Source organism: Petromyzon marinus, chromosome 37 (assembly GCF_048934315.1).
Source record: "Petromyzon marinus isolate PM22_M1 ecotype Great Lakes invasive population chromosome 37, UKy_Petmar_22M1.pri1.0, whole genome shotgun sequence".
NCBI classification, from domain to species: domain Eukaryota; kingdom Metazoa; phylum Chordata; class Hyperoartia; order Petromyzontiformes; family Petromyzontidae; genus Petromyzon; species Petromyzon marinus.
Window position 1 is genome coordinate 19,258,821 of NC_133703.1, and position 244,719 is coordinate 19,503,539.

Consider the following 244,719-nt stretch of genomic DNA (forward strand, 5'->3'; position numbering starts at 1 on the left):
CGGCTACAACGACGACAAGAACCAATTGTCAATGACACACGGGACGGCCATCTCACACTACCCGTCCATTCACGCACTCAACCCACCACGGGAGGACACGGAAGAGGCGATTGGCCTTCACCATCCCGAGCGGTGCCGTTCCATCGCCCACCGCCCCACATCGTTGCACAACCACTCGCTCAGGGTGTGGACAAAGCAGTTGCTGCGGTTGAGGCGGCTACGATGGCGATCGCTGGCCGCTCGGCTGTCGTCCCGCCCCCCCACCTCCTCTCCCGGGGTGAATTGTCAATCTTCTCCGGATTATAAGGGGCAGGAAGGAGCCGTTGCCGGAGCTTGCCGTGCGGCGGTCGTTAATTGGGTCGCGCTGGGGAAATTGTCTCACCCTTCACAACGCCGATTTCGAAGAATTAAGCGCCGAAGTGCAATAACGGTGAGGGTACATAGAGGGGAAGGGGGGGGGGAGGAAGTGCGTTTTATTTCTATAAACTTAACGCTAAAAAAACCCTCCCATTATTCATATTAATATATTTTAAAAAATCAACAAAAAAAACTGAAACAAAACGTAACCATAAAATAAAATAAAAATCGCAAAAAAGAACTTTTGAACAAAAAAATATTATAGGTGAAGCAAAGGTTGGCTAGTTTATACGTTTATATTCGGTGTAGTGATTGTGCTTCCGTGAGCATGCCTGAAGCATGACGCATGGCTAATCGTTACCTGAGCCACTACCTCAATCACTCCCTGACTCGCCTGGCCGCCCGTGGGGTGAACCGCTCACTCACCAACTCATTCACCAACTCACTTAGCAACACTCGCCGCCACCACCACCACTCATCTCCGCTCCGCTCCACTCTCCTCCTCGACTCTCCGTCCCCTACTGCTCTCACTATCACTCGTGCGCGTACAGCACTCGTACAAGGAACACACCTGTCCGTGGACGAGTGTGTGGCCAGGGTTATAGGTGGGGTTAGGGTTAGGGTCTGGTTGGCTAAAGTGGTTATGTGGCTAGGGTTAGTGTAAGTAGGGATGTCATTAGTGCTAACATGGGTAGGGTTAGGGTCTGGTTGGCTGGTGTGGTTATCAGTTTCATTTATTTGGAATAACCCTGTGAGCCATTCGGCTCTTGATTCGGGTGCAACCGCAAGAAACAATAAAATTACGAGATACATTTAAAATTTACTGTACACAAATTGAGACATCCCCTACAAGAGCAATAAAATCTTCCAGAAAAAGCAGCATGTGTTTATGCTGCGTACTAAACTGTGCAAAAAAAATCCCATTTTGATGTTAGATCATAATAACAATCAATACAATTTAGATACAAAATTTAAGTCTAACTCTATACTACATAAAAAAAATCGGGCTAAACTAAACCTTTCTAGAAATTACTAAAATAATGCCATAAAAACAATGTAACAGTGATCATAAGAAATGTGATTGAAAGTTAACAATAGCGACATACATAACATATATTACTAAACCTAGCATCCTGGTTAGTTCTGGCGTGAGCAACATCAGCTGTATGGTTTGGGGCTTGTTGCGATTCGGGTTATGAGTAGAGTTTGGCTCACTATTGTGCTCTGGGCTACGGTCACGGGCTCTATGCTCGTCTCGCGTTGGGTTAGGGCTAGGGGTATGACGAGAGTCTGTCTCTGATTGGCTGTTCCCCCCCAACCCAAAAAAATCCCAGTTCGCTGTTCTCGAAGCACCAAAGGCACATTCTTATTTTCTCTCTCCCACTTTCGTGATTTATTTCAGGTTTTCCCATCCCTCGCTCTAATCTACGTAAATGAAACAGTATATTGTTTAAAATGTTATTTTAATGTATTATCATCATTATATATTATCATTATCATAATATCATGATTATCATTATATACTTACTATCATATCATAATGTTAATTATATATTTATTATCATTAAATATTATCATTAGCATTATATCATTATATGATTACCCAAGGAGCCGTGAATCTCACGGGCGGCCAGGCACCACCTACTCCACCGCTGCTCTTGTTCTCAAATGCCAGTGGGTTTTTTGTGTCCCTTTAAAAACAACAATAACAACCCAATAACCACGATGACGATTTCGTTTGTTGTTGTTGTTTACGTTGCTACCTTCCCGGCAGTCGAATCCACACGCAGATCGCCACGTTTTAAGCCGAGGCCGTTAGCCGCGATTCGCTGTAACAATAATTATCATAATGAATATTCATAATTCATCTTTATTATTAAAACTCTTGATAGTTTGCTCGTTTTGTGTGCGAGTGTGCACGTGTGTGTGTTTGTGTGACCCGGGTTCGATTCCCGCTCACGGCCAACACCAGTGACGATTTTCCGAACCGGTCCTGGGCCTCCCCTAGGTCGACTCAGCCTCAAATGAGTACCTTGTGCGGTGTGTAAACATCGCCACTGGGGAGACAAAGGCGGTCGGACGTGGTGTTGGCCACCCACCCGCTCGTGTGCCGTTCCGACCTTCGTAGGCGCTCGCGAACAGCACTTGCTCCAACAGTCTGTTAAGGCTACACGGGGGGATCTTTGTCTTTGTGCGCGTGTGCATCTGTCTCGTTATCTCTTTTCAAGGAGATTCGGCGTAAAAAAAACACACAAACTATATAGCTGGATAGCACACACTTTGTAGGCGACTCATCTTGTCTAACGTAGCAGTGCCCTAAACACAAATGCACTAACGGGCCAGGAATACGACGGCAAGGAAAATAAACCGCGCGAGCTGGGGGCTTGAACTTGCCCGCCAGTTCCTGCCGTGAACTTTCCACGCTCGCCTGTTCACCCGGTAGCACGTCGATCGAGAGCCGGGATTTCATCGGTACCACTCGGGGGTGTGGGGTGGGTGGGGTCGGGGCAATTTGCGAGTCGAGATCATCATCAATGTCACCGCCATCGATTCACGCAGAGAGCCAAAGACTCACACGGCGACCCACAGATTCACACGGAGACCCATATACTCACAGGGCGACACATAGATTCACACAGAGAGCCATCGACTCGCACAGAGACACAGATTCACGCAGAGAGCCAAAGGCTCGCACAGAGACCCATCGATTCATACAGAGCCATAGACTCACATAGACCAAGTTGTGGCCAAACCGAGTTCTCAAGTGTTGTGGCTTTATGGTCTCAGCCCGGTCACCAATGACTTACATAGAGAAATAGAGGCTTGTATAGAGACCCATAGACTTCCACAGAGACCCATAGATCTGCCCTAACAGTACCCATCACCATCTGTCTTCTCTTCCCATTGGTTGCCAGACTAATGGGGGTCACTGAAATAGCAGTGTCGGTAATGCCCTCGCCCGCATCTCTCTCCTGCACACACACACACACGTGCCCCAGCCAGCGCAGACGTTATGCTATCAGTAAAAACCTTTGGCAGATGGCTGAGGGCGGCATATACCCTCTGCGCTACTGACACCAAACATCCTGGTTTCAAATCTGTACATAAACGAGAACATTCCCCCATCGTAACAGAATAATCACAGCACAGGACAGAGGATCGTAGTTTCCCCACGACACGCAAGATGTACGGAAACAAAAAAAAGCAACACAGACGTTTGGTGCATTATCGCAGCAGCAGCACCATGAACAACAACAAAAAACATGAGCAGCATTTCCGGAAGAAGTGCATTGTGGTCCTCCTAGAACTTCTCTCCCCAAGGGGAAGATATTTGATTACATACAATAGAAGCCACTACAGAGGACCACAATGCTTTCGTCTGTTGTTTTTTACGCATTTTCGCGTAACGTTTAAAAACCGAACATCCTGCGATAACCTTATTAAACGAGATTTCATCGCAGACTGCCACCCCGGTGACCTTGCTATCATGTGGATTTGTATCCGGAGATGAACCGCTCCGAGAAAATCAACGTTAGCTTCTGCCACCCAGGGTGGTACCGATGGGAAACGTTTGGGCCTGCGGGCTGAGGGATTCTTGGCCTCGTCATAAAGGGTTCAGCGGCCGCACCACGCATCTGTCTACCAGGCGCGTGGATACCGCCGGGTCCACGCCGGAGCGACCAGTTGACCGCAACTTGGTGGCATGCAACGGAATCCCTCGTATGTATGTGGACATTCCGGAGGCGTTTCAAACTAAAACAACCCATCAGGTTTCGGATGTTTTTTTTGGGGGGAAATATCGGATCGCTCGCGCCATTTTGAAATGTCTTCGTGGTACCCATAGTGACGTCACCCGATGCCACGCGGCGATCCCGTGGTGGGGACAGCAGACAAGTGACGTCGAATGTTTTGTTAATCAGAGTTGGTTTTAATTCTCTCGGATCGTCCGAAATTCGCATCTCCGCTCGCTATTCGTATTGTCCCCAAATAGTCCAAGAATCGGGACCACGTCCCTAAGCGGACGTCTCTGCAACCGACTGCAAGCAGTTGCGCAACCAGTTGCTGCTCAAGTGCGGCAATCCGCTTGGCAAACCATTGCAATCACATGCACAACGTTGGCCCAACTTTGGCGCAACGTCACCAATCGCATGCCGACGTTAACCCAACGTTGGCGCAACGTTGGCCCAACGGTTCCAGCCACACGCCGACGTCGGCCCGGGCACTGGCATGTTCACCGGGGCAGAAACGCGCTGTTCTGTTCTCTCGTCGATTAACTGCTCGCTGGGAAGTGTGAACAAAGCCAGTGTGCAAGTTCGATGGTGAACATTTCGCGGTTTCGACGCTCGCCAATAATGTCGGAGCAACTGGGGCCCAAATCAGCGCACCGGGGGGGGGGGGGGCGGGGGTCGGTGGCGGAGGGGTCTAATCGGACGGCTTCCCGTTGACGCGGCGGTGTCGCGTTTCTCTCTGCGAATCGGGGAACTTTGGCTTTGTTGCGGAGGAGGCAAGCAGAAGAGGGGTTGGCGGATTCCACGGGGGATTCTGTGCTGCGACAGTGGTGGTGTTTGGTGGTGGTGCTCAGCGTCAGAAAAAAACACACGAGCTGAAGGTTAGAGCCACAAGAAGCTCAGGGCCCACCCCCAGATTCGTGACAAAATAGGGGTGCATCAAATATCAGATCGAATTTAAATCCTAACACCCACAACAACAACACCACCACCACCACCACGATAATGACAATTATAAAGCCAATTAATCTTACTCTGGTCTGGTGGTCTCACATCTCACTACGTCTCTATTTGTCGTCGACATCTCTTCGCTTATATCACTTGGATTCAATAAATTGAAAGGAGGGGGACCCCGCCCCCCCCCCGCCTCCCCCCCCCCCCCCCCAAAATATATATTCTGCTTAGGGCTCCCCAAGAGGCCAGCACCACCACTGGTAGCCCACTCGCCTCCCCCTTTCAATCCCAAGCCAGGTTCTCAATCTCTCACTCGGCATTTTCCGGAACGCTGCCAGGCCGGCACGGTGAAAGGGGCTTTTCGGCGTAAGGCACTACCACCAGAGTGAATAAAGGATACGCCATAATTCTAACAACAATAATACTAAATGCTCCCATGATACCGCGCCGTGCGTCGCCGTAATCATGGGGGACGAATCGTGACGTTCAAAATAAGGCTTCGAGATCGGACGAGGGTAAGCGCTAATGACGATAATCCTTGGGGCGGCGTTCCGGACTGTTTCCGGCTGAATTCAGGACCTGCCCTGCAGCTCTGCCCCTCGCCCGTGAATCCCACGGGCGGACACAATGTTTGTAAAACCTCGTCCCCCTCACCTCGTCAGTCTTGCGGAAACTTGGTGTTCGGTTATGCCCGTTGTGTTTGCGTTATATCTGTAATGTACGTTGATGATGAAGCTGATTTTCTTATATTTTTTTGGGTGGGGGGGGGGTTACTATTTTTGTCGTTATAATTATGAATGTTATTGTTGTTGTTTTGATGATGATACCTGTCACCTAATTCTATCTCTCGGAGTCTTTATATCTATTTGTGGGCCTGTTCATGTGCGTGTGTCATTATGTGGGGAGCGGTGGTGCAGCGGTTAGCGCACTGCATTATAAACTCGGCGAACCTGGGTTCGATTCCTGCTCACGGCCAGCACCAGTGGCGATTATCTGAACCGGTCCTGGGCCTCCCCTGGGTCAACTCAGCCTCAAATGAGTACCTTGTGCGATGTGTAAACATCGCCACTGGGGGAGACAAAGGCGGCCGGGCGTGGTGCTGGCCACCCACCCCCTCGTGTGCCGTTGCCGGGCTTTATAGGTGCTCGCTAACAGCACTTGCCCCAACAGTCTGTTAAGGCTTTACGGGGGGTCTTTGTCTGACATTTTACACACGGTTACACTTATATGAGTGTCCTTTTTGCATGGGAATGAAAGCGTTCTGTTGATGTTGTGTTTTGTATGACACAAGCGTACACGTAGAGACACGCGTACTCACGCTCGCAAGCAAAAACATTAACGTATTCACAAGCTCGTATACATTCACAATCATAAGCAGACACACACACACATGCATACACACGTACACGCATGTGTGCACATAAGCACGCTTAAGCACACACATACACACGGATGTATGCACACACACACACGTGCACACACACGCGGACTTACACACACACGCATGCATATAAACACACGCGCACATAGACTTCACCTCTAGACACATACACGCCGGTGATTTATGTAAAAATATCTTCAAGGGCGCATGATTATAAAGGCACTAGCTCTTTGACGCAAAAAAAATACGCGCCTCGTTACTCACAAATCACGCTCCAGTCTGGGGGTGAGGGTTCGGGTTCGGGCTATACGAAGCAAGACACTTCTATTGGCTCCTGATAAATGCCCCCCCCCCCCCCCCCCACTGGTACGGGAGGGTAAAACCCACAACACAGGCAAGCTGGACCCCGAGTGGTGCAGGAGCACAAGGAACACCTACGGCCCGTAACTTCATTTCACACGGCCCGCAAATGTATTTTTCCTTATAGGGGAAACACATGCTAATTGACTGATTTCTAACGTAGTATAACCGCCCACCCCCCTCCGCCACCTCTGATTTCTGCACCTGATTGTGTATAGTGATGTGGTTCAGTTATTAAATAATACACATTGCAACTAATTACTAATCTACAACTGATTACTAATCATAACATTTTACTGAGTGCTAATCTATTATATAATTACAATACCCCCCCCCCTCTCCGCCTCTGATCTCTGCACCTGATTGAGTTAAATTGTGACGTCACCCTGCTGCTCTATTTAAGACCGGGAGCAGGTGGAGGGCTTCACGATTCTGGTAAATTGCCCGATTATGCTTGATGTAATTATTAGTGAAACGTCGTACTCAAAAAATGTAATGTTGTGGATTCACTCTTCAACACACCGGTGGGCTAAAATAGTGAACTATTTGTCTTTTGTCAACGTGACACATTTTTTACTGATTGGCCGTGTTGGGTGGTGGAGGGTTGCGACACATTTATAAATAATGTGATCTAACCCAAAAACCTTCATTATGAATATTGGTCGCGAAAGCCTACGTGTTGAATTTATTTCACACGGCCCACGACTTCATTTCACACGGCCCACGACTTCTTCACACGGCCTGTAACGTGATTTCACGTGCCCCGTGACTTCATTTCGCACAGCCTGTGACTTCACAAAGCCCATACCATTTCGTAAAGCCCACTACAACCTGAGTTTTTTTCAAATCGAAAAGGTTCGCAAACGATATTTATCCATCCTTGTAACGCATCTTCGCCGCACTAATCTGGTACTAGAGTTGGGGTGGGGGGGAGATATATTTCCCGAGTATCACATTGTGGTTCTAATTGCATAAGCACGCTCAGTCACGTATGTCACTTCAAGTAGTCTCTTGTAGTGATTGACGTGACTTGGGTGTGTATGTGTATGTGTGTTAATGTGCGGTTGCTCGATAGGTGCCCACTCACAGCACTTGCCCCTACAGTCTCTATAGGCTAAAGGATGGATCTTTGTCTTTGATCTCCTGACAAAGGTATCTGAAGAGACGATTCGGACCTCGGTAAAGGAAAGGTTCCCCGACCCTTGCTGCACGTAGCGGCTACACCCCGGGTATAAGTCATTGGGGGTGGCCTTCGTCTAGCAGTGGATTTACCATGGCTGATAGTGATCATGATGATGATGATGAGAAGTCATTGCGCCATGATGACCTCTACGAGGCGACTTATGTCATCACAGTGACGTCCCCAGTCACGCCTGTCCAAAGATAAGTTTTAAGCTTGGTTAATAATAATACTAATACCATGACTTTCAAACGATTTTTAGCTTCTGTGTTTCTGTGGGTTTCATTTTCCCGTAAGGCCATACATTGGTTATCAACTCACAATGCCTATGTATTTACAACTGCAGTAGCCAGAGCATGGCTGACGATTTGCCTGCTTATGAAGGTTGAGTTTCGAATAAATTAATAAATAACGAACTAAAACTCACGACAAATGATCTGTATTTGTATTTTATATATACTGTCGCATATTCAATTCTCGGAATCATTTGCAGAATTCACTAAACATTAAAAAAAAGTGTTTTGTGACGATAGAGAGTGACGTCATCTGATGTCGCGTGGCACCACCCCTATGAGAAACAATCCGTGGAAGTGGCGTCACTTCACGTGTCACTTCCGGTGACGTCACGGGTTTGTGCGGATCAATCCGAAAGCACGTGGGGAGTATTTTTTTCTCCCTTCGGAATGTCCAAAAGTCGACTCGATTTCTTATTTGATTTGACAAATTACTGCCTCTATCATATTACATATTTAGGACGAGATGCATGGGTTTCAGGTAGCAGTATGTAGAGAATGGGACGATTCAAAATATAAAATGCTTTAGCAAGCCCTTTTGGGCCACGTTTCCCGCGTAAATACTGATGTAGATTAAAATCTTGGTGTTGGAAAAATGAAACTTTGATATTCGATCATTTGTACATAAGAACGTTTTGATTACTGAAAGGGACATGCAGGAATGTTTAACACAAAAATAAGTACAAGGCTACACCGACACATGCGGTCTTGTCTCAGTTGCCTGAAGAATGACTCTAAAACTCCGAACAGATACAATTTAAACAGTCACACACACACTTTCTCTTAGACGCAGATAAGTAATTTATTTGCTGTACATTTGCAATATCTCATTAAAATGCTTATTTTTACAAACATCGTTTCACTCTCCCGCGCGTCTTTATTGTAACTGTGTGGTGAAAAGAAAAATGACCGTTCACTTATTCGCGTTTGGGTTAACTAAGAGAAAATTAATCTCTTCTGCTCAGTCACCCGATAGACAAAGACATACGGTATACACTCGCACCGTCCTTAATGCACTTGCCCCACAGTCGATACGGCTATACGGAGAGATTCTTTATCTTTGTACACTGATCGTATCATTCTCATTCAGATGGACGGTTTGTATGTTGTATGTACGTTGAACTTCTTTCGCACCGCACGTCGCCAACCATGCTAATTGGAGGTGCGGGGGAAAGAACAACAAACTGACCACGCAAAAAGCTATCCTCTAAAGAAACGAGTTTTCAATTGACATTTAAAAGTGATCGACAGCGCGTGAGCATTGTAGTCTAAATCAGACGGATTATTTTGGCGATGCTGCTGTATCGGCGGTGGTGCAGAAGCACAGCCAACAACAAACTGAGCACCGTTCATCAACACCAATCGCGTAGACTTAAACATTCATACTATCAGTTTAACACGTAGGCTGTCGCGACAGATATTATCCATAATAGAGGTTTTTGGGTTAGATCGTGTAAATATTAATTGTGTCATTAAACCCGCCACCAACCGACACAGCCGATTAGTAAGGTTTGTCTGTTTACGTGATACACCCTTTGTTTACGTGACAAACCTTATGAATCGGCTGTGTCGGGTGGTGACGGGTTTAACGACACATTTGTATTTACGCGATCTAACCCACAAACCGCTTGTGGACATTCATACTATTGTAATGACGACGTGACACACTTCTCCTGAGATGGCACTTTATTGAAGGCACGTTCACTTGACATCAAGCAGAGATCCCCACTGCAACAGCCCCGAGTCTCCCGCGCATCTCCCCCTTTTATACCGACACGAGGCCACGCCCCCCTTCTCGAACCTTCTCGCTGACTCTGGACGCTCGCTTCACCGGAAGACTCCACCGTCCTCTTCCATCACCTGACCACGCTCCCTTCTCGATCATTCCCGTAGCCACCGGTCCCTTCGCACCCACAACTCATACCCCTGTCATTACCTCCCATGGCTACTAGTGCATTCGCACTGCAGGCTGACTCCCCTGTCATTACCTCCAGTGGTCACTAGTCCACTCACACATTCAGGCTCTATTGTCATTACACTATAATTGGCAATGCTTCAGGCAATGGCCCATTTTTGCATAGCAAGACTCTCCTCCCATGGACTAAGTTTGCGAGGGGCCAAACTGGACCGCTTTATTAATATATTTTCACTAGTTCACAAATATTAACATTACAAATTAATTAATGATATGCACCCGCGGTTCCTAATGTGAGGGACAAAGCGAATCGCCTGCCCATCCCGCTCCCCCCCAAATATAGCAGTCAAACCTCGCCTTTGCCTCCTCCTCCTCCTCCTGAAAATAATCTTGAGACTCTGCAACGTGGCTAGCCTGCAGTCTCGCCCCACACACGCACAGGGGGGCAACCCGGGCCCGGGTTCCTCGTCGTCGAGGAGTAATCCAGAGCTCACCCTCCCGCGCGGAGCTGCCGAGGAGGAGGCAAGCGTCTCGCCGGCGTCTCTGTCGATAATCGTCGGCGTTGGGGCTCGCGGAGAGACCCCGGCTTGCTCGGTAGCCGCCTCTACGCGGGGTCCCTCGCGATGTCGCCACTGCTACCATCACCATCACTACCATCATCACCACTATTATCACTACCATCATCACTACCATCACCACACCACCATCAGTACCACCACCACCACCACAACCCACCATTGCTATCATCATCGTCACTACCATCACCACACCACCATCACCACACCACCATCACTACCATCATCACCGCCACAATCCACCATCACCACCATCATCACCACCATCACCACTATCATCATCACCACCACAATCCACCATCACCACCATCATCACCACCATCATCACTACCATCACCACACCACCATCAGTACCACCACCACAACCCACCATTACTATCATCATCATCATCACCACTACCATCATCACCGCCACAATCCACCATCACCACCATCAGCACCACCATCATCACTACCATCACCACACCACCATCAGTACCACCACCATTACTTTCATCATCATCACTACCATCACCACACCACCATCAACTACACCACCTTCACCACCACCGTCATCATCACTACCATCACCACACCACCACCATCACCATACCATGTGCCTCCGATTAGCACGGTTGGCTACGTACGGTGCGAAAGAAGTTCAACGTGCATGCACGTACGCACATGCTCTCGAGGGTCATTTCTACCGACACTTCCAACGCTGGCCCTATGCAGCGCGCCTCGGAAGAATTTTCCGCGACTCACACTTGATCCCCGCCACGCCCGCGACCAGCCCACCAAACTCAGCGTAGTTTTGAACCCATTGGTACCGATGAGTGATGATGAACAGATGCGTTAGACGCGCGGAGGGAGGGAAGGATTTCAAGAGAACTCGCTCCATTATGTGGGTTTAACTTGCCGCGCCAGGAAATCGATCAAATCGAACCGGCGACCTTTTGGCTTCCAAGTTCAGCGAGTGTGCTTTAATTTTGATTTAAAGCTTTCGTGACTGCAGGGATTCTTATTCTTGGTTCTGTCGGTAAAGTCACCACGTAGAAGGGAAACAATACAATGACAAAAATATAAAACAATAAAATTCTCACGACGTTTCGACTGCAACACAAGCAATCATCATCAGGTGTGAAAACCACTAAAAATTTTCTTGTGAGTGTGCTTTACTTCACAATTGCACCACGGCGTAAGCCAAGCTCGTGTGTGTGTAGTATTTCCCCTGTATGTCTGTGTGTGTGTGGTGTCGCGGTTAGCGCGCTGCGCTATGAACCCGGCGACCCGGGTTTGATTCCCGCTCACGGCCAACATCAGTGACGATTATCTAGACCGGTCCTGGGCCTTCCCTAGGTCGACTCAGCCTCAAATGAGTACCTGGCCCGGTGTGTAAACATCGCCACTCGGGAGGCAAAGGCGGTCGCGCGTGGTGCTGGCCACCTACTCCCGTCTTGCGCCGTTGCCAGCCTTAATAGGTGCTCGCTAACAATACTTGCCCCAACAGTCTTTTAAGGCTATACGGGGGATCTTTAGTGGTATCAACTTAATTATTTATTTACACGGAGAGGCCGCCGCGGGGGAGAGGGGGGGGGTTAAGGGATTTTATTTATTTCTTTAGGAAGCTCGCCTGCTGATTGAGCCGCGTGTGATGGCCTCACGCACCCCCTCCCCACTTCCGTCTCGCTAAAGTCGTTCTCCAAAATAAGACGCACACTCACTCACCCCCTGCCTAACGGGGTGGTCGATGGCAGTCGGTGTTTAATCCGCCGTGTCGCCGCTTAAATAACCCGTTCGCAGGGGGCTGGGGGGGCGGGCAATGCCGTAGCGTCTCCGCCTCGCTCACCGGCAAATTGTTGAGTCCCGTCGACTTGCAAAGAGAGAGAGAGAGACAGACAGAGAGAGATTCGATCGCTAATATCTAGCACACAGACAGCCACGCGCTGGCACCGGAAAGCCACAGGTTCACACGGAGAGCCCTGGACGTGCACGGATATTCACAGTCTAGCACTGAGGCCAGGAATGATCGCATAGTAACCCACAATTCTCGCATAGCCATCGACTCGCACAGAGAGCCGAAGATTTCGCACGCAGATCCACGCTCTCGTTTTTTTAAGAGTCGCATGCTCGCAAAGTGCGTAAACATTGTCGCTAGGGAGACAAAGGTGACCGGCCGTGATAATAATTACCCACCCCCTCCCATCCCCCGATATATATTTTTTTCCATGGAAAAAAAATACTCAACACGTTCAGGAATTAACGCTGCGTCTTTAAAAAAGGAAAAGTATATGGTAGTCGACGTTTCGGCGCAATGGACCTTCTGCACAGCGCATTGTGCTTGCTGAGTGCATTCATGCGCCTGCACCACCACCACCACTGCCAATGCAGCGTCAGTCAAACACGTGGCTTTGTATCCGCCATGCGCAACGGTTTGGAGCGGTGGCACAGTGGTGAGCGCGCTGCGCATCGATTCACCGGTCACGACCGCTGACATTGGAACCGGGTAGTGCCCCCGTCTCCCCTCCTCCTCCTCCCCACAACCCCCAACCGGACCACACTGACCAGGGTGAAGTATGATCATGCGTAAATCACCGCTCACCACGACCGACCCCAGGCGGGGGGGTGGAAGGCATTCATCCAGCGGTGGATGGAGAGTGATGATGTATTCTGTACACGCCTCGCCGCTAGTTGCTCGGCGGATTATTAATGACATCGCAGGATCGTCAGGAAACTGCGATGGCTTGGGGAAGAAGCATTCATCCAGCAGTGGATTGATCATGGCTGATGATGATAATGATGAAGCCTCATAGACGTCTCACCACATCTCCCCTCGCCGCGTCTCTCCCACCCCGACATCTCTCATCTCATCACTCACTCACGCTCGCTCGCTCTCCCATAATCTCCCGCCCCCTCCCCCATCTCACGCCGCGCGTTCTGCGTGAGCGGATCTTTGCTGGAGGTCGCTACGTGACGCAGGCTGGGGACCCGGGGAACGGAGGTTCGCTCGGACGAGGGAGTGAGTGACGCGGTGGAAGCCTCCGTCCGCAGGGGTCATCACATCATTGCATCGCGTTGGGTTCGGGGTTTATGAAATATGAACGCGTGTGCGTGTGCGGGAGCGATAGTGTAGCGGTTAGCGCTACGCTGCGCTATGAACCTGGCGACCCGGGTTCGATTCCCGCTCACGGCCAACACCAGTGACGATTATTTGAACCGGTCCCGGGCCTCCCCTAGGTCGACTCAGCCTCAAATGATTACCTGGTGACGATGTGTAAACATCGTCACTAGGGAGACAAAGGCGGCCGGTCGTGCTGTTGGCCACCCACCCCCTCGTGTGCCGTGCCGGCCTTCATAGGTGCTCGCTAACAGCACTTGCCCCAACAGTCTGTTAAGGTTAAATGGGGGATATTTGTCTTTGCGTGTGGGGGAGCGGTAGTGTAGCGGTTAGCGCGCTGCGGCCAACACCTACCGCCTTGTGTACCGTGGGTGGCCAGAACCACGTGGTTCGGGCCGCCTTTGTCTCCCCAGTGGCGATGTTTATAGGGGAGATCCAAGACCGGTTCGATTAATCATCAGAAGACACAGACACACTCATACAACAACTGCCATTCGCCACTAAGTGGCGGTGACGTCACCACGACGCTTGTGCCAGGCCATGTGCACCTTGAGGCTCCTCCGCTGCTGCGTGCTCACTCCTGGACCGGTTCAGATAATCGACCGGGAATCGAACGCAGCGTCGTCAGATTCGCAACGCTAACCGTGACAAAACAAAGTAGCTACGCTTCATCCTGAACCGAGCAATTATTGCATACACTGCAATATACACTATGCACACAACTTAATGAAAATACTGCATGTGTATATACACCGCCCCGTGATGCGGAGTCTTCGAGATTGGAGTGGTAAGTACGGTACAGTGACTTTTTAGGATATTTGTTGTTGTATATTTGCATGTGTATGCCGATTTCATATAGTAAACATAAAAAAAAACATCACAACACCTCCAAACATAATGATGACGATTTAAAGCTTTCGTGACTGCAATGATTCATCTTCTTTGGTTCTTTCGGTAAAGTCACGTAGAATGAGAATAAAATAATAAATTGATAAAATAAAATAACACAATAATATTCTCACGACGTTTCGGCCACAACACAAGCGGCCTTCATCAGGTGAAGGGGGCGAGACTGTCTGGTAGGACACTCCAGCGCTGTCCTACCAGACAGTCTCGCCCCCTTCACCTGATGAAGGCCGCTTGTGTTGTGGCCGAAACGTCGTGAGAATATTATTGTGTTATTTTATTTTATCAATTTATTATTTTATTCTCATTCTACGTGACTTTACCGAAAGAACCAAAGAAGATAATGATGACGTTGAAAATGCGGCACCCCTCCCCCCGAATCGATGATATCCTGTTTTGTTTATTCTCATTATTATTATTCCGCTTGTCTGCCCCAGGAACATCCCTCGTGCGAGTCTCGTGACTATTTCAGGGAGGGTCCTGCCAAGTTTTCGCAGCAGCAGGAGGAGGTGGTGGGTAGTGGTGGTGGATGGTGGTGGTGGGTGGGTGGGGGGTGGGTGGGTAGTGGTGGTGGGTGGTGGGTGGTGGTGGTGGGCCGGTAGTTTGGGTTTTATTTAAATCCTGAACCGAGCAAGAATTGAGGTTCTCTATTCCGGTTATGAATTCGTTATCAGCACAGAACACTGCGATGGCATACATTGCATGTTATTGGTGGCGTGAGTGATCCCGCCGTAATGTACAATCGATAGAAAGCATTTTACGTCCGGCGCCAGACATTAATATTGGAGGACTTTGTGTAGTGGAACACGTGGACACTAACACACACACACACACCCTTACACAAAGACCCCCCGTGTAGCCTGTAACAGACTGTAGGGGCAAGTGCTGTTAGCGAGCACCTATAAAGGCCGGCACGGCACACGAGGGGGTGGGTGGCCAACACCGCGCCCGACCGCCTTTGTCTCCCCAGTGGCGATGTGAGGCTGAGTCGATCTAGGGGAGGCCCCATAACCGGTTCAGATAGTCGTCACCGGTGTTGGCCGTGAGCGTGATTCGAACTTGGGTTCGTAGCTCAGCGTGCTAACACTACCGCTCCCCGCGTACTTACATAAAGCAAAGGTCCCCCGTTTAGCCTTGGCAGGCTATTGGAGCAAGTGCTGTTGGCGAGCACCTATGAAGGACGGTGCGGGCGTATAAGTATATATTTACATGTCTATGAGTATCGCCCGATGCACATTGAGCAGCAACGCGATGTCTATGTTCGTGTTGTTAAGGCGAATAGTTAAGTGTGTTTTATTTATTAATTTACTTTGAAATTTCACATTTCCTTTGGTGTTTTGCCCTGCTTTGAAAAGTGCCAATTAGAGGCAGCCCTCCTATTGCTTGGCATTATTTATGAATGAGGGGGGGGGGGGGGGCGGAAATCCTGTGGCCTCTGTACCTCCTACACCTCCTCTTTCTCCCATCTGAGGATTTTTTCCCCATTGCTTTCAGTAAACAGCCCCTCCCCTCCCATCCCCCGCTTCTCCTAAAAAAACGAATAACTCCAGCAACAACAACTAATGTAGTACTCATAAATAATCTTATCTTATTTATTGTATCTCGTCGCAGTTTCTTCTCATACTACTAAACTAAAACGTGTTTATTTTTTTTTATTTTTACATACACAGTAAGAGCCGATGAGCTGCCATTGCTCACAAGCGACCAGGCTATCACAAATGATAGGTCAACGAAGTGGCTTGTCACGTGGACATTTATAGCAGCTGCCAAAGGCTCGCAAAGCATTCTAAAGTTGGAGGGTAAAAACTGGAGGACCCGGCGAAAAATCCACGCTACCACAGGGAGAGCATGCATACTCCATATATACAGGCGTCAGGGTCGGGGTCAAACCCACGACATCCTGTGTACCAGGCGAGGTAGTTAACTTCAGGAAAGTCCTGCTACATTGGCACGTTTGACCAATCACCAGTTACATTTGTCTATGGCAGCGGTCCCCAACCTTTTTTGCACCAGGGACTGGTTTCGCGGAAGACAATTTTTTTTCACGGACCGGGGTGGGGTTCCATCATTGGGTCTTTCCCCCTTTTCAAAGACGCTCTTCGGCGACGTTTATTTTTTTTACTCATTGTGGCTACTAGGGGGTTAGAGCTTGTGGGCTTTATACCAACACCACGTGACTGAGACAAGCGCGCAGTGCGGGAAAGAGGCGCGGACGGAAGTCTAAAATAATAAAATCATGGGGGCGGGCCACGCGCGGACTCACCGCTCTCACCTCCTCCTGCTGCTGTGCGGCCCGGTTCTTAACAGGCCACGGACCAGTAGCGGTCCGCGGCCCGGGGGTTGGGGACCCCTGATCTCTGGGTCCATTACAACATCTTAACACCTGTATTATTTTATTGTTTCCCTTCTACGTGACCTGTATTATTGCCAGAAAGAGGCAAACGCCTATTCATACTCTTTGGTTCTATTCGGTAAAGTCACGTAGGTAAAAAATAAAACAACAAAAATCACGACGTTTCGGCCACAACACAAGCGGCCTTTATCAGGTGAAGGGACCAGGCTGTCTCGAGGACTTTACCGAATAGAACCAAAGAGTATGGATCCTTGCAGTCACGACAGCTTTAAATCTAGAATTAAACGCCTATTCTTGTTTCGGCATTTTGATACCGGCAAAAAATTTGGTCCCGTAGATATAACTGCTATAACTGCTCAACCCGAGCTATTGATGCTTTGATATTTGCATTCTCTTTGTGCTGTTCGCCTTTTGGTCTTCTCTGGTCTAATACTGGCGAGACAAGGCCATGAAGGAGGCTGTCTCTGGTGTAGGCCAATCAGTTTTGAAGACAATGCATACATTTTCAAAGCATGCTTGTTTGCATGTTTTTTTACACAAGCACGTGTGGTTAATGCTGAATTGATGCCATGCAGTGGGTGCCTGGTGTATTATTGCCTGAAAGGGTGAAGCACATTGCTTTGCTTTCACCATTACCAGCGACATTGTAGATCGTAGTTCTGGGAGGAAACCGGAGGATCCCCATGCAGAACAAGGGCAGAGAAAAATTCAAAAAGAACTCCACTCACAAAGGCGCCCGAGTCGAGACTCGAACCCAGTTAATTTTTTTTGCCATGCGGCACAGGTGTTTAACCACTGCATTGTCACCCAATGTGTTTTTTTTTACATGATCCACCTTGCCACCAGCTTGCCACGTGGAACCTTCATGCCAATAAACAATTCCGGTGACGGGACTTGTAAATGTGTTTTTTGTTCATGATCCACCTTCAATACCGGTTTAAGCAAGTACGGGGCCTGTATCATATGTTATAAAGGGGCCCTAAATAAAAAAAACACTCAAATATTAAAATACAATTTTTGTTACTTGCATAGTACATTTATTGTATTTTTTCATTTGCTATACAGCCAGATAATGCGACAAATCGCTAACCTTAAACACCACGTTGTTCATAAAAGTTGAAGGCGGTATATTACTATAGTAATAGAGCAAATGCAGAATTACTGAGCCGGAATTGATAGCTTGAAAGCATTGAGCGCAGGGCCCTTGAAAGTGCAGGGCCCGTAGCTACTACTACATGTGTAGCTACTACATATGTAGTATGTAGTAGCAGCATATGTAGCAGCTACCTGTGCTACTTGGATCATCCGGCACCGTTCACCTTGCCACCAGCTTGCCACGTGGAACCTCAATGCCAATAATCAATTCCGGTGACGGGGTTTGTAAATGTGTTCACGGCACAGATCCGCACATTTTAGACCGGCGGTTCTCATGTCGTGGGGCGCAGGCCGCGGCATGGATACCGCGCAGGAACAATTGCTAATACAGGGCTCAGCAGCCTCCTGTAAGGCTAATGGTGCGCGACTACATCCCACAGAGACGCGTAGACTCACACAGCCACACGCAGACTCGCATCGAGGCCCGCAGATTCACAGGGACCCACGATAGCACCGGGAGCGCAGTTTTTTTTCCGCATGGATACCTTACTGGAGAAGAATCCACGGTTTGGCCACGTACGGTGCGAAAGAAGTTCAACATACGCAATGGTGTCACTCCATCCTGCACTCAGCCAAGATTATTACAGTTAAGGGTGAGCTAGTGTTAGTGCTCGGGTTAGCGTTATAGTCAGGGTGAGCTTAATTGAGAGCTAGAGCGAGCTGAGAGTAACCTTCGGAGTTGAACGTTATCTGAACCCGCGCCCCTACTGGACATCTGTGAGAAAGAAAAAAAAAGAGCTTTATAGCTCATCGGATTCCACCTGCAGTATGAATACATATTGTCATTCCGATGTTCTCGTTCTGAGTCTAGGTGAGCCGTAGGGCTGAGGGTGAGCAACGCGTGGGCGATTGGCTCGGAATCCTGCCAGAGGTTTTGGTTCCATCCCTGGGACATCGGATCTCATTCGGCTTCCAGCGCACGTGGGGAGGCTCGGAGGAATATAATCTGCGGCAGAAAAGGACACAAATCCCTTCCCATTTACCAACACACGATGTCGAATACATATATAAAGACAAAGGACCCCCCCCCCCGTATAGCCGTAACAGACTTTTGGGGCAAGTGCTGTTTGCGAGGGGCACCTACGAAGGAGGGGGGTGGGTGGCCAGCACCACGCCCGGCCGCCTTTGCCTCCCCAGTGACGATGTTTACACACCGCACCAGGTACTCATTTGAGGCTAGGTCGACCTCGGGGAGGTCGACTCAGCCTCCAATGAGTACCTGGTGCGGTGTGTGAGCCACTCGGGAGACAAAAGCGGCCGGACGTGGTTCCTGGCCACCCACCCCCCTCGTGTGCCGTTCCGGCCTTCGTAGGTGCCCCTCGCAAACAGCACTTGCTCACACATCGCACCAGGTACTCATTTGAGGCCGAGTCGACCTAAGGGAAGCTCCTGGACCAGTTCAGATGATCGTCGCTGACATTGTGCGCCCCTTCTCCGAAGCAAAATCTGCGCCTTTGTCGCCCTTCTCACTTTGAGCAGCCCCGGGTTCAAGCGGATCGCGCTATCGGCGTCGCTTGACCACCTCTCCTGTGGGGTCTCTCGCAGAGCAGGGAAACGGGTTACCCCCGTTACGGAAGCGGGTATCACAGAACTATCTCTGAGCTGTCGCGGAACTAGCTCCTCTGAGATCTCGATACTCTCCAAGGGGAGAAATGTGGCAGGCGAAATTTTTAAAGATGAAAAACAAAAAAATAGGGCCATAAATTCATAGAATACATTAATGAAAATACATGACATATTTAATCTGATGAATATCAACAAAACATCATTATCGATTAACAGCCAGCCGTTTCGCCTATCGAGAGAGAAATACAAATGAGTTGGCACACTCCACTGCAAAATCCAGGACCCCTAAATTCGATTCCTGACCACGGCTAACACTTCGGTGGCAGATGATGTCTGTGCCAGCCTGCAGGCAACACCCACCCCCCCCACCACCCAGAGTCCGGACAATGCATTAAAATGCTCTTTGGTTCTTTCGGTAAAGTCACGTGGATTCCTGCAGTCACGAAAGCTTCAAATCAAGAATGCATTAAGATGTGAAGCGTCGTGGTTCTTAACCTGGGGTACACGCTGCACCCCTTGGGGGGTGCGAGACATGGCCAGATTTTTGTCAGAAGCTAAATAATCGAAAAAAAACTAAGCACGGCCACGTACGTTTATTTGTTTCTTCAAACCCCTATGTATTTATTAACATTGTACTTTTTTGACGATTGAGAACCAAAGGGGTGCAAGGCTGCAGTAAATGTTAGAACCACGGCTGTAGAGTAACGGGGGGCTCATGGTTAATCGGTTCATCTTCGTGCTCAGTGGGGAACATCGTCACATCGCAATCAACGTCCCTTCTTACCGGGGGGGCGGGGGGGGGGGCGGAGGGGGTGGGGGGGCTGAGAGTGGTCGGTCCACTCGGCTAAAACAAAACAACAACAACAAAACCTCCGGCTAGAACGATTCCGCTAATGTTTTTTGTTGTTGTTATTATATATATTTTTTTTCCACTGGAAACATTCTATCGATCTTGGGTGCCGCGTATCAATTACAGAGGCGCGTGCGGAACATTTTCCCGGCCCCCCCCCCCCTTTCCCTCCTGCTATTTACCAGGGCCTCTCAACCCTGGTGCCACGTGGATGGTTGGGGTACCCACGGTGGCTGGACGATATTATTCTACCTCGCCCGGTATGCAGGAGGCTCGTGGGTTCGATCCCGACCCTGGCGCCTGCTGTATATTTGGGGTTTGTGTGCGTGTCTCTCTCACTCTCTCGCCGTGGTCGTGTGGATTTTTTTTTTCTCCGGGGCCTCCGGGATTTCCCTCCACATTTCGAATCGACATCACCGGTTTTGAGTATTTCGCTACTGCTACAAATGGCCACGAGATAATATATTCCGTTGAGCTATCATTTTTGTTTTTGGCGCGGTAACTTCTAAAAAAAGAGCTATATAGCTCAGTGGGCCTTACCTGGTTTTATATATGTAGATATATGTTTTAAATAGTTTAATCGCACACTGGAGACTTGCAATCCAGCAATCTCGATCTCTCACGGCGCTGGAGGTTTCTTAGTAAGCCCAACCCAGCCGCCTCTGTCCACCCAGCGGCACATTTTTAATGCGCAACCCCGCAGCTGTGTCAATAGGCAGTGCGCGTGAGGTGTGGGAAAGTGTGGGCACCTCCGAGCTTTCCAAGGCTTCTTTGTCGGTGTGGAACAGGAGACCAGAATGCCATCGGGAGGAGCGCAAGGGCCCAATGATGATGATGACGGAAAGACGACGATGATCACAATGGCCTGTATCCACCCGCAGAAGGGCAATTGCCTGGAACGTCAGCCTATTAGTATTCGTGGAATCTCCTTTGCTCCCCAACACATCTCTCCTTCTCTCTCCCACTCCCCTTAACAAAAAACATCTCTAGACCCCCCCACCCAACCAACATCCCCATCCCCATCTCCCAAACTCAGCCCCAGGCTGCAGCGAATAACACACTCGATGTGTTATTACATTTTGCCGGAACGTATTGCCGCGTGAGGCACTGGGGCACACAATTCGACTCGGCGATCGGTGAGCGATGCTCAAATCCTGCCATGGTGTGGGAGTGTGGGGTGGGAGGGGCAGGGGTGGGCAGCGTCGGGTGGATCCCGCACACGAAAGACAAAGATCCCCCGTGTAGCCTTTAACAGACTGTAGGGGCAAGTGCTGTTTGCGAGCACCTACGAAGGCCGGCAAGGCACACGAGGGCGTGGGTGCCCAGCACCACGCTCAGGTCGCCTTTGTCTCCACAGTGGCGATGTTCACGCACGGCACCAGGCACTCATTTGAGGCTGAATCGACCTAGAGGAGGCCCAGGACTGGTTCAGATAATCGTCACTGATATTGGTGGCCATGAGTGGGAATTGAATTCGGGTCGCCGGGTTGTGTAGCGCAGCGCGCTAACCGCTACACCACTGCTCCACTGCTCCCCCCAAACTTTTTTTAAGACAAAGATCCCCCGTATACCCTAAACAGACTGTTGGGGATAGTGTTGTTAGCGAGCACCTATGAAGGCCGGCATGGCACACGAGGGGGTGGCTGGCCAACACCACGCCCCACCACCTTTGTCTCCCCAGTAGCGATATTTACACACCGTTTCAGGTACTCATTCAGACTGAGTCGACCTAGGGGAGGCCCAGGACCGGTTCAGATTTGTGTCAATTGTGTTGGCCGTGAGCGGGAATTGAACTCGGGTGGCCGGATTCGTAGTGCCGAGCGCTAACCGTTACACCACCGCTCCCCACACCACCAAATGTATACACACACACGACAAACATTTTCCCTATTGCCTTGAACAGACTGTTGGGGTGGGTGCTGTTAGCGGGCACTTTTGAAGGCCGGAACAGTCACTCGAGGAGGTGGTGTGGCCAGCCCCAGGGCCGGCCGATTACCCACCAACAACCACCGCCATTCGCCACTAAGTGTCGGTGATGTCACCACGGCGATTGTGCTAGGCCAGACATGGGCAAAGTACGCCCCCGGGCCGTATACGGCCCGTTGGGCTTTTTAATCCGCCTGCCGAACTTGTCCAAATATTATTATTATTATTAAATTAAATTTCACCTTTCTCCTGTAATGCCCCCATTTCCCCATTAGATGGCGCACTTTGACCGGGAGTGTGGTAATTGGTTTGGGCGCAGGCCTCAGATGTTTTTATGATGTTTGATCAGTCACGTTACGACGTGTTTTTGTATTGTTCATGTTCGTGCAGTTTGTTAAATTGCCTTGCAAATAAATGCTTTGCTACCTGTTAAAGGCCAAATTCTTTCATATAATGATTTTTACATGTCATTTATATTAGTTCACACAAACACTCAATCCATCTGTTCCTGGCCCGGCCCCTCTGTCAAATTTTAGAACGCAATGTGGCCCGCGAGTCACAAAATTTGCCCACCTCTGTGCTCGGCTGTGTGCACGTTAAGGCCATGTGAAGTGCTGAACGCCCGCTGGCAGGAGATCATGGGGCAGACCCAGGTGCCATGGGTCGACTGACTGAGATGAGTGGCCGATGCACCACCTGTGCACCCAACTGTGCCAACTTGATGTGTTTTAGCCACCCAGTGCTCCGCTCATTGTTGTGAACGTCGCTCTTCTGCCCTCCGTTGTTGCTGGAAGATGACTGCCTCCAACTGCCCAGTAGCGTCCTTCACGAGCCTCCTCCTCCACACACACACGTGCAAACATTGACAAAAAATCCCCCGTATAGCCTTAACAGACTGTAGGGGCAAGTGCTGTTAGCGAGCACCTATGAAGGCCGGCACGGCACACGAGGGGGTGGGTGGCCAGCACCACGCCCATCCGCCTTTGTCTCCCTAGTGGCAATGTTTACACACCGCACCAGGTATACATTTGAGGCTGAGCCGACCTAGGGGAGGCCCAGGACCGGTTCAGATAATCGTCACTGGGTGTTGGCCTTGAGCGGGAATCAATCCCGGGTCGCCAGGTTCGTAGCGCAGCGCGCTAACCGCTACATTACCGCTCCCCACACGTACACACAAGTACACACGTACACATACACATGAACACACACACGTACACAGACACACACACAAGTACACACGTACACACATGTACACACACACTTACACAGACACACAACAACCGCCATTCGCCACTAAGTGGCGGTGACGTCACCACGACGCTTGTGCCAGGCTATATGCACCTTGAGGCCACGTGAAGTGTCGAACGCCCGCTGGCAGGAGGTCACGGGGCAGACCCAGGTGCCACGGGTCGACTGACTGAGATGACTGAGATGACTGGCTGATGCACCACCTGTGCCCTCTACTGTGCCAACCTGCTGTGCTTTAGCCACCCGGCGCTTCGCTCGTTGTTGTGAGCGTCACTCCTCCGCCCTCCGTTGTTGTTGGAGGGCGACTACCTCCAACTGCCCAGTAGCGTCCTTCACGAGCCTCGTCCACAGAGGCCGATCTTGACACCGCTGGAACCAGTCATCGGCAAGTCCACTCAGCTCCACGTCCTCCTATACCACATCACTCCATCTCTTCTCTAGCCCATGCCGCGCCCGTTTAGCCCCCTCGATCCGGCCGAACAAAAGCTGTTTCGGCATGCGGTGGCTGGGCATGCGGGCTACATGACCCAGCCATCGCAGCCTTGCCCGCCGGAGGAGCTCACCGATGGGACCTTGCCCAGATATTTCAAGGATTTGTGAGCTCCTCACACAATCCAGTCTGGTTAAACCCAGGATGGATCGTAGGCAGGCCAGCCTAAATGTTTCTAACCGGCGAAGATGTTCCATTAGGGGGTTCCATGTTTCGCAAGCTTAGAGAAGTAGGGGAATGACCGTGGCCGAGAAGACCTGAAGCTTAGTGCGGAGCGACAGACCAAGTAGCTTCCATACAGCGTTACGCAACCGATGAAAAGATATTGCCGCTCGACTGATTCGGAGTGAGACCTCTGCTGTTAAACTGGAGCCGGTCATAAGCACACTGCCCAGGTATGGGAAACTCTCCACTCTCTCCACAACTGTCCCATCACCGATTGGGAGTTGTGGGGGTGGAGTGTCCGATGGTACAAAATACCCAGGCAGGTGCTTAGTTTTGGTGGGGCTGATGGTAAGGCCCCATCTCTTAGTGGCACGCTCCAGTCTCAGCAGCAGCGTCTCCAACTCTGCCTCTGAATGAGCAGCTATTACCAAATCATCGGCATACATAACGTAGTTGCAATAGGGAGCCATCCCTTGACCGCACCCGGGCATCCATCAGCCTCCCATTATATCTGTACCAAATGGAGATTCCCCCGGTACAGCTATTGAATGTTTCACGAACTACGTGGTCAAAATAGATGTTAAATCATGTGGGAGCCAGAGGACATCCCTGTCGCACCCCAAGGTGTACAGGGAATGGCTCCGACTCCCGGCCACGTAGTTTTCCCCGGGCCCGCTCACCGTCATGAAGTTCCTTAATGATCGTGAGCAGAGGGTCAGGTACTCCAAAAGCACGAAGAACAACCCAGAAGCCCAGACCTACTTATTGTATCATAGGCCTTGACACACACACACGTCCACACACACGCACCAGCAAACGTCACGCGGGATTGGGCTACGGGACAGATAACATCTCGGGCACCGGGCAGCCTCCTCGCGTTACGCGACAGCCGTCGTGACCTCGGTTCGATGTTGCATCTCGCTTCGTAATGGCCCCACCGCCCGCCCGCCCGCCTGCCACCGCCTTCTAAAAAAAGACGAATCGAGAGGCCGGCGAGCTCAGTCAGAGGTCACCCGCCATGCACTGGCGTCAGCGGCTGGCTAGCAAAGTGACGCGCGCGCGGGTTGCCACCCGTCTGGGTTTCATCCGGGACATCTGCGTGGCGGGTGGCAGGGGCATTGGCGGGGAGTTGTTGTTGCTGCTGCTGTTGCTGCAGGAGACTGCTGGCACAGTTTTTGTTTGTTTGTTTTGATAATAGACCCAGAGCCGACTGAGAGATGATTGTTTGGGGTTTGGTCTCGAGTGGGGAAAAATGTGGGTGTCAATTTAGTCCGCTCGCTCACTTAATCACTCACTCGAGCATCCACTTGCCAGGTAGCTGCGTTGTGTGGTCGTGATGAATGATGGTGAGCGGTGTGTGTCGTGTGGTCGTGATGAGGCTTTCATCCAGCAGTGTATTTACGAAGTGCTGTACGTTTACCCTTGCATCACACAGGAAGCTAAGGAAGGGAGGGGGACGCAAAGTGTGGTGAGGGTTTGTTTTATTATTATTCTCAAAAGGTGGGAGGAGGAGGAGGAGGGGCAGCATTTGTTGGAAACATTCAGAGGGAGATGATGTGTGGAGAGAGAGACGGGGGGGGGGGCATGGAAGCGGCGATGAGTGTGGAAATCGAAGAACAGAGGTTGTTCCATTAGGGAACACTTCCGGCCATCAGCAGGCGATGCCGCTAACGCGTTTAACCCCTCGCGCGCTCCGTGCTCCTGGATCTCAGTCGCGTCCCCTCCACCGCCCTCGTCGCAGCCACGCGCTCAACCGCCAATAATGCAACTTCATCGAGCCTGACGATGGTGGTGATGACTATGGTGGTGATGATGACGATGATGGTGATGATGATGGTGGTGATGACGATGATTGTAATGATGACGATGTTTGTAATGATGATGATGGTGATGACGATGATGGTGATCAGAATCAGAATATTTATACTGTAGGAGATCAGATGAGCTATGAATTCTTTTTTCACAGATGTCCAGTAGGGGTACGGTGTAAGAACGTTACAAAAACAAACAATACAAACACATAATAGTGCAAAGCTCAAGAAAGTTAAACAAATAACCCAAACACGTAAAAAATAAAATGAAACCATCTCTTTCCTACCAGGCAAAGCCTCATCCAGGTATGAACCTGTTTTTCAGAAGCAACCTGGCGACAAATGAAAGCTCAACAGAGTGGCCCATCATTTGCACATTTATAGCACCAAAATCATCTAAATAATCTCAGTGCAAGTTTGTAAATGTGGAGAGAAAAACCGGAGGACCCGGAGAAAAAAGTCCACGCGACCACGGGGAGAACATGCAAACTCCTTGTTGAGCTTTCGCGACTGCAGAAATTCATATTCTTTGGGTCTTTCTGTAAAGTCACGTAGATACGTTCAAAGAAACTAACACATTTTGTTCAAAGAACATCACATTTTTTGTTATTTTCTTTGAACATATCTACGTGACTTTACCGAAAGACCCAAAGAATATGAATCCTTGCTGATGATGCTGAAGCTTGGGAAAGCCGAATTGAGTTCACAAGAAGTCACAAACGGGCAGCTCCTCCTTCGCCTCGCGAGAGACCCAACCACGCAGAACTTCCCATGGCTTCGATCTCCACCTACGCTGAGGCTTCTGTGTCACAGCCCCTGAACCGCATCAACTACAGATAAGCCATGGCAGCAGCAGCAGCTGATGCGGATACCCGATGATGACGATGATGCACAGATGGGAAATTGACATCTCTCTATCTCTCTGGTCAGTGTGTAAAGACTTGTGGTCACAACCTAGAACAGAACGACGGGGACCGGATAACGACGACTCGATGCCCGTTTCACAAACGCGGAGGAGGAGACATCATCACGGCAGCGATGATTCACCACTCCGCTACTGCGCAATCATCCGGGCTCATCATCTACGTCAATAACGTCCACGGGGGTAGGCGGGCAGCCCGAGTTGGATGTCACGTGCGTTACGATCCAAGATGCATGCTGTGGCGGGGGGAAATGTAAAAAAGATCTACAGTCCGCTATACGGATTCTAAGACGCTCTCTGGAAAAAGTAAGACGCACCTCCCACACCTTCCCGCGGGGGTGGGGGGGGGGGGTGTGGCGAGATGTTAACGACCTCGCCTGGTATACAGGAGGTCGTAGGTTCGATCCCGACCCTGACACCTGCTGCTGTATATTTGGAGTTTGCGTGTCTCTCTCTCTCATCATCATCATCATCACGGTGGCTAGGAGATGTTAACTCCCTCGCCTGGTATACAGGAGGTTGTAGGTTCGATCCCGACCCTGACGCCTGCTGCTGCTGTATATTTGGAGTTTGCGTGTCTCTCTCATCATCATCACGGTGGCTCGGAGATGTTAACTCCCTCGCCTGGTATACAGGAGGTTGTAGGTTCGATCCCGACCCTGACGCCTGCTGCTGTATATTTGGAGTTTGCGCGTCTCTCTCATCATCATCACGGTGGCAAGGAGATGTTAACTCCCTCGCCTGGTATACAGGAGGTTGTAGGTTCGATCCCGACCCTGACGCCTGCTGCTGTATATTTGGAGCTTGCGTCTCTTTCCCCGTGGCGGCGTGGATTTTACATTTGCACGTGATGACAAGCAACTTCGTTGAGCTATCATTTGTGGCCCAGGTCACTTTTGAAAACAGATCTGCATAGCTCAGTGGGCCTTACCTGGTAAAATAAACACATTTTTTTAAATTTTAGTTTAAAAGGAAGAGTGGGCGGCTTGGGGGTGGTGGAGTGGTGCGTTGTATTTCGAGGAGTCGGGTCACGTGGCTGCGTGTTGGCAATACCGTGGTCGACTTTGCACGGTGCCCAAACAAAAGTTATTAAAATGTGGTCCACAAATACTGCAAGCGGCGGTCAAGGTCGTCGACTGCAAGACGATTCATCCAAATCGTGCTTTAAAACAAGGAATACGTTAATACGCGATGTATTTAGTAAATTATATTAAAAATGTATTTCTATTATTTGGATGTTGAGTGTCTGCTGTTGCTGCTGTGTCCTGTACAGCGCTTTGAGATCATTGATGAAAAGCGATAGATACACGTGCAGTGACTAACTCGGAGACGATAAGACTTGGAGGCACTTCTTTATTAACGAGCACCATCGGGGGCTTAACACGTCACAATCAGTCCGTCTATCATCGGTGACGTCACTCAGTCAGGGCAGTTGGTAGGCTCCCTGACTGGTGGCGCCCGAGATGGTGAAGACGACGAGAAGGACGGTGAAGACGACGACAAGGACGGTGACGAAGACCTTCAGCACCACGACGGGGATCCCACTCCATTACAACAGCCGCGAGGTCCCCTACAGGGGCCCCTCTTCTGTCAGCGCGGCCTCGCTCCCTCTCTGGAACCTACCAGCGGGTTCTTGGTGTGCCCCTTATGTGACCTTTCTCCCAGAACCCCCTCTGGTGTATCACGTGGCCTGCTGATGTCAGAGCTGCCGAACGCCGCAGATCGCCTTCCCTGCCCGCAGGCAGCGCTGTGTCACTGCTCTGTGTCACTACTCTGTCCCACTGCGCTGTCCCACTGTGCTGTGCCACTGCGCTGTGCGACTGCTCTGTACCACTACTCTGTGTCACTGCTCTGTCCCACTACTCTGTGTCACTGCTCTGTGTCACTGCTCTGTGTCACTGCTCTGTGTCACTGCTCTGTACCACTGCTCTGTGTCACTGCTCTGTGTCACTGCGCTGTGCCACTACTCTGTGTCACTGCTCTGTGTCACTGCTCTGTGTCACTGCTCTGTGCCACTGCTCTGTGCCACTACTCTGTGTCACTGCTCTGTGTCACTGCTCTGTACCACTGCGCTGTGCCACTACTCTGTGTCACTGCTCTGTGCCACTACTCTGTGTCACTGCGCTGTGCCACTGCTCTGTGCCACTGCTCTGTGTCACTGCGCTGTGCCACTGCGCTGTGCCACTACTCTGTGCCACTGCGCTGTGCCACTACTCTGTGCCACTGCTCTGTGCCACTGCTCTGTGTCACTGCGCTGTGCCACTACTCTGTGCCACTGCTCTGTGTCACTGCTCTGTGTCACTGCGCTGTGTCACTGCTCTGTGTCACTGCTCTGTGTCACTACTCTGTGCCACTGCGCTGTGCCACTGCGCTGTGCCACTGCTCTGTGTCACTGCTCTGTGTCACTGCGCTGTGTCACTGCTCTGTGTCACTGCTCTGTGTCACTACTCTGTGCCACTGCTCTGTGTCACTGCTCTGTGTCACTGCGCTGTGCCACTACTCTGTACCACTACTCTGTGCCACTACACTGTCCCACTGCTCTGTGCCACTGCGCTGTGCCACTGCGCTGTGCCACTGCTCTGTGTCACTGCTCTGTGTCACTACTCTGTGTCACTGCGCTGTGCCACTGCGCTGTGTCACTGCTCTGTGTCACTGCTCTGTGTCACTGCTCTGTGCCACTGCGCTGTGCCACTGCTCTGTGCCACTGCGCTGTGCCACTACTCTGTGCCACTGCGCTGTGCCACTGCTCTGTGCCACTACTCTGTGTCACTGCTCTGTGCCACTGCGCTGTGCCACTGCTCTGTGTCACTACTCTGTGTCACTGCTCTGTGCCACTACTCTGTGCCACTACTCTGTGCCACTGCTCTGTGCCACTGCTCTGTGCCACTGCTCTGTGCCACTACTCTGTGTCACTGCTCTGTGCCACTGCTCTGTGCCACTACTCTGTGCCACTGCTCTGTGCCACTACTCTGTGTCACTACTCTGTGTCACTGCGCTGTGCCACTACTCTGTACCACTGCTCTGTGTCACTGCTCTGTGTCACTGCTCTGTGCCACTACTCTGTACCACTGCTCTGTGCCACTGCTCTGTGCCACTACTCTGTGCCACTACTCTGTGTCACTACTCTGTGTCACTACTCTGTCCCACTGCTCTGTGCCACTACTCTGTGCCACTGCGCTGTGCCACTGCTCTGTGCCACTGCTCTGTGTCACTACTCTGTGTCACTACTCTGTGTCACTGCGCTGTGCCACTACACTGTCCCACTGTTCTGTGCCACTGCTCTGTGTCACTACTCTGTGTCACTGCTCTGTGCCACTGCTCTGTGCCACTGCTCTGTGCCACTACTCTGTGCCACTGCTCTGTGCCACTACTCTGTGTCACTACTCTGTGTCACTGCTCTGTGTCACTGCTCTGTGTCACTGCGCTGTGCCACTACTCTGTACCACTACTCTGTGCCACTGCTCTGTGTCACTGCGCTGTGCCACTGCGCTGTGTCACTGCTCTGTGTCACTACTCTGTGTCACTGCTCTGTCCCACTGCTCTGTGCCACTACTCTGTGCCACTACTCTGTGTCACTGCTCTGTGCCACTACTCTGTACCACTACTCTGTGCCACTGCTCTGTGCCACTACTCTGTGCCACTGCTCTGTGCCACTACTCTGTGTCACTACTCTGTGTCACTGCGCTGTGCCACTGCTCTGTGCCACTACTCTGTGTCACTGCTCTGTGCCACTACACTGTCCCACTGCTCTGTGCCACTGCTCTGTGTCACTGCTCTGTACCACTGCGCTGTGCCACTACTCTGTGTCACTGCTCTGTGCCACTACTCTGTCACTGCGCTGTGCCACTGCTCTGTGCCACTACTCTGTGTCACTGCGCTGTGCCACTACACTGTCCCACTGCTCTGTGCCACTGCTCTCTGCCACTGCTCTGTGCCACTGCTCTGTGCCACTGCTCTGTGCCACTACACTGTCCCACTGCTCTGTGTCACTACTCTGTCTCACTACGCTGTGCCACTGCACATGCAATTGTTACTCCTTTTTGTCTGTAAAGCTTCATCACGCGTGAAACGAGAGCGCGCGGCTCAGAGCCGGCGTCGATGTAAAAGCTGTGGGTTCGAATCCAGGTTTCGGCCACTGTCTGCGATTAAAAACCGGGTTCCCAGGTGCAGCGAGATGATGGACTCAGCTCGGTCGCACGTCTACCGGCATGGAGACCCACAAACTCGCGTAGAGAGACCCCCCCACGTACTCATATAGACCAAGTTGCGATTAAACCTCGGCTCTCAAGTGCAGCGAGGTGACGATGGTCTCAGCCCAACATTGACCGTTCTCCGTGTGTGTGTGTGCTCGCTAACAGCACTTGCCCCTATAGTCTGTTAAGGCTATATGGGGGATCTTTATCTTTGTGATGCGGGAATCGAACTCGTACGGAAACAGGTAGGTGGAGACCGTGCCAACACAACAACAACAAAACACCTCCACGGGGGAAAATGCACCCCCCCCCCCAGAATCAGGAGTCGAATCCCGGTCTCCCTGCCGCGAGACTGCGCCCATCACCGAGCCTGCCACACACCCACGTGCCTGCCACCCACCCACGTGCCTGCCACCCACCCACGTGCCTGCCACACACCCACGTGCCTGCCACACACCCACGTGCCTGCCACCCACCCACGTGCCTGCCACCCACCCACGTGCTGCCACACACCCACGTGCCTGCCACCCACCCACGTGCCTGCCACCCACCCACGTGCCTGCCACACACCCACGAGGCTCAAACAATCCGAGCCCAAATCCGCCTCCACCGCCAACCCCTTCAGACGAAGGCTCTGCTCGCATTCTCCTCCGTTGGATTTCCTCGAGCGAGCAAGAGGAGAGAGTGAGAGAGGGAGAGAGGGAGACTGCGTCCCATGCGTGTTAAGGCGGCGATAATGAAGACGGGAGGCAATTAGCGATCAGGTTTCCCCACCACCAGCACTCCCCGCATTTTATTATTTATTTCACATTCGCAGATCCCCCAGGAATACCCATTCACTCCTCCCCCACTCACCCCACTGTGTTGTGTTATCGCGGGAAGTAAAAATAACTCTGGCAGGGGAAGCTGTCCCTGTGTTTTGCTTGGGATTGACACTCAAATTCGTTCAGGTTAATTTTTTTTTCTTCAACGAGCTGCGTTTGATACACAACGCGAGATGTTAACTCCCTCGTCCGGCACGCAATAGGTTCGTGGGTTCGATCCTGACCCTGACGCCTGCTGTACATTTGGAGTTTGCGGTATCTCTCTCTCATCATCACGGTGGCTCGGAGATGTTGACTACCTCGCCTGTTATACAGGAGGTCGTGGCCTCGATCCCGACCCTGACGCCTGCTGTACATTTGGAGTTTGTGTCTCTCTCTCACTCATCATCACGGTGGCTAGGAGATGTTAACTACCTCGCTTGGTATACAGGAGGTCGTGGGTTCGATCCCGACCCTGACGCTTGCTTTACATTTGGAGTTTGCGTTGGACTTTTTTCTCCGGCTCCTCCGGTTTTTTTCCCCCCTCCACATTGAGAATCAACATCACGCGTTCAGAGTATTCGGCTGCTGTTATAAATGTGCACGTGATGAAGCCACTTCGTTGAGCTATCATTTGTAATCGCCATGTCGCTTCTGAATATGGGCCCTATGTACATAGCTCAGTGAGCCTAATCTGGTAAAAAAAATACATCGTGAATAGTAATAGAATTTCGTGGCTGATGATGGAGATGCAGAGGGAACAACTACAATTTCACATTCAGGTGGTCAAGCCAGCAGATAACCGTGTCGGGAGCCAGCGGAGTGTGTCGTCGCTGTGATGTCGCCTTCGTTTTTGTGGGTCGTGCGCATTGCGACGGTATACGGTGTGTACGGTCTGTTCTGGATGACCTACAGTCGCACACGACTGGAGAGGTGTTTTTGTTCATTTTCCATCTGTGCATCAGGTATCCCGCATCTTCTACTGCCATGGTCTGTGCAGTGGATGCGGTTTAGGGTGGTCCATGAGCAGCTTTGTGGGGGATCAAACCTAGGGGATCTTCTGCGTTGGGGTCTTTCAGAAGATTGAGATGGTTGATGGGCCCAGATGATCGTGGAGTCAGCAGTAGCGGATTGGTGAAATCATCGCTGCTGTGATTATGATGCCTCCTCCTTCGTATTTGTGAATTGGGCATTGAGTGTACGTTGTATCTTGATTTGAAGCTTTCGTGACTGCAGGAATCCATACTCTTTGGTTATTTCTCCTTTGCCTGATGACGACCGCTTGTGTTGCGATTGAAACGTCGTGATTTGTTTTATTTTATTGTACGTTGTATTTCCAATGGTTCACTGTCTCATCAGCAGCAGCAATCAGGCTTGCTTGAACCACGACTGGTGAACTGCCCAGATGTCTATAGGCAAGGACCCTTTTCTGTTAGACATTGCACCCTTAGCTAAACGCAAAACCTCTACGATACAAAACAATACTGATATAATCGAATCCCAATGGTCAGCGCAGTGCCCATGGGTGCGGAGTGCACTCTACCTCTTGATGGTGAGCGACGAGCACATGGCTCTGTTGTGCGAACCCCGTGACCGCGAGTAGCCCTTGATCTTCCCACGAACGAGCCGGGGCGTCTGGCGGAACGTTTTGTGCTGAAGGATTTGAAGGATGTCGCTCGTGCCTTAGGTTAACGCGAGGATACGAGTCGCACGGAATGAGCTAATCCCCCACAAGCACACACACAGCGCGACAACAAAGACTAAGATCACCCCCCGTATAGCCGTAACAGACTGTTTTGGACAAGTGCTGTTCGCGAGTAGCACATATGAAGAAGGTACGGCACGGCACACGAGGGGGTCGGTGGCCAGTAGCACGCCCGGCCGCCTTTGTCTCCACAGTGGCGATGTTTACACACCATACCAGGTCATTATTTGAGGCTGAGGCGACCTAAGCGAGCCCCAGGACCGATTCAGATAATCGTCACTGGTGTTGACCGTGAGCGGGACTCGCCCTTGGGTTGACGGGTTAATACGTGTTGATTTAAAGCTTTCGTGACTGCAGGGATTCATATTCTTGGTTCTTTCGGTAAAGTCACGTAGAAGGGAAACAATAAAATAATAAAATAATAAACAAATTTATTGTTTCCCTTCTACGTGACTTTACCGAAAGAACCAAGAATACAGGTGTGAAGATGTTCAAACACCATTAGGCCTTAAATGGGCTGCTCGTATCTAGTGAAGACCAATCAGTTTCAAGGACAATGCATCAAATATTACCAGAGCATGTTTGTTTGCATGTTCACCACAAGTACTTTGTGTGTTTAATGTAGACATGATTCCTTGCAAAAAGGTTTCTATTAGGTGTTTGAACACCTTAACACTAAATTTTGATTTAAAGCTTTCGTGACTGCAGGGATTTATATTCTTGGTTCTTTCAGTAAAGTCACGTAGAAGGGAAACAATAAAATAACAAAAATAAAAACCAATTAAATTATCATAAATCATCATCAGGTGATGATGATTGCTTGTGTTGCAGTCAAATAATTCAGTTTGGTGTTTTAACCTCTTAACACCTGTTTTATTGCCAGAAAGGGGAAAACCCTATTATCATAATTTAATACTGGCAAAGGAGGTATCACAATGAAGCTGCTCACCCCGAACCCTCTCAATGTCCTGATAGTGGCATTGTCTTTGTGCTGTTCACCTTTTGGCGTCCTCTGGTCGAACACTGTTAGTGAGACGAGGCTCTAAAGAAATATGTCTCTGGTGTGGACCAATACGTTTCAAAGACAATGCACATACTGTCAGAGCATGTTTTTGTTTTGCATGTTCACCACAAGTATACGTGGTTAATGCAGACATGATTCCTTGCAAAAGTTTCAGTTTGGTGTTTTCACATCTTAACACCTGTTTTGTTGCCAGAAAGGGGAAAACCCTTATTATCATAATCTATGCCTAGTGTTGAGTCTATGGGTAGTGTTGAGTCTATGGGCAGTGTTGAGTCTATGGACAGTTTAACACGAAGGCTTTCGCGGCCAATGCACAGGATTAACTGCACGTGTAGAAAATATTATGTTGGGCAAACAGGACGAATGATCAGCACGAGACTAAATGAACATCAGATAAATATGAATTACTCACAAATACAACTGTCAGCAGTAGCAGAACACGCGTGCCAACCAGGACACTCAATTGATTTTGATAATGTTGAAGTTCTGTGCAAAACTAGCTACTACTGGCCAAGACGAAGTAGAGAATCTATCGAAATTGAAAGAAATAAAAATAACTTTAACCGTTCGGATAGCTACCGCCTTAGTGCTGCGTGAAAGCGAATCATCAAGTAATACATTGTTTAAATGCATGCCTACAAAGGGCACCATACCTCAATAGAGATTACCGTTGGTACGGCTATTTTAGTACACACAATAGACAGGAAGGACAAGATCAAAGGGCTCGCATAATGCACGTGCATCATAATTAGCGTTGATTCATTAATCCCCCCCCCCCCACTTTGCGCAAGAGTGCAGAAGCGTGGTCACCACATCTACGCCTCTGTACAAGGAACGAAACAGTTACACTTCTCCACAAATCTGGCTGTCGCCTGATGAAGCTAGTTGTAATTAATGGTGAAACGTCGTACTCAGATTGTAAATGTTGTGGCTTGGCTCTCCAACACACAACCGGTGTGCTGTACTAGTACACTACACTATACACTACACTAAACACTACTATACACTACACTATACACTACTATACACCATACACTGGTGCTGTACTAGTGACGAATTAGCCACGTTCTGTTTACGTGACAACCCTTACTAGTTGGCTCTGTCGGGTGGTGGCGGGTTTGAACGACACATTTATATATTTACGCGATCTAACCATAAAAAAATCTCTATTATCTATGGGCAGTGTTGAGTCTATGGGTAGTGTTAGTCTATGTGCAGGGTTGAGTCTATGGGTTGTGTTAGTCTATGTGCAGTGTTGAGTCTATGGGCAGTGTTAGTCTATGTGCAGTGTTGAGTCTATGGGCAGTTTTGAGTCTATGGGCAGTGTTAGTCTATGGGTATTGTTAGTCTATGGGTATTGGTAGACTATGGGCAGTGTTGAGTCTATGGGCAGTGTTAGTCTATGGGTATTGTTAATCTATGGGCAGTGCTGAGTCTATGTGCAGTGTTGAGTCTATGGGCAGTGTTGAGTCTATGGGCAGTGTTAGTCTATGGGTATTGTTAGTCTATGGGTATTGGTAGTCTATGGGCAGTGTTGAGTCTATGGGCAGTGTTAGTCTATGGGTATTGTTAATCTATGGGCAGTGCTGAGTCTATGTGCAGTGTTGAGTCTATGTGCAGTGTTGAGTCTATGTGCAGTGTTGAGTCTATGGGCAGTGTTGAGTCTATGGGTATTGTTAGTCTATGGGCAATGCTGAGTCTATGGGCAGTGTTGAGTCTATGGGCAATGTTGAGTCTATGGGCAGTGTTGAGTCTATGGGCAGTGTTGAGTCTATCGGCAGTGTTGAGTCTATCGGCAGTGTTGAGTCTATGGGCAGTGTTAGTCTATGGGTATTGTTAGTCTATGGGTATTGGTAGTCTATGGGCAGTGTTGAGTCTATGGGCAGTGTTAGTCTATGGGTATTGTTAATCTATGGGCAGTGCTGAGTCTATGTGCAGTGTTGAGTCTATGGGCAGTGTTGAGTCTATGGGCAGTGTTAGTCTATGGGTATTGTTAGTCTATGGGTATTGGTAGTCTATGGGCAGTGTTGAGTCTATGGGCAGTGTTAGTCTATGGGTATTGTTAATCTATGGGCAGTGCTGAGTCTATGTGCAGTGTTGAGTCTATGTGCAGTGTTGAGTCTATGTGCAGTGTTGAGTCTATGGGCAGTGTTGAGTCTATGGGTATTGTTAGTCTATGGGCAGTGCTGAGTCTATGGGCAGTGTTGAGTCTATGGGCAATGTTGAGTCTATGGGCAGTGTTGAGTCTATGGGCAGTGTTGAGTCTATGGGCAGTGTTGAGTCTATCGGCAGTGTTGAGTCTATCGGCAGTGTTGAGTCTATGGGCAGTGTTGAGTCTATGGGCAGTGTTGAGTCTATGGTGCAGTGTTGAGTCTATGGGTAGTGTTGAGTCTATGGTGCAGTGTTGAGTCTATGGGCAGTGTTGAGTCTATGGGCAGTGTTGAGTCTATGGGCAGTGTTGAGTCTATGGTGCAGTGTTGAGTCTATGGGCAGTGTTGAGTCTATGGGCAGTGTTGAGTCTATGTACGTATGTTGAACTTCTTTCGCACCGTACGTAGCCAACCGTGCTAATCGGAGGTGCCGTGTAGCCACTGCCCGGATAGATTCGGGTCGTGTGGACCCTCTGTGCTTTGCAGCCGGTGATGGTGGTGGGGGGCGTCTAACATAAAATGGATCAACTCTGTTTATTTATAGAAATAGAGAAACTTCAGTAATAAATCAATACAACGCGGGGATGAGGAGAGAGAAAAAAAGTCAATTTCGTCCACTCGGAGAACTGGTGTCAGTGACAGTGACGTCAATAGTCGCTCCGCGGGCCGAAGATCTCGTTTGTCATTCCCGGGCCACGCCATCGATTCTCCGCGATTGTCTGAATTCGGCAATAGCTGACGCAGCGACGCTTCTAAACAACTGTGTACACAGCATGCCTTGCGCGCGTGTCGTCTCTGTGTGTGCGTGTGGGTCTGTGCGTTCGTGCGGGGCCGTGTGATTCTGCCTGTGTGTAATTGTGCGAGCACTTGCCCCAACAGTCCCTAAAGGCTATACAGGGGATACCTGTCTGTTGTGTGGGGAGCGGTCGTGTCGTGGTTAGCGAGCTGCGCTACGAACTCGGTAACCAGAGTTCGATTCCCGCTCACGTCCAACAGCAGTGACGAGTACCTGAACCGGTCCTGGGCCTCCCCTAGGTCGACTCAGCCTCAAATGAGTACCTGGCGTGGTGTGTAAACATCGCCACTGGGGAGAGATAAAGGCGGTCGGGCGTGGTGCTGGCCATCCGTCCACCCCCTCGTGTACCATGCCGGCCCTTTATAGGTGCTCTCTAACAGCACTTGCCCCCATCATCATCATCATCAATACATCATCATATCATCAATAGCTGTGCCATCGGCGGCAGCTCTGTCATCATCATCCTCATCATTATTATTATTCACAGCAGTTTAACAGTCATCAACAGCGGCAGCTCTGTCATCATCATCATCCTCATCATTATTATTATTATTATTCACAGCAGTTCTACAGTCATCAACAGCTGTGCCATCGGCGGCAGCTCTGTCATCATCATCATCCTCATCATCATTATTATTCACAGCAGTTCTACAGTCATCAACAGCGGCAGCACTATATCATTATCTTCATCAACAGCGGCAGGAGCAGCAGCTTTTGGATCATTTTTTTTTATTATAGCAGCATCATCAGCACAATTATCAACACGAGCTCTATATCGTCAACTTTCTCAATATCATCATCTTAATTTTGACCATCATCATCATCATCCCCAGCGGCAGCAGCTCCTCTTTCCTACAATTAAATCTTTCGTAACCCCACACCCCCGCTTCCGACGACTGCTGGCATATGCTAATTAGAGATAATTGCATCAAAGGCTCAGGTGCGCAAAGCCTCGATATCGCGAGAGCGTTGCGCCCAGCATGGAGCTAATGCGCCGTAAACCACAGGGACGGGGGGGGGGGCAAGGCAGGTCATCATTGTCAACGCACAGTGAAATCCACTGCTGGATGAGACGTGGTGTCGTATGGGCAAACGACCACCGTGACCAACACACGCAAAAAGAGCCCCCCTCCACCCCGTCCCATGAGTTGTGGAATTAAACTAAACTATTAAACTAAATTAATATAAACTATTTTTTATTTCACCAGGTAAGGTCCACTGAGTCGTGTAGCTCTGTTTCATCACAAATGATTGCTCAACGAAGTTGGCTTATTATCACGCGGAAACGTAGAGCGGCAAAATAATATAAACGCGTGTCTCTCAATGTGGAGGAAAACATCCGGAGGAGCCGGAGAAAATAAGTAATATTTAAAAAAACTTTTTTTTTTAAACACGCTTTTATGAAATGTACTAGTAATGGCAGAACTCCACGACTCCAGGAAGTTGCCCCGAAGCTTGCCACGACGTAAGGGGACCGTGGCCAATTACAGCCAACGTCAGTTGACCGTGGACAATTAAACCCAAGCCGACACATAACGTATAAAAAATAATTTTAAGAAATATAGATTTTGGTTTATGATAGAATATAGTATTGCCATCAGTATGACATAAGTATACCAAGTTTTCAGTCGATACCACATTGGGAAGTGGGTAAAAATTGAGTTACAAGATTTGAGGATACAACGACAACAACAACAGAGTGAGTTAAATGAAAGCGTGTAATAAAAACCACGCGACCACGGGGAGAGAGACACGCAAACTCCAAATATACGGCAAGTGTTAGGGTCGGGATCGAACCCATGACCTCCTGCATACCAGGCGAGGTAGTCAACATCTCGCAGCCGTGGCACTTCAGGGGGGGGGGGGGCACATGGAATTCTGTCCACGTAGCCTCCAGGAATCGCTGGGTGGCCACCCCCCTCTTTGTGCACCGTGCCTTAATAGGTGCTCACTAACGGCGGTGTCATGTACAGTATGGTCCAGATGTTTTGTGACCCCCATTTAATTCTCTAAAACTTTTTATATAAAAAAGGTTTATTTAAAACAGAGACGTTAATGCAAAGGACAAAAATGTTAGGGGTCAATTAATTGGGGGGGGGGGGTCACAAGACATCTGGACCACTCCCTTGAATGTAGCGGTTTTTTGCACAGCACTCCAGCACACGGCCACTTGAGTACAATTCCCGCTCATGGACGGGTCCTGGGCCTCCCTCCTCCCCTTTGGTCGGCTCGACCTTAATTGTATGGTATTTTGGTGTGCTGTGTACCGTATAGATACACTTTAGCACCGGGGAGACAAAGGCGGCTGGGCGTGGTGCTAACGGCGTTTCCCCCCAACAGTTTGCTCAGGCTCTAACGGGGGATCTTTGTCGTGCAGGGCTTAATCCGCCACTGTAGATGTCCCGGGTCGCTGCTCGACTGGAATATGACCGCCAATCGTCGCCGTAGCCATACCCATTGCGAGCGGTACGTACACTGGGTATGATGTGGGGAGCGTGATCACTTTGTTTTCATCATCAGCAGCAGCAGCAGCAACAGCCATGCTCAATCCACTGCTGAATGAGGGTCTTCCCAAGCTGCCTTCGCCACCTCTCGCGTGATTCTGCGATGTGAAAAATAATGTCAGAAAAAATAATTCACCCAGCAACCTGCTCACGAGCTGATGACGATGGTGAATCCTCGGACGCGTTCCATTCCTTGCCTGCCACTCCGCTATTGTTCTTGACCATCGATCATCACAATAGTTATAATTAATATAATTATGACGTCAACGCGTAACGCCACTCCACGGCCGCACAGCGATCGCTCCTCGCTCCGTAGAGAGAGCGAGAGAGCGGACGGACTCAGGAGCCCGAGGGGACCACAAAGCCACACAAATGACCCGGCGCCACCAACAATGTATCCAAGCTCTGTGGTCCTCTCTCTCTCTCTGCGAAGGTGTTATCACTTCTTCTAACCATGACGTGTCCTGTCCAAAACCCCATTTACTTTCTATTAACAATAAAAAAAGAAAAGATATATATACACGTAGACATGTATTTCTAACCCTGCAGCGTATGTTCTCAAATCCACGTGCTCCAACTCTGTCTCCCGTGTTAATTCAAAGCGCGCGCTGATCCATCTTTTCTTTGTGCACTTTCTTTGCACTGGGACGCTTCCGCGAGTGTCGGCTTAGAAGATTAGGGTTATTGTCCCTGGTATCTACAGATTATTATTTTTTCCCCATCAACAATCGTCGTATTAGAATTATTATTGTGATTCTTCTTACAATGGGGTTTATGTGTTCCCCTAAGCCGTACACGGGTAGGGAATTGATGACGATGGTGGCGACGATGATGATAACCTCATGATGATGACGACGACGAAGCTTCTGCTGGAACGTTAAACAAAGGAAAGTATGTTGAGGATGTTACTGCGTTTGTAGTTAGTACACAAATACACTTACCAACAACAAATACATACGTTCGTGCATGGCATTGTCTTCAAATTAGATATACAGTACTGTATATAATAGGCGACGTTTCGAGCAATGTGCATTCTTCATACCACATAGAGAGCCCAGAGAGATGGAGTGAATCATAGTTGGAGATTCCACGCAATTCACCGCGGGGCCCTGCTGATGACGCTTCTGATTCTGATGTTGATAACTTCCGATTCTGCTGATGTTGATGCTGATTCTGCCGATGATGACACTTCTGATTCCGCCGATGTTGATGCTGATTCTGCTGATGTTGATGCTGATTCTGGTGATGTTGATGCTGATTCAGCTGATGTCGATGCAGATTCTGCTGATGTTGATTCTGCTGATGTTGATGCTGATTCAGCTGATGATGACATTTCTGATTATGCTGATGTTGATGCTGATTTTGCTCATATTGATTCTGCTGATGATGACACTTCCGATTCTGCTGCTGATCGCACTTTTGATTATGCTGCTGCTGATAATGATGATGGCACTTCTGATTCTGCTCCTAAAGACGATACTGATGATGATGACGACGAGACTCCTGTCCCATACTCCCTTGAGACCCCCAACGGTCCAGACCCCGTCCACCCCCCCCCCCCCCCGATGAGAGACGCATTTAGAATCTGTAGACGTTGCTCCGTCGCGATGTGAGTGAGCGGACACCGCTGCGACACGCGAACAGAGAAGATTATTCGGCCACGATGACGGGAGCCTCAAAAGACGCACACGCGTACGCGCGCACAACCCGCAGGGCACGGCCCGTCTTACAGGGGAGGCGTTATCCGTGCTGTTGTATCCATACACAAAGAGGCTCTGATATGCAACTACAATGGAGGGGTGGAGGAAGGGCTGTATTCTCTCTCAACAAAATGAGATATCGGAGCAGACGAAGGCTCTTAGCACAAGTGCGGCCGTGGCATTCCAATAAGATGAATAGATTGGATAGACACGGAGAGATGCTTTAGATATGACTGGTCGTCCACTCTGGCCACTCTATGTGCCGCATGCTGAACTTCTTTCGCACCGTACGTCGCCGCGGGTTGTGAAGAAGGGCCGTTGCCCGAAACGTTGCCGAGCATATCTCCCTCTCTCTCCATGTGCAATGTCCTTTCTCAAAGAGGGCGGCGATCGTGAAGCGTTCATCCGCTCCGCTCTCTCCGTTATAATTACTCAATAACCTCGCATTGGACACCCCCTGTCGGTTCCAATTGTTCCCCAATCAGCTGACGGCGCGACTTCCTTCGCTGTCTTCACCGACTTCTTGTTGTCCAAATACTTGTCCCCATCGCTGGATTACGGAGGTCCACGTGCAGCAGAGGCACCGCCGCTAGCCGTTGAGCGCAGTCATGAAAAGCGCCGCGTTAAGCGAGGAATTGCTGCCACCTGCATCACATTTGCACCGTGAGATCAGCCTGCAGTCATCATGCCGTGGCGGGACGAAGAACTGATAATGAGGGTAGGACCGCCCACGTTACTGTATCATTCCGCACACTGGATCACTCCGCTCAGTCGTGCAGCACAAGAAAGTAGCGGGTTGTCGACCGCGCGTGTTCCGTGTTGTGCGACAAGTCCTTACAGATGGAGCAACCGCGTTACGGCCAAAACGCGTTGTGTGACTCAAGGCCGTAGCCATGGAGTCAACATTGGGGGGGGGGGGGGAATCTTCCAGGGGGTCTGGAAGGGTCCCCCCCCCCCCAGAAAAAAATCTAAATTTGAAGACGAATTTCCTGCCATTTCCTGCCTAAAATATTAAAAAAATCACTAACACGTGGGATGGATTTTTTTTACAATAATGTCTAATAGTGTATTGTATTACATTGCTATGTTTTTTTGTTTTTTACCTTTTCTTGTTTCATTGTATGTAATGGCAGAGATTAGGGATTCATAAAGTACAACCATGACCACAATCATATAAACAAATCTATTTTATAGCAATATATTTGGGGGGGGACATTTTGAGCATATTTTAATATTGAGGGGGAATGTGTCCCCCCCAATATATATATTATCATAATTACGGCCTTGGTGTGAATACGCGTTACGCGAGGAGTTACCGTATATATACAGTATAAATACAGTATATATACAGTATAAATACAGTATATATACTGTATGTATACAGTATAAATACAGTATATATACTGTATTTATATAGTATATATACAGTATAAATACAGTATATATACAGTATAAATACAGTATATATACTGTATTTATATAGTATAGCATTTCACACGTTGTTCTATGGTTCCCAAGCAACCCGTTTCCAGTCGCCGCTGGCGATACTATTACGACTGCTATTTTTATTTTACCAGGTAAGGCCCACTGAGCTATATATCTCTTTTTCAGAAGCGATCTGGGCCACAAATTATAGCTGATTAAGTGGAACATTTATTGCAGCAGCCAAACACTCCAAACGCACGTTTCTAAATGTGGAGGAAACCCCCGGAGGACCCGGGGAAAAATCCACGCGACCACGTGGAGAGAGAGAGGCATGCAAACTCGAAATATACAGCAGCAGCAGCAGTACCAGGCGTCGTCAGGGTCTGGAACGATCCCGTGGCCCTGGCGATGTTGCCACTGCTGGTTTCGCGTTGGCATTGGTACACAAGCACAAGTTAACACGGGGTTTTAACCTGTACGGTGCGAAAGAAGTTCAACATACGTACAAAACAGCCTGGTTGGGCACCGGAAGAGTGTCTTAGATAGCGGTGAGGACAATTACTGAGATTCGAAGTCAAAATAAATACACGTTATTTCGATTGCCTCTTTTTAAGAGCGCACATGTTGAGCACGTTTTGTCGGACTAATCGTCGTAAATGTGTTCCCATCTGTGCAGTGGGGATAGAGTGTTACCGCCTAGCGCACAGCGTGAGATTTCTCCACGTGCTCCACTTTCCTCTCCACTTGTATAATAATAATAAACACACATCATCATTAATTGGCTGAAAACATCTTAAACTAAATACAAACGCAGGACCCACCTTAAAACGAGGCCTGCGACTCAGTGCGACTCTCCTGTATGAAGAATGAAATTATTACAAGGCAGTATCAGTCGTTAAAGGAAAACATATCTATAATAGACGACGTTTCAGGCTATGGCCATTATTCATAGCACACATTTTCATAGCTGTCAACCCGTACGGTATAACCCCGTATTCTTGTGCAGGGAAATTGAGTTTTCAGGTCCGTACAGCCGTTTCGATACGGGCACCACTTTTTTGTGTCTATTTCTTTGTGTTTCTTCTCCCTTGTGATGGGACTTTGCAGGATGAACGTTGAGATTTATAAGGGGCACGGGGGTGACCAACAAGGTCTGAATTGGTGTGTAATAAGGTATAGGGCACTGATAAGGGGTTGATAGCTATGCCTTCTTCACGTGCTATGAACAAGGGCCATTGACCTAGGGCATTAAGCTGCCAGTAGAGAGAGGGGGGGCGGGGCGGCGATGATTGCAGCTCCACTAAGAACATAATTTATGTTGGAAGCCGCGTGGTGGACGGAGCGTCCTCCCCTAGGTAGACTCGGTGTTGAGGACGCGCGCCGCTATGAGAGCCAACCACAGATGCAAGCCGGAGCCCCGCTCAGAAGCGCGCAGCAGCAAAAATTGCTCCGGCGACGATGTTGGCAAAACAAAACAAACCCCCCAAAAAAGGCGAATCGGTCATCGTGTTCCGTTAACGCGCGGCCAAAGGCTCACATCGCGCGGAACATTTTAACAAGCTGGGCAAGCCAGGTTGTTAAGGGAGCCTCCGTTCGTTCGGGCCAGGCGCGCGCTAAACACCCGCGCGGACAGGCGTGAACGTCTTGCGTGCTTTCGCTTATTTATGAAGCTGCCGACGACGGCACACGAGGGGGTGGGCGACTAGCACCACGCCCGGGAGCCTTTGTCTGCCGACGTTCACTACGAGCCCCGCACGAGTCGACAACCATGGGTAGCGGCGGCGCAGTGGTTAGCGCGCCCGACGCGATGGACCCGGCCACCCGATGTTCGATTCCCGCTCAGTGACGATTATCTGCACCGGTCCTGGGCCTCCCCTGGGTCGACTCAGGTCGATAAATACACAAAACAAAGGCGCCCCGTATAGCGTTAACAGACTGTTGGGGCAAGCGGTGTTAGCGAGGATCTATTAAGGCCGGCACGGCACACGAGGGGGTGGGTGGCCACCACTACGCCCAGCCACATTTGTCTCCCCAGTGGCGTAATTTACACACCGCACCGGGAACTCATTTGAGGCTGAGTCGACCTAGGTGATGCCCAGGACCGGTTCAGATAATCGTCCGACGGTGAGCGAAAATCGAACTCGGGGGTCGCCGGGTTCGTAGCACGGCGCGCTAACCGCTTACGCCACCGCTCCCCGCCTAATATAAATACACACACACATATGCTCGCGCGGAGCGAGAGGCGGCGTCTTGCGTTGTATGAGCTGGAATAATCTGGGTCGGCGCGCATCACGGCTCAGACTCGCACAGCGCAGCAGTCACAGCGCCCGCGTCATCCCCCCCCGTCCACCCCGCTCCCTCCACCACCACCAACCCAGCAAAGGTGGAATGAGAGTGAGAGGGGAAACGCGGCACGGTGGCTCAGCGCCTTTACAATCTGCCGCTCGCTGGCCCATCTGTGTGCGGTGGTCCAGGCCGTGGTGGCGAGAATATCCCCGGTCGCCGCGTGCGCCTGTTGGTGGTTGGTCTGCGTGGGAAAAATATAAAGCGAATGTGCGTTCGTCGGCACGTTGAACTTCTTTTGCACCGCACGCAGCCAACCGTGCTCGTCGGAGAATGACAGGGAACAAAATTCCCATTGACTATCATGGAGAATACGGAATGCCCATTGACAAAACTATAACAAAGAATATGGGATGCCCATGCACTTGAATGGAGAATACGAAATGCCCATTGACAAAATTATAACGTCGAATATGAGATGCCCACGCACTTTAATGGAGAACACGGAATGCCCATGGACATTAATGGAGAATATGGAATGCCCATGCACTTGAATGGAGAACACGAAATGTCCATTGACAAAATTATAACGTCGAATATGGGATGCCCACGCACTTTAATAGAGAATACGGAATACCCATGGACATAGACATAGCGAATTTACACGGAATGCACGTATACCAAAATGTGCATTCCGTTTTCCATCATAATATGTGGGCATTCCTTTTTCCCCATGATAGTCAATGGTGATTCTATTTACTGCATTGTAGTGTATGAGGCATTCATGTTTCGTTCGTTTCAATATATCTCCGTTCTTGCGGTGTGTATAGCGGCGTTGGTGAAAGTAGGTCAGGCCGCAGGTTACTCATTCAGAGATGACATCATCGGCAATTCCATCAAGCTTCGTTCATTCCCGTTGAGGCATCCTTTGACTCGGCAATACTATAGCTCACTGGGCTGTGTGCAGTGAATGACTCAATGCGTCAGTTTTTGCCTCTGCGCTCATTATTGTCGCAGTCGACGCGACTACCACAGTGCGTGACTCGTTCGCGAGCTGTGGGGAGATGTTAACTACCTCGCCCGGTATGCAGGAGGTCGTGGGTTCGATCGCGACCCTGACGACGTCTGCTGTATATTTGGAGTTTGCGTCTCCTCCTCTCTCTTTCTCTATTCTCCTGTGATCACGTGGATCTGTCTGCAGGTTCTCCGGTCCATTTGCTCCACATTTAGAACAATGCGTTTAGAGCAGTGGTTCTGAACCTTTCCTGCAGCCCTTTGGTTCTCAGAAAGGGCATCTCGCACCCACAAGGGGTGCGTGCACCCCAAGTGAAGAACCACTCGTTTAGAGTGTTTGGCTGCGATATATTTTCACGCGATAAGCCACTCGTTGAGCTATCATTTGTGGCCAGGTCGCTTCTGAAAAAGGAGCTCTATAGCTCCGTGGGCCTTACCTGGTAAAATAACAACAATCCAGAGTTTAGTTTAGGCAAAGTAAGACGCACCCAAAACTAGTGCCCAGTGTCAATAAAGTTACGCGAATCTGGTCACACACACGTCTACCGTATTATAAGACGCACCCACAACTTGGGCTTGTGTTTGCTTCTTATAATACAGAGCGGTGGGGGCGGAGTATGTCTTATAATCGGGAGAATACGGTACCTATGTGTGTGTGGTTAAATGTGGGAAGCGGTGGTGCAGCGGTTAGCGCACCGGGCCGCGAATCAGACGACCTGAGTTCAATTGCTGTCCACGGCTAACATCAGCGGGGAGTGATATCTGAACGTGTTCTGGGCACTGCCTCGGTTCACTCAGCCGTTGCAAACGAAATGCACGGCTCTGCTGATGAGTCAGTAAATGTCGAAACCTGTCCAGAGGTTGCTGATGTTGATTTGATCAGGAGAAAAATACGTTGATATTGTGTTCTTTGTCCTTCAGGCACTTGCCCCAAAGTCGATGAGGCTATACGGGGTTTATTTGTCTTTGTACACCTATCGTAAAATTCTCATTCGGATGGCCGGTTTGCAGTGCGGGATTGTCCGAGTTGCAAATATAAATATAGTTACACATGTAGTAGTAGTAGTAGCTACTACATGTGTAGTAGTAGCTACTACATGTGTTGTAGCTGCTACATGTGTTGTAGCTACTACGTGTGTAGTAGCTACAGGCCCCGAACTTTCAAGGGCCCCGCGCTTAATGCTTTCAAGCTATCAATTCCGGTTCAGTGATTCTGTGTTTGCTCTATTACTATAGTACTATACCGCCTTCAACTTTTATGAACGACTGGGTGTTTAAGGTTAGCGATTTGTCGTATTATCTGGCTGTATAGCAAATGAAAAAAGACAATTACTTTACTGTGCTTTATTACTATGTTTTATTTGTATTATTTTATTATTTCCCTTCTACGTGACTTTACCGAAAGAACCAAGAATATGAATCCCTGCAGTCACGAAAGCTTTAATTCGAAATTTACTATGCAATTAAAAAATTGGTGTTTTAATATTTAAGTGTGTTTTTTTAATTTAGGGCCCCTTCATAATAACATGTGTGCTACAGACCCCGCACTAGCTTCATCCGGCACTGACGGTTTGTATGCTCTATGTATGTACCGTATGTTGAACTTCTTTTGCACCGTACGTAGCCAACCGTGCTAATCGGAGGCGCGGGGAAGCACAACAAACTCCACACGGGTACGGGAACGGGGGGGGGGTGAATTGCCTGCTCGTCGGCATGAGTAGTCCACCATCTGATGGACACAGTGTGGTACTGCGCACGGGAAAAAAATGCGCTGAGATTTAACGACAGTTGCTTGGGGAACTTGCCGTGTCGGTAAGCACGCACCACGGGCACGGGGAATCGAGCCACGGGTGTAACGAATGGGGAAAGGGAAAGGAACGGGAGAGGGATGACACAAGCAAGAAGAGGAAACGAGAGGAAAAGGATTGGAAAAGGAACGGAGAAACGGGAGCAGATGGGGTCAGGAGAGATGAGGAGGAAGGCTGCATGAGCTCCTCGACGCTGCTGCTGCTGCCGCACGGAGGAGTAGCAGCGTCTGTTATCGCAGTGGGCCGGGAGAGGGGAGGGGAGCGGTTCAACGTGGGAAGAGGGGGGCACACAGAAGTCACGTGATTTACGGGAGGCTTGAGTTCATTTAGATATATACATTACGTTTTATCCATAATATATTTTACAGGCGGGTCCAGCCAGGTCTTTGCAGTTGGAGGGGGGTTGGGGTAGTGATGATTGATTCCAATTGAGAATAATTCGCGGTGTATTTTTTTTTTACAAACGTGGCAAAAATTTGCCCCGACGACACGGGCATGCAATGGCCTTCCCCTGCGAAGGACGCCACGGGATTCTTGCAGGCAGTAACGTCCACTGTGAACAAGACGGCGCCTAGAATACAAACCCAATGTGGCAGGACCCTCCTAAAAAATAAAAGAGCGCTGCGATTCAGTGTGACTCTCCTTGATCAATAAGTTAACTTTTATTATATTTCATTTATATATATGTCGTGGATTCAACTGAGTCGCAGACGTACTCTTTGGAGGAAACACATTTATTAAAACCAACACACGGGGTACAACCCCTTAACAAGATAACAACCTATAGTGGTGGACCACCAGGCTAACTACACTGATTGCACTGGGACTAGCTACGACGGACCGGACCACAGCTTGGGTCCAGGTCCACGTGTTGGTGACTCTGTAGGACGTAGAACGTAGATTTCTTCAGGATGAACAACAGCAGCCGGTCCCTTTCGGGGACCCGGCTTATATCCTCCGTGGTCGTGGCTGGCCCCGCCCATAGCTACGACCACCTTCTCGAACCCTCGAGCAGGATCGCGACCCTGACACGTGGCCACTCATAGCCCCCACTTGGGGGCCCTGTGTAGACTTTACCGGTCATGTGTCCTTCGGGGTCAACCAGAGTGCCATGGCCTATAGTAATCCCATTCCCGTGGCCGTCACCCTGACACCCCCTATCCTGTAGGGGTCGGCACTGCACGCAGAGCGTGGTGCCACTCAGCACTCGAAGTCAGCGCTCACCGAGCCCCTCTAGGTCCAGTACTGCACCCACATACACGTGGTGCCCGCGATGTCAATACATCGCACGACGTGCCTCTCTAGAGCCGGCATCACACAGTGACATCCGCGATGTCACTGCGTACACACACAAGTATGTATACCGCATCCCTCGGCGTGTTTGGCCGTGCCGTGCCCCCCGCGTGCGTTGCGTTGTCTCCCCGCAGCACGTGGCGTTCCTCCCGGCCCGGGCAGCTCAGCGTGTTCTGCCGTGGCTTGTGCTGAGTCTGACTAACACAGCACGCCCTGCGGGGGGAGACGGGGGGGGCAGGGGGAGATGGGGGGGGGCGAGGGAGTTGTAGGCAGCGGTGGTAGTGGGGGGATCGCTAAGGCGTGAGAACGGTGAAATCTCATAAAAATCACGCGGGCGTGGAGATCATCTGGCTGTTGTTGTGTGCGCCAAGTTTTTTTTGTTTGTTTGTTATATTCTGCTTGTGCCAAGTGTGTAGCGCATGTGCGCGTGCGTGGAGCGGTTTACTGCGGGCCCTGTTATAGGCCCATGAGCCCAAGGGGGGATCGAACTCGGGTCGAAGGGGTTCGTTTGCGCAGTGCGAGCTACCCACTATACTACTGCTTTCACACCCTAACAGACTGTTGGGGCAAGCGCTGTCAGCGAGCAGCACCTATGAAGGCCGGGACCGACACACGAAGGGGTTGAGTGGCACAGCACCACGCCCGGCCGCCTTTGTCTTCCCAAGCGCTGATGTTTGCACACAGCACCAGCTACTCATTTAAGGCCGAGTCGACCTGTTGGAGGCCCAGGACCGGTTCAGATATTCATCGCCGATGTTGGGCCGTGAGCGGGAATCGAACTTGGGTCGCTGGGTTTGTAGTGCAGCGTGATGCACACCAATGAACGCACGCGCACTGACCATTAAGAATAAGTTTCGGATTTAAAAAATTAAGATTAACTTTTTTTTGCATCGTTGTGAATAATTTCTGGTTGTCGGCGGATATTCGGATAATTTACATTCTTTAATTAAGCTTAACTTGCCCTGGTGATAGCAATTGTGACGTCGCCCAATGCAAAGTGACACCACTTTTTGGGGGTAAAAGAGCGGAATGACATCCAGATCATCCGGAACTTGACATCTAGCCCACATTGTGGGATAAGTCTGGTCGATCAGAACAACCGCACGACGTGACGGCTTAATATGATTATTTCGTAGGCTTTCACGGCCAATGTTAGGATTCGCAGTTCGTTACTTTTGGGTTAAGGAACGCGTAAATAAAAATGCGTGTCGCAAACCCCTCCTCCACCCGACACGACCCATTAATGACCCGGATCGGGAAGCGCTGTCACTCGAGACCCCGATGGACGCTGGGTGCAATCTCCTGCGAAACGTCGAAATGTTCTGAAATTCCACTAAAAGCAACATCGGGAGTGTGATGCCGAAAGGGGCCGTCCATGAATGACGTCACGCGATTTTGGACGATTTTTGACCCCCCTCGTCACACGGCGTCACAAAAAGTCAGACCCCCCCCCCCTCAAATATGACGCCAAAAGCTCTGTCTCCCCCCACCCCCCAAAAAATAAAACATGCTTCAAATCGCTTTAAACTATTGTCATTGTAGTGCTTATTTAATGTGGCACTGCACTCTGATGTTGTAGGAGAAAACATCAAAAAGGCTATTTAATGAAGTAGAACGCATTTTGATGTGACGTCACATTTCTCAAACACCCCCCCCCCTCGTCACACATCGTCACAAATGTCTGACCCCCCCCAAGGTGCGTGACGTCATTTATGGACGGCCCCAAACAGCGATACAAGGTGCGAGTCACGCGACACTCGTATTAACTCGGCTTGTGTCGGGTGGCGGAGGGTTTTTACGGCACACATTTTTTGCGCGACTACCTAACCCCCAAAATACACCAATTATAAAACCAGCGTAACTGGCCATTGGCCAAACACAACATCCCGTTGCTGAAATAAAATTATTCACACTGTCAATTTACTCATAAGGCAACATCGCGCCCACCCCCTAACTGTGAAATAATTTGGCAGGACCCTCCTGAAAAATTAGGCATGGGACTCGGGTGAGGCGCTTTTCTTGCGTTGCAAACACGCCGAATGGAGAAATAAAATACAAAATAAATAAATCGGGTACACATCCCTCATGTGTACGCTGCGGTGGAAAGGGCTGTACATGTTTAATCAATATCGTCGTTACTGTACATTATATTTCTATCTCGCCCATTAAAGCACAATGCCCATGGGTTTACTGGCCGTTAGCAGCAAGCTATGTGTATGCGTACAAACACCAAAGACAAAGATCCCCCGTGTAGCCTTTAACAGGCTGTTGATGGCGAGCGCAGTCAGCGAGAAATTATGATGGATAAGTGGCTTGGCCAAAATCACGTCCGGTCGCCTTTGTCTCCCCAATGCTGATGGTTTACACGTCGCACCAGGTACTCGTTTGAGGCCGAGTCGACCTAGGGGTGGCCCAGGACCAGTTCAGATATTTCGTCACCGATGCATGCTGGCCGTGAGCGTGAATCGAATTCGGTTCACCGTTTTTGTTGTTGTTTGTATTGTTTGCAGCGCACTGCGCTGATCACTGCGCCACCGCTCCTCACACGCACACGCGTGCACTCACACGAACAGACGCACGCACACTCCCAACGCCGCAGCTCGTGATGGGATGTTTGTGTGATCCGCACTGCAGCATCGATGCAGTAACGGCTGCAGGGGATTGTGTGTGTGTGAAGAGGATTGTGTGTGTGTGTGAGATGTGTGTGTGTACGTGTGTGGGATGTGTGTGTACGTGTGTGGGATGTGTGTGTATGTGTGTGGGATGTGTATGTGCGTGAGATGTGTGTGCCTTTGATGTGTGGGATGTATGTATGTGTGTTGGATATGTGTGTGGGATATGTGTGTGTATGTGTGTGTATTGTGTGTGTGTGTGTGGGATATGTGGGATATGTGGGATGTGTGTGTGTGGGATATGTGGGATGTATGTGTGTGGGATGTGTGTGTATGTGTGTGGGATGTGTGTGTATGTGTAGGATATGTGGGATGTGTGTGTGTGGGATATGTGGGATGTGTGTGTGTGTGTGGGATATGTGGGATGTATGTGTGTGGGATGTGTGTGTATGTGTGTGGGATGTGTGTGTATGTTTGTGGGATGTGTGTGTATGTGTGTGGGATGTGTGTGTATGTGCGAGAGATGTGTGTGCCTTTGATGTGTGGGATGTATGTGTGTGTGTGGGATATGTGTGTGGGATATGTGTGTGTATGTGTGGGATATGTGGGATATTTGGGATGTGTGTGTGTGGGATATGTGGGATGTATGTGTGTGGGATGTGTGTGTATGTGTGTGGGATGTGTGTGTATGTGTGTGGGATGTGTGTGTATGTGTGTGGGATGTGTGTGTATCTGTGTGGGATGTGTGTGTATGTGTGTGGGATGTATGTATGTGAGATCTGCGTTCGATTCCCGCTCACGGCCAACACCAGCGACGATTATCTGAACAGGTCGCCTGGCCTCCCCTTAGGTTACCTCAGCGTCAAATAATTACTAGGCGCGGTGTTTAAACATCGTCGTTCTGGAGACGAAGGCGATCGAGCGCGATCGTGGCCACACCACTCCCTCGTGTGCTGTGCCACGCTTCATAGGTGCTCGCTAACAGCACTTGCCCCCAGTAGCCCGTTAAGGCTATACGAGTGATATTTGTCTTTGTTGTGTACACTAGGCAGTGCATGCGCATATATCGAACAAAAATATGAATCTGTTAATGGACGTGGATGCGTACACGTTGGTGCTTTGCCTTTGTATGCATCAGAGATACGTGCGTGTAAATAGATGCCAGCGCGTACGCCCAACATACCGCGTATGCGGTACAGTATACTAACGTCATCGACGTGTCTAATTCCACTGATTTATTTAAACCTTTTCCTGTCCTCCTCTGTGTAGGAAAATGTAGCATGGGATGGCTCAATCCAACATCCTCTATCTAGGTGCTCTTCGTATAAGCGAATGCCATTGATTTCTAATGGAGCTCTACCAGAGGTAGACATGCAATTCAAATAACAAATGGAGACTCGTGTTCTTAATGTTTGGTGGTCAGAGGTCTTCCACCAACCGCCCCGAGCGTAGTCTTCACAAGCTTCCTCCTCCTCTTCCTCCTCCACAGAGGCCTTTACAGCAACTCCGATTATCACGGTTGACTACGTAGAAGTTCAACGCGCATACGGACGTAGGTACATGCTGAGACCGTCACGTGACGTGGCCGAAGGCTTGCTGTTAGCAGGAGGTCACGGGACATATCCAGGTGTTATTGTGGGTCAACTGAGACGCAATATGTACAAAGAGCATGGCACCGCGGTGGCGAGATGTTAACTCCCTCGCCAGGTATGCAGGAGGTTCGTGGGTTCGATCCATACCCTGACACTTGTATATTTACAGTTTGCATGTCTCTCTCTTTCCCCATGGTCGCGTGGATTTTTCTCACGGTCCTCCGGTTTTTCCCTCCACATGAAGAAACATGCTTTTAGAGTGTTTGGCTGCTATACACATTTCCACGTGATAAGCCACTTCGTTGAGCTATCATTTGTGGCCAGGTCGCTTCTGAAAAATATATGTGTAGCTCAGTGTGCCTTACCTCGTAAAATAAAAGTAAACGTTGAAAATGTTTGTATAGTTTCGTGGCGATGTTTACACACTTCACCAGATGCTCATTTGAGGCTGCTGAGGACTGGTTGAAACTATCATCACTGGTGTTGACCGTGAGCTGGAATCGAACTCGGGTCGCCGGGTTCCTGCTCCCGACAAACACACAAACGCATGCTAGCTCTTTCTCTCTCTCTCACACACACCCACACAGATATACAATCACACAACGCACACACACACAACGGACTCAATTCCTACATCAAATAATTACAAAGAAATCGATGTCATCATTGGCGTAGAGCGGGGCCCTGGTGCAAGGAATTACATGGCTCCCCGACCACTCCACTCTTCATAGCCCAGAGCCTGTGCTCCCTCCGGCCCACGGCCTCGGTGGAGCTGCCACATCCTGACCACTCGACAGCTACAACCATGCATCATCATTCATATTTATTCCGAAAAAAAAGTGCGTGTACACGTGCAAATATAGTGTACCACATTTGAGAAGGATTGTTTTTAAAGAGAGGTGTGGGGTATGTATTTTATCTCTCCAATCACTTCCCTTCTTACATCCTTACATCAATAGCGGTTAAAGGGGCAGCCCTGCAAATGCTTGCTCCCGTTACTTATGTACGCTGAACTTCGTTCGCACCGTACGTAACCAATTGGAGGTGCGGGGGAAGGACGAGGGACTCCGCTAAAGGTCATTCAGGTGAACCCCTCCAAAGGCTATTTGGCCTACTCTTCCACGCTGGCTGTACATGTTGGTAGAGGTGGGAGTAGCCACACTTTACCCCACCACATGCAACCTGCCGATCAACTAACTGTGTGTTTACACATTTAACCTGACTGCTGTGTGGACAGACAGGGGAAAAGTGGAGGGCAGTATGATTTAATAAATGATTGTACCATTGTTTCAACTACCTTGCTGATCTCGTCAAGCAGCATAAACCATCACGCAAACTCGGGTCATCGTCGCAGCAGTGGTTCTTCACTTAAACGTCGAACAAAGACGGCCACTGCATCGCGCGCTTTCAGACGCGATGCACTTTTAAATCTAGATTTGAAAGCTAATTTCCGTAGAGCCGCTTTTTGCGTTTAGTTTGGTGTCCTTCCCACGCACCTCCGATGAGCACGGTTGGCTACGCACGGTGCGAAAGAAGTTCAAAATACGTACGCACAACTTCCGCGCCAGGAGATCGAATCGAACCTAGGCACACCGGGGTGCGAGTCTAGCGTGTGTGCTAAACAATGCCCCGCAGTACCAATGAAGAGTACTTATTGACCAAACAAGCAAATTGGAAACTCATTATAATGACGCAGCCCCAAGCAGAGAGAGCAGGAAATCCATTATCACCCCATGTATTGAACCGAAGTATCGCTGGAAGGGTGGAATGACGTGATTATTATATATTGCAAATATATAGTCACAAATTAACACCGTAGTGAAAATACGTGTAAATTGGATTTTTTTAATGCAGGAAAACGACATTTCCTTTAATGGGGCTCGCGGGGCCAGAGGCATAACGTTTGTAAGATACACACACATACACACGACACACACTGTGGGTCTGTTTAAGGCAGTGGTGGCGCTTTGGATTAATAACAAACTCAGCAAAAGCTCAGGGTCCCAAGTGTATGGATCAAAGGGGTGGCCCAGATCCATGAGAAGTTAAAAAAATAATGGGGGTGCAGCCAAATATTCGAATTCAGATCGCTATAATTATCCAAAATGAACGAAAAAAAATTCTCATCATTCTCATAAAAATACTGAGATAATAATTGCTATTAGTCCATGAACTTTTCTTTTTACAAACCTGTGATATAATTCAGATGTTACGTAACTTGTCTGGCACATGTTTGTCGTGAGGCGACTCGCTGAAATACATTTGTTAATTACATCACAACACTTGAAACCGGTCCAGAGTTTGTTTGCTTTAAACAAAAAATGCTGCTTAGAAAATATTGGGTCTGGAAAGCCATGGGCACGATAATGTTTTAAAAATGTACATCTTGAAACAGAATGGAGTTCGACTCATGTGCGTTTTTATTTGTTTCACCCAGCAACTGTAGCTAAGCACTTTTAAATCGAGAGAAAAAAAATCCTCAGAACTGCTTTATGTGTTGATTTGAAGCTTTCGTGGGAAAGCATGGTCTGCTGCTGAGGTCTTTTAAAAACAGTCTGCCACAGCAGCAGACCATGCTTTCCCACCTGATGATGGACGCTTGTGTTGCGCCCGAAACGTTGTGATTTATTTTATTTTATACCTACGTGACTTTGCCGAAAGAACCAAAGAGTATGCTTTACGTGTGTTAGTTTGTTGTCCTCCCCCCGCACCTCCGATGGCTATGTATGGTGCGAAAGAAGTTCAACATTGAGAGATCTAAACCTGACCTTCACCAACTAAAAACCGCCACTGATCCCAGGGTGGTGAAGTATGGCCAATAAAACACACCCCCCCCCAAGACCGACACAGCATGGGGAAGGTGGCCTTCATCCAGTAGTAGATTGACAAAAGCCTTGTACGTTATTGTTTAACGCATTTTTGGAGTTTCAGGGCATTGCTACATGCAGCACAATAGCGCCTCGGTCTGGTTGCAGTTTTGTAAGTATGTTGAACTTCTTTCGCACCGTACGTAGCCAACCGTGCTAATCGGAGGAGCGGCGGCAGAAATATACATGCCAATGTCTAGGTCTGCATGCCACGACGAAAGGCCTTCAGCAGAGAGAGAAATAGAGATAGAGAGAGTTCGTGTAGTGTTGCTCTTCATCTTCCACCTCAGTTGAATGAGTGCAGACAACAGTGGAGTTATTGTGTGGTCCATAGCTTGGGTTGTATGGCCACAATCGCATCACTGTGGCCTATCGTTAATGTATCCCGACGGGTCTCTGTGCATCTCTATGGGTCTCTATATCTCTACGAGTTTCCTATATGGCCCATAGTTTGGGTTGTATGGCGACAATCGCACCACTGTGGCCTGTCTTTAATGTATCCCGACGGGTCTCTGTGCATCTCTATGGGTCTCTATGCGTCTCTGTATCACGACGGGTTTCCTATATGGCCCATAGTTTGGGTTGCATGGCCACAATCACACCCAGAGACTTGCCTTTTAATTTCCCATTCATGAAGGAAATGCGAACATCGGGCCTGTTGTTGACGTTCTTAGCGGTTGATGGTACAGGGAAATTGCATGTTCAGGTCCATACGGCGTACAGTCGTTTCAATCCGGGAAAACAAATGTGTCTATTTGTTATTATTATTACACGCTTTTATTTAACTCACTCTGTTGTTGTTGTCGTATCCCCAAATCTTGTAACTCAATTTGTACCCACTTCCCAATGTGGTATCGACTGCAAACTTGGTATACTTATGTCATACTGATGACAATACTATATTCTATCATTAAAAATACAACAAAATATTTTGAAAACCATCATTTTTATATGTTATGTTTCGGCTTGGGTCTAATTGTCCACGCTCAACTGACGGTGGCTGTAAATCACCACGGTCCCCTTACGTTATGGCAAGCTTCGGGGCCACTTCCTGGAGTTGTGGAGTTCTTCCATTACGGTACATTTCATTAAAGCGTGTTTTTAAAAAAAGTATTTTTTTAAATGTTACTGATTTGTGTTTCTCCCTTGTGATGGGAGTTTGTAGGATGAACGTTGAGATTTATAAGGACACGGTGAGCCAACAAGGTCTGTAATAAGGTAGGGTTGCCAGGTATGATAACGTGGTTGATTGTTGTGCTGTGAAGGTGCCATTGTAGATTTGAAGCTTTCGTGACTGCAAGGATTCATACTCTTTGGTTTTATTCGGTAAAGTCACGTAGATAAAATAAAACAAAATAATAGAAAATAATTAAATCACGACGTTTCGGAGGCAACGCAAGCTTCCGTCTTCAGGTGGAAAAGTCAACGCAGAATATCTGTTAGGAGCACAGTTCAGAGACGACCTTGGATTATATACAGGTTAAGGGAGGGGGGAGGACATGATGTGAGCTCGCACCGGGGGACCCGTTGATGTGAGTCCACATCGGGGGGGGGGGGGGGGGCCTTTTGATGTGAGCTTTGAGAAGTAGGTGTTACCTGCAGCAGCCTATCAAAAGGCTGCTTAGCTCAGCACTCCCACCCACCCACGCCCCCTTACTGACTCCTCCCCCCTGCCTTCACCTGTATATAATCCAAGGTCGTCTTTGAACTGTGCTCCTAACACAGATATTCTGCGTTGACTTTTCCACCTGAAGATGGAAGCTTGTGTTGCCTCCGAAACGTCGTGATTTAATTATTTTGTTTTATTTTATCTACGTGACTTTACCGAATAAAACCAAAGAGTAAGGTGCCATTGCCCGAAACGTCGGCTATTTAACATCGCAAGGCAGGTTGTGTTGCTGTGGTGACTCTACCAGCATTCTCTTTGGTTCTATTGGGTAAAGTCACGTAGGTGAAAATAAAATAACAAAAAATCACGACGTTTCGGCCACAACACAAGCGGCCTTCATCAGGTGAAGGGACGAGACTGTCTGGAGGACAGCGCTGGAGTGAGAAAAGTCACACTTAGATCACGACCTTTAAGCTGTGTGAGAAGAAAACAAAGGGCCTTGACAAAGGAATTAGCATATATTTTAGCATTGAAATGGCTCATTGAAATAGCTAAGTTAAAGTATACACATCCGCAGAGGCAACCCTTGACAAAGGAATTAGCATAAAATTTAGCATTGAAATAGGTACTGATACCATTGAAATAATTGATACCATTGAAATAATTGAAAATTTGGTCCAACATGGACTAGACCCCGACACACCTGCACTGGTTAGGCACTGCCTCAACAATACCTACGTTACTTGGAATGGCTCCTTCTACAAACAAAATTAGGGTACCCCCATGGGATCCCCCTTATCACCAGTGATAGCCAATATTTTCATGGAGAAATTTGAATCAGACGCCATCTAGACTTCCACCCTCAGACCTTCCCTGTGGAAGAGATATGTGGATGACACTTTCGTCATTTGGCCACATGGCCTCTCAGCTCTGAACCTTTTCCTACACCACATCAATTCCAGACATCCCGCCATCAAATTCACCATGGAAGTGGAGAAAGATGGCAAGCTACCATTCTTAGATGTTCTGTTTGAGAGGAGACCTGATGGCTGATTGGGGCATTCTGTCTACAGGAAACCCACCAACACAGATTCCTACTTGAAACCTGATTCCCACCACCACCCAGCCCAAAATAATTATCTCATCAAAACTTTATACCATAGGGCTCATTGCATTTCGGACCAACACCACCTGACCAGTGAATTAAAACATGTACACCTGGCCCTCAAAAGGAATGGTTACTCTGACTGTACCATCCGCCAAGCTGTTTCTCCCTCCATACAGAAACAACCACTTGATACTCCGGTCAAAACCATCACACTACCATATATAGCAGGCGTTACTAAAAAGATTTCCAAAATTCTAAACAAACACAAGATCCAGGTCTGGTTCAATACAGTACACAAAATTCGTGATCTGATCCCATCCGTGAAGGATGTCATTCCTGACTTACAGTACCCCGGGGTTTACAAATTGAGTTGTACCTGCGGTGATTGCTATATCGGGGAGACAAAGCGACATGTCTCTGACCGAATTCGCGAGCACAAATCAGATTTGAAACACGGCAGAACGAATTCTTCTGCCGTGGCTGATCACTGTTACAACGCTGTGGGGGATCACGATATAATTTTCTCCGATACCAAGGTTCTTTGCAAACCCACGGGTTTTTATCAGATATTTGTTCATGAGGCAATTCAGATCTACAAACACAGACACAATTTCAACCGAGATGGTTTCAAATTAAGCAACCATTGGAAAGATGTTCTAAATCGAACTAAACATTAAACTAATTTCAATGGTACAGTATATTTTTCAAGTAGTGGTACCCCAAACTTTCGCAGCTCTTATAAATTCCCTTTTCACACCATCAATAGGTAAACTCTCCCCCTCCCCCCGCGCCAAACGGCAAGTCCACCGGCACGTACACCACCTCTTTTCTAAAATCGGCCCATCAAATGCTAATTTTTATGCTAATTTCTTTGTCAGAACACCTTGTTTGCTCGCACACAGATTAAAGATCCGCGGTCTGAGCGTGGTTGTGTTTCGCTAAATTCTCCTGCTTGATTAGTACTAGGTGCCTCGGTGAATGTATATGCTCTAACTTTAACACAGCTATTTCTGTGACCAGTTACAAACTAATCACTCAGCTATTTCAATGCTAAATTCGATGCTAATTCCTTTGTCAAGGGGTGCCTCTGCGGATGTGTATACTTTAACTTAGCTATTTCAATGAGCCATTTCAATGCTAAATTCTATGCTAATTCCTTTGTCAAGGAGCTTTGTTTTCTTCTCACACAGCTTAAAGGTCGTGATCTAAGCGTGGCTTTCTAACTCCAGCGCTGTCCTCCAGACAGTCTCGTCCCTTCACCTGATGAAGGCCGCTTGTGTTGTGGCCGAAACGTCGTGATTTTTTGTTATTTTATTTTCACCTACGTGACTTTACCCAATAGAACCAAAGAGTATGGATCCTAGCAGTCACGAAAGCTTTAAATCTAGAATCTACCAGCATTACCACGGGACGCCAATTTACATAGATCACAGTAGCGTACATAGGAATCGAACATATCGATTCGCAACCTCGATTCCACACGCCTCGTTATTCTCTCACTAACACGTAAGAATCGAACATATTACGATACACTGGAGCATCGATTCCACTCGTGTGCTTACTACGGGAATCGATTGCGTTAAATTTAAATCAGATTCGTATCGCATGGGTTTTTGTTCTTGTATTTATCCTTAACGATGCTTGCGCCACGAAGAATGCGGCCATTGCCCGAAACGTCGCCTAACATTCATTTACAAATTTAACGCATCGAGTTTTTATTTATTTTTCGCAAACGCCACGCCCCCCCTCCCTCCATCGCCGCGAGGTGAGCCGACCGGAAGTCGAGGCGCGCGACTTCCGGCGAGGCATCGCCTGGGCCGCGAGTCCTCAACTCGCCCGCAACGCCGCCTCGGCGAGTCGCCGTTCTCGCTGGGCGATAAACTCTTTCTTTTCCCCCCACCCCATTTCCTCCCACGACTCGCAACGTCAACAAAATAAACGTGCGCACGATGTATTCATTGGTGTGCTGAAGTTGTGGGGTGGGTGGGGAAGGAGAGCCTGGAATAGCTGCTCTCCTTTGAGGTAAGCCTTGGTGTGGTGATGGTTTACGGTAGAGAGAGAGATTGGGGGGGGGGGGGGGGGGCCTTCGTGCTGGTCTAGTCAATGGGACTGCGTTTAAAATCATTAGATTTACGACGGACGTTGTACTGCGTTCAGAAATGTACTAATAATAATCACCCCTAACCTTATTGCAGTGTTTATGTAGGCATGTGCGTGTGTGTGTGTATTGGACAATCGGTTGAACTTTGTGTCCGGACCCACCTGATGACGATTACTTGTGTTGCGATCGAAACGTCGCGATCTATTAATTTTTCTACCTACGTGACTTTACCGAAAGAACCAAAGAGTATGGATTCCTGCAGTCACGACAGCTTCAAATCAAGATTGAGTACGGACCCGCTTACTGTAATGCGGAATTTCCACGGCCGGACATTGTTATCAAATGCCGTAGTTATTATTAGAACTGTGCATTGTACATGTGTATACAACCCTTTCTGTCAATCCACTGCTGGATAAAGGCCTGCCCACGCCGTGTGGTTATTTGACCATACTGCACCACGCTGGTCAGTGTGTGAAGGTGTGGGGAGCATAGACGTGGGAGAATAGTACACTCCAACGCTATTTTTCTGCACTACCTTCTGCTGACAACGTAGCCCCGCAGCATCCTATAACACTGGACATCTGTGTACAGTAACACTGGACATCTGTCAAATACTGGACATCTGTGCAAAAGAGCTTCATAACTCATCGGAGTTCTCCAGTCTAAAGATTTCTGATTCTGACACGTGTTTTGTGTATGTTGGTCGCCCATCCGTGCACTCTTCAGATTAAATCTAGCTTTGCTTCTGAGATCTGACAAGTTTGGGCTTACCCCGAGTGATTTGGTAGTAGACTTTATTTTAGTCGTCATCATCATCCTCCACGATCTATCCACTGCTAGATGATGGCCTCACCCTCATCCACAACCTCATGATCTTGCATTGCAATAATCTATACAGGACCTGCAACATTTGAAATAATATTTTGTTATTATATTAAAAGTCCAATTTGCGCACTTGATATCTTCCACAAGTTGGGAAGTCATCATCTAGGCAATTATCGTATTCTTCCGAAAGCAAGTGGTGCTCTTTAGATCTTTCGGTAAAGTCACGTAGATAGAAAAGTAATAAATCACGACGTTTTGATCGCAACACAAGCAATCGTCTTCAGGTGAGAGAGAACGCTACTGAAACAAGGTCTTATATTGGCCTGAGATGGGTGCAGCCTCAGGGTAAGAGGGCAGGGCTAGAGATGGTATCCCTGAGGCTCTGGAAGTGGCCATTGTATTGAGAGATTAGCATGTCAATGTACGAGCTTAGTATGTCGATGCATCGGTGACTTGCCTTGTATGTCCTTGCATCGGTGACTGAGTAGGACATCCAGCCTGTCAATACAAAGACATCCAACCTAGTAATGCAACTCAGAGAGTTGGCTAACATCGGCAGGAAGGATGGAAACATCACAGCAGGTTAAGACTTTACCTGGTTATGATAATAGTTTTTCCCATCTTGTTTGGCAACAAAACAGGTGTTGAGATGTTAAAACACCAAACTGAAACCTTTTACAAGGAATCGTGTCTGCATTAATCACAATACTTGCGGTCAGAATGCAAACAAAAAAAACATACTCTGATAATATATGCATTGTCTTTGAAACTGATTGGTCCACACCAGAAACAGCTTTCTTTTGAGCCTAGTCTCAAAACGGTGTTAGGCCAGAGGACGCCAAAAGGGGAAAACCTATTCTCATATTTTGGTACTGGCAAAGGAGGTCCCATGATTTACCTGGTTAATCACGTCCTTCCAATGATTGCTCAATTTGTACCCATCTTTTCGGTTGAAATTGTGGCTGTGTTTATATATCTGGATGGCTTCATGAACAAATCTTTTATGATAGCTAGTGGGTTTGCAGAGTACCTTCGTCTTGGAAAAATCTATTTTGCGTGAGCCCACAGCGTTAAAACAATGATCAGCCATTGCCGAGGTATTGGTCCTACCGTGTTTCAGATCTGCCTTGTGTTCACGAACACGGCCCGAGACATGTCGCTTAGTTTCCCCAATGTAACTACTGCCACAGACACAGCTTAGTTTATAGACACCGGGGTATTGCATGTTAGGGATCGCATCCTTAACAGATGGGATCAGATCACGAATTTTATGTACTGTGTTGAATCGAACCTGGATCTTGTGTTTGTTCATGATTTTGGAAATATTTTTGGTGACCCCTGTTATGTATGGCAAGGTGATGGTTTTGATTGGGTCCTCAGATGGTTCTCTCCCCACGGTTGGGGTGACAGCTTTGCGGATTGTGCGGTCCGAATATCCATTCATCATGAGGGCTTGGTGTACGTACTCCAGTTCACTGGCTAGGTGGTGCTGGACGGAGATGGTGTAGGGTTTTGATGAGGGAATTCTTCTGGGCTGGATGGTGGTGGGAGTCAAGTTTTAGATAGGCATCCGTGTGTGTGGCTTTCCTGTTGACAGTGTCCCAATGAGCCATCTGGTCTGTTTTCGATTAAAACATCCGAGAATGGTAACTTGCCATCCTTTTCCACTTCCATGGTGAATTTGATGGCTGGGTGTATGGAAGTTAGGTGGTTGAAGAATTGGTTCAGTGCTAGCGGGCCATGTGGCCAGATGACGAACGTGTCAGCTACGTATCTCTTCCACAAGGAAGGACGTAGGGTAGATGCCTGGATGGCATCTGTCTTAAATTTTTCCATGAAAACATTGGCTACCACTGGCGATAAGGGAGAACCCATTGGGGTACCTTCATTTTGTTTGTAGGATGTACCGTTCCAGGTGAAGTAAGTGTTGGTAAGGCAGTGTCTCACTAGGGTTGGTACATCAGCATTCAGTCCTTGTTGGACCAAATTTTCAATGATCGCAATGGTTTCAGGCACAGTAACTTTGGTGAACAGAGAGACCACATCAAAAACTAACAAGCTAATCACCTGGAGATAGTGAGATGTCTTTAATTATAGAAACCAAGTGAGCTGAATTAAGTACAGCTGAGATTGTCTTGCCAGTGAATGGAAACAAGGTCTCAGGGAGACCCTCTCTAGCCCCGCCCTCTTACCCTGGGGCTGCATCCATCTCAGGCCTATACAAGACCTTGTTTCAGTAGCTTTCTCTCTCTCACCTGAAGACGATTGCCTGTGTTGCGATGGAAACGTCGTCATCTATTATTTTTCTATCTACGTGACTTTACCGAAAGACCCAAAGAGTATGAATTCCTGCAGTCACGAAAGCTTTAAGTCAAGATTTATTGAGTGGTGGTGAACAAAAATATGAAAGCGATTCAAAACTGTTACGTTAGCACGGTTGGCTACATACGGTGCAAAAAGAAGTTCAACATACACACCATGCCTCGCTTTGCCCATCCTTTTCTGTCACGCCAGACCTGCCCTCGCGGGTCCATCGTGAGCGATCGGAGAGAAGCCATGGCTGCCGTATTCGCGGCGCCTGTGCCGAGCGTGCTGGACCAGGCAGCGCTCGTCAAGAAATGTCTCCAGCAGGCGTACTCGCTCACCGACAGCAACACCCGTGAGTGTGCGGGAGGGCGAGAGAGGGTGGGGGGGGGGGCATCATTGGCATAGAAGCAGGATGATGAAAAACTTTTTTCTTGAGCCCAAAAATAAAATTCACACGTTGTGTATTTGTTTTGTAATTGTGCGTAACACGTATTCACGTTTGTTCATGTACACGTGTTGTTTATATGGTTCTGTTTTAATGTTGCACGTGTGTGAACGGGCAGTGGAAGGAAAACTGATAAGATCTGACTGCTTCTAAACTCGCAAAGAGTTTTACACCAAACTTATGAGAAGACTGCTGGTGATGAAAACTATTCTCACACCCTGTGTTTTTTTTTCTTGCAGCTGATGAGGCCAAGTTGAAGGCTATGCAAGAAGTCAGTGAAAACTTTGAGGTAAGTGTTATTGTTCACCTTCATAGCAGGAGTCCGAATTGAATTATTCTAGAACATGAGTGAGGAACAGCATGGGATCTCAGTCATGCCAACTGAGGTGATCTTACAAGGTATTAGGTCGCTGAGCCACCTGGCGATTTTTAAGGCAAATATTTAAACATTTCTATTCATTTTGGTATTTACATTCATGGGGGGAAGGAGGGGGTTGGTGGGGTCTGCCTTTGTGGTCCTTTTTCTCCGCTCATTCCTCTCCTGGGCCATCATCTGCAAATCCACTCCCACGGTCCTTCATGGCCTGGTTCACCACCTCTTTCTGTGCATGTCTCACAAGCCTCTGCCCTAGTGCACCCACGTCTATCATCTTTCTTCCAATTTGGATTTCCTCTATCGTTATCTTTTTAAAAGTACGGTACATTATTTCCTCGTTTACGCTTTCCTGAAAAGTGCCCACGTTAAGCGAAAATGCGTAAAGCAAAGCACGATTTCCCCATGAGTAATGCAAAAAGTCGGGGTTGTGTTCGGGGTTGTGTTCTTTTTGAAAAAAAAAATATGTGGAATCCGGTCAGAAGACAGGAACTCTGTATTCATTTTGTCTTGTTAAAATAACAAATAACGACCTCCACAGGCCTTGAAGGACCTCCACAGCAGCCGGTAGACAAAGCCTCACCATGGCTGTTTGTGCAGCGCTGAGCCCAGAGCCCTCCCCCCCCCCCCAGCTTTATACTCAGGATTCTGCTCCTCTAACCAGATCCACCTCTCCTCTTAATCACATACTCTCTGTGTTGTATTCCATTATATTTCATTATATTTCTAAGTTTACTAGGTTTGTTTTCTCTTTCATTTGTACCAGATGATGATTGCTTGTGTTGCAATCGAAACGTCGTATGCTATTATTTAAGTTATTTTTCTTTTTACGTGACTTTACCGAAAGAACCAAAGAATAACTCCTCATCCCCATGGCTTTGTGGTGTAAGCAATCAATAAAGAATGATATCATAAACAACGGAATCCCCAGCTACTAATCAGCGCTATAAGCTGGAGTGCATACATTACCACTCATGTTTTTAACAAGCCATAATAATCTTAATTCCTGTGCGTGTGTTTTGCCCTCATTACATATGCTATCTGAGTTGAGGGATGGGGGGGTGGGAAAGAAAGGATATAGATATTATATGTAACAATTATAATAAAAAAAGATTATTTATTGCAACAAAATTCCACTTTGCTGAGGTGATGGTTGCGTGTTGTGGTGTTGGGTAGGGGGTGGAGGGGCGATATGGGTACACCGTGTACTCTATCATTCCTCGTATTTACAGTACCAAGAATTCCTATACAGCTGAGCCGTGTAACTCACGAAAGTAGTTAGTCATCGACCGCTCAGAAAGCGCCTTATAACAGTGCATGTTCTGCGTTGTGCGAAAAGTGTCCCCTCGTATAAGAACTGCATCATAGCGGGAAAACGCGTTGTGTGTGAGCACGCGTTAAGCGAGGGCTTGCTCTGAAAAGTCCCGTCTTCCTTGTGCTCCTGCGTGTTTGCACGCAGAATGTCACGACGTCGCCACAGTACCCATTCTTCCTGGAGCACGTGATCCCACGCTTCCTCACCTTCCTGCAGGATGGGGAGGTGCAGCACCTGCAGGAGAGACCTCTCCAGGTGAGCAACCAGGTGTTCTCCCACTCCGATTAAGCGAACACCTATTCGTGAAGACGGAACGATTCATCGTTGCAAGTTGTTTCTCACGCTCGCTTGTGCTCATGGATATATGCGTTGAATCATGTGTGCAGGGATATTTTATTTACAATACATTTAATTATATATACAGGAAAAGCTATGTTATCTGGCACTTTACTATCCGGAATGCTCTCTTAACCAACAGCCATCTGGCTGTCCTCCAGACAGTCTCGTCCCTTCACCTGATGAAGGCCGCTTGTGTTGTGGCCGAAACGTCGTGAGAATTTTATTGTGTTATTTTATTTTATCAATTTATTATTTTATTCTCATTCTACGTGACTTTTCCGAAAGAACCAAAGAAGATGAATCCTTGCAGTCACGAAAGCTTTAAATCGAAATTTAGCCATCTGGCTTTTTGCTGTGCGCTTCTCATCGATCTGTTGATTACGGAAGCTTTAGGACGGTGCCGTGTGGTGTCGCTAGCGGCGGCCTCAATTGTAAACACCGGCCATCCGCCATTGATCATATTTGTGATTGTGCTGTACAGTATCATGACTTTGTAGACTGTACTCTAAACTCTCCCCCTGCTTCTCTACAATTAACTTAGAATGGTCTGCAACTGACTGGTGACTACCTCTGTTAAAATAGTATGTTGTTTCTTGTATCTTCGTAAAAATGTGAACTTGGAAAATTTGGCGAACCATCAGTATAACGCTCAGATAACCGGCATATTTGATGAACTGGCACCCAAAAGCCAAATAACAGAGCATTTACTCTACATTGGTGCCATAGTGTAACGGTTCGTGTACTGGCCTTGCAATCCAGATCGCCTTTCGATTTCATTTCTCTGCAAGGCAGTTGAAACAATAGCAAATCCCACCTGTCCACCCAGGTAGTATAAATGGGTGCACCCTATTTTTTTGGTTCTTTCGGTAAAGTCACGTAGGTAGAAAAAATAATACGTTACGAAGTTTAGATTCCTGCAGTCACGAAAGCTGCAAATCAAGAGGGTACACCCTAGTTAATCGATTGGCAGGTCTTGTATACCGATGTAAACTGTGTGTGGGCACTCGCACCTCTCAAAAGATGTCTGGCGAGCATGGTAGAGGAGGCAACATACCCTCTACAGGAGACTCTCTAGAGCCTCCTCTAGTGTGGGTCAAGCAATTGTAGGGTTTGCAGCATGGTTACTGTTAACGAGAGGCCTTTTCTGCCTGCCACGGGGAGATATCGTTGAGTAGTCGTGAGGCGGCAGCTCAGAGCACGGTGGGTGTCGCGATGTCAGTGGAGCACGAGGCGACGTTTGAAGAGATCAGAATACATTGACGGGATCCTGTGAATCATGCTGCTTTGCTCTGAGCTTGGCTGTGCCTTCCTCATGCTGGGTGTATAGAGGAGCGGTGTTGGTCAGCAGCCGTAGCCGCACAGGCGTGGGTCACGGGGTCGGCGAATTTCAAATTGAAAGCCGGGCGCTGGTGGCTATGCTGCGCATGGCCTGTAATCACGCAGGGTTGGTGAATCACACAATTTCATGAATCCTCTCTTCCTCCCCGTGGGCGATGAGGTAGCCATCTCCTGGCTTGCCCGCTTACGCAGTACAGCAACTGGGTTAATTTCCTTCTGATTGAATGGTCCTCGCACGCGTGGATTTTCTCTGATACAGTAAAACCTCGGTTAGCTGGACTAATAGCGGAGAGCCCTGGCCCAGTCAGCTGAAAAGTCCATCAATATTAGTTGAGTGAAGCAGGTACATCAGCCTTCCTGGTGCGTGACAAGCATTATTAAACCATCGACTTTCCCCACATTGGCTCCGACAGCAACTGCGAAAGCTGGTGTTGGAGATCGTCCATCGCATCCCAACCAACGAACACCTGCGCATCCACGCGAAGAACATCCTCTCGCTGATGTTCCGCTTCCTGGAGGTGAGTGGAGTGGCGGACGTTGTGTCTCGGTCCCATCTTGAAATTTTGTTCCATGACGTTCTCACCGTCCTCTCATGCATGCAGTTGCCTTGACTGAAAATTCGACATTCATGAATTTAAAAAAAGCTCTCATAATGTTATTGATGACACAGTCAAGTTTGCCCCCCCCTTTTGCCTCTTGTGTTATCGTCCCTCTGGTGCTCTCCGTCACGAATGGTCGGTGATCAACCCGGCTGTGTTGATGCGCGTGTTACTTTCCTGGCTTCATTGTGGCGTATAAATTGTGTTTTGTATGTATGTTTGTTGAACTTCTTTCGCACTGCACGTAGCCAACCGTGCTGATCGGAGGTGCGATGCATTGTCCTGCATAACACTCCATGCTGTTGAACCCGGCTCTCCTGTGCTAATGATAAACTCTGGAAATTCATCAGTGCCCGTTTCACACCTCACGATGCTAAATTACGATACAAATTGTTTTATGCACAATCAACAAGGGCCTTTGCCTGAATCCTCAACTGTTATTTATGATATTCTTATTTATGATGTTCGTTTTAAGGCCACAATGTTATTTATGAATGTGAGTTTCATTTTAAATGTATGTTGAGTTTACTTCAAATGGTCTCCAAAAGAGAGCATAAAACATCTCTCTCCTCTGCCCATCTGAAGCACCTCCGATTAGCACGGTTGACTACGTACGGTGCGAAAGAAGTTCAGCATACGTACACACATAACAACGATAATGTGGACTTTTAATGTCGGAGAAAACTTTTGACCGTTGTCCTTAGCGTCCGTCTCGGTTGTGCCCACCCTCGATTTGCGCTTTCGTCGGTGCTCACGTTGGCGGTTGCCCTCTTGCAGGTGGAGAACGAGGAAAACGTGCTCATCTGCCTGCGAGTCATCATTGAGCTTCACAAGCAGTTCCGGCCGCAGATAACGCAGGAGGTCAGCTTGCTTGCGATTGTTTTTGTTACGTCTTGCCCGGGTTGCTGTCGCTTTGTACGCCCAGCGTCGTCTGCACGTGCAGGCGCTTTGTCAATGCACTGCCGAACGGAGGCTCTCCACGCATCTGTTGCGGCTCGTTATTTGACCATACTTCACCACGCTGGTCAGTGGGGGTTGGTGTAAGTGGGGAGCCTCGACGTGGACACATTCTGATCTTTTTTTCGTAAGTGCTTTGTCTCGTACGATGTTTGTTTCATGATTTTGTCTCCAATCATCCCTTGGGCAGATTCACCATTTCCTGGACTTTGTGAAGCAAATCTACAAGGATCTTCCCAAAGTAGTGGTAAGTGTTCGTGACTCATGGAGGTTTTGGCACAAATGGCACATGTCAGGTCATACCACAGCCCTTTTATCCATAAGCATATATGGGTGAAGTGGTGAATATGTTTATCTGTTTGCGTATATATGTGGGGAGCGGTAGTGTTGCGGTTAGCGCGCTTCGCTACGAACCTGGCACACTGAGTTCGATTCCCGCTCACAGCCAACACCAGTGACGATTATCTGAACCGGTCCTGGGCCTCCCCTAAGTCGACTCAGCCGTAAATGAGTACCTCGTGCGATGTGTAAACATCACCACTAGGGAGACAAAGGCATCCTGGGCATGGTGTTGGCCACCCACCCCCTCGTGTGCCATTCCGGCCTTCATAGGTTCTTGCTAACAGCACTTGTGTGTGTGTGTGTATTTCTGTGAAGCAGTGGTAGTAGAGTGGTTTGACATGAGATCGGAGGAGCATATTGACTGAAGGCTGGCTGCAAGTGGGATGTTTATTGCTTGTTTATTGCTCCTGCGTTGTAAACGAACACCAATCTCTTCACCCTGCAGAACCGCTACTTCGAGAACCCTCAGCCAATCCCGGACAATGCTCCCTTGTCTCAGGAGATGGTTGGGATGGTGACGGCTGTGCAAGTGAAGGTCAACCCAGAGCGAGAGGACAGCGAGACCAGGACGGTGAGTGTGGCGCTCGCTTGTAACCAGCCAACCAGCCAGCCACTACTACTAAGAGTGTCACAGTGCCCGGATGTTAACTATCTCGCTTGGTATACAGGAGGTAGTGGGTTTGTGGGTTCGATTCCGACCCTGACGCCTGTATATTTTGAGTTTACATGTTCTCCCCGTGGTCGCGTGGTTTTTTCTCAGAGTCCTCCGGTTTTTCACTCCACATTTTAGAATCAATATGCGTTTAGAGTATTTGGCCGCTGTAAATTTCCAATTGATAAGCCACTTCGTTGAGCTATCATTTGTGGACAAGTCACTTCTGAAAAATAACCGTATAGCTCAGTGAGCCTTACCTGGTAAAATAAAAAATAGTTTCAATAGTTTAGTTTACTGGCCCTCTCGTTGACCCTAACCCTCCCACTCAGCCTTACCAACTAGCTAGCTAGCCACGAGTACTTGCCTTCTCGCTAACCCTAACCCTACCACTAACCCTAATGAGCTAGCTAGCTAGCTACTAGCACTAGCCCTCTAGCTGACCCTAATACCTCCACTAACCCTAACTAACTCTCTAGCCAGCCACGAATACTAGCCCTCTTGCTGACCCTAACACTACCACCATCCCTAACCAGCTAGCTAGTCAGCCACTCGTACTAGCCCTCTTGCTGACCCTAACACTACCACCATCCCTAACCAGCTATCTAGTCAGCCACTAGTACTAGCCCTCTCGCTGACCCTAACGCTAGCCAACTTGCCAGCCAGCTGCTAGTTCTAACGCTGTCACTCTGCATGATGTTGTAGAGTGACGGTGTTAGTACCTGAATGGAGGCTCCATCAATGGAGTGGCATGTCGGCTTGTTTCTCTTCTGAAGCCTGTCACTGGTTCATAATAATACACACATCTCCAAACGTGCATTTAGAGCTTGTGCATTTGAGACCTGCATTGTGCATTGTGTGTTAAACAGTAATGATGATGACGTTTCGATACAGAGATTCTCATTTCGTGATGCTGATTTTGCGATGTTAATAAATATTTATCCTCGTCCGTGATGTGCAGCACACGCTCATCCCGAAGGGCACTCTCTCGCTCAAAGTCCTGGCAGAACTCCCCATCATCGTCGTGTTAATGTACCAGGTAATGAATCACCTGTGTTATAGTGGGGAGCGGTAGTGTAGCGGTTAATACGCTGCACTTTGAAACTGGTGGCCCGAGTTCGATTGCCAACACCAGTGATGATTATCTGAACATGTTCTGGGCGTCCCCTAGGTCCACTGAGCCTCAAATGATTACCTGGTGTGGTAAAACATCGCCACAGGGGAGACAAAAGTGAACCGGCTGGGCATGCTGCTACCCCCCCCCGCCTCTTGTGCTATGCCGGCTTTCATAGGTGTTCGCTAACGCACTTGCCCTAACAGTCTGTTAAGGCTATACGGGAGATCCTTGTCTTTTGTGTTTAATATATTGAACGAATAGTGAGGACGAGAGTGGGTCGGACTGTTTTTGTAAAGGTGAACGTGGTTATGAAAAGTAAGCATAATGATGTGGCCTAAAGAAGAAAGTGTTCAATGAGCGTGTGTTACTGTTACTTGCTCTGACATATAGATCAGAAACAACCGTGGTCATTAATGAAACAAACGGAACGAAAACTGAAAAGCGTGGAAAAATGCGTGTTGGGACTTGAAAAGCGTTGGCTCCCTAGGGTCGGTGAGAGTAAGCTCTGTCACGGTTTGGTAGCATTAACGACACTGGCTGTGATGACCCCTTGACCTACACCTTGACAATTGTGTGTTCTCTCCGTTGCAGCTGTACAAGCAGAGCATCCACAATGTGGTCGCGGAGTTCATCCCTCTCATCATGAGCACCATCACCCTGCAAGTGTCTCCGCAGGCCAAGTATGCCGCACACATGCTCACAACATGCTGCTGCTACTGATAACGATATTGCTTCTGATGTTGCTGATGTTGCTGATGCTGCTGATGCTGCTGCTCTTGCTATAATAAGACTGATGTTGATTTTGACATCGCTGTTACTAATTTCCTGTTGCTGTACCCTGCCGATGTTGCTGTTGCTAATGTTTTTCTGCTGCTGTTGATGTTGCTTCTCAAAGTAGCTGTTGCTGCCAACACTGATGTCGCTGACGCTAATATTGCCGCGAGCTATGTCACCGCCAATGGTATTGCTGTTGTCGTCGTAATTGCTGTTACTGGAAGTGCTGCTTAAACGCATGCGGCAGTCCGTAACCATGTCGCCAGATTGGACAGCGGAGCTGCGGGAAAATGAGGCATCCACTCATTCCTTATTCATTAGTGGGAGTAACAATGGAGGGTGATGTCACGTCAAGCAAGGGGCCCTGGAGAGAGAGCGGAGTTCTGAAGGCGCACTCAGGAGCGTGCGTGCGTCGTGCGCTCATTTATATTTGTCATGGTTTGTCTAATGAGAGTTTTGCTTACGGTTGACATAATTAAGGTCTCGCTCCGATGGAAAAAATACGAGGGGGCAGTAATAATTTTTTGAAAGTGAGTGAAATGCATCTGCGTTGACCTAACGTTACGCATATTTATAAAAACTGTACACTTAACGTGACAAATTTCCAAATAAAGCGATCACATTTTTTTTCATGTTGAACGCCTATTTGATAATATATAGAAGTGTTATCCGCATTATATTACAGAATTCAATACGAGAGTAATAATTCAGTATTAAAGTACTACAATAATGAAGAAAAATACTTGACCCAGTTGAAGTCCTTATTAAGACGTTATTATAAATTCTGTGCTGTGTACAATCATTCAAGGGGATGAGCGCTGGTGCAGTGGTTTGTATGCTGCGCTCGGAAACCGAAGAGCCGAGTTTGCTCTCTGTTCATGGCTATCCTCAGTGGCAAGTGATATCTGAAACAGTCCTGGGCTCCCCCCCTCCCCCGCGCTTCACCAACCTGCACTAACCAGTGTGGTGAAGTATGGTCAAAACAACACCCCGGTGTGAGCAGGACTTGATTCAGCAGTGGATTGGCAGGAATGAAGATGAGAATATTTCTACATGGGTTATGTTATCAATGATATTTATATACAAAACCCTGTGTGTTATTGCTTACGTATGTGTGTTTTGTGGCTTGTTGAAATTTGTTGGACTGTACACCGCTCTGAAACCTCGTTGTGGTCTGTTGCACTTTATAAATCTTTAAAATACAACAATAGCAATTGTGAGTGAGTTTGTAAGGAAAGCCGATAGCTGCTTATTCTGCTTTGCTTAGGAAATACTAACTACGACGTTTGTGGTCGTGGTGTGTTTATTTTGTTTTAACCAGGCGACAACTCGCAAGAGTCACCAAAATGACAAAAGCAAAAAAAAATCCAGCAATGAGGCTAATAGAAATCGGTGCAAAAAACAACTGCATCAAATGAAAAGTCGCAAATATTGCAATTGTTAAAGCGGTTAAATCCCACAACAAGAGGCTCCCTCAATTCCCTGGCTTGCCAGCTTGCTGCGTCATGCTCGCTCTTGGAAATAGTACGCGCCGTTCTGTCCAACACAGTGGATGATTTGGCTTGTGCTGGGGCGTACAGGTTGTATCAGCTGTGAATCCTGCGTCAGTGCACCGACAAAGACACTCATTCTTTCATCTTTCTCTCGCTCTTGTTCCAGGCAAAACAAGCTGTTTAACAAGGAGCTGTACGCCGACTTCATTGCAGCTCAGATCAAAACGCTGTCCTTCTTGGCTTACATTATCCGAGTCTATCAGGTACGGGACCTGGCGCTCGCTGAGCTTTCGGACAAAGGAAGTGGTGCACTTTTACTCAGGCGTAAACAAGGGTTTATATTGACCAGCTGTGTTCCCTGCTGGAAAATAATTGGTGCGCCAAGGTTTGTTAGTTATTTATGTTTTACGCTCGCTTGCAGCTCATGGGTTTCTGAGTGCAAGCCCAAAGGCCCACAAGGCCATACGGACAGCAACAACAATTCCAACAAACGCATCTGCCAATTATGAAGATGCTTTGGTGCAGTTTAAAATGAAGTCTGAATGCTATATTTGGTTGCAATTAAATTTTTCCACTTATTGGTGAGCAAGCTTAAACGATAATAAATTGGCGCGTTATTAAACGCTTGTACACGTGACAATTTAAATTTGTTTGGCTGTGTCGGGCAGTGGAGGGTCTGAACGACACAAATTTTGGCCAGATCATCATGTGGCCGAACCCGGAAATAAAATTATGCATCGTAATCATTGGCTGCGGAAACATAGGTGTCGCCCGTTCACACATCGTCGCCGTCACGCTTTTACGCGAACACAAATACGTGTCTCCTCTCCTCTCATGCAAACACAGGAGCTGGTGAGCAAGTACTCGCAGCAGATGGTGAAGGGGATGCTTCAGTTGCTCGCTGGCTGCCCACCCGAGACGGCTCACCTGCGCAAGGAGCTCCTCATCGCCGCCAAGCACATCCTCACCACGGACCTGCGCAACCGTACGTGGCAGAGAAAGCCCGTTGAAAGCACACCCCGCGGTGCAACGCTTTGGCTCACGTTGGTTTGGCATGTCAATTCCGTCGTTGCACCGTATTACGTTCCCACGACTACGCGTCCCCGCTTTCATCCACCCGGCAAGGTGACGTGTAGTCAACAGATAACCCCGCCTCCCCCCAATGAGCCACAAGGGTGTAAGAGGAGGCCCTCATCCAGTAGTGGATTCACGAAAGGCGCTTCAAGTGTACGCAACTAAAGACATTGAAACTACGCAGCAAGCGCCGTTTGAGTTGTGTGCAATTGAATGATGAAGCAGTGAAATTATTCAACTTTCAATCAGGCCTGCTGTGTAAAATTCTAGTACTTGGCGTTGTCTATGTTAGCAAATGCCGTCATTGGTGCTGCTTCGGCTTCTGCGTTGTGGCCAATGATTAAGAGCCCATCGTCGTTATTGATTATTTTTCCGTTGTCTTCTCCCGATCCGCCCCGTCGCCGACAGAATTCATCCCCCAGATGGACAAGCTGTTTGACGAGTCCATCCTCATCGGTTCTGGCTACACGGTCAGGGAGACGCTCAGGTGAGCGAGGAATGAGTCGCGCGTTCAATGCGAGACCATGGGGGGAAAACCCTCGCCGAGTTTTTAGACACTTGTTTTAGCAGGATCCTGCATTCGGCTGCTTGCATGAATTGTTTTTCATGAGTAAAATAAAGAATCCGACAATACTTCTCATTCATATATCTATCTCTCCAAATTCAATAACATAAACGTATTTTGTACACGTCACGTCAGCATCATTGGTTCAATGCAAGCATACTCTGGACCAGTTTCAACATAAACTTTCGGCATACAGTATGAGACACTTATATTGTTCACAATGACTCTAATTATTTTGTGTTATGCATGATATAATTTTGGACCCGAATCTAACATTTTACATAATTTCCTAAATAATCTATAGAAAATTATACAAGCATTGGTTGTACGTATGTATGTTGAACTTCTTTAGCACCGTACATAGCCAACCGTGCTAATCGGAGGTGCACACCTGACTGCTGATGATGCACTATTGATAGCTTCTTTGTAAACGGGACGATCTTTTTGGTTGGTGGATGGATAATGATAAGAGGCGTGAAACCCACACCTCGTCGCAATAACCCGAATGCTCGTCCAATTGAATGTCGCCTTTGTCCGTCACGCAGGCCGCTCGCCTACAGCACGCTCGCCGACCTGGTGCACCACGTGCGCCAGCACCTGCCGCTGTCGGAGCTGGCACTGGCCGTGCGCCTCTTCTCACGGAACATCGACGACGAGACTCTGCCCAGCAGCATCCAGACGGTGTCGTGCAAGCTGCTGCTCAACCTCGTGGAGTGCATCCGCTCCCGCAGCGAACAGGAGGGCGGCAACGGCCGCGAGGTGCTGCTGCGCATGCTGGAGGCAAGTGGTGGGCCTCGTAGAGCCGCGATCGTGTCGCTTGGCTACCGGTGGGGTGCAGGAAACGTTCAGCCCCCCCCCCCCACCACCCCCCTGTGCCGCTGCTGGCAGAAGAGGTCGGGTGGCGGCACCGCCCAGTGCTTTGCGCCTCTGCTGCTTGTTGGCAGAGATCCGCGGTTCGAGCCGAGCGGCCTTCCCTGGTTAAAGCTGCGCGCGGGGTGTCTTGAGTTGATGATTGTGAAATACGCAATGCCCACTTCGAATCGGACGATGAAATGAGATCCCTTGAGGTAATTTGAGATTGAATCGAACTCACGACTTCTGGATTGCAAGCCCCCAGTGTGCCCAACCCAAGTCGATTTAACCAACTAAAATTTTGATTCCCCTTCATTTTTTAAACAGATTCAAAAACCCATTGGGTCTTTCCCCTGCAATTATAAATGACTATAACGTGCCTCTGACTTGCATCGTAACGTCCGTGAACAGGTGTTCGTGCTCAAATTCCACACAATCTCCAAGTACCAGCTGCCGGCCATCTTCAAGAAGTGCAAACCGCAGGCGGAGCTCATTGGGGTCATGCCCGGCAGCTCGGAGATGATGGCGCCCGCCACACCGGGCCCCGGTCCCAGCCCTAGCCCCTGCCCCACACCCACGTCGGTGGCTCCCTCCACGTCCTCCCAGGGCCCCTCCACACCGGGGACCCCCGGGGCGGTGGTCGGCGGTGGCGGTGGCCCGGGGCCACCGCTGCCTTCCGTCGCGTCCACATCGCACCACATGGGGGCGGCGGTGACGACGACGCCGCAGCAGCAGCAGCCGCAGGGAAGTGGCGGCGGCGGTGGTGAGAGAGTGGCGCAAGGTGCCACGGAGCAAGCTGACAAGCAGCCGTTCTGCGTGGGCGACTGCCGTGGCCTGGTGAAGACCCTGGTGTGCGGAGTTAAGACCATCACCTGGGGCATCGGTTCGTGCAAGACACCCGGAGGTAACAGAGACGGTGTTAGGCGTGTGGTGGTGGTGAAGGGGTGAAAAGGGGTATCGGGTTGTCGATCCTCATATTAGTGTCAGGGTAAAACCCAGGCTTGTTAATGCTTGGGTTAGGGTTATGTCTCGCATGTTTAGAGTTGAAGTGACGTCTCAGAATGTCAGGGTTATAAGTTTGACTTATTGTTTAACGTTACGGTTAGGGTGAGGTCTACACTTGTTTGATCTAGAATAAGTTGTATATCTGCACTGGTTAGGCTTAGCTTGTGGCCTAGGCTCGTGACTGCTAGGATTGCGATGAAGGTGAGGTCTATGCTTGTTCACGGTATTTTTAGGAAAAACATTGTGAGGCTTGTGGCAAGGCCTAAGTCTGTTAGGGTTCGAGTAATGGCCACATCTGGTTTAGACATAGGGCTGGATGGGGTCGTATTTGGATGAATGATAAAACGTGTGGTTTGTTGTCCTTTCTTTTAATTTGTCAGATGCCACCGCTGTGCACAAGCAGTTTCAGCCGAAGGAGACGCAGATATTTATCAAACTGGTGAAATATGCCATGCAGGCTCTCGACATTTACCAGGTTTGTCCTCGGCCTGCTCTTGCACACATTAAGGAGCTCGCAAAATCTGGTCCATAAAGAAAGCCTCTGTTTTTTTAACATGGCCAAATCTGAACATGCTTTGCATTATCGGTATTTTTCTTAAATATGGGCCATCCCACCCCCACCCGTTACACCAAATATTTGACAGTTCATTATATGTGTTTCCCTGTAGACATTAATTAAATCCACATTGTAAGAGTAATCTACTCGAGTTCACTTTGTGTTTGTGGGTAACAGGTGCAGGTGGGAGTGAACGGGCAGACATACATCCGAGCCGCCAACTCGCAGACGGTGCGCATCAAGGAGGAGAAGGAGGTGCTGGAGCACTTTGCCGGAGTGTTCACCATGATGAACCCGCTGACCTTCAAGGAGATCTTCCAGACCACGGTTCCCTACATGGTGGACCGCATCGCAAAGAACTACGCGCTGCAGGTCAGCCCTTCTTCCCTCGCCAGCATTCGCATATCCCTCTCATTTGCAGATTCCAAACGATCCGAAACGGAGCATCTAGGCTCCTCACCCACACGTAAACAGGACAACATTAAAGCAATGCTCCCATTTCCTCTGATGCTACAGACGTTACTTTACAGCATGGCACTAAATTGGGACTGCATCGGCACTTGATGTTTCTGTGCTGTGTACTGATGTAGCTCCGAACAAAATGACTCAATTGGGATTATACACAGCAACAATCATCGCCGCTAACTGGCAGACTAATGCCCACTTGCAGGTCGTTGCTGAGTCACTTTGTGCCACACAGGGCCAGCTGACAGTGGGGGTGCCCTTCAGTCTGTTACATGTGGTTCAGAAACATGGAACAATAAAAGAAGAATGCATGGATCAGAGAACATTCACATTTTTACTATTTATTTTATATTTCAGGTAAGGCCCACTGAGCTCTATAGCTCTTTTTTTCAGAAGGGACCCGGCCACAAATAATGACTCAACGAAGTGGTTATCATGCGGAAATTTCTCGCAGCCAAATAATCCAAATGCACGTTTATATAAAACACATGTTTTTGACATCTTGAAAAATAGAAAGGATGATGGGCGAAAATAAAAACAGAGCTGGCGGCCAAGGAATGTAACGCGTCTGAGAGTATACCCAGTGGATTGATCGCGGCTGCTGCTGTATGTTTGTATGTTGAACTTCTTTCACACCTTACGTAGCCAACCGTGCTAATCGGAGGCGCGCGGGAAGGACAACAAACTAAACACAAATCAGTTCTCTAAAGAAATGAGTTTTCAATATAGATGTCAACGTCCATAGCTTCAGTGGCTTCCTAATATTGGATGACGATAACCATTACCCCCCGGTACCTATGTACGCGCAGATTGTGGCCAACTCATTCCTGGCAAACCCCAGCACGTCGGCGCTGTTTGCCACCATCCTGGTTGAGTATCTGCTGGAGCGTCTGCCCGAGATGGGATCCAACCTGGAACGCTCCAACCTCTACCTCAAGCTCTTCAAGCTCGTCTTCGGCTCCGTTTCGCTATTCGCGGCCGAGAATGAGCAGATGCTCAAGGTGGGGGGAGGCGGGGGGTGGTGTGGCTGTCTGTCTCCTTTCTCTCCTCTCTCTCTTTGTGGACCCCCTTCCATGCTAACCTCACAAAGTAATCATGAGCGTTGTTTTTGAGACTTCGTAACAAATAAAAAAAATTGCAGCCATAACAAGACGCTTTAACAAAGTACAGACTTGTTATCGTTTGCCCTATCTGGATGGGATAGAATGTTTCCCCTTCGCACGCGTGAGTTTTTCTCCAGGTGCTGCGGTTTCCTCCCACTTGTGTAATAAACATTCATTATTAATTGGCCTGAAATATCTTGCTGCGTTTGCGCGTCCATATTTGTGGATTGCGTGACATTGCGTGATGCAGTTGCACAAGTGATCTGTATAAAAGCACATTTTAACGATGTTTCACTCTGCGTACGCGCGCACAGCCCCATCTGCACCGCATAGTGACGAGTGCCATGGAGCTGGCACAGACAGCGAAGGAGCCATACAACTATTTCCTGCTGCTACGGGCGCTCTTCCGCTCCATCGGAGGGGGCAGCCACGATCTGCTGTACCAGGAGTTCCTGCCGCTGCTTCCCAACTTACTGCAGGGTGAGACTCGCGGCTCCTACCTTACTCCCCTGTTGGTAGCGATAGCGATGGTAACGATGAATCGGTCAATTTCGGGTAAGGCCGCGTAATGATCTGGCCAAACTTCCATCGCAAGATCCTGTACACGGTGAGAACCACTGGTCTCTCTTATGCAAGGCCGCGATTGTTTGGCAATTCCTCGAATGTCTTCATACACCAACAACAGACCTCAACGACCGCTTCAGCCGTTTGCCTTTCTCTCCCCTCTCCTGTGCCATTTTATTGAGGGACTGTTATCTTGGTGTGTGGTCTGGGACTGTTTTTTTGTTTCTGTTGCCTTGCCCAAACTTGATCAATCGGACTTATGTAAGCAAATAATTAGGTACTTATTTATATTCGGTAATTTTCTTACCTTCATCTAATTTTTGCATTCCTATCGCGTTTTTGCTTTGTTTACTGTTGTAACTTGCTGACCTGCCCATGCTGGACATCTGTGAAAAGGAGCTTCATAGCTCATTGGATTCCTCCAGTCTAAATAAAGATTCGCATTCTGATTCTCTTCTTTTTGTGCCTGCAACTCCGCCTAGGCCTGAACATGCTGCAGAGCGGCCTGCACAAGCAGTACATGAAGGACCTGTTTGTGGAGCTGTGCCTGACGGTGCCGGTGCGCCTCAGCTCGCTGCTGCCCTACCTGCCCATGCTCATGGACCCGCTGGTGTCGGCGCTCAACGGCTCGCAGACGCTCGTGAGCCAGGGCCTGCGCACGCTCGAACTGTGTGTCGACAACCTGCAGCCCGACTTCCTGTACGACCACATCCAGCCCGTGCGCGCCGAGCTCATGCAGGTTGGTGTGTGTGCTCGTCGACAGCGCACAATGGCAAAAGCAACGCGTGTTGTTTGGAAGGCATCCGTTGTTCAACAGACGTTGCAGAGCTCAAATGTTCACCCTACATGTGTGCGTGTGCCCACTGCTTTACATTGGATGCTCACGATCTCATAATGTAAAAAAAAAAGGAGGGCCATGTGTGCACTGGTGTCACGGTCCAAATTTTGCCAGGGCCTCTTTGTAGTGTTTATATTTCCTAGCTTCGTGCATGGCGCACTGAAATCTCCGGATGAATTGTGCCTTATAAATGTAAATTATTACTATTTGTAGGGCAGTGTTAATGACGAGCGCTGCGATTTGCTTTTTTTCGAAATTCACATTTGACCCCGTCTCTCCCGGCGCTTTGCCCGCCACTCCTCTCTTGACTTCCTGACCTCCGCCCACCCTTCCGACATCTGCTTCTACACTAGGCGTTGTGGCGGACCCTGAGAAACCCCGCGGACAACATCTCACACGTGGCCTACCGCGTGCTGGGCAAGTTTGGCGGCAGCAACCGCAAGATGCTGAAGGAGTCGCAGAAGCTGAGCTGGCAGGGCACCGAGACGCAGGGCCCCAGTGTCACCGTGGAGTTTCCCGACTGCAAGGCCTCCATACAGCTGCCCATGGAGAAGGTGCGTCACAAAACGCCTTTGCTGCCGAGGTCATGGTGAAGAGGTCACCGTGTGGCCATTGATGTTGATGCCGCCATATCTCGCCATCACCGTGTGTTTCAGCTGCCACCCCGCAGATTTTTGCATGGTTTAACGGCCGCCATTGTCGCCACCTTTTTGTAAAAGCAAACTTAACAAGGCTTGATGTTTTTGTGATGATTTATTGCCCCGATCAGGCGATTGAGACTGCCCTGGACTGCCTAAAGAGCGCCAGCACGGAGCCCTACTACAGGCGGCAAGCCTGGGAGGTCATCCGTTGCTTCCTGGTCGCCATGATGTGCCTGGATGACAGCAAGGTTCCGCTGCATCAGCTACTAGCACATCCCAGGTGCCGCCCTCCTACAGAGTGCTCACAAAAGCATTGCATCAGTGAAAAAACACGCATGTCTGACATGGCGCTGGGAGGGCTTCATTCAGCAGTGGACAGAGAATGGCTGAAATACATTTAATTTATTTTAATAGGATTTTTGTAAAACAGTATAATTTTCATCATCATTGGTGTACCCATATTTAAGTAGACAGAGTGGTGGTGATGGTAAAGTGACCACTGTGTTTGCCTTAACACCCTCCTATCTTATGAAACTAAGCCTCACATCTCATTGGGCTCTTCCTGCTGCTGAAATATATATATAGTCTTAACCAATTTAAGCAGACAATAGTGATTGGTGGGTGGTAGTGGCGAATCGCCAGGCTGGCCCAAGTGCTCTGGTGACGTCACCGCCATATAGTTGCAAACGGCGGCTGTCGTTGGTGGTGGTGATGGTAGTGGCGAATTGACCGCTGTGTTTACCGTACCACCCTGCCCGCCGCGCCAGCTTCACGGACAAGCCGGTACCGTCGGTGATCATCTCGCACCGCTTCAAAGCTCAAGACACGCCGGCGCGTCGCACCTTCGAGCAAGCGCTAACCGGCGCCTTCATGTCGGCCGTCATCAAGGACCTCCGGCCCAGTGCCCTGCCCTTCGTTGCCAGCCTCATCCGCCACTACACCATGGTGGCCGTGGCGCAGCTGGCCGGTGAGGGAGCGGTGTGTGTGTGTGTGTGACGGGCGCCTGGATTCGGTAGGCACCTTCTTGCCGGCTGTGATCCCTTGCAGGGCTGCACCTTTTCAATTGCGCTCGTTCGGCTGTACATAGGCAAACGACTTAAATGTGTTTTTTTTATTCCAGTTAGTTTTATTCGTCACGCCGCTACTCCTCCGCCCGAGCGACTCTCAATCGGAAGCTTGCGAGTTCATTTGCTGGTTGGGGGTTGACTCAGCCCCATCATCCCTCCCTCACGGGTTGTCCTAATCAGAAACTGGCCCGCATGCCACAGTAATGTGGAATGTCCAGGGGCGGAGCCAGGGGGGTGACAGGATAGACAATTGTCACCCCCGAAAAAAGATAAAAAATCGAAAATCTGAAACATTCTGCGTATAAGTGTACGACACTCGGTCTGGCGGACTCTGTGCAACTGCATTGTCAGAGTGTGTCGCCAACCGATGGCGTCTAGTTCAACAGCCTGACTCTCTAATCATTCTTGAAATTAAAATTTGTTGAATGTCACCCCGGGCTGAAAATCCTGGCTCCACCCCTGGGAATGTCCACCATTGGCTCGGAGCTGTAAACGCGATGAGCATCGCCTCAATGCTCATTTGAGCAGGAAATCGCTTCAACTATTTTGTGACTGCTCCACCTCCTCCTCCTGTGCCCCCCTGTCCCTGCCGCCCCAGGCCCGTTCCCGCTGGGTGCCCACAAGCCCGACTCGCAACTGAGCACGCTGATGTTCCACGGCGAGGAGGGCGGCGCGCGTTGCATGGACCCGCTGGTGCTGGTGGACGCCATCGCCGTGTGCATGGCGTACGAGGAGAAAGAGCTGTGCAAGATCGGCGAGGTGGCGCTCGCCATCATCTTTGACGTCGCCTCCATCATCATGGGCTCCAAGGAGAGGGTACGCCTGCCACTCCCTTGACACTGTTCCCCCCACTCCCCGACCACCGTGTTCCCCCCACTCCCCAGACACCGTGTTCCCCCCACTCCCCAGACACCGTGTTCCCCCCACTCCCCAGACACCTCATTTTACCCACTCCCTGGACGCCATGTTTTCTCCACCTCACAGGCGAGCCAGCTGCCGCTCTTCTCGTACGTGGTGGAGCGCCTGTGCGCGTGCTGCTACGAGCAGGCGTGGTACGCCAAGCAGGGCGGCTGTGTGGCCATCAAGTTCCTCATGGAGCGCCTGCCTCTCGCCTGGGTGCTCCAGCATCAGTACACATTCCTCAAGGCCCTGCTCTTCGTCATGATGGACCTCACCGGGGAGGTCAGTGTATCGGTCTTTTGCTGCGAGGTGGCCGTTAGCAAATGGCAAATAGACCAGGGGTCAGCAACCTGCGGCCCCGGAGCCGCATGCGACTCTTCAGGGACTGCTTGGTGGCGTTATTTATTAAGGATCATCTTGTGCTCGCATGCATTGCGGCTCTTGAAATATCGATTTTTTTTTTTTACAGAATTTGACAAAAATGGCTGCTCTTGTTATTTTGGTTCCTGATCCCTGCAATAGAGCAGTGCGATGCTGACGAGGCCTAATTATGGTGGTGACAGTTGGGCTGTGTAGAATAGAATGACTTTCGACTGATTATCCTTGATGGGGGCAGAAGAGAGTAGCGTGACTATGCTCTCCTGATGATTCGTAATAATGACAAAACCCAATATATATACGGATGCTACGCGATCGCTCACTGATCTGATGAGGGTCGCGTGGTTGTGGCGTGCTGATGATTTGCAATACTGGGGAAGCCATTATTTAATTGCGGTGTGGAAGAGCATGATTGTTTCACTAACAGTTCAAGTCTGGTGTCTGTTTCTCACCATCTCCATGCTGCGTCTCTGCTTCTCTCATGCCACCTGTCTCCCTTACTGCTGTGACAGCTCAGCTTCTCTGGTGCAGAATTTGTATCGGACAATGACCAATGTTCGGTAGAGAAAGGGGATCCTTGCTGATAAACATCTGCCAGTGCAGCATTAGTTCAAGCAAAGGGCGGCTCTGCTGACAAGAAATTGAGTGTCAAGGCCGGTGCCAGAGTTTCCTTGCGTTGAACCAATGCCCCAGAAGTTGTGCACTCCCAGAAGGCCGTGTGTGAAAAAAGAAAACTTTAATAATGTCAGAGGCGGGCCCTCAGGGCCAGCAAGGCCTTCTCTGCTGGCCTAGAGATTGTCAGAATGAGAAAATTATATTTTTATCATTTAATGTATATTTTCATTAATGCTATACGTATTCATACTCTTTGTATGATTAAAAGTTCGTTCCCATTAGTCTATTCACGTCATTTCATTGCTACTCTTTCCACCTGTGCTATTTCCGCCTCTCCGGGTGAAAAATCTACCCTGAGGCCTTCAGAATGTCGAGTGAATCCCCTCTGCTGTTGAAGCAAATGTGGACGATGTTGTTGATTGTCATATTCTTTAACCAATCAGATTTTGAGTTTGCCATGTTGGGCGTATTCTTTGACACGCCGGAGCCTTCTAGCTGGCCTAGCCGCCTACGGTAGCATTTTTCGTGTGGCGTGATCGGAAGGCCAGTTAGCTAACTGAAGTAAAACTAGCTAGCACGTAACGTAGCATCATCTAAGATTAATTTAAACTTTATTTCGTGACGTTTAGATTTTTATGTTGTGCTTTAGATTTTTTTCTGTGGGGAAGCCTGTTAAATCCTGATTGTTATTTGTGTTTTATGGCATTTTTGCTTGCTTGGCGGTCGTGTGAGTAATTGTGACTGGTTGTTGTGCGTTTGTTCTTGTTTCTTTGGTAATGACATTGATTTTGGCTATGTGATGTCTATTTGTGATGTAGCATCCTGTCATACTGCGTAATAGTGGTACATCCTTAATGGTTGCAGTCACCATGTATTCATGTCTCTGCAATTAGTGTATTGTAATTCTCATAGGTGTTGAGCCTCGTGTTAAATCACTTCATTCCACTCGATAAAGTTTACTGTCACTGGGAATAATGGGTGGTTACTTCGAATGACAATAGCCTGTAGCCCTAGTATCATGGTGAGGTTATTCGAAGGTTGTTTAATTGCGGGAGGATAGCACTGAAGGCCTAGGTGTAAAATACACGGCCCGCCACTGAATAATGTGGAGGTGCGGCTATGCGATGGAGGCGTGCTGTTCCGCTTGTCGATTCCATAACTCGGAAAGCTCCCTCGCCGCCGCTCCTAACCTACCACCGCCTCCTCGCCACGATCTACCTCTCGCAGGTGTCGAGCGGCGCCGTGGCGATGGCGACGGCGACACTGGAGCAGCTGCTGGTGCGGTGCGCGTCGCCGCTGCGCGATGACGAGCGCACCGCGGAGCTGGTGGCCTCGCAGGCCAAGGCGCTGCACGCGGCCACGCACGAGCTGGTGCGCGAGGTCACCTCGCCCAACCAGACGGTGCGCGCGCAGGCCATGCGCTCGCTGCAGGTGCTGGCGCGCGCCACGGGCAAGAGCGTCGCCGACATCATGGAGCCCCACAAGGAGGTGCGTGCGTGTTTGTTTCCCATCTCAATCGTCCGTTGGTGATTGAGATGGATATGTAGAAGCATCGGTATGGAGTCCTGCAGCAGCCCATGTTCACTGCCATTTCCCATCTTTGGAAACAGCACAGCGGGGAGGAATATGAACCGTTCTGAAAAGTGCCGGTACGCGAGTTTTGTGTTCTGAGAATTGTACCGACCCAGATTGATCACGGGTGGAGACCGTTTGCTGTGGCAGTTGCAATTTCTTTGTTTATACTGCAGGTGCTCCAAGACATGATCCCACCCAAGAAGCACCTGCTGAAACATCAGCCGGCCAACGCGCAGATCGGCCTCATGGAGGGCAACACCTTCTGCACGACGCTTCAGCCGCGCCTCTTTACCATGGACCTCACCATCATGGAGCACAAGCTCTTCTTCTCCGAGGTGTGCCAGCGGCCACTCTTGCCCCGGCAAGGAGTGTACATTGCGGTTATTGGGAAGGAGGAGAAACACAGTGCGGTTATTGGGAAGGAGAGTGGAGTGTGCTTATTGGGGAAGGAGAGTGGAGTGCAGTTATTGGGAAAGAGTGCATTGCAATTGTTGGAAAGTACATTGTAATGCGGTTATTGGGAAGGAGAGCACAGTGCAATTTTTAGTAGTGAGGGTGGAGTGCGGTGTTTTCTCTACAACTTTCGTACGATTATTGGAAAGGAGAGCACATTACGGTTATCATGAAAGACATGGCATTGCGGTTTGTAGGAAGATTAACGTTGCGGTTATCACTGCGGTTATTGGGAAGGAGGACAGCATGACCGTTCTCTTGGTTCCCTCACTGTACTTCCCTCCCTGATCGCAGCTGCTCACTCTGTGCGAGGCCGAGGACGCTGTCCTCATGAAGCTGCCCTGCTACAAGTCGCTGCCCTCCCTGGTTCCCTTGCGCATCGCTGCGCTCAGTAAGTGCCATGCCAGGTGCCTGCCCAGCTGACTCCCCACACAAAGACAAATATTCCTCCCCCCCCCACACCGTTATATCCTTAACAAAACATTGAAGCAAGTGCTGTTCACGAGCAGCCACCACCGTTGTCATCGCACCGCCGACGTTGACTGCTGCCCCTTGCGCTCTCATCGGTGCAGAAGCGCTGGCGTCGTGCAACTACCTGGCCGAGGTTCGAGAGAAGATCATCGCGGCCCTCTTCAAGGCTCTCAACTCCAGCAACGACGAGCTGCAGAAGGCGGGCGAGTCGTGCATGGAAAAGGTGTCGTGTGTTTCCGCTCCGCAGCATTCGCCCCCACCCCCTTCTGAGTTAACTTCAAGTTAATTGCACATGGCCCGCACGTGACCACATGTGTTTCCCCGCCATGTTTACCACGACGGTACCAACATAATGAAAAAATCCTCCACCCCTCTTAAGGATTCCCTCGGCCTAACCAGGCTTTACTGCCTTTACTTGCATCAAGGCCACACTCATGTCATTGTCATGACTGAGTAACAGCTATCGTTTTCGAGTGATATATTTTCAACATACCTTTTTGTGAGGAGCATTTTGAGTCCACAAGTTAATCGAGTCTTCCCAACATTAGTTACCTCCATATCACTCTTCTATTGCTGCTTCCATTGGTACTGTTTCCGCGAACGTCACTTGTTGATTCGTCAACCAATATTTAGGACTTGGTCCACCAGACTGGCTGTTTAATCTCAACCACACCGTGTTCAACGCCTACACTGCAGATCGCAACAACTCACCCACTCACCGACCGACCGACCCACCCACCCACCCGTCTGCTTAACCACCACACTCCAGGTCACAACGTTTCCCTTTCTGGTTAATGCTACAGGTGCTTCCGCCTTCTTCTTCACAGTCGATGTTACAGATCCCGTGGCGTCATTCAAAACGAGTGGGCCATTGTTTGCTGCCGTCATGGTCAAAATTTGCCAAAATTTGAAGAATAAATAATCGCAAGTTACTACTTTGATAGCCTTGTCGTGTAAGAATGGTACCACTACGAAATGTGCTGAATTATTATACAGAGGTGGAAGGAAAAATAGCCAACTCTGTGGACCCGTTCGTGTGTCTGTGTGTTGACCATTGCTAGTTCCTGGAGGGCACAACCATCGGTATGGACCAGATCCACAATCTGATGCGGCCGCTGCTGATGCTTTTGGGCGACTACCGCAGCCTGAGCCTCAACGTCGTCCGTCGCTTCACCTCCGTCACCCGCCTCTTCCCCAGCTCGCTCAACGACAAATTCTGCGACCAGATCATGGTACGACGGTGACACTTGGGCTGTGCTCGTGCGTATGGGCTGGCGTGTGTGAACGCTTGTGTGTGTGTGGATCTTCCCTGCCAGTGAGCCTCAAAGTGTATCTAGCCCGGTACAATCTCTGTTGTGACATCTTTGCCACTTAGTGGCGAATGCCGATTGTTGTTTATGCGTGCACATGCACGCGTTTGAGAGCATGTGTGTGCTTGTGTAGCGGTAGTGTAGCGGTTAATGCGCTGTGCTATGAACCCGGCGATCCGGGTTCGTTTACCACTCACGACGAACACCAGTGACGATTATCTGAACCGGTCCTGGGCCTCCCCTAGGTCGACTCGGCCTCAAATGAGTACCTGGTGTGGTGTGTAAACATTGCCACTGGGGAGACAAGGGCGTGGTGCTTACCACCCACCCCCTCGTGTACCGTTCCGGCCTTCATCGGTGCTCGCTAACAGCACTTGCCCCTAGTCTATTAAGGCTATATGGGGGATCTTTTGTTTGTGCATGTGTATGCCAGTCTGTATGTATGTGCGTAAATTAACATGTATATGTGTGTGTGAATATATATTCATACGCGTGTGGGAGTGTAATTGTATGTTGGCCAAATTTGTGAATTGAGCGCTCATTGGTCCATTCAATTTATCGTTTGGGAAAGTGAGTTGGTTAGCTCTCGTATCCGTGAACTTGTCTGCATGTGTACACGTGTGTGTGAGTGTGCGCGTGTCTCCCATTTGAAGAGTGGAACGCAGTGTTTAGCGCACTGCAAGTTCGATTGCCGCTCACTGCTAACATATCAGTGATGAATATCTGAACCTGTGCTGGGCCACTCTTAGGTCGACCCAGCCTTCAATGAGTACCTGGTGCAACAAAGGTGGTCGGGCGTGGTGCTGACCACAGTATCCCCTTCGTGCACCGTGCCGGCTTTGATAGATGCCTCACTAACAGGGCTTGCCCTAACGGTTTGTGTCGGCGATACGAATGAACCTTGGTCTTTTGTGTCTCCCACGCAGCAACACCTGCGGAAGTGGATGGAGGTGGTGGTGATTGCTCACAAGGGAGGACAACGCAATGACGGATCGGTGAGCCGGCTGATGGGCGCCACTCGCCACCACTCATCCACATGATCTCTTGAAATCTGACGAAAAGCTTTCGCAGTGATTCAAATTCATTTACAGTTTAGTACATTAATGACGCCGCAACCCTCTAAATAGGAATTGGCAAAACATTCCCGGGCAGAATTATTTTTTAAAGTCTCGAGGGAAGCTTTTGTAAATTAAGGGCTTGATATTTAATTATTCTTATTACTCTAATTAAATAAAATGTTTTTTTTTTACAAACACGATAATATTTCCAGCAGAAATATATTAAATATTAATTATGCTTCTTTTTGATTACATTGTTTATTCCATTCAGCCAATTGGATAACGGAAGAAAATTAGAATTCCCCAGTTTTATTCAGGCTAGTTTGTTCAGTGTCCCTCAAGCGCTCATGAATGTGGTAATGAATTTGCAGCAATGAGCTGTGCTATGCGGTACGTGTCCAAAAGTCACGCTGGTTAATGTATATTGCTGAACAATGGTGGGTTGTGTTGAAAGTCTCAGTGGTGTGTCTGTGTGATTCATCACCTGCTCATTACCAAAAGCAGACCACTTGTATCTCTTTGTCTCCTGTGTTTACATTTTGATAAATGTCAAAAATATCTCGCGGTAAATGGTGGTGTGTGCGTGTGCGTGTCAAGGTCTTGCATATGCTGCCAACCACTGGCATGTCACTCTTGAGCCGATTGTATATGATGTCTGGAAACACCCAACATGTCCGTCAATCATGCTGGCTGTAAAAGAGAAACGTATGTATATCGGTGACTATTCAGACAATGGCTTTTCCTTCACAGCACGCTAATGAAGAAAGGTCGTGACCCACAACCTCATCGGTCATATACGTTTTCCTTTTAAGGCCACGCTATTATTGACGAAATGTGATGAGATGTTTTTTTGGTTATCTGTGCTGCTTGTGCATCACTGCCAATGCGCAGCAGCAGCATCACCAAATAACGTCTATGTGATATGTGTGTGTGTGTACAGTAGATCATTGATTATCCGGCGGCTTCGGCGGGGAGGGGGGAGGTGCCATAGCTTATTTTTGCATGACGTTATGTTTTGAGGTGTTGTAATGTGTTTTTGTGTGTTTTAAATGTGTTTTTTCGATATGAAATTTGCGTAAATAACAAAAGTTACTGTATTTACCGTACCGTACTTACCACTCCAATCTGGAAGACTCCGCGTCATTGGGTCATGTATATAAAGTACGTGCAGTATTTTCATTGTTTAAGTTGTATGTAGTGTATAATGCAGTGTATATAATATTTAACAATTAAATCGAGCATAGCTACTTTTTTTTTTGTCATGCACACGGTGTCGATCGCCGGTTTCGCCAGATCGGCCCGGGACCGCCGGACAATGTTGGATGCGTGCCGGATGATCGATGATCGACTGTATTTCAACTTGTTGCATGTGGTGTGTCACCTCCTTGTATAGATCTGGGAAATGCTGGATCAGCGCTTGTTTATATGCCACCCCATGTGTGTGTCCTTTTGGTTCATGTAATAGGTTGTTGCCTATAATCCCTTATAGGTCTGTGTGTTTTAATGTGTTATGCATAAGTCCTGAGTATAATATGTTTTATATGCATAAGTCCTGAGTATAATATGTTTTATATGTCAATGTGTTTTAAATTATTATTAGTCCTTGTGTATAGCTGCTTTTCATTAGCCACAGGAAATGAGTTAACATATGTTGCGTGTTACAAATCATGATGTATAATATGGTAGAGGTCTCTGTCTATTTATTGTTTGTTGTGGTTCCTTGTATAGAATGTGTAACAGGTCCTCGTGTTGAGTGCTATGATTCCTTGTGTATATTGTATTACACGGTTTTCATGCTTCATGTGTTACTTGTCCACACATGTATGATGCCTTCCATCTGTTTGGCAGGGCTGTTGGCCCAGTGACCCCTGACCCTTACCGTGTGATATTGGCACCGGTGCTGTTTGCAATGCACCTGTGTGTGTGTGTGTGGGGAGCGGTAGTGTAGCGGTTAGCACACTGCGGTACAGACACGGCGACCCGAATTCGACTCCCGCTCACGATCAACACCAGTGACGATTATCTGAACCGGTCCCGGGCCTCCCCTAGGACGAGCTTGCTCCAAATGAGTACCTGGTGCGGTGTGTAAACATCGGCACTGGGGAAACAAAAGCGGTCGGGCGTGGTGCTGGCCACCCACCCCTCGGTGTACCTTGCCGGCCTTCATAGGTGCTACTCGCTAACAGCACTTGCCCCAACAGTCTGTTGAGGCTTTACGGGGGGGATCTTTGTCTTTGTGTTCCCCGTTGATGAATGTACTTGGCGGGGGCACGCCCTTACCCGTGCCGTGATGTTTGTGTCGTTTTTCTCTGGCTCAGCCTGCCATGGAGGGTCTGGAGATGACGCTTGGGTGTGTCAGCCCGGCAGCGTTAGCTCCTGGCAATTATGGGATTTCATTGGTACTGCTGGCGTGTGCCGCATTCGTCATTTTATTCGTTTACCGGTTGTCCATTCCACCGATGGGTCCTTTCCATTCGTCATGTGTTTATTATGATTATTATCATTATCGTGCTGTGCGTCCAGTGTCGAACGTGTGTTCACATTCACGCGTTTTTGGTTTTATTTCACGGATTGAGCAATGACGTTAAAGCAGCCGGAACGAGTACACGGCACCTTACGTTTTAGAGGTGTGACGATTCACCCGCCGAGCAAGCGGTGCTATGAATTATGGCGGATTTCATGGTCCGGATTGCGTCTGACAATTAATTTTCACATTGCCCTGGGTGTAAAGGTTAAGGTGCAACCCCGCAATCGTTTGCTCACGCATAGACAGCACCCCTAAGGGGCCTCCTCCACACTGGCCAGATTTCTTGGAAGAGGTGGGAGTACCCGTACGTTACCCCACGACACGTGACCTGCCAATCGATTAACCATGACGTGCCCATTTGCACTCCTCCGCTGAGCATGCTGCAGCCAAGGTATAAGACACTCATGAATTGGCTGAAAGCATCTTATATCTAGAGGACTGCAGAGCTTCAGGATTTGTTGCTCGTGCCAGCTCACAGCCTGGCCGCTGCTTTCCAGCTCACGTCTGTAGTATATATAAACCTAAACATAATTCGTATTCGAATAGAATAAACGTGATGATTTTTACGCACGCGATTTGGTGGCTTGTGTTGCGGGGCTTGAGAAACAGTCCCTCATGTAAAATCCGTCATTAACGTTGCAAGATAATGTTTCACTATTCCACACAGAGCCATTTGATGGAAAACAAAAACATTTGTGAACTAAAAATAATCGGCTCGACATCCACAGAGGGCGTTTGTCCGCACAAATTAGGGACGTAGTTTTTTATTATTATAAACGAGTTGGTACGACTGAACTCTGAAAATCTATAGCGCAACTCACCGCTCGGCCGGTTGTTTTTAGTATTGCTCACTCCTATGGAGGTATTTCGTTTTTTTGGTGTTTTGATTTTCAGTTTGTTATCGGGTGACTATCATCATCAGCTGCTGTGGAACACTCATCATCATCATCACCACCACCATCATCACAAACGCTACCAAGACGACCATCATCATGATCACTCTCGCCAGCGAAAGCATCAGCATGTGACTGCAACCGCGAGCATGATTATTGTTATCATCACCACCTTCAGCCATGTTCTGTCCACTGCTGGATGAAGCCCTTGCAACGCCCTTGTCCATCCTTTCTTGCGCATGAGAACTGATATCATTACACCATCTCCACGGTGCTTCGTCTCTCAAGACTTGTTCCTTCCCTATTATCCAATGATGCCTACCGAATCATTTTGACAGTCAGTTTAGTATGTGCGCGTTGGTGTGAAATTCTGCGTGAGTGTGTGTGTGTACGTGTTTTTGAGATAATTTGTGTGTGTGTGTGTAAAAAAAAATGCGTGTGGTTGTTTTCAACGTGCGACAGGCATAGTCGCAGAATTTTATACAGCCATTTTCACCTATATTATTATTTGATTTAATTGTTCTTTAATTAAATTGTACAGGAAAAAAACTGTTCAATGTACTACCCCCCATAGATGTTGCTCTCTGCAGCAAAGTGACATTAGATGTCTAACATTAAAGTGATGTATGATGACACTTGAACCAACACCACAATTCCTGAACCCACCTCTCCAGAATTGTTCATGCACAAGTAAGTGTCTCTCCATGAATGCACCGTGCCAGACTCGGGTGCCAGTTCCACTAGGGCCTGTGCCAGATCCCACAACATCGATGGCCCCTCGCAGAAAACGAGTCAAGTGAGATGTTTCTTTAACACCGATTAAAGATCAGAGACGGAGGGGCGATTTCCACTTTAGTTGTTCGATGCAAGCCAGCAACAAAAAAGTTCCTTTCCCCGCATGAGAGTCACAAGACGTTCATCCCCTGCCATCGTTTCTTACAAAACCGCGCGCTGAACGTGGTGCATTTTCTATCATTGCATGCACTATGTGTTCTGAATGCACTCTATACCCTGTACGGTGATAACTTAAGAGATCATAATGAGTATAAGAGAATAGGCTTGACACTTTCCGGCAATAATAGAGGAGGCGTTAAGATGTTTGAACACCAAATGAACACTCGTTACAAGGCATCGAGTCTGCATTACCCACATGCTTGTGGTAAAACATGCAAACAAACATGATTTGATAATTATGCATTGTCCTTGGATCTGATTGGCCTACACCAGAGACAGCCTCCTTCATGGCCTTGTCTCATCGGCGTTAGACGAAAGAATGCCAAAAAGGCACACGGTACGACCCAAACACGTGTCGGAGAACCGTATGGCGCCACCGCGGAAACCCATGCAGGGTGGTGAAATCATAGCTTGCGGGTTGGTGGCTCGTGTTGTCTTAAATAACCGGATGTTGGCTTACAGCGACCCTGACACTCTCCCGACGAATCGTCGTGGCGGCTCTTGTGCGTTTTTCCGTGCCAGGAAATGAAGATTTGCGCGGCGATCATCAACCTGTTCCACCTGATACCGGCGGCGCCGCAGACCCTGGTGAAGCCGCTGCTGGAGGTGGTGATGAAGACTGAACGTGCCATGCTCATAGAGGTCGAACCCCCACCAGCATTTATCAAATGGGGGGCGGGGTGGGGGGGGGGTGGGTGAGAGGGAGGGGGGGAGGGATTGCGGCTCCACCAGCCAGTCTCTGTCATTACCCTCAAGTATGTGGTTGTGTGTGTATGCTCCTGTGTTCTTTCTACATGGTGTTTTTGTCTAAACGTTGGTGAGGTTTACCAGCCCCTTGCACCCATCCATCTCCCTCCCCCGTCGCCCTCCCCTGTCACCCTCCCTTCTGTTTTCACTCCCTGCTCCTCCGTCTCCCTACCCTCTCCTCCATCTCCAATCCCCGCTCCTGCGTCTCCCTCCCCTGTCCTCCGTCTCCCTTCCCTCTCCTCCAGGCTGGTAGCCCATTCCGGGAGCCACTCATCAAGTTCTTGACTCGCTACCCAGCCCAGACGGTGGAGCTTTTCATGATGGAGGCCACGCTGAACGACCCGCAGTGGAGCCGCATGTTCATGGTGTGTGTATGTATGTGTGTATGTTTGTTTTTGTGGGGACCGGTAACGTAGTGGTTAGTGCACCTGCACTACGAACCTGTAACTCACCCGGTCCTCGGCGTCCCCCACGGCCTTAATTGAGTACATAGTGCGGTGAATAAACATCAGCACTGTGGAAACAAATGCGCCAGGGCGTAGAGATTGGCCACCCATTCCCTCATGTGCTATGCTGTTCTTCATAGGTGCTCGCTAATAGTGCTTGCCTCTGACAGCCTGTTAAAGGCTATACGGAAGAACATTTACTTTGTGTGTTTCGACACGCGCACACATGTTCCGACACAGTGATGTTTCATAGTTTGTTCATTGAACCGCTGAACTTACGCAGACGAGTACAAACGTTGACGAAAGGTGAACGGAATATCCCGACTACCGGCGTAAGTCCTGAAATGTGAAAACCCCATTGCACGTGTTGGTGACGAGGAGAACACAGGAGGAGTTTGTGCATCAGTGTCGAGGAGCGACCACATCCGCCAACCTCAGCCGCCAGTCGCCCTCAGTTACGCTCGTGTTGTGACAGAAACGGTGGCACGGCGTTAAAACCTCCGCGTGCCGCCCCGCCGTCGAGGTTGTCGCGAGCAAAGCTGTGCGAGCTGCTGCTTCGAACGTGTTTCTGACGCAGAGCTTCCTCAAGCACAAGGACGCCAGGCACCTGCGCGACGTCATCTCGGCGTCGCCCGTCCGCTTCGTGGGTCTGCTAGCGCCGGCTGCCGCCCCGCCCGCTCGGCCCGGCTCCCCAACCACCGCCCCCAGCAGTCGACTCGACCTGCAGTTCAACGCAATCAAGGTGGGGGAGGGGGGGGGGGCTGCCACGTTGCGGCGCAGTGAGATTTTATGTATGTACGGTTGAGCTTTTGTCGCACTGCACGTAGCCAACCGTGCTGATCGGAGGTGCGAGGCGAAGGACGACAGACTTAAGACTGGCAGTCGCGATTAAAGGCCACACAGGGAATGGATGCGCGTGGATGTTTACGATGCTTTTATTTTTTATTTAACCCGTAGGCTTCTACGGCCAAATATTCGTAATGAAGTGTTTTTAGTTTAGGCTGCGTAAATGGGAATGTGTCGTAAACACACCTCCACCCGATACAGCCAACTGGTAAGGTTTGTCACGTAAACAAAACATGCCAGTTCGTTACTAGTTCAGCACACCGGTGTGTTGGCGGGTTTAACGACCCATTCATATTGACGCGATCTAACCCAAAAACCTCTTATGGATTTATTTGTACGTTACGCATTAATCCGATTTTGGAAACGTAACCGTGTGGCGCGCGCGCAGATCATCAGCATTCTGGTGAAGCACGACGAGAAGTGGCTGCCGGGCCAGCCGGGGCTGGTGAGCCACCTGCGGCGCGTGTGGGTGAGCGACGCTTTCCAGGAGCGCCACCGCAAGGAGAACATGGTGACGTCGCACTGGAAGGAGCCCAAGCTGCTCTCCTTCTGCCTGCTCAACTACTGCAGGTGATGCAACACGCGCACGTTCCCGCGTTCGCTCGCTCGCTCTCTCAGTTGCTCGCTCGCTCACCTATGCGCTCACGAATGAGTTCACTTAACCACCTATCCACACTGTGACTCAGTCGGTTGGTCGCTAACCCGTTTACTCACTCACGCGCTCCCTTTTACACCTACCATTCGTCCCTTTTATTCACGTGATCACTCATATTGTTGCTCTGAGGTTGTCTGAATCCGTCACTCACTCACGAGCTCACTTGACCCTTCCACTCTTACCCACCCTCCCCCTACTCGTTCACTCACTCACTCACTCATCTGCCCACCCACCTGCTTCTCTTGTGCACTTGATAATCCCCTCTCCTGCCCACAGTGAGGGAAATCGATTGTGGCGTTGCAAGACCGTGAGGTATGGTGAGAGCATGGAGGTGGGGGGGGTGTGGTTGACCTTCACCCAGATATTTAAGAGACCACGGCCGATGTTGCCTTTGCTGATGATGGTAACAAGGACGGTGACGGATCGTCGCGTTGGTATCGCGTTGGTGGCTGTGGCGGCGCAGGAACCACTACGGGGAGATGGAGCTGCTGTTCCAGCTGCTGCGGGCGTTCACGTCGCCACTCCTCTGCAACGTCTCCTTCCTCAAGGAGTACATGGAGGAGGAGCTTCCGCGCTCGTACGGCGTTGTGCACAAGAGAGCGCTCTTCTTCAAGTTCGTCGAGATCTTCCACGACGCCACTTTCCCCGAGGAGCTCAAGGCCAAGGTACGACTGCGCCATCTCCCATCGCACATACCCTCGGCGTAAACAAAAAAAAAATATTACACATCCCATCAACCACTTGGCCTTCTGGGAGTGCATAATCCCAGGAGCATTGCTTTAACACATGCAAACTCTCGACCGGTTTCGATATCCAGTGTCTCAGGCTTATTTTTGTATCAGTGCTGGTGAACTACTTGACCTTAACACGTAGGCTTACGCGACCAAAATCATCCATAATACAGGTTTTTTGGGACTTAATCGCACAAATATATAAATGTGTCGTTAAACCCGCCAATTGTACTTATTGGCGAAACGTCGTACTCGGATTGTAAATGTTGTGGCTTGGCTCTCCAACACACCGGTGTGCTGTACTAGTAACGAATTTGCATGTTCTGTTTACGTGACAACCCTTACTAATTGGCTGTGTCGGGTAGTGGCGGGTTTAACGACACATTTACATATTTACGCGATCTAACCCAAAAAGCCTGTATTATGCCTGACCTTTAATCGTTGTGGGGCAGACTCATCACGTGCGTTATTCTGCTGTGGTGGATCCTGACCTCAGATGTCCTGTGTGCTGCCCCCCCCCCTACCTCCCTCCACCCCCCCCCCCCCCGCAGGCTCTGCAGCACATCCTCATCCCTGCGTTCCAGAGCAGCTTCGAGAAGGCGGAAGGAGAGGCTCTGCTGGGGCCTCCCAACCCCGAGGGCGACAACCTGGAGAGCATCAGCAGCGTCTTCATCAACAAGGTGGGCGGGCTCGGCTCCACGTTGGCAGCACCGCCGGCGGCACCGCCGTCGGCTTTGACAGCGTGCGTCAAAGGATCCCGTGACGTTATTCGAACAAGAGTGGTATTAGGCCACGTGTGCCGGCGTCACGACCCACATTTGTTTTCGAATTTAAATCAGTCACTCGCGAATTGCTTAATTGGGAAAACCCGCGCAGCAACACCGCCTCCTGCTGGTAGAGTAATTTCCCCTTGCAGCCGGGTGCTGCGTCCGCCATTTGCCGCAGAGAGACAGCGGCCACTGGGGGTCACCCTCTGTGGCGGTACTGCAGCAGGGATGTGTGTGTAGGGAACTTTGGTGTAATGGTTAGCGCACTGTGGTACTGACCCGGCGACCCGTGTTTGATTTCATCTCACAGCTGGTTTTGTGTGTAAATGAGAGCACTGGGGAGGTTCGGGCGGCCGGACGTGGCGTCAACCACGCCACTCACCCCCTCGTGTGCCACAGTGCCGGCCTTCATAGGTGCTGCTCGCTATAACAGCACTTGCCCCAACAGTCTGTTTGAGGCTACACGGGGGGGAGGGGGGGGGAACCTTTGTCTTTGGTGTGTTTGCGGGGCGGCGGCAGGTGCTGGAGCCCGAGAAGCACGGCGAGATGCTGGACTCGCTGCGGATCGCCGTGCTGCAGTTTGCCGCGCTACTCGTGGAGCACGCTTCGCACCACATCCACGACAACAACAAGAGCCGCAACACCAAGCTGCGCCGCCTCATGACCTTCGCCTGGCCCTGCCTGCTCAACAAGACGTGTGTCGACCCCGTGTGCAAGTACCACGGCCACCTCGTGCTGGCGCACATCATCGCCAAGTTCGCCATCCACAAGAAGATCGTGCTGCAGGTGACGCTCCCTTTTAACAGTGATGATGGTTATGGTAATGACCATTCATGATAGGGCACCACGGTGGCGAGATGTTAACTCCCCTGCCTGATGTGCAGGAGGTCGTGGGTTTGATCCCGACCCTGTGGCCTGCTGTATATTTGTAGTTTGCGTGGATTTTTCTCTGGGTCCTCCGGTTTTTTCCCTCCACATTTAGAATCGACGTGCGTTTAGAGTATTTGGCTGTTATAGATTTCCACGTCATAATCCGCTTCGTTGAGCTATCATTTGTGACAAGGTCGCTTATGAAAAAGAGCCACATAGCTCAGTGGGTGTTGCTTACCTGGAAAAATTAAAAAAAGTCATAAAAAAATGTTTTTCGGCAAATGTTTTGTAAACCCACCTCCGTCCGACACAGCCAATGAGTAAGGTTTGTCACGTGATCAAAACGTGCCAATTAGTTACTCCTTCAGCACACCGATTGCAATCGCTTGGTGATGCTGGTTGCAATCACCAAAGAAACGTCGTACTCAAATTGTAAATGTTGTGGGTTTGCTATCCAACACACCGGAGTGCACAATAGAGAAAAATGTCAAAGTCTCGAAAAAATAAAAGTATAAAAGTCCCATTTTTCAACACGAAATGCCTTGGCAAGGCAGCAAAACAACAACATAAACAATCCCAGACCACACCAAGGCAACACATGCTCGCTCAACAAAATGGCACATTAAAATTAGACTATCGATGCGCAGGTAACGACTAACAACAAAATGGCACATTTAAATTAGACTGTCGATGCGCAGGTAACGACTAAAGTTACAAATAACATTGGCAAACGTGGTTGTATCCAGCAGTAATCTCTATGCCTCAGGATATTTTTTAAAAGTAAGACGTTCGATGTTCCAGAACATTGGTGCTCTAACGGCATAAGATTTTGTTGTCACCTCTTCCAATTCGCTTGAAAACCACGCCGGCGCCGCCCGCATCGTCCCGCAGGTGTTCATCAGCCTGCTGAAGGCGCACGCGCTGGAAGCACGGCTGGTGGTGCGGCAGGCGCTCGCCATCCTCACGCCGGCCGTGCCCGCGCGCATGGAGGAGGGCAACCAGCTGCTGGCGCACTGGACGCGCAAGCTGATGGTGGAGGAGGGCCACACGGTCCCGCAGCTCGTGCACATCCTGCACCTGTTGGTGCAGCACTGCAGGGTCAGCTGCTCGCAAGTTCACGCACGCTCGTTCGTTCACGCACTCGCTCGTCGCGCGCCCGCCCGCTTCCTTAATCATTGGCTCACGCCGTCGATGGCATGCTCGCCGACTCGTTTGTTTTGCTCGCTCACAAGTTATTCATTTAAGTTGAACTTTTCTCTGAACGTGAAAGTTTGAGATTGCAAGAATAGTCTCACCGCATAAATGTTGTCGTCGTCATCATCGTTTTCCACTGTCGATCCATTGCCCAAGACCTATCCATGCAGTCATTGTCGCTCGGCAGAGGATCCTGCAATATCAACATTCGATCTCGCTCTTGCCCATGAACCGATCTCGTCGCCATCTCTCCGGTTATTGTCCTCTCTCTTTTGGCTGTCGGTATCAGCCGGAATCGCCATTGCAACAAATGGCTGATGCCAAGAAAGGGATGGTAACCGATTGGGTCGACAATTTATAAAGGGATGACTATGATAACGATGACGTTTGTGGTGAGACTATCCGTGTAATCTCAAACCGTTGTTATATGCGAGGCTGGCTAGGCCTCACTTACAATACACCGCCCCTCTCACCTCCCCTCCCGAACCCCCACGATTCTACCATTCTGCCAACTCCACCGGGAAATGTATTGGATTCCAGAAATAGAGTTGCTATTTGACTGGTCTCCTAAATTTCCAGTTTGAGCCGATACACACCTCCTCTGGCGTGCGCATCACAAAGGGAGCATGCGTTGCGTCTCTCGCGTGTACCGCCGGCCCCGGTGTGCAGGTGTACTACCCGGTGCGGCACAGCCTGGTGCAACACATGGTGTCGGCGATGCAGCGGCTGGCGTTTACGCCCAGCGCCACGCTGGAGCAGCGCAAGCTGGCGGTGGACCTGGCCGAGGTGGTCGTCAAGTGGGAGATGCAGAGGATCAAGGACGCGCAGGTAGGGAAGGCTGGGGCGGGCACACGTCATTTTGTGTTATCCACCAGCTGGTGAAGACATATCGATCTCCCTCTAGCTAGTATCTGTCTGTCATCTGTACATGATATCTACAGGCAGTCCTTGACTTACGAGCACCCGCACCTACCACCACCCGCACTTGCGAAGCAGCTTCCATGAATTTTTTTTTTTACATTCACTTAGAACGTGAACTCTCACTTGCAAATCGAACCCGCGGCAATATTTTGTTCAGCTGAGCGATGCTCCGTGAGATGTGATGAGTCAGCCTCGTGCTGGGAGTGAGTGTGTGTGGGCAATTGAATGCAGTAGATCACCGCGTTGCGAAATACATACCGTTTGACTTACAAGTGGGCCTCAGGAACAAATTATGTTTGTAAGTCGAGGACTGCCCGTATTCATAACTGACCAAAGCACCCAGAATCCCCCCCCCCTCATTCTCATCACCCCACTTAGGCTCAGCCAGTGCTGAGCCTGGAGAGTGCTTGGGTGGGCACTACAACAAAATGTTTGTCTTTGTTCAGCCGGAGGAGGAGGACACGGAGCACCCGTCCTGCTCTGACGCAGCTGCAGCGGCGCTAAAACGAGGCCTCCCGGCGGAATCGACGCAGGACGTCAAACGCTTCCGCGTGGCCACTGCGGCGGTAAAGGGCCTCGCGCCGCGACCGATATTGTGGGGCCGTGGTGCGCATCCTCGGTGTTTCAATCGCTCGATATGTAGTCTGGTAGCTTTACAGTCGGGTGAGATGCTGGCGTGTGCTCTCCCACTTGAGTAACCCGCGGTGTGGTCTTTGGGCCATGACGTGGGCGCACAAATGGGCCTACTCGCCTTGAATGACATCACGGGGTCATGAACGTCTGGTGAACAAACCAGGGGCGGACTCGCGGAAGCGAACCCGCGAGCCTCTGCGGCAAGCGACGTGACGGGCTACCGTCACATGCCTTGTCTCTGGCACACAAAGACTCCCCGTATAGCCTTAACAGACTGTTGGGGAAAGTGCTGTTGGCAAGCAGCTATGAAGGCCAGTACCACTCACGAGCTGTCTTTGTTTGCCGAGTGGTTATCTTTACGCACCGCACCGGGTACGCATTTGAGGCCGAATTGACCTAGGGGAGGCCCAGGACCAGTTCAGATTGTCACTGGTGTTGGCTGTGAGCGGCAATCGAACTTGGGTCGCCGGGTTCATTGCGCAGCTTGTTCACCGCTACACTACTACTCCCCACTGGCGCACGCACGCACGCACGCACACACACCCGTACACGCTCACACCTCTCTCTTCAACAGCCCATTGGGCGCAGCCAGGTGGTGCCGGTGGCGGAGCAGTTGGCGGCGAAGCCGATCGACAAGCAGCATACCGACACGGTGGTCAACTTCCTCATCCGCATCGCTTGCCAGGTAAACTGCGGTGCAGCCAGAGGACCGATGAGGAACATGTCTGGCGGTTGTAGCAGGGAGGGAGGAATGTTGTAAATAATTATAATGATGACAACTTCTACGGCGCTGTAACTACGGTGCTGGTGTAATGGTGCCTTTGACCTAATTTGCCGGGTATGTTGCGAAGCTAAGCCAGATTGAGTTTGGATCGTGCTCTGATTGGCGATAGCCGTGTGCGAAACAGGCATGGTATAGACTTTTTGCAGCGCGCGGTTTTCTGCAGAGGCCCATGTGGTAAAGTCAAATTGTACTGTACTATGCTTCCAACATCGATGCTTGCTCGTCTTCGTCAACCTGCACTTACCAGCATGGTGATGTATATGATGAACCTTTGTTGGAAAGCGTTCGAGAGAGGAGGCAGATTTGAAACTTAACAACGTGGTGCTTAATTATATTTTTGATTGAGCCGTGGCATCTCAGAAGCACTTTACACACGATGAGCGGCTCACATCTCATTTCCATCACATTTCTAAAATAGATTTTTGTGTTTAGTCTGTTGTCCTTCCCCCGCACCTCCGATTAGCACGGTTTGGCTACGTACGGTGCGAAAGAAGTTCAACATGCATACATACAACACATTTTGTGAAAGGGCACCCCCCAGTAGCAGCTGGCCCTGGTACAGCACAAGGTGACTCAGCGCCACCTGCCATTATGGGGATGTATGTTTAACATAGATACGTATCTATGTTAAACTTCTTCCACCAGTCTAAATAAAGATTCTGTAACGTAGCCAACCGTGCTAATCGGAGGTGCGGGGGAAGGACAATATAAACAAATACAAAAAGCGGTCCTAAAGAAATGAGTTTTCAATTTAGAATCTGATTGCGATGATTGCTGCCTGGGTATAAGCCCAAGCGGGTACGTTACACGTAATTTTTCGAATTCGGCAAATGTGGACCATGACGCTGGCACACGCTGGCCTTGTCGTTTCGAATTACGTCAGCAGACCTTTCACGTGTGCCGGGAAAGCGAACCGTGCGTCATTATTATTTGACAGTGAACACACCCGCACGGCGATAACCAGCGCGGTCTGCCGGGCCACCATTAATGTTACGTTTAGCGCCACGGTGGCAAGATATTAACTACCTCGCCTGGTATACAGGAAGTCGAGGGTCTCACTCCCCGTGGTCGCGTGGATTTTTCTCCGCGTCGTCTGGTTTTTTTACTCCACATTTAGAATCAACGGCATGCGTTTAGAGTGATTTGGCTGCTATAAATTTCCACGTGACAAGCCACTTCGTTCAGCGGCCATTTGTGGCCCAGGTCTCTTCTGAAAAAGAGCTGCACAGCTCAATGGGCCTTACCTGATGGTCACAAAAGTGTTTTTAGAGTTTTATAGTTTACGTTAACTCCGCGGCCCTCAAGGAGAGTTGGGTTTCCAACGCGGGTGTCGCGGCTCCGTCGCAGGTGAACGAGACGACCGGCACCGTGGGCTCTCCGGGCGAGCTGCTGTCTCGCCGCTGTGTGATGCTCCTCAAGACGGCGCTGCGCCCGGACATGTGGCCCAACGCCGAGCTCAAGCTGCAGTGGTTCGACAAGCTGCTCATGACCGTCGTACGTCTCCCCCGCCGTTCCACAGCGACGTCATCGTCGTCACCATTGTCATTATGATCGTCGGACTTGTGCAAATAGTGTCGTCGAACTCCCGGGATCATTCAGGGGTGTGGCATGTCCTTCTCGTGTCCTGGAACTACCAGGGTCATTCAGGGGTGTGGCGTTACTGTGTAGGTTTTTGCTGTGCGCCCCGGGCTGCCGGATATTAATTTTGAGAAGCCCAGGTCGCTGGATGAGAAGCATAAGTGAATTACGTGCATGGTTATAGCAAGTCTCCCTACCACGCTCTTGCTGCAGATATGTCGCTCGTGTACTTCGGAAAGTTTCGCTCCACTGGCTGGGAACTTCTTGGGGAATTGAACACTTTCAACCCTGCTATTTTCATTTAGTCCTTACACAGCTTGCTTGTTCAATCTTCCATTCTCTTCCCTCTTGCCTCTCCACTCCTTTCCGTCCCTCCCCTACCCTTTCATGATCCCTACGTACCCCTCTATCGTGGTCGTTGTCGCTCATTCCTCATCTGAATCATTCTATCGTCACCGTTTCTTCAACTATGTCAAGAACCTCGAGTGAAGGCGCTCTATATAAATATAAAATCAGTTTCGGTTTTCGTTTTCCTCCACCCCCACACAATAGCATTGCTGAACTCTGCTCGTGCCGTTTAACCCATGGCTCCATCACAGGAGCAGCAGGCGCAGGCGAACCTGGCGAACATCTGCACGGGCCTCGAGGTGCTGGCCTTCCTGCTGACGGTGCTGCCCCCGCCCACCGTGCTGGCGAGCTTCAAGCCGCTGCAGCGAGCACTCGCCGCCTGCATGAGCTGCCCCAATACCAAGGTGCTGCGCGCCGTGCAGGGCCTGCTCTCCCGCCTCATGAGCAGCTTCCCCACGGAGCCCAGTAAGTGCTTTTGCGTGTCTCTCGAGCGCCCCGAATCGATGGCTACGCTCGTATAAATTTTTGATAGTGATGACGATTACAGTGGTTTTGATTAAGATTACGGTGATTTTGATAACGATAACGACGGTGACTGATTTTGATAGTGAAAACAACAATTACGGCGATAGTGATAACAACAATTACACTGCTAATAACGATAACGACTACGGTTAATTTTGTTGGACTCGAGCGCTTTCCGCACGGTCAGCGACATGCGTCACATCTCATCGTCTCGAGCGGCACAAGGTTGACTCTGCACCTGGCTCGCAAAGCACGCATTAGTCTGGTGATGATTGATAAGCGAGTATCATCCCTCGTCGCGTAATTTGCGGTGTAATTTTTTTACTTTGGAAAATGTTGTCGCCGGTGTTGGTGGCCTTGAGCGGCAATCGAACTCGGGTTTCCGGGTTCGTAGTGCAGCGCTCGCACTGCGACGCTGCCGCTCCCCGCCAAAAAGCCAAACGCTCGCTCGCGCCTCTCAACGAACGAAAAGCGTCAATGCCCAACGGTGACAAGGTGGGGGCGGATGGGTTGCGTCGCAGGCACGTCCACCGTGGCGTCCAAGTACGAGGAGCTGGAGAGCCTCTACGCGGCGGTGGGCAAGGTGATTTACGAGGGCCTCACCAGCTACGAGAAGTCGGCGAGCAGCAGTCCTACGCAGCTCTTCGGTGAGCGTGGCTCCGCTGAGTTCCGCACGCACGCACGGCAGACAGGGGACCGCAGTTGAGCATCTTTCCTCCCCCCCTCCCCGGACAACAGAGCAGAAAAGACTCCCCTCTAAACTCATCCCCTTCTACACTCCTGCCCTTTCTCCCGTCACACGTACTACATCTCGTGGTGGCGAGATGTTTACTGCCTTGCCTGGTATACAGCAGGTCGTGGGCTCGATCCCGACCCTGACGTCTATATAGATTTGGAGTTAGCATGTCTCTCCCCGTGGTCGCGTGGAATTTTCTCTGGGTCCTCCGGTTTTTCCCTCCATATATAAAAACGTGCATTTAGAGTATTTGGCTGTTATAAATCTTCACATGATAAGCCACTTCATTGAGCTATCATTTGTGGCAAGGTCGCACCTCCGAATAGCACGGTTGGCTACGTATGGTGCGAACAAAAATGTTACATACTTACAGCTCAGTGGGCCTTACCTGGTAAAAGATAGACAATGTATCCCCCTTTTTCGCCTTCATAAACAGACTGGGCAAGTGCTGTTAGCGAGCACCTCTTAAAACTGGCACGGCACAGGAAGGCAGGTTGTGTGGCCAATACCCACCCTCTTTTGTCACGCCAGTGTTGATGTTTACACTGAGCGGGAGTTGTACTTGTGTCGCCGGATTCGTCGTGCCAGTGCCTCAACAACCCCGCAAGGCGCGCACACACACATACACGTCTACAACCCAGAACACACTCTAATCTAATGCAAAGAAAACACACTATGCAAGTTTATTAGTTGTAAAGAAGCAAGTGCAGCCTTAGCTTAAAAAAATAGTGTAATATTTATTTACCTATTTACTTATTTCCGTGTGCCTTTGTTTGTTGTTTGGAGCCCTGTATAAATGTCCCACATACAGTACAAGTTCATTTGATTTGTTACACGTGATGATGGCCCCATTTAGCCGGCCGTCCGGGTATTTTACACGGGAGATCCGTGGTGCGGTGAGCACAGCAGCAAAACAACATGAGCATTGCAGAGAACGAGTACAGGGTCCATCACTGATATTGCACGACCAACAAACGTTGGTGTTTAACGATCGTGAACAACGATACACGCACGACAGATATAAAAAAAACAGTGCGTATATTGTTGCAGCAAAAGGTGCCAGAAAAAAAGTTAGGTACAGGTGCAAGTATGCTCCGTTTTCGGTTTTACGCGTCGGCCTCTTCTCCGCGTCTCACCGCGTCACATTTGCGCGGTCGGCAGGCACGCTGCTGATCCTCAAGTCGGCGTGCAGCAACAACCCGAGTTACATCGACCGCCTCATCTCCGTGTGCATGCGCTCGCTGCAGAAGATGGTCCGCGATCACCTGACCCCGCAGACGACGCCAGGGGTGGCCGACACGGGGGCCGGTACGATGCGTCTGCTCAGCCCGCCGGCCACCAAAGACAAAGATCCCGCCCGCATGAGCCTTAACAGACTGTTGGGGGAGGAGTGCTGTTACCTGCCACTCACTCAATTGGGATTGCACGTGGCAACATCGCCCACCTATTTTGAAACAACTGCAGACTGTGAAGCCTGCCTTCATCATCGCCTTTGTGCTCTAATTATGGGGCAGATACCAAATGTACAAAAATTATTATTATTAACAGGTGCTCTATGGGCTGCATGGCTGAACGGTTGTTCGGGGCATAGTTCTGTTGTCCTGAGTCTTTTATCTGCCTCCCCACCTGCGCCTTCTCAGTGACGAGCGAGCTGATCGTGTTGTGCCTGGAGCTGGTGAAAACGCGTCTGGCCGTCATGAACATGGAAATGCGCAAGGGCTTCCTGCAGGGCATCCTTACCTCGCTGCTCGAGAAGTCTCAAGACCCCAAGATCCTGCGCGCCATCGTGCGCATCACCGAGGAGTGGATGAAGAACAACTCGCCCATGGCTGCCAACCAGGTGAGTGGCGTCTGCGCCGCTGTGATCCAGCACTGTGGAGGCAGCAGCAAGGGTTGGTGGATCACCGCACAACCGTTGCGAAACTCCCTTCCTACCTGTGGGTGTCGAGGATGTAGTAGAGTAAAAATGTGGGTTTTCTCTGGGTGCTCCGTTCAGCGTGGTTGGCCACGTACTCTGCGAAAGAACGATTGTTTAAGGGCGCTTGATAAATGTAAATTATTATATTATTATTATAAACGTTAATTGACTGAAAACATTTTAGTTAATTGTTGGCACCGGCTCACTGCGTGGCTGCCTTCCGTCTTGTCTGTGATATCGCGTGCCTCTAAGTCGTTGTGCCTCGTCGGCATTGAGCGAATATTGTGCTGGTTTAAGGGGTTGAAATTGTTACATATGAAAGTTCAAAACGAAGCGGCGCACTTGAGTTTCAGAGCTTCACCACCTGATGAAGCTCAAAGCAGTTTCGGTGAAACGTCGTCATACGATGTTGATGTTAAATTAATTCACGAAAAGTGTCAAGCCTCCGGGTATAGAGGAGAAGCTTCATCTGCTAGATGTGTACTGTGCGTGCTACGGGGCAGGCAGCTGTCTCCTGCGGTTTTACTTTGTGCCCCTTTTTTTGCGAAAGTACCGCACAAAGTGAGGGAAACCTGTACGGACGATTGGCGTAAACATGCGCTCTGCTGGGCATGTGGCTCTCCCCCCCCCCCACCCCCACCGGGCTCGGGGTGCTAGTGTTACTCTTGCACAACGCATTACAGTTGGTGCTGAACTTAAATTTAATAAAAATTATACCCTCTGAAAATGAAAAATATTTCCATTTGCCTGTCGTTGCGACAGACACTATTCTTCTTGGTGTCTGAGAGGATGGTAAAGTGCTGCACCTTACTTTGTGAACGAGCGGTCGTGATCTCAGAGGTAGCTCTGTGATATCCACTTCCACGGATCATTCTTTAACACGACGGACTGCACTGCTAGAGATCCAAACGGAATGTTCATCTCGCGACGCAACACCAAGAACACAATTGATATACAAACTGTGGAGGAACAGGGATAAAACATTTTTTTTTATCCAAGAGCTGTTTTCATAATCGTTATTGGATTGTATACTTTTGAGACCGCATGCCTCTGGCGATGATTACCTGACAAAACATCATTATAATGCTGAACCGTTAAGTTCACTGCGGAAATTGGCACTTGATTAAAATTGCGTCGAGGTTATTAACTAAGTGGTTCAAACACGCGGGGTAATTAAACAATGGAAGTTGCTTCACGCATGTTTAAGATTTATAATTTTAATGGTCCTGCTGGATAATTACGGTTGTGGGTGCTGCAGTCTAGGCATCGCGTTTCTGGCTGATGTTGTCATTTTTAACACCTCATGTCAAAGTCAAGCGAAATAATAATTGGGGGGGGGTACAAAAATACTTGGCCTCCCGATAATTTGTACAAAAATTGAGGTATTTGCGACCACTGCGGGAATTTGTTCTGCTTAACATTAATCACTCGTGCGCGTTAATTGATGACAACAACAAAATGTAACTTAACCCCAAACAGACAACCCAGCTGACAGCAAGTGACCAATGTTGTTTAATTACCACTTAGTGATTACTGTGAACGCACCCCACGAATGCTATAATTGGGGTGCAAGTTCCCTTTATTGCAGTGACTTTGATATATTTTTACTTCCCCACTGGTCAATCAAACTACTGGATGAAGGCTACATCATGCCATTGCAGGCGTGTGTGATGTTTGTCATCGTGATGTTTGGCGAAGGTGGTGGGGGATGTTCCCCATGGCCGGGAATCAAACTCGGGTCGCTGGGCTGCTGCCCCATGCTGTGGGTGTTATTTAAACATACTGAGTTTAGTGGAGGTTGATAAGGTAGGAAGGGGGATGGGTGGGAGGGAGGAGAGGTTGAGTTCGATTCCCGCTCCCGACCAATAACAGTGGCGAAAATTTGAACCGGTTCTCGACCTCCCCTCAGTCAGCTCAGACTTCAATGAGTACCTGGTGTGATATTTACACATTGCCACTCAGGAGATAAAAGCGACCAGGCGTGGTGCTTGGCTACCCACCCCCTCGTAAGCCCCGCCTTCATAGGTGCTCGCTAACAGAACTTGCCCCAACAGTCTGTTAAGGCTACACGGGGGATCTTTGTCTTTGGGGAGGTCCAGGACTGATTGAGATTCACTCGCCATCAAATGTTGTCCATGGCTTGGAATGCCATGGAATGAACCGCTTTTAGTGTTTAATTTGTTGTCCTTCCGCCGCGCCTCCAATTCGCACGGTTGGCTACGTACTGTGCGAAAGAAGTTCAACATACATAAACATACATTCATACAACTCGGTCCGCGAACTGCTGCGCCGCCGCTCCTCCCTTCATTCTCCAGACACCGACGCTGCGGGAGAAGACAGTGCTGCTCGTGAAGATGATGACGTACGTGGAGAAACGCTTCCCCGATGACCTGGACCTGAACACTCAATTCCTCGACCTCGTCAATCACATCTATCGGTGAGATGAGCGTGAGCCAGCTGTTGCGTTATGAGTGTGAAGCTCCAACGCCGCTTACAGTAAATGAGCCTCTCCATGCCACACTTCACCACTCTGGTCAGTGACGGCCTCGGAACGGTTCAGACATCGCTCCCCGCTGACGTTGGCTGTCGCCGAGAACTGGACTCGGAATGAAATGTCGCTCGGATGAACTCGCGTTAATTTATCGTCATTCGTGTTGTCCCCCATCATGCGGGATTGTTCACGATTGCATATTAAACAGCGTTGCTCGTGCATAAATTTTCCCCAACTCTTTACCTACCCCCAACCCCTATCTCCTCCCCCCACCCCCTGCGCCCCCGCTGCCGCGTGGTTTGCTCGTGCAGGGACGAGAGTCTGGCGGGCAGCGAGCTGACGGCGCGGCTCGAACCGGCTTTCCTTGCCGGCCTGCGTTGCCCGCAGCCCCAGACGCGAGCCAAGTTCTTTGAGGTCTTCGACACGTCCATGCGGCGGCGCGTGTACGACCGCCTGCTCTACATATCCTGCTCGCAGAACTGGGAGGCCATGGGCTTGCACTTCTGGATCAAGCAGTGCGTCGAGGTGTGATGCTGGGGGGAGGGTTGGTGGTGGCGAGATGTTAATCACATCGGCCGGTATATAAGAGGTTGTGGGTTTGATCCGGACCCTGATGCCTGTTGTATATTGGAGTTTACATTTCTCTCCCCGTGGACGTGTGGATATTTCTCCGGGTCCTCCGGTTTTTCCCTTGACATTTTAGAAACAACGTGCGTTTAGATGAGCCACTTCTTGAGCTATAATTTGTGGCCAAGTCGCTTCTGAAAAGAGCTATGTAGCTCAGTGGGCCTTAACTGGTGAAATAAAAAAATGTTTAGTTTACACTCCCAGATATACGCGCCGGGGTGGTGACGTGGCCCAGCTGGAGCACGTTTGCCGCTTATTGCAGGCGCGGGTGGGGGGGTTCACTATTTGGATTAAGCGGCCGCTACTGATGAATACTGTGGGTGTACGAGCCATTCAAAGAACGTGTGCCGTCTGCTTCCCGGCAGACGTTGCAGATCCCGTGGTGTCGTTCGCAAGAGTAAGGCCATTGCATGTTGGTCTCGTCGTCCAAGTTATCCATTGTTTGAAAAATGACAAAGCAAAATTACTCGATTTGAATTTATACACGGCAACCAATTGCGATAAAGAAGTTGTGCTTACGGTGTGTGCTGAATGGGCATTGGTTGTTGGTGTCTGCATCCACACCAACTGTCATTTGCTTTCTGAAGCCCCCATTGATGGTGTTCAAGTGATGAGCGAGGGGACCCCACCCGTGTCTTTAAGGCCTCTACTCTAGGGCAGGCGTGGGGGAACTTACAGCTAGTGGGCCAAATACAGCCGGTGGTCATACGAGGCCTACTGCTTCACAATGGGCCACCCATGATATCGATCACTGCCAGTATCTTTGCAGCACTAATCGGGTAGTAGAGGGAAATATTCTCGACCTGGGAACAACGCGGCGCTCCTAATTTTAACACCTTGCTCAGTCACCGTTTTGAGATAGCCCAGGCCTCTTGTTGTGACGGAAGTGACTGACGTGGCAATGTTAAAGTCCGGGCCTGCCCGGAGGCATTTGTGGATCCGTACATTTGGGAAACAACAAAACCGAGTGGGCTGTAAGATAGGCTTCGAGATGGCAGTAAAGCAGCTGGGTTGTGTGGATATTTTGGTGCTCTGCTCTCGTGTGCCTGGTGGGTTGTATCCACCTCCTGCCTACTTTTCATTATCGAGACCAGCAGTCTCTTTAAAGGGAAGACCTGGGATCACTGCTCGACAGCATCGGGATAACTGCTTCCTACCGCACGAGAACCGTTCTCTTTCCGTGCCGTGTCTCACCGCTTGTTGGCTCCGTGGTGTCGACGGCGCGCAGCTCCTGCTGGCGGTGTGCGAGCGCGGCTCACCGCTGGGCACAGCGTGCCACGGCTCTACGCTGCCGTCCATCACCAACGTGGTGAGCCTGGCCAACAGCCACGACCGCGCCGCCTTCGCCATGGCCAGCCGCGTCAAGCAGGAGCCGCGCGAGAGCACGGACAGCAAGGACGAGGTTTGGCACCGCACACCCAGCCATGCGTGGCTTTGCGTCCGCGCGCACGGCTGTGTTTTTTTGCGTGCGGCTGTGTGTTTGTCTGTGTGTCTGGGTAGGGCTGTGTGTGTGTGTCTGCGTATACGTGTGGTGGGGAGCGGCAGTTTAGTGGTTAGCGCACCACGATATGAACCCGGCGAACTGAGATTGATTCCCGCTTACAACCAATAACAGTGGCCAATTTTTTTTTACTCATCCTGAGCCTCTGCTGGTCTACTCGGCCTTAAATAAGTACCTGGTGCGGTGTGAAAACATCGCCACAAGGGAGACAAAGGCGGCCAAGCATGGTGCTGGCCAGCCCACCCCCTCATACCGTGCAGGCGCTCATAGGTGCTCGCTAACAGCACTTGCCCCAACAGTCTGTTCCAGGATTTACAGGAGATCTTTATCTTGTGGCTTGTGTGTGTCTGTGTGGCTGGGTATGCCTGTGTGTGCGAATGATGTGTGTGTATGTGCCCGCGTGCATAGTGCTGTGCGAGTGCGCGATTGTGCATTAGCCATGTTACGGCGCTATAGAAGTTTTAATTCTTATTCGTGTGATTGTGCGTGTCTGTTGTACGTTTGTGAGTGTGTACGTTTGTATAGTCTGGCGTGTCTCGTTTTTTGTAGCTTTATTGACTTGGTCGTAGCCTTTTGATGCTCATAGTCCCCGGTCGATTGGGAGCGTTGAGTTTCTACCGTAACGGGGAGCAATCTCTCTCACGGACCGCTCGCGCAAAGTGGCAATCTCACACCAAGCACTCGCGCGCGCTCGCTTTGCTCTGTTGGACCTCAGGACGTGGACATTGACATCGACATGGCCGGCAGCGACCAGGCCCACCAACCGAAGGTGAAGGAGCACGGAGAGAAAGACGTGGGCAACCAGCTGCACCTGCTCACGAGTCGCCACGACAAGTTTCTGGACTCGCTCAGGGAGCTCAAGGTGAGGCCTCACGCGTGCGCCTTTACCCCCTTCGACGGGCCCCTAACCCCATCTGTCCTCGCTGACGTCGCTAGACAACTCTTTTTAATGTCAATTTCGGTGTCTTTTAGCCAATCTTACGGGGTTTGTAATCGACGGTCTGGAGCATAGCCTAGGCGCCACTATCTTCTAACGAAACGTCAACCAGCTGTTTAGGTTTTCCCCAAACGTTCCTTCCTACCTCCGTCACCTCTGACTGCCCCCTTTTCACGTGTAACGTCTGCGTCGGTTCACCAAAAGTGCACACTCTGGTTCTGGTTCTCAAACGCCGCTGGGGTTTCTCGCATGTTCCTAATTTATTCATGTGCACTTTTGCTGGCTTTCAGTATGAGCTGTGTATATATAGCCAGCTACGCGAGCGCGTGTGTGTGTGTGTGCGTGCGTGCGTGCGTACGTGTACACGTGCTTGTGTTGTGTGTATTGGGTATATGCTTCTGGGGGATCGGTGACGCAGTAGTTAGCATACAGTACTATGCACCCAGCTACCTGAGTTTGATTCTTGGACACGGCTAACATTAGTACCGGTCCAGGGCACACCACCTGCTAATGTACCTTTGCCTCTGACAAAATCGCACAGAATTGTGCCCAATCTTGGGAGCTAAGCAACAGAGCATGGATAAGGTTGTCACAGTTGGGGCTTGTAAAGCAACGTGGTGAGCAGTTGATGGTAGTGCAAAAAAAAATCTATTGTACTGCACTTCTAGCCTCCTACATCAGTGCTCCCCACCTTCACCGTGACCGATGCAGCACAATGCGCCGTCCGAATTTTGTTTCAGTTTGCGTACTGAGCGTGCGTGTGTGTACGTGCCTGGGCGCGCGCCTTTCCTCCCTCCAGACGGGGCTGCTGCTCACGGCGTTTGCGCAGCTGTGCCACAACAGCACCCCACTGGCGGAGCGCACTTGGGTGCAGCTGTTCCCCCGCCTCTGGAAGATACTGTCTGAGAGACAGCAGCACGTAAGCCTCTGCGCTTATCATCACAGTGGCGTGTTGCCCAGCGACCGACGGCAGCTCGTAAACAACGAATTATCTGGCAACCGCCGCTGCTGCTGCTGCTGCTGCTGCGTTGGCAGTGGTGCACAATTAATGAACAACATATTCATCAATAGCGCTGCGTGACCTTAAAAGGAAAAAAAATATATATAATAAGCGACGTTTCGTGCAGCGGCCATGCCTATGTGCTATGAAGGAGGGCCATTTCCGATAACATCACTTTTATATGTTTTTTTTCCGTGTTATAATTGATTGGCGGGACATAACGATCGTCGGTTTCACACATTAACTTATATCGGTACAGAGTTATTTCCTACTCAGGTGAGCATTGAGGCATTGCTTATATGCCGTTTACAGCCCATAGCTAGTGGGGTAAAGGCCACATTCATATGGCAAGGGTAATTGTATCCATAGGGCATCTACTGTTGACTTGCTTAGATAATAATTATGATGATAAGGTTGATCGTCGCGTAAGTGGATGAAAGCGCATTGAGTCTTGAAGCCACTTTTAATTGACTTGCACACACGAACAGAAACGCACGTAATCATGATTAAATCATCTGGGGTGCGGCCGATATCTCTGGTCTCATAAGCTAAGCAGACTTAAGCCTGGATAGTTTTTGGATGGGCAAACACGTTGCAAATTGCCTTCTAGGCTGCTGCATGGCTACGTTGTCAGCAGAGGGCAGCACTGCAGCAAAATCAGTTATTTGGCTTTCGCTGCTCCATCGTCTGTGCTCCCAGTTTTCATCAAACCACACTGTTTAGTGTGGTGAGGTATGGCCAAACAACCCCAATGGCCCACATGACGTGGGGGGGGGGGGCCTCGTTCAGCAGCATACTAGCATTTGAGATGGTGATATGGCCCAGCGGAGGTTCACGGTTCAAATCCAGCTGCCGCCCTGGTTAATACTGCGGGTGAATTAACATTAAAAATAATACTGCGAGCCATCTGCTTCACAGTGGACATTAAATATCCCTTGATGTGAATCACAAGAATAGACCATGGCTTGCCGGCGTCACGGTCCGAGTTTGCCAAGTTTGAAACATGGCAGGGCCCTCCTGAAAAATAGTGAGGCTCTCCTGGTTAAATAAGCGTAATTAAACACAATTAATTTAATTGACCATGTCACCTGGAATGTGCTGGACACTGCCCACCCCACCATGCCACCCACCCACACCACCCACCCACCCACCGATCCACGCCACCCCACCCCTCCAACAGGCCCTGTCGGGAGAGCTGGGCCCGTTCCTGTGCAGCGGGAGCCACCAGGTGCAACGTGACTGCCAACCCAGCGCCCTTGCCTGCTTCCTGGAGGCGGTGACGCACTGCACGCCCGCCGTGCCGCTGCGGCCCGTGCTGCTCAAGCACCTGGGCAAGACGCACAACCTGTGGCTGCGCGCCGCCCTCTGCCTGGAGCAGCAGGCGCTCGAGAGCCCCGGGCTGGGCCTGCAGATCAAGCCGCGCTCCACCGCCGCCACGGGCGATGTTTACCAGCAGGACCCCATCACGCCGCCGCAGCAGGTATTTTTTATTTATTTAACCAATTTATTTTTTCTTACAATTTTTGGAGCCTTTTTTAAATGGGAAAGCCTCGTGATGATTTTCAGGTAGATATTTTGTTTGTTTTTATTTTTAGACTTCATTTTAGTATGTATTTTTCGTGTGGATTACACGTTCATATTGCTTATGTAAGCACGACGTCAGCCGACGTATCGCGTGATGCCATTTTTGGCGTGTGAAGTGTGGCCATGTGACCTCACGTCCAGTTGACAGGTCGTCCAAATTTAATTGCTCAGTCCTGATTATTCCTGTTGTTTTTTTTTTCCTGCTTAATCCAGGGGGGTCAGAAACAAAATAACAAGAAGAGACATTTTTTCCAAATTCGGTAAAACAACTCAATATTTCAAGAGCCGCAATGCACGCGAACACGAGTGGCTCTGGTCCTTAATAAATAACGTCACGTCTTTAAGAAGTGGACCTTAAAAGAGCCGCAGGCTCCTGAGCCGTAGGTCGCCCACCCCTGGCTTAATCCAAAAACGTGAAGTCCACACCCCCTCACGCGACGGGTGCCCTCTGGCTGACAGCACGCACACGCACGCTGTGTGTCATGCAGGAGATTCTGGATTCTTTGTCGGAGCTCTACTCCCAGCTGCAGGAGGAGGACATGTGGGCAGGACTCTGGCAGAAGCGCTACAAGTTCCCCGAGACCTCGACGGCCATCGCTTACGAGCAGCACGGGTTCTTTGAGCAGGTGATGCCACGCGGATGTGGGGGAAACTTTTTGCATTGAGGTTTTAAATTATTATAACATCTAGTGATTGAAAAAGTAAAAAAGTCAGAGGGCTGTTCTCAGCTGACGACCCCAGAGTCCGAGGTGGAAAGTTAGGTGTCGCCGTTCCTCTCCACAAGAGCTCTAAGCCGTTTGTTGTCTTTGGGTGTGTAGAGTCGCTATCGTTCCAGCACACTTGCCGGACAGTTTGAGCCAAAATGGCACACCCTAATGAGTCATGGATTCTGCCCTGGATTGATGGATGGATTGATGAGATCAAGGGGTTAGCGGAGACTCTTCCTTACCGAGGACTTTCAAACAGCTTGGTGGACAACCACACATGACAAAGAACCCCCGTGTAGCCTTAACATGCTTTTGGGACAAGCGCTGTTAGCGAGCACCTATTAAGGCCGGCACGGCACACCAGGGGGTGGGCGGCGAGCACCACGCTCGGCTGCCTTTGTCTCCCTAGCGATAATATTTTTATGCACCGCACCAAGTAATCATTTGAGGCTGAGTCGACCTAGGGGAGGCCCAACCCGGTTCAGATAATCGTCACTGGTATTGGCCGTGAGCAGGAATTGAACTTGGGTCGCTAGGTTTGTAGCGCACACACACCTCAGTAACTTGTGTCACTGCTTGAGGGCCATATCGAAGCGTTAGGACTCGTGCGGATAAACACATGGATGGAGCAATGAATGGATGGTATAAACAGATAATTTGGGTTGATGGGTGCAGTGCTTTTAGATTAATTAAAGGATAGATAGGATAATGGATGTTTGAATGGACAAATGAATGAGTGGGTGGATGAATAAATGTAATGGATCGATGGGCAGAGATGGATGAATTAAAGGATCGATAGGACTGATGAATATCTAGGTGGATGGACAGATGGACGCACAAGAATGAGAGGATGCCCATAAATGGATGGAATGATTGACTGGACAGGTGAAAGGCCCGACGTATATATGTATGTATGTTGAACTTCTTTTGCACCGTACATAGCCAATGGAGCTAATCGGAGGTACAGGGCGAAGGACAACAAGCTAAACACAAAAAGCAGTTATAAATAAATTAGTTTTCAATGTAGATGATTTTAAAATGCATAACTCCAGCAACGCATCTGAAAGCGCACGATGCGGCGACCGTCTTTGTTCGATGGCCGAGCCAAAAGCCACCGCCAATGCAAGGATGACCGGAGTTAGCGTGGTGACGGTACGCGGACGTTGGCTGACGCTTGGCTCTCTGTCCTCCTCGCCCGCAGGCCCAGGAGATGTACGAGAAAGCGATGGAGCATGCGAGGAAAGAGCACGAGAAGGGGAACGCTTCCCCCTCTGTCTTCCCCGAGTACCAGCTGTGGGAGGAACACTGGATTCGGTGAGCACCTCCTTCTCATAGACAACATCATCATCATTGTCATCATCATCCTCATGATGATGATGCCATATACGCAAGAAGACGATCAGTCTCATTCATTGTTGTTGGTTTTTGGGTTGGGCTACATTAATGATCTGGCCCAACGTCATTCGTGAGAATCTCCGACCACCCGACACAGTCAAACATTAAATTGTGCCGTGTCCTAAGTATTTAACGATATGCCAGTTTAGTTTTTGTTGACCATCAGGTTGTGTGGAGGGGGGGGAGTAAGCTTGCGTGGAGAAAACCCATAAATACAAGGAGATAATACTCAAGCTTTCATCCAAGTTGAGTGACCTACAATCCACCCGGCCACCTTCTTGATGAGAAGTTCTCAAATTAAACATTTGTATATGTGACAAAGGTTGTGTACTCCCACGTCTACCAAGAGGCATACATCCAGCAGTAGATTGATTACGGCCTGGCTGTAGAGATACCAAAAAAAGTCCCCCTCTTGGTGATGGATTGGGGTGTAGTATTACTTGCTGTGAGATATAGGTCAGATGCTCAGTCATGAACAGAAAGAGGAACAGACGGACTAGAGAACATAGGCAGGTTGGTGACATCATTCAAACTGATGATGAAAGTATGTGGGCTTGGGTAGGGCACATCACTCGAAGGGCCAGAAACTCTCGACAGGGCTACCTCTAGGGCTTCTAGTTAGCGGAGGTCCTTCCACCAGTGGTGGTGGGAGCAAGCTATTCCAGGGCTGTACCTTTTACCTTTTCCTATTCGAATTGGTGTCTCCCCCTGTGCTCGCGTGCAGCTGCTGCAAGGAGCTCAACCAGTGGGAGGCGCTGACGGAGTACGGGCAGGCCAAGGGCCACGTGAACCCCCACCTCGTGCTAGACTGCGCCTGGAGGGTCTCCAACTGGGGAGCCATGAAGGAGGCGCTTGCGCAGGCAAGGGCATGCGCGCACACATACATACGCTCGCGCGCACGCAAGTATACGTACGCGCTAACGTACATCTGCAAAGCAACGGCGCTTGTGCCAGGCTAGGCTCCACTATTAGCAGGAGGTCACGGGCATGGACCCAGGCGTTATGGGTTCACTGATTGAAATGACAGGCAGGTGGACCGCCTGTGCTTCCCACAGGCACATGCATTCGCAACAACAACAACAGCCGCTATTTTCCACTGGCGGTGACATCACCACAGTGCTTGTACCAGAGCCAGGTGTGCTCTGAGGCTATGGGAAATGTTGAAGGTCCACTGACAGACACGGGTGTTATGGGACAGCTGACTGAGATGACTGGCAGACGCACCATCTGTGTGCCAAGTTGCTGTGTTTTAGACAGCCGGCGCTCCTCTCGTTGTTGTGACCATCAGTCCTCCTCCCTCCGTTGTTGCGCGCATGCGCACACATGCACTTGCGCAAACTTACACGTATGTCAACGCTCTTATACATATTAAATACCCGCATATACACATCTACAAAGACAAAGATTCCCTGTATAGCCTTAAGAGGCTGTAGGGGCAAGTGCTGTTAGCGAGCACCTATGAAGGCTGGCACGGCACACGAGGGGGTGGGTGGCCAGCACCATACTCGGCCGCCTTTGTCTTCCTTGTGGCGATGTTTACGCATCGCACCAGGTACTCATTGAGACCTCGGAGAGGTGCAGAACCGGTTGAGATAGTCGTCACTGGTGTTGGCCGTATCGCCGGGTTCGTAGCACAGCGTGCTAACCGCTACACTACCCACACATACACATCTACATACATACATACACACGCGAACACACAGCCTTAATGTAGACATGGGGCAAGTGCTGTTATTGAGCATGGCGCACGAAGAGTTGGTACGGCAAGCACTGCGCACACCCAGCCGTCTTTGTCTCCCCACCGTCGCATCACTTGAGCCCGAGTCAGCCAAAGGGAGGCCCAGGGCAGAATGAGGTCACTCTTGTTGAGAATTGAACTCGGGTCACCGTGATCTTCGCGCAGTGCGTGATTCACTGTGCCACCACTCCCACCACATGCTCACATGCACGCACTTAAGTATTTATGCCGTCAGCACGAAACACGTGCCAGGCTAGGTGCCCATTTGAGCAGCTTCAAGTGGTGTAGGCCTCGCTGGCAGGAGGTCATGCGTGGGACAGATGCAGATCAGATGTTGCGGGTTCACGTATCGGGGTGAATGGCAGTTGCACGACCCGCATTCCTCGCTGTGCACAAAAACAAAAACAAATATCTCCCCTCTAGCCGTGCAGACTGTTGGGGCAACTACTGTCGGCGAGCGCCTGTTGATTGCGGCCGGCATGACGCATGAGCAGGTTGGCGTGGCCACGCCCGGCCGCCTTTGCCTCACCAAGTGCTGATGTTTTACACACTGCACCAGGTGATCATTTAAAAGCTGAGGAACACCTAGGGGAGGTCCAGAGCCGGTTCAGATAATCGCCACCGATGATGGCCGTGGCTGGGAATCGCACGTGGGTCGCCGGGTTAGTATTTCAGCGAGCTAACCACCACACTAACCGCTTCCCCAACTCTGCGCACGAACACACGTGCACACTCGCTCATGTTTCCCGCACACGCGTGTAAACAGGTGTGTCGTGTGTGGCTTGTTAAGCTGTATTGTGTGTTTGGCGTGTGCAGAGTGGTGCGCTAGTCCAGATTGGTACGTACGATGTATGGTACGTGTGGTGTCACGTTTCACGTTGTGTGTGTGTGCGTGTGCGTGCACCCCGTGTGGTGCGTGCGTATGTTGTGTGTGTAGTGTGATGCTCCATCTTGTGTGTGCGCGCGCTCGTGCTTTTTGGTTACCATGCGCGTATGTGTACTGTGTGTACGTTGCGTGCGCTGCGTGCTGTGCGATGTGCCGTTGTGTTTATGGGGAAGACGGGCGGCGCAGCATCGCTCGGCTGTGCGCAGCAGTGGGCACGCACGGGCACGGGCGCACGGGCACGGGCGCACGCGCCGCACCCCAGACACTCACGCCCGCCCCACCGCTCGTATAAAAATTTTATTCCGTCGAACATTTGTTACATGGCAACACGCCTAGGTAACTAGTCCTGCTGGCTCCAGCCTTGTTATGCTTGTCCTTACGCGACTGCCCCTCTTCCACGTTGCCCCCCCCCCCCACCGTCTCGCTGGCGATGCGTGTTGTAAGCGAAGAAGGCTCTTGTATGTGTAGGCTACATGAACGGCTCATCTTGAGCCTTCGACAACGACGACAACGACAACGCTCGCCGTTTCAGCCGATGCCACGGGAGAGAAGATCCCCTTTATCAAGAGGAGCGTTCCGAAGTGGGGCCGATGCAGTGCTTTGGTCGCCAAGTCTCTCTCATGGGTTGCTTTCCGTTGTAGCTGGGATGCAGTGAATGATAAGTGAAGCTAAGCTACTTACAAAAAAAAACTTAACTCCTTTTGTTTTTCCAGGTAACGCCCACTGAGCTGTACAGCTCTTTTTCAGAAGCGACCTGGCCACAAATGATAGCTCAACGAAGTTGGCTCTATCGTGTGGAAATTTATAGCAGCCAAATGCTCTAAACGCATGTTTCTAAATGGGGAGGGAAAAACCGGAGGACCCGGAAAAAAATCCACGTGACCACGGGGAGAGAGAGAGACATGCAAACTGTAAATATACAGCAGGTGTCAGGGTCGGGATTGAACTCACAAACTCCTGCATTCCAGGCGAGGTAGTTAACATCTCGCCACTGTGGCGCCCCCTGTAAGTAAAAACAGACGAAGGTTTTGTCTCGCCACCAAAAGAATGAAATGGCCTGTGGGTCCGTCAGTCTGTTAGCCTTCTGAAGCAGTGTTTTTCAGCGGGTTTTAAATAATTGTTGTTACCCGCAGTTCAAACAAGAGGGCCCTTTTTTTATTTTTGCTATTTCACTATACTGCGCTGATTGTGGGGGGCAGGGGGGGGCGGCTCTTTGCCCTATTAAATCACATCGACAAAACTCAGCAGCGTTTGTTACGGGCCACACTCTGCTGATGAGACTCGAACATGTCAAAACCGGCCCAAGAGTCGTGACTGCTTGAACAACCTATCCTATCCTGATTAACATTGGTCCAAAATAAGAGTGATGGCCTGAAATCAGACGATTTTCCTTGGGAAGGGTTCGGCGAGGCGTACGTGGACGGTGTCGATGCACGTTCGTAAGCCAGCAACTCTGGAGGCCGAGGATCCGGTGGACGAGATGATTTTCAGCACGACTCTCAAACCCCGACTGTTGTTGCCCTGTGATTGCCAGAAGGTGGCAGTGCGGCCACGAATCCGGCCATGCGCGGACTTGTGGGGTGGGAGGGGGAGCAGTGGGAACCCTTCATTCAGTAGTGGATTAATCACGGGCTGATGAGGATGATGATGAGTATTATAATAGGTGGATGTGGCATTGGGAGTTGATTGGGGCTGGCATGCAGCTTTCTCACGAGTGTCTCTTGCGAGCGCGTTTTTCTCTTAAGAGATTCTGCGGCGGGGATTGAGCATTGCCAGGAAATGGCTGCAAGTCTTTGCCACCACTGGCGCCGATTCTGTACGTGTGTGCGCTTCTTTCCCTCTTGTGGGGAGTGGTAGCGCGCTGCACTATAACCCTGCTTCGATTCCCGCTCACAGCCAACACCAGTGACGATTATCTGAACCGGTCCCGAGGCCTCCCCGAGGTCTACTCGGCCTCAAAACGAGTACCTGGTGCTGTGTGTAAACATCGTCACTAGGGAGACGAAGACGGTCAGGCGTGGTGCTGGCCTCCCACCCCCTCGTGTGTGTAGTGCCGGCCTTAATAAGTGCCCCAACAGTCTGTTAAGGCTGCACGGGGGATCTTTGTCTTCTTTCCCTCTTGTCCTCTGACATCCCCCCCTGGCCCCCACCCACACCCCACCGTCCCCCAACTCTCATCTTTCCTTTTTGTTTCTCTCTTTTTTTTAAAACATCACGGCTTGTGTTTTGATCCCTTGGCTGTGGTGGGGAATTGAAGCCATATGCTTGAGGCCTCCTCCTACCTCTGCTGCAGAGACATTGATCGTACAGTGATCTCTCTGCTGTTGTTGGGCTCGCCACTGACGACGGCACTAACCGCAGAAAGTATTTGCTGTTTAAACAAATGCGGGGCGCAGCAAGAAGCCACTGATAATTTGCACGAACAAGCGAACGTTGCTAAATAAATTAGCGCAAAAGCCCACAACATTTACATCACTTGTATACGAAATCAGTTAAACAGGGAAAACCGTATTAACATTTCTATTTAGGAAAAAATAAAAATAATAATTTAAAGATCATCTGTTTATATATGTTTTTGCACCTCGATGTAAGAAGTTTGGGCATCTAAGTTTAAAGGGTTTTTTTAATGAATGTATTGGTCTCTCAGTATGTCTGTATTGGGGTCTCGGTGGAAGGGCTTTACAAGTTTATGGGTCCTCTGCACTACAAAATCTGGAGGTCTTTACTGGAGTACAGTATGTGTGTCTCCATTCCGAGTTTCAGCAACGTAGCAGGCAGATCGACCTCAAACGTGTGCTGCCTTGCAAAAGGGGGCATAGTACTTGTTTAATTAATGGGTCAGGGCGCACTGCCCACTAAAGCTGGCTAATATCAACAACGGGAGTTGGACGGTGGTGACCGGGTGGCACTTGGCAAGTCCCCCCCCCGCTACCCCACCTACACGCTCATTTGCTCAGAGCTTTGAGGGAGCGGGTGGCTCTCTTGTGCTTGCACAGTGAGCGGCTTATCAGTATTGATTCTGCCGTGCAGGAACCAGAGGTCACCATTCTCACACACACGCGGCTGCACGTGCGCGCCCGCCAACCTCGTGCGTCTGCGTGGAAGAGGATGCCCCACCCAGCCGTAGCGTGGTGTTGATGTCTTAAAAAATTGTTGGTGATTGTTTTTCTCGGTTGCGTGGTTCCTCTCCGCTGTTGCGGCACTTGGGGGAAGTGGTCCATGGGAACGGGCAACAAGCGGCAGGATTTGCGGCGTCCCCGCACGGTTTTTTTGGGGGGAGAGGCGTTTTGACGGCACTTTAGTGCCTCTGTCGAAGGAACACGATTTTAACCTGCGTGGACTTGCGTCTGAAATTCAGCTGTGGTCACAGCGGTCAATCATTACCGTGTTTATTTGCATGTACGTTATTAATTGAGCGCCAAGTGTCTGGTGTAACCAGGTCCCCATTGGAAACGAGCATTTATTTCCCAGTGAGTTTCACCTGTGTCAACATAAATGAATAAAGGAACACCGCAGGCGTACGAAACGGGGGGGGGGACGCGGGATGAGGAGGGGGGGGGCAGCCTCATCATCGAGCTCACGTCTTCTAAACTTTTACAAGCAGCAGCATGCGTGAGATGCTTGGCTACATTCACTGATGCACACCCACAGCCAGCCTCACCCCCCCCCCCGTCCACGCAGGCGCCTTCCAGATGCATTCACTATGAAGATGAGGGGTTTTTTTTATCGTGTGCGACGTTTTGAAGTCGTCTTTTAAAACATTTAGTGCCGAGCGTGTGTCCGTGTGCGTGCGCGCGCTCACGTAGGGGAGAATGAAGGCTCGAGGCGAGCACCTTTCCTTTCTGTGCCACTTCTCAGAATTCGGAATCTTTATTTAGAATGGAGAGGAATCCGATGAGCGATGAAGCAATCTTGATTTGAAGCTTTCGTGACTCCAGGAATCCATGCTCTTTGGTTCTTTCGGTAAAGTCACGTAGTTAGAAATAAAATAAAATATAACAAATCACGACATTTCCATCGCAAAACAAGCGGTCGTCATCAGGCCTGAAAGAGCCAAAGAGCTATGAAGCACTTTTTCACAGATGTCCAGTAGGGGCGGGTCAGAGAGTTACAAAAAATGATTGGAGTGCATGGTATAGGAAAGGTTTTCGTGCGTCGTGCCGACCTTACTGGGTGCTCGCTAACAGCACTTGCCCGAACGGGTCTATAAGGCTTAGTGAGGAATCTTTGTCATCGTATGCCAGGTGTATGTGTGTCTGCATGTGGTTTTGGGAGCGGTAGTGTAGCAATTAGCGCGCTGCGCTATTAACCCGGCGACCCAGGTTCCATTCCCGCTCATGGCCAATACCAGTGACAATTATCTGAATCTGTCCTAGGCCTCCCCCTAGGTCGACTGAGCCTCAAATGAGTACCTGGTGCGGTGTGTAAAACATCGCCACTGGGGAGATGAAGATAGTCGGGCGTGGTGTAGGCCGCCCAAAACCCTCGTGTACCATTCCGGCCTTCATAGGTGCTCGCTATCAGCACTTGCCCCTACAGTCTGTTAAGGCTATACGGGGGATCTTTGTCTTTGTGTGTGGTTTACTTGTGGTTATTGGTGGTGAAATTTTTCACGCAGTTTCTCTTCTACTTGGCGATGCTGCTTTGGCAGTCGTGTGTAAGCACAAATCACCCAAATGCAACCAACACGTTCCTCAATAACACCGTGACCTTAAAGAAAAATGTGTGTAAGAGGTGACATTTCACGTATTGGTCCTTTTTCATTAGCCCTCTGCTAAGCACGCCTGACTCTGCCGATGCGACGTTTGAGTGTTGTAACAGGTCCCATAGTTTTCTTGTGTTGGACCAAATGCTGCTGAAATTCCGTGCTCCCTGAAAGCTGTGCGGCTGATGGGATATGTGAAAAAATACTTTACACTTTTTTATGTGCAGGGACAGGCATTTGTTTATTTATTTCGCTGCTATGATGGGAGGACCCATTTCCAAAAATGTCCCATAGCCCAAGGCAATGAAGAAGAGCCGTAGCCTGAAACTTCACCTTGATACGTATATGGTTTTCTTTTAGGGCCACTGTGTTTTTGACGAACGTATTGAGAGTTTGCTCATGAACCGGTGGCCCTAAGAGGGATCGAACTGGCCCAAACAGGTGGCCACGAACAGCGCCTCCCGAGCGTGGGCACGTGTTCTCATTTCCATATCGGGTTATTCTTTTCTTCAACATGTTTTTCTTTCAAGTTGTACAAAGTGAGCGATTTCATTTATTAAATATCGACGTCACGTGCCGCGGTGACAAAAATAACCAAAAAGCGCGGTTGCCGCGCGGATTCGTTTTGACCGCAAATTACTTATTTATCAAGGATATTCACGCAGGGAAATATTCCGAGGCTTGCCGACGCTCATTTTCAAAGGTGCCCCCATTGGCTGTGTCGAATATTGTCTTTTATCGTGGGAGGTATATTTAGCCATTACACTCACAAGTCGGGGAATTATCTCCGGAAGCTCTTAATGTCCCCCAGCAATAGCCAGCTTAACACCACTTCATTTTCATGTACGCATTCGTGTGTGCAGAAGGCATACTGCTGGTTAATATATTTTTTGGTTTACAATTAATTATAATGAAGGTAATAATATTCAGACCTTTGTTATAAACCCATCTGCGAAATGAAAGCCTCCCCCACCCCCTCTCTACAATGTCGGTCATGCGGCTCGCGACACCACACTTCACCGCACTTTCGCACCTCCGGTTAGTACGGTTGGCTTTGTACGGTGCGAAAGACGCTCAACATACAGACGTACGTACAACGCTGGTCAGTAGTGTGTTGGTTGGAAGGCGGTGGTGGTGGAGGGGGGGCGGAGTAGGTGGGATGCAGGATTGGTGCAGATGTCACTCGCCATTGATGTTATAGCCTCTGCTGGGAATTGAGCTCGGGTCAGTGGGTACATCGTGCAGTGTGCTGCCACTCCCTTTCCTTGAACGTCACTGGTCAGGAGATTGCAGGACCACAAATGAATTCTTCTCTGTTATGCAAAGGCACTCCAGGTATGAAATGAAGCCTTGCCTGTAACATCTGGCAGTTAACCGACTTTGATTCGAGAAAGGCTGTCGCTGCTGATGTCAAAACGGGTCCCGATATTGTCTTGTACTGAATCGATGATGAAGAAATGATACACTCCCAGAAGGCCATGGTGCCGATGGGTTGCGTCAAAAAATTATTTAGTATTTTTGCATTAAATGTGGGGACACAGATGTTTGAAGTAGGTGTCTTGACTGCTGATCTATTAAATTTTGATTTAAAGCTTTCGTGACTGCAGTAATTCATATTCTTGGTTCTTTCGGTAAAGTCACGTTGAAGGGAAACAATAAAATAATAAAATATATATAAAAATCTCACGACATTTCGACTGCAACACAAACAGTCATCATCAGGTGTGAAAACCAACGGCAAGAACATTTGAAAGAAGTGGTGGATTTATTTATTTTTAAACTTTAGCACCACGGATAGCGATTTGACAGTTTGTTTAGATGGACGAGTCCATCTATGTTCGAAAAAGAGGAGGGGGGGAGACGAAAAATTAATGTATGCTGTCTGAAAGCCACCGTAAGCGTGAACAATCAATTAAGACCCGAAATGGTTTATCAAATCCTTCCAATGATTGCTAAGCCAGAATCCATCTTCCTCGGTTGAAATTGTCTGTGTTTGTATATGTGGATAGCCTCATGAACAAATCTCTCATGGTAGCCAGATGGCTTGCAAAGAACCTCTGTCTTGGAGAAGTCAATATCATGTGAGCCTACTGAATTATAACAGTGATCTGCCACGGCCGAGGTGTTGGTCCTACCGTGTTTAAGGTCTGCTGCCAGGCCACCAAGATTATACGGCTTACCAAAAATACATACACCCCTTTGTCCCATCGTCTCTACTATCAACTCCCCCACCTACAAACTGGCTCGTTTTCTGTCTGAAATCCTGCGGCCTTTCACTGGAAAAAACACCTCTGCGGTACAAAATTCTACTCACCTGGTATCGACAATCAAGGGTATTTCCCTGTCCCCAGACGACCTGCTTGTCAGTTTTGATGTAGTTTCCTTATTCACCAAAGTTCCTGTACCTGACACCATCGCATTCATTGAAGACTTGGTTCATCAAGGACTAAACACTGAGGTACCCCCCCTGGTGAGACACTGCTTAACCAATACATACCTCACTTGGAATGGAACTTTCTACAAACAAACTGAGGGCACCCCAATGGGCTCCCCCCTTTCTCTGGTTATAGCCAACATTTTCATGGAGGAATTTGAGACTGACGCCACCCAGACTGCCACTCTGCGCCCAACCTTATGGAAGAGGTACGTGGATGACACTTTTGTCATCTGGCCACATGGCCGGCCTGCTCTAGATCAATTCTTCGACCACATCAATTCCATACACCCAGCTATCAGATTTACCATGGAAGTCGAAAAAGATGGCAAGCTACCTTTTTTGGATGACCTAATAAAAAAGAGACCTGATGGTTCAATGAGCCACTCTGTCTACAGGAAAGCTACCCATACGGATGCTTATCTGAAACCGGATTCCCACCACCATCCATCACAGAAGAATTACCTCATCAAGACTCTGCACCATAGAGCCCAATGCATATCTGACCAGGAACACATAGGCAGTGAACTGAAGCACGTACACCAAGCTCTTAAGGCTAATGGTTACTCCGGCTATACAATCCGCAAAGCTATCACTCAAACCATGAAGAAGGACCCTCTTGAGGAGCCTTTCAAAACCATCACTTTACCCTACATTGCGGGGATCATTAAAAAGATCTCCAAAATCTTGAATAAACACAACATCCAGGTCCGTTTCAACACATTACATACAATCCGTGATCTGGTTCCGTCTGTAAAAGATGTGATTCCGGACATACAGTACCCTGGTGTCTACAAACTAAGTTGCCTCTGTGGTAGTAGTTACATTGGAGAAACCAAACGACATGTCTCGGACCGCATTCGTGAACACAAAACAGACCTTAAACACGGTAGGACCAACACCTCGGCCGTGGCAGATCACTGTTATAATTCAGTAGGCTCACATGACATTGACTTCTCCAAGACAGAGGTTCTTTGCAAGCCATCTGGCTACCATGAGAGATTCGTTCATGAGGCTATCCACATATACAAACACAGAGACAATTTCAACCGAGAAGATGGATTCTGGCTTAGCAATCATTGGAAGGATTTGATAAACCATTTTGGGTCTTATTTGATTGTTCACGCTTACGGTGGCTTTCAGACAGCATACATTAATTTTTCGTCTCCCCCCTCCTCTTTTGCGAACATAGATGGACTCGCCCATCTAAACAAACTGTCAGATCACTATCCGTGGTGCTAACGTTTAAAAATAAATAAATACAAACCGCCACTTCTTTCAAATGTTCTTGCCGTTGGTTTTCGCACCTGATGATGACTGTTTGTGTTGCAGTCGAAACGTCGTGAGAATTTTATTGTTTTATATATTGTATTATTTTATTGTTTCCCCTCAACGTGACTTTACCGAAAGATCCAAGAATATGCTGTTATATTCTGCAAAATGACGCGAATAATTATTTTATGTTACGTTAGATATGTCATTCTATTCTTGCGCATCATGGCAATATTTTCAGGAGCTAAGTGGCAATGTCAGTCTGCTCGTCACGAGAGGGCTTCAGGAGAGAGTATATGGGTCCGCAGGTTGCGTTGCATGCCCACAATCTCTCCACTGTGGCTTGTGTATAATCTATGGTTTACTATATGGGTCCATGGTTTCAGTTGTATGGCCACAATGTCACCACTGTTACCGGCATCTTTAATTTTTCCCTTCATGAAGGAGAGTTGGGCATCGGCCCGTGGTTGGGGCACCACGGTGGCGAGATGGTATCTCCCTCGCTTGGTATGCAGGATCGTGTTCCATCCCTGATCCTCTGGTTTTTCCCTCCACATTGAGAAACATGCGTTTCTCATTTTGCTACTATAAATTTCCACACGATAGAGCCACTTTTTTGAGCTGTCATTTCTGGCCAGATCGCTTCTGAAAAAGAGCCATATAGCTCATTGGGCCTTACCTGATAAAAAAAAAAACGAATAGTTTTAAAAGTTTAATGTTCTGACGTCGTTATTGTTAGAGCTGCCAGTGATGGTAACTCATGCCCACGTGCCCGTCTCGTGATGCCCCCCCCCCCCCCGCGTCCGCAGGTGGAGTCGAGCTGCCCGCGCGAGCTGGCCTGGAAGGTGAACATGTACCGCGGCTACCTGGCCGTGTGTCACCCCGAGGAGCAGCACCTTGCGGCCGTGGAGCGCCTGGTGGAGACGGCGAGCGGGCAGGCGATCCGCGAGTGGCGCCGCCTGCCGCAGGTGGTGTCGCACGTGCACACGCCGCTGCTGCAGGCCGCGCAGCAGGTGATGGAGCTGCAGGAGGCGGCGCAGATCCACGCGGGCCTGCAGCCCGGCAGCCTGGGCCGCCACAACAGCCTGCACGATATGAAGGCCATCGTGAAGACGTGGCGCAACCGCCTGCCCATGGTGTCCGACACACTGTCGCACTGGAGCAGCATCTTCATGTGGCGCCAGCATCACTACCAGGGTGCGTGGCGCACCGCGCTTCGGGGTTGTTCTTGGCGGGTTTTGGTTCGCTTTTCCGCCAACCGCTGGGGATGTCGAGCGTTTTGCAATGTCTTCACCTTTTCAGCTGGGAAACCTAGGGAGCTGCCACAGCGGTGGGTGTGCCGCGGTGGCGAGATGTTAACTCCCTCGCCTGGTGTGTCGCCTAATGATGCTAGTTGTAATCGCTGATGCAACGTCGTATTGAAATTGTAAATGTTGTAGATTTGCTCTCCAACACACCATGTGCTATAATAGTAATTGTAGAATTGGCACGTTTTGTTTACGTGACAAACCCTACTAATTCGCTGTGGCGGATTTAACGAGACATTTATATTTACTCAATCTAACCCAAAAACCTCTTATGGATGGTATGCAGGAGGCTGTGGATTCAATCCCGACCCTGATGCCTGCTGTATATTTGGGTCCTCCGGTTTTTTCCTCCAGATTTAGACATGCGTTTAGAGTATTTAGCTGCTATAATTTTTCACATGATAAGCCACTTTGTTGAGCTATCATTTCTAAAAAAAAAGAGCCTTATAGCTCAGTGGGCCTTACCCGGTAATAAAAAAAGAGTAAAAATAATATATATTCTAAATATGGACGGAAAACCCAGATGACCCGGAGAAAAATCCACGTGATCATTTCAAATATGCAGGTGTTAGGGTCGGGATTGAACCCACGACCTCCTGCATACCAAGCGAGGAAGTTAACATCTCACCACCGCGGCAATTCTGAGTCTGTGCCTCTCCGTGCTTTTCAGTTTGTTTGGGCTTTGATGGAGATTTTTAAAAATCCGTAACAAAATCCTGGGTCTTTGCAGGAACATTGCGATTGTACTGTGAAACAATTTCACTGGAAATAGGAAAATATTTAACATTGAAAAAGAGTCCCATGCCAGGCGTAGCGAAATCATTTCAAGGAATACATTTTTAATGTTTTGCTTGATGTGCAAAGCAGGTTAAGTGCGGTGCATTTAATTATTGATAATGCCGGAGAGATGTGGCCATGGACAGGCCTGTAGGGACCTTCCAGGAACAAAAGTGCGTCATCCCACCCGATAAATTCTGTTTTTATAACGTGATTTATTTATATAGAAAATCCTCGGTGAGTCTCGAGATTCTTTTCCAAGAGAGTCCTTCAGTGGGGTGCTCCGCCAATTGGTGGTGGTGTATCATATGAGTGATGCCATGGGTGGTGGTGGTAGTGATGATGGTAGTCTTGGTGTGGGGGATGGTAGTGATGATGATGGTGGTGGTGTATAGTGATCGTATAGCCAGACGGTGGTGGCTCAAGGAGTGTTTTGCACGTGGGAGGAGAAAACACACTGCCCGAGAATACCCACCACAGTAATGCCACTCACAGCATGAGGTAATGGAGCAAAATCCATTGGTATACCCAGGGAAGTTCTGTAGTGTCATCATCATCACCATTCCTTGGGCAGATAGTCCATCGGTGTCCACTGCACGTTTCATAGTGTAAAGCTCACAAAGTCCCGTCTCGTAAATCTCACAAATGAATCCCTCCCACCGCCAAAGTCCTCTCAGCTCTGGGTGCAACCGGCGATAAGGACCCCCCCCCCACCTACCGCTGGAGATCGGCGGTGTCGTATTTAAAGAGATGTAATCGCTGGGCAAGTTCGGTGGACTTGAACCCGTCGTGTTGCATTTCTGCGCCGTTCCGTCTGCCAACTTCTCCCCTCCATTGAGCTGCAGCGATTGGTGGCACCTTGCCAAGAGCGCGGGGGGGGGGTAATGGGGAAACACGGTACTCCATCGTTACCAATTCATTTCCTTCGCTTTCCTAGAGGTTGTTGGGGCGAAGAGGGTTTTGGATGATAATTATACACATTTATTTAATTAGAATGTTGCTTATTTATCCAGGAAAGCCACATCGAGTCTCGAGACTTTTTTTTGCGGAGGGGATCCTGCATTGGGTTATTATTTTAAGATGTTTTCAGCCAAGCCGGAACACGCGGAGAAAAACCCTACGCCTTGCGCGAGGGTGCATCACTCTGTTCCCGTACAGATGGAAACAGATGACTGTGAGTCCACTCGCACAAATGTTGTGAAACTCCCTTCCTGTGGGTGTCGAGGAGGAGCCGTGCCATGGCTCCCCAGGCGATGGTGGTACGGCAAAAATGTAGGCTGCACCTCTTCCGTCTGTATGGGATTGCGTGTTGTCCCCTAGCACGCGTGGATTTTCTCCGGCTGCTCCGGTTTCCTCCCAAATGGAAACACCCATTCATTTGCTGATAACACCGAATATGTAGAGGACCGCAGAGCTTTGGCGATTGTTGGCGGCGACCTGTCGCGTGGCTGCCTTCCCGTTCCTCTTCGGTTCCTCCTCGCACCTCGGAGTCACTCACCCTCTCTTTCTCTCCCTCTTCGAGAGCGAGCGAATAGTGTACGGCGGCAACGCAGCAGGGTCACAAGCAATAAATTACCATGACAGTAATCTCTCGTTTAACGCGGTAGATGAGTTCCTGAAAAGTGCCGCGTTATGCAAAAAAAAACGCGTCGAGCGTGGAATTGCTGATGAGATGAGGGGGGGTACGCGTTTGTGTCATTTTGATCGGCTACGCAGCGCAAGCAAGTAGTTTGTCGGCAGCTGCTCAGAAACCGCGTTATGATGGGCGTGGTTCTGCGTTATAACGGTGCGCGTTCCGCGTCGTGCGAAAAGTGTTCGGCAATGGAAGAAGCACGAAGTAGTGAAAATGCGTTGCGTGAACCGCTTAATAATAATCATAATGACGAACACGCATGTCGGCGCTTTGTCTCGCGTGTCTCCCCGTGCGTGCGCGCCGCAGCGATCGTGACGTCGTACGAGGCATGCTCACAGGGCGACCCCAACGGCAGCCAGGCCCTGCTGGGCGTGCACGCCTCCGCCTCAGCCATCATCCAGTACGGCAAGATGGCCCGCAAGCAGGGCCTCGTCGGTGTGGCTCTGGACTCACTCAGCCGCATACACACCATCCCCTCCGTGCCCATCGTCGACTGCTTCCAGAAGATACGCCAGCAGGTCAAGTGCTACCTGCAGATGGCGGGCGTCATGGGCAAGAACGAGTGCATGCAGGTGAGAGGGCACGGGGGGGAATTAGGGGGGGGGGGGGGCGGTGCGAGTGTTGGGTTTGTTTGATTTGTTACGCGTACGATGGGTCCCGTGTAGCCGATTGCAAACTCTTATAACCTAGGTTATCACGAGCGCACAATATTCGTAAAATTGTAAGCTCTATTAAACAGTTCTGCCTTGCATTTTACATTGAACTGGTTAAATGTTTGTAAAGAGTTTCGAACATGCAGCGGCAGTGAGTTCTGGGCCGATGGACCGCCGAGTAGGTGAGTGAATGGGTAGGTGAGTTTCAGGCCGATGGGCCGCTTGACCGCAAAGCTGCGAGGTCCAAATCTCGCTGTCCGAATGCGCGGAAAGATCAGATCAAACGTGCTGTGAGCACAGCAGCATCAACAAAACAAAGACAACAAACAATTATTGTCGAGAACGAGTAGAGTGGCACAACTAACAAATGAGGTGTTAATTTGGTCAGGGTGCGGATGGTGGTTGAGACCTAAGTATTTAATTTATTTCACTATAGCAGAGATCTTTACTATAAAGAAGGACCATTACCTGAAACATCATCTCGTATATATATTACTTCCCCTTGTGGCACTGTTATTGACGAACTTGTTGAATTTTTTGTTGGTATTTGTGCTTGTGCACCACTGCCGACGCAGAACACAACAAAACAAATATTGCGTGAATCATTGCAACCATCAATAACCACAAGTAAACCACACACACACACGGCACATGATGGCAACAATTCCCCGTTTGGCCTTCGAGACCCGTTTGGAAAGTGCTGTTAGTGACCACCTCGTAAGGTCGGCACTGATCATGATCACGTGCTATGGAGAAAGAACGCTGCTTTTGACAGACCAAATTAGATCGTTGGCTAAAATTACAGTTACCTTGTGACTGCAATTCATTAACAATGACACCATTGTAATTGGTTCCAGGTTTGCAGGGGTGCTGGTGGTTGTGGTGCTACAGTGAGGAGCGGTGGCGCAGTGGTTAGTGTACCGCACTCCAGACCCCGACGACCCGGGTTCGATACCCATTCGCAGTCCAATGTCAGGAGCGAATAGCTGACTCGGCCCTGTGCCTCCTTTACGTCGACTCAGCCTTGTACGAGTACCTATTGCGGCGTGTAAAATATCAACACAGGGGAGAACGAGGGCCGCCGGGCGTGGCGCTGGCCACACCATCCCACTCGTGCGCCGTTTGAGCTGTGCCGTTTTTTTGTATGGGTGCTCGCTAACAGCACCTGCCCCAACAGTCTAGATGGCAACCTGAGGGGGTCATTGTCTGTGGTGGCAGTGGGATCTTCGTCTTCAGGATAGAAGTAACTGATGGTGGTGAGGAAGTAATTGGCGGTGGTGATGATGGCGGGCAACGATGCTGGCAACAGTAGGGCCGATGACAATGAGGAAGAAGTGTCTCCAGGTCTGATGGCCTGCGGCGTGTTAATAGTGTTTCACGAGCGTTTCCAACAGCCCAGCAGATCACAGTTGAATCGTCTCTTCTCAGGTGGTCAGGTGAGAGTACCAGTCGGTGACCTTATTTAATAAACCCACCTAAAACTAAATTATTATAGTTTTATTGGTTCAAGCCGCCACCGAGCTATGTACATTAGCTCTTTTTCAGAAGCGACCTGGCCACAAATGATAGCTCAACGAAGTGGCTTATCACATGGAAATTTATTGCAGGCAAATATTCAGAATGCCTCCTGATGAGACACTGCATGCTGACACCGGTCCAGAGTTCACTTATGTTGAACAAATGCCACGGAAAATTACACACTCCCAGAAGGCCATGTGGCTGATAGGATGTGTAAAAAAAAACACATTTATTCCATGTTAGTGTGTGGGGACAGAGTTGTGAAGGAAGGAGGCGTTATTGTCTGCTAATTAATGTTTTTATAATTCTCCACCACAAGACCCGTTATTACGTTGTCACCAGTCAGAGGACACTCAGACAAATGGTCCTGTGTAAGGAAAACAAGCGATAAAATACATCGGTTAACATACAAGCGAAAATGCTTCTCAAAGAAGGTGCAAAAAAAATATCTTGCAGCGGCAAAAAAATCCAATTATATTATATACAATTTATGAACATCAACATGAACATCAATAACCGGTGTCATTTTTACCTACAGAGAGTGTAGAATCGTACGGAAACAGCTGTTATTAATTTTCTCCACTCAGAGGGGAATGAAGGCCTCCCCGTGCCTCTCAGTCACCGCGTTTTATTTGCCCATACTTCACCACGCCGGTCAGTAAGGGGTTGATGAAGGCAGCGGAGGCCCCCAGGAACGGAGATCGCTCGCCACTGGCGTGAGAACACCAGATGTAAATCAAAGTCGGGTCGCCGGGTTCCATGGTGCAGCTCGCCGGACCATCGCACGTGGCCACCTCTCCATCTGCCTGCACAGGAACATCGACAATTTCTGTATTGATTTCAAAATATCCGCCGCCGTAGGATGTTATTTTAAAATGCGTTAACCCGTACACTTTGGACGAATAATAATAACAGGCCTTTCCATTGTTTAGATCTGAATCGTCTGGCATTGAGCCCTAGCTTGAAAAATACCATGCATTACAAGGCCATTCATTCAACATTTACATTCCCAAGGCTTGCACTGCTGTCCTTGCTGGGAGGTCATTGTGTACGAATGTCTCGCCCCCCCTCTCCCCCTTCATTAATTTCAGTTAGTTTTGAAACAATGGCGTGTTATTGTTGTTTTTTTAATTAAATTGTTCCACCGGGAACTTGCCGACCTATGGGACCTGTTGGCAGCTGAGTGTGTAATGATGGCTGCGAGCGTGATTCGCAGAAAAATCGCGTGGCACGACGACAAAGCGTACAGACGCCCCCTTTGTGAGCGGCGACCACGTGCCCCTCTCTATTCCTCGTACCCTAGGATGCCCTCGCCGAATTCCTACAGAATTCTGCCCAAAAGTGCATGGCTGTGTCGCCTCTGAGCATGCCCTCCTGGGAAGTCCTGCAAATCGAGGAAAACGGTCGCCTTCCCATTCACCAGGAGCTCAATGACGTCCCTCGTCGTCGCTTGAAGGCACGCAAGCCCTTTTGGACCTACGCGCTTAACCGTTAGCAATGCGAGTTCAACTCCGATGAAGCTTGGAGAGCTGCTTGGAATTCAAAAGAACTCGCAAACAAACACCTTGTGTAAGACTCAACGCAGAAGAACCCTGGGTTTGATCTTCGACGAAGCTCATGGCCCACCCTAAACCGCATCCACTGCACAAACCATGGCAGTAGAAGATGCGGGGGGATACCTGATGTACACATGGAAATTTTTTACTCTCCATTGTGCGGCAACTTTTGTCATCCAGAACAAGACCGTACAACGTATAACGACGCAATGTCCGATCCACAAATGCGAAGGAGACATCACAGCGATAACACTGCGCTGCTCCTGAAACAGTTGTCTGAATTTCCCACCTGAATGTGAAATTGTAGTGGTTGCTCAGAAGAAGATGCCCGCATTGTAGCACGTGCGCATCTGTACATTTGCATGGCCCTTTCGGTCAGTCCACTGCTGGATGAGAGCCTCCACCACACCTGTGCCGGGAGTAGTTCCGGGGGGGGGGGGGGGGAGGTGGGGGGGTTGTTTGACTGTACTTTGCCACGCTGGTCGGTGCGGATTTGTGAAGGTGGCGAGGTTAGACGTGATGGGAGAATAGAAGTGCAGTACAACAATGCATTTTGCTGCATGGGCCTCTGCTGCCAATCACGTAGCCCTGCAAGCCCTATGGCAATCTGTTTGTGCGCAGGTGGTCACCCACCCAAGCGCTATCCTGTGTTCAAACCGGCCTTGGGAAGGAACTGGCTAATTTTTGAACCAGGGTAAGAATAGGTACTCGCGCAAGATTGAAGTAATTTTCTTTTTTTTTAAATTGTGGTTTTGGGGATGTAACATTTGAATGCAGATTCATCTTTTCCAGTCGAGTGGCCCTCATTCTAAACTAAATTGCGGAGACTGCAGATGAGTTTGGCTAATGGGATTTGCAGACGTGCATCCTTTTGCTGGAATAAATTACCCGTGTCTCACTTATGCATGTGCATTGGCGTGAAATATTTTACGTAAGTTTTTAAAGTGAACATATTGCCGAATCTCAGCTATAAAGATACAAATGAGGGCCACATTTGCTATTTACGTTAAGATTGATGGCAATATGATAATGGTTTGAATATTCTTCCATCAACAATAACGTTGGGAATGTTGTGTTTTGTTCTTGCGAGTCATAGGATGCCATCGGAAGATTATCAAAGTTATGCTTGTGTGCAAAATACATAAATCGTGAGTGTTTGTGGGAGAAAGAGTGGGAAGCGGTGGCACAGAGGATAGCGCAGTGCAGTATGAACCCGGCAACAAAAATTTAATTCCTGCTCACAACCAACAACGGGGACTAATATGTGAACCGGTCCTGGTCCTCCACTAGGTTTATTCAGTCTTTAATAAGTACCTGGGGCGCTGTGTAAAACATTAGCACGGGAGACAAACGTGGCCAGGCATGGTGTTGACCAAACTACCTCCTCATGTGCCGCCCACTGCCTTCATAGGTGGTGCTCGCTAACAGCACTTGCCCCAACAGTCTGGTGAGACTATACGGGGGGGCATCTTTGTATTTGTGCGTGTGCATTTGCGAATGTGTGTGTGCGCGCACGTTGCCATGCGCACGCTTGTATGTATACACAAAGATCCCCCGTATAGCCTTAACAGACTGTAGGGGCAAGTGCTGTTGGTGAGCACCTATGAAGGCCAGAACGGTACACGAGGGGGTGGGTGGCCAGCACCACGCCCGACCCCCTTTGTCTCCCCAGTGGCGATGTTTACACACCGCACCAGATACTCATTTGAGGCCGAGTCGATCTAGGGGAGGCCCAGGACCGGTTCAGATAATCGTCACTGGTGTTGGCCGTGAGCGGGAATCGAACTCGGGTCGCAGGGTTCATAGCACAGCGTGCTAACCGCTACGTATGTATATACACACACACGTACGCACACACGCCAGGTTGGTGCAAATTGCGCTAACTGCCTATTTTTCGCCCGAACTCCCCCAGGGACTGGAATTGATCGAGTCAACGAACCTCAAGTTTTTCACCAAGGAGATGACGGCGGAATTCTACGCGCTCAAGGGGATGTTCTTGGCTCAGATCAACAAGTGAGTAGAAGCGCATGGCAATGCTGCTGCTGCTGCGTGCTGCGGAGGAAGAAGAGGAGGGAGGGGGGTGGTGTCTGTTACCTCTCAAACCAAATCGCCCTCTTCTCATTATTATTATTACTTCGCTTGTATCCATCGGAGAGCCTCGCCCACTCTCAAGACTCCCTTGCAGGGGGGTGCTGCCAAGTCTTTTTTGCTGCAGGGGGGCGATGTTGCTGCTGCTCCTTTGCAATCCCAGTTGCGTAATTCGCGGATTACAATTCGTCGGCAGCATTGGGACGTTTGGCCAATGGCCGGTCACGGCGTATGTTTACAGACGGGTGACATCCATTGGGCGGTGGGGACCAGGCCCGGCGGTTCGAATCTGGCAGGCAGCCCCGGTTAATGCCGCTGTTTGTATTAACCATAAATAGCCGGCGTCGGGTTAACATCAATGGCAAAGTCGTGTCTGCACGTGGCATCCCCTAGGTCCGCTCGACCATAAATGAGTACCTGGTGCGTTGTGTAATCGTCAATACTGGGGGAGACAAAGGCGTGGTGCTTGCCACACCCCACCCCCTCATGTCACGTGACAGCCTTAACAAGCACTCAATTACCACACACGCACCAACTATTTGTAAGGCTGTACGAGAGATATTTCTCTCGCTATTTATTGTGCCAGCCGTCATCAGAAGTTGTATCTCCTCTCAATACATTTTTGTGAGCGTATGCAAAGAGATGCCGGTGTTTGTGTTGCACGCCTGAGCCGAGGAGCAGATGTGGCTACAGTTGCGGCAACACATCTGGGCCTTCTATAAAAGTCCTTTGATGTCCCGTCGAAAAAATGATCACGATTCTATTGCCCGAGCAGCTTCATTTTTGGCCATGAGCTTGGCTCTGATTATATTAAGGTAGGCATCGCCTTACATTCCTGTCAGTTGTGTGCGTGTGGTGTGTACGCATGTGTAAGTAGTGTAGCGGTTAGCGCGCTGCGCTACGAACCTGGCGACACGGGTTCGATTCCCGCTCACGGCCAACACCAGTGACGATTATCTTAACCGGTCCCGGGCCTCCCCTAGGTCGACTCAGCCTCAAATGAGTACCTAGGTACAGTGTGTAAACATTGCCACTAGGGAGACAAAGGCGGTCGGGCGTGGTGCTGGCCACCCACCCCCTCGTGTACCGTTACCGGCCTTCATAGGTGCTCGCTAACAGCACTTGCCCCTACAGTCTGTTAAGGCTATATGGGGGATCTTTGTTAGGGGGAGCGATAGTGTAGCGGTTAGCGCGCTGCGCTATGAACCTGGCGACCCGAGTTCGATTCCCGCTCACGGCCAACACCAGTGACGATTATCTGAACCGGTCCCGGGCCTCCCCTAGGTCGACTCAGCCTCAAAATGAGTACCTGGTGCGGTGTGTAAACATCGCCACTAGGGAGACAAAGGCGGTCGGGCGTGGTGCTGGCCACCCACCCCCTCGTGTACCGTTCCGGCCTTCATAGGTGCTCGCTAACAGCACTTGCCCCTACAGTCTGTTAAGGCTATATGGGGGATCTTTGTCTTTGTTGTGTGTGCTTGCGCAAGCGCGTGTGTGAGGAGCAGTAGTGTAGCGGTTAGCTTACTTCGCTATGAACCCGGTGACCCGAGTTCGATTCCTGCTCACGGCCAAAACAAGTAACGATTTTCAGAACCGGTCTTGGGCATCCTCTAGATCAACTCAGCCTCAAATGAGTATCTGGTGCGGTGAGTAAACAGCGCCACTGGGTTAGACAAAGGCGGTCGGGCGTGATGCTGGCCACCCAACCCGTCGTGTGCCATGTCGGCCTTCATAAGTGCTCGCTAACGGCACTTGCCCCAACAGTCTGTTACGGCTACACGGGTGGCGATCTTTGTTTGTGTTTATGTGCAATGTGTACCTTGGAGAAGTGGTGGCATATTGGGCAGCGCCTTGCACTACGAACCCGGCGACCTGATTTAGATTTCCGGCCACGACTAATATTCTATTCTATCTTGGATTTATAAAGCGCCTTTCGCCAAGGCACTTGACAATGCTTGCCGACTACGGTACAAAATGGCAAAATAATGGAATGATGGGTATGGTACTCGTATGGCCGTTAGTGATCGGGTTTGTAAAAGGAATGGGATATGGCAGCAGGGGAAGGAGGCGATGGTGCAGGGGGTTGATGGAGGAATGGATGGAGCGTGATAGTGGATGAGGCTGATAGAAGGGGTGGCGTGAAGGTGGACGGTACGGTATGAAGGGTGTGTACGGAATGATAGGGTCGATGGGTTTCTAAGCTAAGCGTAGATGAGAGTAGATTGAGGTAGTGGTGTGTGGTGGCCAGGCAGTTGCTGCTGCCCGGAAGGGCATGGGTGAGGCAGGGTTCAGGGAACAATGGGGTAGGGGCAGTGACTTGGGGTGAGGTAGGGCTCGGGGAACATGAGGGATGGGGTCGTGACGAGAGTGGAGCGGCGATTATCTGAGTCTGCCCTGGGTCTCTCTTAGGTGCTTTTGACAGACCAAATACCACGTGGCATGAAAGGAACCTTGCTTCTGACTGACCTATTTCGATCTACAGCAGTATCGTTAGCTGAAATTGCAGTTGCATTGTGACTGTAATTTATTACCAGTGGCACATTTATAATTGTAATTGACCCCAGGTTTGCAGTGATTCTCGTTGTAGCGGGGACTTGGTGGTGCAGCAATCGTTGCACAGCACTACAAACTGGGCGACCTGAGTTCGATTCCCGGCCTTAGCTAACATCATTTGCAATTATCTGAACCGGTTCTGGGCCTGCTCTGTGTCAGCCCAGCTCTATATGAGTACCAGGCACCATGTCGGCAATAATGGGTACTCATTAACGGCACTTGTCCCGACCGCCTGGGATATTTGCCGCTGTGCGTCTGTGTTTACGGGCTTGCGGGCCTGCGCGTGAACTTCGGTTGCGAGCGATATGTGAATCTGTTGTTGACCTCCCCTAATTCAACTTAGCATTTAAAGCAGCGGTTCTTAACCTGAGGTGCACGCACTCCCTGGGCGTGCGAGATGCCCTTTTTGGGGGTGCGAGACATGCCAGATTTTTTTTTAAGGTAAATAATCGAAATACAAATTATGCACGGGCACATAAGTACAACTACTTAGTTTCGTCAAACCTATGTATTTATTAACATATATATATTTTTTACAATTGAGAACCAAAGGGTGCAAGGCTGCAGTAAAGGTTAAGGAACCACTGCATCATATTGTTATGTGCATGGTGCGGTGTTATAACATCGGCAGCACGTAGACAAAGGCATCGGCCGGACTTTGGTTCGGGCCACACCGCCCAACGTGTGTGCCGTGCCGCCCGCATCTCCACTGCTGGATTTGGCCTACCCATGCCACCCAGGTCGTGTGGCTTACTGAACTATACTTCCACCACGCTGGTCAGTGTGGGTTGGTGAAGCTGGATAGAAAAATAGGAATAGGTTTAAACCTTTCTGGAAATTAAATAGGAGGTGTTAAGATGTTCAAACACCAGATCAAGTCAGCATTGACTACGCACACTTGTGGTGAACATGCAAACACACAAGCTCTGATAATTTTTGCATTGTCTTTGAAACTGATTGGCCTAGTCTCACTATTGTCAGAGAACGCCAAACCGCGAACAGTACGAATGCACGTATCAGAGCATGCATAGCTCGGAGTGAGTACACTTTCTGGCAATAAAACAGGTGTTAAGATATCCAAACGCCAAATAGATAGCTTTTGCAAGGAATCAAGTCTGCATTAACCACACACAGTACTTGTGGTGAACATGCAAACAAGATTGAATGGATTTGCTGTACTGCCCTCTGACGCCAACCACGTATCCCTCCCCACAGCCGCCGGTTAGCGCGCTGCGCTACAAACCTGGCGACCCGGGTTCGATTTCCGCTCACGGGCCAACATCAGTGACGATTATCTGAACCGGTCCTGGGCCTCCCCTAGGTCGACTCAGACTAAAATGAGTACCTGGTGCGGTGTGTAAACATCGCCACTGGGGAGGCAAAGGCGGCCGGGCGTGGTGTTGGCCACCCACCCCCTCGTGTGCCGTGCCGGCCTTCATAGGTGCTCGCTAACAGCACTTGCCCCTACAGTCTGTTAAGGCTATACGGGGGATCTTTGTCTTTTTGCGTGTGGGTATGCGACTGGTGCTGGGCCTCCTCTAGGTCTACTCGGCCGTGAATGAGTACCCGGTGCAGTGTGAACGTTCAGCACTGGGCAGTCAGCTGTCCACACCCCCATCCCGCGATAGTATGCCGTGCTGGCGGTAATCTTCGTGTCGGCGTCTAACCGTGCCTCTTGCACCTCCCACCCCGGGCCCACCGTAGATCGGAGGAGGCCAACAAGGCCTTCTCGGCGGCCGTGCAGATGCACGACGTGCTGGTGAAGGCGTGGGCCATGTGGGGCGACTACCTGGAGGCCGTGTTCGTTAAGGAGCGCCAGCTCCACCTGGGCGTCTATGCCATCGCCTGCTACCTGCACGCCTGCCGTCACCAGAACGAGCACAAGTCCCGCAAGTACCTGGCCAAGGTGAGCTTTGATTTGTTCTTTCACTCTACGTGCGTTCCCTCTGTGCGTGTGTGTGTGTGTGCGCGCGTACGTGTGTGCGTTACTTGGTGGGTGGAGTGGTCGTGCAGTGGTTAATCTGCAGTAACCAGTATCTGATTTGCTCCTGGGCCACCTCTAGGTCGACTCGGCCTCAAATGAGTACCTGGTGCAGTGTGTAAACATCGCCACTAGGAGAGATTATGGTGGCCGGCCGTGGTGCTGGGCAGCCACCCCTTCGTGTGCTGTGCTCGCAAACAGCACTTGCCCCAAAAGTCTATGAAGGCTATAAGAGGATCTTTATCTTTGGGCGTGCTACTTGCAACGATAAATAAAATGCTGAAGTAGAAAAAAATTGGTACGTTTTGTTGACGTGACATACCTTACTAATTTGCTTTGACGGTTAACATCTCGCCACGGTGGCAAGATGTTAACTACCTCACCTGGTATACAGGAGGTCGTGGGTTCGATCCTGATGCCTGTATTTTGGGAGTTTGCACGTTCTTTTTCTCTGGGTCCTCTGGTTTTCCCTCCACATTTAGAATAAACTCGCTGCTATAAATGTCCACGCGATAAGCCACTTCGTTGAGCTATCATTTGTGATAACCACGTCGCTTCTGATAAAGAGCTATATATCTCAGTGGGTCTTACCTGGTAAAATTAAATAGTTATTTAGCATAAATATGGTGTACGACACATGTACGCGATCTCTAATCCTAGGACACTTTATCACGAGCGAGGATGTGGGATGGGAGGTTTGGTGAGGGTCAGAAGGGCATGCGGTGTGGGCGTTGTGCTAAGTGAAGGTGGGGAGGGAACGAAAACAAACGGGGTTTGGGTTAGAAAAAGTAGCGGAACCTGAAAGGAGATGTTTGGGTGCAGCGGGGCCAAGGCGAGGGCAGGCAGCGTTTGCAGTCGGGCTGCGAGAATATTATTGTGTTATTTTATTTTATCAATTTATTATTTTATTCTCATTCTACGTGACTTTACCGAAAGAACCAAAGAATATTCACTGCTTGGGAAAGCCAGCATGGTGAAGTATGGTCAAATGGTCACACGACCCCCGTGATGGTGTGGGTTGAGAGGCACTACATCCAGCAGTCGATTGACAAGGAGTTGTTATTCATTTGTTCGTCATCGTACCAATAAAATTTGGCAAAATACACATCAGCCCTCGAAATGCAATCGCATGGCAGCATCCCAAAATAAATAATTGTTTTCACTCTCGCATCCACCCACCTTGACAGTTCTTCTGTTAGAGCTAAAATGCCGTTCGTAGACTCTGCCAAATCCAGATTGTGTTTAAAGAACCCTAAAGCTTTTACAGCTGCTGCTGTGCCGGTGGAGTGTGTCACAAGTGCCAGGGGAATGCGTCGAGGTGCCGTGTGAACCGGAGAGGTGAGTTAGCGCTAAACCGTGGATGACACCTGCCAACTCTTGCGAGCTGTGAATATTAATCCCTTTTGCGTGCCCCGGAATGCGACACACAACCCAGCTCTCGGCCGCGCAAAATCTGCGTGCGGCGTGAGAGGTGAGCTGTGCCGGGACTGCGGCGATTTTTGTTTTGCCTTTTCGCCGAAAGATATCGGCTTCCCGTTATCAACCCCATCTAACAATTCTCAGTTTAACACGTAGGCTTTCGCGACCAAAATTATCCATAATAGAGGTTTTTAGGGTGATAACGCGTAAATAATAATAATAATAATGTGTCGTCAAAAACCGCCACCACCCGACACAGCCAAATTAGTAAGGTTTTTCACGTAAACTAAACATGCCAGTTAGTTACTAGTTCAGCACACCAGTGTGTTGGAGAGTGAACCCACAACATTTACAATTCGAGTACGACGTTTCACCTGTAATTACAACCAGCCTCAATCATGCGACAACCAGAATTGTGGAGAAATCCTCCCGTCTCGGTCTTAAATAGAGGCCGGGGTAAATGTGATGTCATCACAGTGAGCCAGTCAGTTGCGAATACCAGAGAGGGGGTGGGTTAATGTAGTCATATAAATTGCAGTGGCTATCTATTATTTGTTGGGTTATTTACAGTTAATCAACATGCGTACTTATGTAAGTACATCATGTTTGTACATTCTGCCGTTTTTGGGCCCCACAAATCGCAATAACTTATTATTGGCTGCTCAAGGTTAATCACCATCGACGTATGACGACCTGTATAGGCATAGACAGTGTTTTACATTCTGCTGTTTTGGGCCCCAAATTCTGTAGCTGCACAGCTTTTGTTATCTCTCTCCATCTCTGTCTGTCCCCTGCAGCCCATAAAGCACTCTCTTCTTTCAGCCCGGTCCTCTATGTTGTTCCTGGGTCTGTCTCGCCCCTGCAAGTCCATGCACTCTGCCATTCAGTAGTGAGTTTGCCAGTCTATAACACAGCCATTCAGTATTAAGAGGGGTAGTCTGTGCACTCTGCCATTCAGTAGTGAATTTGCCGGTCTATAACACAGCCATTCAGTATTAATAGTGCCATTCCGTGCACTCTGCCATTCAGTAGTGAGTTTGCCGGCCTATAACACAGCCATTCAGTATTAAGAGTGGTAGTCTGTGCACTCTGCCATTCAGTAGTGAGTTTGCCGGCCTATAACACAGCCATTCAGTATTAAGAGTGCTAATCTATGCACTCTGCCATTCAGTCGTGAATTTGCCGGTCTATAACACAGCCATTCAGTTTTAAGAGTGCCTGTCCATGCACTCTGTCATTCAGTAGTGAGTTTGCCAGTCTATAACACAGCCATTCAGTTTTAAGAGTGGCAGTCCATGCACTCTGCCATTCAGTATTGAGTTTGCCAGTCTATAACACAGCCATTCAGTTTTAAGATTGCTAATCTATGCACTCTGCCATTCAGTATTGAGTTTGCCGGTCTATAACACAGCCATTCAGTATTAAAAGTGGCAGTCTGTGCACTCTGCCATTCAGTAGTGAATTTGCCTGTCTTTAACACAGCCATTCAGTTTTAAGAGTGGCAGTCCATGCACTCTGCCATTCAGTATTGAGTTTGCCAGTCTATAACACAGCCATTCAGTTTTAAGATTGCTAATCTATGCACTCTACCATTCAGTATTGAGTTTGCCGGTCTATAACACAGCCATTCAGTATTAAAAGTGGCAGTCTGTGCACTCTGCCATTCAGTAGTGAATTTGCCTGTCTTTAACACAGCCATTCAGTTTTAAGAGTGGCAGTCCATGCACTCTGCCATTCAGTAGTGAGTTTGCCAGTCTATAACACAGCCATTCAGTATTAAGAGTGGTAGTCCATGCACTCTGACATTCAGTAGTGAAACAAATTAAAATAAATTGAAATAAAATGAAAGAAACCATTAAAACACGACGTTTCGGTGGCAAAGCAAGCTTCCGTCTTCAGGTGGGACCAGTCACAGCAAAATCGCTGCACCAAAAGACGGAAGCTTGCTTTGCCTCCGAAACGTCGTGTTTTAATTGTTTCTTTCATTTTATTTCAATTTATTTTCATTTGTTTTACCTACGTGACTTTACCGAATAGAACCAAAGAGTATGAATCCTTGCAGTCACGAAAGCTTCAAATCCAGAATTCAGTAGTGAGTTTGCCGGTCTATAACACAGCCATTCAGTATTAAGAGTGCTAATCTATGCACTCTGCCATTCAGTATTGAGTTTGCCAGTCTATAACACAGCCATTCAGTATTAAGAGTGCTAATCTATGCACTCTGCCATTCAGTATTGAGTTTGCCAGTCTATAACGCAGCCATTCAGTATTAAGAGTGCCAGTCCATGCACTCTGCCTTTCAGTATTGAGTTTGCCGGTCTATAACACAGCCATTCAGTATTAAGAGTGGCAGTCCATGCACTCTGTCATTCAGTAGTGAGTTTGCCAGTCTGTGCACTCAGTCATTCAGTATTAAGAGTGGCAGTCTGTGCACTCTGCCATTCAGTGGTGAGTTTGCCACTCTGCCACTTGGTGCACTCTGCCATTCAGTAGTGAGTTTGCCACTCTGCCACTTGGTGCACTCTGACATTCAGTCGTGTGTTTTCCACTCTGCCACTTGGTGCACTCTGACATTCAGTAGTGAGTTTGCCACTCTGCCACTTGGTGCACTCTGACATTCTGTAGTGAGTTTGCCACTCTGCCACTTGGTGCACTCTGACATTCAGTAGTGAGTTTACCACTCTGCCACTTGGTGCACTCTGACATTCAGTAGTGAGTTTGCCACTCTGCCACTTGGTGCACTCTGACATTCAGTAGTGAGTTTGCCACTCTGCCACTTGGTGCACTCTGACATTCTGTAGTGAGTTTGCCACTCTGCCACTTGGTGCACTCTGACATTCAGTAGTGAGTTTGCCACTCTGCCACTTGGTGCACTCTGACATTCAGTAGTGAGTTTACCACTCTGCCACTTGGTGCACTCTGACATTCAGTAGTGAGTTTGCCACTCTGCCACTTGGTGCACTCTGACATTCAGTAGTGAGTTTACCACTCTCCCACTTGGTGCACTCTGACATTCAGTAGTGAGTTTGCCACTCTCCCACTTGGTGCACTCTGCCATTCAGTAGTGAGTTTGCCACTCTGCCACTTGGTGCACTCTGACATTCAGTAGTGAGTTTGCCACTCTGCCACTTGGTGCACTCTGACATTCAGTAGTGAGTTTGCCACTCTGCCACTTGGTGCACTCTGACATTCAGTAGTGAGTTTGCCACTCTGCCACTTGGTGCACTCTGACATTCAGTAGTGAGTTTGCCACTCTGCCACTTGGTGCACTCTGACATTCAGTAGTGAGTTTACCACTCTGCCACTTGGTGCACTCTGACACTGAAGTTTACCAGTCGCTGCACTCTCCCAGTATGGGCTCACTGTCACCACTTGCCCTCGTGATTTCTGAACGAACGGTCTCGTTTGTTCCACGTGCCGTGTATGGTATGTGCACAGATCGTTGAAATCATAATTATGGTTATAATAATAGGAATCCCATCACTGTCATCATTCCTTAATGGACAGGCTGTTATATATCCCTCGCCGGGTGAAAGCCTCCTAATGGCACCGCGTCGGCGCTGTTGGTTGTTTGACCGTGCTTTGCTCACGCTGGTCAGTGCGGATTGTTGAAGGGAAGGGGGGGGAGGGGGGGGGGTCGGTGGTTTAGGGGCCGGAAGCTCAGGACCAGTTCTGTTATCAAACTGATCTTATTCGTGACTGGGACGCGTAACAACGGGGTAGTTGCGTCGGCAGCGCTGTGCTACACGCGCTGAGCCACGATCCCGCGACTTCGAGTATGGTTCCCGGCCACGGCTACATGGCTAGCGTCAGTGGCACGAGATATATCTGAACTAGTCCTTTAGTCATTCTATATTAAACTAAACTATTTTCATTTTTTCCAGGCAAGTCCCACTGAGCTATGTCGCTTTTATTACTGAAGCGACCCAGCCACAAATGATAGGTCAGCAGAGGGCTAAAAACGCATTAGTAGTGACGAGCGTAAATGAGAGCGTGGCAAGATGTTTTCCCGGAGACTCGCTCGGACTGGCTTGTCTGCCGGCGGTCAGTCGGCTCTGCTCAGCCAGGTGGGGAAGGGGAACCAGATGCCAGACAGACGGGCCCCCCAGACTTGAGGCAGCCGACAGATCCCAACCCTTATTAAACATTATTATTATTTTATTGTTTCCCTTCTACGTGACTTCACCGAAAGAACCAAGAATATAATGTAAAACTATGAAGCTGTTTTTCTTTAATCAGGCTAAGCGGTGTAGGTCTTTTTCAGAAGTGACCTGGTCGCAAATGATAGCTCAACGAGAGTGACTGATCATGTGGAAATGTATAGCAGCCAAATACTCTAAACGTGCATTGATTCTAAATGTGGAGGGGAAAAGAGGAGCACCGGGAGAAAAATCCACACGACCACGGGTCGAGAAAACATACAAATGTAAAGGTGTCAGGGTTGGGATTGGGATTGAACCCACGACCTCCTTATACCAGGCAAGGTAGTTAACATCTCGTCACCGTGACACATTTCCCCCCACCCACCACTCTCTCCAAAGATTGTTGTTGTATGTAAACTCTGAGCCGCAACAAACGTTCAGGCAGGTGTTTTGAGACACACCGGAGTGCACACCTTTCGTCTCAGGTGTCCGTTGACGTGCCGTGCACGCGGCGTTCGCTATAATTCTGTCACCAGGGGAGTAATCGCATAAATCAGGTGGGCCGGAGCGCCACTCGCAGTGAACCCGGCACGAGCGGTTGGCGAGCAGGAATGTAGACCCTTGCCTTAACGAGCTGGCGCTGTTGACACGAGGACCAGCGGTGCTGCGAGGGCCGAAGAGGTGAAGGTGTGGCCTCTGCAATTGCTCGCCGGTGCGACCACTCAGGAAAAGGGCCTCCGCGAGAGATACCTCTGACAGGGAAGCTATTTTGGTCCACTCCTCAACGTTGGCCAGACGTGTTGGAGGAGTTGGGGTGTACCCACACTGAACCCCATCGCCCATGACCTGCCGATGGACTGACTATGTGTGGAGGCGGTGGAGGACGGCATTCAAGAAACTTGTCTTCCGTTTTTCAACTTGCTGCTGCTCCGGGTAATGGGTTCCAACCAGCGGACCCCCTGGATTGCAAGTCCAGCGTGCTGACCGTTAGAGCACTGTAGCGGCTCCCATGGCCGAATACTGTACCTACTTTTTGTAAACAAAAGAAATCTGCTCGATTTCCTATTAAATTACAACTGTGCTGCCGTTGTCTTGAGACACAGACATTTCCATTCAGATCTTTTCAGCCAGCAGCGTACTACCGCGCGTCAAAAAAACGCTCGCTGAAAATGACGTCGGAGAACGACTGTTGAGGTCGTGCCAGTGAGCTTCTCATCCATTCACACTGCTGGCACGCGGTGGCAGAGTGTGGTTGGCATGGGCCCTGGTGTCAGGATTGTAATGGGCACCCTTTCCCTCCCCCATACAGTTCCCACCCGCCCTTCTTCGTAGGCCTGGGCTGAATTCCGTCCCGTCGGCCCTGGTGCCTGCACACTCGGGAGCTATGCCCCTGGGGGCATTTATGAGTTGCCTGTTCATTAAACCTGGTTTTGGTTCTTTATCCAACAAGGTTAAGAGCTCAAAAGTGACCTGTGTCGCACAAAATTACAAAAGCGCGACTATTAAAATAAGTTTCAGCAACTAAGCAAATAGAAAATGGAAGGATTATACACCAAGGGGAAAGAGGACCCAAAACAACCGCGTCACAGTAACAAGTAAGAAAACGGCTACACAAACGATCAATTATATTTGTGGTGATTGTTGCACTCGCATGTAAACTGACAACGATTATGCCTCTAATACAGTTGTGACAAAGCCTGTTCATTGTTTTGTTATCATTATGCGAGTTCACCCAGGAAAACCTCGCAGGCTCTCATGACTTTTTTCAGTTTGGGGTGGAGGCTGGGGGGCAGTGTTTGCAACGGATGATTCCAAATGGAGTAATTCGCGGGTACATATTATTAAAATTTAGCATCGTTAGACCGTTGTCGCCCCACGTGCCGGATGAAGTGAAAAACCAAGCAGGACCTCGGCAGTTCTGGCTCCGCCAACCGGAGCCTTGGCTGCCCGCCTCTGCAGTCCCGTTCACTACTCCGTCGGCCATAAGCGTGCCGGTGGCGTACGGATGTGCTGCGCGTGTGCGCGTGCCTGTCGCGAGCGTACTCATCGACCGGGACGTTAACCGTCGGCCCCGGCGTGTTACGCGTGGGGGGCGGGGGGTGCAGGTGCTGTGGCTGCTGAGCTTCGATGACGAGAAGAACACGCTGGCGGAGGCGGTCGACAAGTACTGCGTCGGCGTCCCTCCCATCCAGTGGGTGGCGTGGATCCCGCAGCTCCTCACCTGCCTGGTGTGCAGCGAGGGGAAGCTGCTGCTCAACCTCATCAGCACGGTAGGCGGTCGCGCGGAGACGCGGAAAACGTCCGCGAGAGTTTTGCTTGTGGAGTTGTTCTCGTTTGGCTCGGCTACCCAGGAAAGCCTCGACTCTTCTTTCGCGAGGGTCCTGCCAGGTTTTTTTTTTTTCTCGCGATACGGCGGGCGGGCGATGCCGCTACACGTGTAATCCCAATTAAATAATTTTACGGGTAGTATTTCACAATTTGGGGATGTTTTGGTCCAAGACCGGTTCCATTGTGTGGTTTTGTTTATAGCTATGGGGAGGAAACCCGCGAACGCGGAGGAAACCCCCCACGCGAAACAGGGGGAGAACGTACAAACCCCATGCAGATAGACACCCCAGTCAGGAAATTGAACCCAGGTCCTTCTTGCTGTGAGGCAAGAACGTTACCACTGCGCCACCGTGCTGTCTTAATTATTTGTCTTCCAGTTCCCTTCCGCAGCAATGCACATTCATAGCACCATACTATCCAAACTTCTCCTGGATCTCTCCTCGGTTTGACCCGGACGGAATTGAGTACCTGGTGCATTGCGTAAAAATGTCAGCGCTTTGGAGACAAAGGCGGCCGTGCATGGTTGAGGCAACGCCACTTCTTCTTGTGACGTGCTGTGCCGGCCTTAATAGGTGCTCATTAAATAAGCACTATTGCCTCCAGTTGACGAGGTTCTGTGTAATGTATTCTCTTGCCAAGAATTCCAGCGGTTGGCAACACAGCTAATGGAACGGGCCAGTGGTGGTTTTAGAGGTGGGATTTTATGTCTGTATAAATAACAAAGGTACCTTGCCGAGATCCTATGGTGAATAAAGGAGTTGTTGACGATTCGATAGGGCTCTGTTACAACTCTCAAGAATGTATTTTTCTGGCCCCAATACAATTTTTCCTTGCACTAATTATATTTCTTAAAGGATTTTTTTTCTTCATGTCATCGGTGTGAGTGTTTGTGCATATATATTGTGGGCAGCTATGACTTAGAGGTTAGCGCGCTGTGCTCTGAACCCCGTGACCCGATTCCCTGCTCGTGAGCAGTAATGGTGACGAGTGTCTGAACCCGGTCCCGGGCACTCCTCTCGGTCGACTCAATCTTAAACGAATACCTGGTGCGATGTGTCAAACAAAATCAGCACTGGGGAGACAAAGGTGGCCGGGCGTGGTGTTTTCCACCTACCCCCACGTGTTGGGCTATGTGCTCGCTAACAGCACTTGCCCCAACAGCCTGTTAAAGGCTATACGGGAATCTTTATACAGTATATACATAGTGTGTGTGTATATATAGTGGTGTTGGATGCATTACGTACACGTGATGAGTTTGTGATGTGCACGTGGTGTGCTCTACCCTGCGGTGCGGTATCTGTGGTATTGCCCTCGGGTCGCCGGTTCCGGCCAGGTCGTACTCTGCCAAACGTTTAAAAGTCGTTGCGAATTCCAATAAAGATTTTTGTTACATTTTCCTCACCAGCGATCCGAGCGCAATCCCCCCGTCCCCGCATGAATTACCGAAAGTAATGTATCCCCTCCCGCTTTTTAATTGCCCCAGTTACGTGTACAAGGTTGGAGAAAGCGTAAGCGTGCCAAAATTTAATTTGGTTGGGGAGGCGGCTGGGAATTAATGTGAACCGTCTTTGCCGTGTATGGTGGGCGTAGAGGTTTGGTGGAGGGGAGAGGTTTGGTGGGGGGGGGGTTATTTGCAGACAGTGATTACGGGCATTAACAATTAAGCTGTTATTGGATGTGATGCACACATCACCGGTTCTTTGGGACGTAGCACTTAGCGAGATTTAACGAGACAATTAAATAAATCTTACAAGCTTCCTCTCTTGGTATGCAGCCTAAAATGAAGGAAGGTTACTTTCCGTAGTCCTGCTGTGCTACACAACTCTGCTGGCGCGGTTTCATCATTATCCGGTTAGCAAGATCTTTTGAGGGATGAAGACTGCTTAGAGACAGTTTCATCCAGCAGTGGATTGATCGTGACGTTTTTGCTGTTGCAGGTATCTCTATCGTTCTCTTTGTGATTAGTGCCGCTGTGTTGTGTTGCCAGCTGTGTCTTTGGATATTTGGAGTTCTGATTGAAATGCCCGAGGCCCATGTAAATCACATATGGCTTTGCCAGTTTAATCATCGGCTTTAATTGTTAATTTAATGGCAACCGATCTGGAGCCAGCATAAATTTATTTCTAAATCGACCTTGTACCAGATCTGATGCGAAAACATACAATGAGGATCATCTCACAAAATTTACGGGGTCTTAAAAGACGCAGTGCCTGTGGAAATGTTCAATTGTACGTTAAGTGAACAGCACGTACATCAGGTCGGTAGAGACATTAAAGGAAACCACCTTTACCACTGTAGACCAAACCCTAGGCCTGTCTAAGCTGTGCAGTGTACTGAGTATGCGGCAATAACTGTCAACACAATACCGGGACCAGGTCTTTGTGCAAATCAATTCCTGTGACATGAACACGTGTTGCCAATTCCTGAATTGTTTGGGTAAAATCCCGTCAGTCCGGGAATTGGGACAGGTGGCAACCCCCGAATGAGGTTGTAGAACCGGGGAGGTGGTGGGTGTTATTGCAGAGGCCATTCGTTCATGGCAGAGGAGAAAAGCCTTTAAGCCCAGACATAAAGAGCACAGTGCTTCAGTGCTACACAGTCGTCAGAAGGACAGTCCGGCAAAATCCATTGTTGTACAGTACCTATATGCTCCATCGTCTCTTCTCCCCATCTTCAGCAACGGGCACACTGTGGATGAGACGAAACAGTCTGCTAGACCGAGTCCTCAACACGGTTAACATGATTTGATTAGGGGACGGAGACATTATTGCGAAGGACAGAATAAAATGGCAAACGACTGGTGTCAGCTGAAGCATTCGGAGCCACAGCCGAGGCAGCGGAAACGCAACATCAGCTGAGCAAATGGAAAACAGCGCGGCGTGGTGGTTTGCGCTTTGCACGATTTTCACGTACGTGGATTTGCCACAATTACGCGCGCGCGTCTCCACCGCGGAGCCCCGCGCGCGCGCGCGCGTAATGAGCCCCCTTCATAATGGGTCTCGCGGAGTGTGTGCAGGAAGGGCCGAGGGCATCCTTGCTCTTAACCTTCTTTTACCGTTTTCTCGTTTCTTAAGGTAAGCCGTTATTGATTAATGTTTCTGTCCGCCTCATTACGTGCTCCCGCAGTTGGGCCGGGGGGGTGTAAGGAGTGGGTACGGGTGGTAACGCGCGCGGTCGGGTGCCGTGCGTTTTTGTTGTCGTCTTTAAATGGGACAAACAAAACGACAAAGTTGCGTGCCGCGCTCAACAGAATAGATTGGGGGATTTGCCGTTCTCGCGGAAAACATCGGCGCTGATTGCGTGGGGCAGTTCAGAAGTTCGAATCTGCAACCCCCTTTTGTCAAACTTGTGCTGGTGAAAGGCCTCCTGTATCTCCATCCCCGTGGGAGTGGTTTGACCGTACTTCACGCCGGGCGGATATCACTCGGCACTGATGTAAGCCATATTCAACGACAACACCGCTCCACCAATTTGAATTACACGGCTATGCAGCCTACAGGCCAGATTTCCCACTCGTTAATGGTGGTGTTGTTTGTGATGATGTTGCTGGTAATGCTGCTCATAATGAGAATGCACAAAAAATCATGCATAACTGCCGCTAATGATTATTATTTTTCTAATGGTGATGATCCTTTTGATGATGAAATTGTGGTTGTATTTGAAACTCAGGGAGGCTTTAGATAAAATAAAGGCCATTATCGTCAATATTATGTTTATAACAGCTGTGCTCACTTGAGTAAATTTGCCCCAATCGTCTGTGCGACTTAATGGAGGATCCTTGCCTTTTGTAAATATGCTTGTGTGTGGGGAGTGGTAGCGTAGTGGTCGATGCACTGCGCTACGCACTTAGCAACCCCACCCACCTTCCCCGCGTTCGATTACCGCTCACGGCTAACATCGGTGGCAAATCAGCACGCGGGAGGAAAATTGTGGCCGGGCTTGATCATGGCCATGCCATGCCCTTGTGCACTTCGCTGGATTTCAATACGCGCTCACTAACAACAGCACCTTGCCCGACCAGCCCGGTTGTAGGGTATATGGGGGGGGGGGGTACTTTTGCCTCTTGTGTGTGACGTTGCCCAGCAATATCAGAAGATTTTTTTATACCGGAAAAATCCGATGCACCATAAAGATCTTTTTCACAAACGTCCCAATATGTTGACATGCATTATTTTTCGGAGCACGCCACCCGCCACTCACACCGCAGTGACGCTCACAGTATGCAGCCAGCACCAGCACACCGCTCGCAGCTTAGAGCTTTATATTTCTCTCCCGTCACATCACTCCTTCCCTGTCCCATTACCCACCTCTCTTCTCATCTTCTCAGACACGGTCTTTTGTTGAATCAATCGCGGATGACTTTTTGTTCCCTGTAATAGGCCGGGTATAAATAAAGAATATATAGGAGCAAACAAATTGTGCTCAATTGGGTCCCAGCCTGCCCCGCTCTCCCTGCCCCACTCTCCCCCCCCCCCCACCGCTCTTCACCCCACCGCTCCCCACCCCACGCCACGCCTTCTTCCCCACGCCTTCCACCCCCACCCCCTGTGGCTGCTGGCCTCTTCTCCATTTCAAGCCACGAGGTGATCAGAGTGATTTATATTGAGCGTGGCGACACTGGCGTTGACGGCGCCGGCACGGGTCACGTCGGGAAACGCGTGCCGGTCTCGGCCTGGATTCGCCAGTGGAAAAGGGAGTAGCACAGAGCTCCCGCAGCCCCAGGAAGGGTTACGTGGTGGCTCCACTCTGGCATACTAGGATTATCGCTTGCAGGCCGGCCACGCTGCGCACCGCTTGATCAGAATCCGCCGCGTTGGCTGGCTTACACGATTCGTTCGGCTGATTAAAGGGGAAGATACAATCAAAAACGCACTTGGGCGCTTGTTTTGTGACATCAAAACACGGTCGCTGCTTCACCGCAGTTGTGTAAATTAATGAATGAAAACGCCCTGATAAGGTTATCGTTCAAAATCCCGGCTCCTGTCTACAGGACAGTGCCGCAAGACGTTTGGGGTTTGAAATGTCCTCTTCTGCGCCCTCTCCTCCATATAGACGAGCATTGTTGAGTGGCTCCCACCGTCTAACATTCTTATAACAAAAGATAATTAACCTGAGCGGGGACCCCCTGTCTAGAAGCCAATTACGTTGTCCCAGAGTAATCTCGCACGCTCCTGAAATGTTACAATTGTTACAATTCACCCGGCACCTGCTCACCAGCTGATTTCATCCCTCCAGCTCCTCGGTGGCCGTACCCTTGGTCGCATGTTCCATTCCTTGGCTGCCACTCCGTCGTTATTCTTGACCATCTGCCATTCGATTAGCACGGTTGGCTACGTGCGGTGGGAAAGAAGTTCAACATACATATATCATCCCTTCCAGCGACGCATTCATACTTAAAACACAACAACAAAAACCGCGATTCTCCACTAAGTGGCGGTAACGTCACCACGGCGCTTGTGCCAGGCTATGTGCAAGTTAAGGCCGCAAACACACATACTACTGTCTTTTACAGTTTAAAATTAGGTTTATTTCAGCCCCACGTGTGTGTTCTCTAAAGTATGAAATACTTCCGCGGACAAACGCACGTTGCGGAAAAATCGTGGATAGTGCGTTTGTGTGTTTGTCCATTGTTTGAGTTCTCCTGGGGGTTTCGATCGAAATGGTTATTCTGACGCAGGTCAGAATAACCTTTTTAATTTAACACAATCAGCAAATATTGTTGTGCAATAGACGATAAAAAAATATATTGTTTTCGTGGATGTCGTTGTTTTGTCTAGATGTTCTAGGTGTTTGCGTATCTAGCGGGGCCATCACACGTGTGCGATGTGTTTTTGGCGGCGGCGGCGTTTGTCGTTAATTTGTGTTACTTTTGGCCGTTTCTCGACGATCTGCGCGCCGTCTTTATACTTGTGTCGACCGCTTACTCGAGATGCCACGAAACCCTAAAATGGAATGGAGAAAAAAAATCTTCACTCGCAGAGCTTCCTCGTGTAACTTAATCACTTCCAGACAAATTATTTGCTGATGCTGCTGCTGCGTCAGCGGCGGTGCACAAGCAAAAATAATAAAACTCTACATATTCGTCAGTGGCACCGTGCAGCCTTCATTGTAAACATATCTAATAGGCGATGATTGGGGCAATGGCCCCTTCGGCCAGACAAGCAATAACAGCAGTGACATTACCGCCCTAATTGGGCATGTAATATCATGACGTGGTGGCTGACTCGCTACGAAAGCCTCGTTTTATCTGCGTCAGTCACCCCTAGCAGCATTTCGATAAACAGAAGCGTAACAATGACCACATTACTCTTCACCAACAGCAACAAGATGGAAGGTGCCCTCGTGAGCTTCAGGACGTTCTCAAAAGAGGGTGCCGCAATTTGCACATCGCGGCGAGTGTTTGTTGTTGTTGTTCTCGCTTGGGAAGAAACCGGAGAGCACGCGGTGAAAACCCACCACCTATTTTGACAAGCGAACAACACTCACGTTCTGCGAAGCGCCAATACCATGACCGTCCCCCCCCCCCCCCCCACCTCTGACACCTACCTGAAATAGCTCCCAGTCCAAGACGCGTAGGCCGGCGTGAAAAAGGAGGCCATGAAATATCCTGAGAAGCTTTCTCGAGCTTCCTCTGGTGCAGGCCTCTTCCGCCATCGGTTACAAGAGCGAGCAGTTGCAGGGCTGCACCTCCACCTCTGTAATTATTTTTTACCAGCGACCTTAAAGGATCTCTGCCGAAACTATTAGCAGAAGCGGGACCAGCAGGCACCACCCGACGACGTCATTAGGATAGCTGCCCCCCGCCCCCCCTGCCCCACCAGAGGAGGAAATGACGGTGGCACGTCAGAGTAAACACGCTGCGTTGCGTCTCAATGAACCTGTCTTCCCCCCCCCCCACCGCGCGCGTGCGAACACACTTCAGAGGGGAACGTTTATTACGCGACACGTGCGTTGAGGGATGAGTGCGTCAGCGCCCCGCGCAACTCGTGAATGTTAAAAGTTCAACCCTTTTGCCCGAGTTAGTCTCGCTAATTGAAGTTGGGGGCGGCCACGCGCGGGGGTGGGGAGGGGGGCGGGCACCGTTGGATAAACGCCTCCGTCTCACTTGCGCTGGCCCGGAATGTACGTACGTATGTGCATATACGTTGGACTTCTTTCGCACCGTACGTAGCCAACCGTGCCAATCGGAGTTGCGGGGAAAGGACAACAAACCAAATGCAAAAAATCGTGAAACACCGACACACACCTTAAAGTCCACCTCTCGAGATCCTTGTTTCGATTGCGTGTTTGAAGAACCCATAGTTAAAGTTGGGTGCTCAGATGCAGCAAATTAGGTGGTCTCGGTCTGGTCACCAATGAATGCACAAAAAAAGAACGTCGTGTTCAATTTCACTGAGCTTGGCCGATTCCACCTCTGAGTATCAAGAAAAACGTCTACTTCATTGGCATGTGACCAACAATCGTCTTTTTTGTTGTTGTTCCTAGTCTGGATGAAAGGCTGATTTGAAGTGATTTCAGAAGCAGCTGGATGACATCATCCCGGGCCATTCCCTGATACGTGGTGGTGCACTGCTGCCTGTTAGAGATTAGAGTGGAATTTTCCTTCATCCCATGGCACGGTGCCGACTGTACCATTTGAATGTAATTGTGCTTAATTAGGTACTCTCTGACATCGCCTGACTTGCATGCAATCATGCGCGTGTGTATGTGAGAAAGAATGGTAGTAGGTGCAAGCTAACAGAACTTGCCCCAACAGTCTGTTAAGGCTATGCGGGGAATCTTTGTTTTCGAAGGGGTGGTAGTGTAGCGATTAGCAGACTGCGCTCCGAACCTGGCGACCCGAGTTCGATTCCCGCTCACGCCCAACACCAGTGACGATTATCTGAACAGCCTCAAACATCGCCACTTGTGAGACAAAGGCGGCCGGGTGTGGTGCTTGACCACCCACCGCCTCGTGTGCCGTGCCGGCCTTCATAGGTTCTTTCTAACACCACTTGCCCCAACAAGGCTGTATGGGGGGTCTTTGAAGGGGTGGTAGTAGAGAACGGTCGTGTAGTGCATGATGCACTGCGCTACCAATCTTGTGGCCCGAGTTCATTAAATTCCTGCTCACGACCAATAAAAGTGGCGAATATTGGAATCTGTTCTGGGCCACGTCTAGGTGAACTGAGCCATAAAAATAAGTACCATGTAGACTGTTGTTAAAATCAGCACAGAGGAGAGAAAGGTGGCCATGCGTGGCATTGGCCACCCACCTCTTCATAGGTGATCGCTAACAGCGCTTGCCCCAACAGTCTGTTAGAGGCTCTATGGGGGATCTTAGTCTTTGCGCATCAGTTGTTGGGTGTGTATGAGAGAGAGTGTGTGTGCGTTATTTCCATAACACCTGGGTCTGTCCTGTACCGGCCTTAATAGGTGCTCACGAACATCAAGTTCCTCAACAGTCTCAAGGCTAGATGGATGACCTCTGTCTGGTGTGTGTGTGTGTGTGCAGGTGGGCCGTGTCTACCCACAGGCAGTCTACTTCCCAATCCGTACGCTCTACCTGACGCTCAAGATCGAACAGCGGGAGCGCTACAAGAGTGGCGAGGTCCTGGCTGGTGGTGCTGCCGGTGGGGCCGGCAGTGGCGGCGGCGGGGGTGGCGGCGGTAGCAGTGGTGGTGGCGGTGGTGGCGGTGCCACCGCCGACTCGCGCCGCGCCACGCCAGCTGGTGCCGTAACTCCTGGCTCGAAGCCTGGTGGGGGTGCTGCTTCTGTGTCGGGGATCATGACCTCTGTGTCATCGTCGCATGTAGCGTCCGGTTCGCCCGGTCCAGGAGGAGGAGGCACACAGGAGCAGGCAGGCACCGGCATCGGTAAGTCTCATCATCCTCATCGTCAACTACAACATCGTCGTTGTCATCATCACGAATGTCTTCTCAATTGTAAACTTGATCATTAACTTTGTCTTCCTATCATCGACAGCATCATGACAGTGAATGTCTTTGTCATTATCATCATCAACATTGCGCGAGTTTGTACTGGGGTTTGCGCTGTTATTTAGTGGTGGTGGTAGTGGTGTGGTTGGTGGTTGAAAATGTGGCCGTCCCAACAGGCAGCGGTGAAGGAAAGACAACTGTAGACCAGCTCCGTTCTCATTAGGTCTCATCAGTACAGTGTGTATGAATGTTCGCTAGTGGTCCTGTGCCCTCCTGGGAGCCCATATATGGAGAGGTCTTACTTCTACACCACGGGGACTCCCATTTGGCACTCGCCTGAAGGTAACAATAATTCACAAACTTACACTTAATGCAAATTACGAAAAGAAAAAAACCCATCAGAACAACATTTACAGGAAAGTGTTTGAAGTTGAACATCTTAGAGAAATTGGCCGCTATCCGGACGATTTAGTCAGAGGCACTGATTGCAATGCAACCAACCGTGAGAAATTCCATAGCGCTGATGCAAGCTTTGTTGTTCCCTGTGTTCCCTGTGTCCCCTGCACCCCTGGCTTGCCCATAACAACAACATCAAAAACAACAACAACAACGGACCGCGTTGGACGTGATCGGCGCTCGGCTCGGCTCAGTCGGGAGTCAGCAGGTGCCTGGCTCGAGCCCGGACCCGGGCCCCATCCGAGCGACGGCGCCGATGTGGCGCTGCAGCCGCATCATGCACATGCAGCGCGAGCTGCACCCTACGCTGCTGTCCTCGCTCGAGGGCATTGTCGACCAGATGGTGTGGTTCCGTGAGAACTGGCACGAGGAGGTGAGAGGGGAGACGATCCGTCTGTGTGTGTGTGTGAGTGTGTGTGGGGAGCAGTGACTCAGAAAGTGCACCTGGCCTGGCACAGGCGCCGTGGTGACGTCACCGTCACTTACTGGCGAATGGCGGCTGTGTTGGTATTGAGGAGGAGTGTAGCGGTTATCGTGCTGCGATGAGAACCCGGTGGCCCGAGTTCGATTCCCGCTCACGGCCAACACCATTGACGAGTATCTGAACTGGTCCTGGACCTCCCCTAGGTCGACCCGCCCACAAATGAGTAACTGGTGTGGTGTGTAAACATCGTAACTGGGGAGACAAAGGCGGTCGGGCGTGGTGTTGGCCACCCACCCCCTAGCGTACCATTCCGCCCTTCATAAGTGCGCTCTAACAGCACTTGCCCCAACAGTCTGTTAAGACTATATGGGGGATCTTTGTGTTGGGAGTAGTGTAGTGGTTAGATAGACACTAATGAGTACCTGTTGTGGTATGTAAAACATCGCCACTTGGAAGATAAAGTCAGCCATGCGTGGTGTTGACCACCCACCCCCTCGTGTGCCATGCCGGCCTTCGTAGGAGCCCACTAGTAGCACTTGCCCCAACAGTCTGTTAAGGCTATGAGGGGGATCTGTTTCTTTGTGCAACGAGCAAAGTTGGCACAGTGGGCACCACAGGTGACAGTTATATCAGTAATTCGACCCACAACACCTGGGTCTGCTTGCATGACTCCCTGCCAGCAGCGAGCCTTCCGAACTTCACTTAGCCTCAAAGCGCACCAATCCTGGCACAAGCGCTGCGGTGGCAATTGGCGGAATTGTCAGCCCACCGAGGTGTTCGTGTCAATTCCTCGTTCTAATATCGGTGGGCAAATGTCCCTGCAGAACGACCACCATGTCTCATTAGCTCCTTATTGTTATGACTCTCGCAACACTGGTGGACACGAGTCCCTGGTGTGGTGCTGCCATGTGGTCCATCAGCATTATTGATCAGCGGTCGCCGCGTTAATCGATTTAACAAGGTGGGGGGGGGGGGTGTGAAAAGTGTTCTGGATTTCATTTTTCCTTTTTACGGTCCCAATTATATTCCGTTCGCGTCGTCGGTGTCATTTGTGAATTGAAATTGGGACCCTCAATTCGTGCGAATTTATGTTTCCATGAAGGAGATTGATCATTACGTCGCTTGGGTACACACGTGCAACGCAAGCTGTGGATGAGAATATCGTATGAAGTCTTTTTTTTTTTAGCGTTGGTCCCAATTATATTCCACCTGAGTTATCCAAGTCGTGTTGTTGTGAGACATTCGTTTCCGCTGGAAACCCCGCGCCGTCGCAGTGGAACGTCACCCGTGGCACAAGGCCTTGGTTCACGTGGGGGCCCTGGTGAGATAGGCACTGAAAGTCGCCCCCTCCTCCTGTGCCATCTCTCCACTTTTCGTAGCCCGGTGCCTGGGGCCCCGATGCCCTTTCCCCTGCCTGCACACCCCATCGCTATGCCACTGAACCTTCACCCTCGGTGCCAGAATGGCCCCTAAAGACGGTCACGAATACTTTTAGGGATCCCTTCAATGACTTCGAATTCACCCTCAGTGTTGCGTCTTGTCGCATCTTCGGATATGGATATTTTCATTATTTGTCAATGAAAGTGTTTCGATTTTTTTTTTAGCCCTCTGAAACAATTGAGTAGAAGGCTGCATCAAATCTTGTTTGTGGTGCACTTACTGGTGGACAGGCTAAGGCCTTCTCAGAATCAGAATATGTATTTATACTGGAGGAATCCAATGAGCTATAAAGCTCTTTTTCGCACATGTCAAGTCAGGGCACGGGGTCACAACGTTCTCACAGGTCCCGCTGCAATGTGAGAACCGTGTCTAAATCATGGGTGGCCCAAACAGACCAGCGACTGGTCGCTTCACACAACAACTCTTCCACAAGTGGAACATTAAGGATGATCCACAGTTGGGTACATTTTCTCTGTACCCCCCCCCCCACCACCACCACCGCTCCTCCTCTCCCCCACCCTTAAAAATTATTTCGTTCCCGATCATTGCCCAGTCACCAGGGCAGTCAACCCAGTCACCTTTTTTGCCGGTTGCTATCCTGAGGGCACCTGGCCCCCGGGTTGATTGCTCGCAAGTGGCCTCTGTTTCCCCTCCCCAACGTTTGCATTCTATATTTAAAAAAAAAGAAATATTTTACCAGGGAAGGTACCACTGAACTATGCAGCTCTTTTTCAGAAGCGAACCTGGCTGTCACAAACGATAGCTCAACCAAGTGGGCGTATCATCGCGTCGACATTTATAGCAGCAGCCAAATGCTCTGAACGCACTTTCATTCTAAATGTGGAGGGGAAAAATCGGGATGGCCCGGAGTAAAATCCACGCATCCACGGGTAGAGAGACATGCACACTCCAAATATACAGCAGCAGGCGTCAGCGTCGGGATCGAACCCACGACCTCCTGTATACCAGGCAGGGTAGTTAACATCTCACCACTGCAGCACCATGTACAAATTAAAAAGAGATCCACATTGCAGTGACAGCGGACTCCCAAATTGAACAATCCACCACACTGTGAAATAACGGCATCATTCTACTAGGCCTGCTCTCCGGTGGACTGGGCGGTATTAGAAAAGCTCTTAACAGCTACTGTATCGGGTGAGAGTAGCTTATAAAAGCATTTCTCATACATCGAGCCGTGCAAACCTACATCAATACAGTGGACAGTATTAGTCGCACTGCTCGAGAATCCGTCGCATGCCTCACAAGCTTAAACCTGGACGTGTAGCTTACACGTGCTAGGAGAAGAAAACAAGGATTGTGCACACACGTGTGTGTACGTTGAACTTCTTTCGCACCGTACGTAGCCAGCCGTGCCAATTTGGAGGCGCGGTGGTCGCCGACGCGTCACGAACCGCACGACCGTCCTTGCCGAACGCAGGTGCTAAGGCAGCTGCAGCAGGGCCTGGCCAAGTGCTACTCGGTGGCGTTTGAGACGCGCGGCGGCGTGACGGAGGCGCGCATCACGCCGCACACGCTCAACTTCGTCAAGAAGCTGGTGAGCACGTTCGGCGTGGGCCTCGAGAACGTCTCCAACGTCTCCACCATCTTCTCGAGCGCCGCGTCCGAGTCGCTCGCTCGCCGCGCACAGGCCACCGCCCAGGACCCCGTCTTCCAGCAGCTCAAGGGGCAGTTCACAACCGGTACGGTCGCCGGCGAGAGATGTCGTGCACTCATGCACTCGCGCGCACTCGCGCACCCATGCAACGCACGCACCTATGCACGCACACACACCTCACCATGCAAGCATGCACCTATGCACGCACTCACCCACGCACACACCTCACCATGCAACGCACGCACCTGTGCACGCACTCACACACACACCTCACCATGCAACATACGCACCTATGCACTCACCCACGCAAGCACTCACGCAAGCACTCACCTATGCACGCACCCACCCACGTACACACCTATCTACACGCAAGCATGCACCTATGCATTCACCCACGCACCCACGCAAGCACTCACCTATGCACGCACTCACCCACATACACACCTCACCATGCAAGCATGTACCTATGCACTCACCCACACACCCACGCAAGCACGCACCTATGCACGCACTCACCCACACACACACCTCACCATGCAAGCATGTACCTATGCACTCACCCACGCACCCACGCAAGCACTCACCTATGCACGCACTCACCTATGCACGCACCCACCCACGTACACACCTATCCACACGCAAGCACGCACGTGTGTGCCTGTGTCATCGCTAGCTTGTGCACTCGTTTGGCTGTGATCTTTGTGGTGGTGCTGGTGATGATGGTGGTGATGATGATTGTGGCAGTGTAACATGGTTGGCGTGGCCCATTGGTGCGAGGAATTAAATGATATGGGATCCCCCCTCCTCTGCCCCCCCTCCCCCTGCCATACAAATATGTTTTTTGACGACCGTTTTTTAAAATTGCCACTTCAATCGTTACACCAGTTTTCATCTGGCGTGTTTCAAATACGCTTACGTTATAGTCCAGGTTTAAGTTTGAGAGCTGTGTGATAATATCTTTGGGAGTAGTGCGACTAATATTGTCCAGTTCGCCGGAGAACTGCTATTGTCGCGCCAATAGCGGCTTTTGGGTTAACATACAAAACCCTATTTGGTTAATCAAAAAGTATTTCAATGAAATAAACTGCAGCAATCATCGCCAAATAATTCACTTGATGTGAGATCAAGTGGTTCACCCCTCAAAGTGTTGCCACAACCCCGCTGTTCCTCCAAGAGGTTGCGTATACGTTCTTAACGACAAACCGTCGCGCTGAACCGGTTTTATTTTCTCTGTCAATAAAATAGCTCTTGAAAGGAAAAGTTTGAGAAGATAAGCGTGCGAAACCTGAAACATTTCTAACAATAACAACGATTTCATTTGTTCAGGGAGAGCCTGCATAAATAAGTGAGTCTCTTGACTTTTTATCAAGAGGATGTTTGGTCAATTCCTTTTTAAAATAAAGAGTGTTTTGCGTCTTGTGTGTGGGCGGAAACTGTATTACCCGGAGAAAACACAGATCAGAAGGGATAACATAACGAGACTTAAAGGTCCCCCTCCCACAGATGGGCTCATGAACTCTCTTTCTCTGCTGCTGTCTCCTGGCCACCAATCAGTGCGGTCCACCAAGCCGATGCCTCACGAAAAGACGAATCGAGTTTTCGAGTTGAGAGTCTTTTTTTTACATCACGAAGGCTTCCTTTGCCAGTACCAAAATATAATAATAGGGTTTTTCCCCTTTTTTCTGGCAACAAAACTGAAACCTTTTGCAAGGAATGGTGTTTACATTAACCACAATACTTGCAGTCAGAATGCAAACAAAAAACAACACTGATTATTGAGGTATTGTCCTTGAAACTGATTGGTCCACACCAGAGACAGCTTTCTTTAGAGCCTATTCTCATACGGTGTTCAACCAGATGACGCCAAATGGCGCACAGTTCAAAGACAACGCACTATCAGAGTAATGAAAGCTCGGTAAAGCATCTACATCATGAGGCCTCCTGTGCCAGTGCCAAAATATAATAATAGGGTTTTTCCCCTTTTCAATCGGTTTCAAGGACAATGCATAAATTATCAGTGTTGTTTTTTGTTTGCATTCTGACTGCAAGTATTGTGGTTCATGTAAACACGATTCCTTGCAAAAGGTTTCAGTTTTGTTGCCAGAAAAAAGGGGAAAAACCCTATTAGTCTTTATTTTGTTTGAACAGCAGAGAACGCACGAGGCAACCGGGGATGAGGCCCATTTGCAAGAGGGACCTGGGTCCACCGAATTGACAACAGCAAAATGACGTTAACCTTAAGTGCATCAACTAAGCAAAATAGAAATCGGGCCAAAAAAACAATTGCGTGCATTTGCCGAAATATTCAGTTTTCAGTTTATTTATTTGGGTATAGCCCTGTGAGCCATTCGGCTCTTGAATTGGGTGCAACCACAACAAACAAAAAAACAAAAACACGAACAAGAAAAACATCTTAAAGTGACTATGTGACTGTGCAAACATAAAATCCATGAAAAAAAACAGCAAAATATTCCTGAAAAAAGCACCGTACACCAACGCTGTGTGCAAAAAATCCCAGTGGGATGCAAGTCAAACACCAACAACCACAAGAAAACTTAGATTAAGGCCATCAGTCTAACTCCGTACTACAACAAAACAAACATGTCCAAACCAAAAAACTTTTCGACATCACCAAAAAATAAAGCCATAATTGCAACGTAACAATGATCACAGGGACTGTGACCCATAGACTCACCACACAGAGACCCATAGACTCACCACACAGAGACCCATAGACTCGCCACACAGAGACCCATAGACTCGCCACACAGAGACCCATAGACTCACCACACAGAGACCCATAGACTCACCACACAGAGACCCATAGACTCACCACACAGAGACCCATAGACTCACCATACAGAGACCCATAGACTCACCACACAGAGACCCATAGACTCTGAGTGCTTGTGGGAATGTTAAACAAAAACGGGACAACTTGTAACGTGTTCCTGTCGACAAGTTTTTGTGCATCGCTTTTAACAAACACAACGAACACACTCACAAAGATAATAAATATAAAGGAAAAAAACATTTCCGTTCGTAGAATTTGTCTCGGACAAGTTACCATTAAAAAACTTTTCATTGTAAATTTTATTACAGAATCATCAAAAATATATTTAGATTCAAGGTGATTATTGCACTTGTAGGCAAACAGATAATGATGTGTCTCGAAGACAACTGCAAGTGAGGTGATTATAAAGAGTCGACAGTTGCGTGGCGAGGGGGACTTCGATGTCATCGCGTATTAGTCTGCGTGTGTCGCTCGTCCGTTTCCTCAGCGAAGCCACGCTCACTTAGCAAACATGGCTGTGACGAAACATGACCTTCGCACCGACCGAGTGATTAAAAACACAACGACGTATTGTTGTGAGACCTCGTGCCTTTACGCCGGTCGCGCCTAACAAAACCGGGCATCGTGTTTTCGCTTCCTGCTGACGACGACGACCTCTGAACAAAACAAACACCCACCCATGGTCCATCTCAAGAGTCGCGTGCAAAGATGCTTTCTCGCCGCGTGCCCTCGCGCTTGCCGATTCATTCCGAGCCTGGGGGAGGGCTGCTATTGTTCCGGCTTTCCCAGCGGCGGCCGTGACCTCGCCGTGCCGCCGCTGAGTGCGCGAGCCGCGATTGGCTCCATTCGCTGCCCCGTCCGCCCTTTCTCCAGACACAATAGCGTCCACTCAGAATCGCTTTTAAGCCGGCAACACAAACATCACTTTAACTCCTTCGCTGACAGTTGTGCACATCCGCGCGCACATACGTAAGATGTTCCACACTCGAGGTATATTTTACGAATTAAAAGAGATATATTGTGTCTCGCTTCGAAGTTTCTGTGCATTGCTGGGTGCGATGCCAATGATGCTGCTGCTGAGTGAACGTTTCTCCGAGGTGAAAAAAAACGCGCTAAAATCAGGGTGCTCGGCTTTGCTCGCGTAGGGAGGATGAGCAAAGGAGAGTGCTCGTTAATTCCTCGTGCCGTCAGCAGAAGGCTTATCGGGTGCGCCGGGGTGGCTATGCGCATTGCACGAGGTGTACCCCGCGGGTGTTGTAATGGCGGATAAATGGATTGTGTTTTTTTTTTTGTGCCGAGACGCCACCGTTCCTACGGCCGCGTCGGATTTACCGCTCGGACAGTCCCGTCTCGTTTGCCGCTTGCTCGGAGTGCGCGAGCGTGAGTGCCGCTACTACCCCCCCCCCCGCCACTCCGCTGTAGCTGCCCACTCTCTCTCTGTGTGCCTCCAGTTGCCGTTGTAGCGTGCGTGGGTGGGTGGGTGGGTGCATAAGTACGAGCGAGCATGCTTGGATTCGGGGGTGGTAGGGGGGTGCGTTCAGGTTCAGCGGAGAGGTCTGGAGGGTTTCATTTTAGGAGTGAAGTGAGATGCCCTCCTAATGAAACACGAGAGGATAATTAGAGAGCAAAGGCGCAGCCGCTTGTCTAACAGTTTGATTACTTTTATGAGGGCCGCGGTGGCGTACTCCTTTGGAGGCAAGGGTTGGCGGATCAGGCAGAGATTTATCAATTGCGCCTAGGTGTGGCCCGGCTGGCTCGGAAAGTCATAACATTGAGCTGGCACTGCTGAGCCCATGGGTTCGAAACCAGTGCAACGCACCTGTGATTGAACCGAGTTCTCAAGCGTACCGAGTTGGTGATCTCGGCCACGCAGCAATGACCGCACCCAGAACCTTTCTTCTTCCTTTCGCTTTCCCTTTTCAATTTGGCAAAAATTCCAGCCCTGACCATCACTCCATCTCCACTTTGATTAACGTGTCACAAACGCACTTTACAGGTGCGTATAAATACCCTTTAGTGTAGCTACTGATAGTTCTGGCATCACCTTCTACGTCCTGTTATTTGACACGAGAGATACGTGCACTGACTTTAATTTGACCGGCATATCACTGAGATATATGTGTGTTTGGCACAATTCCAACTTTAGCGTCTGCAATAGCTGAGCAAAGAAGACAATAGGTGCGTGGCAGTTCGTCCCGCCAGCTGATGCCCCGCCGCTGTGCTGCGATGGCCTGACAGGCCCCTGTAGTTTCCTGCTGGACTCGCGACGGCCGCCAAAATTGTGCTCACGCATTCTTGCGCGGCCCGAGAGCGTGACGCCGGGCAGGCCCCCCCCCCCTCCCCCACCTCCATAGGTACCAGAGACGTAGTAGCGTCGCGTGGTCAAAACCCCAGCAGACGGCTTAGTTGAATGAGCGAATGAATGAATGGCCCATTCTGGGGGCGGGCAAACGTATTACGCCGCGAGTCACAAGCCGTTATCGCCCCATCGCAGATGGGTTCAGTTACGTGTAATGGAGTCCTGCTTTTCTTCCTGTGCGCGCGCGTGCGTTTGTGTGTGTTCTTGTGTCTGCGCTTGCGTGCGCGGGGGTGTGTTTGTGTAGGTGTGTTGTAGGTGTGGGCAGCAGCGGCGTAGTTGTGGTTAGTGCAATTGCTCTGCGAACCCAGGCGAACTGAATTTGAATCCCTGTCATTGCGAACATCAGTCGTCTCCTCCTACAAGATGCAAAGCGTAGCTGCCGCTCTGTGTAAACATCAGCACAGGAGATACAACGGCGACGAGGTGTGGGCCTGGCCACACCCCGCCCTCTTGAATACCGTTCCAGGCTTCATCGGTGCTCGCTAACAGCACTTAGCACAACAGTGTTACGGCTATACTGGGGTGGTTTGAGATCTTATCTTTGTGTACGTACATACGTGTCGGTGTGTATGTAGGTGTTCGATTCTATGTAAGTGCATGTGTGTAGGTGTTAGTGTGTTATTGCCTGTGTGTACGTATGTACGAGTACATGGGTGCATGTGTGTGTTGAGCGGTTAGGGCGCTGCACTACGAACCTGGCGACCCGAGTTCCATTCCCGGGCACGGCCAACACCAGTGATGATTGCCTGAATCAATCCTGGGCCTGCCCTAGGTGAAATCGGCCTCAAATGAGTACCTGGTACATTAGGAACTGTCGTGATGTAACAGTCATTGTTACTGGACTTGCATCTCCCGGCGCGGCAGTGGAAACAACGACGCAAAGTTTATTTATCCTTCCGACCTCTGTCCACCCCGCAGTGTAAATGGATTCACCACAGTTGGCCCGATATTTAGGTCCTCTCTGCGGGTGTGTGGCACGGTGGGGAGCACAGGCCAGTCTTCTCAGTTTAACCCATGGCACCTGTGGGTCCGTCCCGTGATCTCCTGCCAAGCAAGCCTTTGACAGTTCACGTCTCAAGCACCGTGGTGACATCACCGCCGCTTAGTGGGGGGGAGTGGGGGGGGGATACTACTGCCACCTCTTCCAAAAACGTCTTCTTGCCAGTGTGGTGGAGTCCTTCAAAATGCCCGCTGGAGCGGCTCGCTTATAACTCCCTCCGGCGGAGGTCCTTTCCGCCAGCAGTGGCGTGAGTGAGCAGCTGCAGGGCTGCGCCTACATACCACCTCCTCTAATTTTACACTGCGGGTGGAGAAGTCCGATTGGCTCGCACGCCCTCCCCCACCCTCGTCAACGGCATGGCTCCGCGCGCAGCTTTGCTGCTTCCCGCTCTGTGTGTGGCCGAGAAGCTCTCCTGCTGCGCTCGCTTGTTGGGGCAGCAGAAAGTGGATCCTCTTTTGAGTCGATATATTCTCTTGCCTGCAAATGACCGTACACCGGAGTGACCTGGTGGGGGCCTGTGTTAAAATTACTTTTGTTTTTGTTGGAATTTACTCCATCAATCTTCAATATTGATCGTATAAGTGGTGTAATCCTCCAGCAAAGAACTCGGCTGAGTCTCAAGGCACGTTTTCAGGAGGTTTCCCGTGCAACATATTAGCACATTTTCTCGTTGCGTTTATTTATTTGGTTTTACGAGCGAGCCAATTGACGACAGCAAAAGGAAATTGTGGCAATCGATCTTTCTCCCACCACCACCACCTTTGTGATGGGCCCAAGTAGGCACAGTTTCCCATCCAGGGGAAGAGGGAAAGGAAACCGTTTGGACGGTTATTTCATCATCCTTATTTTCATCGGCCCATGATCAATCCACTGCTAGTTGAAATTCTTCTCCCTGAGCCATCGCCATCTCTTAGGACCGTGTGAGCCGATTTAGTTGTTCCAAATAATTTCAAGGCCGCTGCTGCGTTGGCAATGGTGCACAATTCATCTCGTCGCATTTATCAAAAACACTGCGTTTGGCCTTCAAAGAAAAAGTATATAATAGGTTATGTTTCGGGCTATGGCACTTGTTCATGGTATATATACAGTCAGGGAAAAAAGTATTTGATCCCCTGCTGATTTTGTACGTTTGCCCACTGACAAAGAAATTATCAGTCTATAATTTTAATGGTAGGTTTATTTGAACAGTGAGAGACAGAATAACAACAAAAAAATCCAGAAAAATGCATGTCAAAAATGTTATAAATTGATTTGCATTTTAATGAGGGAAATAAGTATTTGACCCCTCTGCAAAACATGACTTAGTACTTGGTGGCAAAACCCTTGTTGGCAATCACAGAGGTCAGACGTTTCTTGTCGTTGGCCACCGGGTTTGCACACATCTCAGGAGGGATTTTGTCCCACTTCTCTTTGCAGATCTTCTCCAAGTCATTAAGGTTTCGAGGCTGACGTTTGGGAACTCGAACCTTCAGCTCCCTCCACAGATTTTCTATGGGATTAAGGTCTGGAGACTGGCTAGGCCACTCCAGGACCTTAATGTGCTTCTTCTTGAGCCACTCCTTTGTTGCCTTGGCGGTGTGTTTTGGGTCATTGTCATGCTGGAATACCAATCCACGACCCATTTTCAATGCCCTGGCTGAGGGAAGGAGGTTCTCACCCAAGATTTGACAGTACATGGCCCCATCCATCGTTCCTTTGTTGCGGTGAAGTTGTCCTGTCCCCTTAGCAGAAAAACACCCCCAAAGCATAATGTTTCCACCTCCATGTTTGACGGTGGGGATGGTGTTCTTGGGGTCATAGGCAGCATTCCTCCTCCTCCAAACACGGCGAGTTGAGTTGATGCCAAAGAGCTCCATTTTGGTCTCATCTGACCACAACACTTTCACCCAGTTGTCCTCTGAATCATTCAGATGTTCATTGGCAAACTTCAGACGGGCATGTATATGTGCTTTTTTGAGCATGGGGACCTTGCGGGCGCTGCAGGATTTCAGTCCTCCACGGCGTAGTGTGCTACCAATTGTTTTATTGGTGACTATGGTCCCAGCTGCCTTGAGATGATTGACAAGATCCTCCCGTGTAGTTCTGGGCTGATTCCTCACCGTTCTCATGATCATTGCAACTCCACGAGGTGAGATCTTGCATGGAGCCCCAGGCCGAGGGAGATTGACAGTTCTTTTGTGTTTCTTCCATTTGCGAATAATCTCACCAACTGTTGTCACCTTCTCACCAAGCTCCTTGGCAATGGTCTTGTAGCCCATTCCAGCCTTGTGTAGGTCTACAATCTTGTCCCTGACATCCTTGAAGAGCTGTTTGGTCTTGGCCATGGTGGAGAGTTCGGAATCTGATTGATTGATTGCTTCTGTGGACAGGTGCCTTTTATACAGGTAACAAGCTGAGATTAGGAGCACTCCCTTTAAGGGTGTGCTCCCAATCTCAACTCGTTACCTGTATAAAAGACACCTGGGAGCCCGAAATGTTTCTGATTGGGAGGGGTCAAATACTTATTTCCCTCATTAAAATGCAAATCAATTTATAACATTTTCGACATGCGTTTTTCTGGATTTTTTTGTTGTTATTCTGTCTCTTCACTGTTCAAATAAACCTACCATTAAAATTATAGACTGATAATTTCTTCGTCAGTGGGCAAACGTACAAAATCAGCAGGGGATCAAATACTTTTTTCCCTCACTGTAGATGTATTAATAGAGGCCAGAGAGATATAGAGGTGATAATAAGAGTTGGAGACTGCACTTGGCACCATGGGGCCTGATGAGACTTTTTTTACGAGAATTATGGGAAAACATTTTCTTGTGACCAGTTTTTACCTCGGCATATGAATAGTCACCTCGTTATGGGCATGGGTTTGATCCTGGACCCTGGCGATGCCTGTTATATATCTGGATTTTGCGTGCTCTCTCTCTCCCCGTGGTGGTCACGTGGATTTGGCTGCTACGATAATGATGATATCAACCACTTCGATGTGCATGCCACTAGCACGTTAGGCTAAGTACGGTGCAGATCACCTTTGAAAAATAGTTCATAGTTTAACACGTTAACTTTTTTGCGACCAATATCCATAATGCTGGCTATTTGGGTAAGATTGCGTAAATATATAAATGTGTCGCCTGATGAAGCTAGTTGTAATTACTGCCGAAACGTCATACTCAGGTTGTAAATGTTGTGGCTTTGCTCTCCAACACATCGGTGTGCTGAATTAGTAACGAATTGGCATGTTCTGTTTACGTGACAACCCTTGCTTATTGGCTGTGTGGGGTGGTGGCGGGTTTTACGCGATTTATCCCAAAAAACCTGTATTTATGGAAGAGTTCATAGCCCAATGGACTTTTACCCGGTAATTAATATAGTTCAGTGTCATCCACGCATCTCCATTTCTCTCGGCCCCCGTCTTTAGTCGTCACGAGAGAACGGCTCTCCGTGCAAATGAGTTCCAGCGAACACATTGAAAGCACGGGCCTTGTCTTGTTAAGGAAACGAATAACATTCGGCCTCGAGACTAAGGTGCGATGCGGCAGCACGAGCAGAAACGGAGTGGAGCGTCAGAATATCGACGCCTGTCGTCTACCATGTGGCTTTCTTTCATCTGCAGCCAATTCATTACCCAGCAGAGGGAAATGCCAAGCCTGGGTTGGTTTCTTTATTTCTTCTAAGGGGTGAAAGAAATTAATAAAAATGAGATCGTGATATTTATTTATTTTTACAAAGTAACGGCACACAGCCCTTCCGCCCTCCCAGCCCCCCCCCCCCCCCCCTTGCCGTTAACCCCCCCCCCCGCCCGTGCTCCCTCCACCCCCCTCCTCAACTACCCCCCCCCCCCCGAGCTTTTAGATGGCTTCCAGGGTGGGAGAAAGCGCCTCATTAAACGTGACCTATATTGAATAGAATCATTCCCCGTGGATTTTAGACAAAGTGCAAATGGGACAGCCCACGCTATTGAAGAACTGCCTCTGCTGTATGATTTCACAGCATGTTTTGGGACAGAGAGAGAGATTAAAATAAAACACGGTCAGGTACGACGGAACCTTTTGACTTCAAAACGGGGAGCGGAAAAATACATTTTATTGGCTCTTGTTCTGCAAAATATAGTGTTCCGTTTATAGTTACCCGACCAAAAATAATAGAAGACGTTATTAGTGGCAATGGCTCTTTTTTCCTATAAACATCGCCCATTTCACCAGCGTTGGTTTTAGGGCAAACCTGACTCCACTGCTGATGAGCCACTGAATGATGAAAACAGTCCAGATTTGGCTCGTTTTGAAGAAATCGCTGCTGATACGAGAGTCTTCCAGAAGGCCGTATGGCTGACAAATTGTGTAAAAAGGATATATGTCTTAATGCGGAGAGACAAATATGGCAAGGAGGCGTTAGTCTTGTAACTTAACGGTAAGTCCTCGGTTTTAGCGCGTAGTGTTCACACCGTGCGTTTTCGCTATCACGCCTTTCGTCCATTAGGGAACACTTTTCACACAATGCGGAAAGCGCGCCATCGCAGCGCGGTTTTTAACCAGTCGACGATGAACTCCTGTGTTCAGCTGCACAGCTGAGCGGAGTGATACGGTCCACGGAACGATGGAACGACGTGGCGGCGTAACCTCAGTTGTTTCTCCACGCCATCTTACTGCGTGTGCGTAGTAATCCATCGTATCTCGCCAAAACTTACCGTTCTATTGTTTATGGGGAAATTGTTTCGCTTGACACGTTTACAGCTTAACCCGGCACTTTTCAGGAACGCATCTACTAGCGCTTTACAAACGATGACTTGCCGTACTGCTTAACCGTTCATCCGTCCGCCTGCGTCCTGCTGTGGTCTTCCCCGGCCCTCGACAGACTTTGACTTCAATGTGCCCGGCTCCACGAAACTGCACAACCTCATCTCCAAGCTGAAGAAGTGGATCAAGGTGTTGGAGGCCAGGACAAAGCTGCTGCCCAAGTTCTTCCTCATCGAGGAGAAGTGCCGCTTCCTGAGCAACTTCTCGGCTCAGACGGCCGAGGTGGAGATCCCCGGAGAGTGCCTCCTTCCCAAGCCCACGCACTACTACATCAAGATCGCCAGGTCTGCCCTCGCTGTTGTGTCTCCGTGTGTGTGTTCGTGTGCATCTCAGTCAGTCAACCCATGGCACCTGGGTCTGTCCTTTGACCTCCTGCCAGCAGGCGTTCGACACTTCACTTGGCTTTTAAGTGCACCTGGCCTGGCACAGGCACCGTGGTCACGTCACCGCCACTTAGTGGTGAATGTCAGTTTTTGTTGACCGTGTGTGTGTGCGGGGAGCGGTAGTGTAGCGGATAGCGCGCTGCGCTACGATCCCGGCGACCCGAGTTTGATTCCCGCTTATGGCCAACACCAGTGACGATTATCTGAACCGGTCCTGGGCCTGCCCTAGGTCGACTCAGCCTAACATGAGTACCTGGTGCCGTATGTAAACATTCCCAAGGTGACCGGGCGTGGTGCTTACAACGTTTGCTCCAAAGGTAAATCCTGGCGGTGGTGGTGTAAATAGTAGATGTTCTGTTCATGATGGTGATAGCGTTGGTTCTGTAAAGGTGGATGGTACCGATGAAAATGGATAGAATGGATAGTATTGATGATGATGGTGACTGAAATAATTGTTTGGCATTCTTGGTGTGGTAGTGCTTACAATAATGAATGGTAGTTGGTGGTGATGATGACGATCATTGTTAGTTATGATTCGCGATGATGGTAGTCGTGGTGGCAGGTGGTGGCGATGATGCTGGTCGGAGCGGCGGCCGATGTAGTGACGATACTCGTAATGGTTGTTGATGGTGGTGCGGATATGTAGACCTCGCGCTGGTTGCGACGGTACATAGTCCGAGCGGCGGCGATCACGACGCTGACGATTAGCGGTAATGACGACGATTAACATCAATGCTGACGATGCCCCCGCAGCGGCCTACGGCTCCGCGCACTCAACCCGCCCGCTGTTGTCTCTTGTGTGCAGGTTCATGCCGCGGGTGGAGATCGTGCAGAAGCACAACACGGCGGCGCGGCGCCTCTACATCCGCGGCCACAACGGCCGCCTCTACCCCTACCTGGTGATGAACGACGCCTGCCTCACCGAGTCGCGGCGTGAGGAGAGGGTCCTGCAGCTGCTGCGGCTCCTCAACCCATGCCTCGAGAAACGCAAGGAGACCGCCAAGAGGCACCTGCTGTTCACTGGTACAGAACGCCGCCGGCGCGTTGCCGTCCGCCCCACCCCCCCCCCCCCCCCTTTCGCAAATTCACTCGTTTCGATAATTTGATGGTTCCTTTATTTTCCTCCTCTGTTGGTTCGTCGTCTTATGCTCACCCGCCCATGCCCGGAGTACTACGGGGAGATGCCCTAGGAGGCGCGCCTCGATCTTTACCGGTACCGCGAGGGCTGTCCCGTTCGCCCGCCTGCCCGTTCGCGTCTGCGTTCTTTTCGCAAGTTTCTTCATTTCGGTGATTTGCGCTTTTCGTTTGCTCATTTGCTCCTTGACTTAATCTCACCCGTGCCTTGGGAAAGCGCAAGAGAGACGGACGGGCAAGGGGCACTTGCCATCGCCAGGGCGCCAGCGTGTGTGTGTTCTCCAGCATGTTAGCCAGGGCCCCAGCGCGTTCACCAGGGGGCCAGCGTGTTCGCCAGGGGGCCAACGTGTGTGTGTTCACCAGCGTGTTTTGCCAGGGCGCCAGCGTGTTTGCCAGGGGGCCAGCGTGTTTTGCCAGGGCGCCAGCGTGTTCGCCAGGGGGCCAGCGTGTGTGTGTTCACCAGTGTATTTGCCAGGGCGCCAGCCAGCGTGTGTGTTCACCAGCGTGTTTTGCCAGGGCGCCAGCATATTTGCCAGGGCGCCAGCCAGCGTGTGTGTGTTCACCAGCGTGTTTTGCCAGGGCGCCAGCGTGTTTTGCCAGGGCGCCAGCGTGTTTTGCCAGGGCGCCAGCGTGTTCGCCAGGGGGCCAGCGTGTGTGTTCACCAGCGTGTTCGCCAGGGCCCCCCAGCGTGTTCCGTTGACCTTTGCACTCTTTCGCTAGTTTATCCGCGAGGTAAATTTTTGTCCATGCCAGGAGAAACACAACTGAGATGGCAAACGAAGCGCACCTGCTGTGTGCCAGGGCACTTCAGAATCAGATTCAGAATATTTGTGCATACTGAAGGAATCCAATGTCTAATAGTTTCATTGGTTCGATCGTTCATTTGTTTTGTTTAGCCACTCAACCGCTCACTCGTATGTTCCTTATGCCACCTAACCGCTTGTTTCATTAACAGTTTAATTCATTTTAATTCACCTCTTAATTCGTTAAGCTTGTTTTGCCACTCGTGCATTCGTTTATACCGTGGTGTTTCTGCTCAATCATGTCTTCTATTCTTAATTCATACCCCGATTCACTCTTTTTATTCACTCAATAATAATTTCATTTGGTTTATTCACTCATTTTCGCTCTTTCGCCTGATTTGGTCACTCATTGGACAGTTTAACGAGCAACAGCAGTAGCAGCGGCGGAGGAGGAGGGAATTAGTGGGGGGGGAGAGGATAAATATTACGCGGATAACGTTTCACATCCTCTCTCCCTTCCTGTGATTTTGATTGGCCGTTACGATTCAGGGTCATGACTATGAACGAACGCCTTTGTTACTTGGGTCTCTTAGCCGTATCTCGGGGTACCGATGGCATGACTTTGCGTGTCGTCCTGCCACGCTGTGAATTGTGGGAAACGACGATGAGGCTTTTGCCACCTGCTTGATACGGCAACGCCAGCTACGAAACTTTTGGCGGCTTGTTTGTGGGGAGTGATGGACTCGTTTACCGCACGGCGCTACAAACCCTCTACTCGAGTTGGATTCCCGCTCACGGCCAACGTCGGTTTCAAATATCTGAACTGGCCCTGGGCCTCCCCGCGGTCACTTCGGCTTTTCACGAGTACCTGCTGCAGTGTGTAGTAAACATCACCGCGAGGGAGGGAAAGGCGGCCGCGTGTGGTGCCGACCACCGCCTCGTGTGCTGTGTCGGTCTTCATAGGTGCTGCTCGCTAACAACGCTTGCCCCAACAGTCTGTTGAAGGCTTTATGGGGGGGGGGTCTTTGTCACTGTCTCGTTTGTGAGTGTTTGCATTTCTTTGGTGTTGTTGTTGTTGTCGATGGATGATGACGATCGATGTTGATATCTCGGTATCTTCTTTCCCCCACAACCAACCTCTCCACCTCCTCCCCACCTCTCCCCCCACCACGGCCGTGTGCGGCCCCTCCTGGCAGTGCCACGCGTGGTGGCGGTGTCCCCGCAGATGCGGCTCGTCGAGGACAACCCCTCGTCGCTCTCCCTGCTCGAGATCTACAGGCAGCGCTGCGCCAAGAAGGGCATGGAGCACGACAACCCCATCTCGCGCTACTACGAGCGCCTCGCCACCGTGCAGGCGCGCGGCACCCAAGTCAGCCACCAGGTGCGGCACCGCGCCACCGTCACCCCCCCCCCCTCCCCCCGCCGGTGCTCCATCAGCTCTCGCGTGAAAGATAGCCCCCCCCCCAGCCCCCCCCCCCTCCCTGCACGCCCGGTTGTCACAGGCTGCTCTGCGGGGCTGCGATATGCGGCGGTCGGCAGCATCGGCCAGTGTGCGGCAAAATCCTTCGTTGTACTGTACTCCTGAGCTGCCCCACGTCTGTGCTCTCCGCGATTGCCGACCAGCGTAGCGTCGTATGATCCAGCAATCCCCACAACAGGCACGGCATTTGGGGGGGGGGGGGGGGGGCGGCCTTCATCCAGCAGTGGATTGACAAAAATGGCTGTACGTGTACTGCTTGGCACATTTGTCTGATGTCTTCCTTGAGCGGCTCATTGTGTGGGAGGTTCCAGGGGTTTCCCCAACATACAAACAAAGCTCCATCTCAACACACGAGATCCACATAAACGATTCATCGGTTTGAACGCGATTTTATCCAGCAGCGGATTGACCAAGAGGGGCCCGTTAACCACGCGTGTCCCAATAGAGGTGCGCAGGGGTCACCGCAGATTGGCCGCGCACGTGGCGTCGAGTTGCGGTTCGGGAGAAGGGCGGCGGTGTCGCGGCGGTGAGCGGGAGTTTAGTTGCTGCCCCGCGGAGTGATGTGTCGCCACGTAATTCCGTTTTTATTGGATGGCGGGGCACCTGTCTGCACTGGAGATGCATGCAGAATCACCACGCGCTCTTTCATCTCCCAGATGCCTGGCGCGATGGGGAGTGGCGGGGTGGGGGGGGGCAGCACTGGGGAGGTTTGGGGGGGGGCGCGAGCGGTTTTTATGAGCAGGCCGTTGAGTGACTGCACACGATGGCGTGCGGTCGCGCTGGTGCCAGCTTGTGTGAGCGTGCGTGTGAGCGTGCGTGTGTACGAGTGGGGAGCGATAGTGTAGCGGTTAGCGCGCTGCGCTATGAACCTGGCGACCCGGGTTCGATTCCCGCTCACGGCCAACACCAGTGACGATTATCTGAACCGGTCCCGGGCCTCCCCTAGGTCGACTCAACCTCAAATGAGTACCTGGTGCGGTGTGTAAACATTGCTACTAGGGAGACAAAGGCGGTCGGGCGTGGTGCTGGCCACCCACCCCCTCGTGTACCGTTCCGGCCTTCATAGGTGCTCGCTAACAGCACTTGCCCCTACAGTCTGTTAAGGCTATATGGGGGATCTTTGTCTTTGTACGAGTGTCATAGTGCGTGTATGCCTGTGCGTGTATGTGCGCACTGTGTGTGTGTGTCTGTCTTCGTGTTTGTATTACAATGTGTTTCAGAATGTGTGCGTGTTTGTTGTGGTGAGCAGTAGTGCAGCAGCGGATAGCTCGCCGCGCTATGAACCCTGCAAACAGGGTTGGATTCCCGCTCGTGGACAACACCAGTGATGATTATCTCGACTGGTCCTGGTTCTCCCTTAGGTGGGCTAAGCCTCAAATGAGTACCCAGTACGATGTGTAAACATTGCCACAAGGGAGACAAAATGCGGCCGGGCATGTTGCTGGCCACAACATCCCCCTTCCTGCACCATGCAGACCGTAATAGCTGACCCTGCTGAGACTCGGCGAGGATTTCCAGGGTAAATAAGCGTTACAAGAAAGAAACTTAGGTTATATTTTGACACGGAGAAAGGGGCCCTTATCAGAAAACTCCCGCTGCTCGGATCTATTGCGAGGGAGGAAAAATATTTAATCTACCCGCACTGGGCTAGGGATGCATTTTTTCCTCCACTAAATCTCCTTTAATTACACACACACACACACGGGTCTTCTGAGACGGGCTTGATCTCTCCTGTGACGTGCCATTCCTCTGTTCACCTTGTAAAAAATCATCTTCGCCCCCCTTTGTTAATTTCCTGGGGTGATCGGGCTTTTTGCCAGTGCAGCTCTGCAGGTGTTGTCACGCTCTGTCTTTGCTAAATAAGACAATCGGGAATCGTTTGCTATATTTAAGTCTGTCTTGAAAGTTTGCCTCTTGGCATTTTACCCCCTAGTTCTGCCCGTTTACCCCGCAGGTTCTGTTTGGTTCCTGCTTTTCGTACACGGCACGCATTGGAATCTACAGATGGAATGCGGCTCATGAATGTCAATTATTATTTTATTATTCTTGACGGCGATGTGAAAACGCGTGTGCAGCGGCGTAACTGCCGGCTGGTATTTTTGGGCGAATGTCGGGCCTTGTGATTATTTTTTGGACCCGCGGTAAGTAGCAAATAAACAACACGATATAACTTTGGGAGAAAAAAAAAACGGCATCATTATGTGCATAGTTGTATTAAAAAAAAAAGTTTATCTTCGTCTTTAACACCATCGTGATCATCGCCAATCAGTCATCATCAACCATTGTGGTCACAGTGATCATCAGTCGTCATCGTTGACATCTTCATGCCTCCTGCGTTGGTAAAACGAGCACCGCTTTTGAAAGTCAACGGTCATCCTTTGAAGGGTCCAGCTCCTTGCTCTGAAAATGTGGAATTTACACCATCGCTCAAGCTTGGAAACGAGCACAACCAAATGCTTTTTTGAGCTCATACGGTTAAAGCTGGGTCGGCATATGCAGTCGACAAAACTGATGAACGTTTAAATTACGTTGAGTGGATGTTGGGGGTTGTGGCGCAGTGGTTGGCGTGCCGCGCTTCGGAGGTGCCGACACAATTCCCGGCTGCGGCCGTAACACCGGTTACAAGTTACAGTTGAACCGGTCCTGGTTGTTGCCCACTTTACCAACATGCACCGCCGAGCGTGGCGAAGTATGGTCAAACACACCTGCACGACTGCCACGGCAGTGGCTTGACAAGCGCCATGAATGAACCATCAGAATCCATTGAAGTGTATCCTTTGGGTCTCTCGGTTAAGTCACGTAGATAGGTTCAAAGAAAATAACAAAAAACTGTGACGCTTCGATCGCAACGCAAGTGGTCGTCATCAGGCCCTCGTCTTTTTTCAGCCTGATGACGACCGCTCGCGTTGCGATCGAAACGTCCTAGTTTTTTTGTTATTTTTGTTATTTTCTTTGATCCTATCTACGTGACTTTACCGAAAGACCCAAAGAATACAAATTCCTGCAGTCACGAAAACTTTCAGTCATTAATGTGTGTTTGGTGTAATGTGGGGTTGTCCCCCCTCCCCCCCCCCCACCTAAAGATAATTCCTTGCAGAGGAGGGCGTTTAATTGCCCCTGCAGCTCATTTGCATCGTTCCCGCGCAGCATTAATTCATTCCCTTTCCCCGACCCCCTTGTATGGGGCCGCCCACGCCGCGCGTGCGCCCGTGGACAATCGCCGTGCGTGTCTCGGGGAAACGCGATTCTTGTTTTTCTTTGGTGTGACACTGGCGGTGCGATTTAACGCGACGAGACCCGACCCCACCCCCCCCCCCCCCCCCGTCCTGCTAAGCGGGCGTTGACATACGAGCGATTCGAATGGGTTTGGTGAAAAGGTCGTGTTAAAGTGTACCGTTGTGCAAGTTTCTCTTTAGTTTTTTTTATTATTGTAAACGAACCTCTGGACCGTGTCAGTAGTGGTGGGTGGGTGGTTGGCCCATTATGTGTTCCAGTAAAGCGGGCGAAAATGCTCGACACGTTCATTGTCCTACCCGGCCACCTTTCACTCTCTCGTACACTTCTGCTTGAAACTCGCTGCACTAGAGAACCCTATTTAATCGCGGTTGGCTGAAACCCCCCGCATTCGAATCCCCTGGGTCTCGGAGATGTCTGATCTGCTTGCTCAGTTTCAGTTTCATTTATTAGGATTTACCCTGTGAGCCATTCGGCTCTTGATTTGGATTCAACCGCAACAAACAATAAAATTACAAGATCCACCTAAAATTCATTGTACACAAATCTAATAAACATCACATACGTGAAGAATAAAATCCTACAGAAAAAGCACAACCCGTCCATGCAGCGCGAGTGACTCGCTAACGGATGGTCACGAGTTCATATCCTGGTTGGGGCGGGGGGGGTGAATCAGCCCATCATTCATCTGGGGGTCGAAAAAAATAGGTACCGCTTTGTGGGGGAAGACAACAGTGGTTGTCCTCTGGAGAGGCTCGCCCCCCCCTGCCATAGGGATGAGAGTTTCCTCCAGTGGCTCAGTGCCCTGAACAGGAGATTCTCGTTTGAGCAGAATATCACTTTGACTTTTTAACTTATCTCATTGACCCCGAGTGAGCACATTGGCATGGCATTCTTTTAACCCCCTGTGCCCCATAGCCACCTGAACCTCGTGGAAGAATAATTTGCAGGCCATTGTCAATCCACTGCTGGATGAATGTCTCCTCATACGATGTCAGTAATGGAGTTTATTTGAAACATACTTCACCAATGCTGGTCAGTGCGGGTTTGACGAATGGCGGTAGTGAGCCAGAAACGGGTTCAGCTTATCACCGGCCACCGACGTGGCTTCGTAGTGCGAGCACAGCTAACCACTGTGCCACCGCTCCTCCGAACTCGTTATACATTTATAAACTACATATATTATCTCAAGCTTGTCGCCGTGGCTTTCGTTGAGCCAGCGACGACATGTCGCGGTTCCCGCCAGGGGTCACGGCATTCCTGTGCTCGTCGGTCTCTCTCCTCCGCTGACGCCTGTTGAATATTTCTTCCCCCATTGCTGCGCCACCCACTCGCTGGCATCACCTTTGTTTACGGAGCTCAAGAGCCACGGTGGACGCCGTGCGTTGACGTTTTACTTTTAACAATAAACCCATTTTGATCGCCGTACATTGATTTTATCGAATATCTGCCCCAACACTACCCATAATTAAACTAATGGAGCATATACTGTCCTATTGTTTATGAATACCACGAAGCGTTGAAAACAAAAGGAAAAGAGACGATGTGGCGGGTACAGTATACTCAGAGTAACAATGTAACAGCATGACTTAGAGTGCTATACAGGACACCGCCAGCTTGGGGCACATGCGACTCCGCCTTATGCCTCGCTCCGCTGTATTCATCCGCAACCTCACCGCGCTGCACTATTTGCACTTACGTAACTAATGCAAAGTTTACGCATGCGGTATTGACATTTTCTTACATGAATTATGGAAGCATTTCCGTAAAGTTGGATTTCCGTTAGTCAGGTCTTCCGTAACCCAGGGACTGCCTGTACAGTTTATTTGAAATCGTGATTTCATATTTACAGGACGTCGCGGCTGCCTACATAAATACACACACACACAAGGGGGGAGGGGGGAGTGGTGGCACGGTGGTTAGCGCACTGCACTATGAACCTGGGGTGAGCTTAGTCCAATTCCCGGCCGCGACTAACGTCAGTGGCCACAAGCGATATCTGAACGGGTAGAGACTCCCCGTCCCGCTCTCCTCCGCCCGCCCGCTGCCCCCTCCAAAAGTCAAGATTGTGCTTGCTTAGCCTGGTTAAGCCTCACCCCTGTGAGTCCCATGACTTTTTTTCAGGAGGGTCCTGCCAAGTTGTTTTTTGCGGTAAAGGCGCTAATGATCGCTACGTCTATTCTGATCAAATAACATTGCGGGTAACTCTTTCGACTCTGTTCACATTTTGGACCGTGCCCTCACCACCCGCGTGCGTTTGACCTCCCGACCTGACACCCCCCCACCCCCGTAGGTGCTGCGCGACATCCTCAAGGAGGTGCAGGCGAATATGGTTCCACGGGGAATGCTGAAGGAGTGGGCTCTGCACACGTTTCCCAGCGCCACCGACTACTGGACCTTCCGCAAGATGTTCACTGTGCAGCTGGCCTTGCTGGGCTTTGCCGAGTTCGTGCTGCACCTCAACCGCCTTAACCCGGAGATGATTCAGATCGCACAGGTGAGAGAGATAGTGCGGCGCACCCCACTCTACCACCCCCCCCCCCGCCCTCCCCGCTGAACAGCTGTGTTAAAAAGAGGTACGTTAAAACTAAACTTAAGAGGTTTTTTTTTTTACCGGGTATAACCCACTGAGCTCTATAGAAGCGACCTGGCCACATAAGATAGCTTAACCGTAGTAGCCAAATGCGCTAAATTCATGTCTCTAAATGTGGAGGGAAAAGCCAGAGGACCGGGAGAAAAATCCACCGCCACCCCCACCCTCCCCCCTTGCCACCAGCTCCCCAGGCCCCTCTCGCGCAAACACTGCGTTCCTTATGCTCTGCTGCCGTTAAAATAATGTGCGCCGTAGCGGTTAGCGGTCACAATAGCGACGTTGTATTTCAAATGTCACATCCCGAGCAGGTGCCTGCAGGTGTGGTCAGGAGCGTGCAGGTGTAGTCACATGCTTGCAGGTGTAGTCACATGGTTGCAGGTGTAGTCGGGTGCGTGCAGGTGAGGTCAGGTGTGGTCAGGTGTAGTCAGGTGCATGTAGGTGAGGTCATATGCGTGCAGGTGTGGTCAGGTGCGTGCAGGTGTGGTCAGGTGTGGTCAGGTGTGGTCAGGTGTGGTCAGGTGTGGTCACGTGCTTGCAGGTGTGGTCAGGTGCGTGCAGGTGTGGTCAGGTGCCACGCTCGTTACAGTCCTGCTTTGTCTTTTGGTTCTCCCTGAAAAAATCATCATCGTTCACCACATTGTCGGTGAAACTAGTTCCAACATCCCCAGCACCCCACGCTTGCTACTCCGCACCTTCCTTAATCCCCTCTTCGCCCCCCCCCCCCCTTACTGTATTTTGTTTCGCAAAACCACAAACCTCCCCCCACCCCCCACACAACCAAGGCAATTGCGTGACCTCAAGGAGCCCGCATATAACAACGTGGATTTACTTTTGGGACACATTTGTCGTTGAGTCTCCCAACCTGCCATCGTGGACAATTGGACCGATGTTCTTTTAATTCTCCAACCGTTATCCGTGGAGTTAAGAGGCCTGCTCTCTGTATTTTTTTTGTTCTCCAACCGTACGACTCACGGTTTCCCTGTCAATTGACACCGTGGCGTTGTCACCCCCGGTTGCTTTTTGTGTGTGGGTGTGATTTTTGGATTCGTTTTTTTTTTTGCCCGTAGGTAAGGGAGACCCGCTATAATATTGCGTCCAGCGATATACGAGGTCAAAGTTGTTAGCCCTGAAATTGCTTGCTCATTCCACTGCTGGCTGAATGGATTGACTCCTAAGAGGAAGCTCTGGAGAGGCCCAACTCCTGAAAATATTTGGCCTGCTCTTCCACGCTGCCTAAACATCTCGGAAACATCTACGAATACCCGAATTTTACCCCACTACACAGGGAGCGTGCATCGAACCAGCGATTGCTGGATTGCAAGCGCAGTATGCTGAACATGACACCACACATATATCATCCATATATATAAAGACAAAAGATCCCCTGTACAGCTTTTAACAGATTGTTGAGTCAAGTGCTGTTAGCAGGGTGCACCTATGAAGGCCGGTACAGCACACGAGGGGGTTAGTGTCCAGAACCGCGCCTGGCCGCCTTTGTCTCCCTAGTAGCGATGTTTTCTACACACCGCACCAGGTACTCATTTGAGTCTACCTAGCGGAAGCCCAGTTTTGAAGCAGATAATCGCGACTGTTGTTGGTGGCTGTGAGCGGCAATCAAACTCGGGTCACCGGGTTCGTAGCGCAGTGTCCGAACCGCTGCACCACCGCTAAATATACCGTACACAAACACACACCCATATTTCATTCTCTCTTCCTGGATAGTACATAATAGGTGCTATGGGCTGCTGCAGGGCTATGTGTGGTGGGCAGCAGAGGGCAGTGCAGGAAAAGCCATTGTTGCAGCGGTTCGCACTGATCAGCCCGTGGTGCGATATGGTCAAATACACACCCCCTCCACCTTCCATGATGAAGCACCTCATCTAGCAGTGGATCGGCAAAGGGGCTGCACGTGTAGACATGGACATGTTCTCCTGCATCGTCATCTCCCTGGCAGCCGCAGCCCCCCCCCAAACCCGCACGCGATGATGACGACGGTGGTATCGAATTAAAGCCAAGCCCGTGCTCAGGGAACCATCTATCGTTTCAAACTATCGCATTTTTGTTAGAGTTTGCCAAAAACATTGTTTTTTAAACCATCTGCAGTTAAGACGAGAGGTGAGCTGAAGTTTATAGGTCACGAGTAAATGAGGTCTTCAACTTTGCATGTGTGTTCTGTGGCACGTGTGTGCCTGTCTGGGGGTCTCTCTGTCGTGTCTCGTCTTACGGTGTTAACTCCCAGCATCCACCTGTCCACGCTTTTTGTCTGTTCGTTTCAACTGCACTGTTTTTTTTCCAGCCAACAACAACAACAACAACCCCGACTTCACATTCGTCGTGTTTATCCCACAATTCGCAATAAATAAGCGCGAGCTCGCAAATAAATCACCGCCTTTCCCAGTGGGCCCTGCCGTTACGTTTCAACGCATGCCCACCCCGGCCGCAACGCGAGTCGGCTTGCCGGTTCCCCCCACCTCCCCCCCCCCCCCCGCTGCTGACGCCGTAGAAACTCCACCACGTGGGCCCTGAAGCTGGGAAGTGCCTCGCCGGCAGATTCCAGGCAAAGTTTGGCCGACGCTTGAAACGGTGCCGATTTTGTAAGAGCTGTTAAAATTCATCACGGGAGATTTTGATTTTTTTTTCATTTCCCGACAGCAGAAGTGGCCAAGGAGGTCAACGGGAGCAGACTGGCAGATGCACGGCCGAGATGATTTTGTTTTTATTTGGAAAGGAAATGTGTGCGTCTCTCTGTCTCTGCGTGTGTATGTCACTCGCTCCGTCTGTCTCCCTGTCTCTTTCTGTCTCTCCCCCTCTCTGTGTCAATTTATGACTCATTCTTTTGGCTCTTTCTCTCTCCCTCTCTCTGTTTTGCTGTTCGTCTTTGTCTCGGTCTTGCCTCTCTCTGTGTCTCGCTCCTTCTGTCTCTTTGTTCATCTCTCTGTCTTTATGCATGTCTCTCTGTGTGTCTCTCTTGATCTCTTAGTCCCTTTCTCTGTCTCTCTGTGTCTGTCTTCGGGCCTCTTCGTCTCTCCCTGTCTCTCTGCATCTCTGCGTGTATTTATGTCTATCTATCAGTGTCTGTCTCTCTCCCTCCATCTCTTCCTCTCTCTCCCTGCCCTGTTTTGCTATCATTCTCTTTGTCTGTGTATGTGTCTCTATTTGCATCTGTCAGACACTACCTCACTCCCCACACGTGTCCGAATTTCCTCTTTGTCTCTTGGTCTCTTCCCCCTCGCTCTCTGCCTCTCCGTGTCTCTCTGTATCGGTTGTCAGAGGAAATCACTTTACAGGAGGATTGAGTGGCTGTCCCTAGGGACCGATAAAAGCGCTCACTTCCCAGCGTGTCCCATTGACAGCAGGCAAGAGCACAAAAAAATTACCTCATCCGCTTTGAAATATGGATGAGCCTCACGGTTTGCACGGCATTCGCCAAGGGTACGAGTGGCCATTATTTCACACGTATATATAATAGACATTTTATTACACTGCTCTTACCGCTGTAGTCTGCCACCACCTCGCTCATACTTACCCGGTGACGCGCGCGCCAAATTGCTTATTTATTTCTCTCGGCGCACGTTAACTTCAGGCTTCCGAGCCTGAGACGGTGAGTCGGCGGATACAGTCGGCGCTGACCGCTCGCTCGCGCAGCTGAGTAGTTGGCGCGGCGTCGCGTGGCTCTGTAAGGTCGCGGCTACACAGGGGGGGCACACGCCGCTGTGGAGGACGGAGGGGGGGGGGGGTCAGCGCACAAAATGACCGGTGGATGATCAATTTGGGAGACCGCAAACGTCATCCTGAATAGGCACCTCAATGAGGATCTCACCACCCCGCGCCCGCCCCCCCCCCCTTCCTTCTTTCCACAAGGCGTGAAATATCCGGACTGGCCATGAATCTATGGGTCTCTGTGCGAGTCTATGCAGAGACCAAACAGGTCCCTGCGTGAATCTATGGGACTCCATGTCAAGCTATGGTTCAATGTGTGGGTTTTTGGATCTCCACGTAAAGCCAGGGGTGTCTGTGTGAGTCTTTTGGCCTTCACGTGAGTCAGTGGATCTTTATGTGATGTTAACTACCTTGCCTGGAATACAGGAAGTCGTGGGTTCGATCCCAAACATGACGCCTGTATATTGGAGTTTGCGTGTTTCCCTGTGCGTGAATTTTTCTCCGGGTCCTCTGGTTGTTCCCTCCACATTTATAATCAACACATGTTTAGAGTATTTGGCCGTTATACCTTCCCACATTTGTAGTAAAAGTCGACAATATGAAATAGTGTCCCACTGCGTGCGATCTCCTAGGTCATGAGAGTGAGATTTGCTCGTTGTTCTGCAAAGCCTGCAGCTAGATTCACAACCTGGACATCGATTTATAGCTGTTACTTAGTGTCCATCTGACATGGGAGAGAAGGGGAGCATGGGACGTGGCCGGGTGGCTCAGGGATCGAATGCCGCTGACAGAGAACCTGAGCTGGCGCCAACTGAGATATCCTGGGTTCAGATCTGGGTTCCAGGCACCTATAACAGTAATAATAATAACACACATTGGGGTATTCACACCGTTCTTATAGCACAAAGGCTGGCTATTATGAATCTCGTTATTGATCCATGATGATGATGATGATGTTTGTGATGGTCTTAACGGTGTTACCAATTGCTTTCCTTAAAAAAAAAGGTTAAATTTGGGTTACCCTTTACATCCACAAATGAACAGCTGTAGTGGAGTTGTCAGCAAGTAATTTGCTTGAATTGGAAATCATGTAATTCGGCGCGCGGTATCGCGAGTGTGGGAAACCTCGTCTCGGCGCCCCCGTAATCGCGGAACCTGCTCACCAGTGCTTCCATTTGTGCGTGCGTTCTCTTCCCCCCCCCCCCCACCCTCCGTGGCGTGTGCAGGACACGGGCCAGCTAAGCGTGGCCTACTTCCGCTTCGACATCAACGACGCGACGGGCGACCTGGACGCCAACCGTCCCGTCCCGTTCCGCCTCACGCCCAACGTGTCCGAGTTCCTGACGCCCGTCGGCGTCGCTGGCCCGCTCGCCGCCTCCATGATCGCCATCGCGCGCTGCTTCGCGCAGCCGTCGTTCAAGGTGAGTTCACGCGCAAACGTTCACGCACACGAGCACCGGCTCGCTCGCCCGACCCACTTGCACCGCGAGAACGATCGCTCGCTTGCTCGGTCGTGAGCGCGGAGACGGAGCGATGAGGTCAGTCGGTTTGGTTAGGACAGATTGCGGTATGGACTGGGTAGTGGGGGATGGCGACAGCGTCGGGGAGAAGAGAGGCCTTCATCCAGCAGTGAAGAAGACCATCGACGAATCTAATCCACCGACTGGCACGCAGAGTAAAATGTGTAATTCGGCGTGACGGGTTTCCACACCTTTGCTGAACAGCGTTCGCACGCGCCGCCATTCTCTTGGCCGCTATTTAACAGCTCACTCGCGGCTGCGTCAAAAGAAAAAACAACGCCTGGCCGGCGATTAGAAAGGAATACGCGGGAGTGTAGTTTTAAAGGCTTCACTCGTACAACCCCTTCACTTTGATGTTGCTTGGAAAAGAATCGGAGGGGAAGGTGGTCCGGGACACTGCCACAGTGCAGTTGTTGTACGGCTCATCACTGACACGCGTGCCCCCGTCGTTCAAGCGGAGATGTTCACATAAGCCAGCGGGTTAAAAACTATGAACTAAACTATTTTTATTTTACCACGGAAGGCCAACTGAGCTATAAAGCTCTTTTCCAGACGTGACCTGGCCACAAATGATAGGTCAACGAAGTGGGCTCACCATCATGAGGAAATTTATAGCAACCAAATACTCTAAACGCGTGACGATGATTCTAAATGTTTAGGGGAAAAAACGGAGGACCCGGAGAAAAATCCACGCGAGCATGGAGAGAGAGAGAGACGTGGAAATTTCAAATATACAGGCGGTCAAGGTCGGGATCGAACCCACGACCTCATGCACACCAGGCGAGGGAGGTAACATCTCGCCACCGCGGCCCCTGGCGTGCCGCGAGAGCGCCGCAGCCCCGAGTCTCGAAGCCGCACACAGGCCGCGTCTGATTAACGGCGCGGGCCAAACTCCGCGGGCCCGCGCTGTTCTCCTCCCGGGGCATGGGAGCGACGCTCAGCGTCGCGACGCCGCCGTGCGTTTCTGCGGGGAAGCAAACGGGAGACTTGTTGTTAAAGACGGGTGTTGTCCGCCACTATTCGTGGGCGGGGGACAAACCTACAATCCCACGGGTGGCTTGGGGAAGCCGGATGCGACCCGCCAAACTCGCATTTCACGCGGCGAACCGCGGCCGCGATACCAGGCGGTGTCTCTCGGCATTCACGCCAACGTGCGGCTGGTCGGCTCCCGCCACCGCACCAAGCTCGAGTCTGTAAAAGGCAGGAAAAAGACCCCAGCTTAGTGTACAAATTCTCAAGACGACGGGTCACTGAACCCCGGCCCGTGCTGCACGATTCTTGGCCCGTCACTGAGAGCACCTAAGCCGCGCTGGTCGGGTACTGGGGTGGGACGGGTGGATAGATTTGACGTGGCGACAATGGCCGTGCGTTTAATTTTAGCGCCACGCCCATTCACGTCTGTCACCACAAGGGCTTAGTGCAGTGACTGAAGGTGCGTGTGTGCGATTGGTCAATGTGTGGTTGCCCGCCAACTATATATTACAAAAGCTGTTTGGCCCTCCGCCGAGTACAAGGTTCCCCGACCCCCGCGCCACCCCTCGTCTTTACAGACGAGCTCGCTGTTTGGAGGTCACATTGGCTCCCTCCGCCAGCAACAAGGGGGTGAAGCGCCCCGAGCAGGGGATTTACTTTGGCGAGCGAACGAGTCAGCCCGCCGCCGGTGCACCGCAAGAGAAAAGCAAACACACGGGTCCTACCCCCCCTACCCCCCCACCCCCCCTTACAGAGCCTGCGCAGGCTCGGCCTGCCAGACCCTTGGTAGGGGGGCAGCGGGGAGATTGAGTGTCCGTGTGAATCTGTTGGGCCACGCTGCCGAGCGTCGGGGCCAGGGGTCGGCGTCTTGAGCGGAGAAATTAAGAGGGTTAAGAGGGAAGGATTCGCGTGCCTTCGACGGGAACACAGCGGTGGACCAAGCGCATGTCCGTTGCTTTGAATTGACCACGGGCGAGCGAGGATCTCCCGCCGGGGTGGATGGTGAGGATGGAGTGCTGCAGGGCAAGGATTCCAGTGAACAGTATTGGGGATCACACACAAAAACAAAGATCTCCTGTATAGCCTTAGTAGACCGTTGGGGCAAGTGCGAGCAGCACCTATGAAGGCTGGCACAGCAAACGAGGCGGTGGGTGGCCAGCATCACGCCCATCCGCCCTCGTCTCCCAAGTGGCGATGTTTATACATCGCACCAGGTAGTCATTTAGGGCTGAGTCGACCGCAGGGAGGCCCACAACCGATTGTTGGCAGTGATCAGGAATCGAACTCGGGTGGCCGTGTTCGTAGCGCAGCACGCTAGCCACCACACTATCACTCCCCACACACATGCGCACACACACACACACGTGTGCGTGCACTCGCCAGGGAAGGAAACAGGCACTGCCAGCAATAACCAACTTGACTCTCGTCTCGCTGGAAGTGAATTTCTTCACTGCTATCTCTCAATCTCTCTCCCCGTTACGACTTTGTCACTGTTGTAGTTTCCTTCCAAGTCCTTCCACTCTCCCTTCTCCACCGCTCTTCCCTCCGAGCCTCCTGCGCAAATACGAAGAGCACATATCTGTGCCCAACCTGAACCGAGCTGTGCGGTGCTGGGGCCAACCTCAAAATCCGGTTGTGATCATCGCGGTGTCAACAGTCACCTCCTTATCACCCTGCCACTGCTACTTCCACGGTTAATGTTCTCGCGAACTTCACTCGGTGATTCCTCCACTTGTGTTGAGGACTCTGTCTACCAAGACCGGCTGTTTCGTCTCATCCACCTCGCTGTGTTTCAGCCACCATCACACTGCAGGTCACAGCAACACACTCACCCACCCACTCACTCACCCACCCACTCACCTACTCACCCACTCACTCACCCACTCACACACCCACCCACTCACCTACTCACCCACTCACTCACCCACTCACCCACTCACCCACTCACCCACTCACTCACCCACTCACTCACTCACCCACCCACTCACTCACCCACCCACTCACCCACTCACTCACCCACCCACTCACTCACCCACTCACCCACTCACCCACCCACCCACTCACTCACCCACCCACCCACTCACTCACCCACCCACCCACTCACTCACTCACCCACCCACCCACTCACTCACTCACCCACTCACTCACTCACCCACCCACCCACTCAGCCACTTACCCACCCACTCACCCACTCACTCACTCACCCACCCACCCACTCACTCACTCACCCACCCACTCACTCACTCACCCACTCACTCACTCACCCACCCACCCACTCAGCCACTTACCCACCCACTCACTCGCCAACACTGCAGGTCACATCACTTCACTTTCTGCCTCTTCCCTCGCAATCCTCCACTTTGGAATGTCCTCCCACCATCCGTTTTCCCCAAGTTCTTACGATAACCTCGCTCAATCCAAGAAACGTGTGGACTCTTATCTCTTACATCTCTGATCGTGCTGATTGTTGCTGTGCGCTTGGTGTTTTGTGCCGTTAGGCCTGCGTTCAGCAGCTGTGTAAAAAAATGCATGCATCTGTCAGTGGCATCTCCGAGTTCAAATTGAGCCTTCCAGCTGTGTTATTCTTAAATACAATGACAGAAAGTTACAAAAACAAAAAAATTAACTTGCGATGTGTCAGCCGGGGGGGGGGGGGGGGGGGTGTGGAACCTTTCCGTAACTGAAGGCCGAATGGGATAAAATAGTTTTGGTGGGCAACAAAGACAAAGAGACCCCCCCCCACCGTGTAGCCTTCACAGACTGTTGGGGCAAGTGCTGTGAGCAGCGCCTATGAAGGCCGGCATGGCACATGAGGGGGTGGGTGGCCAGCATCACGCCCGGCCGCCTTTGTCTCCCCAGTGGAGACATGTATACATCGCACCAGGTACTCATTTAAGGCTAGGGGAAGGCCCATGGCCGGTTCAGATAATTGTCACTGGTGTTGGGCGTGAGCGGGAATCGAACTCGGTTCGCCGGTTGGGCAACCACACATTCACACACAGCTCAGCCACTTCTGGTGTGTATGCGTGTGGAACTTATTTCGCACCGTCCATAGCCAACTGTGCTAATCATGCTGTCCACCGCAAGAGGCCCCTTGCTGCAGCGACACCAGTGAAACATGTACCTGAGCGCGCTAAAATTAGAAACAGCTTAATTGTTGCCAGGTTGTATATACCCCCCCCTCCCTCCCATAATACCCAATTATCGCTGCTAAAATGCTTGCTAGTGACAGACAACATTATTCTTGGTTCCTTCGGTAAAGTCATGTAGAAGGGAAACAAAATAATACAAATATAAAATTCTCACGACGTTTCGATTGATTGCTTGTGTTGCAGTCGAAACGTCGTGAGAATTGTATTGTTTTATATTTGTATTATTTTATTGTTTCCCTTCTGCGTGACTTTACCAAAAGAACCAATAATATGAATTCCTGCAGTCACGAAAGCTTTAAATCAAAATTTAGACAGACAACATTGTTTATGCTGAGCTGGCAGTCGCTCCTTCGGCTAGCCCTGCCCACTTTTACACAGCCACGCCCACAGAACCACTATCCCATCCCCCCACTATCCACCCACCACTACTCCTGCCCACTTTTACACAGCCACGCCCACAGAGCCACTCTCGCACCCCCCCACTATCCGACCCCCCACTACTCCTGCTCGCTTTTATACAGCCATGCCCACAGATCCACTAACCCACCCCCCCACTATCCAACCCCCACTTCTCCTGCCCACTATTACACAGCCACGCCCGCAGAAGCACTATCCCACCCCCCACTATCCCCCCCCCCACAATCCCCCCCCACTATCCCACCCCCCCACTACTCCAGCCCACTTTTACACAGGCTCGCCCACAGAACCACTATCCACCACCCCCCCCCCACTACTCCTCAGTCAACTCCGCCCACCAATTATGCACCCCCCACCCCTTTCACCACATTGTGAGTAAAACCCACGAAGCCAGAATATTTTTCACCGAGACAAAATCCCAATGTTCGGGAAATCCTCGGGAAAGACCTTACCGAAGCTGCACGTGTGCTAGCTGTACCTCTGGCCATGATAGTCACGATAATTTTTCGTTTCTACATTTTTTTTTTACTCAACACATTTGTGGATAACATGTAGCCTTCAAAGTAAAAAAAACACACATCACGGGTGACGTTCTGTGGACAATGGTCCATCATCATAGCACGTAAAACAAATTAGGGCAATTGCTTGAAATGTCTCAAATTATATGTTGCTCCCTTTAAAGCCACGTTGTTATCGACGAGTGTGTTGGCATGTGTCGTCAATTTCGCTCGTGCACCGCTGCCAACCCAGCGGTGGTGGCGGCAGCAGCAGCAGAATCGCCAAACTTGTTTTCCATCGGGTGCTCCACCAGTACGGCCAGAGGCGTCTCGGAGTGCAGCCCCGATCCGCATCTCGTATAAAAACGTCGTTAAAGGAGACGTGCCCCCCCTCCCCCTCCTGCCGCGCCAAGTGGCAGCTGTCCCTTGGGGCACACGACAACCCAGCAGCACCTGACCTGCCGTGTATAATGCCAATTTTAGTCATTTGGAAACGAATTGCTGGAAGAGTGACAATATATTATCTGTCCTCATTGCCACCGGGGCTGCCTCGTGCTCTGCAAGTTTTGCGGTCATTGCAAAGGCGTGCAGTCAAATGACACTGCCCAGATCGTATTACGAAGAATATATGGCAAGGCTGTTTCACATCTCGGATATTATTCACTGAGTTGGACTGGGCAGCGGTTGGGTGGGGGAGGGTGGGTGGTGAAACGATGTGTCACGCAGAACATGAATACAGCATCAGAATATTTATACTGGAGGAATCCGATGAGCTATTTAGCTCTCTTTTCACAGATGTCCAGTAAATACATTCACAGCAAGCACACCAAAGAGAATGTAGAGCATGGTTTCCGATCTTTTTAAATCTAAATTGGTTACCGATAATTCCGTTACCCATCAGCTAATTGGACCCCCTAGATCAATGCAACCCCAGGTTAGGTCTGTTTACTAAACAATGCAAACCCCTGGGTCAACTGGTTTCCACCCCATTGTGTGTCTCATGGGCACGTTGCAGCCCATTGAACAATTATTGAACCTATTCTAGATTTAAAGCTTTCGTGACTGCTAGGATCCATACTCTTGGGTTCTATTGGGTAAAGTCACGTAGGTGAAAATAAAATAACAAAAAATCACGACGTTGCGGCCACAACACAAGCGGCCTTCATCAGGTGAACCTGATTGCTCAGCTGTTGTTCACCGGCATCATCAACCGTGGTCAATCCACTGCTGGATGAAAGCTTCCCCAAAGGTGCCCTCCGCTGCCACCTCGCGCGGCCGCGTGTCGAACGGAGCCCCGCGGTTGGTCCGAACTCCGCATTTGCAACCGATCGCTTGTGCCCGTCTGGCCCATGTTACCGCCGACGCCATCCTCTCGCCTCCCCGACCCGATTATTGGCACAGAAAGCGCAAAGTCCCGAGGAACAGGGATTGTTTCAAGTTGGGGTGGGGCCAGAGAATAGATAACACATTCCCCTCCTCCTGTAGAAACGCAATGATTCACTCTCCCCACCCTACGGACGAGTTTGTTTGTCGCCGTTGTGCGGTCACTCACGATTCGATCCAGGAAATGACTTGTCTTTTTTTTTGTCACTGTTCACTCGTTTGTCTTGTTTGGGTTGTATTTCTTATTTGTTCCCTCTTGGCAGCATCTGTTCCTGACATGTTCTGCCTCGTCTCTGCCAGCACGTGTGTGTGTGTGTGCATGTGTTCAGTCTGTTTGTATTTTTCCATCCCGTCTCATGTGGTCTCGTGTGTCTTTCGTGTACTCTCTGGCTCCTTTCAATTGTACCGTCTGTCTAGTCCACTGTCCCGATGGTGTTCTCTGGCTGGCTCTAGATGTCTCGTCTGTATTGTCTGTTGTACGCGTTGCCTCGTCCGTCTCATTCAGTCCGCACCATCTCGCACGTGCCATGTGTATTCTGTACTACTCTCTCCCACATATATACCGTCTGGTCTCGTTTTTGAAGAGCGGCTGTGTGAGCAGACAGGGCATGGAGAGCTGGGCACACAGGGCAGGGCTTGAGGGCAGGGCATAGCCAGCTGAAGAGGAGAGCATAGAACTGATTGCAGTGGTTAGGGCAGCCATGTATGCTGGCCCACCAACCCAGTCGTGTGCCACAGTGCCGGCCTTCATAGGTGCTACTCGCTAACAGGAAACAAAGGGGGGGGGGGGGGGAGATCTTTGTCTTTTCAATATGTTGAATTTATTTTGCACCACCGTACATAGCCAAACGTGATAATCCGTGATAGTCGGAGTGTGCGGTTGGGCAGAGACGGGAGGCGTCAAGGTTGGGGGTCCTCAAAGCTACGCAACTCTGGGCTCAACCTTTCAACAACGAGACCGTTGCCCCTCACTCTCCCAGCTTCCACACGGACGTGTGTCCCCCCCCCTGCCCCCCCCCCCCATCAAGGCCAAGCGACGAACTGGTGCCCTCTTTCTCCATTGGCGATCGAGACGGTGGTGGAAATTCCGCATTCTCATGTTGGCGGTCAGCCGATGAAAGTCCTACGGGAGGAGAGGGGTGGTGGTGGTGGGGGGGGCAACCAGTACTGACTTCCTGCAACGTAGCACTTGTGTTGTCGACCCCAGGAGAGATGAAGTACGGCCGAGTCGAGCCCAACCCGGGGCTCTGAAACTAAAATCTTTATTTTATCAGGTAAAGCCCACCAAGCTATTTTCTCTTTTTTTTCCAGAAGCCACCTGGCCGCAAATGATAGCTCAACGATGTGGCTTATCTTGTGGAAAATTCCTCGCAGCCAAATAATTTAAAACGCACGTTGTTTCTAAACGTGTAGGGAAAAACCGGAGGACCCGGAGATTAATCCACGCAACCACGGGGAGAACGAACATGCAGACAACAATTGTACAACAGGCGTTGGGGTCGGATTCGAACCCACGACCTCCTGCGTACCAGGCGAGGGCGTTAACAGTCTCGCCACCTCGGCCGAACGCGTGCACTCTCCCGATTGCGTGACACTCGCTCTCTTTAATAACCGCGCCACCCCCAAGGATGACACGGATGAGGCCCTAATTCTGTCAAAAAGTCAAAGGTTACCGAGTCCGCTGTCTCCCCCGCCCAAACGAGCATGGGCGTGGGACCCGGCACGTTTCTCCATTGGTGTCCCTTAGCCAGTAGAGGAAATTCCACATTCTGATGGCCAAGGACGCACACCTATCGCCCCTGGCAAAAAGCGATCTTTGCGTTTGTTATTGTTTGCAAAACCATCTTTGCGATTGGCTGAACATTCCAGCACTGATGCTTTCACTGATGAGTAATCTTCCAATGAAGTAGAATAATGACATTTGTACCTCATGCCCTGTGGGGGGAGGGCTTAGGGACAAATAAACAGAAATTCGTGCCCCAGCTCTGTCCCTTGTGTAAGGGATTATAGATTGCGTGACCACCGTAGGAGTTTTGATGTCTTTGTTTGCAACGCCTGTTGCTCGTGTGTGTCTTCGTATGTGCGCGCATGTGTGTGTGTGTGCATAGATGTGTGTGTACTTATGTGTGTGCATGTGTGCATAGATAGATGTGGGGAGCTCGAGTGTAGTGGCTAGTGCACTGCACTACGAACCCAGCGACCCGGGTTCCAATTCCTTTCATGGCCAGCATCAGGCTGTTCAGGCAAGTGCTTTTAGTGAGCATCTTTGACGACCGGCATGGCATACGAGGAGGTGGGTGGTCAGCATCACACCCGGCTGCCTTTGTCTCCCAAGTGGCGATTTTTACACACCACGCCAAGTACTCATTTGAGGCTGAGTCGATCTAGGGGAGGCCCATGACCAATTCAGATTATCTGGTGTTGGCCGCGAGCGGGAATAAGCTCGGGTTGCCGGGTTCATAGAGCAGCATGCTAACCACTGTGCCACTGCTCCCCAATGTGCGTGTGTATATATATATCCATATATATACACATATACACACACAACCGGATCCTTCAGACTTCAGTGTGCACCTATAGGCAAGCAATTGTAGCTCACTCACAGCACCGTCGTCTGAGCTGTCTGTAACAAAACGTGGATCTTTGTGAGCGTTTGCACCTTGTGCGTGTGCGTGTTTCCGCGGTCTTAGATATTTTATTATACGTGTTCGCTTATGTGTATTCATTTCCATTACGTAGAATAGGCCAGCAGGCATTCCCAAGGAGCAGCCACCGTCTATAAAAGGAGCCCATTGTAAGATAACACAATAAAAAGCACTCTTGCACATTGGGTCCCAAAGGACCAATTTGCTGAGTGCTGCCGCGAGCGTGGGGTTCATCGACGGTATCGAACCGAAGGGCACCGCACGGCCCCTCCGCGCGGTGCCCGCGTCCAGCCGGCGTACGTCATAGCGATCGTCGCACACGCCCCTTATTTACCTACCGTCTGTTCCACAGCCTGGCGTCGAGGATCCCGTGGCGCTATTTGAAACGGGAGTAGGCCGCTGCGTGCCGGCGTCGGGGTCCAAATATCACGAACAACCCGCAGATTCATATTCTTAGCTCTTTCGGTAAAGTCACGTTGAAGGGAAACAATAAAATAATAAAATATATATAAAACAATAAAAATTCTAACGACGTTTCGACCATAACACAAACGGTCGTCATCAGGTGTGAAAAGCAACCGTTTGTGTTATGGTCGAAACGTCGTGATAATTTTTATTTTATTATTTTTATTTTATTTTATTGTTTCCCTTCAACGTGACTTTACCGAAAGAGCTAAGAATATGAATTACTGCAGTCACGAAAGGTTTAAATCAAAATTTAACTCGCAGATTGCTTATTTTGGGAAATCGCTGATAACAGTTGTCACTTCCCCTCTTGCAAAAACTTGTCAGGACCCTCCTTGAGACTCTGTGAGGCTCTCTCGGGTAAACAAGCGTAATAATAATAATAATAATCCTCACAGCACCAAGTTCTCATTACGGGCTAAGTTGACATATGAGAGAACGCGCCCCCTCTCTGTATTCTCCTTTGAGGCAGAGTTGACCTGAGGGAGGTCCCTTGGCAATATTCTCATCCCAAGCTTGGTCAACAGATGCTCGATCGATGATGGCGATTCACTGGAGAGATGGTGTCCCTGAGTGGCCAAGCGCTCTGCCACGACCACCACCATCCCTGTTTGCACACGTGTGTGTGTGTGTGTATACTCGAGTATACCTCAAACTAGAACACCATTTCGTTAATGGAGGGTCCTTTCCGAGAAGATCGGCATGTCACCAGCATCGAATTCAAGCAAGCGTGGTTGACTCTGCTAATGAGACACTGTGTGTCAAAACCGATCCAGAGTTTTGCTCGTCTTGAAACGACGCTGCTGAAATTCGGCGCTCCCAGAAGGCTCGCGCGGCTGATGGTTTGCGAAATATATGTTTGTTTTTTTTTGTTTTACGTTGGAGAGACGGATGAAATGTGAGACAAATATCATTGACAGTAAATTGCCTGCCGGGGCACAGAGAGCTGTTACGCGACGTCGTTTCCACGGCCGTGTGCAGCACGTCGGGTCCAACCTGTTTGCATCGGGATAAAGCATTCCGTCGTCGGTGGCGGCGGCGGCGGCGGCGTTGTCGTGCATGGCTCCGAGACAGACCGGCCTGGCAAGGGGGTGCGGTGCGAGCATCATTGTTGCCCTGGCGTGCCCGGGGTGAAGCGGTATTTTTCTCGGGGGGGGGGGAGGGGGGGGCGTAACAACAACCCGCACGGATCGCTGACGCCACGCGGCACGTTGTTACCAGGGAGGAGTGGCGGCGACGGTGGCACGCTAGTTCGGCAACATTCTACGACGGACACTTTTGTTTCCTCTCAACCTCGCCCGTCCCCCCCCCCCCCCCCCCATCATCCACCACCTATCTCGTCGCAACCCACGGGTCGAAGACCGCTGCCCTTGGATGTTGACAACAGCGATGATGAAAGGTGACGATGACGATAAAGATAATAGAGATGACGATGGTAATGCGGAGGCGGTGAAATCCAGCTGCACCGTGCGCGCAGAAGGATTGCATCTCAGGATCGTGATGACGACGACGATGATGACGACGATAAGCGACGACGACGACGACGATGGCGACGATGACGCCACAGGCCAGTGCTCTAACCCTGCCCACGTCCCACCACCTGCCTCCTTTGAAGGTCGACGGCATCCTCAAAGCCGTGCTGCGGGACGAGATCATCGGCTGGCAGAAGAAGACGGCCGAGGACGGGCAGGGCGGCCCCGCCACCAGCACGAGCGGCGCCACGGTGGGCGGCGCCGGCGGCAGCTCGGGCGGCGGTGGCCAAATGGAGGGCACGGACTCGCAGCAGCTGGTGGCCCTGCTGCAGAAGGCGTCGGCGGCGGTGCTGACGCGGCTGCACTCGCTGGCGCAGTTCGAGTGCGCCGAGAGCAAGGTCACCACGCTGGTGGCGGCGGCGAACAGCCCCGACAACCTCTGCCGCATGGACCCAGCCTGGCACCCGTGGCTCTGAGCTGTAGCGTGGGGTTGAGGTGCAAACGGGGTCAGGATGTCTCTGCCCACCTGGTGAGAGAGACATATATATGAAGACAGAATCTGTATACACAGGCTGTAGATTTGGAACACTACAGTTGCGGGGTTAGATTTCAGCAGCCATTCTCTAATTGGCAGAGTCAGGCTCGCTTGAATAAATGCTGGCGAGAACTGCCCATCGTACAGGCACGAGAGAACCCCCCCCCTCTCTACGATATTGGCTCCATGTCCGATGCAAAATGATAGAGGACAAAATAATCACCGGCGTCGTTGTGGAGAACAGTTCCACATGTTGGTTGTCATTCACAACACTGCTCACGATTGTATTCGTCGTGGTTCGGGTGATCAATTGCATCTGTACTGACGTGGGGATAACCGGCCCAGTAGCGAGAGAAAAGTTATAGTGGAGCAGTGGCACTGTGTTTAGAGCGCTGTGAACCCAACTGCTCCAGTTCGATTCCCGGACCATGGCTAACATATCGGCGGGCGAACCGTTCCTGGGTCATCCGACCCGCCACTCCCCCCAACCCCTTCACCAACCGCGCGGTGAAGTATGGTCAAACGACCCCCATGACAGACACAAGTGTTGTGATGAGGCTTCTTCATCCAGCAGTGGATTGACCGCGCTGTACATATGTAAATACACGGATCGGTCATCACGGCCAATTCCGTTGACACCGCTCCAACACCTCCTCCTCCCCCGGACAGAAGGTGGACGACACAACTCCACGCTTTATACGTTATGACGGAGGGCAGGGTGGCTCTTTACCCAGTTCTATATCCTCCTGAAGACCGTGGCCTAGGCCGTGACGGAGACACGTGCGCCGCAGCGGGAGCCGGGCGGCTTGTTTCGAAGCTCGCTCCCGGCAGGCCGTGGTTGAGTACGCGAGCGGACGAGGCGCCCCCCCCCCCACCCCCCCCCCCCCGTGGGTCTTCGCCCACTTGCGTGAGAAGTTTTATTGGTCGTGCGCCAGGTAGCCGAGCACCACCGGCACCCTCCCCCCCGACTGAGATTGCCCCGCGTTCCAACCCAGTGTTCCTTCCACGTAAGTCTGCCAACGTTTTCTCTGCGAGCGTGTAGGGTGGGTTCAGGAGCCCTGTGCCTGAGACGGACGCGGCCGGTGTGTCGGCGGCTGGTGCTTGTGTGTGTGTGTGGCGGGGTCGGGAAACAGTGCGAGAAAATCAGGTGAATTCGCTGGCCCCCAGCCCCGTACCGGTTCATCCGTTGGTGCCAGCGAAAGTAATTTCGTCCCAACGGCTCATTTGTGTTCCACAGTGCACAAGTGACGTTGCGTTTGTGTGCGTCTTGTCTTTGTGCTTGTGTGTCTGTGTGTGTGCGGAGCGCTAGTGTGGCGTTTAGCGTGCTGCGCTACAAACCCGGCGCCCAGAGTTCAATTTCCAACAACAGCCAACAACTCATTGGAGAATATCTGAACCTGTTCTGGGCCTCCCCTAGGTCAACTCAGCCTTATTTAATGAGTACCCAGTGCAGTGTGTGTATGTATCATCGGTACTGGGGAGACAAAGTGGTCCGAAGCGTGGTGCAGGCCACACCACCCATTTAGTACACCGTGTCGGCCTTCTTCGGTGCTCACTAACAGCCACAACATCAACGCTGGCCCCAACAGTGCCATCGTAGGCTACACAGGGGTACGTGTGTAGTACGTGTGTGTGTTTTTTGTTGTTGTAGCAGCAGAGGGCTTAAAACGTAGCGACGGGCGTAAATGAGAGCGTGGTCTTCCCGGAGACTCACTCGGGCTGGCTTGTCTGCCGGCGGTCAGTCGGCTTTGCAAGAGTTGTTCAATTTCGGAGATTCCGTTACATTCCAACGCAACGCGCCCACTCAGTCCTCACTCTGGTTTTTGTTGTTCTTCATAGCTATTAGTTGTCCAAGAAGACGGTGCTTAAAATTAAATAAGCAAAAGCCGTTTTTTTTGTTTGTTTCACACAAGTGTAACGCACGCGTTCAATCGCTAAGTTGGTGCCCTCGCGGTGCAAGGTTCCCGAGTGAGTGTGGACACGTCTTGAATCGGGATGAAGGGTGTGTTATTTGAACAGAAACGTTGAGCGAGTGAGTGGCCACATCCCAAATGTCCCTGTGATGCCAGCTTGTTTTGAGATTGGCGGTCGGGTTTTTGATACGAAGTACGGTCGCGTCGGGACTTGCCAGACGTTTTAGATTTAAATGTGGGAAGAGTGTTTTCCAAGTGGTAAATGTGGTTTCCCACCATGTTGCGGCCACAGGTCTAGGCCGTGACGATTTCACGTTTAAAACCTTTTTCAGTTCCGCCGCGTTCGACGGAGACACCTCAACGGCCGGGCTGTCCCTTCTGCTTTTTGTTGAAAGAGTAATAAATACATGTATTTGGTATTTTCTCTCGGCCCCTGCGTGTGCTGATGCGTGGAACGACGTCGTCTTGTGGTGCGAGTGTCGTCGGGTGATCTCTTTGGCTGTCGTAACAAAAAATATATTTAAACACTGCTCGGCGGAGCCATCCCCAGGGTACACGGCGACTCGGGGCGGCCGTCCTGGGCCCCACGCTTTGGGGGGGGACCGCGCTTCCAAGTCACGGTGTCAGATGTGATACTCCCGGTTTACGAGTCGGGGGGGAGCCCAACACACTCCCCCCCCCCCCCCCCCCCCAATGGATGGCCCTGTTTGCTTTCGCGACCAATGTTTGGGTCGCGCAAGTGATTTTGACTCGTAAAACCCTCCTCCACCCAACACGGCCAATGAATAAAGTTGTCGCGTGATAAAGAAACGTGCAAGCTTAACACCGCAGCAGCACCCGGCGTGTATTGTTGGAGAGCGATCCGCGCAACGTTCAACGACCGCGTGCAGACGTTGCGCCGGTAGTTACAGCCGGCGTCATGGGGCAGTCGCCATGCATCTCTCCACGTGACAACTTTTATCAATAATTGGGCTGTGTCGGGTGGCGGAGGTTTTACGGCACACATTTTTTACTTAGGCGATCTGACCCATATTATTCTATTATGGGTACAAAATATGTGTGTGTGTATATATAAAACCAGGTTTGCCTTTATTAATCAGCCTTGAAGGTAGAGCGCACGCGTGTAGGGTTGGGCCATTGACGGCTGGGTGTGAAGGAAAGGCTTCATCGGTGCACGCCAGCGGCATCACCAGCAGCAGCAGCTGACTCAACAAGGCTGTGCGGGAGGAGGGTCGACCTCTGTGTGTCGCGGTTAGAGCCCTGCGCTACGAGTCCGGCGAGCCGAGATCGATTGTCGCTCGCGGACGCCAACACCAGTGACGATTATTATCTGAACCGGTCCTGGGCCTCCTCGAGGTCGACTCGGCCTCAAATGAGTACCTGGTATGGGTGTGTAAAACATCGGCGACAACAGCGGCCTTGTGTTGTGCTGGCCACCCACATTAGGTGCTACTCGCATGCAGCACCTGCCCCAACATTCTGTTAAAGGTTGTACGGGTGTCCTGTGCCTTTGTCGTGTGTGCATGCACGTGTCACGTGGACTAAAATGCCACCAAGTGCTGACGATTCTCGTGAGACTCGCGCGCCTTTCTCGCCACACCCCTGTCTCGTTGAGCTGAGCGCAGCTTGTCTGCCCAATATTCACAGCGTGCGAACAATGCAACCTAACCGCACCAATGCTTTTACGGCGTACGTGAGAAGTGTGGCGATCAATAGGTCGGCATTTTATTTTTATATATATACGCAATGTGTAAAACCTCGTGTCGGCATTTTCCCCGGTGCCGGTATTTGTGTCGCCCGTGTCGGAATGCGCGCACACACCTCGACATTGCGAGGCTGTGTGTGGCTGGCGATGCATCTGGGCAGATGTTCTCTCTCTCTCTCTCAGTCGAGCTGAACAATCGCATTTATTTCGTCGAGTCTAAATGTCGCCGCTTTTTTCACACGGGAATGCCGGGGCTAACTTTTCCACGGTTAGCTCGCTCGCTGGCCTTTGGGGCAGTGGTGGCGTTCACACCCACAGACTAAGACCCACAGGTGAGCATAGGACCCATAGTCTAACATAAGACCCATAGAATAGCATAGGACCCATAGACTAGCATAGAACCCACAGACTCGGACTCAGTCTAGCATAGAACTCATCATCTAGCATAAGACCCATCGACGAGCATTGGAGCCACAGACTAGGATCCACAGACTAGCATAGAACCCATTAATTTTGAACCTAGTTTGAAAACGAATTTCTTTAGAACTGCTTTTTATATTTTAGTTGTCCCCCCCCCCCCCCGGGCACCTTCGATTAGCGCGGTAGGTTACGTACGATGCGAAATAAGTTCAACATAGAGCAAGGGCCATGCCGATCACAATGTGGGTGGTAGATGACACTGTCACATTTGGAAGCGAGTTGTCGTGGTCCGATAAACAAACTGGCCTCGACATAATAACGTGGACATGTGGAATCGCTCCCAACAGCACAACACCTGGTTGCTTAAAGAAAGAAAATATATAATGATTATGGTCACTTATTAAAATGTCTCGGATTTACAAAAAGTCACCCGTTCTCCGTGCTTAAACAAACAGTGGCGCAAATTCCACATTCTTATGGCCAGCGCCCAGTCCACTCAAATCCGCAGTTTACGTCTCTGTTTTGTTGTTTGCGCTGCGCTCTGTGCAAACCTTACTCAACGTTTACCCCAGCACACGCCACTGGCAGCGACCAATCACCACGCGGTGGCTGGTTAATCATGTACTCGACCCCTGTACACACATTCACTTCCCCCATAGACATTCACTTCACCCACCAAAGACAAAGATCCCCCACCCACCCGTATAGCCTCAACAGACTGTCGGGGCAAGCGTTGTTAGCGAGCAGCAATGGAAGGCCAACATTACTCACCGCACCAGGGTCTACTCATTTAGGACCGAGTCGACCTAGGGGATGCATCGTGACTGGTTCGGATGTTCGCCACCGATGTTGGCCGTGAGCGAGAATCGAACTCCTACTTACGCACGCACATTCGCGAAGTGGCGGTGACCCGTCAACACGGCGCTTGTGCCATGCTAGGTGCACTTTGAGGCCACGTGAAGTGTGGGAAGGCCCGCTCGCTAGCAGGAGGTCACGGGACAGACCCAGGTGCCATGGGGTTGACTGAGATTACTGGCAGATTCACAGATATTACCCCCCCCCCCACGGCAGTCCATTAACTCCCCTCCCATCCCCCCCCCACTTCACCCACCCCTCCCCCTCACGTGCCCATCCCCCGATTGTTATTATGCCAATGCACAGGAATAAATATTTGAGCAAGCGATGATGATCAAAGGTCGTTGTGCCCGGTTGGGAGGGTACACGGTGGTGGTTCGGACGCGGCGGAGTAGGGGGGGAGGGGCAGTTTGGGGGCGAGGGATTTATGGATGGTGGAGGGGGGGGAAAGTCACCGGACAGTGATTGTGCAATGCCCTCCCTGTTGCGTGCAACTTAGGAGGACTAAAGTTGAATCGCGGCGCTCAGCCCAGCGGTCAGACGTCCCCCCTCCCCGCTCCCCGTGGAATGCTCGATTCACAAGACGGTAGTGAAAAATTCTAAGTGAGCTCCTGCAGAGCCAGTGGTGGAAATTCCACATTCCTATGGTAGGGTGGACCGGGGGGAGGGAGGGTGCGGAGGTCGAGTCTATCCATAGGACAGCCGCTGTTGACTTTCTCGCAAAGTGGTGCTTATTATTACCGACTTTGGAGGGACGATTAGTTGGGTCAACACCACCCCGCACAACCCAATGCATCCACCCCTTCCATGCCGCAAGGACGACTTGAACTCGCAACCCGCTGACCCTCGCACTCGATGGCAATAAACCCACGTGCGAACGGTGCTCGGGGAAGGGCTGAATGGGGAAGGTTGGGTCCAAGGTCGGGTTCAGGATGAATATGAGCGGGAGCGAAAGGTCGCTCGACGACTGGACACAGTGGGGGGGGGGGGGCAGTTATTGAATATCGGTCCGGGATGAAAACGATGGAAACGTAGAGAGGGTTGGTGGACGGAGAGCGGAGTTGGGAGTGGTTTTCGTTGTACGGCTGGGTTCGGTGATGCAAAGCAAAGGTGGCGATGTCAACCTCACTTTGGTTGAACACGCATGGCGTCTTGTTTTCGCTGGCACACAAATCTGCCACGCAAGGTCGAGGGGTCGCCGAGCTTCTGCCCACGGACGCGTTCGCCACTCTCGCACTGGGCCCTTTATCAACCCTGCGAGCGGAGGCCTCTTGCAAAGGAAGTTCAACGCAGCAGAGGCCACCGGTGTACCGGGGGAATCTCGGCACCAAAACCCGAGAGCTCCCGGCATCGCCCGAATTCCCGTCACCCGAGATGGTGCGAGTCCTCGCACTGGTCCCGCTCACAAGAGGCACAGGCGCAACGCCTATTATTGCACGGACTCCTCTACTTGCGAACGTTCGACTTACGAACTTTCAGAGATATACGAACAAACCTTGTTCGTATGTCCAGTCGCCTGTTCGGACCGAGAGTGGTAAGTTCGTCCGCCGTGCAATAGATGGCGGTGGTGGCATCTACATCTCCAGAACGTGAAGAACCAGTGGCATCTACATCTGCAGAACGTGAAGAACCAGTGGCATCTACATCTGCAGAACGTGAAGAACCAGTGGCATCTACATCTGCAGAACGTGAAGAACCAGTGGCATCTACATCTCCAGAACGTGAAGAACCAGTGGCATCTACATCTGCAGAACGTGAAGAACCAGTGGCATCTACATCTGCAGAACGTGAAGAACCAGTAGCATCTACATCTGCAGAACGTGAAGAACCAGTGGCATCTACGTCTACAGGCAAGGGCGGAGCCACAGGGGGGGGGGGGTGCACAGCCCCCCCTGAAATTTTGGGAAAGTCGGTAATTGGGATAACCGGAAATCCGGCTGCTGCAAAATGCTGGCTGCCACCTTGTGCTGCCCTGCAGGCTGCTTGAGCGGCAGCCTTTCGAACTTATCGAACTTATTAGCCACATCAGCGGCTCCGACCTATTAATAAACTCCGCGTTCAAATCCAATAAAATGTGTTTTATACATTTGTGGCGCCCATTGGAAAACATGAACACTGGATATCTCAGAATATTGAAGTCAGCCCCCCCCAAAGTCAAAATCCTGTCTCCGCCCCTGTCTACAGGAGATTACACGACTTTTAAAGCCATTCCCCGTGTTTAGTGTACATGCCGTACAGCATGTATGGAATCGAGAGGAATAATGTTGGACTTACGAACAACTCACGTTCCCAGAGGTCTGTTCGGAAGTCAACTCGTTCGTAAGTAGAGGTGTCCCTGTATTCTCTTTCCCTCATTTGGCTGCCACTCGATCACTCGTCTCGACCATCACTGACCGGGGCCTCACCCCTTGGGCTCGGCAACCAACACGACAAGATGGGAGCCGTTTTCTCGAATTCGGTACCAAAAACAACACCCCCCCCCCCTCAATGTTTTAAGGGGCCGCAATGCACTGTGGTGGTGGTGGTGGTGGATGCGAGACCCACTGTGGGTCCTTGATCACGAGCGTCACGAAGCAGTCCGTCGAGAGCCGCGTGCGCCTCTGGAGCCGCATTCCGCCGACCCCGGTCTCCCACCCACTCACCGACTTCGTGCGTTCGCAGTGTAAAATCGGACTCGCCGGGTGACATCGTGCGTGCGTGCGCGTGTCCTTGAAGACGGTGGGGAGCGGTGGTGTAGCGGTTATCGCGCTGCGCTATGAACCCGGCGACCCGGGTTCGATTCCCGCTCACGGCCAACACCATTGACGATTATATGAACCGGTCCTGGGCTTCCCCTAGGTCGACTCGCCCACCCCCTCGTGTGCCGTTCCGGCCTTCATAGATGCGTGCTCGCTAAAGCACTTGCCCCGACAGTCTGTTCAGGCTATACGGGGGACCTTTGTCTTGTCTTTGAAGACGGTGGCGCAGCGGTTAGCGCACTGCGCTACGAACCTCCCGCTCGCGGCTCACGCCAGCGACGATTACTCTGGCCCTCCCCTAGCTCGACTCGGCCTCAAATCAGTACAGAACCTGGTGCGGCGTTTAAACATCGGCGCTATTCCACACCACCTCTCCTCGTCTACCGTTGCGGCCTCAATAGATTGCTCGCGAACAGCACTTACCCCCAACGTCTGTTGAGGCTATACGGGCGGTGGGGGAGGGGGGGTGGGTATCTTTGTCCTTGAAGATGTGTGCGCCCACACCCCACCCCACCCCTCCCCTCCTACCCTCCATACGTTCAGCGATAAACGCGCTATTTTTGGATGCAGTCGTTAGGAGCAACGGGGCAGATGAGACCCCCCATCCACCGAACCACACAAACACCGCCGAGCACGCGGGCGGCAGCGCCAATTGCCGCTGCCGCCCGCGTGACGCGGTGCGCTCTGCGCTTCTCTTTGTTGCGTCATCAGTCTGCCCCGCCTCTCTTCGTTCTGTCGTCCGCCACGTGGAGTTCCACCTCGTCTCTTCAACGCGTTGCCGCGCCCGTCATATACGTGGACACGTAACGAAGAGAAAAAAATGATTTTACCCCGTGTACATTTTTTTTGTTACAGACCTTTGGGGCGAGTTGCTATTGGCGAGCACTTGTGAAGAAGGCCGGCACGGCACACGAGTAGGTGGGTGGCCAACGCCACGCCCGGCCACATTTGCCTCCCCAAAAGTGGCGATGTTTACACATCGTACCGGGTACTCATTTGAGGCTGAGTCGACCTCGGGGAGGCCCAGGATCGCGTCAGATATAATCGTCACCGAAGTTGACCGTGAAATGGGGGTTACAGTGTCCGTAGCGCAGCGCGCTAACCGTGACACTACCGCAGCGGGTACTGTACTCGTTCGAGGCTGAGTCGATCTAGTGGAGGCCCAGGACTAAACACACACCACACCACACGGCCGCGCGCTGAGATGAAACGCGGCGTTTGTGATCGCGGACTCACGGAGGAGAGAAAAGGCGGAGACGAAGGGGCGCTTTGTGTTTGCGCGGCCGCTTAGAAAAATTCACCGGGAACCTCGCCGAGAAGTCATCTCCACTCGAGGGGAGGTGCGCGTGGATCTCTCTCTGCCTCTCTCTGCCTCTCTCACTCTACATACAATGGGGGAGCGGGTAGCGCAGTGGTTAGCGCACCGCGCTTTAAAAAAAACTCGGCCACCGGACCGACTTCGATTCCCCGCTCACGATCAATAAGTGGCGGATGTCTGAACCCGGTCCAGGGCCTCCGCTAGGTCGACTCAGCCTTAAAGTCGTTGTAACGGTCTGGAATGCCCCTACTGGACATCTGTGCAGAAGAGCTTTATAGCTCGTCGGATTCCTCCAGTATGGATAAATACATATTCTAATTCTGAAATAAAATATTCTGAAATGAGTATACTTGATGCGCTGTGTAAACATAAGCACTGGGGAGATTAAGGCGGCCGGGCGAGGTGTTGGCCACCTACCCGCTTGGCCTTCATCGGTGCGCGCTAACAGCACTTGCCCAAACAATCTGTTAAAGGCTACACGGGGGATCTTTGTATTTGTCTGCACGCAGAGCATTCTAAAACTCCCCATCTCTCCTTTATATTTAGAATCCCAATTGCTGGTCCCATGAAACCCAGTCTTGGGACCCAGTGATGCTTTCATCATCAGCCATGACCAGTCCACTGCTAGATGAAGGCCTCTCCACAGGGCCTGTTGGGTCGCGCTTAAATAATACAATAATATTTGCGTCTCTCGTTCATGTAACATGCGACGTTTCGTGATGTAGCACAAAGCTAAGAGAGGCCAGAGAGTCTGTCAGACTGGCCTGTCATGCCATCAACCCACCTAGGTGCATTCAAACGAAGAGCCACCATCATTAGACCTCCTTTGCCAGTACCAAAATGTAATAATAGGGGGTTTCCCCTTTTGGCGTCATCTGGTTGAGCACCAATTGGGTCGAGGCTCAAAAGAAAGCCGTCCCTTGGTGTGGACCAATCAGTTTCAAGGACAATGCATATATTATCATAGTATGTTTTTTTTGTTTGCATTTTGACTGCAGGTATTGTGGTTAATGCAGACATGAATCCTTGTATGAAGAGCCACCAATTATTGTGATTGTAGTAAACTCTATCTTGCCGTAGGAATGTAGAATTTCCACGACTCGTTAGGGACAGGACTACCAACAGATCGGAGCATGACCCAGTGCATGGGAGAGAGGCACGCGGACCTTATTGGATTCGATGAGGTTGAGATTTCTGCAATAATCATCGCCAAGATAAGGGCCGTCAATGTTGTCAATTATAATCGCGCAACCGGCATCATCAGCGGTGTAAGGCATAATAACCTTGGGAATTATCATGATCAAGCTTCACCATCACCACCATCATCTTCAGTGGCGTCATTCTAAACAAGTGGAATCACCATCAACATAAACGTCACCGTCGTCATCACATTCACCATCGCCCACAACCAAACAATATCATCATCATCATCATGCCTGCTGAGTACATTAAAATGTGATGGAGAAGAATCCGCCAATAATTGTTATTGTCGGACGATGTCTTCCCTGCCATAGGAATGTGGAATTCCAAACACTCGCCCGTAACCATCAGGACACAACCCACCAATTGAAAATGCCCCCGTGGACCGACCCAGTGCTAATTTGATCAGTGAGAGAGCGAGAGACGCGTGCACACACACACTCACACGCGTCTTGACTTTTGTGACTTTGAATGGGATTACATTTTTGAAAGCGGTCATCAGAGGGAGAACATATATATTTATCGCGCGAATTGTGTTTGCTTTGCGCATTCCACGTGTCATCGGTCATGTCAGGTTGACTTGTCCGAATTTATCTTCTTTGGTTCTTTCGGTAAAGTCACCACGTAGAATGAGAATAAAATAATAAATTGATAAAATAAAATGACACAATAATATTCTCACGACGTTTCGGCCACAACACAAGCGGCCTTCATCAGGTGAAGGGACGAGACTGTCTGGAGGACAGCGCTGTCCTCCAGACCTTCACCTCATGAAGGCCGCTTGTGTTGTGGCCGAAACGTCGTGAGAATATTATTGTGTTATTTTATTTTATCAATTTATTATTTCATTATCATTCTACGTGACTTTACCGAAAGAACCAAAGAAGATGAATCCTTGCAGTCACGAAAGCTTTAAATCGAAATTTATCCGAATTTGTGAAACACCAGTCGAATTCGCTAGAAAAGCCTCCAATTTTTTTCCTCTATAAATAAATCAAACACACATATTACAGCACATTTTCACAACGTGTCCGCATGCGGGAGTTCACCGTCGGCGAATGAGTGGAAACCTTTTAAAAGGTGACCCAAATGGAATGGCAGGTTCATATTAGGTGACTGAGCCAGAAAATCTGGGTTCATCATGGCCATTGCATCGCTGCTGAGCTGGTCCGAATGAGAGGTGTCTGCGTCTTAAGTCCTGGGTTTGAGGTGTTTGATCTCATGGGAGGGAGGGGGGGCGATTATCTTTTTGAGTGTGCATGTGTGAGTGTGTGTGTATTATAGGTACAGGAGGACGTGCAGCTGAGTGGACTTGCCGATGACTGGTACCAGCGGTGTCAAGATCGACCTCTGTGGAGGAAGCTCGTGAAGGACGCTACTGGGCAGTTGGAGGCAGTCGCCCTCCAACAACAACGGAGGGCGGAGGAGCGACGCTTACAACAACGAGCGGAATCGCCGGGTGGCTAAAGCACAGCAGGTTGCCACAGTAGGGGGCACAGGTGGTTCATCAGCCAGTCATCTCAGTCAGTCGACCCGTGGCACCTGGGTCTGCCCCGTGATCTCCTGCCAGCGGGCGTTCGACACTTCACGTGGCCTCAGGGCGCACATAGCCTGGCACAAGCGTCGTGGTGACGTCACCGCCACTTAGTGGCGAATGGCGGTTGTTGTTGTATTATATGCACGTGTTTGTGTGTGTGTGTATTATATGCACGTGTGTGTGTGTGTTTATGGGGAGTGGCGGAGCGGTGGTTAGCGCGCTGCACCACAAAGCCGGCGACCCGGATTCGATTCCCGCTCACGGCCACTCATCATCGCTGACGATTATCTCAACCGTTTCGTGGTGCCTCTCCTAGGTCGACTCAGCCTCAAATGAGTACCTGCTGGGGTGTGTAAACATCAGCACGAAGGGAGACAAAGGCGGTCGGGCGTGGCGATGGCCACCCACCCACCTCGTGTGTGCAGTGTCGGCCTTCATAGGTGCTGCTCGCTAACAGCACTTGCCCCAACAGTCTGTGAAGGCTGTGACATTTAGAACAATGTTTCTCACCTGAGGTCACGCTTCAAAGGTCAGGAAATGTCATGGGTGCCAGATTTGGGCTGTCGCGTGGACGAGGCTGCCCAGCCGGCTGCCTTTTATTCAAACAACCGTGGCTACAAACCCCAAACCATGAACCACGTGACCTCGCCAAGCTCCCCCAATACACCGCACTCGTCAACGCGGTGTGTGCATTTGCAGTTCACCAGCTCGCGGATAAAGCAACTGAATCACTTTGAGATTGCAGTGATTTGTCTTGCCCTTGCCGGCCTCTCCCATCTCGTCTCACTCTACTCCCCTCCACGCACTCTCGTACCTCTCCCATCTCGTCTCACTCTACTCCCCTCCACTCACTCTCCTACCTCTCCCCTCTCATCTCACTCCACTCCCCTCCACTCACTCTCCTACCTCTCATCTCACTCTACTCCCCTCCACGCACTCTCCTACCTCTCCCCTCTCATCTCACTCCACTCCCCTCCACGCACTCCCCTATCTCTCCCCTCTCATCTCACTCTACTCCCCTCCACGCACTCTCCTACCTCTCCCCTCTCATCTCACTCCACTCCCCTCCACTCACTCTCCTACCTCTCCCCTCTCATCTCACTCTACTCCCCTCCACGCACTCTCCCACCTCTCCCCTCTCATCTCACTCTACTCTCCTCCACACACTCCCCTATCTCTCCCCTCTCATCTCACTCTACTCCCCTCCACGCACTCTCCTACCTCTCCCCTCTCATCTCACTCTACTCCCCTCCACTCACTCTCCTACCTCTCCCCTCTCATCTCACTCCACTCCCCTCCACTCACTCTCCTACCTCTCCCCTCTCATCTCACTCCACTCCCCTCCACTCACTCTCCTACCTCTCCCCTCTCATCTCACTCTACTCCCCTCCACTCACTCTCCTACCTCTCATCTCACTCTACTCCCCTCCACGCACTCTCCTACCTCTCCCCTCTCATCTCACTCCACTCCCCTCCACTTACTCTCCTACCTCTCATCTCACTCTACTCCCCTCCACTCACTCTCCTACCTCTCCCCTCTCATCTCACTCCACTCCCCTCCACTCACTCTCCTACCTCTCATCTCACTCTACTCCCCTCCACGCACTCTCCTACCTCTCCCCTCTCATCTCACTCTACTCCCCTCCACTCACTCTCCTACCTCTCCCCTCTCATCTCACTCCACTCCCCTCCACTCACTCTCCTACCTCTCCCCTCTCATCTCACTCCACTCCCCTCCACTCACTCTCCTACCTCTCCCCTCTCATCTCACTCTACTCCCCTCCACGCACACTCCCACCTCTCCCCTCTCATCTCACTCTACTCTCCTCCACACACTCCCCTATCTCTCCCCTCTCATCTCACTCTACTCCCCTCCACGCACTCTCCTACCTCTCCCCTCTCATCTCACTCTACTCCCCTCCACTCACTCTCCTACCTCTCCCCTCTCATCTCACTCCACTCCCCTCCACTCACTCCCCTACCTCTCCCCTCTCATCTCACTCTACTCCCCTCCACGCACTCTCCTGCCTCTCCCCTCTCATATCACTCTACTTCTCTCACACACGTAAAGACACACACGCACTCGCGCGTGTGTGTGTGTGTGTCGTATGTAGGTCGACTCAGCCTTAAATGAGCACCTGGTGCGGTGTGTAAATATCGACACATCGGGAGACAAAGGCGGCCGAGCGTGGTGCTGGGCCACCCACCCCCTCGCGTGCCACCGTGCCGGCCTTCACAGGTGCTACTCGCTAACAGCACTTGCCCCAAAAGTCTGTTAAGGCTACCCGGGAGTATCTTTGTCTTTGTGTTTTTAAGGGCTCCAGTGTGCTTCTCGCTATTATTGTGTTGACTTTCAGAAAAGAAAAACAAATACAATTTTTAAAAATCCGCGGGACGGGCTTCGCCTCGGTTGAACACGGACAAATATTTGAGAATCCGGCTCCAAAACGGTTTAGAGGGCACTTTGGAACAAGCCGCGGAACCTTCTCGAGCTTAAGAACAAATATCATCTCATCTGGCACGGACAAAGACGATGGGGCGAATACGAAGTCAACAGCGACGACGACGACGAAGCGTGCCGCCCGTCGCGAAGGAAACGTGGAGCATAAAAACATCCCAACACCGCTCTTGGAGCAGAGCTCCGCGGTGGGAGGAAGACGCCCTCGAGAGAACGACTGCGGGTGCACGCCCTCGACATCATCCTCAAGTCGCGTCGGACAGGCGCTGGCATGGGCCCTGCGTCCAGCGAATGTCACTTTGCCCTCCCCTCTAAGTTCACCCTGCCGTTGGTGGAACACGCCTGGTACGATGCCCCCCCCTCCTCCTCCCACACACAACAGCTCTGCTGCCCCTCCCCACCCCCACCCACCCACCCTGGCCATCCGGGAGGAGCTGGAGTCGAACCTGACCCGAGTCACGTGGATAGCGACTAAGATGTCCTACGTCATTGCTCGTCACCAATCTTCATAGAGGTGGGGGGGGCACTGTCGCCGATAGGACATCGATCGGTTTGGGGGGGGGGGGGCTACCGCCACCTCTTTGACACCATTGGGGGTTTGAGAGCAGCACGCTGATGATGCTGATGATGATGGTGATGATGGGCCAGCCTCATGGCTCCAAACGTTTGGAACCAATTTGAAAAATCACACCGCAAGCTATCGGTACTCAATTCGGATCGCAGAATCGAAGATCTTCCCTCCCTTATAGCCTGAACAAGTATTGTTAGCGAACACCAGTGGGTGGAGTGGGTGGGGTGGGTGGGGTGTTCCCACGTGTTGCGTTTTGTCGAGGGCCGCACGTCAGGGGCCCTCGAATGAAGCCCAATGGGCCCCCTTCACGTGCCCGTGATGGGAGACTCGCCACGCCTCGAAGCGCGACACTGAGACGGCGAGAGGCGCCGAGATGGGAAACGCAACACGCGTGGCGCCTTCGTAGTAGCGTCGCCCAATGTGTCGCCTCGGTCGCCACATTTCTAACCACCACCAAAAGGCAAAGCTCCACCGTGTAGCCTTAACAGACTGTTGGGGCAAGTGCTGCTAGCGAGCACCTATAAAAGCCGGCACGGCACACAAGGGGGTGGGTGGCCAGCACCACGCCCGGCCGCCTTTGTCTCCCTAGTGGCGACGTTTACTACACACCGCACCAGGTACTCATTTTAGGCTGAGTCGCCCTAGGGGAGGCCCAGGACCGGTTCAGATAATCGTCAACGGTGTTGGCCATGAGCGAGAATCGAACCCGGGTAGCCGGGTTTGTAGCGCAGCGTAGCGCTAACCCAACCACCACCCCCACCACCACCCCCACCACCACCCCCACCACCACCCCCACCACCACCCCCACCACCACCCCCACCACCACCCCCACCACCACCCCCACCACCACCCCCACCACCACCCCCACCACCACCCCCACCACCACCCCCACCACCACTAATTACAATGAAACATGTTAAACTCAGTGTTTAAAAAAAAACAATTTGTGTGCGCGTGTGTGCTTATGTGTGTGAGTGTGGGGAGCGGTGGTGTAGCGGTTAGCGCGCTGCGCTACTGAACTCGGCGACCCGGGTTCGATTCCTGCTCACGGCCAACACCAGTGACGATTATCTGAACCGGTCCTGGGCCTCCCCTAGGTCGACTCGGCCTCAAATGAGTACCTGGTGTGGTGTGTAAACATCGCCACTGGGGAGACAAAGGCGGTCGGGCTTGGTGCTGGCCATCTACCACCTCGTGTACTGTCCCGGCCTTAATAGGAGCGTGCTCGCTAACAGCACTTGCCCCAACAATCTGTTAAGGCTATATGGGGGATTTTTGTATTTTTTTGTATGTGAGTGCGTGTGGGAGTTAGACTCTGTTTAACACGTAGCCTTTCGCGACCAGTATTATTAATAATAAAGGTTTTTGGGTGAGATCGCGTTATTTATAAATGTGTCGCAACCCTCCACCACCCGACACGGCCAATCAGTAAAAAAATGTGTCACGTTCACAAAAGACAAAATAGTTCACTACTTTCGCCCACCGGTGTTGAAGAGTGGATCCACAACATTTACTATTTGAGTACGACGTTTCGCTGGAAATTACATGCAGCATCTTCGGGCGATTTGCCAGAATAGTGAAGCCATCTACCTGCTTCCTGGATAGTTTGGCTCATCACGCTGACCCGTTAGTCTATGCTTGAAGTTATTGAGGGATGATGATATTTTGGCAATGTGGGCTTTACCTGGTAGCAACAACAAAAAACAGTTTCAGTGTTTTTAGATTCCTGGCCAAGGAAATGCGGTTTGTGAAAATCACGAAAACCTTCTAACGCTGGAACAGCGTCAATAAACTATTTTATTATTTAATGTTTACCAGGTAAAAATCCCACTGAGCTATGTAGCACTTTCTCAGAAGCGACCTGGCCATCACAAATGATAGCTTCAACGAAGTGGGCAAATATATCGCGTGGACATTTACTGCAGCCAAAGACTCTAATCGCGTAGAGACGTTGATTCTAAATGTTGGAGGGAAAAACCGAAGGACCCAGAGAAAAATCCACGCTACCACGGGGAGAGAAAGACGCGCAAACTCCAGAGTTGTGATCGAACCCATTATACTCCTGCATACGATAGACCACCTTGTGGTGCTGTATACGGGGGGGGGATAGAGGGGGAGTAATGGCACAGCGATGAGCGCACTGCGTTACGAACCCAACACACCGGAGTTAGATTCCCGGCCGTGGCTTCTGACCAGTCGCTAATGATGCGTGAAGCTGTCCCACCCCCAACTCCGCTCACTCCACGCCTCCCTGGGTCAACTCGGCCTCTAAGCGGGTGTGCAAACATCGGCACAAGGGAGACAAAGGCTGCCGGGAATTGTGCTCGTTGCATGACGGCACCCACCACCTGTGCCGTCCCGGGTCTGCCCCATGACCTCCTGGCAGCAGCGACCTTTGCACGCTTCACGTGATGGTCTCAAGGTGCACCTAGCCTGGCACAAGCTCTGTGATGACGTCAGCGCGGTGGTTAGATGTTAACTGCCTCGCCCAATATGCAAGAGGTCGTGGGTTCGATCCCGACCCTGGCGTCTGCTGCTGCTGCTGTATATTTGGAGTTTTCCAGTCTCTCCGGATCCTCCGGTTTTTCCCCTCCACATTAAGAATCTACACGCGGTTTTAGAGTATTTGGCTGCTTTAGATTTCCACGTGATGAGCCACTTCGTTGAGCTATCATTTGTGGTCTGGTCGCTTCTGAAAAAGAGGTATTCTGTATAGGTCAGTGGGCCTTACTTGGTAACAATAACAAAAAAAGTTGAATGTCGACTTCTTGTTGCTGCTGCTGCTGCTGTTGAGTTAGTGAGTGACAGCACACACGCGTTGCTCTCTGTATATATATATAAAATTGTAATGTAAAGACGCAGCCGTGCAATTGCCGGATCACGTCACTGCTGGCGGGAGGGCATCCACTGTAGAGGGCCCCTCTCGAGGCTATTTTCGAGTTGTGAATACCCAGCAGACTCGAGCCCAGCAGACTCGAGCCCAGCACACGCGCCACCCTGCCAGACGATCGGCGGCCCGTGCTCTCCTTTCCGCTAGCGTATCTGGAGACCGAACGCCGAAATTGTCCAGATTGTGTTCACCGTCCGCCTTTGTCTTTCTTACTATTTCCACCGGCCCCCTCTCCCCCAACGGTCCCCCCCCAACGCTCCCCCCCTCCCCCACCGCCACCCCCCCCCCCACCGGCCCCCACCGGCTTCGACCCCCAGCCCTCGTCTCCAATGCCCTGGCCGTGGTCTGGGTCACAGAGACCCGGAGCGAGGCCTTCCTGGGTCGCTTCGCGCGACTTGGGAGAGAGCCACTCCGGACACGAGATACGACGCCGACCCTCGGCTCCACGTCCCCATCTCCCCATCTCCCCATCCCTGCCCCTCGGGACTTTTGGTGCACCCCCCCCCCCCCCCCTAGGTCGAATCGGCCTCAAATGAGTACGCACCTTGTGGCGGTGCGGCGATGTCAACATTGGGGAGACAAAGGCGGCCGGGCGTGGATGCTGGCCACCCCCCCCTCGTGTGCCGGTGCTGGCCTTCATAGGTGCTCGCTAACAACACTTGCCCCAGCAGTCTCTGTTCAGGCTATACGGGGGGGAGAGGATCTTTGTCTCCGTGATCCCAATCGAGTACTCGTAGTTTCGCGGCGTGATTTTTTTTTTCATTTTGGGCCAAACATGTGGAACCATGAGGCCGGCACACGGTGGCCTACTCTTGGGAAATACGTCACGGGGTCTTTAACGGCCGCTGCGAGCGAAGCGGACGGCGCGTATTTGAGGGAGTTGATTTAAACTCCCGGTAATAACCAGCGCGGCCGCTTGGAATCTAACCACGAACATCGGCAAAGAGACGTTAACAGTGCTATTGTTGAGACAAACAATTGACCTGCTCCCCAATGTCCACTTGCTCTGCCCCCTGTAACTCACCTGCCCTGCCCCCTACTTCCACCTGCCTTACCCCCTGTACCTCACTTACCCTGCCCTCTACCCCACCTGCCCTGCCCCCTGTAACTCACCCCCCCCCCATCCCAATTGGCTTGCCCCGCCTGCTATGTGGAACGACCGCGTGTGAACGTGCCACTGCTATCCCGCCCTGCTGCTGCGTACGGGAGGTGTGGGTCTACACGTGCCCATTGTGTACAGAAGCACACACACACACACACGGCACTGTATGTAGAGAAAAAAATGCATACGTTGTTGAAGTGGTTATTTTGGTTGAGGTTGTGGTTGCAGTTGGTGTAGGATCGGCAGCAGACAGACCGGTTGGACGCGTTCCGATTCCGTGTAAGACTCCTCCAATCTCAGATGGCACTTCTCTACGATCATCAACATCACCACAATCATCATCATCAATATAAGTACCACCATGAACATCACTATCATCAACATCTCACCACCATCTTCAACATCACCACCATCATCATCAACAACATTAGCACCACCATCAACATCACTTTCATCAACATTACGACCATGATCATCAACGTCACGATCATCATCATTCCCACCATCCAAATCACCGACCATCATCATCAACATCACCACCATCATCAACATAACCCCATCATCAACATTACGACCATTATCATCATCATAATCAACATTACCACTCTCATCATCACCACCATCAATATCACCACCGTCATCATCAACATCACTATCATCAACATTACCACCACTATCAACATCACCATCATCATCGCGACTGTAGGTATGCGTATAGCTACACTGTGTGCACGTGTGTGTGTGCGTGTGTGCACACGTGTGTGTGTGTGGTTATACATGTACATCTCTGGGGAGCATGCATACATTGCCCAACACAAAGATAAAGATCTTCCGAATAGACATGCATACTTGTTCGGGTAAGTGCTGTCAGCGAGCATCAATGTTGTTGGGGAGCGGTGGGTGTAGTGGCTAGCGCGCTGCGCTTCAAACCCCAGCGATCCGAGTTCGTTTGACGTGCAAACATCTACACTGGGGAGACAAAGGCGGCCGGGCGGGGTGATGCCCGGCTGCAACACATCCTTGTGGCCTGTGCCCACATTAATAGGTGCTCGCTAACTATAGCCTGTGTGGGCTACACGGGGGAGCTTTGTCTTTGTATCGTCATCACGTTTGTCTTTATAATGTATTTGGTTATGCGTCTGTGTGTACACCTCTGTGTGTGTGTGCAGGTAAGTACAGCCTAAAAGGGATATTGTACCTCTGATGCGATGTGTAGTAAACATCAGCATTGGGGAGACAAAGGCGGCCGGGCGTGGTGCTGGTCAAACAACCCCGTCGTGTGCCGAGTTGGCCTTCACTCGCTCACAGCGCTTGCCCCAACGGCCTGTGAAGGCTATACGGGGGTGGGATCCTTTATCTTTGTGTGCACGTGTGTGGGTGATATCGAGTAGGGGCGGGGGGGGCGAGGAGGGGGCTTGAGGGAGGGGGGGGGCTCTACTTTATGAACCCGGTAACTTGCGTTCGATTCCCGGTCGCGGCCAAACCGTAAATCAGTGGCTTTTAAACCAGTCGTGGGTTTCACTCCCACCGTCAGCAGTTAGCAGTGATCAGCCCGGTGAAGTATGGTCAAACACTCCCCCCCCCCCACTCCCCATGATGATAACCACCTTAACCATACAGACAAGAGGGGCTGTACATTATATTATTGTTATACAACATTGTATTAGGGGTCGTCCATAAATGACGTCACGCACCTGGGGGGGGGGGGGGGGTCAGACATTTGTGACTATTTGTGACGAGGGGGGGGGGGGTTGAGAAGTGTGACGTCACATCAAAATGCGCAACTTTAAATAAATATAGACAACACGTTCTACTAAATTAAATAGACTTTTTAAGAAATGTTTTCTCCTACAACATCAGAGTGCAGCGCCACATTAAATACGCACTACAATGACAGTAGTTTAATGCGATTTGAAGCAGGTTTTATTTGGGGGGGGGGGGGGGCAGAGCTTTGTGACGTCATATTTGAGGGGGGGGTCTGACTTTTTGTGACGCCGTGTGACGATGGGGGGGGGGGGGGGGTCAGAAATCGTCCAAAATCGCGTGACGTGATTTATGGACGGCCCCTTACCGTATTCTGCGGATTACAAGAGGCTCTAGGGTAAGTAAGCCTCCACTCCCAGACCTGTGCCCGGTGTCAATGTCGCTGTACAAACAAAATCTGGCCACGTGTGCGGCACGAGTAGAAGACGCACTCCCCACTTTTTGCTGTAAAACACGGCCGGAAAATCGAGTGCGCCTTATAATCCGGAGACTAGGGCATCGCCTTCTGGGGTGATTACAAACGCGTTCATTCAGGCTGTCTGCGCCAGGCGAAAGTTTTCAATAAATATAATAATGAACCTGATCTGATTTTTGTTGTTGTTGCAATTTGTGTCTACGATCAGACGCTGACAACTACTAAAAAAAAAATTCGTGAAAAAAAAACACAAAATTGTTTAACGCCTTGATTCAACTTCTCACGTTTAAAGACGTACCCATCGGAAACCGCTTAATTTAAAGATTCAGTTTTTTTTCACGAGAAAGAACAAAAATGAATCAACTTAATACTCTACGAGGGGAAGCTCTCCGATCTTTGACCGTTTTCGAATTATTCAGATTTGAATATCATTAAATGCGTATTTTTTTCGTCCAAATCCGCTTGAATAACAATGATGCTCGCTTTAAATGTATTTGTCGTCTAACGCTCTGTCGTACGAAAAAAATCCCAATGTTATATTATGAACGCTTTCTGAATGACACGCAAACATGTATATGGGGCACTTAAAATCGAGATTTGGGGGGGCCTTACAATGAAAAATCTCGGATTTTCAGATTGTCTGTGCCCGAAAAGACATACAGATTAAGGTCTTTATTTATATCGGTGATTGCAAGCTTCACTCTGGGGTTGTTGGTATCCTGGTGTGCTCTCTCGCAGCCGATACAATCACAACCGTCGATATTCCCTTCCGTTGATCTTCAGCGAATATAACATCGATTAAAGAATATAACATCGTATTCTTGGTTCTATCGGTAAAGTCACGTAGAAGGGAAACAATAAAATAATAAAAATATAAAACAATAAAATTCTCACGACGTTTCGACTACAACACAAGCAATCATCATCAGGTGTGAAAACCACAGCAAGAAAATTAGAAAAAAATGGCGGTTTTTTATTTTCTTGTTGTGGTTTTCGCACCTGATGATAATTGCTTGTGTTGCAGTCGAAACGTCGTGATAATTTTATTGTTTTATATTTTTATTATTTTATTGTTTCCCTTCTACGTGACCTTACCGAAAGAACCAAGAATATGAATCGCTGCAGTCACGAACGCTTTAAATCAATATAGAACATCGATTAAATAATATAATATCGATTAAAGAATATAGAGTAAAACCTTGGATTGCGAGCATAATTCATTCCGGAAACGTGTTTGTAATCCAAAGCACTCGTATATCAAAGCACTCGTATATCAGTTGTGATCACGTGACGCTCGGCAGACAAAGCGTATACGTACACTACTCGTATTGAAAGACCTCGCTCGTTTATCAAGTTAATATTTATTTTATAAAATTTGCTCGTCTTGCAAAACACTCGCAGACCAAGTTACTCGCAATCCAAGATTTTACTGTAACATCGCATAAAGAATAAAGGTGGTGGTCACCACAGCGTGCGCTTTCAGATGCGGCGCTTCTGCGGCCGTCTGGAACGCTCTTCCTTCTCCCGATATTAGGGAGCCACTGGGCCTTTGCACTTTTAAATCATCTAAGATTGGAAACTAATTTCTTTACAATCGCACGGGCGGCTACGTACGGTACGCGAAAGAAGTTGAACATCACGCGAATGATACGGCTGCCGGGAGGATTCTCACGCACACTCCTCTTTGCTCAGCGATTCGACCCCCGAGGATGGCATCTCTCCGTTGCCTACCGGGTCCGGGTTCGAGCAGAGTTCAAGATCTCTCCTCCTGACTCACCTCCAGGATGGTCCAGATATCTTGTGACCCCCCCCCATATAGGGCGCCGCGGTGGCTAGGGGGATCTGCCAGTCTCAGTCAGTCAAACTCCACAAGACCTCCTGCCAGCAGAGAGCTTTCCACGCTTCACGTGATGGTCTCGGGGCGCAACCTAGCATGGGGCAATCGCTGTGGTGACGTCACCGCGGTGGCTAGGAGATGTTAACTACCTCGCCTGGTATGCAGGAGGTCGTAGCTTCGAGCCCGACCCTGACGCCTGCTGCTGTATATTTGGAGTTTGCGGTGTCTCTCTCCATCTCCCCGTGCTCGCGTGGAATTTTTCTCCGGGTCCTCCGGTTTTTCCCTCCACATTCAGAATCAACATCACGCGTTCAGAGTGGCTGGCTGCTATAAATGTTCACATAATGATGATGATGAACCACTTCGTTGAGCTATCATTTGCGGTCAAGTCGCTTCTGAAAAAGAGCTATAACAGCTCAGTCGTGCCTTACCTGGTAAATAAAATAGTTTAGTTTAATAGTTTTAATTCACTACAACTTAATAGTTCTTGTATACCCAATGGGTGTGTAATGTAATGTAACCACATTTTTTGTAATTTTCAGTGTCAATTAATTTGGGGGGGGGGGGGGTCATAAGACATCGACATCTGGACCACCCTGTTAACAAGGCCGACTGAACGATACAGCTGTTCCCTCGTGGGCATAGAACCCTCCCCCCCTCCTGCTGCGTCGTGCCGCGTGTCTCAGCTAGAGGACTGGGCTCGTCCGGGTGTGGCCCACTGCGTGTGCCCCAGATCACGTGTCTGTACGGCGACGACGACGATGATGATGACGATGATAATGATGATGATGAAGATAATGATGACAATGACGACGATGGTGACGACGTCGATGATGATAATGATGATGGCGATGATGATGGCGATGATGATGGCGATGATGATGATGATAATGATGGTGATGAAGATGATGACAATGACGACGATGATGACTACATCGATGATGATAATGGCGATGATAAGGACGATGATGACGACGGCGACGACGATGATGACAATGATGACGATGATCATGACGATGATGATGACGGTGACGACAATGATGACGATAATAATGACGACGATGATGATGATGAGGTTGATGATGACAATGATTATGATGATGATGACGACGATGACGATGATGACGACGATGATGATGACAATGATCATGATGACGATGGGTGACCGCCGAGGCATTGACTCATTGCCCACCCCCCTCCCCCCAGGATGTATAATTTACGTCCACTGGACGTTCGCTCTGCTGACTCCCCTCTCCAACCCCCCCCCCCCCCACCCCATTGCTTAATTGAATTCACGACTTAAGACGCAGCTATTGTTTTTGTTGTTATGGCGTTTTCCATTGACGTGCTGTGTTCTACAGAAAGGCGTTCTCGAAATGTAAATTATTGTCATGATATTACTCACATTCGTGAATGGGAATGCCCTCCCCCTCCCCCCGCCTCAATCTGTCTCTCTGACAGGCCCATTGCCCGAAACGTCAAGGCCACGGTGTTCGTTGTTGTGCACCACCGCTGACGCAGCACCAACAATCGGCGGCGTAACATCGTCATCAGACGAGGGGGGGAGGGGCGAGTTATTCTTGGCCCATAGCTGCAACGTGGCACACACACAACACACACAATACACGTGTGTGTGTTGTGTGTGTCTTGGTAATACAAGACACACACAACACACAATACACGTGTGTGTGTTGTGTGTGTCTTGGTAATACAAGGCACACACAATACACGTGTGTGTGTTGTGTGTGTCTTGGTAATACAAGACACACACAACACACACACAACACACACAATACAGGTGTGTGTGGTGTGTGTGTCTTGGTAATACAAGATACACACACACAACACAATACACGTGTGTGTGTGTGTGTGTTTTGGTAATACAAGACACACACACAATACATGTGTGTGTGTGTTGTGTGTGTGTTTTGGTAATACAAGACACACACAATACACACACAATACACGTGTGTGTGTTGTGTGTGTGTCTTGGTAATACAAGACACACACACAACACACACAATACGCGTGTGTGTGTGTTGTTTGTGTCTTGATAATACAAGACACACACACACAATACACGTGTGTGTGTTGTTTGTGTGTCTTGGTAATACAAGACACACACACAACACACACAATACACACAATACACGTGTGTGTGTTGTGTGTGTGTCTTGTATTACCAAGACACACACACAACACACACAACACACAACACACACGTGTATTGTGTGTGTTGTGTGTGTGTCTTGGTAATACAAGACACACACACAACACACAATACACGTGTGTGTGTTGTGTTTGTGTTTTGGTAATACAAGACACACACACAACACACACAATACGCGTGTGTGTGTTGTGTGTGTGTGTCTAGGTAATACAAGACACACACACACACAACACACACACGTGTATTGTGTGTGTGTTGTGTGTGTTGTGTGTGTGTTGTGTTTGTTTTGGTAATACAAGACACACACACACAACACACACGCGTGTATTGTGTGTGTGTTGTGTGTATTGTGTGTGTTGTGTGTGTGTTGTGTTTGTTTTGGTAATACAAGACACACACAACACACACGCGTGTATTGTGTGTGTGTTGTGTGTATTGTGTGTGTGTTGTGTGTCTTGGTAATACAAGACAAAGATCCCCCCCCCCGGGTAGCCTTGCACAGGCTGTTGGGGCAAGTGCTGTGAGTGACACCGGTGAGGGCCTGCACGGCGCACGAGGTAGGGGGGCGGAAGTATGGTGAGGATTGCCGTAATCACGCCTGGCCGCCTTTGTCTCCCCAGTGCTGATGTTTGATTCGTGCAACACTAAAACAAAGAATTGTTTTAAGGCTGAGTCAACCTAGGGGAGGTCCAGGATCGGATTCAGATGCTCGTCACCTGCGGGAATCGAACTCGGTTTTTGCCGGGTTTGTAGCGGAATACGTCTCACACACACACAGCTGATGGGACGGTGTTTGTCGGACAGCCGATTGCAGTAAGATCGAGGTCCCAATCGTCATCTATTCTTGTTACAACACCGTGATTGCAATGGCATCTTCGTGATCATTATCGTAACCAGCATCATCGCCTACAGTCGTAACAACACCGCTATTGTTGAATAATCATCATCATCATCGCCAGCATTTCAAGCATCATCGGCATGATATTCATCACCACCAGCATCATCATCACTCTCTTGTAGCTCTGTTGTCACTGTTGTAACGACACCATCATTCTAATGACACCACCACCATCATTATTGTAAATGTTGTAAGGACACCATCGTTGTAATGACACCACCGTCACCATTGTAACTGTTGTAACGACACCAGCATTGTAATGACACCACCACATCATTATTGTGATGACACCGCCGTCACCATTGTAATGACACCATCAATCACCATTGTAATTACATCATCATCAATCATCATCATTCAGAACCAACAGCGGCGGCGGCAGCAGCAGCAGCAGCACACGAATCTATCGCCCCCTTCAGAGCGCATGCACCGTGTGCATCCATTCCATCAGCTCTCTCCTCCTCCTCCTCTCCCCCACCTAACTCTCTCCCGCCTCCCCATCCACACCGCGCATCACTGCCAGCTCCGACACACGCGCGCGCACACACACACGCATGCTCTCTCCCTCTCTCACACACATACATACACACACGTGCGCGTCTCTGCGATTCAGAAGCGGGTCACCGCTTCCGAGCCAAGGGTTGGGTTGGGGGGGGGGTGGTGTTAGTGGGTAACGTTTTAATCAGGAGCCCACGGTTCATCGTCGCTCGATGGAAGACCTCCGGTATAAGAGGAGCAGCAACATCAGCAGCAGCAGCAGCATTTGCCATCACGAGTACAGCGACCAGCGCAGCTGCCGGAGACGGAAGGAGGGAGACGCGATGAGAATTGACTAAGGTCGCCGACGCGCGGACGGACAACGCGAAGCGAGCGGTGTTGGCTGGCCGCCGCTTGGCTGGTTAGCTCGGTGGGACGACGCAGGGAGGAGGAGGAGGAGGAAGGGAGGAACGAAGGGAGGAGGTATGATGAGCGGGGTGGGAGAGCGTGGTATGGCTTTCGGGGATGTATAGAAGCAGCCAGAGATCCGATGAGAGTGAGAGAGAATATAGAATGTAATTATTGGTATCATCATCATCAGCAGCAGCGGCAGGGGCTTTCACAATCAGCATCCGAGGCAGCGAGCGGTGGTCGCCTCTTCGTGCCGATGTCATTCGGCGACACAGGCGGCGGATTCGCTTTCGTTCTGCCGTCGAAAAAAACATCGCCGCTTTTATGCGTATTATTGGACGATTGTTGATCGTTCACATTGCCGCTACGCTTGTAACGATTTGTAACAATAGTGAGCCCGTCTCGAACAATGCCTCTTCATTGTCGCCGTTTGTACGGTAACAATTATTATTATTAATACATTAGTTAGTATAGGGAAGGAACTGCCTTCACACGACAATAATACTGCACGGTCGTCAGTATTGTTATAACCTATTGTTCATCGCTGTCCCGTAGCATTCGGTACTCACGTGAGGTTTTTTTTTTCCCCCGTACCAACTACGAATACGGGAACACTTCCAATCTTCTCCGACGACTATTATTATTGTATAATTAAATATAATTGTTTGGTTACGCGACTGCTATCGTTGCTCGCGGTGTTCAATCGCAAACGACACGAAATCAAACACAACGCGTCTGTCTGTAGCACTACCTCTTAAAAGGAGGAGGGTGGGGCGGGTAAATATATATATCATCGGCGACGTTTCGGGCGAGAGGCCAGAGAGATAAGTCATCAAATCATATCGGCTGCTACAGCTGTCGCGGAATAGGAGAACGGGGGTGGGGCAAGGGATATCACGGCAGTCGCTTTGACGCGACTGTAGCCTCGGTAGATAGCTGGCTATAGACAGAGAGCTGCTGGCTAAGATAGCTGGCCAGATCACACGGCGAAAGGAAGGGGGTAAGAGCCACTACCATCATCATCATCACCATCATCGTTAGCACCGGCAGTAGCACCAACGACGACAGCCAGCATGATGAAACGCAAGTTCAAGTTGCTGCTCGTGGCCGTGCTGGTGCTCGCCTGCTGCCTGCACATCGTGCTGGACCTCCTGCCCGAGCTGGAGAGGCGCGTGCTGCGAGCGGACGACTGCGGTTGCGGCGCGGCGGGCGGCGTGGCACGGCGCTCCCCGGGCTCCCGGCACAACGCCGCCAACGACGGAGGCAAGGCGGCTTTGAGAATTCTGCAGGACGTCAGCAGCGGCGTGGTCGGTGGTGGTGGTGGTGGGTCATCGAACAGCAGCTACCACCACCAACACCATCACCAACAACAACAGCTGCTGCGGCAGGGTACGCCGGCGGCTAACGACGGGGGCGACGGGTCATCTCGTGGCCGGAAGAGGACTGCGGGTGATGATGGCGTTCCGGCAGGCGGCATCCAAGGGGTCAAGAGGTCGAGGGATGGTGGCGGTGGCGGTGATGATGATGCGGAGGTGGTGATGGTGGAGGACTCGGCGTGGTCGACTCTAGACGCGCTCTTCGCTCACCCTCTCTACACGGTGACCGTTGCGACGCCAGCCAAGGAGGACCTTCTGTTCATCGTGGAACCAGGAGCCAAATTTAATCCCAAGAGTAAACGCCTGGACAGCGATGGGTGGTGAGTGTGGATGATGTATGGCGATGACAGCCACTGTCACCTCCCCCCCTCTCCCTCCCCCCACATCAACTGTGAACACCATCACGACGGTACTAATATGATTATCAGCTCGTTAAAGATACCGCCCTCGTCATCCGCCTGGCGCAATCGCCATCATTATACAATTATCGTAATCATCATCACCACCACCGCCGCCACCAACATCATCGTCATGACCATCATTGCACCGCCATCATCATCAGCAGCAGCTGCTGCTATTGCAACCGTCATCAGCAGGAGGCAAATCGCCGAAATGCCATCATTACACCATCACAATCCACTACAAATAGAATTGTCATCGTCATCACTTACCACCACCGCAAACATCGCCAGCCACTGGAATTGTCATCAGCGCCAACATAGCCCACAATCATAATCCTATAACGTCACACTGCAAATTTGTTTAAGGAAAACTGTATCTACACGTGTGTGTGTGTATATATTCAAATATATGTGAGGAGCGAGAGTGCAGTGGTTAGCGCGCTGCGCTATGAGCCCGGCCATCCGAGTTCGACTCCCGCTCACGGCCAACACCGGTGACAGATTATCTGAACCGATCCTGGGCCCCCCCTAGGTCGACTCGGCCTCAAATGAGTACCTGGTGCGGTGTGTAAACATCGTCACTGGAGAGACAAAGGTGGCCGGGCGTGGTGCTGGCCACCCACCCCGTCGTGTTCCGTTCTGGCCTTCATAGGTGCTCGCTAGCAGCACTTGCCACAACAGTCTGTTACAGGCTATATGGGGGATCTTTGTCTTTGTTAAACGAAAAGGATGCACCCCACTGCATTGTCTTGCAATGTTATGCATGTATGCATGTACAGTGTGCTATGCGTGTCCCAGAGCAACGTGTGAGCTTACACGCGTACTGTACAATGCAATTGTGGGGAGCGGTGGCGCAGTGGTTAGCTTCACCGGCTCCGCAAATCCGGCGACGCAGCTTCGATTCCGCAGCTCGCAGTACAACGTCGGTGAGGAATATCTGAACCATTCCCGGGCCTTCCTCGAGGTCGACTCGGCCTTAAATGAGTACCTGGTACGGTGTGGACAAAAATAAAAAAAAAATTAACCCCATCAGCACGGGGGAGATAAAGGCGGCCGGCCAAGGCGTGGTGCTGCAGGGTCACCCCACCACGTGTGCCGTGTCGGCCTTCGTAGGTGTTAGCGAACAGTGCTTGCTCCAGACAGCCTTAAAAGCTAGCGATACTGGGGGGGGGGGGGGGGGGGCTTTGTCTTCGAAGTTAGGATTAGGTACTTAGCAACCAGCAGCGTGAGAAACACTATCACTGATGACAACACGATTAGAAACGTAATAGTCATTACAGCCAGCGCCTACCGTCCCCCCCCCCCCCCCTTTTCCCCGGGCACATATACACATGTTTTCCGGAGATCAGTCCCGGGCGGCACCGGCTGAAATAATAAGAGCATTTGCCACTGGCTGACGCGTTCACAACCGGCTGGCGCGATCCAGCCGAGCGCAAGCGGTGGGAACAGAAGCCGCTCTCCAAGGTACTGACTGGGCTTTGCTAATTGAAAAGAAAACACGCACACAACACACGCACACACCACACGTATAGACACACACCACACGTATATACGCACACAACACACGCACACACCACACGTATAGACACACACCACACGTATATACACACACAACACACGCACACACCACACGTATAGACACACACCACACGTATATACGCACACAACACACGCACACACCACACGTATAGACACACACCACACGTATATACACACAACACACGCACACACCACACGTATAGACACACACCACACGTATATACGCACACAACACACGCACACACCACACGTATAGACACACCACACATATATACACACACAACACGTATAGACACACACCACACGTATATACGCACACAACACACGCACACACCACACGTATAGACACACACCACACGTATATACACACACAACACACGCACACACCACACGTATAGACACACACCACACATATATACACACACAACACACGCACACACCACACGTATAGACACACACCACACGTATATACGCACACAACACACGCACACACCACACGTATAGACACACACCACACATATATACACACACAACACGTATAGACACACCACACGTATATACGCACACAACACACGCACACACCACACGTATAGACACACACCACACGTATATACGCACACAACACACGCACACACCACACGTATAGACACACACCACACATATATACACACAACACACGCACACACCACACGTATATACACACACCACACGTATATACATATACACACACGCGCGCGCACGCACAAAGATACTCCTGTTGATTCGGCCTGACCGGGATGGAGCCTCGTCTTGCAAGATTCGCCTGGGCGACATCAACATTCCAAACGGCAACGAAATATAAAAACAAAGTCGACAAAGCAAACATGAAAACGGAGCAAACAAACCGCGTGCGTTTACTATCCAGGTTCAAACTTGATTTGGCCTCTGAGATGGAGCTGAGTTGGGGCGGCGAGGCGTTTCGCAGGCCAGGTGCCGGGGTCGCCCTTGTGCCGCCGCGCAGGGACAGCTGCCACTGGGGGGTGCCCCTTTTCAAACAACGGTCAAAAGTGGGTGGCGGTGGGAGCGTGTTTTTGGTATGAAGGGTGCGACGATAGCGATGATGGCCGCGCGTGGTGGAGGTCGCAGGTCGTGGTGCTGGCCACCCACTCCCTCGTGTACCGTGCCGGCCTTCGTGGGCGTTTACTTCCTAACGGCGCTCGCCCCAACAAATCTGTGAACGCCATACGGGGGATCTCTGTCTTTGGTCGTGGAGGAGTTTCGGTGATGAGTGATTTTTTTTTTTAACTTTATTTTCTAAAAAATCCAGGAGAGCCACACTGAGTCGTAATGATGCAATTATTGACGAGGGTCCTTGTCACGTTTGGGGTTTAAAACAAAAAAAAATTCGGCTCATCATTTCTGAGCGTATATACCGCGTGGGAGGAAACCGGAGCGCCCCCCCCCACCCCGCGCAAGAGAGGGAGGGGGGGGGCGAAACCCTCTTGACAACCTGAATGTAAAATTGCAGTTGTTGCTCTGCATCTACATCAGCAGCCGTACGAAAGAATGAGAAGAAGTGTGGAGTGCGGTGATCCCCCCCCCCGACCCTCTCGCCGCTGCCTCCACAAAAGCGCTCGATGATTGCAAGGAGGCCACGCGAAGCGGCGTAGCCACCGCCGCCGGCACCGCCCGGCTGTGAAGTTGCGTGGTGACGACGGCGCCCGTGATGGGAGCTGTGGACGCCGGCGGAAGCCGCTCAGAGCTTATAACACGAACGACTCTGATGATGATGATGGCAATGATGATGATGGAGGTTCCTCCCCTCCCCCGCAGGACGAGTGACCCGGCGGCCGAGCCAATCCCCGGCCCGCAGGCCGCGGCGAGCCGCAGTCCGTACGACACGTACCCCAACTGGCTGAGGTTCCACGTGGGGATCACGCGGCGCGCCATGTACGGGCGCCGGGCGCCAGTGGTGGACGCCCTCCTGGGCGACCTGCTGAGCCAGAAGATCGTAAGTGTGGGTACGCGGGCATTTTCCTCTCCTAAATTCTGCACACACCACGCCACGTCAACATGACACTCACACCATGACGACACACGCCACACCATGTCATGCCACGCATCGCCACACCACGCCATGCCGTGTCACACCACACAACGCCACACCACGCCATATCGTGTCACACCATGCCCCGCCACGCCATGTCATGCACGCCATGTTATGCCACATCACCTCATGCCACACTAGACCACGCCATGCCGTGTCACACCACACCACGGCATATGCCACATCACACCATGCCACACCACACCATACCACATCACACCATGCCACATCACACAATGCCACATCAAACCGTGCCACATCACACCATGCCACACCACGTCACGCAGCATCACACCAGGCCACACCATGCCACGCCACACCATGCCACGCCACACCATGCCACGCCACACCATGCCACGCCACGCCAAAATTGCCACATCACGCCGTGCCACATCACATCAACCGACTCCAAACCACCCTACTGCTCTGGTCAGTCACACCACGTCCTTGCGATCACGCCACACCGTACCACACATCACACCGTGTCACGTTACACCCGCGCCACACCGCACGCGTTGCTATGCTTTACACTAACGTTGCTGCTGCTGCTGCTGTTGTTGGTGGTGGTGGTGGCGGTTCAGTTTAACTCGGAGTGCGAGTTCAACTCCCTGGTTGGGGGAGCCGATCACATGAGCCCCAACTTTGTGTGGAAGTCAACGGCGGTTTGTTCCTAATGGGTAGACCCTTTCCCTGCCATAGGAATGTGGAATTCCCACCACCGGTGCCGCAATCCGTGTTGGAGCAGGAGATCGCCTTCAATGTTATGACGCTTGTGGCAGTGGTCAAGCGAATGGCGATTAAGTCTCCGTGGTCACGTCAGTGCCATTTTACACCTTCGATGGTTTCGTGGTCAGGGCGTCCCCACCGGGGTGACGGGGCGGTGAAATCGGCTCGCGGCTCGGGTGTCCGGGTGGATGGGTTACAACGTGGTAGGACCGCGAGGAGTGTCGGGCCGGCGGGTTGGGGCAGGCCCTTCATCCAGCAGTGGAGTGACCATGGCTGCTGATTATAATGACGATGATGACGAGATCTGGCAGCAATGAGAACTGTAGCGCAGATGCAATGCAGTATATATATAGACTGTATATATAGACTGTATACATAGACTGTATATATTCCAGTGGAGTAGCTAACGAGTGTGTAGGCGGTGGAACTGCACCGGGGAATCCTGACGAGACGTGGCAGCAGTTAGAACAGCAGCGCAGATGTAATGCAGTATATATATAGACTGTATATATTCCAGTGGGGGTAGCTATCGAGTGTGTAGGGGGTGCAACTGCACCAGGGTCCCCACGGGTCGGGGAAGCGAGAGGGGGGAGGGGTGGAGGGGTGACGATGCCCAATTCGATTTAAATCCTCGGCCAGGTTCTGCGCTCCCCCCCGGCCGCCCCCCAATAATTACATTAAACAATGTTCGGGATGAAAACAGACCGGTGGATGATTGAGTTTAAAGGCGTCGACCACGGGAGACAGAACCGGCTGTGTGACCACCGCTCGACGCAGCACGCCGCTGTGGCGAGGAGACCGCTGCATCGTGGCGTGCCGGTTAGAAAGGGGAGCCTAGGTTCAGTTCCCAACTCGGGTGCCTCTCTCTCTCTGTCTGTGGAGGTTGTATGTTCTCCCTCGTGTTCTCCGTGGGGTTTCCCGCCTGGGTTCCTCACACAGCTTGAATAAAGGCGTAAGCAGCAGCAGCAAGGGCATCAGCAGGAAGAGTAGGCCAAAAATGCCCTCCAGAGCTCCCTCTACTGGAAGCCTTTCTGCCAGCAGCTGTGAGAAAGCAATTGCAGGGTATGCACCTTTAGCTGTATCTTTGGCTGGGAACAGCCTAGCGAGTTTCCCACGTGGAAGTTTGACGAACCTGAGTACGTCGATATACCTGAAACTAAACTCAAACAATAGAAACGTTTTTTTTGTATGTTACCAGGTAAGGCTCACTGAGCTATTAGCTTCTTTTTTTCAGAAGCGACCTGGCCACAAATGATAGCTCAAAGAAGTGGCTTATGTGGATTTTTTTTAGCAACCAAATATTCTGAACGCACGTTTCTAAATGTGGAGGCAAAAAACCGGAGGAACCATCGACAAATATATGCTACCACGGGGAGAGAGAGACACGCAAACTCCAAATATACAGCACCCACGACCTCCTGTATACCAGGCGAGGTAGTTAACATCTCCTAGCTACCGTGATGATGAGAGAGAGAGGCACACAAACTCAAAATATACAGCCGGCATCGTCAGGGTCTGGATCGAATCCACGATCTTCTGTATACCAAGCGAGGTAGTTAACAACTCCTAGCCATCGTGTGATGATGAGAGAGACGCAAACTCCAAATATACAGCAGGCGTCAAGGTCGGGATCGAACCCACGACCTCCTGCATTACCAGGTGAGGTAATTAACATCTCCTAGCCACTGTAACTGGCATCACTCGCACACATGCAGTAGCAACATTGCCCCATTACTGCGAAAACCTGGCAGGACCCTCCTGAATAAAACAAACAAGTCTTGAGACTCAACGCCACGGTGGCGAGATGTTAACTACCTCGCCCGATATACAGGAGGTCATGGGTTCGATCCCGACCCTGACACCTGCTGTATATTTGGAGTTTGTATGTCTCTCTCTCTCCCCGTGGTCGCGTGGATTTTTCTCCGGATCTTCCGGCTTTTCCCTCCACATTCAGAAACATGCGGTTCAAGTATTTGGCTGCTATACATTTCCACACTAAAAAAAAGAGCCACTTCGTTGAGCTCATCATTTGTCGCCAGGTGGCTCCTACAAAAGAGCTGTACGCAGCTCAAGTTGGGCCTTACCTGGTTAAAACAAAACAACAAAAATGTAGTCTTAATAATAGTGGTAGGCACTCTCCCCGGGTAAACAAGCCCATGGTGACACGCTCTGTGCTGCACTGCCCCCGAGTGGAGACAGCGGGGACGGACATCGCTGCCCGGGAACGAAACCACGGGGGGAGTGAACGTCACTCACAGCGCACGGGCGCAGATACATCGATGTCCCGGCCGTTCACGACTAGACACAAAGACAAAGATCCCCCGTATAGCCTGTGACAGACTGTTGGGGCAAGTGCTGTTAGCGAGCGCCTAATGAAGGCCAGCACAGCACCCGAGGGGGTGGGTGGCCAGCATCACGCCCAGCCGCCTTTGTCTCCCCGGTGGCGATGTTTACACGCCGCACCAGGTACTAATTTGAGGCTGAGTCGACCTAGGGGAGGCCCAGGACCGGTTCAGATAATCGTCACTGGTGTTGTTGGTCGTGAGCGAGAATTGAACCCGGGTCACCAGGTTCATAGCGCAGCGCGTTAATCGCTACAATACCGCTCCACGACTATACACCCACTACTACACAGCTACTAATACACACCCACTGCTAAACACCCACTCCCACGCACCCACTACAACACACGTGTAGATCTGGCTTAGAGACCCCCACATCATTTTAGATTTAAATCCTGATTATTATTAAAAAAAATTGTATTGCAAACATTTTCCTGGCAGCGTTCAGTTAGTGCTCATGATGCTTTAAATTAAATATTAAAATAAGCCTGGTTTGGGCACTGGTACATGGTGAGGTCACCATGGCGCTCGTACCAAGCTAGGTGCCCCTCGAAGCCGTCGCGCGAAGTTGCCGAAGACTCGCTGCTGGCAGGAGGTCACGGGACGGAGCTCACGGGGTAGACGCAGGTGCCGTGGGTTCACTGACTAAGATGACTGACAGAGGCCCCACCCACCCACCCGTGCTCCCCGCCGGCCACCACCACCCCCGGCCACCACCACCGCCGCCTGCCGATGAACAACAGCGCACGCGCTTGCACCGTTGACACTTGAACCGCTGCTCCATCCGGTCGGTCCGTACGCACACGGCGTGACCCCACTGCCTTCCGTTCCGTGTGCCACCCTTCCCCGACCCCTTCACCACCCCCTCCCCCTTCTTCCTCTACCCCTCCCCCTCCCCATATCCACCCCCCCCCCCGCACTTCCCGATTCAGTCATGAAGTCGGGCGGCACGCAGCTCAAGCTCATCATGACCTTCAAGAACTACGGCCAGGCTCTCTTCAAGCCCATGAAGTAGGTGCCAGCACGTGTCACGTGTCGCGCCGGGCTCTGCTAGAGGAGACACCCCAGTAGTCACGCCGACGTTTATAAACAAAAACGTTGGCGTGTGGCCGGAATCGTCGGACCAACGTTGCCTCGACGTTGGCTCAACGTTCGGTCAAATTTTGGCCCAGAGGGTGGGGAATGGGGAAGGGGTTGACCCCATTTCATGCCTTGCACCAGGGCTCATTCAAACCAGACTGTGGTATGGCGGGGGGGGGGGGGGGGTATGAATGGGTACACTCCCAGTTGGTCTATTGGCAGGTCACGTGTTGGTGGGGTGATGCGTGGGTACTCCCACCTCTTCGGAAGACGTAGGGCAGCACATTTGCCCTGAATGAAGGCGTACGCAGCAGCAGCAAGATTATCAGCAGCAGTGTGGAAGAGTAGGCCAAAAATGCCCTCCAGAGCTCCCTCTACTGAGAGCCCTTCTGCCAGCAGATGCGTGGGAAAGAAATTGCAGTGTATGCACCTTTTGCTGTATTTTTGGCTGGGAGCAGCCTAGCGAGTTTCCCACATGGAAGTTTGACTTCCCTGAGTACGTCGAAATACCTGAAACTAAACTCAAACAACATAAAGTTTGTTGGTATTTGACCAGGTAAGGCTCACGGAGCTATAGAGCTCTCTTATTCAGAAGTGACCTGGCCGCAAATGATAGCTCAAAGAAGTGGCTCAGCATGTGGGCATTTATAGCAACCAAATACTCCCAACGTGATGTCGCTTCTAAGTGTGGAGAGAAAAACCGGAGGACCCCGAGAAACAAATCGACACGGCCACGGGGAGAGAGACACGCAGACTCGAAATATACAGCGGCAGGCGTCAGGGTCGGAATCGAACCCACGACCTCCTGTATACCTGGCGACGTAGTTCACATCTCCTAGCCACCACATAACGAATGACAACAAACCCCCGTCTGGGTGTAGCATGTACCACCGGTGGCCATAGCACCCGTGGGGTGCAGCCGGTCTGGTAATCTAAGCAGGGTAGAGCCTGGTTCGAGCTGAGATGTGGGTGGCAAACTCTTTTCATCGACGGGTGGCGCGGGCCGGCAATTGCAGGGCTGCGCCTTTACCGACAGGCGAGTAGCGCGAGGGGCTCGCAATCCGAACGTCGCGAATTCAACTCCTGGTTGGGGGAGGTATGGACTCGGCCCATCATCCCTCCGGGGTCGGTAAAACGGGTACACCACTTTTTTTAAAAATATATCCTGCGGATCGACACGTCCTCGCCATTGGGAATGTGGAATTTCCACTGCTGGCTCAGCAGGGCTGTATACAGCAGACGAGCACAACCCAAACTGCTCGGGAAGTCACTTTTATTTATATATACACAGCCTGTTTTCCTACAATGTGGTACTTGCATTCTTGAAGAAATCGCATTATGTTAAAATGTCGTTATAATAAATAGTATACAATATAGGGGTGGGGGTTAAAGCGGAGTCCGCGATGGCACGCGACACGCGCGTCCGCAGGCCCGACAAAGACGGGGCGCGCGCGTGGGTAGCGATCCAGAAGCATCCAGCAGTATCCCGCTGCCCTGTGCGACGACGCTCCGACGAGGCAGCCGCACGAGACCGCTTTGCTCCTCGCCCGCGCGACGCAGTTCCGTTCGCTCGGGTCGCGCTACATCCCAATTGGCGTTCCGCGTAAAAAAATATAAAAAAAATAAAAAAACCCGCTCCCCCCGATACGTTCATCGCGTTACGAAAACACGTGCTACGGGACAGCGGACTGTGCATGTACAACCAAATTAGCGAGACGACAAAAACAAACTTTCATTGCTTGAGTACGAGCGCTCCAGCCCTCGCTCCGTCGTCTACCCGCAGGCAGCGGAGGGACCAGGAGACGCCGCCCGACTTCTTCTACTTCTCCGACTTTGAGCGGCACAACGCGGAGATCGCCGCCTTCCACCTGGACCGCGTGCTCGACTTCCGCCGTGTGCCGCCCGTGGTGGGGCGCCTCGTGAACATGACGCGCGAGATCCGCGACATCACCAACGACAGCAAGCTCGTCAAGACGTTCTTCATCTCGCCCGGTGAGGTGGTGGGGGGGTGGGGGGGTTGGGGGGGGACCCAGAGCTGAATTGTTCATCCGGTCCGTCCGTTGGGTTTGTCCATCCCTCTGTATCTCGCTCCATCTGTCCGACCATCCGTTGGTTCGCACACCCATCCGTCGATCTGTTGGTGTCTTGGTTTGTCCATACATCTGTACGTCTGTCCCATTCGGATTGTCCATCCCTCCCTGCGTCCGTCAGTACAACCATCCGTCCGTCCACTCGTCCGTCCACTCGTCCGTCCACTCGTCCATCCATCTTCGAATACATCCGTCCGCTTCTTGGTCTGTCCATTTTTCCACAGCTTCTGTCTTGTCCGTTGCTTTGTCCACTCATCCCTCCATCCATTTGTCCATCCATCCATTCGTCCGTCCGTCCACCCATCCATCCGTTAGCCTGTCCACCCATCCTTCCGTTAGCCAGTCCACCCATCCATTAGTTAGTCTGTCCACCCATTCATCAGTTAGTCTGTCCACACATCCGTCAGTTAGTCTGTCCACCCATCCATCAGTTAGTCTGTCCACCCATCCATCAGTTAGCCTGTCCATCCATCCATCAGTTAGTCTGTCCACCCATCCATCAGTTAGTCTGTCCACCCATTCATCAGTTAGTCTGTCCACCCATCCATCAGTTAGCCTGTCCACCCATCCATCAGTTAGTCTGTCCACCCATCCATCAGTTAGTCTGTCCACCCATCCATCAGTTAGTCTGTCCACCCATCCATCAGTTAGTCTGTCCACCCATCCATCAGTTAGTCTGTCCACCTATCCATCAGTAAGTCTGTCCACCCATCCGGCAGTTAGTCTGTCCACGCATCCGTTAGTTAATCTGTCCACCCATCCGTCAGTTAGTCTGTCCACCCATCCATCAGTTAGCCTGTCCATCCATCCATCAGTTCGCCTGTCCATCCATCCATCAGTTAGTCTGTCAACCCATCCATCAGTTAGCCTGTCCACCCATCCATCAGTTAGTCTGTCCACCCATCCATCAGTTCGCCTGTCCACCTATCCATCAGTTAGTCTGTCCACCCATCCATCAGTTAGCCTGTCCATCCATCCATCAGTTAGTCTGTCCACCCATCCATCAGTTAGCCTGTCCATCCATCCATCAGTTAGTCTGTCCACCCATCCATCAGTTAGTCTGTCCACCCATTCATCAGTTAGTCTGTCCACCCATCCATCAGTTAGCCTGTCCACCCATCCATCAGTTAGTCTGTCCACCCATCCATCAGTTAGTCTGTCCACCCATCCATCAGTTAGTCTGTCCACCCATCCATCAGTTAGTCTGTCCACCTATCCATCAGTTAGTCTGTCCACCCATCCGGCAGTTAGTCTGTCCACGCATCCGTCAGTTAATCTGTCCACCCATCCGTCAGTTAGCCTGTCCACCCATCCGTCAGTTAGCCTGTCCACCCATCCGTCAGTTCGCCTGTCCACCCATCCATCAGTTAGTCTGTCCACCCATCCATCAGTTCGCCTGTCCACCCATCCATCAGTTAGTCTGTCCACCCATCCATCAGTTAGTCTGTCTACCCATGCATCAGTTAGCCTGTCCACCCATCCATCAGTTAGTCTGTCCACCCATCCATCAGTTAGCCTGTCCACCCATCCATCAGTTAGTCTGTCCACCCATCCATCAGTTAGTCTGTCCACCCATCCATCAGTTAGCCTGTCCATCCATCCATCAGTTCGCCTGTCCATCCATCCATCAGTTAGTCTGTCAACCCATCCATCAGTTCGCCTGTCCACCCATCCATCAGTTAGTCTGTCCACCCATCCATCAGTTCGCCTGTCCACCTATCCATCAGTTAGTCTGTCCACCCATCCATCAGTTAGCCTGTCCATCCATCCATCAGTTAGTCTGTCCACCCATCCATAAGTTAGCCTGTCCATCCATCCATCAGTTAGTCTGTCCACCCATCCATCAGTTAGTCTGTCCACCCATCCATCAGTTAGCCTGTCCACCCATCCATCAGTTAGTCTGTCCACCCATCCATCAGTTCGCCTGTTCATCCATCCATCAGTTAGTCTGTCAACCCATCCATCAGTTCGCCTGTCCACCCATCCATCAGTTAGTCTGTCCACCCATCCATCAGTTCGCCTGTCCACCTATCCATCAGTTAGTCTGTCCACCCATCCATCAGTTAGCCTGTCCATCCATCCATCAGTTAGTCTGTCCACCCATCCATCAGTTAGCCTGTCCATCCATCCATCAGTTAGTCTGTCCACCCATCCATCAGTTAGTCTGTCCACCCATCCATCAGTTAGCCTGTCCACCCATCCATCAGTTAGTCTGTCCACCCATCCATCAGTTTGCCTGTCCACCCATCCATCAGTTAGTCTGTCCACCCATCCATCAGTTAGCCTGTCCACCCATCCATCAATCCGTGAGTCTGCCCATCATTCTGTAACATCGGCCCGCGTGCGTGCGTGCGTGAGCAGCGAACAACGTGTGCTTCTACGGCGACTGCTCGTACTACTGCACGACGGAGCACGCGCTGTGCGGGCGGCCCGACCAGCTGGAGGGATCCCTCGCCGCCTTCCTGCCGGACACGGAGATCGCGCCACGCACCTCCTGGCGCAACCCGTGGCGCCGCTCCTACCACAAGCGGCGCAAGGCCAAGTGAGCACCCGAGTCCGGTCACGGGGTTCGAGGCGGCGGCGCTGGTGGTGGTGGTTGTTGTGGTGGCGGTCGTGGTGGCGGTGGTGGTGGTGGCGGCGGCGGCGATGGCGGTGGTGGTGGCGGTGGTGGCAGTGGTGGTGGCGGTGGCGGTGGTGGCGGTGGTGGCGAGGGCGGGGGCGGCGGTGGTGGTGGTGATATCAGCGGCGGTGGTGGTGGTGGTATCGGCGGTGGTAGTGGTAACAGTGGTGGTGGCGGTGGCGGTGGCAGTGGTGCGCGCTACCACCACCAACCCGCTCGTGGTCGATGCCGTTGTCGCATATCTGACCAGGTCGTGGGCCTTCCACTTGGCCGACTCGGCCTCGTGTGAGTCGCCGGTGCGGTGTTTAAACGTCGCCGCTGGGGAGACAAAGGCGGCCGGCCAGCCGTGCTCATCGTACCACCGATTAGCACGGTTGGCTACGTACGGTGCGAAAGAAGTTCGACACGCAGTACATACACGGCCACCCACCCCCTCGTGTGCCACAGCGCCGGCCTGCACAGGTGCTGCTCGCTAACAGCGCTTGCCCCAACAGTCCGTTACGGGCCACAGGGAGCATCCTTTAACGGTGCGGTGCGCGCAAATATTCCGGGGAGACAAAGGCGGCCGGGCGGGCGCGGCGTTGTCCACCCCACCGCGGAAGGGCCTCCGCTGCTAGAGGAACGTGTCCCGACGCCCTGCGAAACCTAGACGGGAATCTTTACCCTCTCCTCGCCACCCCCTCTCTCCTTGCCACCCCCCCTCCCGTACCAGCTGGGAGATCGACCCCAACTACTGCAGCGAGGTGCGGAAGACGGCGCCGTACAACTCCGGCACGCGGCTCCTGGACGTCATGGACATGACGGTGTTCGACTTCCTCATGGGTGAGCCGAGCGTCCGCGGGCGACGCGCCGCTGCGTCGCCCCGGCCCCGATTCGCCGTCGCGCGACCTCCGTTGTGGCCCAGGCCGGGGGCCGCCTGTCTCTCACCGGCGGCGGTCGCGTCCGTGACTTTGCAGGCAACATGGACCGGCATCACTACGAGACGTTCGAGAAGTTCGGCAACGAGACGTTCATCATCCACCTGGACAACGGGCGCGGGTCAGCGGCGCCTGGATTCGCTCACCCACCCCCCCTCCTCCCACCCACCCGAGTCGACCGCTCGCTCGAGTCGATCACTCACTCACTCGAGTCGACCACTCGCTCACTCGAGTCGACCACTCGCTCACTCGAGTCGACCACTCGCTCACTCGAGTCGACCACTCGCTCACTCGAGTCGACTACTCACTCACTCGAGTTGACCACTCACTCACTCGAGTCGACCATTCGCTCACTCGAGTCGACCACTCGCTCACTCGAGTCGACCACTCGCTCACTCGAGTCGACCACTCGCTCACTCGAGTCGACTACTCACTCACTCGAATTGACCACTCACTCACTCGAGTCGACCATTCGCTCACTCGAGTCGACCACTCGCTCACTCGAGTCGACCACTCGCTCACTCGAGTCGACCACTCGCTCACTCGAGTCGACCATTCGCTCACTCGAGTCGACCATTCACTCACTCGAGTCGACCACTCGCTCACTCGAGTCGACCACTCGCTCACTCGAGTCGACCACTCGCTCACTCGAGTCGACCACTCGCTCACTCGAGTTGTCTACTCACTCACTCGAGTCGACCACTCACTCACTCGAGTCGACCACTCACTCACTCGAGTCGACCACTCGCTCACTCGAGTCGACCACTCACTCACTCGAGTCGACCACTCACTTACTCGAGTTGTCTACTCACTCACTCGAGTCGACCACTCACTCGAGTCGACCACTCGCTCACTCGAGTCGACCACTCACTCGAGTCGACCACTCACTCACTCGAGTCGACCACTCACTCACTCACTCGAGTTGACCACTCACTCACTCGAGTTGACCACTCACTCACTCGAGTCGACCACTCGCTCACTCGAGTCGACCACTCGCTCACTCACTCGAGTCGACCACTCGCTCACTCGAGTCGACCACTCACTCGCTCACTCGAGTCGACCACTCGCTCACTCGAGTCGACCACTCGCTCACTCGAGTCATCCTCACTCAATGAAATCATCCACTCACCCAATGAAGTTGTCCACTCACTCACTGAAGTCGTCCACTCACTCACTGAAGTTGTTCACTCACTCATGTCGTCAGATCACTCACTCACTCAAGTCGTCCTTCTCACCTGCTTAGCCCTTGAGCCAAGGGGGCTGATTAATTCGTGGGTATCACCTGGGGTGGAATA

General features: G+C 50.6%; 2 protein-coding genes across 3 annotated transcripts in view; both read left to right on the forward strand.

The window, feature by feature from the left end:
* Positions 1-61,487: 61,487 nt before the first annotated feature.
* On the forward strand, positions 61,488-203,905 carry TRRAP (transformation/transcription domain associated protein). 2 transcript variants are annotated; one of them, XM_032966893.2, is made up of 71 exons: positions 61,488-61,740; positions 65,159-65,303; positions 65,636-65,685; positions 67,229-67,339; positions 69,175-69,279; positions 70,138-70,221; positions 70,508-70,564; positions 71,105-71,230; positions 72,273-72,350; positions 73,020-73,108; positions 74,862-74,958; positions 75,542-75,680; positions 76,178-76,256; positions 76,880-77,114; positions 77,598-78,090; positions 78,572-78,666; positions 78,925-79,119; positions 80,022-80,213; positions 80,630-80,795; positions 81,362-81,618; positions 82,071-82,271; positions 82,487-82,638; positions 83,126-83,325; positions 84,024-84,241; positions 84,410-84,607; positions 86,546-86,806; positions 87,067-87,228; positions 87,641-87,737; positions 87,919-88,040; positions 88,879-89,049; positions 90,054-90,122; positions 92,504-92,584; positions 95,082-95,201; positions 95,552-95,671; positions 96,330-96,494; positions 96,987-97,168; positions 97,717-97,918; positions 98,536-98,664; positions 99,271-99,537; positions 100,513-100,719; positions 101,485-101,643; positions 102,183-102,302; positions 102,944-103,054; positions 104,501-104,647; positions 105,331-105,544; positions 106,126-106,251; positions 107,502-107,648; positions 107,981-108,180; positions 110,574-110,695; positions 111,061-111,274; positions 112,605-112,778; positions 113,593-113,739; positions 114,614-114,733; positions 115,995-116,294; positions 116,887-117,024; positions 118,307-118,419; positions 119,225-119,360; positions 130,345-130,732; positions 133,559-133,824; positions 138,892-138,992; positions 143,325-143,526; positions 151,268-151,432; positions 159,985-160,345; positions 161,059-161,237; positions 164,167-164,428; positions 175,342-175,567; positions 176,472-176,689; positions 178,740-178,924; positions 184,551-184,754; positions 189,737-189,931; positions 201,177-203,905. In XM_032966893.2, exons 2-71 carry the CDS (start codon positions 65,201-65,203, stop codon positions 201,507-201,509), a joined length of 12,048 nt encoding a protein of 4,015 aa, XP_032822784.2. In that variant the 5' UTR covers positions 61,488-61,740; positions 65,159-65,200; the 3' UTR covers positions 201,510-203,905. The 2 variants fall into 2 exon arrangements, with proteins under 2 accessions (XP_032822784.2, XP_032822785.2); XM_032966894.2 differs by lacking the exon at positions 92,504-92,584 and having other exon boundaries at positions 61,489-61,740.
* Positions 203,906-227,136: 23,231 nt separating this feature from the next.
* Positions 227,137-244,719, forward strand: part of LOC116949501 (extracellular serine/threonine protein kinase FAM20C-like) — a 19,649-nt gene continuing 2,066 nt past the window's right edge. The window contains exons 1-7 of the mRNA XM_032966880.2: positions 227,137-229,943; positions 233,376-233,563; positions 237,650-237,728; positions 239,581-239,789; positions 242,249-242,429; positions 243,220-243,329; positions 243,464-243,545. Of these exons, the coding sequence (XP_032822771.2) occupies positions 229,321-229,943; positions 233,376-233,563; positions 237,650-237,728; positions 239,581-239,789; positions 242,249-242,429; positions 243,220-243,329; positions 243,464-243,545 (1,472 nt within the window). The 5' untranslated portion in view covers positions 227,137-229,320. The remainder of the gene's footprint in view (positions 229,944-233,375; positions 233,564-237,649; positions 237,729-239,580; positions 239,790-242,248; positions 242,430-243,219; positions 243,330-243,463; positions 243,546-244,719) is intronic.

Coding starts and splice junctions, on each gene's coding strand:
- TRRAP (XM_032966893.2), top strand. CDS start 65,201: ATGGCTGCCGTATTCGCGGCGCCTGTGCCGAGCGTGCTGGACCAGGCA. Junction 78,667..78,924: donor AGGCTCTCGACATTTACCAG/GTTTGTCCTCGG, acceptor TGTGGGTAACAG/GTGCAGGTGGGAGTGAACGG. Junction 164,429..175,341: donor CAAGGGGCAGTTCACAACCG/GTACGGTCGCCG, acceptor GGCCCTCGACAG/ACTTTGACTTCAATGTGCCC.